The sequence below is a fragment of the Stegostoma tigrinum genome, chromosome 18, assembly GCF_030684315.1.
Source record: "Stegostoma tigrinum isolate sSteTig4 chromosome 18, sSteTig4.hap1, whole genome shotgun sequence".
Classification (NCBI taxonomy): domain Eukaryota; kingdom Metazoa; phylum Chordata; class Chondrichthyes; order Orectolobiformes; family Stegostomatidae; genus Stegostoma; species Stegostoma tigrinum.
This window is the reverse complement of record NC_081371.1, coordinates 59,705,798-59,994,155: the sequence shown is the minus strand read 5'-3', so window position 1 is coordinate 59,994,155 and position 288,358 is coordinate 59,705,798. Positions and strand designations below refer to the sequence as shown.

General features: G+C 43.6%; 4 protein-coding genes and 1 long non-coding RNA gene across 10 annotated transcripts in view; 2 read left to right on the top strand and 3 right to left on the bottom strand.

Annotated features, from left to right (window-relative positions):
* Positions 1-27,425, top strand: part of washc3 (WASH complex subunit 3) — a 51,737-nt gene extending 24,312 nt beyond the window's left edge. The window contains exons 4-7 of the mRNA XM_048549394.1: positions 1,896-2,015; positions 15,650-15,763; positions 21,386-21,450; positions 24,288-27,425. Coding sequence (XP_048405351.1) covers positions 1,896-2,015; positions 15,650-15,763; positions 21,386-21,450; positions 24,288-24,369 — 381 coding nt within the window. The 3' untranslated portion in view covers positions 24,370-27,425. The remainder of the gene's footprint in view (positions 1-1,895; positions 2,016-15,649; positions 15,764-21,385; positions 21,451-24,287) is intronic.
* A 16,048-nt stretch (positions 27,426-43,473) lies between these two features.
* On the bottom strand, positions 43,474-88,630 carry dram1 (DNA-damage regulated autophagy modulator 1). The gene is made up of 7 exons (XM_048548992.2): positions 88,305-88,630; positions 82,104-82,171; positions 77,034-77,176; positions 73,743-73,920; positions 57,702-57,760; positions 51,810-51,902; positions 43,474-46,214 (listed from the first exon to the last, which is right to left on the bottom strand). The coding sequence occupies exons 1-7, from the start codon at positions 88,433-88,435 to the stop codon at positions 46,158-46,160; spliced, it is 729 nt and encodes a 242-aa protein (XP_048404949.1). The 5' UTR covers positions 88,436-88,630; the 3' UTR covers positions 43,474-46,157.
* A 34,241-nt stretch (positions 88,631-122,871) lies between these two features.
* On the bottom strand, positions 122,872-124,800 carry LOC125461008 (uncharacterized). The gene is made up of 3 exons (XR_007249373.2): positions 124,735-124,800; positions 123,531-123,732; positions 122,872-123,387 (listed from the first exon to the last, which is right to left on the bottom strand). It is a non-coding gene; the product is annotated as an uncharacterized LOC125461008 (long non-coding RNA).
* Positions 124,801-125,025: 225 nt separating this feature from the next.
* gnptab (N-acetylglucosamine-1-phosphate transferase subunits alpha and beta) lies at positions 125,026-230,794 on the top strand. Of its 5 annotated transcripts, none has more exons than XM_059652579.1 (22): positions 125,026-125,182; positions 131,690-131,899; positions 133,676-133,761; positions 135,014-135,133; positions 142,196-142,234; positions 146,246-146,451; positions 147,715-147,779; positions 154,202-154,336; positions 168,933-169,094; positions 172,376-172,555; positions 173,310-173,480; positions 173,801-173,924; positions 183,952-184,143; positions 189,672-190,840; positions 191,655-191,854; positions 192,561-192,780; positions 194,428-194,541; positions 195,668-195,753; positions 196,429-196,527; positions 201,333-201,500; positions 217,300-217,390; positions 228,828-230,794. In XM_059652579.1, exons 2-22 carry the CDS (start codon positions 131,771-131,773, stop codon positions 228,903-228,905), a joined length of 3,834 nt encoding a protein of 1,277 aa, XP_059508562.1. In that variant the 5' UTR covers positions 125,026-125,182; positions 131,690-131,770; the 3' UTR covers positions 228,906-230,794. The 5 variants fall into 5 exon arrangements, with proteins under 5 accessions (XP_059508562.1, XP_059508561.1, XP_059508564.1 ...); XM_059652578.1 differs by having other exon boundaries at positions 125,026-125,190; XM_059652580.1 differs by lacking the exon at positions 125,026-125,182 and adding an exon at positions 128,441-128,515.
* Positions 230,795-240,017: 9,223 nt separating this feature from the next.
* Positions 240,018-285,042, bottom strand: chpt1 (choline phosphotransferase 1). 2 transcript variants are annotated; one of them, XM_059652577.1, is made up of 9 exons: positions 284,706-285,042; positions 261,075-261,222; positions 260,544-260,685; positions 258,205-258,289; positions 254,927-255,058; positions 254,675-254,833; positions 250,901-251,026; positions 246,995-247,102; positions 240,018-240,741 (listed from the first exon to the last, which is right to left on the bottom strand). In XM_059652577.1, exons 1-9 carry the CDS (start codon positions 284,937-284,939, stop codon positions 240,697-240,699), a joined length of 1,179 nt encoding a protein of 392 aa, XP_059508560.1. In that variant the 5' UTR covers positions 284,940-285,042; the 3' UTR covers positions 240,018-240,696. The 2 variants fall into 2 exon arrangements, with proteins under 2 accessions (XP_059508560.1, XP_059508559.1); XM_059652576.1 differs by having other exon boundaries at positions 240,018-240,737.
* Between the last annotated feature and the right edge of the window lie 3,316 nt (positions 285,043-288,358).

The following is a 288,358-nucleotide window of genomic DNA, read 5'->3' as shown; positions in this document are numbered from 1 at the left end:
ATAGGGAAACTAATACAAGGCTGTTAGTTCCATATTCAGTTTAAGGAAACTCATGAGTGGTTTGGAAGAGTTCTGAGACTTGATCCTATGCATTTGGGTGTATTTTGCTATCATACTGACGGAGTGCTGCACTGTTGTTCATGCCACCTTTGCATAAGATTAAAAACAGAGTTCTGCTGGCCGATTCTGTGGTTGCAAAGTATGCTAGGGTTGTATTTGAACAGGGCAAGAATACTCCACCAAGGCCTGGTTAATGTTTATTCCTAACCCTCAATATTATTTATTTAGTAATTTTAAGAATTTGCTGTGTACACATTGGCTGTCACTTTTCCCACACAGCACCACTGACTAGGCTTTGAAGAACTTCAAGGAATATTTTGATGTAGTGAAAATATATGCAAGTGCATAAATGCAAGTATTTCTCTATAGATGCAATACATATGAACATTAACAGAAATTGCTGGAGAATCTCAGCAGGTTTGGGAGCATCTATGGTTGGAAAACAGAGTTAACGTTTCAAGTCCAATGTCCCTTCTTCAGAACTGACAGAAGCTTGGGAAAGCTGGCATTTATGCTGACGACTGGGCTTAGGGATTGGGGGAATGGAAGGGGGGTAAGTAAGTGGATAGATGCCAAAGAGAGGGAAAGAAAGTTAGGTAGAAAAGAGTCTTGTTGATAGCCAGACAGGTAAGAAGAAAAGTTGACCATGGGAACCATGAGTAGGTGCAAATGAGTTGGCTGTGCTGTATGCAGCCCATATCATGACAGGGCCTGGGGTGTGGAGGTGTGTAAAGGATGTGGGGGAAGGTGTTTAGGCCCTAAAATTATTCAACTCCATATTGTCCTGAAGGCCTCAGTGTCCCCAAGCCATGGTCCTCATGAGATGCTGTTCTTCCAGCTTGTGCTGAGCCTTGCTGGATCATTGCAGCAGGCGTGAGACAGAAATGTTGGTCAGGAGATAAAGTGGTGTGTTGACCCAGCAGGCAACTAGAAGCTCAGGATTATTCTTATTGACAGACAGACAGGTGTTCTGCAAAGTATTCACTCAGTCTGTGTTTCATCCCTCCAGTGTTTTGTTTTATTGTATATGAACATTTCTGGTTCATGGATAGTTGGTAGTGTAAAACGATCTTCACTGGCTCAGTAGGCTGCCCCAGTGATAGGCCTTTCAGTTTCATAAAGAGAAATGTTACAGAACTTTAGATAACAAAGTGTGAAGCTGGATGAACACAGCAGGCCAAGCAGCATCTTAGGAGCACAAAAGCTGACGCATCTAGGCCCGACACGTCAACTTTTGTGCTCCTAAGATGCTGCTTGGCCTGCTGTGTTCATCCGGTTTCACACTTTGTTATCTTGGATTCTCCAGCATCTCTGTTGCAGAACATTTGCTGGATCTGTTGCCTGAGTCATATATGAAGTTAATTGAGTTTGACCAGTTGTACTTTTCTCCAGCCACCTTAATAAGTGGCTTGATGTTTTTGCTTATCAAGTCATTCAGCTCAGAATAGAATTTAAAATAAAAATAGGCACTACTGGAGAAACTCAGCAGGCCAGTCAGCACGTGTAGAGAGAGAAGCAGAGTTAACGATTTGAATCCAACGTGACTTTTCTTTGGAATTTACTTTGATTTTGTTGAGTAATGTGGTTGTTTATTTCAATGCCCAGTACAGAGACCAAAGTACCAAGTGCTTGTTATGTCCAGTGCCAATACTCATTGAGTACTGCATTGACAGAGCTGTCAATATTTGTGTAAGTTGTTGAAACTGAAACCTCGTTTAACCCCTCAGTTGGGTGCAGTAGGTGGCAAATGCCTCATAACTAGCAGATTTGTTCAGTCTGTGGATTGCACATTTTTGGAGTTTACATCTACAATTTTGTCTTTTTGTGGCTTGCAGCTTTCTTCAATACCTGGCCTGGAAGATGTCAAAGTAGAGACAATGAATCAGGATCAGAATTGTGCAAATGGCCCATCGTCCATGACAGCAACAAACCAGCATCAGCCACCACCTCCTGAGGTAAAAATGAAACTCTTTGTTGGATGAAGAACCTATGGGAGTTGAGAATTAATATTTTAATGCTGAGAGTTATGATGATCTGGAGTGTAATTCACGAAAAAATAGTGAAAGCTGATTCAATCATTTACTTTCAAAAAGGAATTGGGTAGTTGTTTAAAAAGAAACAGTCTGCTGGGTTATGGGGCAAGAATGGGTGAGTGGAGTGAATTAAATAATTCTTTCAAAGCAACACAACAGGTAAAATGGGCTGAACATTCCTCAACTATGCTATTTTTTTCAGTGGACACAAGGAATTCTAAAATTTTGCTGGAATCATGTCAGGCAGTTTGCAAACAACAGCTCAACTGTATTGTGGAGGGGATTGTCCAAAATAGGCAGGTCTCAAACAATATACAAGTAGGCAATTGGATAACGCAGTTGCAGGTAACCTTTGGGAACCTAGATTAACAACATCCATGTTGCAACATCACAGTCCTTGCCTATAATATCCAAATGCACTGAGAATTCAAGCTGATTAAAACAAAACCCTGTTGCCTTCTGTAATAACAAAATGTGAAGCTGGATGAACACAGCAGGCCAAGCAGCATCTCAGGAGCACAAAAGCTGATGTTTCGGGCCTAGACCCTTTGTTATCTTGGATTCTCCAGCATCTGCAGTTCCCATTATCCCTGTTGCCTTCTGTGTTGTGCCATGGATATCCAAGTTACTTCCTGTGGCTTATAACAAATGTTCACATGCTGCAAATAAACTGCTCAAAACTCAACCAATCTTTTTAATTTTCAGGATGATGAGGGGAACATGTACTGCTCAGCCTTAATTTGAGGGTGTTTTTGGTGGGTCTTCTGTTTGAACTGCTGCAGTTTGTGTGTCCGGGCTGTGACGTCTAGTGCATTAGATAAAGAGGTCCATGAAATTGGCACAGTAATAGTGAAGCACTAAAAACCTAAAGAACTGCAGGTGCTGTAAATAGGGAACAAAAATAGAAGTTGTTGGAAAAGCCCAGCCCTAGCAGCATCTGTGAAGAGAAATCCGAGTTAATGTTTCAGGCCCTGTGATGTTTCCTCAGAACTGATGGTAACTAGGAAAATGCCAGTTTATATGCAGAAGACAGGGTTGGTGGAGAGGGTAAGGAGTAAGCAGTAGATAGGCATAGAGCCCAAAAAGAGAGAGAAGAACAGTTGGACAGACAAAGGAGTTGATAATGATCTGGCTACGAATGTGAATGGCTGTTAATGGGCACTGCTAATGGCTAACAATAGGTAGTGTGTAATGGCAGGCTATGTAATAACAAAGGGTAGGGGGCCAGGACATGGGAGAGTTCACGCCCTAAAATTATTGAACTTGATATTTATTCCAGAGGGCTGCAAGGTCCCCGTGCGAAAAATGAGGTATTCTTTCACCTTGCACTGAGCTTCGCTAGAACACTGCAACAAGCCTGAGACAGAGACATTTACCAAGGAACAGGGTGATGTGTGAAATGACAGGCAATAAGTATCTCAGGGTCTTTACTGCGGGCAGAACATAGATGTTATGCAAACCAGTCATCCAGTCTGTGCTTCGTTTCCCCAAAGTAGAGGAGACTACATTGTGATCAGCAAATGCGGTAGGCTAGATTGTGGGAAGTACAGGTGAAATGCTGCTTTACCTAGAAGGTATATGTGTGGGCCCTTGGATACTGAGGAGAGAGGAGGTAACTGGGCAAGTGTTACACCTTCACCAGTTGCAGGGGAAAGTGCCGTGGGGCTGAGAGGGGATGTTGGGAGTGAAAGAGGAGTGGACCAGGGTGTCCCAGAGGTAATTGCCCCTGCTCTACGCGTACAAGGGAGGGAAGGTAGATGCGTGTCTAGTGGTGGCATCTTGCTGGAGGTGGCGGAAATGGCATCTGATGTTCTTTTGGATGTTGATGAAGATGGGATGGTTGGTAAGGACAAGGGAACCCTATTGCTATTAGAGGTGTGAGGTGATGGATTGAAGTCAGAAGTGCGGGAGATGGGTCAGACCCAGTTGAGGGCCCTGTTGACAATGGTTCTGAGGAATCCTCAGTTGAGGAAGAAGGTGGATATTTAGGACACCCCCTTGTTGAAGTTGGCCTCATCAGAACATATGTGACGGAGACAGAGCTACTGAGAGAATGGGATGGAACCTTTACAGGAAGCAGGTTGCAAGGATGTATAGTCCAGTTAGCTATGGGAATCAGTGGGTTCATAATGGATATTAGTGGCCAGTCTATTCCTAGAAATGGAAACAGAGATGTCGAAGAAGGAAGGGAGGAGTCAGAGATAGACCAGGTGAAAGTGAGGGCAAGGTGGAAATTGGAGGCGAAATTGATGAATTTTTCCAATTCCGGAGAAGAGGGGGAGGCAGCGCCAATGACATCAGCGATATATCTGAGAAGGAGTTGTGGTTGGGGGCCAGAATGGAACTAGAACAAGGAATGTTCCACATACCTCACAAAGAAACAGACGAAACTACGTGCCTGAAATATGTTAAGGTGGGGCTGCAGAAGTTGTTGAGGGTGAGGACGAGCTTGGCCAAGTGGAGGAGGCTGGTGGTGTGTAGGGACGGTTCAGACCTTTGTTCCAGTGCGAAGCAGAGAGCCCTGAGACCATCCTGGTGGGGAATGGATGTATAAAGGGATTGCACGTCCATGGTAAAGAGGAGGTGGCGAGAATGAGCAAACTGGAAATTCTGAAACTGATGTAAAGTGTCAGAGGAATCACAGATGTTTGTGGGCAGGGACTGGACCAGGGAGGAAAGGCTGAGTCAAGGTAGGAGAAGTTGAGATCTGTGGACCAGGAGCAGGCTAAAACAATGAGTCTGCCTGGACAGTTCTGTTTGTGGATTTTCAGAAGGAGGTAGAAGTGAGCAGTGTGGGCCTGGGGGTCTATCAGTTTGGAGGCAGTGGTGGGGAGATCACCAGATGAAATGAGGTCAGTTATTGTAGTTGATACAATGGCCTGCTGTGTCATGGTGAGGTCATGGTTCAGGGCAGGATAGAAGGAGGTATCTGAGACCTGGCACCCAGCCTCTGTAATGTAGAGGTCAGTATGCCAGGCTACAACAGCACCTTTCTGATCGGCAGGCTTAATAGCAAAATCAGGATTGGATCCAAGTACACAGAGTGTTGTCAGTTTGGAGCCAGATAGGTTGGATTTGGTGAGGGAGGGGGGGGTGCAGTGAAATTGAGGCAACTAATGACATGGCAACGCTCCTCAATTAACAGATTGAGTGCCGGTGAAAGGCCAGAGAAAGGGGTCCAGGTGGAGGGAAAGTGTTGGAACTGGGAACTGGGGTCTGTGGGACAGGGAGAGGACTCTTGCCTCAAGAAATGGGCGCGGAGGCAAAGAAAGTGGGAGAAGAGGCCAACATCACGCCATGCCTGAAATATGTTAAGGTGGGGCTGCAGAAGGACAAAGCTGAGACCTTTGCTGAGTACAGAACCTTCAGCATCAGAGAGCGGAAGGTTTGGAGGGATGGTGAATACCGACAGGAGGTGGGGTTAGGAGAGAGGATGCTCAGAGGAAAGGAGAAGGGAGGAAGCTACTATACTAGAGGACCATGGGTATCCCTGAGTTGTTGCATCTTGTAGGCCTTCGTGTCTGAAAGGAAAAGGAGAAGTTTCTTGTTAGCACAGCAAATGAGCTAGAAGATGAAGTTGAACTGCGAAGTGGTACAGCCCCTAGCCAGTGTGCTAAGATAGTGAAGCAATGACAAATCATATATCTCCTTGACTGGTGCTCCCACCACTTTGCTGCTGCTGTCCTTATTGATGATAGAGGTCACTGGAGAGGAAATTGGTGTTGAAGTGAACTAGGTAAGTTGCTGTGCTCATTCTGTGAATTGTCTCCACATAAGGTTACGATGTGTTGATAGAACAGGTTGCAGTTGTGTTCTGTGGCAGAGAAACTAAGCAAGCAAATGCTCTCACGTGAGCAGTGGTACTCTGAACCCATTCACGCCAGTGTTGAGTATTCCATTGTGACTCTTTAACAATTCATTATTGAAATAGGAATTATTGCTAATTTACTGCCAATTGCCCTTGAGACCGTGGTGAATATTGTCTTGAACTGCTGAACTCTATGGTGCAGGTGCTCCCACAATGCTGAAGGTAGGAATTTCCTGGTTTTACACCCAGCAACTTAAACCTTGCATTTGATGGAGAATCTTTGGAGAGGTTGGGAAGTGAGCAGTTTAAGGTAACTCAAACTCCACTCTGTTATACAACCATTGTGTTAATCCAGTGATGGACAACTTATGGTCAGCAGTGGATGACTTGGTCATAGAGCTGCCATTGAAGATTGGAGGAGTTGGCCTTGAATTTATCTTTCTTCATCATCATGGTCATTAGCCCAGGTCTTGTTCAGCCTGACCATCAATTCTAAATTGTCAGCTTGAGCTTGGAAAAAGCCCAGGTCCTGTTATGTCTTGGTGTGTATCCTGGATACTGGCTCAAATCCCCAGAACCGGCCCTGAAGCAATAGTGCAAATAAACTTTAAGATCTGATTTTAAGGGACAAACAGTTGAACCTGGCCTCTACGTTGGCAGTCTGCACTTGTGTTAAGGTAAGATGCATTTGCAGTAAAACGCCAGGAGTAAACTCTGAGAATTTGATTTAAAGACCAGTACCGTCCCACCCCATGCAGCCTAATCAAGTAGGCGTTATTGCAGTCATTATCAGCAATGCATAAATGTACATCTCTGCACTGTAGGACTGTTTTAAAAAGCCTTATTTTAAGGGCATAGAAGTAATTTAAATTCCTATTTTATTTTTAATACCATATTATGCAATTATTGGTGTGCTGACCTTTTGCAATGTAATGAAGTTTTTGTCCCATGGCACAATTAGAAGCGGATGACTATACATAGATATAAATAAAATTAGAAATTACATTAGACGTTCAAATTAAAAATGAACCAAGTCAAAGGATGACTTCATGTGGAAAATGTGCTGTAATAGGAGTTCTGAACTGGAGGATGTCTCATTGGGAGTGGTGGATTATGACAGGAATCTGTGGTATTCCCTAATGCTAGAGTTGGTAGACGCATCTCATGGAAGAACTTTGAACATTGCCGAAAAAGCATCGCATCGCTAATCACCTTTCATGTGATGCTTCACGTGGTTCAGTTACCCTTTGCTTATCATGTATGAAATGTTGGTCTTGCCATAACTAAATCATCATGGACACCTTACAAATGAAAAGGCAATTCTGTGGTCAGAAGGGCCTTTGTTGCATCTTGGAGGGTGGGCTATGCAGTGTTGTGCACTATATTTATCTTTTTTTAAAGAAAGGTAGTTCAGGCGTGACAGTTGGAACCATAGAGATTTTACGTATGGAAAAGGCTCTCTGGCTCATTGAGCCTGCACTGGTCAATCATCCATCTATTTCTAATTCCATTTCCCAGCATTGATACATAGTTTTGAATGCTATGGTATTCAAGTGCCCATCTAAATACTTTTCAAGTGTTTTGAGAGTCCCTGCGCCTCTTTCTGGCAGTGAGTTCCTCTTACGCACTAACCTGTAGGTGAACACTTTCTTCCCTCAACTCCCTTCTAAACCTTAAGACCCTTACCTTAAGACTGGCCTCTGGTATTGACTAAGGGGAAAGGTTTCTCCTTATCAGCATTCTTCATAACTTTGGACACCTCAGTCAGACTCCCCTCAGTCTTCTCTGCTCCAAAAAAAACAACTCCAGCTATTCAGTCTCTCTTCATTGCTGGATCATTCCAGCCAGGCAATATCCTGATGAATTTCTTTTGCACTCCCTCAAGTGTAGTTGCATTTTCCAATAATGTGGTGACCAGAACTGCATACGCTATTCCAGCTGTGGCCTAGCTAACAGTTACACACAACTCCATTATAATTTCCTTACTGTTGTGTTCAAACCCTTGATTAATGAAGGCAAGTATCCCATATGCCGCCTTAACCATAATGTCTACCTGTCCAAAAAAAATCGAAAGAACTGCGATGCTGTAAATCAGAAACTAAAACAGAAGTTGCTGGAAAAGTTCAGCAGGTCTGGCACCATCTGTGAAGAAAAATCAGAGTTAATGTTTCGGGCCCATTCTGAGGAAGGGTCACCAGATCTGAAGCGTTAACTCTGAATTTTCTTCTCAGGTGCTGCCAGACCGGCTGAGCTTTAACAGCAACTTTGATGTTTTAGTTGTCTACCTGTCCTGTTGCCTTCAAAGATTTATGGCCGTCTGCACCAAGGTCTCTCCGATCCTCTGTACTTCCTTGGATTCTGCTATTCAATGTGTATTCCCTTGTTAGTCCTCCCAAAATATATCACCTTCACTTTTCAGGATTAAATTCCATTTATTACCGTTCAGCCCATCTGACTGGCCCACCTATAGAATAGAACATAGAACAGTACAGGCCCTTCGGCCCACAATGTTGTGCCAAATGTTTACCCTAAACCTAAGGTCGATCTAACCTGTAGCACTACCTTATACTATCGTCCATATGCCGATCTAATAACTGCTTAACTGCCCCTAATGAGACCAACTCCACTACCCTCTCTCGGAATGCATACCACACCCCTACCACTCTCTGAGTAAAGAACCTACATTTGACGTTTCTCTGATATCTACCTCCTTTCATTTTAAAACTATGTCCCCTCGTAAAAGCTACCTCAACCCTAGGAAAAAGGCTCTGGCTGTGTACTCGTAATCTATACCTTTGATCATTTGGTACACTTCTATCAAGTCACCTCTCATCCTTCGTCGTTCGAAAGAGAAAAGCTCTAGGCCTCTCAACCTTTCCCTCCATTCCAGGCAACATCATGTTAAAACTCCTCTGCACCTTTTCTTACACTTCCACATCATTCCTGTAATGAGGTGACCAGAACTGGACACATTACTCCAGATGTGGCCGAACCAGGCTTTTGTATAGCTGGAATATAACTTCATGGCTCTTGAACTCAGTCCCTCTATTAATGAAAGCTAACAAACCATACACCTTCTTAACAACTCTATCCACCTGGGTGGCAGCTTTCAGGGAACTGTGAACATGAACCCCAAGTTCCCTCTGCCCCTCCACACTGCCAAGAATCTTTCTGTTAACCCTGTATTCTGCTTTCAAGTTTGTCCTTTCAAAATGAATCACCTCGCACCTTTCAGGATTAAACTCCATCTGCCACTTCTCAGCCCAGCTCTGCATCCTATCAATGACCCTCTGTTACCTAGAATAGCCCTCGGCACTGTCCACAACGTGACCCACCTTCGTATCGTCCGCAAACTTGCTAATCCATCCTTCCACTCCTTCGTCCAAATCATTTACAAAAATCACAAATAGAAGAGGACCCAGAACAGATCCTTGTGGCACACAACTCGTAACTGAGCACCATGTTGAATATTTTCCGTCCGCTACCACCCTTTGTCTTCTAAGGGTCAGCCAGTTCTGACTCCAATATGCCACGTTTTCCCCCTATTCCATGTCTCCTTACCTTCTGCATGAGCTACCATGGGGAACCTTATCAAATGCCTTACTTAAATCCATGTATACCAGATCCACTGCTTCACCTTCAACCTCGTGTTTGGTCACCTCTTCAAAGAGTTCAATAAGGTTTGTGAGGCATGATCTATCCCTCACAAATCCATGCTGACTATCACGAATCAAACTGTGCCTTTCCAAGTGATCATAAATCCTATTTCTCAGAGCCCTTTCCAATAATTTGCCCACCACTGATGTAAGACTAACTGGCCTGTTTTTTCTGGGGTTATTCCTGTTCCCTTTTTTGAACAAGGGAATTACGTTTGCCTCTTTCCAATCTTCCGGCACTATACTCAAAGACAGTGAGAACAAAAAGATCATCACCAAAGCCCCAGCGATCTTGTCCCTCACTTCCCATAGAATCCTTGGATAAGTCCCATCAGGCCCGGGGGACTTACCTATCTTCAACTTCCTCAGCATTTCCTGTACATCTTCCTGATTAACGTCGACCTCCTCGAACCTACCAGCCTGTTTCACACTGTCCTCCTCGACAACTAAGCCCCTCTCAGTTGTGAATACTGAAGAAAAGTGTTCAGTTAGGACCTCTCCTTTCTCTTTTGGCTCTGTGCACAAATTACCTTTATAATCCTTGATCAGCCCTACCCTTTCTCTGGTCATTCTCTTGTTCTGCACATATGTGTAAAAAGCCTTGGAGTTTTCCTTGATCCTATCTGCCAAGATTTTCTCATGTCCCCTTATAGCTCTCCTAAGCCTTTGCTTCAGCTCCTTCCTGGCTAACTTGTATCCCTCTAGAGCCTTTTCCATTCCTCTTTTCCTAAACATTACATAAGCTTCCTTCTTCCTCTTAATTCTGTCGAGAACCATGGCTCCCTCACTCGACTGCATCTTCTCTGCCTGCTAAGGACAAACATATTGAGCACATGCAGTATGCATTCCTTAAACAATCTCCACATTTCTGTGGTGCTGTTCGCAGACAGCATCTGTTCCCAATTTATGTTACCCAGTTCTTGCCTAACTGAACTGTAATTACCCTTCACCCAATTGTAAACTTTACCCTGACGTATATACCTATCCTTATCCATGACTATTGTGAAAGAAACAAAGTTATGATCACTACCGCCAAAATGTTCTCCTACCAACAGGTCTAACACTTGGCCCGGTTCATTGCCAAGCACCAAATGCAAAGTGGCTTCTCCTGCTGTTGCTCCATCTACATACTGTGTCAGGAATCCTTCCTGAACGCAATGGACAAAATCCGCTCCATCTAAACTATTACAACTAAAATGTTTCCAATCAATATTTGGAAAGTTGAAGTCACCCATGACTACAACCCTGTGACTTCTGCACCTTTCCAGTATCTACCTCCCAATCCTCTCCTCTACTTCTCTGCAACTATTAGGGGACTTTGTAAAACCCCCAACAAAGTGACTGCTCCTTTCTTGTTTCTGACCTCAACCGAAACTGACTCTGTAGACATATCATTCTCGAACTGCCTTTCAGTAGCTGCTATACCCACCCTGACTAGCAATGCCACTCCCACACCTCTTTTTCCGTCCTCTCTATTTCTTTTAAAGCAATTAAATCCTGGAACTTCCAACAAACATTCCCGTCCCTGAGCTATTCACATTTCTGGAATGGCCACAACATCGTAGTTCCAAGTACCGATCCGTGCTCTAAGTTCATCCGCTTTATTTCTGATACTTCTAACATTGAAGTATACGCACCTCAAACTATTACACTCCATCGACTGCATTTCTTTATAAACCATCTCACCCCTTGTTGTGTCTGGAAGGCCGAATACCTCATCCTCTGAATTACAAATCCTGTTCCCCACCCCCTGCCAATCTAGTTTAAACCATCCCCGTACAGCTCGAGCAAACCTTCCTCCCAGGATATTTGTGCCCTTCCAGTTCAGGTGCAACCCGTCCTTCCTGTACAGGTCCCACCTTTCCCAGAATGTGCTTCAATTATCGCCATAATGGAAGTCCTCCTCCTACACCAGCCCTGTAGCCACGTGTTTAGCTGCACTCTCTCCCTATTTCTTAACTCGTTACCATGTGGCACTGGTAGTAATCCAGAAATTATTACCCAGTTTGTCCTGGACTTCAGCTTCCAACCTAACTCTCTGTACTCGTTTTTCACATTTTCAGTCCGTTTTCTACCTCTGTCATTGGTACCGATGTGTACCATGACTGCTGGTTGCTCACCCTCCCCCTTAAGGATCTTGAAGACACGATCCAAGACATCACGGACCCTGGCACCCAGGAGGCAACATACCATCGGCTCATCTCGTTCGCGTCCACAGAAACACCTGTCTGTGCCTCTTACTATCGAGTCCCCCACTGCAATTGCTCTCCTATTCTCCCGCTTTTCCTTCTGTGCCACAGGGTCAGGCTCAGTGCCAGAGACCTGTCCGCCGTGGCCTTCCCTGGCAGGTTGTCCCCCCCCCCCTCCCCCAACAGTATCCAAAACGGTGTACTTATTATTTTGGGGAACGGCGACAGGGGTTCGCTGCACCGTCTGCCTATTCCCTTTCCCCTGCCTGACAGTCACCCAGCTACCTTTTTCCCGTACCTTGGGTGTGACCACCTCCCTGTAACTCCTCTGTATCACCCCTTCAGCCTCCCAAATGATCCGGAGTTCATCCAGCTCCAGTTCCCTAACGGTTTTTGAGGAGCTGGAGTTGGGTGCACTTCTCTCAGAGGGAACACCAGCAGTGACCCTTACCTCCCACATCCTGCAAGAGGTGCATGCAACTGCCCCTAGCTTCCATTCCCTCTACTCTACATTTCCAGAAGAAGAATTTTAAAAAAATCCTTACCTTACCGAACCTCCACACAGTCTTTTTTGGTTAGAGGACGAGGACGGGTGGGAGACACTACACGTGTCGTGTTTCGGGTTTAGCCAATGCCCAAATTTATCTGTTTCTTCCGGGCTCGCGTTCCCTCCACACACCCACCACTGAAACCAAGAGGGCCACTTGCTGCAAGAGGTAAGTTTTTATACAGGGAGAAACAAAAACTGCCTTACCTTCCCATCGGCACTCTGGCTCGTGCTGCTGCCACTGAAAACAAGAGGCACATACGTGTAAAAAGCTTTGGAGTTTTCCTTGATCCGATCCGCCAGGGTTTTCCCATGACCCCTTATAGCTCTCCTCATCCCTTCCTTCACCTCCTTCCTGGCTAATTTGTATTCCTCTCGAGCCTTTTCCGTCCATCTTTTCCTAAAACTTAACGTAAGCCGCCTCCTTCCTCCTAACCAGTCGTTCGACCTCTATATTGTATTGTAGTCTAAGAATTCTGGATGCAGCATGTTTTCAGACACACCCTCTCAAAGAGGTCTCCTTTCACTTTTATACAAAATAACCTGTATAACCCTCCAAAAAAAATAGTGCAAAAGATGCTGGTTCTGGGTTTATGTTGGTAACGATGTGCCGAGGAGTATAGAGTGCAAATGAGAAAATTCCTCTCTGTACTGAAAATATTGTTTGCCGTTCAAGGTGTTTTAATTGAGCAAAATCAGAGTGGCATTATTTAGGAGAATGTTGATGGCTATAATTTTGTTTATCTTTCTGCTATTTTTGCTTCCAATTTTAGTTTGTTTGCTTGGAAAGGAAGAGGGATGCTCCCCTGTGCTCACTAACCTACATTGGCTCCATATCCAGCAAGGCCTGAGATTTAAAATTTTCGTCTTTGCATTCAGTATATCTCCAACATCTAATTAGCTCCAACACCCAACTCTGCAAAATCTCTGTTTTCTTCCAATTCCGGCATCTTGCACATCCTCAGTTTCTATCTCTGCTCTCTTTGCAGTGTGCCTTCAGCTGCCTAGGCCCTTAGCTCTGGAATTCCTTTCCTAAACCCCCCTCCTACATAACTTAAGCACCTACTGCTTCAACCCAAATTTCTAGTTACCTGACATGTTACATTGCTCAATGTCAAATTTTGTTTGGTATCAGCCCTGTGAATGGTCTTGAGTTGGTTCATTGTGTTGTTTTCCAATCCTTTTCATTTTTCGACTTGCTTCCCAACCTAATGTTTTTAACTTGGAGTTGAGTAAAGAGCAGAGAATTTCATGTTTAATGTTAGTCCTGTGTGAACATCCCATGTTGTCACGTTGGCCTGTATTTGATGATGGAGTGCAAAACTGTAGCTGCTTAATGAGAGGGTCTCAAAACAGGAGCTATTATCCAGCTTCTATTGGGCTTAAGTTCCTCATTTTGAAATCACATAGTCAATTGCGAGGAAAAGATTAGTTAGGAAATATATCTTGTCTCTGTATTATCTTTTAAGATTGAATATCGCGGCATGTTAAAGCTGTTCTCATCAACAAAATGTAGGACTTTTAAAACCTTCTGTACTTGATGGGAGTGCACTCCCACCAAGTACACCGTCTATGCATCTAACCGGCACTTTCTCACTCACACCATTCTAATCATTCACCATTGCCAGTCTAGTCAATTAAAAGGGCTCCACTCGTGGCATGTTAAGTGAGCTGGCTATTTTATGTGTGCTTTATCATGGAATCCTTCTTTTAACAGATGACCCTGCTTCAATAACAGCAGGGTTTCGTCCCTCACCCACTTCCTGTTTTCCGACCAGCTGCTAGAGAGTTTGTTCTTCTGCTTTCCTTTCTTGCTGTGCGCTCTCATTCAATTGGATCAAAGGTCAGTGTTATCGTCCCACATCTTCTCATGGATATACAGGGGTAGCTTTTTCTTTTGGTTTGTCCTGAATATGCTAAGTGGCAAAAACGTAATAGATCTTTTCAATCTGCATGTTTTATCTCTCGCCTGCCACCTTGCCACTAACTCTATCCCTCTCCTTAGCAACTTGCTGCCTGAGGCTGAACCAGACGTTTGCAACTTTGCCATTCTTTTTGATCCTGGTTAAGCGTTCAAACTTGTATCCTCCTCATCGTCAAGATGATCTGTTTCCAGCTCTATGGCACCACCTACTCTATCTGCTCCTGATCCCCTCATCTATGTCTTTACCACCTCCAGTCTATTCCATTGTTCTATTGGCCAGCTCCCATTCTTTGCTTTCGATAAATGAGCATGTCGCCGCCTCTGCTACCAAATCATTTACTGTCTTGGCATTCTGTCTGTCCAGGAGATGAACTTCTAATGATTTTTGTGCTTTATTATCAACTTTGCCTCATTCAATTGCTGTAGCATTGCCTATCTCCAATTGTCTATTATCTGCTGCCAAAACCTTCATCTAAGCCTTTATTACCTCTCAACCTGGCTTCTGCAGTGCTCTCCTGGCTGGCCTCCTACAGATCACCCCGCATAAACTTGAACCCATCTAAAATTTTGCTGCCTCTGTCCTAATTTATTTCCTTGTTAAATGACATCTTGATTTTAAATTTCTCATCCCTCATCTTTTATGGTCCCTACGTGACCTCTCTGATCCTTGTCTCTGTAACCTCCTTCATCCACGCAGCCTCCTGAGATGCCTGCTTTGTCACAATCTGACACTTGAGCATTCCTGATTTTGACCACAGCACCATTTACGTCTATGCTGTCTGTTGCATTGACCGTGAATTCTGCAAGTTTCTCCCTAAACTTCACCTCTGCTCTAGTTCTCTCCTTTTAAGTTGGTCCTTACATCTGTTTTTTTGCAAGTCTTTGACCGTCTGTCCTAATAACCCCTCCTGTCCCTCATGGTTAGATTTTATTTGATGCTCCTGTGAAATGGTTTGGGCCATTTTGTTGTATTCAGACCACCGTACAAATATAAGTTTTTCTTGTTACTACATTGGCTTTTTCAGCTGCCATTGCCACAGTAAGTGAATCTCATTGACACCACTAAATCTCTTGTAAGTAGTGGGGACAGTACCCAGAATGGTTTTCTTGTCATTTGCAGAGAGTGATGCTACGCTTGTCTATGTACCGTCACTTCACAGTAACTGGCTATATATAAATGCTGTCTTGTATGCGAATGTGCCATTTTCACCTTGCCCCAACCATCAGTCAACTTTGAATGCATGGGTGCACTTCAGAGGATAGTATGTCCACATCTATCTTTGTTTTGTACGTTCTGTATGAGACAATTTGTTAAATAGGTTTTGTCCTGAGCAGATTTTTTATTTAAAATTTAAATAACTTTAGTTCCTTTGATTTCAGATTTTGACATTGTTGATTTTTGTCTCAGATTGGAGTTATTTTTATTTTTCAGGTCCAACAAAATATTGAATCTACAACCCAAAGCAAAGCAGATTCGCTGACAGAAAATGTTATTACTGTTGCCAAGGACCCTCGATATGCAAGATACCTGAAGATGGTCCAAGTGGTATGTTAATTTTCTTTCTCTTGGTGGTAGAAGTCTTGCCTTGATGACACGCTTTCACAAAAAAACGTAGAAAAGTAGAAGTAAGCCATCCAGCCTGTCAAGCTTGCTCTGCCTTCATTACAGTCAGTTAATTCTATAGCCTGTACCTTCTTTTCTCCTCCCCCCCCCCCCACCCCCGCCCCTGCCCCCCATAACCTTTAGTCTCTTTAGTGCCAGTGCCAAATCCAAATCCTTGAAATCATAGAGTGTTTTGGCCTCAATTGCCTTCTGTGGTAGAAAATTCCACAGGCTCACCTCTCTGATTGAAGCACTTTATCCTCATCTCAGTTATAAATTGCCTACACCATATCCTTAGACTGTGACGCCTGGTTTTGGTCCCCCCACCCATCAAGAACATCTTTCCTATATATACTCTGTCCAGACCTATTAAATCTTATTGGTTTCTACGAGATCTCCCTCCCTCTAATTCTTCTGAACTCCAATTATTCAACCTCTCCTCAGGTCAGTTCTGCCATCCCAGGAATCAGTCTGGAAAACCCTTGTTGTACTTCCTCTGTTGCAAGAACATCCTTCCTCAGATAAGGAGACCAAAATTGCACATGCTGTTTCAAGTGTGGTCTCACCTGGCCCTGTAGAATTGCAGGAAGACATCCCTATTCCTGTACTTGAATCCTTTCACTATGAAGGGCAACATACCAGTTACATCCTTCACCACCTGCTGCACCCACATGCTTACTTTCAGCGACAGGTGTACAAGGGCACCAAGATCTTGTTGCTATTCCATTTTCTCCAATTTATAACCATTCAATTAACAATAAATCTTCCTGTTTTTGCCACCAAAGTGGATAATCTCACAATTATCAACATTTTACTGCATCTACCATGCATTTTCCCACTCATTCCATTTGTCTGAAACATATTGAATCATCTCTGCATCCTCCTGACAGTTCCATCCTGCCCAGCTTTGTGTCATTCGCAAACTTGGAAGAATTACATTTTGTTCCTCGTCTAAATTACTAATATATGGTGTGAATAGCTGGGATCCAAGCACGGATTCCTGTGCCCCAGTCACTGCCTGCCACTTGGAAAATGGCCCACTTATTCCTCTTCTTCATTTCCTGTCTACCAAATAGTTTTCTGTAAATCTCTATATGCTACCCCTAATCCGATGTACTTTAACCTTAAGTCTAAAGCTGTTCTGTGGGGCTACGTTGAAACCCCTCAGAAAGTCTCAATAAACTACATCCATTGTGTTAAGAAAGCTTGCAGGATCCTTGGGTTTATAAATAGAGCTATAGAATATAAAAGCAAGGAAGTGATGGTAAACCTCAAAAAATCATTGGTCGGACCACTTTTGGGGTCTTGTGTTCACTTCTGGGCACCTTATTTAGCAGAGGATGTTAAAGCCCTGGAGAGTGTTCAAAGAAGATTCACTAGAATGATGCCAGGAATGAAGGATTTTAGATACAAGGAAATATTGGGCTTATTCTCCTTGGAGCAGAGAAGATTGAGATGACCTTGTGAGGTGTTCAAAATAACGAACAATTTTGATAGGGTAAAAAAGAATATTCTATTTCCACTAGTCAGGAACTAGGTCATCATTTCAAGATTGTCAGCAAAAGAGCTAGGAGTGAGATGAGGAGAAACATCTTTACTCAGGGACTTGTTAGGATTGGGATGTGCTGCCTGGGAGAGTGGTGGAGGTGGATATATATTTGAAAGTGATGAAGTTAGAGGGCTATGAGAATAGGGTGGGAGAGTGAGACTAGCTGGGAGCTCTTTGAGGAGCTGGTACAGAAATTATGGGGTAAATGGCGTCCTTCTGTACTGTAAAATTCTATGATTCACCTGCTCCCGCTCATCACATATATGAATTACATTCTCAAAGAATTCCAGTAGGTTTAGCAAGCATGATTTCCCTTTCGCAAATCCATGCTGACTGTGTCTGATCCTTCCACTGATTTCTAATGCTCAGCTATTAATTCTTTTATAATGGATTCTAGTGACATCAGGCTAACTGTTCTGTAATTCTCACTACCTCCCTTTTTAAATAGTGAGGTTACATTTGCTACCATCCAATCCATAGGAACTATTCCAGTGTCTAAAGAATCTTGGAAGATGACCATTATATCTAGGGTCATTTCCTTAAGTACTTGGGGATGTAGATTATCAGGCCCGGAGGATTTATCGACCTCCAATCCCATCAATTTCCCCAACACCATTGTCCTACGAATGCTGATATTCTTCAGTTCCTTCTTTTCACTTATCCCTGAATTCCCCAACATTTCTGGTATATTAGTTATGTCTGTCTTTGTGAACACAGAGCCAAAATATATATTTAGCTGGTCAGCCATTTCTTTATTCCCCATTGTAAATTCCCCTGTTTCTGACTATAAGGAACGTATAAGGTATTCACCAGTCTTTTTCTCTTTTCAAATACATACTCTCATACTCTATTTTCCCTTTCTTAATTAATCCCATTGTGCTCCTTTGCTGAATTTTAAACTAATCCCATTCCTGTTGTTTTTTTCTGGCCAATTTGTATGCTTCTTCCTCAGATCTAACCTCTAATTTCCCTTGTACGCCGCAGTTTAGCTGCTTTTACATTTCACTTTTGCACCAGAGAAGAATGAACAATTGTTGCGCTTTGAATGGTTGCCATTGCTTTTCCGCAGTCTTTGATTTGATTTGTTGTTGTCACATCTACTTAAGTGGAGTGAAAGTTTTGTTTTGCGAGCAGCACAGGCAGATCATAACAAACAAGGACATGTAGATTATAGGGTGCTTAAGGCGAGGCCTACAAAGATACGACTGCATAGGAGGTGCACAAAAGCAAGGCCAGCATTAGATTTGAAATTAGAGAGGCCCATTCAGCAGTCTAATATCAGCAGGTAAGAAACTGTTCTTGAACCTGTTGGTGCATGTGTTCGCGCTTCTGTATCACATTCCCCAGTCTATCATAGTCAACTTGCACCTCCTGCCACTGTAGTTTACTCTATTTAGGTTCGGACCCTAGTCTCAGAATCAATAACATCACTCTCCATCTTGATGAGGAATTCTATCATATTGTGCCTACTTATCCCAAAGGGGTTTGTGTATTTAGATTGCCAGTTACTCCTTTCTTATTCCACAATACCCAACCTGGGATGGGCTGTAATCTAGTTGGTTTTTCAACATATTAGTCCAGCAAACCATCCCCTATACGCTGCTGGAATTCCTCCTTCACGATATTGTTACTAATTTGTTTTGCCTAATCTATGTGCAGATTAAAGTCACCCATAATTACAAATGTTCCTTTGTTGCAGACATCTCTAATTTCATATTTAACGCTATTCTCAATATCACCCCTCCAGTCTGGGGTCTAGATATAATCTCCACTAATGTTTTTTAACTTCTGGTGTTTCTCAGCCCTACTCCTACAGATATCACATCATCAGAGCTAATATCCTTCCTCACTACTGCATTAATTTCCTTTTTTACCAGCAGGACAACTCCACTGCCTCTTCCATTCTAAATTGAATATCCCTGCTTATTTAGTTCCCGCTCCGGTCACCCTGCAGCCATTACTCCATCATCCTGACTGTATCACACCCGTTTTCATCTATTTGCATGAATAATTCATCCACTTTATTGTGAATGTGCTGTGCATTAAGGCATAAGCTTTAAAGCTTATCGTTTTAACATTACGTATCCTATTCCCATTATTTTTCACTGTGCTTATGTTTGATCCTGGCCCTTGATTTCTCTGCCAATGACTTTTCTTATTCCCTGATCTGTTTTTTGTTCGTTCCTTGATTCCCCTTTCTCTGACATCTTGCATCGGTTCCCAACCCCCTGCCATTTTGGTTTAAAGCCTCCCTACCATTCAAGCAAATACTCCCGCTATTGTGAGCAGGTTTCAACCCCTTATCTAAGAAAGGATGTGCTGCCCTCCAAGGGGGTCCAGAGGATCAACAATGATCCCAGAGATGACGGGCCTGTCAAATGAGAAGTGGTTGAGAACTCTGGGTCTGTAATCGATGGAATTTAAAAGGATGAAGGGGGTTCTGATTGAAACTTACAGAATACTGAGAGGCCTGGATAGAGTGGACATGGAGAAGATGCTTCCACTAAGAGGAGAGACTAAGACTTGATTAGATTAGATTAGGTTCCCTACAGTGTGGAAACAGGCCCTTCAGTCCAACAAACCCACACCGCCCCTTGAAGCATCCACCCAGACCCATCCCTCTATCACCCACACACCCCTGAACACTACGGGCAATTTAGCATGGCCAATCCACCTAGACTGCACATCTTTGGACAGTGGGAGGAAACCAGAGCACCTGGAGGAAACCCACGCAGACACGGGGAGAACATGCAAACTCCGCACAGTTACCCAAGGCTGGAATCAAACCCGGGTCCCGGAGGCTGCAGTGCTAACCACTGAGCCACCGTGCCACCCTTGGGGGAAGAGTCTCAAAATAGAGAGACAACCGTTTAAAGCTGGGATATGGAGGAATTTTTTTCAGTGAGAGGGCGGTTAATTGTGGAACTCATTGCCACAGAGGGCTGTGAAGACCAAGTCATTGAGGTTATTTAAGATAAAGATAGGTAGGTTCTTGATTAATGAGAGGATCGAGGGTTACGGGCAGATGGCAGGAGAATGGAGTTAAGAAACATATCAGCCATGATCAAATGGAAGAGCATTTACAAAGGGCCAAATGGCCTAGTGCTGCTCCTATGTCTTCTGGTCTTATAGCCATATTTGTTGCCATCCCCTAATTGCACTTGAGTGGCTTGCTAGGCCATTTAAGAATATGGTTGTGTCAACCATTTTGCTGTGAACCTGGAGTCACATGTATGCCAGATCTGGTAAGGATTGTGGATTTCCTCCCTGAAAGGTAGTTAGCCGGATGAGTTTTGATGACAATCAGTAGTTTCAATTGCAGATTTTACTTATTGAAATTCCACCAGCTATCATAAGGGATTTGATCCCATGGCCTCAGAGCATCAGCCCTGAGCCATTAGCACTGTCTGCCTTATGTGAAAGTGAAAGGGCCCGGTAGTAGTATTTGAGGCACAGTGGAAGTTCACTGCTGACTCCAGGCTAATATTTATCCCTCAACCAACACCCCTAAAACAAATAGTCATTGTAACATTACTATTTGTGGGAAATTTCTGTGTGTAAATTACCTACCACTTTTCCTATATTACAAAGGTGATTAAACTTTAAGAATTGATGCTATAGTATTTTGGAACATGCTGAGTGTTTGACTACAAATTCTTTGTGTTAAATCGCTGAAAGTACCCTCTGCTCAGACCTATCACTTGTTCTCTGTTTCTCCAAAACTCTGACCCTCCCTTCTCTGCATACATTACTACAACTGCTTAATCTAACCCTATCCCTCTTCCTTTATGCAACCCACATCCAGCATGAACCACTTTCAGGTATCTTTGCATGTGTGAATAGTGCTACAGAATTTCAAACTGTTAAGTTCTTTTTCTTTATAGCTCATTTGAAGGATTTCTTATTCCAATATTTCACCATTCCCCTAACTGCTATTCCACCTCTTCTGCTCAAATCATGCTCTTTTGAACTGTTCACAATGTAGATGAATTCTCTAAATCTTCTTTGTGTTGCAGGGTGTTCCTGTTATGGCCATAAGAAACAAAATGATTTCTGAAGGACTCAGGCCAGACCTGTTGGAGTAAGTTTCCACCAACCTCTGAAATTTCTTTTCCATTTGTTCAAATGTTCTTTTCTTTCTGACTCATAAATAGTTAATTCACTTGAAGCAGAAGAATGGGCTCTATCCAACACTGCCCTATGCCGTGTGTCTAGAGAATTTTGTGAGTCACAAAATTTTGTGAGTACAAAGCTTACAAGAATGTTTATAGAGAGTTGGAAGCTTTTCAAGCCTTCTAACAGATTTTGATGCGCTCCTTTGAGCCACTGGTGCCAAGAATAGCCCTATCCAATCTGTTGGCCCCACGAAATTCAAACAAACAAAACCAGGGAGTGAAAAGCAAACATGCAGGATAGTGGAAATCTGGAATTCTGTTCTTCAAAAAGCTATAGAGGCTATGATGCAATTGATGTTTGCAAAATTGAGAACAGCAAGCATTTTGTTCAGTAAGTGTGTCATGGGATAAATACATTAAATGATGTTAAGATCGCAAGCCATCTATGATTGTTGGCAAAGCCAGTATTTATTTGCCATCTCTAATTACTCTTACAAAATTCAAATTAGGTACAGAAGTAGACCACTTTGTAGCTCGAGCGTGCTCCAACATTCTGTAAGACCATGGCTGATCAGTTTGTGTTTCAAATTCCACACTCCCATAGTAAACATGTCCTGAACTGCCTCCGGTGTATTTACACCCTTGCTTAAATAAGGAGACCAAAACTACACACAGTACTCGAGATATAATCTCACAAATGCCATGTATAACCGAGATGTAACATCCTTACATTATGCTCAATTCCTCCCGCAATAACAGATAACATTCCATACACCTTTCTGATTACGTGTTGCACTTACATACCAGCTTTTTGTGACTCATATTAGATCACCTAAGTCCCTCTGTATCTCCAGATTTTGTAGCCATTTTCCATTTAAGTAATATTTGGCTTTTCTTGCTTTTTCATTTTTTCTGCCAACCTGCCATTTTCCCACATTAAGCTCCATCTGCCAGAAGTTTGCTCACTTACTCATCCCATTGATATCTGTCTGAAGTCGTTTTCACAATATACTTTCCTGCCTATCTTGGTTTCATCCGAGTTTATCTACCACACCTTTAGTCTGCTCATCCAAGTCATTGATATACATTATAGAAGGTTGAAGCCTTAATCCAGACCCTGCAGAACTCCATTGGTCACCTGTAACCAATTAGACATTTGTGCAAAGTCTCTGGTTTCTACCAGACAGCCAATCTTCTATCCATGCCAGTATGTTGCCCCGTATACGAGATTTTGTTTTCTGCAATAACATTGATGTAGCACCTTATTCAGTGCCTTCTGGAAATCCAAATATAGCAGTTTATCAACAGTGCATATTGTGCATTCAAGAATTTCTAATAAGTTGGTTCAGCAAGCTATCTCTTTGATAAAACTTTGCTAACTCTTCCTGATTATAGTGTCACAGAATTATACAGCATGGAAACAAACCCTTCAGTCCAACTTGTCCATGCAGACCAAGTTACCTAAACTAAACTACTCTCACATGCCAGTGTTTGACCTGTACCCCTCTAAACTTTTCCTATTCATTTATCTGTCCAAATGTATTTTAAATTTAATATGCAACTTTCATATCTTTAGTGACCAATTCTGGTACACTCCTCAGCATAGACGTCAAGTGACCTGGCTTGTAGTTTCCAGTTTCTGCCTGCTTCCTTTCTTGAATAGAGGGTTTATGTTTGCTACTTTTCAGTCTGCTGGAATGTCTCCTAAATCTAGTATGTTTTGAAAATTAACACGAATGCATCTACTGCCTAATTATCACCTCTTTTCAGACCCTAAGATGTAGTCTGTCTGGACCCAGATACTTGTCAATCCACCACTCCATCAATTTTCTCTGCTTTCCCTATGATTGTCGTTGCTCTATGTTTCTCTCTCCTTTCCACCTCCAGATTTATAGCTATTACTTGAATGATATTTGTATCCCACTGTGTGAAATCAAAAGCAAAATATTTTTTCATTTCCTTACTATCTACTGTTAGCACCCCATTCTCACTCTCTAGTGAACCTGCATTCACTTGACTCACTATTTTCCTTTTTAAACACCTGAAGAAACTCTTGCTATCTGTTTTTACATTCCTAGCTAGCTTCCTCTGTTAACATGGTGATGATGAGATGCTTCCTTAAAACATCTGATTGGCTCTCCTGCAGCAGTAGCAAGGTTTTTTCATAGCCATTAAGCCCTGGAATGGAATAAAAACAGTGAATACTGGAGAACCTGAGCAGATCCGACGGTGTCTAAGGAGAGAGAAATGGAGTTAACTTTTCAAATCCAGTAAGACTCATGTTCAGAAGTCCCCTTGAGTAGGTCTTAAACGTTGGGCCTTCTGGGTCAGAGTTAGTGTTGTTACCTGCTGAGCTGCAGTCGTTTCCTCTATGTGTCCTACACAATGCCAGCAAAATATATGTCTTATCTTAATAGGAAATAACAAGAACTGCAGTCGGTGGAGTCAGAGTCCGTACAGTGTGGAGCTGGAGGAACATAACAAGTCTAGGCCTGAAATGTCAACTCTCCTGCTCCTCTGATGCTGCCTGACCTGCTGTGTTCCTCCAGCTCTGCACTGTATTGGCTGTTATTTCAATATGTAGCCTCCTTAACTGAATGCCTTAGTATCCCAGCAGTCATGCATCACAGATAAATTAGAATATTTGTTCAAGTTAAATTGCAGTTGACAAAGCTTCTGTTTTTTTTAATTTGCTGCAGATTTGTTTATTCCATCATGAATCATTGCTGCAGTTTCACGGTGCTGATTCCTTTAGGATTATGCTGTTTGATAATTTCACGTATTATTGTTTTTCCCTGTGCAGGACTCCAGATGCCCCAGTTCCCGATGGGGTTAAAGAACATGATGGAGATAGTTCTGGCAGTGAATCTTCGTTCAGTGATTGAAAACAGACTTCAGATATTTCAATTCTCAAACTAAAAAAATACGAAGCACTGATTGTTATGTTGAGGGGCATTAATTTTTTTGATGGTTAAACAGTCCAAAGGGATTGTAGCAGTATGAACTGTGCTGCCTCCTTATGCTGTATATGAACACCCCATTCAGTCTTAAGCTACGCCTCTGCCATAGGCCTGTCGATAGCTTAAAATTGTAAGTTTTGTGACTGAATGCAGAACTGCACTTTTATTTGTACGTGAAGTTACAATCTCCTTTCCACTGTATTTTAGATGGAATGTCAACAATGTGGCGAACAAACTGGGACTGTCATCAAGGTGTTAAATGCAAATGAATATGAGATAATGTTATTTTCATATTTTATATACCAGGCACCGTACTGAATTTGTTCAGCTTTATCTTGGAAAAGTTATGAATGGATTGTTCATGTGCTATTCTGTTCCCACATGAAGGAAAACCTCCCCCTAATGAGTAAAATCTGCACTCTAAAGAGTAAACCTTTGCAGAACTGAAGAAATTGCACATGATTATCCGTAATATTATGTTTACTTGGATGAGTCACCAATAAGAATACTTCCCCTACGCTGCTTGGTTGTCACCACTCAGCTGCTGTCAGGACCTTGATGTTTGGCTGTTGCTGTGAAGTGAGAATTATTTGTCACCACACTAACATTTCTTCCTCGTAGTCATTGTCATTTTTAGGTAGTGAGTCTGAATTTGACTGTGTGTGTCAACTGTTCACCTTCTGGTATCAGTCCTGAACGGCTGCTCCAGCCGTGCTGCTGTAGCACTCCATTCTTTCAGTGTGTTCCGAGTTCGTGCCATTCATTAAACTGATGCAAGGTCTGATTCCAAACAATATCTGATGAACATTGCTCATGCAGGGACTCTGCTGGAGAGTGTGTAACCTTCATTGAAATTGAGGAGCTAATTTTAGAATGAAATCGTAACTCACTATTGCTTCAAAAGAAACTGTTTACTTTTATAGAACTGCTACTGTTGAATAATTGTTGAAACAGTTACATTTTCAACTCTTTCTTCTTTTTTGTTTTTGAACACAAACAGTTTTGAATAAGCTCAGTGTTCTATCATCCAATCCAAGATAAACAATCCTAAACAGTAGATTTTCCTAGGGAGTCTTCTTGTTTGGCCTACCCTGAAACAATAGGGTAGACCCTCTTGTGCTATTGCAGACTCCAAATCCAGACCATTTAGCCTTCAGATAAAAAGGTAGGACAAGGTCAGAAAATAATTCAGTGCCCACCTTAGGGACTGGCATTTTGTCCTGAGCACTAAAAATGGGAAGTGTAACATAAACTATCATATTGTAATCACACCACCTTGTTCATAATGGCACTGCAACTACAATCTACCCATCGTAAACACGGGTCAGCAAATTGTACTTGAAGGGAGTGAGAGTTGGAAAGTAGTGCAATGTCAGCACTCCTATCTCAAAAACCATTCTATCAATGTACAGCACTCAGCTAAGATGTGGGACCTTTTGTTACATCACCAATCGAACTATGGTTCTTGTCAAATATATTAGTAACAAAGAGAAAGAACTTATATTTATATAGTACTTCTCACAACCTCAGGATGTTCAAACCATTTTACAGCCAGTGGAGGGCTTATATATCTTAGACTCCTGTAAATTTATCTTTACAGTCCAATTACAAGTATTGGGTTATTTTATTGCACTGAATAAAGCACAGGTTGGACGTTTGTTTGATGTAATTGAACTGTCTCATAGGTGGAAAATTGGTCGAGTTGTGAGAGCACTAGCATGGAGTAGAGAGGCTGGATCTGAGGAGCTGACTGAAATGTTGCTAGAATTCCTTTTTATGTGTTGCTGTGGCACTTGTACCTGTCACATGATTTGAGCAAGCCAACCAACAAACTTCAAAGGTAATACAGCAACACTCCTAATACATAATATTTCTTTGTAAAGCGCACAAATTTCCTAAGTTGCAACAGCAACTACATTTTGAAAGTTCTTCATTGGCTGTAAAGTACATTGGAATGACCTGAGGTCATGTAAGGCACTATATAAATGCAAGTACACTTACTCACTTGAAGCAGTCTCATTGCATTTCCCTGCAACCTTTTACATTTCCTGCTCAATTGAATGCTATGCACTAATTTTCTCAAAAGAATCTAGTTGCACTGGATTTGACAAGCCCTTGATGACGTTACGAGAAGAACTGTGATGCTGGGACGGCTGAAATATTGAGCAAGCTTTCTAGCATTAGTTGGAGTATCTACCCTGTGCGTGTGAACAGATATCCTTGTAAACCCACTGCAATTTAACCAGGCAGGTCTGTAATTCAGCAAGGAGTTGAGATCAATTTTGGAAGCCCTGCAGGTAAACTAGATTTCCATTCAGCTTCATATGATTTCACATCACATCAATTTGAGTCAAATAATAAACCTAAAAATGATTTTTGTTTTGTCGCTGTTCAAGTCTATAACCTCCAAACCATTTCCCTCATCAATAATTCAGTATTTGTTTGCACTGCTGAAAATAAAGTAGTAAACTTGATGTGCGCTGTATCTCAATATGTCGAGTTCGGATACTAAATTGACTGAGCGTTATTATTCATGTGAATTGTGCAGGGCGTTGAAGTTGTGCCAAGAGTGTCAGTAGGTTAAATAGTGTCGCATTTTACAGTTTGATACCCGACTTTAACACATTCAGCCTGCTACATGGATCTTGTGTACTTGCTGTATTGCTGTGCTGTATATTCTTATTGTTACTCACCCATACCATAAACTTTATGTACAAAATTGATGAGGAAAGAAATTTGCACATGAAAATGCCATAGGTATACACTGCTCGAATGTTTGGTAGCTGTCATTTTGTCTTTGAATAGAATCTCCAAGGAGTTGAGATGCTCCTTGCGTTAGTTCTTGAACTTAGATATACAAAGTTTATTGTTTTCTTCATCAAGTCATATATCTCTCACAAAGGCCAACTAACCTCTAACTATTTTTCTTTCAAAAGACCAATATCCTGCATCCTTTGCTCAAAAATAAAAGATAAAATGTTTTTCAAATGCCTCTGTTTAAATGTTTTGCAACCACCCATTGACTTGACTGTTTTGTAATCACTTTGCTTAAGACCTCTCCTTCAGGTTTTATCAGTGCTTCTCTGAGGCTCACCTTTGCTGTGAGGCCTGGACAAAATCCCATTTCCCTTAACTTTGCTGCAGCAAGAAATTAATCTTTATGGATGAGACAAGAGGGTTAGATATTTGTCACCTGGTGCCTGAATTCAGCAGCCAGGAACTGCATGTAAAATTTGTTTCTTGTTCAGGACAAAAATAAGGGGTGTGGCGAGGGAGGTGGATTTGTTTTGTGGTGAAAAGCAAACAGTTAAACCCAGAAAATTAATAATCCTTGTTTAATTATGGAAACCACCACGTGGCTCTGCTTTTATAAAAAAAATGCTCTCTGCAGTGTTGATTCTTTTTGTAGGTTGAGGCTTGCCCTGTTCTTTTCAATATTTGCATCGGAGGAACATGGCAGATTAATTTATTTGTGAACCAACTGATCAAATATCCATTTATTCCAAAGTGCACAAACTTATCCACCTGAAATTTATAGGAAGTAAGAACAGGCCAGAGGTGACATTCTGAGCCAGGACTGACATTGAGAGGTGAGTACATTTGACTTGTACACCAACAGCAAAACTCTTCATGAAAAATAGAAAAATTGCAATATGAATGCTAGGAACATGGGAAGCACTGAAGGTCAGAGAGACCTTAGTTTGCATTTCCACAGAACTGTGCAGGGGAGAACGTGGTTAAGAAGACAAATGGGATAGTTGCCTTTATAGGCTGAGGTATTGCATACAAGAGCAAGGAGTTTGTGCTGGATCTGCACAAAGTGTCGGTTAGGGCACAGCTGGAACATGCAATTCTGATCACGTTATGAAAGGATGTGATTGCATTAAGAGGGTACAGATGCAATTTACCAGGATGCTCCTTGGGCTGCAGGATCTGGGAATGAGGAGAGGTTGGACAGGTTGGAATCGCTTCCCTTTGAGCAGCGAAGTTTGCACTGGAATCTTCGAGTGGATTGTAAAATTATGAGGGATATAGGGTGGATAGTAAGGCACCTTTTACCTCAGAACAGAGGACAATAACCAGAGGCCATAGCTTTAAGATAAGAGGGAGAAGGCTCAGAGGAGAGTTGAGAATTTTATTTCACTGATTGTGATGTGACTCTGGAACTCACTGGCTGAGAGGATGGCTGAGTCAGAAACTTGTGTAACATTTTAGTAGTGTTTAGGTGTTCACTTGTTCCCATAGCTACCTGTGCTATGGACCAAAAGCTGGAAAATGGAATTAGTGTAGTCAGATTTTTACTTACCAGCACAGGCATGATGGACCAAATGGCCTCCTCCTGTGCTGTTAATGTCTGTGCCAAAGCAGGATGAAATGAATAGGGTAATTTGTCTGGCATTACTGCCCAATATTGGTGACAGAACACTAATCACTGGAATTCCTCCCTGTTTCCTTCTTTAGGAATCTCTTTCCAATCTACCAGTTTGACCAAACCTTTCGGCGATCAGCCCTGTATAACTTACGGGACTCGGTGTCGAAATTGATATTGCACTTGTGAAGATTTGGGAAGTTTCACTATGCTAAAGAAGTGACTGTAAGTGCAAGTTGCAGATAGGAGCATCAGCATTGATGAGAGCATATGATGGAGAATGACAGACAGCACTGGAATATCAGATAAACATTCTGCTGCTTTTCCAGTTGCACAGCTAACTTTCCAATCTTATCTCAGTAGCTTTTCCTTCCCAAACTTTGAGACCATTTCACTGCACATCTCTTGAAGGGCACCTGCTGAAAGCTGCTGGGATCGAAAGCTCAACAAACCAATGAAGAAGTCAATGAACTTTTATTTCTGCAGTTTTAGCATGTCAGTTTCTGTTCTTTAAGGATTAGAAATCGGATGAACGGATCAGAAGCAATTGATGAGCAAGATATCCTGTGTCAGAGAGGTTGGTCCAGCTGCAGTGTAGTGCTCTCTCTAGTGGCCCTTGCCTGAACTGACTTTCAAAAATGAGCATGTTTGAGTGACTGTGAGGTTAAAAATCTCTCTGATGAAGGGTCTAGGCCCGAAACGTCAGCTTTTGTGCTCCTGAGACACTGCTGGGCCTGCTGTGTTCATCCAGCCTCACATTTCGTTATCTATGTTTGAGTGACTGGCAGGTAGAGACAGCAAGAGAATTGCTGAGTCAGTCATCTCCCTAAGATGAATCTGCATACATCAGAAAAGTGCAGACTTTGGGGTTTTGATCAAGATATGTAAAATAATCAGCCCTCCACTGATCCCTTCACCCGCCTCCAACACAAGTCCTCCTCCTGGACACCACCCCTAGGCCTCCTACCCTCGCTCGACCTCTTCATCTCCAACTGCCATTGAGACATCAATCACCTCAACCTCTCCACCCCTCTCACCCACTCCAACCTCTCCCCCGCAGAGCGTGCAACCTTCTGCTCCCTCCGGTCCAATCCCAACCTTGCCATCAAACCCGCAGATAAGGGAGGCGCAGTTGTAGTATGGCATACTGACTTCTTCATCGCTGAGGCCAAACGCCAATTCTCCGACACCACCTCCAACCTCTCCCTGGATCATAACCCCACTCCCGAGCACCAAACCATCATCTCCCAAACCATCCACAACCTCATCACCTCAGGGGACCTCAAACCCACAGCCTCCAACCTCATTGTTCCCCAACCCCGCACCGCCCACTCCTATCTCCTTCCCAAAATCCACAAACCCACCTGTACTGGTCGACCCATTGTCTCTGCCTGCTCCTGCCCCACCAAACTCATCTCCACCTATCTGGACTCCATTTTCTCCCACTTGGTCCAGGAACTCCCTACCTACGTCCGGGACACCACCCACGCCCTCCCACTTGTCCAGAACTTCCAATTCCCCGGCACCCAACACCTCATTTTCACCATAGACGTCCAGTCCCTATACACCTGTATTCCTCATGCAGATGGCCTAAAGACCCTCCGCTTGTTCCTGTCCCGCAGGCCGACCAGTCCCCCTCCACTGAAACCCTCATCTGCCTAGCTGAACTCGTCCTCACCCTCAACAACTTCTCTTTTGATTCCTCCCATTTGCTACAGACAAAGGGGGTGGCCATGGGTACCCGCATGGGCCCAAGCTATGCCTGCCTCTTTGTAGGTTACATGGATCAGTCCCTCTTCCGCACCTACACTGGCCCCAAACCCCACCTCTTCCTCCATTACATTGATGACTGTATCGGCGCCGCCTCATGCTCCCAAGAGGAGCTCAAACAGTTCATCCACTTCAACACCTTCCAACCCAACCTCAAGTTCACCTGGACCACCTCCAACACATCCCTCACCTTCCTGGACCCCTCAGTCTCCATCTCAGGCAACCACCTAGAAACCGGCATCCATTTCAAGCCCACCGACTCCCACAGCTGCCTAGAATACACCTCCTCCCACCCAGCTTGCTGCAAAAATTCCATCCCCTATTCCCAATTGCTTTGCCTCTGCCGCATCTGCTCCCAGGATGAGGCATTCCACTACCATACATCCCAGACGTCCTCATTTTTCAAGGACTGCAAATTTCACACCCCCCCCCCCCCCCCCCCCGGCCCTCAGTGGTCGAGAACGTCCTCGACCGTGTCTCCCGCATTTCCCGCAACTCACCCCTCACACCCCACCCCCACAATAACCACCAAAACAGAATCCCCCCAGTCCTCACATACCACCCCACCAACCTCCGGATCCAACGCATCATCTCCGACACTTCCAGCATCTACAATCCGACCCCACCACCAAAGACATTTTTCCGTCCCCGCCTTATCGGCTTTCCAGAGGGACCACTCTTTCTGTGACTCCCGTGTCCACTCCACACTCCCCTCTAACCCCACCACACACAGCACTTTCCCCTGCAACTACAGGAAGTGCTACACCTGCCCCTATACCTCCCCCTCACCCCCATCCCAGGCCCCAAGATGACATTCCACATCAAGCAGAGGTTCACCTGCACATCTGCCAATGTGGTATACTGCATCCACTGTACCCGGTGTGGCTACCTCTACATTGGGGAAACCAAGCGGAGGCTTGGGGAGCACTTTGCAGAACACCTACGCTCAGTTTGCAATAAACAACTGCACCAACCAGTCGCGAACCATTTCAACTCCCGCTCCCATTCCTCAGACGACATGTCTATCCTGGCCTTCCTGCAGTGCCACATCGATGCCACCCAAAGGTTGCAGGAACATATTCTGCTTGGGAACCCTGCAACCCAATGGTATCAATGTGGACTACACGAGCTTCAAAATCTCCCCTCCCCCTACTTCATCCCAAAACCAGACCAGCTCCTCACCACCTCACTAACCTGTTCTTCCTCTCATCCATCCCCTCCTCTCACCTCAAGCCACACCTCCATCTCCTTCCTGCTAACCTCATCCTGCCCCTTTGACCTGTCCATCCTCCCCAGACTGATCAATCCCCTCGCCACCTCCCCACTTATACTCACCTGTACAGGCTCCATCCCTGCTCCTTTAACTTATCTACCTCCTCTCCACTTATCTTCTCCCCTATCCATCTTTGATCCGCATCCCCCTCTCTCCCTATTTATTTCAGAACCCTCTCCCCCTCCCCCTTTTCTGATGAAGGGTTTAGGCCTGAAACATCAGCTTTTGTGCTCCTGAAATGCTTCTTGGCCTGCTGTGTTCATCCAGCTCCACACTTTGTCATCTCGGATTCTCCAGCATCTGCAGTTCCCCTTATCTCTCTCAGACTAAACTATGTTCACATGGAGAAACAATTTCAATGAGACTGCCTCTGGAAGGTTTGGTTCACCTTTGTGAGTTCAATAAGGGCAGGACCTGATTAGATGTTAGGCAAATCTTTTCCCAGCGATTAATAAATGAAGCATTTTTTTGTTCATTCCTGGGGATATGGGTGTTACTGGCTGGGCCAGCATTTATTGCCCATCCTAGCTGCCCTTGAGAAGCTCGTCCCATGCTGCCTTACATTTATATAGTGCCTTTCATGACCCCAAGAAGCTTCAAATCTCTTTTACAGCTGACAAAGTATTTTTTGAAGTATAGTCACTGTTTTAGGAAGCAACAGATAATCTCCACATCCATCCACAAACTGCATTGTGATAAAGGACAGCTATCATGTTCTACTGATGTTGACTGTGGGATAGTAAGTGGCCATGATGAGGCAGCATACTCCCTCTTTCCATTCTCTTAAGTAGTACCATGGGATCTTTGACATCCAGCTCGGAAGGCAGACGGGGTCTTAGTTGAATGCATCAACCAAAAAAAAATTTGACTGCAGCATCCCTTCAGGACTGCCTGGATTTTTGTGCTGTTTCTGGGATTTGAAACAGGATAATACTTTTCTTTATAACTCATTGTTATCATTGTGCAGGGGATTTAAACATTCATTTTGAGGCATTGAGAGAGCCGGAACCAGTGTTGGTTGATTAGAATGGGGTGTGGGATGGGCATTAACAGAAGGTTTTGGAGTAGATTTGTAGCTCAGGTTGTGGGTGTTATGATTGGTTGGCTTGCTGAGCTGGTTTGTTGCTTTAATATAAAATTAATATGAAACAAAGAACTATGGATGCTGGAGATCTGAAACAAACAAAAACAGAAATAGCTGGACAAACTTAGCAGATCTGGTAGCATCTTCCAATGGAAAACAGAATATACATTTCGAGTCCAGTGACCCTCCTTCAGAATAGAATACATCACTGGACTGGAATGTTCACTCCGTTTTTTCTTCATCGATGCTGCCAGATCTGTTGAGTTTCTCCAGCAGTTCCTGTTTTTGTTTGTTTCAGACTTGCAGCATTGACAGTTCTTTGCTTTGTAGTAATGTGACTTAGGATATGGACAGATGAGTTTTGGCTGTATTGAGGTTTTCAGAGAGTGAAAGATGAGAAGCAGGCCAGGAGAGAGTTGAAAGAATAGAATCCAAGTTGTGAATAGCATTGTTGTAGAGATAGTAGGAACTGCTGATGGCTGGAGAATCTGAGATAACACGGTGTGAGGCTGGATGGTCACAGCAGGCCAAGGGTCCCAACCCGAAACGCCAAGCTTTCCTGCTCCTCTGATGCTGCTTGGCCTGCTGTGTTCATCCAGCCTCACACAGTGTGAACATCGTTGATAATGGGAACTGCAGATGCTGGAGAATTCCAAGATAATAAAATGTGAGGCTGGATGAACACAGCAGGTCAAGCAGCATCTCAGGAGCACAAAAGCTGACGTTTCGGGCCTAGACCCTCTCTGATGAAGGGTCTAGGCCCGAAACGTCAGCTTTTGTGCTCCTGAGATGCTGCTTGGCCTGCTGTGTTCATCCAGCCTCACATTTTGTTATCATGTGAACATCGTTGATGGTTTGAGCAATATCTGAGCTGACGTAGGAGTGAAACCAGGGTTTGTTGTTTGTGGAAGTACTGACTGTGTTTGAAGTAAGTTGTCAGAAATTTAGCTTGGGGTTGAGCAAGATGCCAATAGATTTGGTCTTGCTGGTGGAAAAAATTGCAACTCACTTAAGGCTAGATGTCAGAATACAATCTGATGTTAGTTGTCAGGGATTTCTTCCAGACTCTGCATTAAACCAGAAATGATATGTGCCTCTTCCTCTCTTGTGCTCTTTTACTGTGGGTGAGACAGCCAAATTAGGTGCTAACTTCAAGAACACTTTGTGCTCCTGCCTTACAGGCTAAATTGCCTCTGGCTTACTTGCTTCAACTTTTTCCAGGGGATGGTATTTTTCCTAGATTGCAATACATAAGAATTCACTGGGCTGGAGGCCAGTTTATTGAGCTAATACTGAAACAACTATAAGTGCCTGTCTTCAATCATCGAGATGATTGTTGGTCACCAGTGTTGGCTCAGTGGTTGCTTTTCTTGTTTTGAGGCTGAATGTTGTGGGTACAGTCTCTCTCCAGTGGTTGGAGCACATGATTAGTGCAGTACTCAGAGTGCTGCCTTGTTAGGGATGTCAGCTTCCAGCTGAGGTATTAACCAAGACTTCATCTGTCCGTCAGGTCATAGAGTTATAGAGCAATACAGCATGGATTGTGTGCTGCACAATCTGGGAAACAGACCCTTCTGCCCAACTGGTCCATGCTGACCATGGAGCCCACTCAGCTAGTTCCAATTGCCCACATTTGGTCCATACCCCTCTAAACCCTTCCCATCCATGTGCCTATCCAAATGTTTTTAAATGTTGCTATTGTACCTGCCTCACCACTTTCTCTGGCAGCTCATTCCATAAACACACCACTCTCTGGGCGAAGAAGTTGTCCCTCAGGTCCTCCTTAAATATTTTCCTTCTCACCTTAAACCATGCTATCAAGTTTTCAATTCCCCATCACTGGGAAAAAGACGAAGTGCATTCATCTTATCTGTGCTCCTCGTGACTTTATACACCTCAATATGTCACCCCTCATTCTCCTACATTGCAAGGAATAAGGTCCTATCCTGGCCAACCTCTTCCTATAACTCAGTCCTACTAGTTCTGATTTACTTGTAAATCTTCTTTGCACACTTTCCAGTTTAAAATGTCTTTCTTACAACAGGGTGACCAAAACTGTACACAATACTCTAAGTGTGGCCCCATCAATAAGTTATATAACTGTAACATAACATCCCGACTCCTGTACTTAATGCCTTGAATGATTCAGGCCGGAATGCTATATGTCTTCTTCACCATCATGTCCACCTGTGACCGCCACTGTCAACAAAATATGTACTTCTGCTCCAGATTCCTCTGTTCCACAACACTCCTCAGGACCTTGCCATTATAAGCCCTATCTTGATTTGACTTTCCAAAGTCCAATGCTTCACACTCACCTGCATTGAATTACATGTGCCAATCCACAGCCCACTCCCCCATCTGATCAAGGTCCCTCTGTAATTTTTGAAAACCTTCCTTGCTATCAACGATACCTCCTAATTTTGTCTCATCCACAAACTTACTAATCATGCTTTGTACATTCACATCCAGATCATTTATGTAAATAACAAATAACAAAGATCCCAGTACCGACACCTGTGACACAACACTACCTGCAGGCCTCTAGTCTGAGAAACAATCCTCAACCATCACCCTCTGCTTCCTACCATCAAGCCAATTTTGAATCCAATTAGCTAGCTAACCCTGGATCCCATGCAACCTAACCTTTGTGACTAGCCTTACTAGTCAAAGGCCTTACTGAAATCCACATAGACAACATCCACAGCGTTACCTTCATCTATCCTTTCGGTTTCCACTCTGAAAAACTCTAAAAGGTTTGTCAGGCGTGACTTCCTGCACACGAATCCATGCTGACTATCCCTAATCAGACCTTGATTATCTAAATGTTGGTTCGTCCTGTCCCTCAGTATCCTCTCCAATAAATTGCCTACCACTGAAATCAGGCTAACTGGCCTGTAGTTCCCTGGATTATCTTCGCTACTGTTCTTGAACAATGGAACAACATTAGCTACCTGCTAGTCTTCCTGGTGGATGTAAAGGATCTCATGGCTCTATTTGAGAGAAGAATAAAATTTCTCTGAATGAGCTAATCATTTCTTGTTACTCAAGAAATATTAAAACAAATTCCTCCTCCTCTTTAGTTCTTTGCCTGAAGACAGACCCTGGTGATTATCCTCCAAACCAGAACAAAAAAAGAACCGCGTTACAACAAGCAGGACACAGACAGGACCAGAGTCTGCCTTAGCCAGGATACAGATTAAAAACCTTGCAGTTGCTGTCAAGCTGATCCACAAGCCAGCTTTCTAACCAACTGACTTAATTTACTCCTTTAAAACAAATTATTATAATTAATTTCAGTTTGTGAGAACTTGCATTATGCAAATTTGATGCTGTATCCCCACATTACAACACTGTCCATGCTTAAATACGTTTTGGCTATCAAGTATTCTGGGATGACTTGAGGTGTTGGGAATGTGTTGTGCCCATGTCTCCATTTCGTATGATATGGCTGGTGGAACACATGCAGCGTTTTCCATTAAAACATTGTGTTCCTGTCGGCTCAGCTGTGGAACTCAAAAACACTGCTTTTCGTATACTATTTCAGGGCTATTCAGTCTGAGAGAATTCACCAAATGAGGTCACTGTGGTTTAGTAAAATAAAAACAAAATAAATGAGTGATCGCAGAAATATTTCACAACTCATCGTTAAAATATCTTTATAATACAATCTTCCAGTCCAGGCAGAATCAATTCAGTCCATAAGGCAGGAACACAAAATGTTCTTTTGACACTGAGCAACAAGCACAGGTGAGAACTACCCTGGCACTGGAGGAGCAACTCCTCAACATTTCCTTCCATTTAACATAGAGGTTGGGGGTGTTGATATTTCTCTGGTTGCTCCCAAGAATAAATTTACACTAGCACAATGGGAATTTGGGGTAGATTTACCCCCCTACCCCTTGTATTTTTAGCATTGCTATCTATTAATGTGGGAGCAGTGAATTACAGATATTAAAATCTTTTTGCATCAAATCACTGCCATTTAGTCTTTAAACCAATTGAGGGTGCTACTGTCTACTCTGTTGAACTGAAGCTAACAGTTTGTGTTGTTACATCCATTCATAGCCCACATCATGACATTCTGCATGACTGCAAGAAAAGTAAGCTTTCCCTTTTCCTCCTCCTGAAGTTGCCTGAAGCCTTTTACACAGTTGCCCGTACAATCCTCCTCCAACCCCTCTGCACTGTCCTCCAGCTAGATGGGATTATTCTCACCGGATTCCGTTCTTATCCATTAAATCATAGCCAGAGCATTGCTTGCGATGGCTTCTCCTCCTGCTCACATCATTACTCCTGGTGTTTCCCAAAGATCTAAATGTAGTTTTTTCCTATTTTGCATCTGTCTTTACTAATGAAAAAAGTAGTTTTACAAGCAATGGTGAAAGTGATGGTAATTCAAACACCAGAAGAGTTGAGAATTGATAAGGAGGTGGTGTTGGATAGGCTGTCTGTATTTACAGTTGAAAAGAAACCAGAACTTGATAATCTAACAAGACTGAGAGAGGTGAGAGTGGAAATGGCCATTTTTTTTCAGCATGCCTTAGACCCTACGACGGTGCCAGAGGATTGGAGAACTACAAATATAACACCCTTGCTAAGGTGTGCAAAGATAAATCCAGCAACCTCAGGTCAGTCTTCTTAACTCCAGTGGCCTGAAAACTATAATTCAAAACAAATTAATAATCACATTCAAGAATTCTGCGGCAAGTAATACACTTCCTGTCTTCCTAATAATGCCGTCCACGATTTACAAGGCACAAGTCAGGAGTGTGATGGAATACTCCCCACTTGCCTGGATGAGTGCAGCCCCAACCACACTGAAGAAACTTATCACTATCCAGGACAAAGCAGCCCACTTGATTGGCATCACATCCACAAATGTTCAGTCTCCCCACCACTGGCACTTAGTAGCCCAGTGTAAACTGTCTACAAGATGCAATGCAGAAATTCATCAAAGTTCTTGAGACAGCACTTTCCAAACCCAAGACCACTTCCATCTAGAAGGACAACAGCAGCAGATACATTGGAACACCACCCCTTGCCATTTCCCCTCCAAGCCACTCACCATCCTGACTTGGAAATGTATCAGCATTCCTTCACTCACTGAGTGAAAATCCTGGAAATCTCTCCCTAAGGGCATTGTGAGTCACCCTGCAGCACATGGACTGCAGTGGTTCAGGAAGGCAGCTCACCACCACCTTCTCAAGGTGGGGAACAGGCAATAAATGCTGGCCTAGCCAGTGACACCTAGTACATCATGGCTACAGCAGCATATTAAATAGTGAGAGATTGCCAAACTCTGCAGTACAAAGTGGTCTGGATGTCTTCATACATTGAGAATGAATTTACAGGTGTAGCAAGTCGCCTCATGATTCCCCAGAGCCTGTCCACTGTCTACAAGGAACAAGGCAGGAGTGTGCGCATAGGCATAGAGGTGTATACCATCTACAACATGCACCACAGTAACTCATTAAGGTTCCACCAGCAGTACCTTCCAATCTGAAACCTGATGAACCGTCCTGATGAAGAATCCCAATCTAAACCATTGACTTGCTGCCTGTGTTCCTCCAGTTCCACACTGTAGTGAATCTGAAACTTCTATTACATAAAAAGACAAGGCCAGCAGTTGAATGGAAACGCCACCACCAGGAAGTTCCCCTAGAAGTGACACACCACCCTTTCATCAGAGCTGAAAGCTCAGAAAGGCTAGTATTTTTGCTGATGACAAGGGTGTGAAGGAGTGAATAAAATACATGGAGACAGGCTAGAAGAGAGAGATTAAAAGGAGATGCAAAGAAAGGCATTGATGATATAATGACCATAAAGTATAGGAGCAGAATTAGGCCATTCAGCCCACTGAGTCTGTTCTATTATTTGATCATGGTCTGTATGTTTCTCAATCCCATTCTCCTCCCTTCTCTCCACAACCCTTGATCCTATTACTGATAAAGAAACTATCTCTGTCTTAAGTGAACTCAATGACTTGGCCCCCACAGCCCTCTGTTGCAATGAGTTCCACAGACTTACCACCCTCCGGCTGAAGAAATTCCTCCTCATTTCAGCTGTAAAGGGTAATCCCTTCACCCTGAGGCTGTACCTTCAGATCCTGGTCTCTCCTACTATTGGAAACATCTACATGTTGACTCTATCCAGGCCTCACAGTATTCTGGAAGCTTCAATCAGATCCTGTCTTATCCCTTAAATTCCATCAAGTACAGATCCAGTGTCCTGAATCGCCCCTCATATGACAAGCCCTTCGACCCTGGGATCATTCCTGTAAACGTCCTCTGGGCCCCCACCAATGCTAATGCACACTACCTTAGCAACAGGACCCAAAACTGCTCACAATATTCCAAATGTGGTCATACCAGAGCCTCATGCAGTGTCAGCAGTACATCCTTGCTGTTGTATTTTAGCCCTCTTGAAGTGAATACTAACATTGCATTTGCCTTCCTAATTGTCAACTGAACCTGCATGTTAACCATAAGAGAATCCTGAACTTGGACTCCCAATTCCCTGAGTGCTTCAGATTTCCAAAGCATTTCCCTGTTTAGAAAATCTGTGACTCTATTCTTCCTACCAAAATGTATAAGCTCAAACTTTCCCACATTGTATTCCATCTGCCATTTATTTACTCACTCTCTTAGTCTGTACAAGTCCTTCTGCTGCTTCCTTGCTTCCTCAAATTTCCTTCACCTATCTTTATGCCATCAGCAAACTTAGCAACAATGCCCTCAGTTCCTTCATCCAGTTCGTCAATGTATAACGAGAATAGTTGAGATCCCAACACTTACCCCTGTAGAACTCCACTAGTGACCAGTTGCCATCCTGAGAAAGATCCTTTTATCCCTGCTCTGTGCCTTCTGCCAATCAGCCAACCCTCTATCCATGCTCATACCTTGCCCCTAAAATCATGCGTTCTTACCTTATTTAAGAACCTTCTCTGCAGCACCTTGTCAAAGGCCTTCTGGAAATCCAAATAGCTGACATACACTGGCTCTCCTTTGTCTAATTGCTTGTTACCTCCTCAAGAATTCTAACAGATTTGTCAGGCATAATCTCCCCTTGATGAAATTGTGCTGACTCCACCTTGTTTTACCATGCACTTCCAAATATTCCACAATCTCATCCATCATAATGGACTCTACAATCTTACCAATGAACGGGGTCAGGCTAACCAGCCTATAGTTTCTTGTCTTCTACCTCCCCCTCTTCTTAAACAGGGACGTCACAATAACCATTTTCCAGTCCACCATCAATGTCTCTACAATCTCTTCAACTTTCTCCTTTAGAGTAGTAGCTGTAGTTTATCTAGTCTGGGTGATGTATCCATCTTCGGCCCTTTAGCTTCCCCAGCACCTTCTCCTCAGTGATGGCCACTCTACTCACATCTGTCCCCTGACTGTTTTGAAGCTGTGGTACACTGCTGATGTCTTCCACAGTGAAGACTGATGTAGAGTAACAATTCGGTTCCTCTGTCATTTCTTTGTTCACCATTCCTGCTCCTCCAGCCTGGTGTATTGGGTTGGTTAACAAACAAGACGATGGTGCTCAGTTCTGAAATGAATAAACTTAATGTTGAGTCCTGACAGCTTTAAGGTAGCTAGATGGAAGACTGGCTGTTATCCTATTGAATGGCACAGCAGGCTTTGGGGGCTGAATGGCCTACCTCAGTTCCTATCTCTAACAGTCATAAGATGAGGGCATTGAGCTTCATAACAGCTATTCAAATTACTAACAACCCCTTTTTTTTGCTTTTTTTTTGCTCTCTTTTCACACCCTTTCAATGAATTCTGTTCGGTCCTCGCCTAATCCTCCATTCTAACCCTATGTCTCTCTCTCACACACACAAAACATTATTGGCGTAAATACCATCGATTCTGACCTGTAACCAGTTCTGAAATCACACGACGCCAGGTTACAGCCCAACAGGTTTATTTGAAAACAAAAGTTTTTAGAGCGTGAGATAACACAGTGTGGAGCTTTAGGAACACAGCAGGCCAGGCCATATCAGAGGAACAGGAAAGTTAACGTTTCGGGTTGGGACCCTTCTTCAGAAATGGGGAAGGGGAAAGGGAGCTCTGAAATAAATAGAGAGGGGAGGGTTGGGGCTGGGGAAGGCAGGTGGAATGATGATAGGTGAGTGCAGGTAGGCAGTGGTGGGGATTGGTCATTAGGTGGGAGGAGTGGATAGGTGGAACAGAAGATGGACAGGTTGTGTCAGGTCAAGGAGGAAGGGCTGAGAGGGAGACCAACCCTCCCTCTCATCCCCACCTCCTTGACCTGACACAACCTGTTCGTCTTCTTTCCCACCTATCAGCCCCAGCCATCTCAATGCCCAATCCCCACCACTGCCTACCTGCACTCACCTATCACGATCCCACCTACCATCCCCATCCCCAACCCTCCCCTGTCTGTATTTTGGAGCTCCCTTTCCCCATCCCCATTTCTGAAGAAGGGTCCTGACCCTAAACTTCCCTGCTCCTCTGATGCTGTGTTCCTCCAGCTCCACACTGTGTTATCTCAGACTCCAGCATCGGCAGCTCTTACTATCTCTGAGTTTTTGGAGTGTAGCCCCTTCATCAGGTGAAGTCTGCGTTACGCTTTGAAAGCTTGTGTTTTCAAATAAACTGGACAATAACCTGAATTGTGACCTTGTCCACCCCAGTCCAACACTGACCCCTATACATCATGGTTATCAGTTCTGACGAAGCATCATTGGTTTCGAAACTTTAACTCTGTTTTCCTCCCTGCAGATTCTGCCAGAACTGCTGAGTTTCTCCACATTTTTTTTATTCCAACACAATCCTGCCTGGTCTCTCACATTCTACTCATTGTAAATTTTAGGTCATTCAAAATTCTGCTGCCATCGTCTTAACTCATGAAGAAGCTTTTCACTGTATTTTGGTACATGTGACAATAAGTAAAGAAATAAATCAATCATAGGAACAAATTAGAAAAATAAAGAAATAAAATGTTTGGGAAGCACAGTCTTTCTAACCCCTCTGGGCCGGCATCTTGCCTCCAGACTGGGAATGCTGGCAGTCTACTCTGGATTCACCTCAAGGCTCTCAAGGCTGGTAGTCCATGCTGAGGCTGGAAGTCCATGATAACTTCTCTTGAGGTTCAAGGGCAGGAAGTAAGAAGGGGGAGAAAAAGCATGAAAAGACAAAGAAAAGATATGGATGGAGCAGATGAGCTCTAGCTGATGGGTCCCACTCTGCTGCCATTTTTAAAGAAGTGTTATTTGAAAATTGTCATCCTGTTTTCAAATCCCTCCATGGCACGCCACCCCTGCTCTCCTGCCCCCTCCATGTGCCTCACAACCCTCAAGATGGCCTCAACGATAAGCAATGACCTAGTATCATCGCTACACTGTTAATCCAGAAACCCAGTTGATGTTCTGGGGACCCAGGTTCGAATCTCGCCATGACAGATGGTGGAATTGGAATTCAAAATTAAGTCTGGAATAAGAATCTACTGATCACCGTGAAATAATTGCCAATTGTTGGAAAAACCCATCTGGTTCAGGGGAGGAAATCTGCCACCCTCACCTGATCTGGCCTACATGTGACTCCAAACACACAGCAATGTGATTGACGCTCAATGGCCCTCTGCACTGGCCTAGCAAGCCACTCAGGTATACCAGTCACTACAAAGACCTAAAGAAATGGAACTGGACAGATCACCTGGCATCGACCTAGACACCAGAAAAGACAATGGCAGAAACAGCCCTGTTGACTCTGCAAAGACATCCTCACTCCCTAACGGCATTGTGGATCAACCCACAGCAGGAGCACCGCAGCAGTTCAAGAAGGCAGCTCACCACCACCTTTTCAAGGGGCAATTAGGGACGGGCAATAAATGCTGGCCAGCCAGCAATGTGCGCATCCCACAAATGAATAAAATAAAATCTCTGCGCACTAAATCTGGTTCGAGTGCATCCCCAACACCCCCAATTTTAGTCACTCTCCCACAGGTACCAGTGCCTCACTTTTCTTCTTCAGACACAATTTAAAGGTAACAAGGTGTGGAGCTGGATGAACACAGCAGGCCAAGCAGCATCCGAGGAGCAGGAAGGCTGACATTTCGGCCATTTCTGAAGAAGGGTCTAGGCCGGAAACGTCAGCCTTCCTGCTCCTCTGATGCTGCTTGGCCTGCTGTGTTCATCCAGCTCTACACCTTGTTATCTCAGGTTCTCCAGCATCTGCAGTTCCTACTATCTCTTGATAAAGGTTTTGGTCATCTAACCTAATCACCCCCGATGTGGCTGAGTTCAGTGTCACAGTTTGTCTTAAACTGTTCGTGTGAAACTTTAAAGGCACAATGTAACTGTGAAGTGTTGTCAAAGAAACAAAGGAACAACTAGGTGCAGAAATGATTGACATTTTGAGAAACGTTTGGGGAGGAGGCCAGAAGTGAGTAGTGGTGTAGTTGAAGAATCAAAGCAACAAGCACGATTTGTTAAAATATTGTTTATTATTAAAATATACTATATCAAAAACTGTAATAAAACATTTTGTTCTGGGCAAAAAATAGATATCCATTTAATTTCTCTCAACCATTTTAAAAGTTTAATTATTTGATGAACAGTATCTTAAAACGTTCTTGATCAATTTAAAAACTGTACAATTTGTACACAAAATACATGAATCATTAGGAGGAAATTTTGTCCAAAACAGTCATTCATTCTCATCCCACCCCAAAGTTATTTTGATTTGAACTTATCAGAATGATCCAACATCAAAACTGACCCAATTAATTGCGATTTTTCTACAAGAAAATGAGTTTGAGAGTGACAGGCAGCTCTCTTTGCCATCTTTTGCAGTGTAAAGGTGCATTTGTCCAATGAGGCTGGTGTTCCAGCAAAGTGCTTCTCGCTGCATTGTGAATGAAGTAAGCCAATCTACTCCTGAAACCCTCACCTATGTTTTCATTCTCTTCAGACTCAACCATCTGAATGCTCCACGGCCACCCTCCCCCTTTCCATCATCATTAAACCTCAGCTCATCCTAATTTTTCTACCAGTATGCAAACTCATACCAAATTAATCACCCCATAACCCTCCCTGTTTATCCTGCTCCAGCAACATCTCAGAGGCAATAGCATCGTGGTGTGATCACTAGACTTAATCCAGAGAGCCAGGTAATGTTCTCTGGTCCTGAATTTGAATCTTGTCATGGCAGATGGTGAAATCTGAATTCAAATAAATCTGGCATTAAGAGTCCAATGATGACCAGGAAACCATTGCCAATTGTAGGGTAAAACCCATCTAGTTTGTTTATGTCCTACAGGGAAGAAAACTGCTGTCCTTTTCTGGCCTGGTCTACGTGTGACCCCAGACCCACAGCAATGTGGTTGACTCATAACAACCCTCTGGGAAATTCAGGATGGGCAATAAATGCTGACCCAGCCAGCAACACCCACATCCTGTGAAAGAATGAAGAGAATTTCTCATCCCTCCGTGGTATTCCCCTTTCCTATCTGTAAAATTTCCTCAGACTCTGAAATTTCTGTGCTCATTCAGTCCTGGCCTCCTGCGCATGCTTGATTTTAGTCAGGCATTCAGTGTCCAGGATTCAAGCTCTGGCATTCCTTCCTTAAGCCTCTCCATACGCCTCTCCTCCTCTAAAAACAGTCCTTAAAAATTACATAACAAGGTGTAGAGCTGGATGAACACAGCAGGCCAAGCTGCATCATAGGAGCAGGAAAGCTGATGTTTCGGGCCTAGACCACATCAGCCTTCCTGCTCCTCTGATGCTGCTTGTCCTGCTGTGTTCATCCAGCTCTACACTGTGTTATCCCAGACTCCAGCATCTGCAGTTCCTACTATCTCTAAAAAATTACATCTTTGACCAATATGTCATCCCAAGACCTCCACCTGACTTATTCTCAAATGTGTGAATTATAAAATCTTGGAGCAGGAGTAGGCCACTGGGCCTTTCAAGCCTGCTCCTCCATTCAATATGATCAAGGATGATCCTCCTAACTCAATGCTGTATTCCCACTTTCTTCCAGTACTCTTGATGACTTTAAAATCCAAAAATGTATACAAGCACTATTGAACCAATCTTTCCTCATGGGATAGTACTGCCATTCCTGGTGTCAGCCTGGTGAACCTCTGTTGCACTTCCTCAGTGGCAAGTATATTCTGCCTTAGGTAACCATGATGATGAGGTGCTGATGTTGGGCTGGCGTGGACAAAATCAGAAGTTACACAACACTAGGTTATAGTCCAACAGCTTTATTCAAAAACACAAGCTTTCAGAGCACTGCTTTGGACTATAACCTGGTGTTGTGTGACTTCTGACTCTCTTAGGTTGGTCTCATCAAAGTCCTTTATAACTCAGTAAGACTTATCTACTTCTAAACTGAAATCCTCTTGTAGTGTGTGTTGGATAACCATTCTGAAGTACCTTGGGAATATTTAACAGTGTTAAAGGCACAAGAAAAGTTGCTGTGAACGGACTCTCCAATGACATGCTTCAAGTACTCTGAGAACAGCAGCTGTGGTTTCACATTTGAGTTGTAAGTGTGAACCTTGGTCTTTGCAGCCTTTCTAAGCCAGCATTGTAACATGACAAGAACACAGCAAGTACGGAACTGCCAACTTACATGAGCTGCCCAAATGCTCAGTGAACTCAAGATTTAACCAGTTTATGTTTGTGGCGTTTAAACAATCCTAAGACCAGTTTGTTTGTATTCAGGTTGTTCTTGTGTAAATGGATTGATGCAGACTGATTGACCATGATTCAGAAGCTGGGTGGATTACTTTTGAAGGAATATATGCAAAGCAAGTTTAAAATAGCAAAACATCTTGAGGAAATTCACTGCTGGAGTTATACTTGCACTAGGGTTGGATGATACCAGAATACCCCTCAACTCTCAGATATCTTAAGATGCAAGCACTGGAATTCCATTCATAAACTTCTGCTTCAAACATACCTGTGTAAGTTTTGGTCACCTCCCCTAAGGTCTCCTGTTTCCACTCAGAAACATTCCAGCAAAGGACATCTCACTGTTTCACTACTCTAAAAGGCACAATATAAATGCAAGTTACTGTGATAAGCAGTATTACATGGAAGTGGCTTAAAATAGAATAAAGTACAAATAATACAAAGAAAACACAAGGATATTGATGGATGCTTTCACTTTTCCATATGTTTCCTGAACACACTGACTCGGGAGAGGAAAGTGGTCTTTTGGAACGTACTTTATGATTCATTGCATGAGTCTTGAAGTAACACTGTTCTGACGTTTATAGTGAATGTCTGTTGGAAAAAGAAGAAAAATTGACTCTCAGTGGTTCACAAAAGCATCTTTCATTTCCAACAGGTTCACAGCTAACAGCACGGGCTGCTGACCAACATCAGAGAAGCGACATTTCAGAACTTGGAAATGTTTAAGAAAGATTCACTACAGCGTGGAACTGGAGGAACATAGCCGGTCAGGCAGCATCACAGGAGCAGGAGGGTTGACACTTCGAGCCTAGACTCTTCATCAGGACTGGAAAGGGAGGAAGGAGCTGGGAAATAAATGGGGGGAGAGGGGTAAGACTGGGAGAAGGTAGGTGGGATGGCAATAGGTGGAAGGAGGTAGGGGGTAGTGGGAATTGGTCAGTGGGAAGGGTGGAGCAGATAGGTGGGGAAGAAGGTGGACAGGTAATGTCAGGTCAATGAGGTGGGGATGAGAGGGAGGGTTGGACATGGGAATGAGGCCGGGGGCATTACACCAGCACTATCCCTCACCTCTTCCTCCGCTGCATTGATGACTGTATTGGCGCTGCCTCATGCTCCCATGGGGATCTTGAACAGGTCATCAACTTTACTAACATATTTCACCTCAACCTCAAATTCACCTGGATCATCTCTGATACCTCTCTCCCCTTCCCAGACCTCTCTATCTCTATATCCGGTAACCGTCTCAGCACCGACATTAATTTCAAACCTACCGACTCTCACAGAAACCTGGACTACACCTCCTCTCACCCACCTTCCTGCAAGAATGCGATCCCTTACATCCAATTCCTCCACTACATCTGCTCCCTAGGTGGAACATTCCACTCCTGGACACCCCAGATGTTCTCTCTCAAGGACTGCAGCAACCCCCTCCATTGATCAAAAATGCCCTCATCCGCATTTCCCACACCTCTGCCCTCAAACCCTCTCCCCCCAACAAAAATAAAGACAGAATCCCCCCGGTACTCACATATCACCCCACCAACCTCCACTCCAGCGCCTCATCCTCTGCCACTTCTGCTACTTATAATCCGACCCCACCATCAAAGAGATATTCCCCTCCCCACCCCATCTGCCTTTCGTAGGGACTGCTCACTCCACGACTCCCTCACCTGCTCCATACTCCCCACAAACCCAATCACACCCGGCACTTTTCCCTGCAATCGAGGAGGTGCTAAACCTGCCCCCACACCTCCCCTCTGACGTCCATCTGAGGGCCCAGACAAACTTGCATTATCCAACAGAGGTTCACCTGTATAACTTCCAAGCTGTTCTGCTGTATCCGTTGCTCCCGGTGTGGCATCCACTATATCGGTGAGACCAAGCACAGACTCAGTGACCCATTAGCGGAGCACCTGTGCTCCATACACTATAATTAACAACACCTTCTGTTCACCAACTATTTTAACTCCCCTTCCCACTCCCTGGGTGATGTTTCATCCTGGGCCTCCTCCAGTGCCACAATGAAAACACCCGCAAACTGGAGGAACAGCACCTCATATTCTGCTTGGGAACCCTGCAGCCCAATGGTCTCACTGTGGATTTTACGAATTTCAAAATCTCCCCTCCCCCTAACGCATCCCAAGTCCAGCCCATCTCCTCCCCACGTCCTTGACCTGTCTGTCTTTCCTCCCACCCATCCACACCTCCCACCTCACTAACCAACCCTACCCCCACTTCCCGCCTACCAACCTCATCCCTGCCTCCCTGACCTGTCCGTTTTCCCTCTCACCTACCCGGCCCTCCCTCCTCACTGACCAACCCCATCCTAACTCCCTACGTACACTTTTCTGATGAAGGGTCTAGGTCCAAAACGTCAGCTTTTGTGCTCCTTGGCCAAGATGCTGCTTGGCCTGCTGTGTTCATCCAGTTCCACACTTTGTTATCTCGGACTCTCCAGCATGTGCAGTTCCCATTATCTCTCCCTACGTACACTCACCTTTACTGGCTTCATCCCCGCATCCTTGACCCATCCATCTTCTCTCTATCTATCTGCCCCTCTATTCACCTTCTATCATCACCTCTCCCTCTCTCCTTATTTATTTCAGAACCCCCTTCCCCTCCCCCATTTCTGAAGAAGGGTCCAGGCCCAAAACATCAGCCTTCCTGCTCCCCTGATGCTGCTTGGCCTGCTGTGTTCCTCCAGCTCCACACCTTGTTATCAAAGCAAGTTCAGTCTGTTTTCTTAGGTGAATGTGGAAGATCCCACAGCACTACTCCAAAAGCAGAGGGGTTTCTCCGATATTTATTCTTTGGCCTTTATCTCTAATGCTGATTGCCTGTTCATTGCCTCTTAGTTATTTAGGAGAATTTGTTCTGTCTCCTACACTCCCAACGTCTATATTTCAAAAGATAACTGATTGGCTGTAGACTACGTTATAGCAAATGTAATGAAAGGTATATTTTTGTGTATATACATGTTAAAATCGTGGGACTGTGTCAGCTGAATGCAGATCGGTGGGTGCAGGTTAATCTTTAAGCTGTGGTTTGGCACTCCTGCCATTCGGCCCCAGCAATCTCATTCGCTTTTATGTCTCTCACTTGCAGTGTCTTGCACATCTCCATTTTAAATCCACACCCACCCCCACCCCCTCCACGATCAGCTGCCTTGCCTAATCTTTGGAATTCCCTTTCCAAACATCTCCACCACTCTACCCCACCTCTCCTCTTTTAAGTCCCAACTTAAACCTCCCTCTTTAATCAAACTTTTGGTTGTCTTTCCACTTTCTTTCAACAGTATTCATTTGTTAGTCAGAAAGATATGGGAAATGTTTGACTATGAATCCAGCTCAAGACCCACCAAGACAGTTTAAAAACGTGGATTTAATTTTTCAGAACCCTAGGCTGTTACCACTACAAGTCATTATGCAGCTGTTGTGAAAACCCAACTGGATCGCTCCTTTAATGAAGAAAATTGCACCTGCTCTGGATCTCTATCAACATCACTAAAGCAGGTCATTAGAGATAACACAGTGCGGAGCTGGATGAACACGGCAGGCCAAGCAGCGTCAGAGGGGCAGGAAAGCTGACATTTTGTGTCTGGACCCTTCCTTACCAGGTCATTGTCTTGTTTATGGGAGCTTGCTGTGCATAAATTGGCTACTGTGTTTCCTTCATTGCAATAATGACCATATTTCAAATAGACATCATTGGCTCTGAAAGATAGGTTATGCAAGTACACGATAACAAAACGTGAGGCTGGATGAACACAGCAGGCCAAGCAGCATCTCAGGAGCACAAAAGCTGACGTTTCGGGCCTAGACCCTTCGTCAGAGGTCTCTGATGAAGGATCTAGGCCTGAAACGTCAGCTTTTGTGGCTCTGATGAAGGGTCTAGGCCCGAAACATCAGCTTTTGTGGCTCTGATGAAGGGTCTAGGCCCGAAACGTCAGCTTTTGTGCTCCTGAGATGCTGCTGGGCCTGCTGTGTTCATCCAGCTACACACTTTGTTATCTTGGATTCTCCAGCATCTGCGGTTCCCATTATCTCTTATGAAAGTACAGGTCTCTTTTCCTTTAAGAAAGTCAATTCCCCACACCAGCTTGTCTAGTGCCTGTGCCAGTGACAGAAATCACAGGTACCAGGTGCTGCCAGTGGCTCAGGTTCCTGGTGCCCACCTCAATCTGAGCACAGTGCCCAATCACAGAACCAATCACAGAGAGCCCCCATACCCCTTCCCTGGTTAACATTGACTGTCACACTGAGCGAACCATGGGCCTGTTATCCAACCACTCTCAGTAGTTTCAAGAAAAACCGTCAGTTCTGGGGATTAAGCCATGGATGGGCAATACACCAGGGAGTGCCACATCTAAAGGCAAACAAGCTGTGAAATCACCACTGTTACCTCCAGAGGGTAACAGCACAGTAAGAAGTGGGGAGAGTATCTTCCTTTCCATATCTCTCAATTTAAGAATTTTTATGTAGTTTCTGCATTAATTATTCCCTAGCTCTGTAATAGTTGGATGCACAGGAATGCGTATGTAGCACAGAATAAGGAAATAAACAGGTAGTTTTGGTGTAGGGAATGAAGTAATGAGAATTCAATATGATTGGGATCAGAGAGAGGAAGGCTGGGACTTTCCACTCATAAAGCGGATGTGTTTATGAGAGGGTTGAAGGGGGAGTATAGATATAAACTTGCGAGCCCAATCCTAGATGCCCAGCAACATTTATTCTTGTAATCCAATGGCATGGTTTGGGGAGGAACTGACTCAAGTACCACTCCTTACTTGTTCATAGGATGTGGGCATTGCCCATCCCTAATTGCCCTTGAGACGGTGGTGCTGAGATGTTTTCTTGAACTGCAGCTGACCCTGAGGCATAGATAGACCCTCGGATGTCTGATTCCAAGTCACTTTAGTGTGTGGTTTGGAGGGGAATGCATTCTCGTGTGCTGTCAAAGGAAAGTTGCATTGCATCTTCTAGATGGTGCAAGTTGTGAGAAGGATAGAAGGAATATACAAAGGGGTTATAAGATTGGTTAGGTAAATAGGCAATATCTGTCAGGTGGATTATGATGTAGGAAGATATGAGGTTGTGTACTTTGGGAGGAAGAATAGCAAAGTAGAATATCATTTAAGTGGAGACAGACTGCATGTGCTATGGTACAAAATGTCCTGTTACATGAATAATGAAAAGTTAGCATGCAGATTCAGCAAGTGATTGGGAAGGCAATGGGTTGTTGCCCTTTTTTGCAAGGGGAATCAATTGTAAAGATCTTGCTTCAACTGTGCAAGACATTGGTGAGACTCCACCTGGATTACTATGTACAGTTCTGGTCTAGTAACTTAAGGAAGGATAGTGTTGCATTTGCAGCAGATCAAAGAAGGTTCACTCAACTGATTCCTAAGATGAAGGGGTTGTCTAATGAGGGAAGGTTGGGTTTTTACTCGTTGGAGTTTAGAAGAATGAGCGACTACCTTAATGAAATATTTAAGACTTTGCAGAAGCTCGAATGGCAAGATGCTAAGATGTTTCCCCTCTAGAGGGAATCTAGAAGGGGATGTGGGGAGGTGGTATGGTCTGAACTATACGTTTATTCTTATTTAGTGTGGAGATAAGGAAAACTATCTTCTCTGAGAAGAATTAATCTTTGGAACCCCCTTCCCCAGAGAACATTGGAGGCAGGGCCATTGAATACATTCAATGTCAGGTTATCAAGGAGTTGAGGGTTATTGGAGAAATGCAGGTAAATACAGCAAATGCCACAGATAGAGCTTATTGAATGATCAAGCAGGCTCAATGGACCGAATGAATTGTTTTTACCTGTAGCTTTATGATCTATGCACTGTGCCACTGTAGTCAGGTAGCAATGAAAGTAAATATTGACAGTGATACTGGGGTGTCCATCAAGCAGGGTTGCTTTGCTCTGAATTGTGTTGAACTTCTTGAGTACTGTTGGAGTGACACTAAAAACAAGCCTTTTGCTGTTGTCCCAATGTACTTCACAGATATTAAAGTGCTTTTGAAACGTGGGTGCTGTTGTGTGGAACTGTAACCGTAACATGAAACAACTTTACACCAAAGCCGTACCCTTTACACGCTGTAATCCACCCAAACAGGGTCAGCTGCAGTTCAAGAAAACATCTCAGAACACATCAACTCTTACATATTTCAAACTATTTCTTACCTGAAACTCCTTAATATACGTTAAGAAGAAGAAATTAAAGCTGAATGCAACTAGCCACTCGCAAACTGCACTTGCCACATGATAACCATAGCCCTGCGTGAAAGAAGAGAGAGAGAGAGAGCAACATATTAAAGACATTTATTTAACATGTAATCTGTAACTAAAACCCTAATCGAACAGAACTGAGGGACAGCAGCCAGGAGGTCACATTTGATTTGTATTAGTCTTTAGTGTGAAGCTGTTTCTTTCCAGAACCAGAGATAATGGGAACTGCAGATGCTGCTTGGCCTGGTGTGTTCATCCAGCTCCACACTTTGTTATCTCTTTCTAGAACCAGCTCAGATCAGAAAATTACAGGCTGGCTGCAAATGAGGAACACAACTTTCACTCGCAGAGGTTAAATCAGTAGATGACGTCAGCACAAATTCTAACCAGGGGTGGAGGTAGTGATGGCATTGTGGTAATGTCACTGCATGGGCAATACAGAGTCCCAGGTTAGTGTTCTGGGAGTTGCATTCAAATCCTACAAATGCACATTGTGAAACTTGAATTCAATAAAAATTTAGTCTGAAAGTTAGCCCAATATAGGCTGTTAATTGTTGTAAAAACATGTCCAAATCATAAATGCCCTTTACAGAAGGGAAACAGCCATTCTTATCTGTTCTGGCCTCCATGCAAATCCAGACCCGCTACCCAGGCTCCTCTTTGAACAATTAGGGATGGGCAACAAAAGTTGGCTTCACCAGTGACTGCCACATCCCATGGCCAAGTTAGGAAAAAAGGATGCTGGCAATTCATTGGTTGGAGGTATTTCTCGCCCTAGAGGAGATGGCAAACCACTTCTGGATACTACCAGAGTGATGTGCTTTTATCATTACAACATGTGGAGGCCATTCAGTCCTCAAACTGCTTCCAGCAGTCACTCAGAAAATGGCTTCTCTGTACCTCAAGTGTATCTGCCTCTTACCCTCATATACCAACAACAAAAGTCTAGCTTTCAGTTAATAGTCACTGTCCAACATGGTCTTCATTCCAGTTTATCAGTCTGGTTAACTTTGATATTTTTCAGGTGAAATAGAATCATAATACTGTTCCAATAAAATGTTTTCATCAGCAAATACTAAGATTTAAACATTTCCTAAATGGCAAAAGTTAGCAGAATTCATGTAGCTTCCCCTTCCTCCCAAATTCCAGCATCTCTAACTTGTTCATTTCCCTCTCGCCCTTTCCCCCCGCAAATCCCAGAGCCCTCCAGCTTCTTCTGATACCACTGCACCCTTCCCCTTCCCCAGTGCTATGGTTTCCTGTTGAGGTTTTGTTGTGTGGTTCAGGGTGAATCATTTTCTGTAATTTCATTGGCCCTTGTGCAGAGACCAATTTAGAAATTTTTCAGTTAGCCAGTTTCTAATTTTGCAAAGTTTTTTTTATTTTGAATAGAATTTTTAGGTAAGTTGAAGCCCATGCTCGAGCAAACCAGGGCTGTTGTGGCCAGGGATTAGATTCCCTACAGTGAGAACACAGGCCCTTCGGCCCAACAAGTCCACACTGCCCTTTGGAGCATCCCACCCAGAACCTTCCCCCTATAACCCACACACCCCCGAACACTATGGGTAATTTAACATGGCCACCTAGCCTGCACACCTTTGGACTGTAGGAGGAAACCGGAGCACCGGAGGAAACCCACACAGTCACAGGGAGAATGTGCAAACTCCACACAGACAGTTACCCGAGGCTGGAATCGAACCCGGGTCCCTGGCGCTGTGAGGCTGCAGTGCTAACCACTGAGCCACCGTGCCGCCCCTGTGCAGGTTAGGTGGGTTAGCCATGGGAAATTCGGGGTGACAGGGGGTGGATATTCCAAGGAAGGGTCACCGGACCCAAAACGTTAACTCTGATATTTTCTTCACAGATGCTTACCAGACCTGCTGAGCTTTCGTGGCAACTACATGGGTAATACAGAGTGATAATGGGAACTGCAGATGCTGGAGAATCCAAGATAATAAAATGTGAGGCTGGATGAACACAGCAGGCCAAGCAGCATCTCAGGAGCACAAAAGCTGACGTTTCAGGCCTAGACCCTTCATCAGAGAGGGGGACGGGGTGAGGGTTCTGGAATAAATAGGGAGAGAGGGGGAGGCGGACCGAAGATGGAGAGAAAATAAGATAGGTGGAGAGGAGAGTATAGGTGGGGAGGTAGGGAGGGGATAGGTCAGTCCAGGGAAGACGGACAGGTCAAGGAGGTGGGATGAGGTTAGTAGGTAGGAGATGGAGGTGCGGCTTGGGGTGGGAGGAAGGGATGGATGAGAGGATGAACAGGTTAGGGAGGCAGAGACAGGCTGGACTGGTTTTGGGATGCAGTGGGTGGAGGGGAAGAGCTGGGCTGGTTGTGTGGTGCAGTGGGGGGAGGGGACAAACTGGGCTGGTTTTGGGATGCGGTGGGGGAAGGGGAGATTTTGAAGCTGGTGAAGTCCACATTGATACCCTTAGGCTGCAGGGTTCCCAAGCGGAATATGAGTTGCTGTTCCTCCAACCTTCGGGTGGCATCATTGTGGCACTGCAGAAGGACCATGATGGACATGTCATCTAGAGAATGGGAGGGGGAGTTAAAATGGTTCGCGACTGCGAGGTGCAGTTGTTTATTGCGAACCGAGCGGAGGTGTTCTGCAAAGCGGTCCCCAAGCCTCCGCTTGGTTTCCCCAATGTAGAGGTAGCCACACCGGGTACAATGGATACAGTATACCACATTGGCAGATGTGCAGGTGAACCTCTGCTTAATGTGGAATGTCATCTTGGGGCCTGGGATAAGGGTGAGGGAGGAGGTGTGAGGGCAAGTGTAGCATTTCCTGCGGTTGCAGGGGAAGGTGCCGGGTGTGGTGGGGTTGGAGGGCAGTGTGGAGCGAACAAGGCAGTCACGGAGAGAGTAGTCTCTCCGCAAAGCAGACAAGGGTGGGGATGGAAAAATGTCTTGGGTGGTGGGGTCGGATTGTAGACGGTGGAAGTGTCGGAGGATGATGCGTTGTATCCGGAGGTTGGTGGGGTGGTGTGTGTGAACGAGGGGGATCCTCTTTGGGCGGTTGTGGTGGGGGCGGGGTGTGAGGGACGTGTTGCGGGAAATGCGGGAGACGCGGCCAAGGGCGTTCTCGACCACTGTGGGGGAAAGTTGCGGTCCTTGAAGAACTTGGACATCTGGGATGTGCGGGAGTGGAATGCCTCATCGTGAGAGCAGATGTGGCGGAGGCGGAGAAATGGGAATAGGGGATGAAATTTTTGCAGGAGGGTGGGTGGGAGGAGGTGTATTCTAGGTAGCTGTGGGAGTCGGTGGGCTTGAAATGGACATCAGTTACAAGCTGGTTGCCTGAGCGGGAGACTGAGAGGTCCAGGAAGGTGAGGGATGTGCCGGAGATGGCCCAGGTGAACTGAAGGTTGGGGTGGAGGGTGTTGGTGAAGTGAATGAACTGTTCGAGCTCCTCTGGGGAGCAAGAGGCGGCACCGATACAGTCATCAACGTAACGGAGGAAGAGGTGAGGTTTGGGGCCTGTGTAGGTGCGGAAGAGGGACTGTTCCACGTAACCTACAAAGAGGCAGGCATAGCTGTGGCCCATACGGGTGCCTATGGCCACCCCCTTTGTCTGTAGGAAGTGGGAGGAATCGAAAGAGAAGTTGTTGAGGGTGAGGACGAGTCCGGCTAGGCGGATGGTGTCGGTGGAGTGGGACTGGTCGGGCCTGCGGGACAGGAAGAAGCGGAATATCTTGCAGTCTTAAACAGGCTCCTGTCCTCACACCTCTCTGACTCTCTGTGCTCTGGGGACAAGCGAAATAGGGTCAAAATAAAATAAAGCTTGGGATGGCCTGCACAGAGTCCCAGGTTAAAGTTCTGGGACTTGCATTCAAGGGGATGGGTCTGGCTGGGATCCTCTTGGTGGGCGTCAGTGTGGGCTTGATTGGCCAAACAGACTGCTTGTACAATCAGGGATTCTTTGTGTGTTCCAGGCTTGAGAAGTCTAATGCAAATGTTTGTGTGCTTAAATAAGGCCACAGCCTGTGTAAGCAGTTCACGTTTGTGGTTTGTAAAGGTGACCCTGCACAGAATTCTACATTAGCAGTAACCCAATGTAACTTTAGCACTGCAGTTTGCAAACCATGTTCATTCAGCAGGCCATCCCAAGCTTTATCTTATTTCGACCCTACTTCGCTTGTCCCCAGAGCACAGAGAGTCAGAGAGGTGTGAGGACAGGAGTCTGTTTAGACTGCAAGATATTTAAAACAAAAAGCACTGACATTTTCACTGTGCTCTCAAAACAGGAATCAGGCCAGCTGGCCCACACGCACCATTTAAAAACTGCAACTTTTTAAAGGGGCCTTGCAGCTGTTAGGCCTCAGTCAGTGCCCTCGGGAAGCCATTCCTGAGAGTTCATGACCCCAAAAATTTTGTCTTGCACGCCTGAAACACTTCTGTTGAGGAAAGGATACTGTGCGATAATAGGATTTTATATCAAGAAGGGGCTTGACACTGATTCAGATGCTTATGCTACACATGGCCCTGACCCAGACAGGACATGTCCAATGCGAACCTCAGCCTCCAGCTGGTAACACACAGGATCATGTGAGATGCCAATGTTACACATTTCCAATTTACTCATTGGCTTTAATCACAGGCTCGGGATGTGGTGTTGGGTAAAATCAACATTACCCCCAATGTTGTAAATTTCCCATCAGGCGAAATTGAGTCAATTGCACTGATCAGGCAGTTGTATTTTCAGCTCATCACCTGAAACTGGGGTCGGCGGGGGGTTCAACTGACAAGTCTTAAAAATGTGCCCAAATAAAAGCAAAATACGGCAGACGCTTGAAATCTGAAACAAACACACAGAACGCTGGAGGAACTCAGCAGGTCTAGCAGCATCTGTAGAGAGACAAACAGAGTTAACATTTTGAGCCTGATATACTTTCTCCAGAATAATTCCAAAGAGTCACGCTGGACTCTAAAAAAAATACTGTTTCTCTCTTATCAGATGTGTTTGGCTGCTTTTAATAACTTGCCCACCAAGTAATTATCCAGTATTAGAGCACGGTACAGAAAACATTGTCTTGACAGCTTGTGATCATCTGTTCATTTTAAATAATGTTCTCTCAAAGCTGGGCCATCCCATAGCCATGCAGAAAGCCTGAAGTTCCCATGCAACTCCCTTTAAGTTACAGTGCCATTGTGTGAGCAAACTTGAAGGTACCATGCACTTAAACAAATCACTCATATACTGAAAAAAAACTGACAGGGTGTGTTGGCTTTGGATCTGTCTGATTCTCAAAATCAATGGGGTAAAAATTGGACAGTATCTCTAACAGGCAGGTAATGTGCTCTGCTTAGTTACTATCCATGTATTAAATGTAAAATAGCGGAGGCACAGTGACTCAGTGGTTAGCGCTGCAGCCTCACAGCACCTGGGACTCAGGTTCAATTCCAGCCTCGGGCGACTGTCTGTGTGGAGTTTGCACATTCTCCCTGTGTCTGCGTGGGTTTCCTCCGGGTGCTCCGGTTTCCTCCCATAGTCCAAAGATGTGCAGGCTCGGTGGATTGGCCATGCTAAATTGCCCATAGTGTTCAGCGGGTATGGTTCTGGGTGGGATTTATCAAGGGGCAGTGTGGACTTGTTGGGCTGAAGAGCCTGTTTCCACACTGTAGGGAATCTAATCTAAAAAAAAGCTCTCATCCTGTGCCCTCCCCGATGATAGCAATATTCCTTCAGAACTGTGCAGCAACTCAGGCATTCCCACACAGGTCAGCCCCTTTTAGGTTACTATGTGGCTACCGCAGTCCAAAACTAATTAAAGGGTCCAAATGTAAAGGAAAGGAAATGAAAAGATGCATTGGTTGACAAACAGCCATGACCTTACCTTGTCTCCTGGTACCAGATATACAGCTGAATTGTTGCTGAGGAAGTAACAGACAATCACTGGAGAGGGAGGAAGTCAAGGAAAGGCACATGTTTTCTGTGAAAGGTTGAAAGCACTCAATCATGGTTTACATCTGACCTTGCAGACACACTTTAAGGTACACATTGATGAAATATAACCATTCCTCAATTTCAAAACAGAACCTACTCCTCAGGAAGAATACTGCGGATGTTGGAAATCCGAAACAGAATGGAAAGTGCTAGAAATACTCAGCAAATTTCGCAGCGTCTGTGGAGAAAGAAAAGGGGTTAACCTTTCTGGTCGGTGACCTTTCACCAGAGCTGACAACTGTTCAAAATGCCATAAGTTGTGAACAAGGGCCAGAAGGGACAACAACAAAGTGTGTAATTACGCAGGATACAGGAAAACTGAATAATAGTAAAGTTAGTCCTCCGAGGTCAAAGAGAATGGAGGTGGCATAAGATGTGCCTACAGCTCACAGGAAGGGGAAAAAAAAGCAAAATTTTCAAAGAAACGGAAACAAAATGGTGGTAGAGTTCATTGTTGGAAATTGCCGACTTTATTGTTGAGTTCAGAGAAGGCTGCATTGAAAGATAAGCTGTTGTATCTCAGCTTTGTTGCGTTTAATTGGAACAGTGTCGCAGGCCAAGGACAGGGATGTCAGTGTGACAGCACAACGGACAATTAAAATAACAGGTCAACAGAATTTGGGATTATGCTTGAGAACTGCAGCTATTCTCAAGCTACTGGAGCTATTCAGCGAAGTGGCCACCCAACTTGTGTTTGTCTCTCCAATGTACAGCAAACTACATTGTGGGCAGTAAATAATGTAAACTGGGTTGAAAGGAAGACACCTGGAGGGAGTGTTTGGCACATTGCACAGCAAGGAGAGAGAAGGTGAAAGGGCAGGAATTACACCTCCTGTACTTTCACAGAAAAGTACCCTGGGAAGGGGTTGGGTATTGGGTTAATTGAGGAGTGGACCAAGTTATCACAGTAGGAGTGGTCTCTTGGAATGCTGAACAGGGAGGGGGAGATGGATTTGTAGGGGCCTCAAACTGAAGCTGGTGAAAAATGATCTGTTGAAGACAGAGGCTGGTGGGTTGGAAGGTGAAGGTAAGGGGAAGCTGATCATGATTCTGTGAGCGAGAGCGAGGCATGGAAAAATATAGTAGACTTGGCGGAGGCCCAATCAACACTGGTGGGGGCAGGGAGAGGGGAAGGGGGTAAAAGAAAAGGCAAACGACAATGGAAGTTTGTATCAACAGAACAGATCGGACAGAGTTGGCTGTACTGGATTCCTTACAAGACTCTTGTTTCAAACAATTCAAGAGGGCAAGCAGTGGGTCAACAGTTCTTTCCTGAGACACTGTTTGTCGGTTCATTAGCATCAGGGATGGAACTAGAGAGATAAAGACAAGTTGGGATCTAGAAGCAGCTGAGTTCCAGCCTTCCCTGCAGGTTCCCATGAGCCTTGATTGAGGGTGAATCCTGAGCCCATCCCAACAAGGTCACTGAAGCAGAGAGCTCGGAATCCAGGGTTGGACGCTCCCTGCGGTGGGACCCTACCCTGGCCCAAAGTAGCAGAACCAGCAATGCCAACCCAAGCCTAGATGTTAGGTTGGAGCTCCTACCGTGTGCTGCCACAGGAGCTGGCTTACTAACTGAGTTTTAAGCCAAGGCCCTGATTGGTGGAAAATGTTCCTCATGAATCAGGGTAAGAAATTTCTCCGAGTTTCCTGGCTGACAACACTTGAAAAAGCTGACAAAGGTCATTCATTCATTGTTGTTTATGGGAACATGCTGCTCACTGAGTGGCTGCCATTTTTCTGTATCTTTCTTACATTGTAATAATAGCCACACTTCAAAATTCACCCAATAAAGCACCTCCATCAACATCCTGGGGATTACCATTGGCCAGGAACTGAACTGGACTAGCCATATAAATACAGCCACTACAAGAGAGGGTCAAAGGCTGGGAATCCTACAGTGAATGACTCACCTCCTGACTCCCCAAAGCCTGTCCACTATCTACAAGGCACAAGTGAAGAATATGATGGAATATTCCTACTTGCCCGGGAGACTGCAGCTCTGATAATGCATCAAGAGATTCGACTCTGTTGAGGACAAAGCAGCTCTTTTACTCGATACCATCCTAACCCGGAAATATATCACCGTTCCTTCATTGTCACTGGGTTAAAATTCTGGAATTTCCCCCGTGACATCATTGTGGGTCAACCCACAGCATGTGAACTGCAGCGGTTCAAGAAGGCAGCTCACCAGCACCTTCTCAGAGGCAACTAGGGATGGGCAAGAAATGCTGGCCCAGCCAGCAACACCCACATCCTGAGAGTATTTAGAAAGGGCTATTTGCATCATTGCTGAAATCGGTGTTGCATGGCATGAACGTGGAACTGTCTGAACCATTGGCGAACATCAAGAAGTGCCGCAACCAACATTCATCCGCCACTCAGCAGAGAGCTTCAGTTAAAAACAAAATCCTGCAGATGCTGGAAATCTCAAATAAACATGGAAATTGCTGGAGAAACTCAGGATGTCTAGCACAGCATATGGAGACAGAAAGAGCCAAAGTTAATGTTTTGAGTCTGATACGGCTTTCTTCACGACTGAATTGGGTTGAAGATGTTTTTTTTTAAACTGTTGACAGCACGAGTGTGGAAGACCAAGTGGAACAGACAGTGAGGGAACCCAGAGCCAAAGACGGAAGGGTTGTTAATGCTGGTATAGAAATGATAGAGACAGTAAAAGGGTGTAAATGAAGGTTTGAAAAAGGAGAGAATCATACTGCAGGTCATGCAATCATTCAGTGAAGTTATCGAATTCTATACTGAGACCTCAAGGTTCTTAGTGCCTAAAGTAGAAAATGCAGTATTGTTCCTCTAGCTTGCATTGCACTCTATTAGGACATTGAGTAGGCCCAGGATGGGGGGTTTGCACACAAGCAAGATGGTCATTCCCACAGGCGCAGCAGAGGAACCACACAGCAGTAACCCAGCCTGTGATTGGTCTCACCAACGTACAGTAGACCACATTGTGAGCAGTGAATACAGTGCACTAGAATGAAAGAAGTACAAGTAAAATGCTGCTTCACTTTCGGCAGATGTGTTTGGGGCTTTGGCCAGTGAGGAGAGAGGAGGTGAATGGGTGACTTAAACCTTTTGTGACTGCAATGGAAACGTGCTGTGAGTGGATGAGGAAGTGGTGAGAGAGATGGAGGACTGAAACAGGGTGTCCCAGAGGGAACAGTCCCTGCAGAATGCTGCAGCAGAGGGGAGGGGAAGATGTATTTTAAGGTGGTATGTAGCCGGAGGTGATGCAAATGTGATAGCTCCATTGGCTGTTACTCTCAATGCTAGGTACAAACCGGGAGTTAGCAAGAACTGCAGATGCTGGAGTCAGAGTTAATACAATGTGGAGCTGAAGGAACACAGCAGGTCTGGCAGCATCAGAGGAGCAGGAGAGTCAACATTTCATCAGGTCCTGCCTGACCTGCCATGTTCCTCCAGCTCCACAGCATATTGACTCAATACAAACCAGCTTGCATATTTATCAAATAACAACAGTGCTTGCGGTTCACTGAGCCTGTGTGTGTTCTGAAGTTGTTTCCTTGAATTTACCACAGAACCCTTAGTGGTTTCACCCCGATGCTTCTCGAACATCTTGTCACAGAGAAAGCTTCTGTCTGATACCTGTAAATCTTACTTGAACAACTTCTATTTATACAGGAAAATACCTCATGCCTTTTCAAAGAACTGTGACCAGACGTGACTGACACAAACAGAAGAAGACAGTAAAATCGACGATCAAGGCATGAAGTAGGTTTTAAGGAGCAAGTTGAAGGACAGAGGGAGAGGTAAAGAGGGCTAGGGAAGGCTAGGGATTCTGGTGCTAGGCTAGACCCCATGCAGATTTGGAACTTCATTCCTTCACTGTCACTGGGTCAAAATCCTGAACTCCCTAATGTGGGCCACACTTCAGCACACCAACTGCAGAGATTCAAAGAATCCCTACAGTGTGGAAGCTCCTATCCCCTGTAACCTTGCATTTTCCATGGCTAACTCACCTAATGTGCACACTACTGGCAATTTAGCATGGCCAATCCACCCTAACCTGCACATATTTGGACTGCAGGAGAAAACTGGAGCATCCAGAGGAAACCCACACAGAGGTGGGGAGAATTAGGGTGGCACGGTGGCTCGGTGGTTAGCAGTGCTGCCTCACACCGCCAGGGACGCGGGTTCAATCCCAGCCTCGGATAACTGTGTGGAGTTTGTACACTGTCCCTGTGTCTCCATGGGTTTCCTCTGGGTGCTCCAGTTTTTTCCCACAGTCCAAAGTTGAGAAGAGTAGGTGTACTGGCCATGCTAAATTTCCCATAGTCCCCAGGGATGTCTAGGTCAAGTGGATTAGACACAGGAACTACAGGGTTAGGGGAATGGGTCTGAGTGGGATGCTGTTTGGAGGGGCAGTATGGACCTGTTGGGCTGAATGGCCTGTGTCCACACTGTATGGATTCTATGAATATGCAAACGCCACATTGACAGTTGCCTGAAGGTGGAATTGGAACCCAGGTCCCTGGTGCTGTGAGGCAGCAGTGCTAATCTCTGAGCCAATGCACCGTCCTTAAAGGGACTTAACTACCACCTTCTCCAGGGGCAATTAGAGATAGGCAATAAATGCTGGGCCCAGCCAGCAACACCCACAGCCCAAGAGTGAATAAAAAAAAACTTGGCCATTGATTACGGGATAAAGAGGAACGATGATGTACGCAGTTAGGCACAAAATTGACGGCCTGAGTGTGAATGCAGAGAAAAGGAGGGCTGAAAACATAGAACAATTTTAAAAAGTTTAAACAGCTTTCTGCTGCATTTAGTTTCTCTAGAATGGAATGATTTCATCATTATTCTGTGGTTTACTGCTGTTCAGAATTCCCTCCAAACACAGGATTGTACTGATTAATCATTTTCATAATTAATTAGAAAATGGCCTACTTTGATAGGATTTAGCAAAATACTAAAGCTGTCAATTATCTGATTGTCCGGCTTCCATTGTTTTAAAGTACAGTTAATCTCAGCTCGAGATTTAAAGTTAGCAAAAGGATTGCAATGATTAGATACTGTCTGAATATCCATTGACTGGAACCTACTCAGGGAAAAAGTTCACTGTATTTCCAGTGACCATTTGTTAAATTGCCTCACATCTTTCTTTTAATTTAACTAAATCAAACTGAAGCTGTACTGTCATAAAAACAAGCCTACCATTAAAATAGAGATAATAAGAACTGCTGATGCTGGAGCCAGAGATAACAGTGTGGAGCTGGAGGAGCACAGCAGGCCAGGCAGCATAGGAGGAGCAGGAAAGTTGACATTTCGGGTCAGGACCCTTCTTCAGAAGTCAGATTTCTGAAGAAGGGTCCTGACCCGAAATGTCAACTTTCCTGCTCCTCCGATGCTGCCTGGCCTACTGTGCTCCTCCAGCTCCACACTGTGTTACCCATTAAAATAGGGTGGTTTTCAGAGAATGAACCTGGAATACTGAGTACAGTTTTGATCCCCCTCCCTAAGAGATGATAAATGCGTCATCAAGGAAACGCAGTGGAGGTCACTTGGCAGATACTGAAGATGGCAGGATCGTCCCATGAGGAGAGACTGATTCGACTAGGCTTCTATTCATTTGAGTTTAGAAGGATGGCAAGGGGGCTCCTGATTGAAATGTGTACCATGGCTGGACAGACTAGATGCAGGGAGGATGTTTCCCCTGGTTGGCAATCTAGAACCAGGGGACAGTCAGGGTAGACATTTAGGACTGAGAAAAAGGAATTCCTTCACTCAAACGGTAGTGAACCAGTGGAATTCATTACGACAGAAATGGACGGAGGCCAAGTCACTGAACATATTCAAGAAAGGGATAGATACTTTTTTTTATTTGAAAGGCATTGAAGCATCTTGAGAAAGCTGGAATATGTCATTGAGAGAGAGGGTCAGCCATGACCATATTAAATGGCAAAGCAGGCAAGAAGGGCCCAGTGGTCTAACCCTGCCGCTCATTTCAATGTTTAATACACTGTTTAATATTTGATTTTTAATGATTAAATGTGGGCTACTTTGACAGAATTGACAGTAAAGTGTCTGCTCATCACCATTACCCAAAAAATCCAGTGAGAAGGACACACCTGTCATACATCAGCTGCTAAACCCAAAAGCTTCAACCTTACTGATGACGGTTAATAAATTAAAAAAAAAGATAATTTAGTGTCGGTAAAAAAAACACTGTTGTATGCGTAGAAAGTTCCTATATTTCTGGATGTCAGGAAAAACGTCTTCCTGACTGAACTCCTGCACAGAACTGAAGGAAGCTCTGAGCCGAATTAGACTTGGCATGATTGGGGTCATTTGCATATCAGGACCAGAAGGCTGTGGATCAAGAGCTGTATCAAGGACGCATTGTGACAAACTCTCCAGCACTAAGCTGAAGGAGTGCCACCTCAGCAGCGATACCCACTTCTCCGTATGGACTGTCAATAAATATGAATGCAAAAATTCCATGGTACTATTTCAAAACAAGCTGTGAAGTTTTATCTGGGCAACTTTATTTCACAACCAAATGAGCTGACGATGCTGATTTGGTTATTAATGGAGCACGCAAACTAGCTGCATTACAACAGGTGCTGCACCTCGAAGGGTATCACTCAACTGGCTGTAAAACCTAAATAACAAAGTGTGACGCTGGGTGAACACAGCAGGCCAAGCAGCATCTCAGGAGCACAAAAGCTGACATTTCAGCCTCTCTGATGAAGGGTCTAGGCCTGAAACGTCAGCTTTTGTGCTCCTGAGATGCTGCTTGGCCTGCTGTGTTCATCCAGCTTCACACTTTGTTATCTTGGATTCTCCAGCATCTGCATTTCCCATTATCACTGGCTGTAAAACCTTTTGGGATGTCCCAAGGCTGTGGAGGTGCTGAAAAAACGCAGATCCTTCTTTCTTTGAGTGAGACATTAAACCAAACCCAATCTGTCTGTTCAAGTGGACATGAGGTTTGAAGAGCAGCCTTTCCTCCCAGTGCCCTGGTGAACATTGCTTCTAACACCAAGGCCACTAACAGAAAACGTAGTCGGCTGTTCACCTCCTTGCTACTAGTGAGATCCTTCTGCATGCAACACAGCTGATGTGTTGCCAACACTACACCGGTGAAAGTAGTTGTGAAAAATATTGGGATGCTGACAGATGCTCAAATGTGGGGTATTCATGTCAGGTTTCTGCTTTCTAACATCCTGCAGCAGACCGTAGGGGATTGAATTATGGTTTGGGAAATAATGGCCTAGTGGTTTTATCACTGGATTGTTAATCCAGAGACCGAGCTGATGCTCTGGGAACTGGGGTTCGAATCCTGCTATGGCAGGTGGTGGAATTTGAATTCAATAAATATACGGAAGTAAAAGTCTAATGATGACCATGAACCCATTGCCAATTGTCGAAAAAATCCCATCTGGTTCACTAATGTCCTTTAGGGAAGGAAACTATCATCCTCACGTGGTCTGGCCTATATGTTACTCCAGGCCCAAACAATGTGGTTGACTTTTAATTGCCCTCAGGGCAATTAGAGATGGGCCATAAATGCTGGCCTAGCCAATGACACCCTCACCCCATGAATGAATAAAACAAAATCAGAGCAGTACAGCGCAGGAACAGAGAATAATAGGAACTGCAGATGCTGGAGAATCCGAGATGACAAAGTGTGTGGAGCTGGATGAACACAGCAGGCCAAGCAGCATCTTAGGAACAGAAGGTTCCGTGTTCAAATCACGTCAGGCTCACAGCCTATTGGCACAGGAACAGGTTGACTATGGTTTGAGTGTTGTACTAAGCCTGCTTATTTAGTAAATTTTGGCTTTGAAATCTAATGGTAAAATTGTAAGCACAATTCCTCTGCCTCTACTTCCAGGCGTTCTACTCGAGGACTGTCCAGATATCCTCCTACTTTAGAGACCGTCGTTTCCCCTCCTCTGTTATTAAGGGTGCCCTCATCCACATCTCCTCCGTTTCCAGCACTTCTGCCCTCAAACCCTCTCCCCCCAACAACAATAAGGATGGAGTCCCCTTAGTCCTCACATACCACCCCACCAACCTCCAAATACATCACACCATCAATCAGGCATTTTCCTCCTTACCCCTGTCTGCTTTCCACAGGGACCACTCACTCTGTGAGCGCCTCGTCAGTTCCACACTCCCTACCAACCTCTCCACTGCACCTGGTACCTTTCCCTGCAACGCAGGAGGTGCTACACCTGCCCTCTACTCCTCCCCATCACCTCCCTCCGATGCCCCAAACAACCCGTCCAAATCCAGCAGAGATTCGCCTGCACTTCATCCAAACTGATCTATTGTATTCACCATTCCTGATGTGGTCTCCTTATATTGGGGAGACTCAACACAGACTCGGGGATTAGTTTGCAGAGTATCTGTACTCTGCACGAACCAACCCACCTGACCTTCCAGTTACCATCCACATTAACTCCTCCTCCCACTCCCCTGACTACATGTCCATCATCGGCGTCCTCCACTGTCAGAGTGAGGCCAAACATAAACTGGAGGAACAACACCTGATATTTCGCCTTGGGAGCTTGCAGCCCAATGGCCTCAATATTGACTTCACCAGCTTTAAAATCTTTCCACCCCCAGTCCATCCTTCCCCCTCACCTCCCTGACCTGTCCATCTTCTTGCTCATCTATCCACTCCACCCTTCCCACTGACCAAGCACCTATTTCCATCTCACCTACCCTGCCCCCAACCCCACCCCTCTCTCTCTATTTATTTCTGGGCTCCCCTCCCCCTCCCCCTCTCCAGTCCTGATGAAAGGTTTTGGCCTGAAACATTGACTTTCCTGCTCCTCAGATGCTGTCTGACCAGCTGTGCTTTCCCAGCTCCACATTTATTGAATCTAACCTCACCACTTTGTATTTCAGATCCTTTGAAATAAAGGCCAACATTCCATTATGTTCAACAGGGAGTGCAGGAGGGCATGCCAGGAGCAGCACCAGGCATACCTGAAGATGAAAGGTCAACCTGGTGAAGATTACTAAACAGGACTACTTGCACACCAAACAGCGAAATCAGCAAGTGATAGACAGAACTAAGTGATCCCATAACCAACAGATCAAATCTAAGCTCTGCAGTCCTGCCACATCCATGGCATGGTGGTGGACAATTAAACAACTCACTGGATGAGGAGGCCCCACAAATCCTCAATAATGGAAGTACCCAGCACATCAGCGCAGAAGATCAGGCTGAAGCATTCGCAACAAGCTTCAGCCAGAAGCGCCCAGCGGATGATCCATCTCAGCCTCCTCCAGTGGTCCCCAGCATCTCAGATATCAGTCTTCAGCCAATTTGATTCACTCCACATGATATCAACAATCGAATGGAGACACTCGAAACTATAAAGCCTACAGGCCCTGACAACATTCCAGCAATAGAGTCATGAAGTTAGACAGCACAGATACAGACATTGTGTGCATTAGATTAGATTCCCTACAGTGAGGAAACAGGCCCTTCAGCCCAACAAGTCCACACCCCCCTTTGCAGCATCCCACCCAGACGCATCCCCCGAGAACCCACACACCATGAACACTATGGGTAATTTAGCATGGCCAATCCACCTAGCCTGCACATCTTTGGACTGTGGGAGGAAACCAGAGCACCCGGAGGAAACCCACGCAGACACAGGGAGAATGTGTAAACTCCACACAGACAGTTACCCGAGGCTGGAATCGAACCCGGGTCCCTGGTGCTGTGAGGCTGCAGTGCTAACCACTGAGCCACCGTGCCGCCCAACTTGTCCATGCTGACCAGATGTCCTAAATGGATTTAGTCCCATTTGCCAGCATCTGGCACATATCCCTGTAAACTCTTCCTATTCATATACCCATCCAGATGCCCTTTAAATTGTAATCGAACCAACCTCCACTGCTTCCTCTTGTGGCTTGTGGCATATACACACACGAGCGTGTGTGAAAAATTGCCCCTTAGGTCCCTGTTAAATCTTTCCCCTCTCATCCTAAACCTACGCTGTCTAGATTTGGACTCCCCAGCCTGGGGAAAAAAAAGTCCTTAACTATTACCCTATTCATGCCCCTCATCATTTTATAAACTTCTATAGGGTTACCCTCAGCCTCTGAAGCTTGAAAGAAATGTGTTCCAGCCTATTCAGTCTCTCCCCAGAGATCAAATGCTCCAAGCCCAGCAACATTGTTGTAAATCTTTTCTGATCTCTTTCAAGTTTAACATCCTTCCTATAGCAGGGAGACCGGAATTAAACGCAGTATTCTAAACTCAGTCTAACCAACGTCCTGTACAGCTGTAACTCCTGTACTCAATGCACTGACCACTGAAAGTGAGCATGCCTTTGAACATAACACAGAACAATGTAAAAGAGCTGTTTGTAAGTACAAGAAATGTTTAATAAAAAAACAAAAGAACTGTCGATGCTGTAAATCAGGAACAAAAACAAAGTTGCTGGAAAAGCTCAGCAGGTCTGGCAGCATCTGTGGAGGAGAAAACAGAGTTAACGTTTCAGGTCCGGTCACCCTTCGTCAGAAAAAGAAATGTTTATATGTCTATAAAATTACATCCCTGCACAGGGTCACATTCTGAAGGTTTGTGCTCCAGAACCTGCCCCTCCCCTAGCCAAGCTCTTCCAGTACAGTTACAACACTGGTATCTGACTGAAAAATTGTCCAGGTCTGTCCTCTTCATAAAAAGCAGAACAAATCCAACCTGGTCAATGACCACTTCATTAATCAACTCTCGATCATCAGTAAAATGATGGAAGTTGGTATTAACAGCACTATCAAGCAGCACCTGCTCAGCAATAATCTGCTCAGTGACACCCAGTTTGGGTTCTGCCAGGGCAGCTCAGCTCCTGGCCACATTACAGCCTTGGTTCAAGCAGAGCTGAATTCCAGAGGTGAGGTGAGAGTGGCAGCCCTTGACATCAAGGCTACATTAGACCAAGTGTGGCATCAAGGAGGCCCAGGCCCTGGAATCAATGGGAATCAGGGGGTAAACTCTCCGTTGGTTGCAGTTATTCCTAGCACATAGAAACATGATTGTGTTGTTGAAGGTCAGTCATCTCAGCTCCAGGCCATCTCTGCAGGAGTTCCTCAGGGTAGTGTCCTAGACCCAACCATCTTCAGTTGCTTCATCAATGACCTTCCTCCATCATAAGGTCAGAAGTGGGGATGTTCGCCGATGATTGCACAATGTTCAGCACCATTCGTGACTCCTCAGATACTGAAACAGTCCGTGTTGAAATGCAACAAGATGTGGACAATATCCAGGCTTAGGCTCACAAGTGGTGAGTAACATTCATGCCACACAAATGCCAGGCAATGACCATCATCAATAAAAGACAATCTAACCATAGCCCTTTGATGTTCAATGGTGTTACCATTGCTGAGTACCCCACTATCAACACCCTGGGGGTTATCATGAACTAGAAACTCAATTAGACTGACTACATAAACACAGAGGCTGCAAGAGCAGGTCAGAAGCTGGGAATACTGCAGCAAGTAACTCAACTCCTGACTCCCCAAAGGCTGCCCACCATCTACAAGGCACAAGTCAGGAGTGTGATGGAATATTCTCCACTTGCCTGGATGGACACAGGATCAGTAAAACTCAAGAAGTTTTACACCATCCAGGACAAAGCAACCCATTTGATTGGCGCCACATCCATAAACATCCACTCCCTCCACCACTGATGCTGAGTATCAGGTGTGTACTATCTACAAGATGCACTGCAGAAATTCACCAAAGATCCTCAGACAGCACCTTCCAAACCCATGAATTCTTCCATCTAGAAGGACAAGGGCAGTAGATACATGGGAACAATCAACCCCTCATGTTCCCCTCCAAGCCACTCACCATCCTGGCCTAGAAATATATCGCCATTTCTTCACTGTTGCTGGGTCAAAATCCTGGAATTCCCTCCCTCAGGGCATTGTGGGTCAACCCACAGCAGGAGGACTGCAGCAGTTCAAGAGGCCAGCTCACAACCACCTTCTTGGGGGCAACTAGGGATGGGCAAGAAATGCTGGCCAGGCCTGTAAGGCCCACATCCCACAAATGAATTTTAAAAATTGCCTTTTTAACAATGTTTGCATCTGTTGACAATTTTTTGTGGTTTTGTTTCAGTCCTTGAAATCTGTCTCCTTATCCACAGTTCTTAGCTTCTAGAACATCCTCTGATATATCTTTACTTGGCCTAAAGTTGATGAGCTGTCACTTTACTGTTTTAAACATTAACAGTACAGCAACACACCCTTTTTCAGTTTGCAAAGTGACTCCTTTAGCAAGCTCTGGACTGTCTCATTTCACCCACAGGAAGTGATTGTGAATCATCAGCATTGACTGTGGAATTTCAAAGACTTTTTGCTAAATATTATAGGTCACGCAGCATGGGGTTTTTCCACTCAATTTGAAAGTAAGTTAGAGACAGTTCTCAACACTTATGAGCACAAAAAGAAACCTCCTGACTTTAAAATGTGAAGGAGTTGAATTGTAGTTTTCCATTAATCAGCCATCTGCCTGAGACTAATCATTCCTTGTCTGCTGTCCTGTAGATTCTAAACTACCCAGAAGGCTGTTCTTGGCCTCTGCATGAAGATAACCATCTTCTTCCTTCTGCTTTATTTGTCTTCATCAATAAGTCTCTCAGGGTGCTGCTGCCTGGAGTTCACACCCTCAGCTGATTGTCTGTGTGGAGTTTGTATGTTCTCCCTGTGTCTGTGTGAACTTCTTCCAGGTGCTCTTGTCCAAAGATGTGCAGATTAGGTGGATTGGCCATGGAAATGCAGGATTGGGATTTGGGGTTGGGTCAGGGTAGGATGCCCTCAGAGGGCCAGTGGTGATTTGATGAGTTGAATGGCGTGTGGAAGCAGGACCCTGGCACTGTGAGGCAGCCATGCTGATCACCGAGTCAACCTGCCACCAATTGAGTATGTGCTAGAACCAAAGCTACTCCAGGGTTGAGTGGTAATGTCAGTAGGCCTGTAATCTTGGACTCCGGGCTTCGTGTTCCTATGTTCTGGGGATATAGGTTCGAATCCTACCATGACAGATGGTAAAATTTTTATTCAATGAAAACCCGGAATTAAAGGGCAAAACCTAGCTTAATGATGGCCGTGTAATTACTTTGACGTAATTGAGCCACATGATTTATTAATGCCATTTAGGAAAGGAAACCTGCTGTCCTTACCCAGTCCAGTCTAAATGTGACTCCAAGCCACAGGGCAACATGGTTGAATCTCAGTCATAGAGTCATACAGCATGTAAACAGACCCTTCGGCCCAAACAGTCCACACTGAGCATAATCACAAAGTCCCATCTGCCTGCTCCTGGCCCATATCTCTCCAAACCTTTCATATTCATGTACTTGTCTAAATGTTTTTTAAATGTTGTGTTTGTATCTATATCCATCAGCTCCTCAGGAAGTTCATTCCACACACGAATCACCCTCTTTATAAACAATTGGCTCCTCATGTCTTCTTTTTCAATTGATTAATTGATTGATTGGTGTGTATTGAAATACAGTGAAAAGCTTTGTTTTACAAGCAGTACAAGCAGATCATAGTAAGCAAAGGATGTACAGGTCAAAAAGGTTTAGACAGAGGCATACAGGTTACATTGCACAAATCTCTCTCCTCTCACCTTAAAAATATGCGCCCGATCTTGAAATCCCCCATCCTAGGGAAAAGACAGCTGCCTTCCCTTTCTACTCAGTGACTGTAAGAGCCCAGGGAATGGGGAGGAATCTGAGGGTCATGTTGGGAAGCTTGGAAAAACACTACCTGTGATATGAGTTAACAAGGTATGGAGCTGGATGAACACAGCAGGCCACGCAACATCAGAGGAGCAGGAAGGCTGACGTTTCAGATCTGATAAGAGTATTTTTTTTAAAACAATTTTGTCACTGGTCAAGTGGGCAGTTGCCATGATTTTACTTCAAAAGGTGTTGATTGACGCAGCATTTTAAGGAAAGAATTTCTTTGGTCAATACTTCACTAGGTCTGAAAGATGAGAATTGGAACGAAAGCAACACAGTGGCTCAGTGGTTAGCACTGCTGCCTTAACAGTAACAGGGACTCGGCTTCGATTCCACCCTCTGGCAGCTGTGCGGAGTCTGCACATTCTCCCTGTGTCTGCGTGGGTTTCCTCCGGGTGCTCCGGTTTCTGTCCAAGTCCAAAGATGTGCAGGCTAGCTGGATTGCTAAATTGTCCATAGTGTCCAGGGGTGTGCAGTCTGGGTGTATTAGTCATGCGGAATCCACAAATAGAATCAGGGATGGGGGGGCAGGCATGAGTCTGCATGGGAGGCTTTTCAGAGGGTTGATACAGACTGAATGGCCTGTTTCCACAAGGTAGAGACTCCTTGAGGGGGAGAAAAAAGCATCTGTGCAACATGATTGGTAGATAACAAAGTGGAAATAACAAGGAAGTTGAAAACTCAGCAGCATCCAAAAGGAGGAAAAAGAAAGGAGATTGACAAGATCCAAACAGCCACACCAAACCTTACAGCCAGCAGATTTCAGAATAAAATCAATCAATCTATCCTATGGCCTGCTTCTCATTCTCAGTAAAATGAGGGATCCTTGCTACCTTTAGTGTAATACCTGCAATGAATATCACCAAACTTGCTGGGACTGTGGACCGATAATATCACTGAACTCACAATATGGAGGCGCAGGAGAAAGATTCAGACATTGGTTCAAATGCATCCATAGAATTTAAATTCAGTTAATAATCAGAAATATGAATCTAGTCTCAGTAGTGGTGACCTCAAAGTTCTCATTGCTTGTTACAAAAATAAAAATCAGTTTTATTAATGACCTTTAGGGAAAAAATTTGCCATCCTTATCCAGTCTCGCAACATGTGATTCCAGGCCCACAGAAATGTAGTTGACTCTTAACTGCTGTCAAGGGTAATTAGGGATGGACAATAACTGTTAGCCCTACCAGCAACATCCACATGAATAAAAGGGTAAAGTAAGGGTTAAACCAGTAAGTCTGTGAGTACTTCCCAGTAAGTATCCATAAGTTAATGCAACAAGGCTCAGCAATATCCACAATTTCCAGGTCATTCCGACATTTTGTGATAATGTAGAAGCAGTATTAGATGTGTTGGCAGATTTGGCATCTCTTGTGATTGTTAGATCACAGGTCAGATTTAATAAGAAGCAGACAGAATTATTTGGGATTCAGAGAATATTAAACAATGAGAACTGTTTCATTAGTGGGAAAATCAGTAAGGAAGACACAGGTTTGAGACAACTGACAAATGATCCAGAGGAGGAGTTTGCAACCTGCTACCGTGGAAGCAGATTCAACAGTGACTGGCAAAAGGGAATTGTCACACACACTTGAAACTTGCTAAGTAATAGGACACCAGGTTTATTACATTCACCTGATGAAGGAACAACACTCCAAAAGCTTCTGATTTCAAATAAACCTGTTGGACTATAACCTGGTCTTGTGTGACTTCTGACCTTGCTCACACCAGTCCAACACCTGCACCTCCACATCATGCTGAGTAAGAGGAAAAGAGCAGTAGAGTTGGTTGTAATTAATTGTTTAGATCTTTTCCAAAAGCACCATGTGTTGTACAGGTAGTTCTATTATAACGTGTTAGTTGCTTTCTTGTGTGACCTCACGCTGTAGAAAATTGCCATAGAAAATCGCATTCTAGGGAAATCAATACTATACCTGTACTGCAGAAAGTTTGCGTTATCCAAACAGTATCTACTATTCATCAATCACAATACAGCCAATTCGCATTAATGAAACACATGCTATAGCAGAACTGCCCGTAGGCATCCATGAAAACCTGACTCTAAATTCATTGTTACTCCTCTCACACAAAGTCTGAAAGGCTCCTACTGTATTTCACCGCCACTGAAAAGACCGGTTCAATATGATGACCTCCCCCTTCCACAGAAAGGATACTAGGGATGGCGGCAACAGTGGACACTATCGACAGCATTATTCTAAAGCCACAAACCAGATGAGTGTGATGGTAAGGCAACATCTTGAAGGAAATGCAGCTCTGCAGTATGAGATACAAAGTTCCCATGACGAATGACAGCAGTGCCCCAATGTCATGAACTATTCTCAAAGCAGTTTCCTAAATGCAAGACAAAAAAATTAAAGTGAGTCGACGAGAAATTGGAAGTTCTGGTATTGATGCAATCAGATTATTTGATCAGAATCAATAAGGTGATTTGGTAACCGGAAGGACACATCCAAGGCAATGAGTGAAAGAGCGAAAGGCGAGCTGAGGAGAATTGTAGTTTTTTAACATAGCGAATGGTTGTAATTTAGATAGTGCTGTCTGACAGGGCAGTGGAACCAGGTTTAACAGGTGCTTTCAAAAGGGAGTTGGAACAATACTTCCTAAAGAAACATGTGCAGGGTTACTGGGAAAGAAATGATTAGCTCTTTTTAAGAGCTAGCACAGGAACAATGGGTCAAATGGCCTCCTTCTATGCTACAAGATTCTATTGTTCAAACATTGGAATGACTACTCTCTTCTCTTGAAGAACAAATAATCGCCAATTTTTTTTGCAGCTACTTGCTTTGAGGATGCTGGTGATTCTGGAAACCTACCCATTTCCAAAGGTTGGTCAATTCAATCTAGGTGAATCTTTCCCAAACTGACTGACCATGGGAAAGGCAACAGAGGCAAACACATATATACCTCACTAAAATTGTATTGTAGATTTTTTTCTGAGTGGAAGCATGGGCTGTTACACTCTACTTAACATTCACTTTGAACATGTCTTTACTGTTTGAAATCCTAAAAATATACCACTTGACATTCAACGGTCAATGACCTAATCATTTTTACTTTCTTGTCTGACAAGTATATAATGACCCCTTGGCAGTTTTGGGGCAGAGATGAAATTCCTTCAAGTCTCTAAATTTGCACCTAGCATTTATTGCAAAATTGGGGCAAATATTTAGATGGTGTATTGACCTCTCCTTCCTGCAGTATTCTAATGATGTCTCCACCTTCTTTATGTATTATGTATTATTTAACTTTCGAGAGGCATCAAGAATCCTAGTGATTCCTCAATATTGTGTAATATTCTAGATGCTAGTCAAATGGAGAAGCATACAGATTGTAAAATATATGCCTCATTGAGATGTGGGAGGTAAGGCGATGGGTTGGTAATTGAGTCTAGAACATGTTGTGAACTTTATGTACAATATATTTTGTACAGGAATGAGTGTTATTAAGCACATCTGTTATCAATACATATGGAAACTTAACCATCACCCTTCAAATATCAACACACAATCCGGAAAGACAGAAATTTATTTAATGGGCTCAATCATTCAGTAGTTGTTGTCAATCTATCAGCTCCACGAACCTTGTCAGGAATACTAGGCACCTGGTGCATGTTCAGGAGGAACATTCTAATGGACTAGAGAACAGAACACAAATTGTAATGTACAAGTAAAAAGTGCTTTATATTGGTAAAGTACAATTGCAGAGTGAAGGGCTCTGGTGGCACAGAGATAGTGTCCCTTCCTCTGAAATGAAGGCCCAAGTTCCACAGTGTGCAATAACATCGCTGAACAGGTTGGTTAGAAAATATTTACAATCGCATAGTAGTTATATTATCGCACCGGTAATCCAGGACATAACTTCACATCCCACCAGAGTGACTAGGGAATTTAAATTCAGTTCACTAAACAAGTTTATGTTAAAGACTAGCCTCAGAAGTGGTGACGAAGAAATAATAGATTTTCACATCCATCCAATTCGGTTCACTCTTGCTCCTAAGGGAAGAAAATCTGATCTGTCCTAAGCTGTCCATTAGAAGATTTGGTTGACTCTTCAGTGCCCCTTGAAATTGCTGAGCAAACTATTCAGTTGTATTCAAGAAGGCATCTTCTCAAAGGCAATTAGGGATTGGCAATAAATGCTGGCCTTTCTGGTGATACCCATAGTCCACAAATGAATAAAAAGAAATCGTTGGCATCCTTGTGCTTATAATCAGATGTATCCTCATGAAGTTAACCATGAGGCAAAATAAATATTTAAATAACCACCAACTTTGTTCCTATTTGTACTGAAAAACAGTTTTCTAGAACATCTCTCACTTATTCATTCATGGGATATGGGCATTGCTGGCGAAGCCAGTATTTATTGCCAATTGCTAATTGCTGGGACAGTGGTTTGATACAACTAATGGCCTGCTTGGTTATTTCAAACAGCAGTTAAGAGTCAACCAATTGCTGTGGGTCTAGAGTTACATGTAGGTCAGACCAGGGAAGGACAGTAGATTTCCTTCCTTTAAAGACATTAGCGACACAATCGATGTTAGTAAGATTAGTCTATGTTCTTCTGGGCAAATTGTACCAGATGAGTTTCAAGTGTCATTCATCGCCTTCATACCCCAGAAGTTCAATGGTTGTAAGTTCAAGTCTCACTTCAGGGACTTGAAGTTAAAGGCAAGGAGATTGGATAGTGTAGTACTGAGGGACTGATGCACTGTTAGAGACACTTTTTATTTTAACAATATAGAATTTTCACAGTGTGGACACAGACCATTTGTCTCATCAAGTCCACACTGACCGTCCAAAGAACATCCTTCCCAGATTCACCCCCTACCCTATCCCTATAATCCTGCATTCCCCATGGCTAATCCACCCAGTTTAAACATCCCTGGACACTATGAGCAGTTTACCATGGCCAATCCACCTAACCTGCATATCTTTGCACTGTGGGAGGAAACCAGAGCACCCAGAAGCAACAAACACAGACTTGGGGAGAATGTGTAAACTCCATACAGTCATCTAAGGAATCGAACCCGATCCCTGATGCTGTGAAGCAGCTGTGTTAACCACTGAGCCATGGTGCTGCCCTGCTTCCTTTGAAATGACACATTAAGCCCTACCAACATTCTCAGATGGACTTAGATGATCTCGCAGCACTGCTTTGAAGAACATTAGCAAAGTTCTCCCTGGATGTTCTTTTCAATATTTAGCCCTCAATGACATCTCAGAATCACATTGTCTGCCAATTATTACAGCAAGATTGCTGTGCGCACAGTTCTCTCCTTCCTTTCTTCCTTCCTGTTGCCCTTGCTTCCTTTCTTGATGAAACAAGGGCTGGCTCTGGGAACAAGAACAAAGATTGACCTCCCACATTGATACCCAATGTCTTCCCCACATTAGTGCATTGCAGACACAACAATGAGCCTTCTGATGTTACAGCCTATAACATACCTGAAAATTTGCAACAATGCACATCCCAAGGCAGCCTAGTGCTCCACATATTAGTGCAGTTCTGTTTAGTCTGGGACTGATGACTGGAATCCTCTCAGTCAAGGTCTGTAACAGTATGAATCGAACATACATAACCATCAAACCTGGGGAAATGATGCAAGAAACACCAATCAGCTGATGAACAGATACTACAAGTGGTAAGTTAGATAATATCCAGATTTGCAGAGAGTGAGAGAGAGAGAGAAACAGGAACATACTTTCATATCTTGGGGTGCTGGACAGAAATGCTTTAATTAATAACTATGACCACAGGAAATTGAGATTTTGGTACAAAAACATGTACTTGTTCAGGATTTTAAGTACACTACTGATCAATCTGTGGTTCAGCACTTGGGGACTGAAGGCCAGTTTAAAGACCTGAGTTCACACAAATGAGCAGCAGGAGACCATTCAGGCCATCATTCAATAAGACCATGGCTGATATATTCGTGTTCCAAATTTCATATTTCCATCTACTGCCGATTATCCTCAATTCCTTGCCTGCCAAGAATCTATCTGCCCCCCGTCTTGAGAATATCCAATAATCTCCCTCCAGTGCCTCAGGACCCAGAGAGTTCCAAAGTCGCACAACCCTCTAAGAAAAATTATCCTCACCTTTTGTCCTAAGCAGTGTTAGAGGATGGGGAGTAATGCGACTGAATTAAAGTGGATAGTTGGGGTGGCTCTGAGGTGGATATAGACAGACAGAGAAAAAGAGGGGAGTATCTGTATCACTGATAAAAAGGCACACAATTCTTGTTTCAATTTTAAAATGGACAGGCTGACTCTGAGCTTGGTAGTTAATGATCTATCACCTAACTGGTGCAATCTCTGTGGCAGCACCCCTACTATAAGGCCATTAGACAGAGGTGCAAAAGTAGGCCATTCAGCCCATCGAGCCTGCCCCACCATTCAAGGAGATTGTTGCTGATCTGATCATCCTCAATTCCACTTTCCTGTCTTTTCCCCATATCCCACAATTCCCTTCCTGATTAAATATCCACCTCAGCTTCAAACATTAATGAATCAGCCTTGACAGCCCTCTGCGGTAAAGAATTCCACAGATTCACTTCCCTCTGAGGGAAAAAATTTCTCCTCATTTCTGATTTAATTGGGCTATACCTACAGCATGTGCCAGCAGCAGCCTGTGTGGTAAACATAGGCATGTGCCTCAATTGGCTGGTCATGTCTCCAACTAGACGAAGAGTAGCTCTCAGTTGAGTCAATTCAGCCTGCAATCAGTCTGGGGGTGGGGGATGGGGTGTCCTGGTGCAGTCAGTCAGCAGAGTGGATGTTCTGGTCTAGTCAAACAGGGACAGTATCGACAGTCCAGGGGTTTGAGCACAGTCAGCCATCTCTTGGGATCGTCAGGATCAGGGCTTCAGTTTCACTATAATCCAGAGAATGGGCTGCAGCGAGCCCTGGAGTGGAATGAATCTTCCAGGTAGGTATCAGAAAATATAGTTGCAGTCAGGAGGTGGGGGACTGGAGGCCATGAGGACAGTGAAGTGAAGAATTGCAATATGCAAGTGGGGGTATGGGGGGAGCCAGTAATACCTGGGAAGACATGGGATGTCATTACTGTGACAACCACCTCCACCAGGGGGTGTGGAGCACAGTGATGGACAGTGGCCAAATGTTGGGAGAACCCAGGGATGGGGCTAAGGATGAGAGTTGGAGGTTCAGTTCGAGGTGTGGGTGGGATTCAGTCCTAATGGGCTGTCCAGGGGAGTGCCAGGTAGAATGGCAGATTGAAGATTCGAGAAGGGACCTGATGACTAGACCACACCTGCTACTTACAGTGTCCAATGTGAACAGCATTGCCCTCCATAATCTGTCAGTTGGAAAATGCAACCTACAAATGGCAAAGAGCTGGGAGCATGCACAGAGTGGGTGGTGTCCATTTTGGGGTAGATGACACACTGGTAGTATTATCACTGGAGTATTAATCCAGACACCCTAGTAACGTTTGGCTTGATGGTCAAAAATATCGACTTCTGCAATGAGAGTCCTGCCAAGAGGCAACTGCATCAATCAGGCTTTACAGAGGACAAGCTGAAATCATTGGCAAGAACATGTGAAATGTATTCCATGTACCAGGGTGTGGGGTGCGAATGCTGGTCCTATGTGAGCTTGACTATGTTATTGGTTCTTACAATTTGAAGTGAGACATTTCTGTGAAGTTGAAGTTATCACAGGTGACCTTGAAAGGGCCACAACTCACACAGTTCCTAGCACTCCTGGAGAGCAGATCCCCATCCCCACCTGAACTGTAATTCTGATGTAAGGCTCCCTTCTGTGTAAACGTGATGTGGTGCTGGGGGTAGAAGGGATCAGTGCTTGTGTGGCACTTACACTCTGCTGCTACTTATTTGCCTCACGACTAGTGACGTATTCATCAGAATAAGGTCTAATGTCAAAGTGCCATGAGCAGGCAAGACATGATCTTCCTTATCAGAGTGTGTGGTGCTGATGTTTTCTCAGGACAGTGACTTCAAAGGAATTTGGGGATTGACATATACATATTAATCAATTAAAACCTTCTAATTGATTCAGGATTTAACTGCATTTTAGTTTTGTTTAGTACATCCTCATCAATGTTGTGACCCTTTGATGTTTTACTTATAAATTCTGTGTCTGATACGATGTCTCTCACTGACACCCGAAGAAAGAGTAAGATTCCAAAAGCTTACATATTCAACTAAACCTGTTGGACTACAACCTGGTATCGTGTGATTTTGGAACTTATCAGAATGTCATAACGGTTTTACGTATGGTGGATCACATTCAGCCTTCAATTGTAAGGGACGTGAATACTGACTGCTCTCATTGCTAAGGACATGTTCTGTTTCTTCTGTTCCCTACACAGGGTTATGGGAAATGTGCAGGACAGATCCAGTCACAGCGGGAGTTGTCATCATTATTGCTGTGATACGTTAAAGGCTGAGAATATCCCAGGACACTGTGACGGAATGATACCAGCTTCTGGGCTAGAAGCTGTGACCGGGCAGTGCTAGTGGTCACCAAAGGGGCAGCCAGGTTGAACTTCTATGTGACTGACTGATTCCAGGGAGCCACTGTGGGATCTCCCAGGCATCCTCCCACAAATGTAGCAAGACTAATACCAAAGCTATAGGTGCCAGATCACATTGTTTCCCTGTGATGAGGTGAGGACTACAGCGTGTGGAATAAGATGTAGAAAGATAGCCAGCATCCTCTGGGTGTAGGGCACTATAGACTGTACACACATCTCACTGAAAGGGCCAGCTCACAATACAGCTCAGCTCATCAATAGGAAAGAGTCCCATTCTATCAATGTGTAAGTCACCTGTGATCATCAGGGCCACTTATTAGAAATCTGCTCCAGGTACACAGGAGCTGCCATGATCTCCACATCCTGGAGAATGCATTCTATTAACTCTGTTTTCTCTCCATAGATGCTGCCAGACCTGCTGAGTTTCTCCAGCAATTTCTGGGTTTTTTTTAGATTTCCAGCATCCTCAGTTTCTACAAACATATCTTTCTGTGGCATTTGAGGGTCCAGATGCATTACAAGGCTGGTTACAGGGGGACAAGGGCTATCTTCTGCAACTATGGCTGATAGCCCTGTTACACAAACCCCTGACTGAAACCACTCATAGATACCATGTTGCCTATTCTTCCACCAGGGCCATGGTTCAGAAGATGATAGGCCTCCTGAAGATGAGATTCCATTGAGTGGGCCAGTCAAGTGGGGCCCAACAGGACAGTCCAGATTACTGCAGCAGAAAAAGAGGGAATGTGATGGAGGCTGAGGAACTGGGAAAGTTACAGCAGTGTTCTGAGGAGAATGAGAATATTGAGAAGGAGGAACAGCACCCTCTGCATGATCGAATGCAGTGATGGGGGGCACTACAAGCCAGGCAGGACCTGATTGGCACCCAGTTCCAGCAGTTGAGACCTGGATGCAGTTACTGATTGTAACACTGCTAGTGCTCAAAAAGCCCCCGTCTATTTCCCGAGGCAAGTGCGGCTTCTGAATGATTGCTATTTTCCTTTGTAAACACAAGCTAACCTTTTGAAACATTTTAAGACTTCCTGTGTGTGATGACACCAAACTCATCTCTGATAAGATGCTGGACTCCATTCAGGGAAGTGTAGCATTGACTGTGAGAGACGTTAGGAAGATGGGATGTAGCTAAGGCCCAGTGAGGTGTGTCATCTGCCACTTAAACAGCCATTCTGTGGGAATATACAACTGTACATACAAGGAAGTGTCAGCCATGCCACGTGTGTGCCACAGGAAGCATTGGTTTGTGGTTGCTGTGACACTTTGATGATGAAGGGAAACTCTGGCCTGCCAAAAATTGACCTGGTGCACAGCTGGGGGGTTAAAGATGGCATTGGTTGCAGGATTGCCAGCATGCCCCAACAGTGACAAATAATCGAGGCTACAGCACCTGGGAGAATCAGACTGTCAGGTGCTGGGGCACTGTAGGGGCAGGTTACACAGTAAATGAAGCGAGTTTGAAACAGTAGTATGGGAAAACTCAATAGGCATCGCGCAGAGCAAAGCTCCATGAAACGCAATGAAAACTTTACCAAAATTTGGTAAGATTCAGCATTGAGTCTTTTCTTCCCAGCAAATAGCATGGATACATTTAAGGGATAGTTACAGAAACACACAAGGGATAAAAGAAGGTCGCGGGAGGGAGGTGAGGAAGCAGAACGGTTGCGTGCAGGAAGGCAGCTTGTTTTTTGCTCTAGATTCTGTTTATTAAGAGTTACAGATGCTGTGGTTAGTGACTCCCATTTCTCTCTGCTACATTTACAAACTATGTGGTCTTACCTTTATCTCTATAGCTAAAGTCGCCTGTGGACTTGCCTGTTGCAGACACGCGGTTTAATTATCCCCGTCTTTCCCACATTGCAAGCTTATTCATTCACAGAAACCAGGGGGAATCCAACACAAAAAGCTATCCACAGTTAGCCAGAAAGTACAATCCGAAAGCAAATCATGTTGGGAAAACAAACTGACAGTCCTGTACTTACCCAAAAATGCAGAGATGTTTATCATTAACCCAAATATGCATCTTTCTGGAGGCTGGGTTCCAGTGTCACTACAAGAAAATATTAGAAAAGGATTATGAATCTACTGCATAGGGTCATAGAAACAGGCCCTTCAGCCCATTATGTCTATAATGATCAAAAAACACCAAATTATTCTAATCCCATTTACCCGCTTATCTCTTCAGTAGAAACAAGCAAGTGAGTCAGATGACCAGCCATAAGGATGTAATTGCATTTGAGGCAATTAGAGAACGTTCACTACTTCACCACGTACAATGAGCGATGATTTAATCCGTTGTCAGGCAGGATGGTTTTGACATGCTCTATCTTAGTGTAACCGTTACCCAATGAGCGCAGGGCCCTAGGGCCCTATTCACATGGTTGCCAATAAGCAGGAATCCCAATGTGAATATTGATCAGTAAAGGTAGGCTTTTGGTCGATGACAGATAACAGTTTGTATTCTGACTTCTCAACAAATACATTGAGGAAAGGGAGTTCGTTTGCTCCACTTCAACATTAAATTTGAGCACAAGATGGAGTTTATTAAACTGCGTAAAGAAATTCTTTGATGTAGCTGCTTAAGCATGTTGTCTATATATTAGATATATTCAAAGGGTTCTGGTCTTTTCATCAAGGATGCATTTCAAGTAGCTCTGTTTGTTTGATTTCTGTCTCCTTTGGTGTTTGTGAACACAAGTTAATCTTTTAGAGCAGCTCATGGTACCCAACAAAGATGTTTACAATAGATAGGCCTAGCAGCAATGCCACCTGTTTGGGTAAGGATAGTGTCATTGAAACTGAGCTCAACTACATGAGTTGCGAAGTTCATGAGTTTGATGAACAGATTGAGAGACCAGTGGTGCAAATCACTAGACATGGTGACACAGTGCTGATGTCAATGGCTTCTTTGAGTGGTATGTTGGCAAATAAGCTGCAGTATCCAAACATAGACATGCCATTGGTCTCAATATATAATTGTTGTACGGTCTTACTGAGTGCATGTGGAACACTCATTTAGAACAGTTTGCTACAGCCACTCAACACTGGATAAATTCATGTTGTAGAGCCTGTCAGAGAATTGGGCATAAATGGATGTCTCTTCAGTGTGTCTTGAGGAGCCCACACATGGATGAGAACAGTGAGCCATGGGATGAATCCTGTCACACATGTCAACAGGCAGATCACCAGATTGTCTGTAACTCACAATGCTACAGTGTCTCCAATTTAAATAATATGCTGCTTTTCTCTTCTTAAACAGCACAAGTTAACACGGTGTCACAATGTTCTCTATCTGTCAAATCCATAGATTCCAATTAATTTGGTGAAAATGAGAAGACATTTCTTCTGACAGATTGTTGTCAAGATCCGAAGAACACAATGTCTGCGAGAAAAACCGAAAGAACTGCGGATGCTGTAAATCAGGAACAAAAGCAGAAGTTTCTGGAAAAGCTCAGCAGGTCTGGCAGTGTCTGTGAAAGAATGTTGGCAGACACGCTGAGCTTTTCCAGCAACTACTGACAATGTCTCTGAGGGCAGTGGAATCGGATGGAATAGGAACCTACTGAAGGCAACTGAAGAGGGTTAATGTGGAGGATTATGAGATATGGGGCTATGTTGAACAGCTGAGTCAATGGGCTGAATGGATGTAACGCAGGATTGGATTTATTCAAGAACTGTCATGACTTGTTCAATGAAGGTACCTGCCTTTACTGACAATACCTTTTCATTTATTTCTACACCATCCACTGTCTCAACATATCATTGACTTCCTACTTTGCACTTCGTTGACATGACACAGCACCATTCAATGGGTTCCTTCCTCCAACTGACCTGCTGCCTTTTCTCCCCGGCCTCCTTCATGGGTCTAGTGTCATTGAATCGGGTCACAGTTATATTTGGGTTTCTGATATGGATTGAGAACAAACCACAGCCTCCAGCACATGGTCCCAGGAAATTCCACTCAATGCTGGACTATCAGATTCAATCCATTCTGTACCCCCTTCACCAAACGCAGCTCTAACTTTGAAAGCCCATCAGCTTTGGTTTCAATTACAGTAACTTATGTGGAAACCTGACACAGATTTTCTGTAAATTCATTGCAATGTGATGTTTAGATTTCCACATCTGAAGTGTCACTTCCTCAAAATAAAAAACTTAATCAGATTAAATCCTGCCTTGCTTATCTGTCCTAATACCCTCTGACTGATTCAATGTTTTATCTGATTATGTTCCTTAAGTCTCTTGTTATACTATGAAGGGTGTTATTGTTCCTTTTTAAGAACATCCCTTCAGTCCAAGAACATTTAAGAATCACGAATGGACCAGATCAAGTAAAAATATAAAAGATCAATTGGGGAACTAGGTTCAGTTTTATGATAATCAATGATCATCATTGCTGATCAATTTTCAACTCCAAATCTGTTTTTAATTGAATTTACATTCTACCAGCCACCGTGGTGAGATTTGAACCTGTGTCACCAGAGGATGAACCTGGCATCTGAATTCCTCACCCAATGATATTAGCAATAAGCCAGTGCCTCCCAAAACCGTCTCCCACTGTGGCCTCCACTGGTAGTTTTGTGACTAGTTCTGATCCCCCAGTTAGTGATAGGGGAAGAGGAATCCTACTGAAGCAGGGAGAAAGGGGGTTGTTGAAAAGTCACTGCCGACTCAGAACCCGACACCCTCAAAACGTCAGCTCCTGGCCCCACTTTGGGTTCTGACCCTGACTTTCTGAAGCTCTGACTTAAACCAAAATCTCCCTTTACTTTCATACAAATTGTGGCTGCTGTGACAAACAGAAACAGCCATGTCAAATGACCAGACAATCCTCATCTCAAACAATGGCGATGCAAGGAAAGGGAAAAGGTGGAACTATTGTGCTCTTGTTGGAATAGTAGCAGTGGAATGGTTTAGGTGGATGTTTTATGGTTCAGTGGGTAGGTCTGCTGCCTGAGGGCCGGAAACTCTGGGTTTGAGTCCCATTCCAGGAAGGAGTGTGTGTTCAATGAAATAGGGAAAACAGGAGCTGGAGTGGGCCATTCGGCCCTTTAAGCCTGCTCCACCATTCAATATGATCATGGCTGATCATCCAACTCAGTCCCCTGCTCCTGCTTTCCCCCCCATATCCCTTGATGCCTTTAGCCCTAAGAACTATATCAAACTCCTTCTTGAAAACACTCAATGTTTTTGATCTCATCTGCTTTCTATGACAGAGAATTCCACAGGCTCCCTGCTCTGTGGGTGAAGACATTATCCTCATCTCAGTACTAAATGGCCTACCCCATATCCTTAGGCAGTGATTCCTGGTTCTCGACTCCCTGGTCATTAGGAACATCCTTCCTGTGTTTACATGATGTGGGGAGGAGGAACAGGTTGGGTATCAATTTATAAATCTTTCCAGCAAATACAGCAGGCAGTAAGAGCAGGAGAGAGACCTGGTCATCAAACATGTACATTAAGGTACATATTATCAAAGCACCTTGCATTCCTGGGGATGGGAGGGAGAGATTGGCCAGTGTGAGTCAGGTTGGAACCAACATGGGATTCAACCTTCTGTGGGCAGATTTGGGACCTGTTCCCGGGTGGGGTCGGGGTGGGGGGGGTGATCACTGAGTGGTGAGTCAGTCCTGTCCTTGGTCGGGATCACTGAGTGATGGGCCAGGCCTGTCCTTGGTCGGGATCGCTGAGTGATGGGCCAGGCCTGTCCTTGATCGGGATCACTGAGTGATGGGCCAGGCCTGTCCTTGATAGGGATCACTGAGTGATGGGCCAGGCCTGTCCTTGGTAGGGATCACTGAGTGATGGGCCAGGCCTGTCCTTGGTAGGGATCACTGAGTGATGGGCCAGGCCTGTCCTTGGGCAAAGGACTGAGCAAAAGGGAGATTCACCCGAGGGGGCAGAGGTTTGATTCTTTAATTGATGCATAATAAAGCCATTAGATATAGGCGCAGAATTAGGCCATTCAGCCCACTGACAGTACTCCATCATTCAATCATGGCTCATATGTTTTTCAACCCGATTCTCCTACCTTCTCCATCTAACCCTTGACCCCCTTACCGATCAAGAACCTAACTATCTTAAAGGCACTCAGCGGCCTGGCCTCTATAGCCCTTAATGGTAATGAGTTCCACAGATTCACCATCTTCTGGCTGAAGATATTCTTCCAACCCTGGGTTCTAAAAGATCATAGAACATAGAACAATACAGCGCAGAACAGGCCCTTCAGCCCTCGATGTTGCACCGACCTGTGAACTAATCTAAGCCCCTCCCCCTACACTATCCCATCATTATCCATATGCTTATCCAAGGACTGTTTAAATGCCCCTAATGTGGCTGAGTTAACTACATTGGCAGGCAGTGCGTTCCACGCCCTTACCACTCTGAGTAAAGAACCTGCCTCTGACATCTGTCTTAAATCTATCACCCCTCAATTCGTAGCTATGCCCCCTTGTACAAGGTGATGTCATCATCCTCAGAAAAAGACTCTCACTGTCCACCCTATCTAATCCCCTGATCATCTTGTATGTCTCTATTAAATCCCCTCTTAGCCTCCTTCTCTCCAATGAGAACAGACCCAAGTCCCTCAGCCTTTCTTCATAGGGCCTGCGCTCCAGACTAGGCAACATCCTGGTAAATCTCCTCTGCACCTTTTCCAATGCTTCCACATCCTTCCTGTAATGGGGCGACCAGAACTGCATGCAATATTCCAAATGAGGCCACACTAGCGTTTTGTACAGTTGCAGCATGACATCATGGCTCCGGAACTCAATCCCTCTACCAATAAAACCCCACACACCATAAGCCTTCTTAACAGCACTATCAACCTGGGTGGCAACTTTCGAGGATCTATGTACATGGACACCAAGATCCCTCTGCACATCCACACTACCAAGAATCTTTCCATTGACCCAGTATTCTGCCTTCCTATTATTCCTCCCAAAGTGAATCACCTCATACTTATCTGCATTGAACTCCATTTGCCAATTTTCAGCCCAATTCTGCAGTTTATCCAAGTCTCCCTGCAACCTGCAACATTCTTCAACACCGTCCGCCTCTCCACCGACTTCAGTGTCATCTGCAAACTTACTAAACCATCCACCTATGCCTGTGCCCAAGTCATTTATAAAAATGACAAACAGCAGTGGTCCCAAAACAGATCCTTGAGGCACACCACTAGTGACCTGACTCCAGGCTGAATATTTTCCATCAACCACTGCTGGTTGCCTTCTTACATAAAGCCAGTTTCTAATCCAAACTGCTAAATCTCCCCCAATCCCATGCCTCTGTATTTTCTCCAGTAGCCTACCATGTGGAACCTTATCAAAGACTTTACTGAAGTCCATGTAGACCACGTCAACTGCCCTACCCTCATCCACATGCTTGGTCACCTTCTCAAAAAACTCACTGAGGTTGATGGGACACGACCTGCCCTGGATGAATCCTTTCATCCTTCGAATCATCCCTTCTCTGAGGCTGCAAGTATAAATCCCGTCAATCACCTCTTGTCTGAAATCCGTTTAATCTTTAATTTGAAAATGAAACCTAAGATTAGAGGATTATTTGTGGTAAAGGAAGGGAATATCCCTGAGCAATAAACCTGCTCTACAAAGCGCCTGCTGAGATGGAGTATATTTAACTGAAGTTTAAACAGCAGAAACCTTTCGAGTCGATTTCCGAGGAGATTGTTTTCAAAGAAGGCGCTAGTCCGCAGAGGGGAGAGAGTACGGAGGGCCGGATAATTTGGGAAAGTGAAACTTTGACAGCTGCTGGAAAGAACGGGTTGTGAGGAGGAGGCAGGGCAAGGAGCAAAGAGAGAGAGAGAGAGAATATAACCGGACCCAGGAAAATTCGGGGCTGAAGCCAAGTTAAATCAGACATGTGATGGGATCGACTTTAACAAAGAAACAAAATAAAACAAAAAAAATTGCTGGTGAAACTAAGCAGGTGTGCAGAGAGACAGCAAGAGTTTTAAAACGTTAGTCCTGTTCCTCTGTGCGTCTCTAAAGATGGTGCTGAGTTTCTGCTGCACTTTCTGTTTCACGATGAACACCCCAACCCCAACTCTCCCCCTCCCCACCTGTACCCCTCCTTTCAGGAAGCTGAAAGGGATTTGGGGAGAAGTGTTGCCCCGGCCCCGGGGCCCTCCCTGTGAGAGGGACAGAGGGGCGATGCTCACTGACCTGATGAAGGGTACCAGGGGAGGGACATGCCGGGTCAGTACCGCGATCAGGAACGAGATGACAAAAGCAGCGCAGGACCAGATGATGAGGGTTACAGGCAAGCACGAACTCCCGATCAGAAACCACCACATCTGCGCCGATCTCTACGCCAGCAGCTCCGCACAGTTCAATGCCAGCGCTAGTTTATAGGCTACTCCTTCCGGATCTCATGGTGGTCACTATTCAAGGAACAACAAAAAAAAACCTGCCCACAACCTCAATAGAGTCAGCTTGAAATGTCTGGAAAGAATGCGATTTAGCAACTTCCCGTTTCGCTTCTCACGTGATGAATGATTTGAATCCTTTGCTGAACTTCTGGTAAAAGCATGGGATCTGCGCCTGAGGGGGTGGGGATTAAGACAGAACTACATCTCCCTCCCCCCATAAACAAGAAAACTTACCCCCATTGACAGCACATCCCTTAGGGCTTCACAGGAGAAGGCTCTTGGTGAGCAGAGGGCAGGAGGCACTTTGTAAAGTGGGGAGGGATAAAACGGATGTCCAAACGAAGCAAGGGTGAGATGAGGAAAAACTTCTTCACCCACCGAGTCTAGGAGGGAATGCACTGCCTGGAAATGTGGTGGGGACACGTTCAATTGAGGCATTAAATGTTCTTTGGACAAATTATGTCCAGGGACATGGGGAAATACCCCAAGATGCAGGTGCAGAATTAACCCCTTCAGCCCATCAAGTCTGCTCTGCCATTCAACCATGGCTGATATGTTTCCCATCAACTCCATTTCATAGAATTGTATCCCTACGGTGCAGAAACAGGCCATTCAGCCCAATAAGTCTGTACTAACTTTCTGAAGAGCACCCTGCCCAGACTCACCTCCCTACCCTATCCCTGCCATTCTCATGGCTAACCCACCTAAATTACATGTCCCAGACACCTTGGGTGATTTAGAATGTCCAATCCCCCCGAACCTGCCCAATCTTTAATCTGTGGGAGGAAACCCATGCAGACACTGTGCAAACTCCACAGACTGGAATCAAACCTGGGTCCCTGGTACTGTGAGGCAGCAATGCTAACCGCTGAGCCACCGTGCTTCCCCATTATCCTCCTTTCTCCCTGTAACCCTTAACCCCCTCACCAATCAAGAACATGTGTCTTAGTTTTAAATACACTCAGTGACTTGGCCTCCACAGCGCTCTGTGGCAATCAATTGCACAGATTAACCATTTTGTGGCTGAAGAAATTCCTCCTCATCTCAACTGTAAATGGCCATCCCTTCACTCAGGCTGTGCCCTTGGTCCTAGTCTCTCCTACGAATGGATTAAGAGATTGAGGAGGTGAGTAGGAGAGTAGGAAAGACAGGAGATTGGAGCTAGTGCACATGGTAGGCTGAATGGCCTTCTTTTACAGTGTGGTAATTCTGTGATTAAAAAGCAGCTAAACTGATTATCATTTTGCAGTTTGTGGGAGCTTTCAGTGCATGGGTTTGTTGCCCAGTTTCCCATATTGCAGCAGTGATGACATTTCAAAAGTATTCCATTGGCTGTAAAATCCTTATAAAGTTCTAGGGTCACTACAAGAATATGAAACTTTCCATCTTATTATCAGGTAGTCGGACAAGAAAATGAATATACCTAATGACTTTTGTCCTTAACAGTGTCAGGCTTCTTGAGTGTTGTGGGGCTGCACCCATCCAGACAAGTGGGGAGTATCCCATCACATTCCTGACTTGTGCCTTGTAGATGGTGGACAGGCTTTGGGGAGTCAGGAAGTGAGTTACTTGCCGCAGTATCCCCAGACTCTGAGCTCCCCTTGAAGTTGTTATGTTTATATGATGAGTCCAGTTGAGCTTTTGGTCAGTGGTAACCTCCAGGGTGTTAATAGTGTGGGATTCAGTGATCGTAACACCATTGAATGTCAAGTGCCAGTGATTAGATTGGAGATGGTCATTGCCCAGCATTTGAGTGGCATAAATATTTCTTGGCACTTTTCAGCAGAAGCCTGGATATTGTCTAGGTCTTGTATCAGAGATAATAGGAACTGCAGATGCTTGAGAATCCGAGATAACGAAGTGTGGAGCTGGATGAACACAGCAGGCCAAGCAGCATCTCAGGAGCACAAAAGCTGACGTTTCAGGCCTAGAGCCTTCATCAGAAATAGGAGAGGGGGAGAGGGTTCTGAAATAAATAGGGAGAGAGGGGGAGGTGGATTGAAGGTAGATAAAGGAGAAGATAGGTGGAGAGGAGACAGACAAGTTAAAGAAGTGGGGATGGAGCCAGTAGAGGTGAGTCTAGGTGGGGAGGTAGGGAGGGGATATGTTCGTCCAGGGAGGACGGACAGGTCAAGGGGGCAGGATGAGGTTATTAGGTAGGAAATGAGGGTGTGGCTCACTTATTCCCTCCTCTGACCTCAAGCCGCACCCCCATTTCCTACCTACTAACCTCATACTTACTAACTGTCATCATTCTGGTCTAATCTGTTAGCAGGAAACCATCCCCTCTCCCACCCTGTGGGACTTAGAAGAGATACCCCTTGATCTGTCCTGTCTACGTGTGCTCGATGTGTTGACCCTCAGCAACCGTGAGCTGGCTGGCAGCGAAGGATGTGAAGTAGGTGGTGCATTTAGTGACGGGGTGGGAGCAGGGACAAACAGTGAGATTTTCGGGAATTATCTCATGTCAGCAGTCGAGCAATTGTCAGCAATTTTCAGATTGTTTATTGACTTTGTTAAGAAGGAGCAGTTTAGATATGATATGTTGATTAATTAGGCAAAGAAAGGAAATGTATGACCTGTGACAGATGGCACCCTTTACTGATCCCAAAGCTGTTCGGTCAAATACAGAAGTAGAAACAGCGGACCCCTACAGAATCGGACTGATGGAGTACAGGCCTCAGGTGGTTTGCAGTGTTTGGTTGTAATTTTTGGGAGTAACAGTCTTTGTCCTTCTCTTAGCTTGAAGTCCCACCTCCTTCCCGATAACCTTTAACTCTCCCACACCTCACTTATCAAGAATCCATTGACCTCTGCCTTAAAACTATTCAAAGACCCTGCTTCTGCAGCCTTTTGAGGGGGAGAGTTCCAAAGACTGTGTGAGTAAAATATTTTCCTCATCTCTGTCTCAAATGGCTGACACCTTTATTTCAAAACCATGACCCCTAGTGTTAAATCTCTCCAGATCCTGGACAGTGTGAGTGAGAAATAAAGGTAAATCAGTTGAGATATTGAATGAGGTCCTTCTCTCAACATTGAGACCAAAATGGCAGATTTTGTATCCATGTCCTGTACAGGCAGATGAGATTCTTGCTAATAAGCAGTGAGAGACCTATTAATGAGAACGTTTGCTAGTTATCAGACTCATTCCAATGCTACCTTGGCTCATTTATGTGCAAGCTACCAATCTCTGCTGATTAGCATTGTGACACCTATAATTTCTGACATGAGAATCTGGGATGTACCTTGTGACTCCAAGGCATTCGCTTACTCCTTTGGGCCTGTATCTTGGACACCCAGCACCAACATCTCAGGGCACACTCCATGGGCAGTGACCACATGCATCCATGTACCTGGACAATGGCATTTGACACATGCCATTGGGACGGCCTATTGGTATTATGGCTAAACTATTCATCCAGAAACTCAGCTAATGTTCTGGGGACCTGGGTTCGAATCCCACCAAGACAGATGGTGGACTTCTAAATAGTAAAAAAAAATCTGGAATTAAGAATCTACTAATGCCCATGAAGCAATTGATGATAAAATCCAGAGATAATAGGAACTGCAGATGCTGGAGAATGCGAGATAACAGAGTGTAGAGCTGGATGGACACAGCAGGCCAAGCAGCATCTTAGGAGCAGAAAAGCTGACATTTCGGGCCTGGACTCTTCATCAGAAGGCGTCTGATGATCAAATCCATCTGGTTCACCAATGTCATTTAGGGAAAGAAACTACTGTCCTTATCTGGTCTGGCCTACATGTGACTCCAGACCCACAACCTCTTAACTACCCACTGGTCAGTTAGCAATAGGCAGTAAATGCTGGCCTGGCCAACGATGCCCCCATCCTGTGAGTGAATTTAAAAAGTATTTAGTTGGCTGTTGACTGAAATTGCCTCGCAAACCACTCAGTTGTATCAATTGCTACTTGGAACATTAACTGCTGGCCAGCCAGCAATGTCCATGTCCCTTAAGAGAATTTAAAAAACAGCCTGTCTTCACCCTCTTGGCTCATCTCCAATCAACTACAGTATGCCTCTGCACCAGCTGGCTGCACTTTAGAGTTGACTGGCATCTCTCATTACAATGCTGCTGCAAGGACAGCCTGTGTGCAGGGATAGGACTGCAGCTGACGCACGCACAATGGTCCTCCTTGCCTTGCCTTTTTCCACTTTGATCAGCCCCTGCCTGAATTTAAAGGTTCACAGCATTGCGGGCGCAGTACAACACACACCCCCGATAGCCAGGCAGTTTGTAAGCTGTTATCAGAAGTCGTCAGTCAAAGGGATGGACACTTTATGGCATGGCACCGTCCTATCACAACGTCACACCTGCAACATTCGCTGCAGCCTACACATCAAACATCCTGCATGTGCAGCAACTGAATGGGCAGAAGTGCTCAGTCATGGTTAAGGACCTCTGGGGCACAGTCACTCAAGGGGGCTGTCTGATATCAGTCAATGGGATTTTCACTCAGTTGTTCGGGACAGTCAGGGTCAATATCCTCTCCTTATTGGGAGTAAGGAGCTGGATGCTGAGCACCTCACCACCCATCCTAGCTCTTTCCGCCCTGCTGTGGGCCATTATTGCCTGGAATGAGACAACAGGGGTGGGAGGGGATGTGATTGAGATAAAATGGCTGTCACAGCTGCTGGTGCAGGCAGGGCAAGGGCGGTGACTCAAAGGGCAAGGGATGCAGAACCTTTCACTAAGGCAGAGGGAGATAGATTCTTGATGACCAAGGGGTTGAGAGATTATTGGGGGATATGCAGGAATGTAGAGTTGATGTTACATTCAGATCGGCTGTAATCCTACTATTGAATGGCAGAACAGGGTGAAAGGGCCGATTGGCCTACACTTGCTGCTTGTTTGAATGTTTGGAATCGAGTGAGCAGCATTTCCAAAAGCAGGAAAGGTTAGTTGTGTGAGATGGTTGAGGAGGGTGTGAAAGAGTGAGGGAAGGTGCTGCACTCAATAATAATGGTGGTAGACCATGGGTCTTGGTGGAATGTGATGCAATTGCAAAGGTAGAATGAGTGTAGCAGAAACACGATGGCAATGCAGAAAAGGTAGATTACCTTCATCTGGATGGTTGAGACCACTGACCCAGGAAGCAGATTCAGACCTAGACTGCCAGAGTCTGGTGAGGTGCCCTCCTGTGCTGGTCCTGCCTCTGCAACATCCCATCCAACTGGACATCCGGTGGGGAGTGAAATTTCCCCCAAGCTGCCATTTCCAAGGCAAAGGTCATGAACTAGGCAGGGCAGCTCCTGAATGCCACTGCAGATGGCACCAGCTCCAGTTCCAGGGATGCCAGGATATCCGGGCAGGGGAGATACGTCAGCCAATGGCAACCAGGAGAATTGGGCTAGAATTGAACAAAAAGGGCACCAAAGGAGTGTGAGACCTAAATTAATGAGATAGGTTTGGGATGAAAAAACTTGTTCGGCCTTACAGAATGAAACCCTTCATGAAACTCAACAAAAATGACACTTGGCCCAAATTTCTGTTTAAGATTTTAGGCTTCATTTATGGATACTCTCACAGAAGGAAACGTTTACAGCAAGCATTTTGAGCCAAATATGAATCTGTTTTTAGAACTGTTAAGAAAATTAGGGTGAGATTTAATTGAGATTTTCAAAACGATTTTGGAAAAAGTAAATAAACAGAAAATGCTTTCTCTGGCAGGAGACTCAGTAACCAAAGGAAAGTTTTAAGATAATTAGCTCAAGTAACCAGGGGTGATGAGGAGAATTTCTATTTGTCTTCAGTAACTTGTGCTGAGATACTGGACAGTGTTTCTATAGTAACGTACAAAAGGCAATTCGATAAATAGTTCAAGGGGAAAGATTTTCAGGATTCCAAGACTGCAGTAACTGACTAATTGGTAAGTATTTTTCCGAGGGCTGACAAATGCCGGCTGGTGTGTAGTTGTTCTGCAACTTTAACATGCCATTGGATAAAAATGCGAAACTTGGGGTTTGAGCTGCGTGAGTTGGAAAGCTTCTTCAAAGAGCCAGCACAGGCATGATGGGTTGATGGCCTCATTAGTAACAAGAAACTGCTTCTTTCTGTTAGTTTATCCCCGGCAGAATGATATGATTGTGTGTGAGAGTGGCGCAAAATGTAAACTCACCTGAGCTTCGCTAGGAGAGAAATATGTAAGAGAGCTGGAGATAGAGCGAGATCAGAGATAATGGGAGAGCGAGATTAGCAGCCTTGTTCACAAATCATTTGCCATCTCATGGTTCAGATTTCATAAACCTACAATAGAAAGATTTCTGCAGCACTTTTAAATACAAATGTAGGCATCAGAATTAAGAGGAGACCATTCAGGCCTTTGAACCTGCTTCTCCTTTCACGAAGATCATGATTGATCACATTATGGGCTCAACACAACTTCCTGCTAACCCAGATAACTATGGAAGCCCTTTTCAGTCAAGAATCCATCTACTTCTGCATTAAAGATATTTATGACTCAGCCCCTCCAATGCTATCTGTTAAAGAGAGTGCCGGAGATTAATGACTCCGTCAGAGAGATCAAATTTCTCCTTATCTCGGTCTTATTTTTAAAATGAGTCCCCTAGTTCCAGAATGTCCACCAAGGGCAAACAACATTTCAGCATTCACCTTCTATAGTCCTCTCAAGATTTTAAATGTCTCTCAGCCCTTACTCTTCTAAATCTAATGGGTACAGGACCAGACATATCCAACCTTTCCTCGTAAGATTATCTCCCATGTCTGGAATGAGTCAAATGAAATGTCTCAGAATTGCTTCTAACAGGTTTATATCCTTCCATATCCTAAGGAGTCACACTGCCTCAGCTGTGTTCTCCTCAACGCCCTGAAGTGCAGCAAAACATCCTTGTTTTTAGATTCCATTCCCCAGCAAGATACAATATTACATTTGCCATCTTGGTCACTTGCTGCACCTTCGTACTAACGTTTTGTGATTCATATACCAGGACACCCAGATCCTTCTGCACTACTGAGTTCCGGAAACTCTCTGTGTGAATAATTTACCGACTTTCTTTTTTTCCTGATAAAACCGACAAGTTCACATTTCCCTACATTATACTTCATCTGCCAAATTTTGTCCGTTCACTTATCCCATCTATATCCCTTTGTGTCCTCCTTTCACCCTCCTCGTAACTTTCTTTCTGAACTATGTTTCCCTCATCAACAAATTCGGAAACTACACATTCAGTCTGTTTATCCACGTCACTAATATAAAGTGGAAATGGTTGAGGCTCCAGCACTGTTCCCTGCAATGCACTGCTAGTAACTTCACACTGACACAAAAATTACTGATTTATCCTGACACCCTGTATCTTATTACAACATTGATATTCCCTACACCATGAGCTCTTTTTCAGTGCAGTAGCCATTCAGATAGCATCTTGTTAGATGCTCTTTGGAAACCTAAGGATAGTACATCCACTGGTTTCCCTTTATCTACATTACTTATCCCTTGCTCAAAAATTTTCTATTAATGGAGTCAAATGTGATTTCTCTTTCACAAAACCATGTTGACTTTGCCTGTTTGCCTCAAGATTTTCTAAAGGCCCACTATTCCCTATGACCTGTCATTTCCTAATTTATGTCTCCCCTCTTTTTTAAATGAAAGAATCATATTTGAGTGAAGCAAGGGTGAAGTGAGAAAAGAAACTTTTTCACCCAGCGAGTGGCTAGGGTCTGGAATGCATTGCTTGGAAATGTGGTGGGTGGAGGCAGCATCAATTGAGGCATTCAGGAGGGTTATTGGGTGGTTATTTTCTTAGAAATGGCGAGCAAGGATTTGTGGAAAAGGCAGGAGATTGGCACTAGATAATAGAGCCAGACTAAATTGAAGAGCTGATGTAGGCATGATGGGCTGAATGGCCTCCTTCTGCAACAAAATAATTCTGTGATTGTGTGATACTTGTTATTTTCCAGTACAATGAGACCTTCCCAGAATTTAGAAAGTTTTAGAAAATTAAAACCAATGGATCTAATTTCTCAGCAGCCACTGCTTCTAAGACCTGAGGATGAAGTTCATCAGAATCTAGGGGCTTGTCAAATTTTAGTTCAAATGGTTTTTCAGGATTATTTACATGGAGTTCTAATTATTTCATGTACTTCCTTTCCTTTCATTTCTTGATTAACAATAACATAGAAAACGAGAGCAGGAATAGGCCTTTCGGCACTTTGAGCCCGCTCTACCCATTCAATAAGTCATGGTTAAGCATCCAACTCAGTCCTCTGTTGCTGCTTTCTCTCTATCCTTTGATCCCTTTAGCCTCAAAAACTATGTCTAACTCCTGCTTGAAAACATTCAACATTTTGGCCTCAGCTGCTTTCTATGACAGACAATTCCATAGGCTCCCCACTCTCTGGGTGCAGACACTATCCTCATCTCAGCCCTAAGGGCAATGGAGCATCCATGAGCAGTCTGTATGTTTTTTTTATCAGATCCTCTGACTTCCAGGCAGTTCATTCTAGATCCTGTCCTTTTAAATTTGTCCCGGTTCAAATGATTAGCAAATCGGCTTGACAGGATTTGATTTACCTTCAGAAATAAGAGGAACAATTGAATAGTTAGTGAAATAACTCCACAGAGGTCAGCATCTCATCATCAAGTCACCCTTTACTTACACATGGAGAGCCCTTGCCATTGATCCAGCTCTCTCAGAGTGAGCAGGATCTCTGACACTCCTGTTTATAGCTGTCAGCCAGGGCTCCCTGATTGGACCAGGTTAACAGCCCAATCAGGGAACTCATATCCTGTAAGGTCTACCTGGCTGATCTCATTACAGTCACTGCACTTAGCATTTAGCCAAAACTTAATCTGTGTAAAACACCATTAAACCAACGGCTTGAATTTCAATGTTTACTTTTCAAGTCTAAACTTTGTTAGAGTGAAATGTATTCTACTTGACACCTCTCTATTCCATCTGTGCTCCTAGGATGTTGCTTGGTCTGCTGTGTTCATCCAGCTCCACACTTTGTTATCTCTGGTCTTCGTACAAGTTGACTCAGTATATCCTGTGAATGTTCAATTTTAGTCTTTGCCTCCAGACCTCTGTAGAGATTTCACAGTGTGGAGCTAGAGGAACGCAGCAGGCCAGGCAGCATCAGAGGAGCAGGAAAGCTGATGTTTCGGGAAGGGACCCGTCTTCTTACCATCTGTATAGTGCCTGTACTGTTTCAGTACTCTATATTTTTAGAAAAATATTTGAAATCAGTTTTGGGTGATTGAAATTGTTAGTGATAATATTCCAATGGTATCCTTTCTGTTTCCAACTCATTGTTATTCTAAATCACAACAACTCACTGTTTGTCTTCAGTCTTTTCAAGTTGAAGATACAGTCAGCAAGTAAACTCAAAGTAATCTGAAACACAAATACTTGCAGGCTAATGAGCAAGAAATTACTGGAGATGAAGAGCATGTTTTGATGGAGCAAGTGGTTGTTACAATTTGGGATAGTCTACCTGAAAGGGCAGTGGAAGCAGATTCAGTAATAACTTTCAAAAGGGAATTGCCCAAATGCTTCAAAAGCAAATCTTTCCAAGGATGAATAGAAAGGGTAGGGGGGAATGGGACCAACTGGAAGCTCTTCTCAAGAGCCCATACAGACTGGATGGTCAGAACTGCTTCTTCCTGAACTGTTGGTAGTCAATGATTCTAAGGAAACCAAATAACGGGTCACAGGCTGAAACTTCTGTAAAAACCTCTGCACTGTCGAATTACATTAAACCTTTTGTTTACTTCTAAGCTTGAGGCCAGTTTGCTGACTCCATAATCTGTGACAATCTTCCCACGTATTGAAACATTTTGCTGAGTTCTATGCTAAACTCCAAGTGTCTGCAGAAATGTCACCATTGGTTTCTGGGTAGCAAAAATCAATTACAGCAAATGTTCAAGAAATAATTCAGCATTAAGTACCACATCCCCTTTATTCCTTCTCTGATATTTCCCAATCCTCGTGCATTGCAGCCAAGCTTGTGATATGCAAATGGTCTGACAGATCACTCAGACAGTACTAGTGACCATTTGCACATCCCAAGTTGCTTAACAGCAAAGAAATGACACACACTGAAACTGTTAGTTCACTTTTTAAACTGACCTAAATTGACCCAGTTTAACGTGCTCATCAAAACTACAATTATCTGCATTTTAAATTATCTGCAGGAATATTCCAGAATTAGGACATCAAATGTAACGAGGGCTTTGTTATCCATTTACAAGGAAAAGATAAAACCGTTGGTCATTTATAACAGACTTAGTCATAGAGTCATACAGTACAGACTGAGACCCTTTGGTCCAACTCGTCCATGCTGACCAGACGTCCCAATCTGACTTAGTCCCATTTACCAGCATTTGACCCATATCCCTCTATAAGCTTTCTATTCATTGATGTACCCATCCAAATGCCTTTTAAATGTTGTAATTGTACCAGCCTCCATCACTTCTCTGGCAGCTTGTTACATCCACACACCACCCTCTGCATGAAGTTACCCCTCAATCCCTTTTGGATCTTTCCCCTCTCACCTTCAATTTATACTTTCCAGTTTTGGACCACCCCACCCTAGGAGAAAGACCTTGGCTACTCATCCTATCCATGCTCCTCATGATTTATAAACACCTATGAGGTCACTCCTCAGCATTCGGCACTCCAGGGAGAAAAGCCCTAGCCTATTCAGCCTTTTTGTTGACTCTTAACTGCCCTCTGGGTAATTAGGGATGGACAATAAGTGCTGCCCCACCAACAATGCCCTCATCCTGTGAATGAATAAAGAAAAAAAATTAACAATGGAGAAACAGAAGTTAATCTATTACAGAAATATAATTTTCATTAAAATATGTAAAAGTTTCATTCAAACTAATCCAGTTTAGTTATAATAATCAGTTAATGAGACCCACCCTGAGTGCATACGTTTCTCTGCATTTTAGTTTCTGTTGATTTGATTACATTTATTGTCATCATATGCACCTAAGTACAATGAAAAGTTTTGTTTTGAAAGCAGTGCACACAGATCATAACAAACAAGGACGTATAAATTGTAGAGTGCTTGGACAGAGCGAGGCATACCAGGTTATGACTGCACAAAGCAAGATCAATGCTAGATTTGAAGTTAGAGAGGTCCATTCAGCAGACAAATAACTGCAGGGACCAAGGTGTTCTTGAACCTGTTGGTGTGTGAGAAGAAGCTATATGGGTGTTGAGCAATCTGCAAAGTCATCAATGAGTGAGTGTAATAAAAGGAAATACTTTAAAGGTGGGACATCCTAACAGAATCATAGAATCCCTACCATGTGGAAGCAGGCCATTCAACCCATCGAGTCCACATTGACCCTTCGAAGAGCACCCAGTCAAACCCATCCAGAAAGATGACCCCGGCCCAGATGCTTCCATATCAATTTGAGCGAATAACCAACATCCTCTAAATTCAACTATAAGAAACCTCACAGCTTACAGAATTTTTAACTTTACAAGATTTTCAGTTAAACTTTAAAGTTTTAGCTTCATCTGAAAAACAATGGCTGTGCCACTAAAAGAGACTAAGATAATTACAAGCTGTAACAACATTTTACCTTCATTACCATTTAATCTCCATGTCTGCGAAGTTAGTGAGTGAAACATTGTGTTATCTTTGGGAAAAATGGATGAGAAGAAGTCGCTATGTGTTTTATTTTAAAGCTGACAGCTGGACTTCTTTAAAAATCAAAAGAACTGCGGATGCAGTAAATCAGGAACAAAAACAAAGTTGCTGGAAAAGCTCAACAGAATAGTTCTGGGGAAAGGTCACCGGACCCACTGAGCTTTTCCAGCAACTTTGTTTTTGTGTGCTGGTATTATTTATTTGGTGTACTAACTCTAGATAAGCCACGATGTGGAGCTAAAGACTTTACGTGATGAAGGAACAGTGCTTCGAAAGCTTGTGAATTCAAATAAACCTGTTGGACTATAAACTAATGCTGTGTGACTTCTGACTAACTCTAAGTGAAGTAGCCATAATCCCAATCTCATCATAGAGAGAGATAACTGGTGGTGAATTTAACCTGAAGGTCACTATGCCTTAGACAAGGTTGAGAAGGTAGGATCTTCATAATAACCTCAGTTGGCACAGGAATTGAACCTGTGTCGTTAGCCTCACTTTGCATTCAAAGTAGTGAACCAACCGTCCACTAACGCTGAAAGTAGAAAAACACGCACTCATACAAATATACTTATAGCGCATTATAAAAGGGAACATATAAATTCCTTCTGTGACATTATCATCAGATTTGGAAATAGTAACCATAAAATTTTATGCAAAACCTTTGGTGGAAAATGGGTAGAATTGTAAAAATTCATTTAAATCCAAACAGAAGCAAAACATTACCGCATTGAAAGGGCTGTCTAGCCCTAATGTGTGTTATGTTGTGTGGTAATTACTCCCATCAGCAATATTTAATGTCACTCTTCTAATGATATCCTACTTTTAATATCCTTCTGGATTTGATCCCATTCTCCTGCTCATTCTCAATACCTTTTAATATCCCATTGAGGCAGATTCCATTCTCCTACTCACACCCCACATCCTTTGATACTTCATTCAGACTAATCCAATCTGCTGCTCACCTCCCTAATCTTTAAAATTCTTTTCAAGTTAATTTTCCAATTCTCTTTTGCAATGATATGCATATGAACTCTGCAACAATTTATGTCAGATAATTCCATGTTCTCAATCTCGTCTACTTTATTTGTATGATCATCTTGATTTATAAATCACTGACTGCAATTCTTTCTGCTGGCATTTATAGTTTGCAAAGCCATAATTACTTGAACAATAAATGTCAGATCTGCTTGTAAGGTCATGTAACATTACATTCTCCTTCAATGACTCAATTTGAAACATGGAGCACGCCTTTCTTGTGGGAAGGACACTGTTCGACTAATGTGTCTATTCCACTATTTTGCAGTCCTTCTGATTTGAACAAGTCAATTGGATTTCTGGATAACAAAGTGTGAAGCTGGATGAACACAGCAGGCCAAACAGCATCTCATTCCTGATTCTTTAAGCTAGCTGTTCAATATTTTTCAATTTGCAATTTGTTGAATGGACTGGCAAGATCAGCACCTGTTACCCTTGAACTTACTCTTGAACTTAGTGGCTGTCAGGGTTATTTAAAGTATATTTAAGAATTAATAATATTGCTGTGGATTTGAGGTCACAGATTGCTAGACAAGGTCAGAGTTCATTCCCTGAAAGGCAGTAGTGAGTCGGATGAGGTTTTAATGATAACAGGTGATTATAGCTTCTCGGTCACCATCACTGAAACCAGCTTTCAACTCTAGATTTCAGAGTTGAGTTAAATTTAAGTTCTAGTACACACTGTGGTGGGATTTGAACCCATGTTCGCAGAGCATTAACCTTGGCTAAGATAACAAAGTGTAGAGCTGGATGAATACAGCAGGCCAAGCAGCATCTTAGGAGCACAAAAGCTGACGTTTCAGGCCTAGTCCCTAAGACGCTGCTTGGCCTGCTGTGTTCATCCAGCTCCACACTTTGTTATCTCAGATTCTCCAGCATCTGCAGTTCCCATTATCTCATTAACCTTGGCTGCTGGTCCAATGAGTTTACTGATATGCCACCCTCTTCCCCACTTATTGGACTGCCGCTTTTCATCCTTCATGTTCAATGACATTGATCATTGTCAATCCCCCAGCATCAGTGTCCTGGCAATTACCTTTATCCACAAACTGAACTGAACTAGTCATATAAATAAATTCCGCTTGGGAAACCTGCTGCCTTCTGGATCAAGCTGAATAACTTTAGGGCTTGAGATCTCCCATGTCTTTACTCCTGCCCCCACACTTCAAGCCTTGTTGCCACATACAACAAAAAACAGAAAACCTCAGCAGGTCTTGCTGCATCTGTAGAGCGAAATCAGAGTCAGTGTCACAGGTTGAGTGACCGTTCTTCAGAACTGACGATAGCTCGGAAAATGTTGGCTTATATTAATAAGCTATTCACCCTCCTAGCTGGATCGTTATCCACTTTTTTATATGTCCAACTGCTCTTCTCTGTCTTTGGGTTCTATCCCAACCTATCGTCTACCCCTTACCCCCTCCTCCCACCCTATCTTCTGCATATAAATTGACATTTTCCGAGCTACTACCATCAGCTCTGAGGAAAGGTCATTTGACCTGAAAAGCTAACTCTGATTTCCCTCCACAGATGCTGCCAGACCTGCTAAGCTTTCCTGGCAATTTCTCTTTTTGTTTCTGATTTACAGCAACCGCAGTTCTTTTGTTTATTTTTAAGTCATTTAAATACAGTGATTACAAGAGCAGGTCAGATGCCAGGAATTTTACTGGGGATAACTAACCTCCTGACTCCACAGAGCCATCTACAAGGCACAAGTCAGAAGTGTAACTGACTACCGTGAATGGTCATAACACTCAAAACAGCTCAATATTATCCAGGGCAAAGCAGCCTGCTTGATCGGGACTCCATCCTCCATTACCAATGCACAGTAGAAGCAGTTTTCACCATCTACAAAATACCCTGCAGCAACTTACCAAGGTGCCTCCAACAGCACCTACCCAACATGAAACCATCCTCCCTTGAAGGACAAGAACAGTGGATAAATGGAATCACTATTACCTGTTAATAAAATGTGAGGCTGGATGAACACAGCAGGCCAAGCAGCATCTCAGGAGCACAAAAGCTTGGCCTGCTGTGTTCATCCAGCCTCACATTTTATTATCTTGGAATTCTCCAGCATCTGCAGTTCCCATTATCTCTCACTATTACCTGTGTAAGTTTGCCTCCGATAATGTTTCCTTGTATTCATTCATTGGTTATTAATAGGGGAGTCATTATGCTTCCTCGCAACAGGTTCACCAAGATTCTGGTGGTGCCTTGCATGAGTCCCCACCTCTCAGGCAGAAGCACTATGTCTCACTTACCTTGGTATATTACAAAAGCATTTAAATAACTTGCTTAGCAAAGAGGAACAGACCACTTGAGGATTTTGTGGCTCAATATTTGTAATGCCCCAATGCCTGGGTGAGAGGTCCTTGTTCAAATACCTCCTGAGGCTGCAGCAGCCATAGAAGTTATCATAACACATTAATTAAGGCACACTTTTTTAGGAGCACAGTGAAATTGTTGAGTTTGGAAGGAGATGTTTGAAATATGCGCCTTTGTAAACAGGAGTTTATAAATGTAGAAAAAGACTCCAATTCAATCCTTCACGGTTTAGAACAGAATAACCCTGAGCTGGAACTATATCACTTTTTTTTAATCGTAACTGGATCAAAATCTAGCAATTCCTGCCTGATCAGGATTGTGAGCAGACCCACCACAAAGGAACTACAGCAGTTTAAGAGGGCTCCCCACTGCAACCTTCTCAAGGGCAAGTTATTGGTTGGCAATAAATGCTGGCTGAGGTAGCCACACCCAAGAGTAAGTAACTTGAAAAAAAATTCATTTGTACATTGTGCTTACTAATGAAGAACACGATACGTTGACAATATTTAAAGGTAAAGGTTTTCAGCTGGCACAGTTAATGTGCTCAAGAATCTGCAAAACATGTTCCCTTTCCCTTGCCTCGGCTCATTAAGCATACAGGCTGCGGAGCACATACCAGTGGATCATGGCGTGTTGCCAGGTACCTGAAATAAAAATCATACACTGTTGCCAAAAGAAGAAAATAAGCCTTGCAGCTGCTTAAGAGAATTAAGCAAATATGCCAGTGCATAGAATGTAGATTGTTCAACCGAAACATCTTTCCAGGTGCTTTACGCAGTGCATGTAGCCTCTGGTGTCACAAACCATGGAATAATTCAGCAAAAAGAAGGCCATTCATCCCTCTGTCCTTGTGCTGACTCATATTGAGATCTGCCAATTTGGCCACCTCCCCAGTCTTTTCCTATTTGTCCTCTAATTCATGCTCCAACAGGTATTTATCACATTTTCTTTTGGAAGTTATTTCTGGAGCTACTCTCATTTGCTCCTTCACTCAATGCTTTCCAGATTGCAACAATGCACTGCATTGCACTGCACTGAACCTGCTCATCTCCACAGCTGAACCTCATGGTTTGTTTTGCAAAGTGCGAATTGTGTTGAGTTTGATGGGGTAATTCTCACTGCAAGGCCGAACAAGTCTTCTCACTATTTCTCACCAAACTCGCCGTATGAATTGGCGTTTGAGCTCTCGTGGTGAGAATCATATCCAATTTTCGCCCCTTCTTATCACATGCCACTCCCAGAGCAACTCATTACTCAATGGCCGATTGTAGTATTGACCGGTATCCCTGGCACCTGCACCATCTTTAAAAGGCTACAGTACAACTGGACAAGCAGTGTCAGTCCAGAGATGCAATATTCTGGGATACAACAGAGAGGGGGAGATCCTCGCCCCAGTTTGGGAGCAGGTTCCTCTGGAAGACGTTGTGCACAGGCAGGACTTTCTCTTCCCCCAGGAGCAGCATTGGAGGCTACAACACCCAGACCTTGCCAACCTGCTCCTAGGTTTTCACTCGGGAGAGTGGCCGGCTCTTTAGGCTGAAGGTCAATCAGAGCGTCCTTCTCCAATTCACCAGGGTAAGTGCCACTATCTTCTCTGTCTTCACACTCACTCTCTCTCTGCTCCTGTACCCACCTTCCAGCAAGGCTCATTCTCTGTCATTCTCACTGTCCTGCAATATCCTCTCTCTTTCAATCTCACCCACCCCAAACCCTGGCACCACTAACCCTGCATGCCCTCTGCTGCTTAGTTACTCACTTGGCACACCTCCGGCCTACACCTACAGTAATGACTGTGCTGCCCATATATCTTCTATAATACATGCCTACCTCTCATTTCAATAGGAAAGCACCCACTACTGGGCAGAGAGAGTCAAGATACTTGGTATGCTGCTCTTCATTCAGTTCCTCAACCCTTATAAGTAGAAGATCCTGACTCTGATGACCCTGAGCAGGCCTTCGACTGGTATTGGAGGCTGCCCTTGACTTGTGCTGGGTCCCCCTAAAAGTGAAGGTGTTTCCCCTTAAGTGGCCCAAGGCCTGATGACAAGTGGGGCAATCTTCCTGACTTTAGTGTCTGTGCTAAACGACAAGGCAGGAGAGCAGTAACATGAGCCTGGCATCTCTGGCTGAGGGGGCAAGGCAGAAAAAGGCAGGTAACACAAGGCAGGGATGCTGTGAGTATCCAGGTCAACTCAGAGTGAGTGAGTGCAACAACAGAGAGGATTCTGGAGATATAGCCTGGTGCAGTCCCTGAGCTGGGTGTACATCCTTGAGCACACAGTGTCCTTGCTGCAGCATTACAATGAGAGGGGCAGCATCTTTAAGTGGATTGCGGATGTGCCATGAGATGCTGGTACATGTTGGATGTGAATGTCCATAGATGTGAGCAGCGTGTGGCCAGTGCCCATGTAGCATGCCCTGACATGTTGGTGCCTAGTGTCCAACAGAGAGGCTTTTTGGAGCAAACAGCAGGATAAACCCATCAAGAATCCACTCTGGTTCCCATGTCAAGCTTTCCCAATGGCTAGTTTATTTGTCAAGTCTGGTAAGATCACCCCACGGTGAGTTAGGTTGTTAGTGAGGTGTTTAACATGCAATAATGATCGTCAACAGGGAACTCACTGCTGCCTGATGAGAATTTTGCCAGTTGGGAAAAGAGAGATGATCTCAACGTTGAGCAGGGCCTCAGCAAACATTGTGCCTGATTCTCCGCTCAGCTCATTATAGGCCACATCACTCAGAGCCTGGTAAGGTTTTGCCACCAATTACCTTTAATCAGCTCTCTTCCACCACTGAAAACGTTTCATGATCATGATTTAAAACGTCTTCCCTTCACCTGACCTGCTCGAAGAACAAATCAGCCGTGATCTTATTGAATAGCGGGCCAGACTCAAAGGGCCAAGTGGCCTGTTCTTGTTCCTTGTTTCGACACTCGAATGAGAATTGCTCCAAGGTTTTCAATTTGCTCCAGGGAGGTAAGGGCCACTGGCAATGCTGGAATTTGTGCCGCATCTCTCATTGTCTTTGGCAAACTGCTGGTTGGTCAATATCATGAGCCTCTGCAGTCTGTGGTAGTTAGGGGCATAGCCAATGCTCTTAGAGAGGGAGTTCCAGGATTTTGACACAATGATCATTGAAATTATTCCATCTTTAATCACAAGGTTACCCAACACCAAAATCATATTTCCTATCTTTCCTGTAGACTTTGTAACCTCAGATATTTTTTTATCGGTCCTGACGTTCTATACAGCCACGTTTCTGTAATGGTTACGATGTTGAAAACTCTGAGGTCATTTTTTGGCTATAGCTCATTTAATTTCTTTCATATCTTCCATGTGTTTGTGTAAAGAATATTTATTTGCATCTGCATACGCCTAACCTGTCCTTCTGCTTTACCGTTTTATATAGAAACATAGAAAATAGGAACAGGAGTTGGCCATTCAACACTTTGAGCCTGCTCTGTAATTCAATATGATCATGGCTGATCATCCAACTCAGTTCCCTGTTCTTAATTTTGCCCCTTACCCTTTGATCTGTTTAGCTTGAACAGCTGTATTAATTCCTTCTTAAAAACAGTCAACACTTTGGCCTCAACAGTTTCTCTAGCAGAGAATTCCACAGGCTCATCACACTCTGCGTGAAGATATTTCTCTTCATCTCAGTCCTTAATGGCCTAGCCTGCATCCTTAGATTTTGACCCTCAGACTCTCCTGCTGTTGGGAACATCCTTCCTGTTTTTACCCTACATTTTACTCATGCATTTCTTATTTTGGTTTAGTTACTCTATTATTTTTAGTTTACCCTTTATCTTTGATGCTGAATGCATAATTTCATTTCTTGGAGACCTGACCAAGGATTGTTGAGCAGGTAAATTTTTGACAGAAACAAAGTTGCTGGAGAAGCTCAGCAGGTCTGGCAGCATCTGTGAAGGAAAAAACAGAGATAACATTTTGGGTCTGGTGACCCTTCCTCTGAACCGGACCCGAACCATTAACTCTGTTTTTCCTTTCACAGATACTGCCAGACCTGCAGAGCTTCTCCAGCAACTTTGTTTCTGTTCCTGATTTACAGCATCCGCAGTTCGGTTTTTAATTAGGTAAATTTCTTACACAATTGCAGCTACTACTATTACGGGGAATCACATCTACAGTCCCTCAAATGTCACATTGCAGGCTAGACTGACAATGGTTGCTGTCACATGTGCTACATCTTGGGTTACTTGCTCAATAGTATGTTCCTTCTTAAAGTGGTATCACAATAAACCCCATGGAACCTATTTGAAGAGGAGGAGGGGAATTCTCCTCAAAGCCCTGGCTAATATATCTTCCCAAAGCAATATCACTAAAAAACAGAATATCCGATCACTAAGATATTGCTGTTTAATGCTGTGTGCTAATTCACAATTCCTCCATGTCAACATGGCTCTGGGGTGATTTGGATTGTCCTGAGATTACAAAAGGTGGCATTAAAATGCAAGTATTTTCTAATATTAACCTACTGTCTGGAATGTTCCCCTCTCCCTCTCCTTTCTTCCCCATTTATGAAACCATTCTAAAAATTGGCTTTGTACTGCATATGTCTGGCCATAAGATCACAGACCAGAGATAAGAGGAGCAGAACTAGAACAGTGCCCCTCATCCTGCTCACTCCTGTTGATCCAGTTTCTCCTGCATGAAGGACATTGCAAAACTCTTTAATGGTGTGAAAGGCACGTTAGAATGTTACTATTGGAAGAACCTTGAGATGTCCTCACCTGTACAATAAATAACATTCCCACACTGATAACAAATGTTGTTTTAAACAGGGCACAATGACTGAAAGTACGTAATGGCACAGTAATAAATCTGTCCTCATTGGCATCCCAAACTGCCTTTAATACTGAACAGGAACAGGAGCTGTTTGTGTAGAGGTACAGTCGCTAAACTAGGCTCTGGGAACACAGGTTTGAATCCCACTGTGGCCGAAGCTGAAATTTAAATTCAACAAGAAATATATAGAATTAAAAGCCTCGTTGCAACCATGTACAGTAATTAGAATCAATAGAATCCCTACTGCAGGTCTGGCAGTATCTGTGAAAGAAAAAACAGAGTTAACGTTTCGGGTCCTTGTGGCAACCATGTACAGTAATTAGAATCATAGAGTCCCTACATGGTGGAAACAGACCATTCGGCCCAACAGGTCCACACTGCCCCTCCGAAGAGCATCCCACCCAGACCCGTTCCCCTTACCCTGCAGTTCCCATGTCTAACCCACCTAACCTAAACAGCCGTTAGCACTATGGGCAATTTCCCATGGCCAATCCGCCTACCCTGTTCATCTCTGGACTGTGGGAGGAAACCGGAGCACCCGGAGGAAACCATGCAGACACGGGGAGAATGTGCAAACTCCACACAGTCACCCGAGGCTGGAATCAAACCTGGGTCCCTGGTGCCGTGAGGCTGCAGTGCTAACCACTGAGCCACCGTGCCGCTGATTGCTTTAACTCTGACCCCCTTTAGGGAGGGAAATCTGCTATTCTTACCTGGTCTGGCTTCAATTTGACTCTAGACCCACAGCAATGGACACTCTACTGCCCTCTGAAATGACCTAGTGAGCCAGTCAGTTAAACGGTAATGAGGAAAGGCAACAAATGGGCATCATGGCAGCAGCAGAGTCGAGTTTGGGCAGTGCGATACCCAGCTGCATCTGCGTTGGTCTAGGAAGGATTCTTATTGGTAAGGGCGTTGGTGAAGGTGAGAGGCACCAAAGTGTGGTAACTTTTGTTCCAATGGCAGAGGCATAGTGAAGGGAACACATGCCTCATGGCAGAGCACTTAACAAGAAGGACTGTAAAGTTGAATACTTTTCCTTTTTTGAAAGAAAACTTTTCTGCCTTTATATTTTATGTTTTTGTTTACTTTTCTGTGTTTTAAGGTGGTGCCAGTGACACTACACAACACTTTTCACCATATTTTTGTAACAAAATACACTTCACAATAAATAAATAAATAAATAAAATCAAATGCTGGCCCTATCAGTAATGCCCACATCCCATGAAATTAAAAAAAGGACTGTGTAAAAGTGAACAAAATATTTTGGATTTAGGAACAAGGGGTACCATAGGCTTGCATACAGTACAGTACAAGCACTGCTGTAATGAGCAACAAATTTACGTTTCAATAAAGTTCACAAGATACTAATAAAAGGAGGTCTTTTAGCCCCACATCCATGTTGTTATTTTGTAACTGATCTGGATCTTTTGTTTTGGTTCCATGCCCCTGAAAACTCTTTTTGAACAAACATCCAACAGAACCATCATAGAATGTGTGGAAACAGGCCCTTTCGGCCCAGCAAGTCCACACCAACCCACAAGGTATCCCACCCAGACCCATCCCTCAATAACCCACCTAATCTACACATCCCTGAACACTACGGGCAATTCAGCATGGCTAATCCACCTAGCCTGCACATCTTTGGACTGTGGGAGGAAACCGGAGCACCCGGAGGAAACCTACGCAGACACAGGGAGAATGTGCAAACTCCACAGACAGTCACTTGAGGGTGGAACTGAACCTAGGTCCCTGGCGCTGTGAGGTTGCAGTGCTAGGCACTGAGCCACCGTGCCGCCCAGCCAGTTTTGACGTTCTCAGCTTATTCTCAACTCAAAAGGTTTTGAGGGGAGAGAGGTTCAGATTTCCACTGCCATTGGTGTGAAGAAGTATTTGCAGGCATCTCCCTTGAATGGTTTGTCTCGAATTCTAAATTTCAATCCCCTTGTTCTTGTCCCCGCCATCAAAGAAAATAATTTACCTCTCTCTCTCGTGTCAAATCCATTAATTTTCTTCAGCAAGACAATTAGAATGCTGGGTAATCTTCTATATTCAAGACAATACAAGTCTACTTTATGTGAACAGTCCTCAAAATTTCAGCCCCAAGTCTTATTCCATTGAATCTGTACTGCACTTCCCCACTGCCCTTCCTGAGATGCAATGCTCAGAACTCGCCATGGGGTCTAACCAGGGCTCTGTCCAGCTAGACCAGCATCTTCAGAGCCGAGGCACCGATCACTGTCAATTAGCTGCATTGGCTGGTTCACACTGGAGACATTCAAAACAAGCTCTCCACTCTGAGATCTGTCACAGTGAAAGGTTACCAGGAGGAGAAAGAAATGCTTCAAGGATGTTCTCAAAACCTTGCTGAAAAAAAATGCAATGTCTCCTCTGACTCATGGAAATCTCCTGCCCCAGGCCTGGCAAAGAAGCATCCTGGAAGGTGTCACAATCTTGAATATCTTTGGTAGTCCTAAGTGGAGGCGGAGTGCAAACAGCAGAAAGTGTTTGTGAAAATTTGAGCATCCCTCACACTGAATCCTCAAACATCACCTGCTCCACCAGCAGCAGGCAATGTGGACCCAGCATTGGACTGTTTAATCACCTCAGAACCCTCAACCTTGTGTGGAAAAGAGTTGTACCCAATCTGAAAGGACGGTCTGTGAAAAAGCACAGGTGTAATTATACAGCACAGTGGCTCAGTCATTATTTCTGCTGCCTCACTGTGTCAGGGACCTGGGTTCAATCCCAGCCTCAAGTCAACTGTCAGTGTGGAGTTCGCACATTCTGCCTGTATCTGTGCGGGTTTCCCCCTGGGTGCTCCAGTTTCCCCCCATAGTCGAAAATATGCAGGTTGGGTGGATTGGCTATGCTAAATTGTTCATAGTGTCTTGGGTGGGAAATGCAGGGATTGGGTGGGTCTGGGTGGGATGTCCTTTGGAGGGGTGGCATGGGCCAAATGGCCTACTTCCACACTGTAGGGATTTTATGAAAATAAATTCACTTGTACCCTTTGTAATCTAGACATTTAGCAAAATCTTCACTTTTAAATCCAAGAAACTCATGTCCTTGTGCTTAGCTACATTTAGTTGATATATAGGCCAACATTCCATTAGCCTCACAGCGCCAGGGACCTGGGCTCGATTCCAGGCTCAGTTTGTATGGAGTTTGCACATTCTTCCCCTGTATGCGTGTGTTTCCTCTAGGTGCTCCAGCTTCCTCCCACAGTCCGAAGACATGTAGGTTAGGTGGATTGGCAGGCTAAATTATTGAGTGTGCAGGCAAGTTGATGATAGGGTAAGGGGTCAGGTGTGCGTGGGATGCTGTTTGGTGGGTTGCTGTGGTCTCGACAGGATGAATGGCCTGCTTCCACACCGTGGGGATTCTATGATTAGCCTTCAAGTTATTTAAGTTTATCTGGTTTAATTCTACTTGCTTATAATTTTTTGACAGTCAACATGAAGTCCAATGACAACATTATAACACAGTGTCATAGAGTTTTTACAGCAAGGTAAGCAGCTCTTCAGCCTATCTTGTCTGCACCTGTCATCAAATATCCATTTAATCTAAGAGATAGTAGGAACTGCAGATGCTGGAGAATCTGAGATAACAAGGTGTAGAGCTGAATGAACAGAGCAGGCCAAGCAACATCAGAGGAGCAGGAAGGCTGATGTTTCGGGCCTAGACCCTTCATCAGAAATGGGGGAAGTGAAGGGCGTTCTGAAATAAATAGGGAGAGAGGGGAGGTGGTTGGAAGATGGATTGAGGAGAAGATTGGTGGAGAGGAGACAGACAGGTCAAAGAGGCGGGGATGGAGCCAGTAAAGGTGAGTGTAGGTGGGGAGGTAGGGAGGGGATAGGTAGTCCAGGGAGGACGGACAGGTCAAGGAAGTCGGATGAGGTTAGTAGGTAGGAGGTGGGGGTGGGACCATTTAATCTAATCTTAGTTTCCAGCACTTGATCCATAGCCTTGTATGCCTTGAGGCCTGTTCTACACAGCTTCAGGCAGTGAATTTCCAGATACCCACCACCCTTGGGGTGAAAAATGTTTTCCTCAAACCCCCTCTAAACCCCCTGCCCCTCGCCTTGAAACCGTGTCCCCTGGTTATTGACACATCTTCAGTTAGAAGGGAAAGTTTCTCCCTATCCATCCTGTCTATGCCCCTCTGAACTTTGTACACCCCGCTCAGCCTTCCTACAGGATGTGAAATTCCTGATATCTGCTGCCACGTTTTTCTGGCAATGTCTCCCACTCACTTATGAGAAGTAAAGATGGTGACTATTTCTGGAATTCTCCTCTCACCCTCCCCTGATAACTTCGTTGACACTCCCATCACCCATCCTGTTTAGAATATTCAGCTGTATGTGAATAGAAGATCTATATTACTGTCAGATGAGACATCAAAAGAAAAGGTGACCGTCCTCACTGATTACATCCAGCTGAGAGATGTAAACAGACCGGCACACACCGTACCTGGAGACACACCCAGCATTACTTAAAAGCCATTATGCTGCAGGGCTGTTGTGACTTGTCAAACTTTGAGCTTTGAACTACGTAGTTGTCCTGCTCACAAAATTTGCTATTGGACAATTGAATAATATCCCGAAGAGAGTCAATAGTGCACAGACAGAATTTGTGACAGGAGAATTTTCCCCATTCATAAAACAAGTAATCTTGGAGGACTGTTGAGATGTAAGCATTGTTATCCTAATTTGGGAAGGAATTTATGTGGAGAGGCAGTGAATGTAGACTATGTTAGTTTTAGCAGTTGCTAAGTAAGTCCTTGTTGGGGACAATATGCACGTCTAAGAAGTGCTAATTGGTTAGCAGCAGTCTGTATTTAGAAATATGAGTCATGGAAAAATTGGAATTTACTGAGAAAATAAGTAAACCTACATATACACAAGCCAAAGAGCTGTTGTTGGATTCTGAGTACAACTGCTTTCTGAAAACAAATGGCAATCAGGAATGGGATCTCAAGCTCATCCTGGTTAGATCTCTCAACCCATCACATGACTCATTGCTGGGTTCATGCTGAAGTCGATTTGAGCACAGCAAGTGCTGGAATACAGATGGATTTATTAACATCTACTATACCAGGCAAAACAGCACATCTGGGAAAGCAGCCAGGAGATGATCACATCACAAGGCAATAAGTAGCTAATGACAAAGTAAAGCAAATAGGATGTTAGGCTGAAGAAGGTTGCTAGAGTCCCAGAGGATCATCAGACTGGTCTCTCATTAGAGAGAGAATGGAATAGAATAGAACCAAAATTTATTGTTACTTGTACTTTTACAAAAAATACAGTGCGAAGTGCTTATGTCACCATAATACTGCACCTATATCAACAACAGAAGTCACAAATAAAAAAATTTAAAATTAAGACAAAATCCATCTTAGTTCAATTCATGGTTCCTAGGTTCAGGAAAAGACAGTACCTACATTTTCCAGTTCTGAAGAAAAGTCACTGCCGAAACAGACCACCATGCTGGGCCTTTGGAATATAAGGCTGAGAGATGTTGTAGAAGCTGCCGAAAGGAATTCTGGGCCACTGGATGCCAGGCCAAACCTGAGGATCACCACACCTCAGGCAAGGGGAGAGGTTGAGAAAGAAAGACTTTCATGAAAACCTCAGCCGCTGTGGGAATTGAACCCACACCTTTGGCATTACTCTGCATTGTAAACCTGCTATCCAATCAACTCAACTAAGTCAAAGAGCTAACAAAAACAGTTTGTTTTGCATTTAACTTGGTCAAGATCTGCTTGGAGCAAATAGCTCAAATCTGAGCTGGAAAAAATATTGAGACATTGCAGAGGTAATTGAGGGCAAGGGGGCAAAATGCATGATAATAGTGTGATTCTTCACATTGGAATGAAAACTGAGGGATGTCTGAGATAGATTTTTGGGTGCCTGGTAGCCTCTTTGTGAGGTCCACCAATTTAGTATCAGTCACAGCTTACATTTGTATAGCACCTTTAGTATGGTGAAACATCCCAAGGCACTTCTAAGAGCAAAATCAACCAAACATTTGTCACCTAGTCACATTAGCAGATGTTGGGACAAATGGTCATGGAGGTAGATTTTAAGATATGCTTTATAAAAGAAGTGATATGAAGGATTAAGAAGGTAATTCCCCAGTCTACGGCCCAAACAGCTAAAAGCACAACCAATGATGTTGGTGTGATGTAAATTGAAGATTCACAAAACTCCAAAATTGGAGAGGTGCAAAGATTGTGGAAGATGTAACAGAGGGCTATAGGAGAGAGGCCATGGAGGGATTTGAAAATAAGGCTGAGAATTCTGAATTTGAGAATTTTTCAGATTTGGGAACCGATGCAGGTCAGACAGGCCAGGGGAGGACAGGGTTAGCGTTGGTGGGTGAACACAACTTGCATCATTTGCTCAGTGCCAGTGAGCAGTTGGGTCCATCAGAACAACCCACTGCCTGGCCCAAATAAAGGTCAATTATAGAGTGAGGGCCCAATCTGCCTTGGGATTCCAAAGCAGCTATGGTTAGGACTGTGCTTGAGTGACAGGAGCGTGACTGTTACATTTTAACCCTCGCGACACCGGAAACGCCAAAGGAACACATTGTTGCTCCAGCAAGTGGAATGTGCCCCTTGATAACACTACCATCTAATGTTGGTCAGAGTCTGCACAGTAAAGGGTCCACCTGCATCAGCTCACATATGGAAGCTAGTGCACCAATGACATCCCTTTGTTTGATGATATTTCAGTGAAACATGGATAACATACAAATACGAATGTGGATAGCTCTATCGACAATAGTGCTGTGCCTGGGGTGATGGGTTATTGACTCTCATTTGCGGGTCACCTATCTTTTCCCCAGGTGAAAGATTGCATACTAGTCCTTTTAATTACAAAAAAACATGGGTTTGCATTCCCTGAAACTTTAAAGGTTACATGTTAATTGATTTAGGTTTAAGATCCTAGAAATAAATTGGTATAGAGATAAATATTTTCCACTGAGAAGTTAATGACGAATCTTGGACTCAGAGGCAAAACTTCTCAGTAATGAGATTTCTTGGTATTTCTCCACCAGTATTCGGCTAGGCAACACTCCAGTTCTATTTAAGTGCTTCATGATTGTTGAAATCTGAGTTCAAACATTGGTTTAATTGCCTTATTTCAACAGCTCCCGGAAGCTTCATCTGTCTGCCTGTTTCCAAGTTGTTCCAGCTCCAAATGTGAACCTGTCCGTGCCAGTGAGAAAGTCCACAGATTAAAATCAAATGGTAGTTCTCTGCTACATGTCCCCATGGTAACATGGATTTGGGTGGCAGAGTGGTTCAGCTGTTAACACTGCTGCCTCAGTGCACGAGGAACAGGGTTCGATTTCACCCTTGAATGATTGTCTGTATGGAGTTTGCACATTCTCCCCGTGTCTGCATGGGTTACCTCCAGGTGCTGTAGTTCCCTCCCACAGTCCAAAGGTGTACAGGTTGGACGGATTAATCATGGGAAATCCAGGGTTACAGGGAATAAGATTGGGGGAGGATGAGTCTGGGTGGGATGTTCTTTGGAGGATTGGTGTGGACTTGATAGGCCAAATAGCCTGCTTCTACATTGAAGGGGTTTTATGATTCTAGATTCTTGGGTTATCTAGATAGAAATTTAACTCTACTTTTCACTTCCAAAACATATCTTTTGATCTGAAAAGTATATGGATACTCATGACTTTCACTTCTTTACCCATTGCTCTTCAGCTCAGCTTCAATCTGGGGAAATTACACCCTTTGGCTTTTTTATGAAGCTAAAACAAATTCAATATTGTGAATTGTTTTTGTTCCTTTAATACTTACCCTTTTATGCTAATATGGACATTCTTCAAATGGTAATTTTCTTAGTTGTGTTTTCTAGCTAGCCAAACCAAATTTTACTTTTCCTTGTTTAGCTTATGTTTACAAATGGAATTCTCAAAATTAGACCTTTCCACTTCAAGGACGTGAATGATTGATTCAAATTCTATCTTCAGACATTTCCATAAGATTTTATTACAGAGGTGCACAGTATAACCATACACTACCTGATCCAACAGCCACAACTTCAATCTGTTCCGAGTAATATGAACTCAACTTAATTCCCAATTAATACCAGTCATCTGCAGAAAATTAAACATAATTAACATTTATCATCACAGTAGAGGCTAATAACCTGAGAAATCTTAAACTTCCAGTTGATAGCTAAAAGAATTTATCAAGAAGATTTCACATGTTAAAACTTTTTTTTATTTAAAGAAAGTCAATTACAGATATATCGTTCTTTCCTTTAATTTCATGTGTGCGATCTTGCTGCATGGATTTTCACCTTTTGCCAACTTAACAATGTCTGAGCTTGATATTAATTCTTCTAGATTCACTAGTGCTGCATCAATGATAGTTCCCTGTAACTTATCCGTGGCAACCTGGCACATTCAGGGTACCCCAGATAGATATTCAGCTTATTACCATTACCTTCCAATACATGCTCTTTTATCTGAAAGGATACTTTAAGATATTCCCTTGTTTACTAGTTGTTCTTCAGACTTTGTTTTAATGTGGAAAAATTACATGGATAGTTTATGCTTGCAATTGGGCAACTTTAAGTTATACACATTTAGGATCCCTTATGAAATTAAGAAAGAATCTAATGCCAGGTTCGGGGCTAAAGGATGTCACCATATAAAGGACATTTAATCTCACCTTTACATTTGCACCCATATTTAGATCAGAGCTATCTAGATGTAAACTTGAGTGGTTCTGGCTGTTAATGGATTATATGGAAACACAGAGGTAGTGAAAATGGGAACAGGAGTAGGCTACTAGACTTTTTGCGGTTGCTCTGCCATTTAATACAATCATGGCTGATCATCAACAGTAATAAAATGTGAGGCTGGATGAACACAGCAGGCCAAGCAGCATCTCAGGAGCACAAAAGCTGACGTTTCGGGCCTAGACCCTTCATCAGAGAGGGGGATGGGGAGAGGGAACTGGAATAAATAGGGAGAGAGGGGGATGCGGACCGAAGACGCCTCCCCCTCTCTCCCTATTTATTCCAGTCCGCCTCCCCCTCTCTCCCTATTTATTCCAGTTCCCTCTCCCCATCATCTTCAGTCCGCCTCCCCCTCTCTCCCTATTTATTCCAGTTCCCTCTCCCCATCCCCCTCTCTGATGAAGGGTCTAGGCCCGAAACGTCAGCTTTTGTGCTCCTGAGATGCTGCTTGGCCTGCTGTGTTCATCCAGCCTCACATTTTATTATCTTGGAATTCTCCAGCATCTGCAGTTCCCACTATCTCTGATCATCAACAGTACCCTGTTTTCAATTCCTCTTCATGCTCTTTGACTCCTTTAGCCCCAAGAACGACATCTAACTTCTTCTTGAAAACATTCAATGTTTTAGCCTCAACCACCTTCTGTGACAAAATTCACAGGCTCACCACTCTCTGGGTAAAGACATTTCTTCTTGTCTCAGTCCTAAATGGCCTAGCGTGTCTCCTTAAAATGTGATCCCCAGGTTCTGCATCTCCTTATCATCAGTTTTCCAAGCATAGATTGGGACTGTCATAGTGTTAAGGGTTCGAATTGACAGAAATTTATTAAGATGTGTACAAGAAAATTTGCTGATTCAATATGTGGACAGACCTACTAGACAGGGAGCAAAACCTGACCTACTGTTGGGAAATTTTAAGGTAGGGCAGGTGACTGAGGTGTCAGCAGGGGATCATTTTGGGGCAGTGACCATAGTTCTATTAAAGTAGTGATGGCAAAGGATAGAACAGATCCAAAACCTAAAGTTCTAAATTGGAAGAAGGCCAATTTTGATGGTATTAGGCAAGAATGTTCAAAAGTCGACTCTGGGCAGATGGGAAGTCTTCAAAAATGAGATAATGAGAGTCTGGAGACAGTATGTTCCTGTTAGGATGAAGGGCAAGGCTGATAGGTGTAGGGAATGCTGGATGACCAGAGAAATTAAAATTTTGGTCAAGAATATGAAGGAAGCATACGTCTGATATATACAGAAGAATTTGAGTTAATCCCTGGAAGCGTATAAAGGCAGTAGGAGTATACTTAAGAGGGAAATCAGAGGCAAAAAGGTGACATGAGATAGCTTGGCAAATAGGGTTAAGGAGATTCCAAAGGGACTCTACAACTACATTAAAGACAAAAGGTTAACTGAGGAGAGAATAGGGCCCCTTAAAGATCAGCAAGGCTGCCTTCACATGGAATCGTAAGAGATGGCGGAGATACTAATAAGTATTTTGCATCAGCGTTTACTGTGGAGAAGGATATGGAAGATAGAGACCATGGGGAAATAAACAGCAACATCTTGATACATGTCTGTATCTCAGAGAAGGTGGTGCTGGATGTCTTAAAATGCATAAAGGTGGATAAATCCCTGGGACCTGATCAGGCGTACCCTAGAACCCTGTGGGAAACTAGGGAAGCGATTGCTGGGACTCTTGCTGAGATATTTGTGTCATCAAAAGCCATAGGAGAGGTGCCAAGAGACTGGAGGTTGGCTAACATGGTGTCTGTCACTATTTAAGAAAGGTGGTAAGGAAATGCCAGGGGAACTACAGGCTGGTGAGCCTGACATCAGAGGTGGGCAAGTTGTTGGAGGGAATTCTGAGGGACGGAACTTACACGTATTTGGAAAGGCAAGGGCTGATTAGGGATCGTCAACATGGCTTTGTGTGTGGGAAATCATGTTTCACTAACTTGATTGAGCTTTTTGAAGAAGTAACAAAGAGGACTGATGAGGACAGAGTGGTGGATGTGATCTATATGGATTTTAGTGAGGCATTCGACAAGGCTTCTCACGGAAGAATGGTTAGTAAAGTTAGATCACATGGAATACAGAGAAAATTAGCTATTTGGATACAGACCTGGCTCGAAGATAGAACACAGAGGCGGGTGGTGGAGGGTTACTTTTCAGACTGGAGGCCTGTGACCTGTGGTATGCCACAAGGACTGCTGCTGGGTCCACTATTCCTCATCATCTATTTAAATCATTTGATTTGATTTGATTGATTTATTGTCACATGTATCTAAGTAGAGTGAAAAGCTTTGTTTATGAGCAGTATAAGCAGATCATAGTAAGCAAGGAGATACAGACCAGAGCTGAAAAGAAAACTAGAGAGGCAGAGATAGTCGGAACTGCAGATGCTGGAGTCTGAGATAACGAGGTGTAGAGTTGGATGAACACAGCAGGCCAGGCAGCATCAGAGGAGCAGTAAAGCTGATGTTTCAGGTCTGGACCCTTGACAGAAGCATATAAAAGTTGTATCACACAAGGCCTGCATTAGGCAAGATCAATATTAGCAAGTTCTGCATTATTTGAAGTTAAAGAATCCATTCATCAGTCTAGTAACAGCAGGGAAGAAGCTGTTCTTGAACTTGCTGGTGCGTGTATTTAAGCTTCTGCATTTTCTGCCTGACAGAAAAGGTTGTTGGAGAGCGTTACTGGGGTGCAATAGGTCGTTGATGATGTTGGCAGCCTTTCCACAGTAACAGGCCGTGTAATGGCGTCCATGGATGGAAGGTTGGCTTCTGTGAGATTCTGGCCTGTGCACTCAACTTCCTGTAGTTTCTTATGGTCCTGAGGACAGCAGATGCCGTACTGCCATTATGAACCCGGACAGTATACTTTCAAACATGCATCTATAAAAGTTATGAGGAACTTTGTGTACATGCCACATTTCCTAAGCTACTTGAGGAACAAGAGGCATGTTGTGCCTTCTTGACCATCACACCTACATGGGAAGTCCAGGTCAGGTTGTCAGTTATTGTCACTCCTAGGAAATTTACATTTTCCACACTGTCAACCTCAGCACCATTAATATAGACAGGGTTACCTTCTCATTGTTTCTTTCCGAAGTCAATGATCAGTTCTTTAGTTTCATTGATGTTGAGAGAGAGGTTGTTCTCACTGCATCATGTCATCAAGCCCTCTATCTCCCTTCTTTATTTTGATTTGTCATTGTTTGATATCCGTCCTACCGTGGAGGTGTTGTTGGCGAACTTGTAGATGGTGTTTGTTCAGAATTTGGCTACACAGTCGTGGATGTACAGGGAATACAGTAGGGGCTGAGGATGCATCCTTGAAGGGCTCCAGTGTTGAGGGTTATTATGGAAGAGGTGCAGTTGTCTATCTTCACTGATCGCGGTCTGTGGATCAGAAAGCTGAGGATCCAGTTGCAGAGGGTGGAGCTGAGACCAAGGTCTTGGATAACAAGATGTAGAGCTGAATGAACACAGCAGGACAAGCAGCATCAGAGGAGCAGGAAAGCTGACATTTCGGGTCTGGACCCTTCTTCAGAAATGGGAGAGGGGAAGGGGTTTCTGAAATAAAGAGAGAGAGTGGGGAAGGCAGATGGAAGATAGATAAAGGAGCAGATAGGTGGCGAGGAGACGGACAGGTCGAGGATGGAGCCAGTAAAGGTGAGTATAGGTGGGGAGTTAGGTTGGGGGTTGGTCAATCCAGGGAAGATGGACAGGTCAAGGAGGCGGGGATGAGGCTGGTAAGTAGGAGGTGGGGGTGGGGGTTGAGATGGGAGGAGCGTATAGATGGGAGAAAGGACGAACAGGTTAGACAGGTGGGGACGAGCTGGGCTGGTTTTGGGATGCAGTGGGGGGAAGAGGAGATTTTGAAGCTCGCGAAGTCCACATTGATACCATTGGGCTGTACAGTTCCCAAGAGGAATATGAGTTGTTGTTCCTGTAACGTTCCGGTGGCATTGTTTTGGCACTGGAGGAGGCCCAGGATGGATATGTCATCCAAGGAGTGGGAGGGGGAGTTGAAGTGGTTCACGACTGGAAGGTGTAGTCGTTTGTTGTGAACTGATCGTAGGTGTTCCACAAAGTGGTCTCCAAGCCACCCCTCGGTTTCCCCAATGTGGAGGAGGCCACATCGAGAACAGCAGACACAGTATACCACATTAGCAGATGTGCAAGTTTTCTTGGGGCTTGGGACAGTGGTGAGGGGGTAAGTTTAGGGGCATGTGTGACACTTCCTGCGGTTGCAGGAAAAAGTGCTGGGGGTGGGGAGTGTGGAGCGGACAAGGAAGTCATGGAGACAGTGGTCCCTCCAGAAGGCAGATAAAGGTGGGGAGGGAAAAATGTCTTTGGTAGTGGGGTCAGATTGCAGGTGGCAGAAATGTCGGAGATCTTGGGAGTTATGAGATAGGTCTGGAAGGGATAATCGTGTTGAAGGTGGAGCTGCAGTCAATGAGCAGGAGTCTCACTGAGGTGTCCTTGTTATCCAGAAGTTCCAGATATGCGTGCAAAGCTAGGAAAATGGCATCACTGTGGACCTGTTATGTTGGTAGGCAAATTGTAGAGAATCAAAGCAGGCTGGGAGACTTGAGTTGATGTAGGCCGTGACCAACCTCTCAAAGCACTTCATGATTTGGATGTGAACATCGGGGGTATGGTTAGTAAATTTGCAGATGACACCAAAATTGGAGGTGTAGCACACAGCAAAGAACGTTATTTCAAAGTACAATGGGATCTTGATCAGATGGGCCAATGGGCCGAGGGCTGGCAGATGGAGTTTAATTTCGATAAATGTGAGGTGGTGCATTTTGGAAAGGCAAATCAGGTCAGGACTTATACAGTCAATGATGAAGTCCTGGGGAATGTTGCTGAACAAAGAGACCTTGGAGTGCAGATTCATAGTTTCACAAAAGCGGAGTCTCAAGTAGACAGGATAGTGAAGAAGATAACAAAGTGTGTAGCTGGATGAACGCAGCAGGCCAAGCAGCATCTCAGGAGCACAAAAGCTGACGTTTCGGGCCTAGACCCTTCATCAAAGCTCAGCCTGCTGTGTTCATCCAGCTACACACTTTGTTATCTTGGATTCTCCAGTGTCTGCAGCTCCCATTATCTCTGATCACAAGGATAGTGAAGCAGGCATTCGGTATACTTATTTTCATTGGTCAGTGCATTGAGTATAGTTGGTAAGTCATGTAGTGGTTGTATGGGACGCTGGTTAGGCCACTTTTGGAATACCGAGTGCAATTCTGGTCTCCCTGCTATTGGAATGATGTTATGAAACTTGAAAGGGTTCAGAAAAGATTTACAAGGATGTTGCCAGGGTTGGAGGTTTGGAGTGCGAGGGCGAGGTTGAATAGGCTGGGGCTATTTTCCCTGGAGCATTGGAGGCTGAGGGGTGACCTCATTTAAGTTTACAAAATTATGAGGGGCATGGATAGTGAAAATGGACAAGGTCTTTTCCCTGGTTGGGGGAGTCCTAAACTAGAGGGCATATGTTTAGGATGAGAGGGAAAAGATTTAAAAGGGACCTTCGGGACAACATTTTCCACACAGAGGGTGGTGCATGTATGGAATGAGCTGCCAAAGGAAGTGGAGAGACCGGTTTGACCAACTCTCTCTAATTTCAATAAACTCTGACATAGAAGGACATCAATTTGACTGGGACAAGTTACAGTACTAGGTCAAGTGAGACAAAGACAAGCACGAGAATTCCTGGAGGCCCGGTTTGAGCCACCGATGCAATAAAAAAAATTAATGTTGAAATAGACCCTATCTACATACCGCCATTGTACAAAAGCAAAAACAAGACTGCCCACCATGATAGACTGGACCGTATAAATTCAGAGCAGGATAGAACAACAGCGCTTCACCGGAGGTGACACAGTACTGGCAATGTCACATAGAAAGGAGACAAAAGGTTTGCATGAAAACCAGTCAGCTTGGCAAACCAACAAACAACTGAAAAATCAACTGAGTGATTTAAAGTTGATATTGTGTTAAAACGTAAAAGTTAGTGATATGATGAAATTTCCAATGATATTTTATTTCTCATAAAGACTTCAATTCTAAAAAGCTCCTAATATCGTAATAGAACTTTTCCACACCTTAATCAAACACAATAAGTCATGATGCACTTTGTCCTATTTTGGCATTTGGTTAGATTATGCATTGATATTTAAAAATTTAATCCTCGGGATGTGGGTGCCAGGGGCAAGGCATGCATTTGCTGCCCATCCATTCTTGCCTTTACCTGAGAGAATTTGCCAAGCCATTTCAGAAGCTATTGATCTGTGGAGAGAAAAGACAGTTAATGCTTCTGGTCCAGTAACCCTTAAAAGGATCTGCTTTTTCTCTACAGATGCTGCCAGACCCTGAGGTTTTTGAGCAATTTGTTTTTTTTGTATTGAACCATAAAAATCACATTGTCTTACCAGACCATAGGGCTCTCATTCGACAGAGAGTTGGTGGTTTAACCAGAAGGGAGGGGTTAAGAAGGAGAATCCTTCAAGGTAACCTTAAGGGTGTCACTGCCGCCTCACACTGCCAAGGAACTGGGTTCAAATCCAGCCTTCGGCGACGTTCTGTGTGGAGTTTGCACATTCTCTCACTGCTCATGTGGCCTGTCACCTGGTGCTCCGGTTTCAAAGAACAAAGAAAATTACAGCACAGGAACAGGCCCTTTGGCCCTCCATGACTGCGCTGATCAAGATCCCCTGTCTTAACCTGTCATCTATTTTCTAAGGGTCTGTATCACTTTGCTCCCTGCCCATCTATGTACCTGTCCAGATAATTCTTAACAGTCACTACCGTGTCTGTGTCTACCACCTCCACTGGCAACACGTTGCAGGCACTCACCACCCTCTGTGTAAAGAACATTCCACACGTATCTCCCTTAAACTTTCCTCCTCTCACTTTGAACTCGTGACCCCTCGTAATTCAGTTCCCCACTCTGGGAAAAAGCTTCTTGCTATCCACCTTGCCTATACCCTTCCTGATTTTATAGACCTCAATCAAGTCCCCTCTCAATCTCTGTCTTTCTAATGAAAACAATCATAATCTACTCAGCCTTTCTTCACAGCTAGCGGCCTCCAAACCAGGCAACATCCTGGTGAACTTCCTCTGCACCCTCTCCAAAGCATTCACACCCTTTTGATAACGTGGCGACCAGAACGGCACGCAGTACTCTAAATGTGGCCGAACCGAAGTCCTATACAACATTCCAAAGATGTGCAGGTTAGGCAGCTTAGCTACATTGCAGTGTCTAGGGATGCGTAGGCTAGGTGGATTAGCTAAAAAAAATCTGGGGTTAACAGTATAGGATAGGGGGTTGGATATGGGTGGGAGGCTCTTCAGAGAGTTGGTGAAGACTCAATGGGCTGAATGGCCTCTTTCCACACTATAGGGATTCTATTTTGTTCTATCACCTCCATGGATACGGCAATTAAACCCATGCTGTCGGTGATATTCTGCCATGCAAACTAGCCATCCAAACTAAGACCCATAAAATCGTAGTGTAGAAGAGGCCCAACTTTCTCCTGCCAAAAATATATTTACAACTTATACACGTCCCACTTTCCTGCCCTAGCCAAATAGCCTTCAGTGTGAGACCAGCTGCACAAAACTCAGCTCATTCACCTTGGTGTTGCCTGGGTAGACACAGGTAACACACCCCCAGAAGAAATCGCCTTTGAGGAGCTGGTGGGGGAAGGAGAGGAAAGGAAACTGCGCATGCGTATTGCTAGCCGTGCTGCCGCTTAATACGCATGCGCTTTCGGGTTGAGGTTCGCGGGGGAGGGTGACGGCTGTGCGACATCACGGGAGTTTCGGTGTGCCGGCAACAACACATGCGCCTTCACGGGTGTGCCGGCAAAATGGTGCATGCGCCTTGTGGTTCCACGGCTGTGATGGGGGGAGGGGAGAGCGGTCACGTGTCTGGCAGCACTATCGTGTCGGTTTGGAATCCTGACGCCGTTTGAATGCGGCGCGCGGCCCCTCGTCTGTTTCCCCCCCTCCCCCGTCCCCGACACTCACAACGGCCGCCGGGGGGAACGTCTGACTGAGGCAGGGCTTCCGCACGCTGTGGGTACGCAGGTAGACACAATTTCGGTGTAAAAAGAAATAAACTCCGCCTCGGCCTAGGGGAGGACCATGGGACTGGGGGTGAATTGGGACGGGGAGGGAGATGCCTGCGGTTGTCCTGGTGAATGGGACGGAGGTTTGGAGGGGGAAGAAGGAGATAGATCTGACTGGCTGGTGGAAGGCAATGAGGTTGGAGAATGGCAGGGCTGTCGAGAAGGGAAGGGGAGATGTCAGGTCTGCCAAGTGAGAGAGGCGTACAGGTGATTAATTTTATTGTTGTCACATGTACAGTAATAATGAGCAGTGTTGTTTGTGCGCTATAAGACCATAAGACATAGGAGTGGAAGTAAGGCCATTCGGCCCATCGAGTCCACTCCGCCATTTAACCATGGCTGATGGGCATTTCAACTCCACTTCCCTGCACTCTCCCCGTAGCCCTTAATTCCTTGCGATGCAGGCACATTGTACCATACGAAGTGCATCAGGGTGGCAAAACTAAGTACAACATACAGTGTTACAGCTGCAGAGAGTGAGATCAGTATTAACATTAGAGAAGTCTGTTCAAAAGTCTGATGACAGTAGGGAAGAAGCCGTTCTTGAATTTGTTGGTACACGTCTTCAAAATTTTATGTCTTCTGCCTGATAAAAGAAAGTGGAAGCGGGTATAACTGGGGTGGGAAGAGTCTTGGATTATGCTGGTTGCTGTCCTGAGCAAGTGGAAAGTATAGATAAATTCAATAGATGGAAGACTGGTTTGTGTGATGGACTAGGCTGTCTTCACTCTCTGTAAATTCTTGTGGTCTTGGGAAGAACAGTTGCCAAACCATGCTAAAATGCATCCACATAGGGTGCTTTGTATGATGCATCTATAAAATTTGATAAGAATCCTGAAGAAGTAGAGACTTTATTGTACTCTCTTGATTGTTCTGGCAACATGAGTGGACCAGGACAGATTATTGGTGAACATCAGTCCTCGGAACTTGATGCTGTTGACCTTCTCCACCTCAGCAACATGCCTTCCACTCTGATTCCTGAAGATAATGACCAGCTCCTTTGTTTTGCATGTGTTTGATGGAGAGATTGTTGGCTTTACACCATGCTACTAAGCACATGATCTCTGTCCTGGGTTCTGTCTCATCGTTATTAGAGATCCAACCTACAGCAGTAGTGTTGCCAGCAAACTTGTAAATGGAATTGGGGTGGAATTTGGTCACACAATCATGAGTATATAAGGAATATAGTGGGGGTTGAGTACATAGCCTTGTGGGGCATCGTGAATCATAGAATTCCTACAGTGTGGAAACTGGGCCTTTGGCCAAACAAGTCCAGACCGAACCTCAGAGCATCCCACCCTGACCCAACCCCCATAACCCACATAATCTACACCTCCCTGAACACTACAGGCAATTTAGCATGGCCAGTCCACCTAACCTGCACATCTTTGGACTGTGGGAGGAAACTGGAGGAAACCCAAGCAGTCATGCGGAGAGTGTGCAAACTCCACACAGACAGTTGCTCGAGGGTGGAATCATACCCGGGTTCGCTGTATCACCGTGCTGTCCTACCGGTATTAATGATTGCTTGAGGAGGTTCACCTATTCTTATTGATTGTAGTTCATGGGTCAGGAAGTCAAAGATCCAGATAGAAGGGTGGGGGAGCAAAGATTAGAGATGAGTTTGTTTGGAATTATGATTTTGAAGGCATAACTGTAGTCAATAAATAGAAGCCTAACATAGGTACCCTCGTCACCCAGACATTCCTGGGATATGTAGGGAGAGGGCATTGGCATCTACTGTAGATCTGTTGTAGTGGTAGGCAAATTGCAAAGGATCAAGGCAATTTGATAGGCTGGAGTTCATGTGAGCCATGACTAACCTTTCAAAGTGCTTCACAATTATGGAGGTCAGAGTCACGAGGTGGGGATGGGGTAGTGATTTAGGCAATCCACATGATTTTCTTTGGCGTTGAAATTTTGTTTTTATTTATTCATTCACTGGATGAGCGTGTCACTGGCTAGGCACCATTTACTGCCCATCCCAATTGCCCAGAGGGCAGTTAAGAGTCACCTACGTTTCTGTGGATCTGGAGTCACATGTAGACCTGACCGTGTAAGGATGGCAGTTTCCTTTCCTAAAGGACGTTAGTGAACCAGATGAGATTTTCCAACAATTAACAATGGATTCATGGTCAACATGGTTGACAAGTGACATTCGTGCCACACAAATGCCAGGTGATGGCCATCACCAATAAGAGACAATCTAACCACCATCCCTTGACATTCAATGGTGCTCCCATCACTGAATTCCCCCACTGTCAACATCCTGGGGGGTTACCATTGACTAGAAACTCAACTGGACTCACCACATTAGCACAGTGGCTGCAAGAGCAGGCCAGAAGCTAGGGACACTGTGGCGAGTAACTCATTGCCTGACTCCTCAAAGCCCGTCCACCATCTACAAGGCACAATTAAGGAGTGTGATGGAATACTCCCCACTTGCCTGGATGAGTGCAGCCCTACCAACATTCTAGCTAGACGTCATCAAGGACAAAGCAATGTGCTTGCTTGGTACTACATCGACAAGCATTTGCTTCCTCTATCACTGATGCTCAGTAGCAGCGGTGCACTGTCAACAGAAACACTGCAGAAATTCTCCACAGATTTTCAGACAACACCTTCCAAACCCACCACCACTTCAATTTAGAAGGACATGGGCAGCAGATACATGGGAACACCACTCCCAGCAAGTTCCCCTCCAAGTCTTTTACTATCCTGACTTAGAAATTTATTGCCGTTCCTTCACTGTCGCTGGTCAAAATCCTGGAATCCCCTCCCTAATAGCATTGTCAATCAACCCACAGAAGGAAGAAGGCCACGGTTCAAGAAGGCAATTCGCCACCACCTTCTCAAGGGCAGCTAGGGATGGACAAGGAATGCTGGCCAGCCACAGATGCCCACGTACCATGAATGAATAGAGGAAAAAAAAATTAGGCTCTTAATTTCAGATATATATTGAATTCAAATTCCACCGTTTGCCGTGGTGGAATGCGAACCTAGGTCCCAGAACATTATCTCGGTCTCTGGATTAACAGTCCAACGATAAAATCGCTAGACTATTGCCTCCCAGTATGGTGGTCTCCTTGATGCAGGTGGTGATTTCAGATCATCGTAAAGCAAGGCTAAAGACGCTTGCAAATTCTTCTGCCACCTTGTCCATGCAGACCCAGATTCACAGCCGGCCTCTCTCCGAACCTGTTGCTTTCTGTGGGTTCACTCAAGAAGGCTGATCTAATTCTGAGTCGGTGACCATGCGTTTAGGTGCATCCAAAGATGTTGGGGTAAGTGACATTGCTTCACTGACCTTCTGTTCAAAGCGAGCCGCTGGCAGAGGTTGGTGAGAATGGCAAGGGTAATAAGCAGGAGATTTGAGCTGTGGTGGATTGAAATGGCAGGGCTTGAGATGGGGTAGGATTGGCACCGCTAGGGAGGAGCACGGCAGCTTAGAGGAAAATGAGAAGGTTGAGTAAATTTAGGAATTTATGAATGGTAGGAGTGAGGGAAGTGAAAAAAAAATGATTTGCAGATTGTTCTTAATAATAATGTTTTTGCAGTCTAAGACTGCATTTGCATTGTTCCTGCTGTCTGAGTCGAGTTTTTTTGAAGGTTGAACCTTTGTGACAAAATTGGGGAAATTTTTAATCCTGCTATTGTGGAGGGAGATAATTGCTTTCTCCGTTTGCATAACCGTTCTCTACAGTTTTTAGATAAAAACTGAAAAACTTAAAAAAAAAACTGCTGGTACAGAAGAGGTCTGAGGGCAGCTGTTTTTTGTCCTGATTCTATTCCAAGTGTTTTGTGACAGATGGAGAATTGACACCCAAAATATTGACTTTCCTGTTCACTTTGTGATACTGTACACCCTGCTTTGCATTTCAAGAATGTCCAGTGTCTGCTTTGCTTAAACATCCTATGTTAACTGCACGTGAGTTTGTAATATGTTCAGCAGCTTGGGGGAGCTCACACTTCAGGAACCTCGTATAACTGGTTCAACACTTAATCCAATCTATGGTCTTAAAAGAGGCCAGGCTAACACCTAATTTTGCTTAAGTTCCAAATCTTTGAAAAGATTTGCTGACTGATAATTCAGCTAAAGGCCAGAGATTGAATTGATAAATTGGAAAGTGTGCGGAAATTAGCAGCTATGTTGATCTGTATGAAAGGGATAAAATAACTATCGGTTTATATAACATAACATTGATCATTGATTCCTTACGGTGTGGAAACAGGCCCTTTGGCCCACATTAACCCACAGAGCATCCCACCCAGACCCATCCCCCTAAGCGCCCACCTAATCTACACATTCCTGAATACCATGGGCAATTTAGCATGGCCAATCCGCCTAGCCTGCACATCTTTGGACTGTGGGAGGAAACTGGAGCATCCAGAGGAAACCCACGCAGACATGGGAAGAATGTGCAAACTCCACACAATCGCACGAGGGTGGAATCGAACCTGGGTCCCTGGCCTTGTGAGGCAGCAGTGCTAGCCACTGTGCTGTCCCCTTTTGTTTTCTGAACACAACACAAAAGGCAAAAGATGGCTGAATAGAGCAAACTCATTCTATTAGATGGGGCTACAGGGTTTTTTGAGACTCTTGCACTAGTCTGTGGGGTAGGATTTGAAATTTGATTTGTTTCCAGTGACATCAGAATTTTTCAACTTGCTTGAATGTTCCTGCCAAGCATTGTAAAAGAAAGCAGAGTAGCAATGTTTCAAGTGTAGTTGAATGATGAACATTAATCATAAGAGCTGTGTGCATTGTGCTTTGATGTGGCAAATAATCTTATCTTCAGAGCTTCTTTTGAATACATTGAGTCAAATTAATAAATTGTAACTGTTCATGACTTTATCTCTGATATTATTTGTAATAATGTTTCAAAAGTTAGCAAATCTCCACCATTGTCCGTTGTAATTTGAATAATGTTGCTATTTTTTAAGTAGAGGAGTATATATGCCACATATTTTAATAATAATTTCTGCTCAGTTGGAATTTAATTTTTTAATAATGATAGAAAGATTCAATTAGTGAAACATAGATTGAGGTCAGTTAGTATCCAGTTGCAATGTCAATAAAGTTCCTTGATGAGAACATGGTTTCAGATAGAAAGCATACAGCATGAAGTGTTTTTATTCATCAGTTAGATGGCTAGACCGACTTTTATTGCCCATCTTTAATTGCCTTCTTGAAACTCTGTACCTAGGTAGTGTAGGTACACAAGTGCTGTTTGGCCTGGCTGGGTGGGGGTGTTAGTGGTGGTGGTGGTGAGTTCTATGATTTGAATTGTAGTGACCGTAGTGAAGGAATGGGAATATAGTCCAAGTCAGCGTGATGACCGGCCAGTAGCGGGACTTTGAGATGGTGGCATATCCTTGTGTCTGCTGTTCTTCTAGGCAGGAGAGCTTAGGGGTTTGGAGAGTGCTTTCAACTGATTTTGTTGCAGTGCATCTTGTAGGTGGTACATGCTGCTGCCACTGCCCACTGAAGGGAATTGATGTTGCAGATGATAGATGAGGTACTTTGTTTTGAATGTAATTGAGCTTCTTGAATATTGTTGGAGCTACACTCATTCAGACAAGTGGAGAATATTCGGTCATATTCTGGCTTGTGCCTTGTAGATTTTGAACCAGTTGTCGTAGGACTCCTTGTCTCTGATCTGCTTTCATAGGCACAGCATTTACATGGCTGATCTGGTTCAGTTTCTGGTCAGTGGTAATCCCTGAGGATGTTGAAAGTGTCTTTGCATGAAAAAATGATTAAGGCATTTTTTGTTTTTTTAAAAAAGAAAAGTTATTTCATTGTATTAGATTGCATTTTATGCTTTTTTATACAACTTGAAAGAAAATTTTTTTGAACGCACTTGGTTAATCTACATCACTTTTGAGGTTAGCAACACTAATGTTAGCAGAACTGGCTTAAAGCAGCTGTTTGCATCAACACCACTGCTGGTTCTCACGGAGTGGCGTTAGCAAAATTGTAGCCCACGTTAGTACTTATAAAATGCAATTTAATAGATTGAGAATAGGTAAAAAATTAAAAGCCTGATGGTATATTTAAGAATACAGATATGAATACAAATACAAACTATGCAACAGCAAAAAGGCTTGGTCTTTTTAATTGTGCTTTTCAATTTAAAACACAAGTTGCGCTTATGCCAAAAGTAAATTTGTTGTATTTTGCATTATAATTTTGAAATGGTGGCAGTGATTTCACCATTCGTGTTTTCTGCCAGTCAAAAATGTGATTTTAATTTATTTTCTTATGCAGTGCTTGTGTTGGGTATGATTTTGTGTCACTTATTAAACAAATGGGGGATGCATTTTGCAATAGGAGCATGAATGATGGTCAGTCTTAAGCATACGCCACAAGGTTGGGAGGCTTTTTTATGTTGAACTGTAGAGTTTTTAAGTGTAGATATAGTGTTAGAACTTTTGTGTTTTTTTTATTTCTACAGTGATTTGTCCCTGCTAAGGATGAGTTTGTGACTTTGAGGAGCAGTTGGTGCACGTTTGCTCGGGAGTATGACTGGTTGGCCATGGTCCTCAACTCATTGCTGAAGTTGGTTCAGAGGCAGACTTACACCTGCCTGTCCCATCAATATGGCCTTTTCCTCTGCTTTGCAGGGTTAGTGCTCATGATTGTGTCTGGCTTTCAGTTTGGCGAGGTAAGTACCTTGCACGATAATGCATAATTACAAGACCAATAAATTACTATGGGCATATCTAGCTAAATAACGCCCCCCCCCTACGATCCTCAACTACATATAACCAAATATTTACTCCACAGCTGTTTTCTTTAGAATCGGTTAGAACAAGCTTAAAGGATCACACATGTGCCACTTAGCTTCCACTTTTCTACCCATGCTTTGTTCTCATAGATCAAACCAGATTTGTATTATTGTAAACAAAGTACATAATAGGAGTGTCACTTGATAATTCTGACATAAATAGCCATTATGGCTGTTTGTAGCATTCTGTTTTTGTTGGCAGTTTTTTGCACTGCACCCGAACAGACTATTCCTATAGCTTCAGTAAATAATTTTACAAGTGTAATGAAATTTATGATAACAGTATAGCACAAAAATGTGGGTTTGAACATTTTTTGGTCTTTTATTATCTCTCTAGGCCTTATGCCTAATAATAACCTCTTAGCTTCCCAAACTAATCAGAATACTAAATAAATTAATTCATCAATTTTTTTCAATTCTTTTGAACTCCTACTTAGTTGAAACTGGAGTTCTCCTGATCATTAAGTGGACTGTAAATTAGAAATACAACCTTTTTGTGCCTGTTTTATAACTGAATTTCAAAAGAATCTTGGTCAGTTGTGAAATAAAAACAGCAGAGTGCTGAAAACTCTCAAGATAACTTCCAGCAGTTGTGGAGAAGGATACTGAGTTAATATTCCAAGTTTATAACCTCTCTTCAGACCTGGGCACCACACCTTGGGGGACTTAAATTATTCGTGGAAGAATGGCAGGATAGATTAACCAGAATAAACCTAGATTCCAAGGTTAAATTATAGGTGAGACTTAACATACTTAGTCGTGTACCTTCAAATTCAGAAGATTAAGGATGCTTTGATCATATTTCAGAAGATGGATTTGGAGAACCTGTTGATGTTTTTTGAGGAATCTAGAATAATAGGACATGGACACGAACCTCGAGCCAGACCTTTCAGGAGTGAAATTAAATGATACCTTTTTCTGCGAAAGGGCATTGGATCAATTATTATTTTTAAAACTGAGATTGGTTGATTTTTGTTATGTAAAGAAAGTAAATGATTTGAGACAAAGACAGATCTGTGGAGTTATGTGACATAGGTGCCATTATCTACATGAATGGCAGAGCAGACTTAGGGCTAATTGATCTTCTCCTGTTCCTATGTACAGGTACAAAATGCTAAAATAATTGTTCTTTGTGAGTATCTTAATTTGCTGCTCACATGTTATGTGTAGTGATATTATCAGGTTGGATTGGTTTGCTATTTTCTGTGTTTTTTTTCAATAGAAATTTGGCTTTTGGGACGCTGGAATAGCCTATAGCCTGTAAGAATGTTGTTAGCCACTGGTTTAACTCCTGCTTTCTTATTGACCTGGTATGGAAGCTGAGCTTTCTCACAAGCTTCTTCAGACTCTTTCACAGTTGAGAATTCATCTAGGCCTTAATATGACACCCTGGCTATTACTGGGTCTGGAATATGATCCAATTTAATTGACAATTACAACAAATGCTGTAAGTTTGAGTAACTTTGGATAAACATTTTATAGCTCAAAATATTTATTCATTTTCCCATGTATCTTATAAAATCCATTATAAGGTGATCCATTAGGACTGTTTTCTTTTAAGATTGCATTGAACTGTAGAGGAAAATGTCTTGTCTGTCAATGGATAATAGAAAACATATGAAGTTTAGTTTTCAATTTGACTATTCTTTCTAGGTTGTCTTGGAATGGAGCAGAGACCAATATCATGTCATGTTTGATTCTTATCGTGACAATGTGGCTGGAAAATCATTCCAAAATAGGTAAACGACAATGAGTCTCAGACACTTGATGGCTTGTTTTGAATCTTGCAGATTGCAAATGCAAGAATTGAATACATTAAAATCTGTTCAGTTTTTTTGTCTGTCTTGTTGATAGGTTTCTTCAGTGGCTATTAAAGGGGCAATCGATTCTTCTTTTGCTACTGAAAATAATGTACTTTCAGATATGTTTAAGCAAAAATGCTGGTTTTTAATCTGGAATGCTTCAAGAAATGTTGAAAATACCCTTAGATTGAAATTGGAACTTGAAAAGAAAGATGTATAATTATATAGCAGCGCTCATGATCTTTAATGTCTCAAAGTCCTTTATGTCCAAATAAGTACTTTTGAAAAGTAATTATTGTTGTGATGTAAGAAAAAGGTGACAGCCATTTAACACACTCCCACAAACTACAGTGTGATACTGATGAGATAATCTAATGATTGATGAATAAATATTGACCAGGAACCCTTGCCATTCAAAATAATGTCATAGGATCTTTTACATTCACTGAAAGAAGACCTGTTCTTAATTAAATGTGGAGGATTGCACCTGCAAAATCACAAAGTCTCTCAGTTTTGCACCAAAGTGTCTGCCTCAAGTCTGTACTTCAGAGTTTGGAGTATGACTTGAGTCTACAATCTTTTGACTCAGAAGGAAAATTATTACCAATGAGCGTCAGCCAGCACATGTTCAAATGAAGGCTGGGTTAACATTGCATGTACAGCATACAGTAGTAGGCTTGGAGACCATATGCGTGCCACATAAAGAAAATAAAGTTCACTGTGGTGCATACTTTATAGAGTTTGAGGGAGTGGTTAAGCCATTTGGTAAGAAAGGGTTTCTTGTTCAGAATTTCATAAGGATCAGTTACTATCTCCAACTTAGATGCACCAATCATTTAAAGAATGCTTCAAGCAAAGTATTCAAATGCATTAAAGTTGAATTGACTGAGTTTGTATGCATAGCCACTTTACAGATGTTTTGGGGAGTGTAAAGCTTCCTCAACTGAAATTTCATTAAATGATTGTGACATTGTAAATCTTTTCAAACACTTGTGACAGCAGAAAAGCAGGGATGTGTCAGTCAGTTGTTCAAATGCCTCGTAAAAATAATTATAGTACTATATCAGTAATCTATGTAATGTACTTTACGTTAATGTTTTGTTCTCCAGCATATCTGAAAGTAACAGTTCTGTAAGTATATGGCACTGGTGTGGAATAAGAGTAATTATTTTATACTTTTGTGCATTAGGTTGTGTCTGCCAATGCCAATTGATGTGGTCTATACATGGGTGAATGGTACAGACCCTGGTTTGCTGAAGGAACTGCACGAAGTGCGGGAACAGATGAAGAAAGACCAGCAAACACTGAAGTGTGTTTTTCCTTCAATCATTTAATGTTCTTTTTGGCAGCAGCTTACAAATTCTACTTTTCCGTGCTCCTACTGTTCAGGTTTCTGTCCATGCAGGAAATAACATAACACTGACTAGTGTAACTTACTGGACCAGAAATACAGGTGGTGTACATTCAGACTTTCAATTTAATGAAAACAAGTAAATGACCTACTGGTTAAAGTTGCCTCAAATCTGGATGGATTGTTGTGAAATAACTGGGTCACTAAAAACCTTCAAAGAAAGAAACTTAATACCCTTACCTTTTCTGTGATTCCACACCAACCTTGTTGACTCTAAGATATCCCAAGTGATCTAGCCAGCAATATTTCTCATAGGCATCTTCATCTGAGAATTAATTAAAGGGTAGCATGTATTTATAAAAGTTAATACTGTATATTCAGTACCTATGTTAAAGTGCAAATATAGTGAATGCATCAGTGAAATTATATTATACACCTTTTGTTGCCAGTCTGGAAGTGAATTATGTTCTAGTATATCCCATCACTATTTCACATTTTCTAATAATTACCATATGATACTTTGTTCAGTAAATGGTAAATGTGGTAGTTGGAAGTTGGTAAGGATGAGATTTCTAAATTTCTGGAAGTGCAGGGTCAGATTAGAACAAGTCAGTATGGATTTAGTAAGGAGAGGTCCTGCCTGACAAACCTGTTAGAATTCTTTGAAGAGGTAACAGGTATGTTAGGCCTGGGAAACCCAGTAGATGTTATCTATCTAGACTTCCAAAAGGCCTTTGATACAGTGCCTCGCGGGAGGCTGCTGAGCAAGGTGAGGGCCCATGCTGTTCGAGGTGAGCTACTGGCTTGGATTGAGGATTGGCTGTCTGACAGAAGGCAGAGAGTTGGGATAAAAGGCTCTTTTTCAGAATGTCAACCGGTGACTAGTGGTGTCCCGCAGGGTTCAGCATTGGGGCCGCAGCTGTTCACCTTCTATATTAATGATCTGGATAAAGGGACTGGGGACATTCTGGCGAAGTTTGCCAATGATACAAAGATAGGTGGACAGGCAGGTAGTACTGAGGAGGTGGGGAAGCTGCAGAAAGATTTAGACAGTCCAGGAGAGTGGTCCAGGAAATGGCTGATGAAATTCAATGAGTAAATGTGAGGTTTTGCACTTTGGAAAAAAGAATACAGGCATGGACCATTTTCTAAACGGTGAGAAAATTCGCACATCAGAAGTGCAAAGGGATCTGGGAGTGTTGGTCCAGGATTCTCTAAAGGTTAACTTGCAGGTAGAGTCCATAATTAAGAAAGTGAATGTAATGTTGTCGTTTATCTCAAGAGGGTTGGAATATAAAAGCAGCAATGTGCTTCTGAGGCTTTATAAAGCTCTAGTTAGGCCCCATTTAGAATACTGTGTCCAACTTTGGGCCCCACACCTCAGGAAGGACATACTAGCCCTGGAGCGTGTCCAGCGGAGATTCACACGGATGATCCTTGGAATGGCAGGTTTAGCGTATGATGAATGGCTAAGGATCCTGGAGTTGTACTCATTAGAGTTTAGAAGGTTGAGGGGAGATCTAATAGAAACTTACAAGATAATGTATGGTTTAGAAGGGGTGGACGCTAGGAAGTTGTTTCCGTTAGGCGGGGAGACTAGGACCCGTGGGCACAGCCTTAAAATTAGGGGGGGTAAATTTAAAACTGAAATGAGACGACATTTCTTCAGCCAGAGAGTGGTGGGCTTGTGGAATTCATTGCCACGGAGCGCAGTGGAGGCTGGGACGTTGGATGCCTTCAAGGCAGAGATCGACAAATTCTTGATCTCAGAAGGGATCAAAGGCTGCGGGGAGAGTGCAGGGAAGTGGTGTTGAAATGCCCATCAGCCATGATTTAAATGGTGGAGTGGACTTGATGGGCCGAATGGCCTTACTTCCACTCCTGGGTCTTATGGTCTTATCTCAGTCAGCTACAGGACTTCCTCAAGATAGTGTACTATCCACAACCATCTTCAGTTGCTTCATCAATGACCTTTCCTCCTACATAAGATGCAGTAATATTCACTTGTAATTTTGCAAAGCTCAGAGCTATTTGCAATTCATCAGATAATGAAGCAGTCTGTGTCCAATGCAGCAAGACCTGGCCAGTCAGCTTAATGTCTGTTTTAGGGAAATTGTTCGAAGCTATTATTAAAGATGTTATAACAAGACAGTTAAATAAGTTCAAGGCAATCAGGCAGAGCCACATGGTATTGACAAGGGAAAATCATTTAACTGATTTATTAGAGTTCTTTGAAGAAGTAACTCGTGCTATAGATGATAGGTAATTGGTGGATATTTTGTACTTTGATTTACAGAAGGCATTTGATGAGGTGCCAAATCAAAGGTTATTGCAGAAAATTAAAGCTCATGGAGTGGTAGATAACGCATTGGGATGGCTAACAGGAAGCAGAGAACAGGAGTAATTGAGTCTTTTTCAGTTTGACAGGATGTCACAAGTGGTGTGCTGCAGGGGTCATTGCTGGGTACTCAGCTGCTTTACTGTTTATGTAAGTGATTTGGATGAAGGGACCAAAGGTATGATAACTAAATTTACTGATACCATGCTGTTGATGGGTAGGAAAATGAATTGTGCAGAAGACATTAGGATCCTACAAAGGGAAATGGGTTCACTGAGTGGGCAAAGATCTGGTAAATGGAGTATAATGTGGGAGAATGAAATTTTTCATTTAGTCAGAAACAAGATAAAAGAAGCATTATTGAAATGAAGTTGCAGAGGTGTGAGATTCAGAGGTATCTGGGTGTCCTAGTGCATTAATTACAGAAGGTTAGTGTGCACGTACAGCAAATGATCAGGAAAACCAATAGAACGTTATGCTAAATGAGAGGAATTGGATGAAAGAGTAGGGAGGTTATGCTTCAGTTATACAAGGCATTTGGCAGGTTAGACAGCATTCGGAGCACTGTGTACAATACTGGTTGCTGTACTTGTAAAAGGATGTTAAAACATTGGAAGCAGCTCATATAAGGTTCCCTGGACTAATTCCTGCAATGAGCAGATTGCGTTATGGGGAAAAGCTAGCCCTGTATCCTCTAGAGTCTGGAAGAATCAGAGGTGACTTAATCAACACACAAGATCCTGAAGGGAGTTGGACTGGTGGATATTGAAAGGCTGCTTTTCCTTGTGGAAGAATTGAGAGGTAGGAGTCATAGTTTTAAAAATAAGGAGTACCTGTTTAGACACTGAAGAGGAATTTGTTTTTACTTTGCAGGTTGAGAGAATTTGGAATTTCCCTCCCTAAAGTTTAGTGGATGTAGAATTTTGAAATATAAAGGTGGTGATGCATTCATATTTATGAAGAAGATGAATAATTATTGGAGATATTTAAGGATGTAACATTGAAGACGAAATGAAACCAGACATGATCCTGTTGAGTGGAACAGGCTTGAAGGGCCTGTTTTGTTCCTTGTTCATACTGAGGCTTAAATTTATAGGACAAGTACAAGTAACAGTCATGCCACACAAGTGCCAGGCAGTGACCATTTCTAGCAAGAGATAATCCAGCCATTCCCCTTGACTTTCATAGGACAGTAAGATATAAGAGCAGAACTAGGCCATTCAGCTCATTGAATCTACTCTTATCATTTGATCACAGCTATATTTCTCAACTGTTTACTCTGAGGCTTTACTCACAGGTCCTAGTTTCTCCTACTATTGGAAAAGTCTTGCCCATGTCCAATCTGCCCAGGCCTGTCAGTATTCTGTGAATTTTCAATCCGATCGCCCGTCACCCTTCTAAACTCCATTGAGTGCAGACCCAGTGTCTTCATCCTCTTCTCATGTGACAAGCCCTTCGTCCCTAGTTGTCAATCTTGTAAATTGTGCCTGGACCTCCTCCAGCACCAGCACGGCCTTCCTTAAATACCAAAACTGCTCAAAGTATTCTGACTAGAGCCTATTACAGTCTCAGCAATGTATCTCTGCTCTTCTTTTCCAGTCCCCTTGAAATGAATGCTGATATTGCCTTCCTAACTATCAATTGAAACTGCATGTTAACCTTAAGAGAATCCTGAATTGGGATGCCTAAGGTTCTTTGTACTTCAGATTTCTAAAGCTTTCCTCTTTTTAGAAAATAGTTTGACCATCTATTCTGCCTACCAAAGTGCATATTCTATTCATTTGTGGGATGTGGGCCTCACTGGCTAGCCACCTAGTCTTGCATGCCCCTAGTGCCCTTGAGAAGATGGTTGTGAGCTGCCTTCTTGCTCCACTGCAGACTTTCTGCTGTAGGTTGACCCACGATGCCCTTAGGGAGAGAATTCCAGAATTTTGACCCAGCAACAATGAAGGAATGGCAATATATTTCTAAGTCAGGATGGTGAGTGGCTTGGTGGTGAACTTGCGGGCGGGAGTATTCCTATATCTCTGCTGCCCTTGTCTTTCTAGTTGGAAGTGGTTGTGGGTTTGGAAAGTGCTGTTTGAGGATCTATGATGAATTTCTGCAGTGCGTCTTATCGATAGTACACACTGCTGCTACTGAGCGTTGGTGGTGAAGGGAGTGGATGCTTTAGGAAGTGGTGCCAATCATGCAGGTTGCTTTGTCCTGAATGGTGTCAAGCTTCTTGTGTTGTTGGGGCTGCATTCATCCGGTCTAGGGCAGAGTATTCTGTCACACTCTAGAATTGTGCCCTGTAGATAGTGGATAGGCTTTGGGGAGTCAGGAGGAGTTGCTTGCTGCAGTATTCCCAGCTCCTGGCCTGCTCTTTTAGCCACTGTGTTAATGTAGTGAGTCCAGTTGAGTTTCTGGTCAATGGTAACCCCCAGGATGTTGAAAGTGGGGGATTCAGTGATGGTAACACCATTGAATGTCAAAGGGTGATGGTTAGTCTGTCTCTTATTGGTGATGGTCATAGCCTCGCATTTGTGTAGCCCGAATGTCACTTGACATTTGTCAGCCCAAGCCTGGATATTGTCCAGGTCTTGTTACATTCGAATATGGACTGCTTCGGTGTCTGAGGAGTCACAAATGGTGCTGACCATTGCGCAGTCATCGATGAACATCCCCACTTCTGACCTTATAATGGAGGGAAAGTCATCGTTGTTGCAGCTAAAGATCATCAGGCCTTGGACACCACCCTGAGGAGCTCCTGCAGAGATGTCCTGTAGTTGAGCTGATTGACCTCCAACAACTATGGGCATCTTCCTATAACTCCAAGCACTGGAGAGTTTGCTCCCAATACCCATTGATCCCAGTTTTGCTAGGGCTCCTTGATGCCACACTTGATCGAATGCAATCTTGATATCAAGGACTGTCACTCTCTCCTCACCTGTGGAATTCAGCATTTTTGTCCATGTTTGAACCAAGGCTGTAACGAGTTGGCGCGTCTACTACTGTTGCAGGCAGGGCATTCCACGCCCTTACCACTGTCTGAGTAAAGAACCTACCTCTGACATCTGTCCGATATCTGTCACCCTCAATTTAAAGCTAAGTTCCCTCGTGCCAGCCATCACCAGCCGAGGGGAAAAAAGCTCTCACTGACCGCCCTATATAATTCTCTGATCATCTTGTACGTCTCTATTAAGTCGCCTCTTAACCTTCTTCTCTCTAACGAAAACAGCCTCAAGTCCCTCAGCCTTTCCTCGTAAGACCTTCCCTCCATACCAGGCCACATCCTGGTAAATCTCCTCTGCACCCTTTCCAATGCTTCCACATCCTTCCTGTAATGTGGTGACTAGAACTGTATGCAATACTCCAAGTGTGGCCGCGCCACAATTTTGTACAGCTGCAACATGACCTCGTGGCTCCGAAACTCAATCCCACTATCAATAAAATCCAACATACCGCATGCCTTCTTTACTTATCAACCTGGGTGGCAACTTTCAGGGATCTCTGCACATGGACACCGAGATATCTCTGCTCATCCACACTACCAAGAATCTTACCATTAGCCCAGTACCCTGTATTCCTGTTACTCCTTCCAAAGTGAATCACCTCGCACTTTTCCGCTTTAAACTCCACTTGCCACCTCTCAGCCCAGCTCTGCAGCTTATCTACGTCCCTCTGTAACCTGCAACATCCTTCCGCACTATCCACAACTCCACCAACTTGTGTCATCCGCAAATTTACTAACCCATCCTTCCATGCCCTCATCCAGGTCATTTATAAAAATGGCAAACAGCAGTGGCCCCAAAACAGATCCTTGCAGTACACCACCAGTAACTGAGCTCCAGGATGAACAATTCCTATCAGCCACCACCCTCTGTCTTCTTCCAGCTAATCAATTTCTGATCCAAACTGCTAAATCACACTCAATTCCATGCCTCTGTATTTTCTGCAATAGCCTACTGTGGGGAACTTTATCAAATACTTGACTGAAATCCATATATACCACATCAACTGCTTTACCCTAGGATAAGGGAATAAGAGTATAGGGTAATACTGTACTCTTAGCTGGGTTAGAGCAGCTTTAACAGCACATGAGAAGCTGGAAACCATCAGTACAAAGCAGCAACTTGATTGGCATCCTACCCAAACCTCCAATATTGAATGCATCCATCGTTGACACAGTGGCAACAGTGTGTACTATCTGCAACATGCACTGCAACAACTGACCAAGCCTCCTCTGAAAATACCTCTCAAATGATCAGTGTTTTTACTCTTAGAAGGATGGAAACAGCACTACCAGCAAGTTCCCTGCAAAGCCCACTTGTCATATTGACTGAAATATGTCACCATTCCTTCATTGCTGCTGGGTAAAATTCCTGGAACTTCCTCCCTAAGAACATTGTACCTTCAGCATATGGATTTCAGTGGCTCAAGAAGGCAGCTCACCACCACTACCTTAAGGGCATTTAGGGATGGGTAGTAAATGCTGATCTAGCTATGGCATCCACATCCTGTGAATTTTTTAAAGTAGTGCATAAATTATAGATCTAAGTATAATTTATGAATTTTTGAAACAGAAGCTTAAGGCCTCGTCTGTGCATGTACTTGTCTGGTCTCATTTACTGTAATTGTTTTGAAGAAATAGATTTTCCTTTTTTTTCTGTTAACAAATTCCCATCCTCTTTTTTTTTTAGAGAGAGTCTTGGAAATGCCACAGAAGCCACTAAGCAAAGGTAAATTACTTGATCTTAAACTTCTCAATGCCTTTTTGAAGTGTTTCTTCCAAGTAGCATCTTATTCTTTAATAACTGATTTATGTTGGTATTTTAGCACAATGTAAATTCAGCATACTGTGGATAAATTGGGCAACAATCACATTGAATGATTGTCATTTACTAGTTTTGATGGATCCTGGACATTGATGGAGAGTAATTCTTGATCTGGTATTTAAAAAAATACGACCCTTGAAAACCACCTCATTCACAGAATCATAGACTAGCATATTATTGAAGATGGAATTTCAGCTTCTTATGTTGGCACAGCTCAACACAAGTTGTCAAGACTACCACCTCACTGGTGTGTGCTACACTGCCACCAATCTGCCCTTTAATATGACAACACGCCATCAAGAAGGAACGGATCCTTCAGCTTAGCTCAAACCTAATGCCTTCAAATTGCAGAGCAGACAAATTATCGTGCAGAAGCTAGAGAATTCAAGATGTCGTAGAAAGGGATTAGATTTTAGAGAGAGTGCTGTACATGTTCTGAAAATAAATGTGCCAACAGAAGAGAACCTAGTATATGCCCAACTTTGGAAGATGAAATTGCAAAATACATCAGTGATTGTCAGCGGATTCATTTTCTTTCTGATGTAGCTGTGTGAACCTTCATCCTGGAATGAGCAAAAAAAGTCAAATCATAGGGATTCTATGATGTGGAAAGAGGTCGTTCGGCCAATAGGGTCTGAACCAACCCTCTGAAGAGCTTCCACATCCCACTCAAACCTAGCCACCAACCCTATCCTTGTTACCCTTCATGTGCAATAGCTAATCCACCGAGTCTGCACAATCCCTGGACACTAAGGGCAATTTTGAATTGCCTGTCCAACTAACCTGCACGTCTTTGGACTGTGGGAGGAAACCGGAGCACCAGAAGGAAACCCACACAGATGCTGGGAGAATGTTCACATTCCAAAAGGTCATTCAAGGCTGGAATTGAACCCGAGTCCTTGGTGCTATGAGGCAGCAATGCTAACCACTTTGCTGCCCCAGCAAAAATAATTGCGCTTTCAAAGTCAGCCATGGATAGTGTGTGTGATTGATGGTGTACTGCTTACTTGAGGCATAACAACTTTGGACTGTGACATCAGACTTAAGATTTCACTGCACATCTCAACAGAATTTGGTAGTTTTGGAGCATTTCAATGGCTTATAATCAAAATTTGACGCACAAATTTTATATGGCTTTGTTTTGAATTTGACAAATTGGTTTAATTTTCTGTACATAAGTTACTGCTGTGTTTTATGAATAAAATTTTAATGATGAAATGCTTCAGTGAGTAATCAGTCTCTGATTTGGCAATTCTGAAATCATTAGATGTAAACAGTTATGTAGTGAGAGGATGGACTTTATTCCGTCAAATATTACTGCTGTGTACCATCAGCTGCTACCACCAAATTGGTGGCAGTGTTACTATATATTTGTGTTGCTACATCGCTTTTTTGGCTCAAAATTTATTCTTAGAAACCGGACTTTTATATGAATGTGTGTGGCAGGCTTTTGAAGATTATGACCATGACTTTTATTCTGTGGCACATTTGAAATGACAATGGTTCAGAACCCTGAAGTAGTTATAAGTAGTATTTACCTATAAATCCAAAACATATTTTTAAAAGAACTGCTGCAAAAAAATTACAAATTTAAATTCAGAAATTGACAATGCCCTGTATGAAATTGTTAGGGAAACTTCAAACAGAGAAATACAACTAGAAGAGATAACAAGGTGTATCTCACCTGTCTCGGCGGAAAACCACCTCCAAACACATGTCTGTTTTAGCCATCTGGCAAACGCAAGGGCGGGTTAAAAAGCCAGTTTCAACACTTCTGATGTGGATTAGAAGGATTAAAGGCTCCTGGTTGTTTCAGCCTGGATTTGAGTGTGGTATGACAGTCATAGTCAAGGAACTATCCCCTAGTTACTGCTGTGCTGCCGGTAAAGAATGTCTGTAGGTTTGAGTGCTGCAATCTAGTTGAAAAGTGAACAGGACAACAGAGGACATTCTCATCGTGAATCCTGGAATTCAAGCATGTTCGAAAGGCACCTAAACTACAGGATTACAACCTGCAAAAGTAAGGATCATGAAATTGACTGTCCCCATGCCAGATTCAGCTGTACCAGTAACCTCTACCACATTGGCCACCATGTTCATCTGTCTGCTCATCACAAACAATTCAGAGACTTTTCTAAATGTCATATATTTTTTGGTTTCGCCCCTTTATTTCTATTCTGTATATGTATGTTGTATTACTATTTCTCGAGTGCAATAATTAATAAACTCTTTCTTTACGTTAATCAAGAAAGCCTGGTGAATTTGGCTTCTTTTAAAACAGAAATTCATTTCGATTTAAAAGACAGGTATCCATAAGGGAACAGACCCTTTTTAAAATAACCTTATTGCAACCCAAACCCTAGGATGGGAGAATAAAGAAGGGAGCCAGTTCATCCCTTCTCACCCAGGAGTTTAACAGTTTGAGATATCCTGTCTGGGCGGAACGATGGCTCAGTGGTTAGCACTGCAGCCTCACAGCACCAGGGACCCGAGTTTGATTATAGCCTTGGGTAACTGTCTGTGCGGAGTTTGCACGATCCCCCCGTGTCTGCATGGGTTTCCTCCCACAATCCAAAGATGTGCAGGCTAGTTGGATCGGCCGTGCTAAATTGCCCGTAGCGTTTAGAGGTGTGTGGGTTATAGGGGGATGGTTCTGGGTGGGATGCTCGAAAGGGCGGTGTGGACTTGTTGGGCCGAAGGGCCTGTTTCCATACTGTGTAGGGAATCTAATCTAATCTAAAAAACCATATGAATTGGGAATCTTGCTCAGAAGATGGTTGTAATAGACATGTCCAAACATTTCCCTCATAATCTCCCAGGTTATAAAGTGGGAGTCTTTTGGATTGCAGAAAATTTTTTTTTATTCCTGTGTATCTTTATTTGCAGTAGTAGATATGTTGACCATATTTTGAAAAAATTACACTTTTAAAAAGCGCATTTCTTGCTGTTTTCATAAAGGATGTTCATGAGTTATTTTTCATTTAAAATATATTTAAATTGTCATTGTATGAATGTTTTAATATTCCATTGAGTACGATGTCTTCAGTGATGAGCTGCTAAAGCATATTGAGTTAGGAATGTGACTTATGCTCTTCATCTTAGACACTGACAGATCCTCAAAGAAGATTGGTTTTGGAGATGGGTGTTTTACTTCTACCTTAGCTGAAAGCTAGGTGAAGCTGTATTTTCTGTTTTAGATGGAAGACAAGTGAAGAATTGATTGAATAATTAATTGTTTATACCCTTGACATGGGAGATATGGTGTTTTTGGAACATTAGAGATAGATGTTAAACCTCTCCGGGGTTGAAGGAGGGGGACTTCTGGCTTTGGCATACTGAGTATGTTTTGAAATTTAAGTGAGATCATTTTTGTTTGGAAGCAGAGTGAGATTGGGAGTGGTGAGTGTTTCATTCTTCAATGAGTACTGTTGTGTATATAAGACTAAGTAGTAAGTTCTGTTTTGGTGCTTACTGAGTGAAACTGCTTGTTAGCCACATTGAGTTGCCCCACAACAGAGTGGTGGCTGTGATGAGTTCCAAGTTGTCTGCTGAGTCGTGTAGCCTTACGAGAAGCATTGTTTAGGGGAGTATTACGAGAAGCATTGTTTGGGGAGTAAGCATCTTCCTATGTTTGGATAAGTAGGCTTATCTGGGCAGGGTGTTGAAGTGCTGTTCTTATGTTATAGATCAGGGTGCTTTGAACTGCATTGTCTTAATGACCTAACTGAAGTAGGAATGTTTCTTGGAAAAAGGGATAAATAAAACTTGCCTGCTTCAAAACTAATTTAACAAATCTAAATGTTTTTGCAAAAACTGAAGAGACTAAACAATGAGTGTGGTATAGTATGTCTGACTTACTGATTGTTAACATAGAAAAATATAATACCATATTAACAAAGGTTTTATTGATTTCAGTGAGAAGCAGCCAGAATGCTTGTTATCGCAATGTGTTAAGGGACCAATGATTGTTTTGGATCCAAGTTTACCAGCAAATATTACAGTCAAGGAACTGCCTTCGCTGTACCCTTTCCTTCAGGCTGTAAAACAAATATTGCAAATACCAAAGCTGAAAAATCCATTATCCAATATTACTGTAATCATGTTTGATAATCTAAAAGAAGGTAAGTGTAAATGACATAGCTGAATATAAGACTAAGTAGTAAGTTCTGTTTTAAATTGATGAAAACTGAAATTCTGACATTCATTGAAGAATTTGAAGTCAAATATGTATTATATGGATTATGTATGTGTGGTTAAGAAGAAATTTAGGATCATACAGGAGGAATCATTTTGCGCTGGATTTTGAAACTGTGACACATGCTTAGTGATTTGAAGCAGAATATATGGACTTCTATGGGAGATGGTAAACTGAGCCTTCATTTGCTTATTGTAAAACAAAAGCCCATAGAAATATTCGAAGATGAGAGATTACCCTGGAGTCCCAGCCAGCATTCTTTCCTTAAGCAACAGCATGAAACCAGCTGAACAAGCAATTAAATTTGTGGGATCTTGCATTGTATGATTGACTATAAAGCGGCAATGATCAAATTTGCGTTCTGGAATCGTGATGTTAAGCTACAACTGTACAAAATGCTAGTGTGGCCTCATTTGGAATATTGCGTGCAGTTCTGGTCACCCCATAATAGGAAGGAATTGGAAGCATTGGAAAAGGTGCAGAGGAGATTTACCTGGATGTTATCTGGTCTGGAGCGTAGGCCCTATGAAGAAAGGTTGAGGGACTTGGGTCTGTTCTCATTGGAGAGGAGGAGGCTAAGAGGGGATTTAATAGAAACATACAAGATGATCAGAGGATTAGATAAGGTGGACAGTGAGAGTCTTCCTGAGGATGATGACTTCAGCTTGTATGAGGGGGCATAGCTACAAATTGAGGGGTGATAGATTTAAGACAGATGTCAGAGGCAGGTTCTTTACTCAGAGTGGTGAGGGCATGGAACACCCTGCCTGCCAATGTAGTTAACTCAGCCACATTAGGGGCATTTAAACAGCCCTTGGATAAGCAGATGGATAATGATGGGATAGTGTAGGGGGAGGGGGCTTAGATTAGTTCACAGGTCGGCGCAACATCGAGGGCCGAAGGGCCTGTTCTGCGCTGTATTGTTCTATGTTCTGTGTTCTAAATTTCTAGTGCAATTTGAGAACTGTATTCAGTTCCTGCAAATCAGTAGTTTTTTTGGTCTGTGAAACTTGATGAACCTCCTGTTAAAGTTGCAAGCGCTGCAGCCAGCTGTACTGTACTTTAAAATAGCTCTACTGTATATATGCATATCGGAGGCTCATTTTGTTCAGAAATAACATAGATGAAGGGGTCACAGATTTACAATGTATCTGTAAATCTAATGTACTATTGAAATATTTTGTTTCAGTGGATGATGCGCTTTCAGCAATACAGAAGCAAAATGATAAACTTCTGGGATGGAGAGGCTATCTGGTAGGTTTTTGTATTTATTTTAAGTTTGTTATCATCGACTAACAAGCACATATTCATATACCTAAATTCTAGAAATGAGTTAATACTGAAGTAAAAATTAAGTTATCAGTTGACTAATCATTTGTAGGAGTTGTTGAACCCTTAATATCCATGCCTAAATAAAAACTTGTCAGTCTCCCTTTTGCACCTTTTAATTAACCTAATGTCCACAGTCTTTTTGGCAAGGAAATGCCAGTTTTATACAACTCTTTGTGAAAAATATTTCCTGCTTTCACTCGTATATGGCCTAGCTCTGATATTAATATAGTATCTGATTACTTCCTCTGGTGAGTGCATTTACATTATCAAATTACTTTTTCCTTTTGGAGACTTTAACTGTTTAGCCCCTTAACTTTAAGTTCAAGAGCACACAATCCGTGTTTGTGCAATCTGTCCTCATAATTTTACCTGTAGCCCTATTATCATTTTTCATTCTATTCATTCATTGGATGAGAGCATCACTGGTTAGGTCAGCATTAATTACCTATCCTTAATTGCCCAGAGGGCAGGTAAATGTCAGCCACATTGCTGTAGGTTTGGAGTCATGTGGAGTTACATTTTCCTTCCCTAAAGGGAATTAGTGAACCAGTTGGGTTTTCTCCTGACAATTGACAATGGATTTATGTTCATCATTGGACTTACAATTTCAGACATTTATTGATTTCAGATTCCACCATCTGCCATGGTGGGCTTTGAACATAGATCCCCAGGACATTACCTGGGTCTCTGGACTAAACAGTCTGATAATACTATTCCTCCATCCAAGTGAGTAACATACAATGAAATCTGCAAAATTGCTTAGTTATTGAGAAGCTCACACAGTGAAATATGCAGGGGCTCTCTGAATGGACATTTGTAATTTGTGAACAATGAATGCCATTCAATTCTTGATCTCTGATTACAGCTTGAAACACTGGACCACGACCCATTGAAAGCTGGTACAACTGGAACATCAATTGAGTCAAAACAATTAATTCTTCCTCTTATTGGTCACTGCCTTTTGTCACCCAAATATTCTCAGGTCGATGCATGCCAGTAGGTGAAAGGTGGCAGTGGGTTTTATGGCAAAATGGCATCTTGATTAGGAAGCTCTTTACTTAATATTCATAGCAGCCAAGAAGCCACCTTGCTTCTGGTGCATGTACAACAGCTAACTAAGAAGGCTCACTATCTCTTTCTCAGTAGCTGTGTGTGGGCATATCTGGCCTTGTTATAGTGTCACCTGCATTGGACATGCAATACTTTGTGAATGCTTTTATAAAAGCTGCCAAAACACAGTCAGAATTATAGAATTCCTACAGTTTGGAATCAGGCTATTCGGCCCATTGAACTCACACCAACTCTTCTGAAGAGCACCCCACTACTCTGTAACCCTGTATTTCCCATTGCACACAATGGGTAATTTAGCAAGGCTCATCCACCTAACTTACAAATCTTTTGAATTTTGGGAAGAAACCAGAGCACCCGGAGGAAACACTCTCAGGCACAGGGAGAACATACAAACTCCACGCAGACAGTCACCCGAGGGTGGACTCGAAACTGGGTCCCTGGTGCTATGAGGCAGCAATGCTAATCACTGAGTTACTATGCCACCCCATGAGTTACAGTGCCGCCCCTTGTCCTGCCGTACTGACCCTTGTTGATTTAATTTGTTGTAGCCACATTTCCCCAAGTACAGCAAAAGTATAGAGTCTATGTGTATTTTATTTTCTCTCAGTTTGTTCATATCGGAAAACATTTTTTTCTTAGGCTGTTGCAGTTGATAACGTTTTCCAGTGTATTCTGTTGGTGTTCTCTTTGCATCGTTGAGTAAGTTTTGCTGTATTTAATAACAGGTATCATTATTCTGTGGTGTCCAACTTATTTTGAGTTTAACGAGTTTTGAGAAGATTTGTTGCTCAAGTTGATGTTCTGGATGTAAGTTTGCTCGCTGAGCTGGAAGATTCGTTTTCAGACGTTTCATCACCATTCTAGGTAACATCATCAGTGAGCCTCTAGTGAAGTGCTGGGGTTATGTCCCACTTTCTATTTATGAGTTTAGGTTTCCTTGGGTTGGTGATATCATCTCCAGTGTTGATACCATTTCCTGTTCTTTTTTTCAGGGTAGTAGATGGGCTCCAAATCAGTATGTTTGTTGAAGGAGTTCCGGTTGGAATTCTCGTGCGTGTCTCTGTTTGGCTTGTCCTAGGATGGATATGTTGTCCCAATCAAAGTGGTGTCTTCATCTGTCTGTGAGGATACTAGTGATAGTGGGACATGTCTTTTTGTGGCTAGTTGATGTTCATGTATCCTGGTGGCTAGCTTTCTGCCAGTTTGTCCAATGTAGTGTTTGTTACAGTTCTTGCAAGGTATTTTGTAAATGACGTTCATTTTGCTTGCTGTCTGTATAGGGTGTTTTAAGTTCATTAGCTGCTGTTTTAGTGTGTTGGTGGGTTTGTGGGCTATACAGCATATTCAAAAAGAACAGGTACCCAATGAACACAGTCCGCCGATTTCTCAGCAACAAACCCAAACAAACAGAAAAAATGTGCCCAGAAACCATAACCACACTCCGCTACATCAAAGGCATCTTGGAAATGACTGCCAGACTACTCAGACCTCTTGGCATCGTGGTAGCCCACAAACCCACCAACACACTCTCAGAGGGTGGTAGATGGGCTCCAAATCAACAGAGCATAGAACATAGAAAAGTACAGCACAGTACAGGCCCTTCAGCCCACGATGTTGTGCCGTGGAATATTCCTAATCCAAAAATAAAATAACCTAACCTACATTCCCCTCAATTCACTGCTGTCCACGTGCATGTCCAGCAGTCGCTTAAATGTCACTAATGTTGCCGCTTCCACGACTACCACTGGTAAACTATTCCATGCGCTCACAACTCTCTGGGTGAAGAACCTCCCTCTGACGTCCCATCTATACCTTCCTCCTAACATCTTAAAACTATGACCCCTCGTGGCAGTCAATCCTGCCCTGGGGAAAAGTCTCTGGCTATCGACTCTATCCATGCCTCTCATTACCTTGTACACCTCGATCAGGTCACCTCTCTTCCTCCTTCTCTCCCGAGAGAAAAGTCTGAGCTCAGTCAACCTTTCCTCGTAAGACAAGCCCTTCAGTCCAGGCAGCATCCTGGTAAACCTCCTTTGCACTCTCTCCAAAGCCTCCACATCTTTCCTATATTAGGCTGACCAGAACTGGACACAATATTCCATGTGTGGTCTCACCAGGGCTTTGTAGAGCTGCAGCATAACCTCGTGGCTCTTAAACTCGATCCCCCCGTTAATGAAAGCCAAAACACCATATGCTCTCTTAACAACCTTATCTACCTGGGTGGCAACTTTGAGGGAGTTATGCACTTGAACACCAAGATCCCGCTATTCCTCCTCACTGCCAGGAATCCTGCCTTTAATCCTATATTCAGTATTTCAGTTCGACCTTCCAAAATGCATCACTTTGCATTTATCCAGGTTGAACTCCATCTGCCATTTCTCAGCCCAGCTCTGCATACTGTCAATGTCTCGCTGAAGCCTGCAATAGCCCTTGATACTATCAACAGCACCTCCAACCTTTGTGTCATCAGCAAACATACTAACTCACCCCTCAACCTCCTCTTCCAAGTCGGTTATAAAAACTACAAAGAGCAGAGGCCCAAGAACAGAGCCCTGCGGGACACCACTCAGCACTGACCTCCAAGCAGAATACTTACCGTCTACAACCACTCTCTGCCTCCTGTCAGCCAACCAATTCTGAATCCAGACAGCCAAATCACCCTGTATCCCACACCTCCTGACTTTATGAATGAGTCTGCCGTGGGGAACCTTATCAAATGCCTTGCTGAAGTCCATGTACACCGCATCCACTGCTCGACCCTCGTCAACCTGTCTCGTGACTTCCTCAAAGAACTCAATAAGATTTGTGAGGCATGACCTGCCCCTCTCAAAGCCATGCTGACTCCCTTTAATCACACTATGCTTTTCCAAATAGTCATAAATCCTATCCCTCAGAATTCTTCCCAAAACCTTGCTGACCACAGACGTAAGACTGACTGGTCTGTAATTTCCAGGGATTTCCCTATTCCCTTTCTTGAAAAGAGGAACAACATTTGCCTCCCTCCAATCTTCCGGTACGACTCCCGTGGAGAGTGAGGAAGCAAAGATCTTTGCCAGCGGCTTAGCAACCTCCTTTTTCGCTTCCTGGAGCAACCCAGGATAAATCTGGTTTGGCCCTGGGGACTTATCAATCTTAATGTTTGCCAAAATTTTCAGCACATCAACTTCCTCAATCTTGATCTGTTCAAGCCTGTTTTCCTGCTCCTCAAAGTTCTCATTCACAACAAGGTCGCTTTCCTTTAGTGAAAACCGAAGCAGAAAACTCATTTAGGCCTTCCCCTATCTGCTCAGACTCCGCACACAAGTTCCCTACACTATCTCTGATCGGCCCTACCTTCTCCCCGATCATTCTCTTATTCCTCACTTATGAGTAAATTGTCTTCGGGTTCTCCCTAACCCTTCCTGCCAAGCCTTTTTCGGGCCCCCTCCTGGCCGCCCTCAGTCCGCTTTTGAGCTCCTTCCGAGCAAGCTTGTAATCCTCTAAAGCCGTGCTTCCTCTACCTTACGTACGCTGCCTTTTTCTTTTTGACAAGTAGCACCTCTGTACCCATCATCCAAGGCTCCTTCATCTTACCCCTTCTTACCTGTCTCAGAGGAACAAATTTATGCATCACTCGCAACAACTGCTCCTTAAACAGTCTCCACATGTCTGCTGTGCCCTTTGTGGAACAATTGCTTCCAATCTGTACTTCCCAACTCCTGTCTGATAGCGTCATAGTTTCCTTTACCCCAGTTAAATATCTTCCCCTGGTAACTGCTCCTTTCCTTTTCCATGGCTATGGTAAATGTGAGGCTGCTGTGGTCACTGTCGCCAAAGTGTTCTCCCACCACGAGATCTGACACCTGTCCTGGCTCATTGCCGAGCACCAAATCCGAAATGCCGTACCCCCTCATCGGCCTGTCCACATACTGAGTAAGGAAACCCTCCTGAACACACCTGACTAAAACGGCTCCATCCAAACCATCTGCACTAAGGAGGTTCCAATCTATATTGGGAAAGTTGAAGTCACCCATAACAACAACGCTGCTACGTTTGCACTTTTCAACAATCTGCCGGCCAATGAGTTCTTCGATCTCCCTACTGCTACTTGGCGGTCTGTAGAAAACCCCCAGTGAGGTGACTGCTCCCTTGCTGTTCCGAACTTCCTCCCATACTGATTCAGTCGACAAACCTTCCTCGGCAACCTCAGCCCATACCACCTCAGTAGACGAGTCCTCAAAGTTTCTTTCAGCTGCCGTTATACTGTCCTTGACCAACAAAGCCACACCTCCCCCTCTTTTACCACCTTCCCTGACCTTAATGAAAGATCTAAACCCTGGAACCTGCAACATCCGTTCCTGACCCTGCTCTATCCATGTCTCCAAAATGGCCACAACATCGAAGTCCCAGGTACCTATCCAAGCTGCAAGCTCACCTGCCTTATTCCGGATACTCCTGACTGGCAAAAAAAGAAAGTATAATTTTTAGATGATTGTTCACAGCAGTTAAAAGAACTAAGTTACCTCAGTGAAAGGGTTTATTTATGAAACTCTAGAGCATGGGTATTCAAAGACTGAGGAGGTCCAAGCTCTCACTTCTGTGCGTTCAAAGGGAAAGGCTTCACAGCTGATAGGATTGGAACTGAGAAGAAGCAGTTTCGTCAAACCTATGTATTTTGTAAGGAAAAAAATAAGTTTTGATAAACTGTGAAGTGTGGTTTTAGGGAGTAGATGGGATTTTATTTTGTTGTGTGTTTCAAATTCTTTCACAGTTATATGTGTAGATGATTTGGTTTGTTTCATTTTATTTCTACTTCCTTTTTTTTTAAAGAGTAAGGTTCTGTATAAAAGCTAAATCTCTGGCTATGTTTATCTTTCAGTGAAAGACAGCCCTGTTAAATAAAAATAAATGATCTAACAAGCCGGCATTCATTCTTGGACTTGACTTCTGTAGTTACAAACTAGAATCATAATATCATGTCATACTCCATGTACTTTTTATTTTGCCCACTCACTAACCTGTGTATATCCCTTTGCACACTATCTCCACCACCACCCCCCCCCAGCTTCACCCCAACAGCTTACTTTGGTGTCATTGTCAAAATTAGGTGCGTTACATTCAGTGCTCTCATTCAAATCATTGATCTTCATCTCAGGTGTTATAAAGTTCTACAATTATGTCACTTGCTTTTTCACCTGGTTTGAGGTCTCTAGGCCAACATATTTCTCAGTGTTTCATAACTATTATGTTCCAATAACTGCAAAAAACTAATTGGAAGTAACTTGTTTGTCTAGACCACAGACAAAGAATCACCTGGGTCAGTCCTAATGCAAAATCTTGCTTTTCTAAGTGGCTTTCCAGCAACATGCAAAGAAGAGGAACAACTTCGAGCCAAACTCCCACCAGTTGTTACTGACAAAATGAAACAGGTGAGACCTTATTAAATTGTGGTTGAAGGCGCTGTATGTATACATAGTGAATAAATAAATATTCATGTGACTTTAGGAAATGTTTCTGTCAGAATACCAATCTACAATGTGTGCACTGTTTTCAATTGGGTATAACATTAGATGAGGTGGAATTTAGCTTACTGTCATAGAAGCACAAAATTTACATTTATTTTTCTCTACTCCAAAGGTCAATTATCTGGATGTGAGTTTGCTCGCTGAGCTGGAAGGTTAGTTTTCAGACGTTTCGTCACCATTCTAGGTAACATCATCAGTGAGCCTCCGACGAAGCGCTGGTGTTATGTCCCGCTTTCTGTTTATCTGGTTAGGTTTCCTTGGGTTGGTGATGTCATTTCCTGTTCTTTTTCTCAGGGGACGGTAGATTGGCTCCAAGTCAATGTGTTTGTTGATGGAGTTCCGGTTGGAATGCCATGCTTCTAGGAATTCTCGTGCGTGTCTCTGTTTGGCTTGTCCTAGGATGGATGTGTTGTCCCAATCAAAGTGCTATCCTTCCTTATCTGTATGTAAGGATATGAGTGATAGTGGGTCATGTCGTTTTGTGGCTAGTTGATGCTCATGTATCCTGGTGGCTAGCTTTCTGCCAGTTTGTCCAATGTAGTGTTTGTCACAGTTCTTGCAAGGTATTTTGTAGATGACGTTGGTTTTGCTTGTTGTCTGTATAGGGTCTTTTAAGTTCATTAGCTGCTGTTTTAGTGTGTTGGTGGGTTTGTGGGCTACCCTGATGCCAAGAGGTCCGAGTAGTCTGGCAGTCATTTCGGAAATGTCTTTGATGTAGGGGAGAGTGGTTATGGTTTCTGGGCCCATTTTGTCTGTTTGTTTGGGTTTGTTACTGAGGAATCGGCGGACTGTGTTCATAGGGTACCCATTCTTTTGAATACGCTGTATAGGTGATTTTCCTCTGCTCTGTGTAGTTCCTTTGTGCTGCAGTGTGTGGTGGCTCGTTGGAATAATGTTCTAATGCAGCTTCGTTTGTGGGTGTTGGGATGGTTGCTCCTGTAGTTCAGTATTTGGTCCGTATGTGTTGTTTTCCTGTAGACACTGGTTTGAAGTTCCCCATTGGCTGTTCGCTCTACTGTGACATCTAGGAATGGCAGTTTGCTGTTGTTTTCCTCCTCTTTTGTGAATGTTATGCCAGTAAAGGGTATTATTGATGGTCTTGAATGTTTCCTCTAATTTGTTTTGTTTAGTGATGACAAAAGTGTCATCCACATAGCGGACCCAAAGTTTGGGTTGGATGATTGGCAGAGCTGTTTGTTAGAGTCTCTGCATTACTGCCTCTGCTAAGAACCCTGATATCGCAGATCCCATGGGTGTACCGTTGGTTTGTCTGTAGGTTTTGTTATTGAATGTGAAGTGGGTGATGAGGCATAGGTTCACTAGCTTGATGATGTTGTCCTTGCTGATGAGGTTGGTGGTGTCTGGTGTATGTGTCTTCTGTTCTTCTAATAGTGTCATCAGTGTTTCTTTGGCCAGGTTGATGTTGATGATGTTACCTAGAATGGTGACGAAACGTCTGAAAACTAACCTTTCCAGCTCAGCGAGCAAAGTCACATCCAGAACCTCAACCTGAGCTACAAATCTTCTCAAAACTCGCTGGTCAATTATCTGTTTGGTCCTTGAATGATTTAATGTTTTATTTCCCTTGAATCATTCAGAAACCTTCCTAATATGAATCACTCTTTGCCTGAAAAAGACTAGCAAACATCAATCCTTTACCAACTTTTACTTTCTTGTCCGATTATCTGACGATGATGGGTTGATATCAAATAGTGTCCCACAATTTGTGGTACTCTTTCGCTTGTGAAAGGATGACATGTTAAATATAACTTTTTGCAATCTGAGTTTCCCAAGCTGCTTTACAGCCAATAAAGTACTCATGGAACGTATTGTCCACGTAGTAGCATAGAAAACCAGGCCTCAATTAATGAACATGGTGTAGAGCTGGAAGAACGCAGTAAGCCGAGCAGGAAAGCTGATGTTTCGGGTCAAGATCCTTCAGAAATTTATGAACAGTAGTTTGACCAGGAAATCTGTGTTGTCAATCCTGTTTGGGTGATCTTCTTTGAAGATACAGATGAGAACTTGCCCCTTCAAAGATGGTACCAAGGGATCTTTTGTACCCACCTGAACGGATAGCCAAGGCTTTGGTTTAAAGTCTCATCTGAAAGCTGGCACCTCGGCACTGTGCACTCACTCAGTACTGCACTCAAGTATCTGTTTGGGTTTAATACTGAAGTAATAGGAGTGAGACGTCATCTGTTCCTCACTTGTTACCTTTTCTATCAGACTGATGTCAGTTTCTTCAATCTTTAATGCCTTATCGTTGGGGATTAGTCTATGACTGTCCTATCCTGTACTACTTGGCTCGGATATTTTCTTGAGCATTGGTGCTCAGAGCTGAATGCAGTGCTTACCCACTCTGGCATTACACAGCTTTTATATAATGAATTTTGATTATTAAACACATTATTTTATGATTGCTACTTTGCACTGAGATAATTTGGCAAGTGTTAAGTTGTCTGTCATTCTCAGATGTTTTATCCACATCAGTTTGATCTCATGTATTAAAAATGACCCTTTCATCCTTCTGCTTGTAACCCTTGGTGGATTTTACCTACTTGCACGTTTTGTCTTGGTCTTTCTGTAATTTCTGACTGTTCCCATCTTTTAATTATTTTAAGGTATTTTTGAATTTGTCTTCTTTTGTAGATTAGCAAGAGCAGGATCACGTATTTACCATCACCACCACCTGATAGTGTTTCCCTGAATTTCAGCAAAAGCCTTGTCTTTGTCCAATTTTACCAATAATACCCATTACCGCTGGCTTGTATGATATTCCATTCGATATATCTGAAAACCTAGGTACACTGCAAATCTAGGTCCGTGTAGTGCCTATTTAAGATGTTGCTTTGTTTAAAAGAAGGTGAATTGCGTAGGACACTCCCCATCACCAACTCAACCTCCAAAATAATTGGCTGTCCTTTTATAAGATCATCTTCAACTTAGTTCCCAATTGCTTTTATATTTTTACAATTATCACTATAAATCAGCACGGGTGAATGACCCATTTGTTTTATTGGCTTTTGCTTTTTTCTGATCCAGACCTTTCTCCCTTGTTTTTATTGACTTTTCCTGACGATTGTAAGTACTTTGTACTGTTGGCAGGATAGTTTTTTAGACTCTGCTGCACTGATGGACAGAAAATCATGGGCAGTATGTGTCCAAATTTTTCATATACACTGGCAGTGAACAGGGTTTCCTCTGTCAGCAATGCAGACTCAAAATTAACCATTTTAAGTCCATTTTCACCTACCATCCTGAATTGTGTGGTGCTCATCGTGGATAGGGATTCGTTAACGCTAGGAATCCATCACAAATACAGCCATTAAAATTCTATTGTGCAACCTTCCATGATTAATGTCATGCTACAGGTTTCATATTTATGTACTAAAAACAGAATATCATTAAGTGATTCTCTCCCAAAGATGTGATTAAATTCAATGTCAATTCTGTTTCTGTCTGCATAGATGCTCCAGACTTGTTTCATATTTCCATTATTTTTAGTTCAGAGTTCCAGCATCCATAGTGTTTTGGTTTAATTTAGTACTTGGATTTTTTTTGCTAGTTTATTAGCCAAATTTTTTGTTTATTTTATTCTCCTGTGGATATTTTTGACAGACTTATTTGGACTCCAATTAATTTCAGCCACTAGATGGGGTTCTTTACATTTCCCAGCCATATCAAAGACCAGTTGTACATGGTTTTAATATTTGTACATTGCATTGTGTCTTTTGTTTTGCTTTTGAAAAGTATCACAAATAAATAGGCATGCAAACAACTGGAGATCATTTTAGAAGAGTGGCAGAATCTGGCAGCTATATAAGCCAGGTTTTAATTTGTATGTTAAGTTGCAGGATAATAGTTCACTGATCCTAATAAATTACATAAAACTGCAGATGATATGCAGATTTAGGATATGCATTCTAAGTGTAACTGAGACTCATAACGTGATTGCGTTTTAATAGAATTTGGTGCCTGTGCAGTCAATTCTAAAATTCTACATTTTCTTCCAGCAAGAATGATTACTATTTCCTGGTTCAATTTGGCACTATTTTTCCCCCACCAAGAGTTGCTGCATTGCACTTTCTTGGTACAGTTCATTTATGCTTCTCGTCATAATATGGTTGTAAGTCATTGCTCAAGTTTTCCTGCATCACAAGAGAAAGCAATGTTTTTCATGGTTTCTTATCAGACATTTAAATTCACTCGTGAGATAGTGCTGCATTATCAGGCTACCGAATTTCATTCCTTAATGTGTTAAACTAAGGATCTACCTCAGTTCAAGTAATGGTTATGTGACAACATATAAAAAGTATTGTTCAACTGGTATACTGGCTGCTCTTATGCTTGGGAAAACTTGCTGAGCGTGGGATTGGTGTAATGATACTCTCAAAGTTATTGATTGAGAAGTGCTTTGGAACTTTTTGAGGATGTCATAAGATGCTGAATAATTGTATTGGGTGGTGCAGTCATTGCAAGAAAACAATAGTAAACCCGCAGCAGGCCAGCACCATTTTGAGGGAGAGAAACAAAGTCAGTGTTTCAGATCTGCGGACTTTCCAATGTTAACACTCTCTCGTCATGAATCTTGTCTGACTTTGTGAATCTGAATCCTTTATTTCAGATTTCCAGCATCCAAAATATTTTGCCTTTGTGAGAATGTCATGGCTGATGACTAAGATTGTGGGATAAACAATGTCATGGAAATATATCGGAGTGGTTAACATAGTGCCAGGCACCCAGGTTTGACTCGAACCTCTGGCAACTGTGGAGATTGTATGTTCTCCCTATGTCTGGGTGAGTTTCCTCCCACAGCCTAAAGATATGCAGGTCAGGATGATTGATCATGCTAAATAATAGTGTCCAGGGATGTGCAGGCTAGGTGGATTGGCCATGGAAAGTCTGGGGTTGGGTGGATAGGGATAGAACGTTCAAGTGCAGACTTGACAGGCTGAATGGCCTCTATCTGCATTATACGATATATGACTTAGCAAACATCTGATATTACAAACTATAAAAGCTAATGTCATCATAGTTCTACCAGACCACAGGGCTGGTGTTTCATTAGTGACATGACTGATAGTGGTTTAACCTGAGGATCACTACACCTCAGGCAAGGGGAGAAGCTGAGAAGGAGAGTCCTGCATTGTACCCTTAGCTGGTGTGAGAACTGAATCCACACTGTTGATATTACTGTGCATCACAAACTGGCTATTCAGTCAACTGAGACAGTTGACCCCAGTACAAACTATACTTTGTGCTGAAATGGTAAACAGGTTTTTGTTTGCAGTTTCCAGATCTCTTGCAGTTCTTTTAGCAATCTATTTACCTTCTTTCTACTCTTACTAGTTCTTGATTGTTCATTTGTAGCATAGAGGGAGGGGACAAACTAGAAATGTAAGAAGGAAGTTAAAGGGAAAGTGAAAATAAGAGAAGTTAAGAAAGACAACAGGATCAACCGAGCAGAAAACTCAAGAAGGGTTCATACAGAATGGTCAGGTGAAATAGGGATTGATAGGAAGGGTGAGGGGAGTAACAAATTAAAAATATTATATATGAATGCACGAAGCGTAAGAAATAAGGTGGATGAACTTGAGGCTCAGTTGGAAATTGGCAAGTACGATGTTGTGGGGATAACTGAGACGTGGCTTCAAGTGGACAGGGCCTGGGAAATGAATATTCAAGGCTATTTGTGTCGAAAGGACAGACTGATGGGCAGAGGGAGTGGGGTGGCCCTGTTGGTGAGGAATGATATTCAGTCCCTTGCGAGGGGGGACATCAAATCAGGAGATGTAGAGTCAGTATGGATAGAGCTGAGAAGCTCTAAGGCTAGAAAGACCCTAATGGGAGTTACCTACAGGCGCGCAAACAGCAGTCTGGACGTAGGGTGTAATTTGAATCAGGAGTTGAAATTGGCATGTCGCAAAGGTATCACAGTTGTAATGGGGGATTTCAATATGCAGGTAGACTGGGAGGATCAGGATGGTACTGGACCCCAAGAAAGGGAGTTTGTGGAGTGCCTCTGCGATGGATTCTTGGAACAGCTGGTACTGGAGCCCACCAGGTGGAAAGCAATTCTGGATCTGGTGTTGTGCAATGAACCGGATTTGATCAGGGACCTCAAAGTAAAGGAGCCATTAGGAGGTAGTGACCAGAATATGATAAGCTTTAATCTGCAGTTTGAGAGGGAGAAGGGAGGATCGGAAGTGTCAGTATTGCAGTTGAACAAAGGGAAATATGGAGCTATGAGGGAGGAGCTGGCCAAAGTTCAATGGTTCAATACCCCAGCAGGGATGGCAGTGGAACAACAATGGCAGGTATTTCTGGATATAATGCAGAAGGTGCAGGATCAGCTCATTCCAAAGAGGAAGAGAAGTCCTAAGGGGAGGCAGGGGTGGCTGTGGCTGATGAGGGAAGTTAAGGACTGTATAAAGATAAAAGAGAAGTATAACAAAGCAAAGATGAGCGGGAAGCGACGGACTGGGAAGCTTTTAAAGAGCAACAGAAGATAACTAAAAAGGCAATACGTAGAGAAAAAATGAGGTACGAAGGAAAACTGGCCAAAAGTATAAAGGAGGATAGTGAAAGCTTTTTTAGGTATGTGAAAAGAAAAAAAATGGTCAAGACTAAAATTGGGCCCTTAAAGTCAGAAACGGGTGAATTTATTACGGGGAACAAGGAAATGGCAGAAGAGTTGACTAGGTACTTTGCTTGTGTCTTCACGAGGGAAGACACCAGCAATCTCCCAGATGTAATAGTGGCTGAAGGACCTAGGGTAATGGATGAACTGAAGGGAATTTATATTAGACAGGAAATGGTGTTGGATAGATTGTTAGGTCTGAAGGCTGATAAGTCTCCAGGACCTGATGGTCTGCATCCCAGGGTACTTAAGGAGGTGGCTCTAGAAATCGTGGACGCATTGATAATCATTTTCCATTGTTTTATAGATTCAGGATCAGTTCCTGCGGATTGGAGGGTGGCTAATGTTGTCTCACTTTTCAAGAAAGGAGGGAGAGAGAAAACAGGAAATTATAGACCGGTTTGCCTGACGCCAGTAGTGGGAGAGATGCTGGAGTCACTTATAAAAGATGAAATTACGAATCATTTGAGTAGCAGTAACAGGATAGGTCAGAGTCAGCATGGATTTACGAAGGGGAAATCGTGCTTGACTAATCTTCTGGAATTTTTTGAGGATGTAACTATGAAGATGGACAAGGGAGAACCAGTGGATGTAGTGTACCTGGACTTTCAGAAAGCTTTGATAAAGTCCCACATAGGAGATTAGTGAGCAAAATTAGGGCACATGGTACTGGGGGCAAAATACTGACTTGGATTGAAAATTGGCTGGCTGATAGGAAGCAAAGAGTAGTGATAAACGGGTCCCTTTTGGAATGGCAGGCAGTGACCAGTGGGTTTCCACAAGGTTCGGTGCTGGGACTACAGCTATTTACAATATACATTAATGATATATATGCAGGCATTAAAAGTAATATTATCAAATTTGCTGATGATGCAAAGCTGGGTGGCAGTGTGAAATGTGAGGAAGATGTTATGAGAATACAGGGTGACTTGGACAGGCTGGATGAGTGGACAGATGCATGGCAGATGCAGTTTAATGTGGATAAATGTGTGGTTATCTACTTTGGTGGCAAGAACAGGAAGGCAGATTACTATCTAAATGGAGTCAAGTTAGTTAAAAGGGAAGTACAACGAGATCTGGGTGTACTTGTACATCAGTCAATGAAAGCAAGCATGCAGGTACGGCAGGCAGTGAAGAAAGCTAATGGCATGCTGCCCTTCATAACAAGAGGAATTGAGTATAGGAGCAAAGAGGTCCTTCTGCAGCTGTACAGGGCCCTGGTGAGACAGTACCTGGAGTATTGTGTGCAGTTTTGGTCTCCAAATTTGAGGAAGGACATTCTTGCTATTGAGGGAGTGCAGCATAGGTTCACGAGGTCAATTCCTGGAATGGCGGGACTATCATATGTTGAAAGATTGGAACGACTGGGCTTGTACGCTCTTGAGTTTAGGAGGATGGGAGGGGATCTGGTTGAGACGTATAAGATAATTAAAGGATTGGGGACACTGGAGGCAGGAAGCATGTTTCTGTTGATGGGGGAGTCCAGAACCAGAGGACACAGTTTAAAAATAAGGGGTAGGCCATTTAGAACAGAGTTGAGGAAAAACTTCTCCACTCAGAGTGGTGGATATATGGATTGCTCTGCCCCAGAGGGCAGTGGAGGCCAAGTCACTGGATACTTTCAAGAAAGAGATGGATAGAGCTCTTCAAGATAGTGGAATCAGGGGTTATGGGGATAAGGCAGGAACAGGATACTGATTGTGGATGATCAGCCATGGTCATAATGAATGGTGGTACTGGCTCGAAGGGCTGAATGGCCTACTCCTGCACCTATTGTCATGACATTTACAAAAAGCAGAGAATGCTGGAGAAACTCAGGAGGTGTAATAACGTTTGTCTGTACAGCACCTGTGATCCTGTGGTGTGGAACCCAAATTAAAATCTGAGCTTCATTTAATGCAGCTGCTAAATACAGCTCGTAATTCTAACAAAGCAAGTAAAGAATTATAAGGGATACATGTTATTGCCTCTTGCTTACTATTTTGTCAGCATCTGGCTAGACAAGCATTTATTGTCCATCTCTCGTTTCACTTGAGAATGAATGATTTATTGTCATATATATCTAGCGAGATGCGGTGAAAAATGTTCTGTCACTAGAATCCAGCATGATTTTGAGGTACAAAAGAATAAAAAAAAGTACTGAAATAGAGTTCATCTTCAAGAGTTCAGGAGGAAGAGGGAAGCTGTAATCGGGTTGAGAAAGTAAGGGTGGGACAGGGTTCTAGAGGGTTACAAGGTAGCCAGGAAGGAACTGAGGAATGGACTTAGGAAAGCTAGAAGGGGGTGTGAAAAAGCCTTGGCAGGTAGAATTAAGGCATCCTATACTTAAGTGAGGAACAAGAGGATGGCCAGTGTGAAGGTAGGGCCGTTCAGGGATAGTGGAAGGAACTTGTGCGTGGAGTTGCAGGAGGCAGGGGAGGTCCTTATTGAAAACTTTGCTTCAGAATTCACCAGTGAGAGGGACCTTGACATTTGTGAGGACAGCATGAAATAGGCAGATATGCTTGAACAGGTTGCTGTCAGGAAGGAGGATGTGCCAGAAATTTTGAAAAATGAGGATGGATAAGTCACCTGGGCCAATTGGGATATATCCAAGGAACTGTGACGTGTAAGGACTTAAGAGACGAGCAGAAATTAGACCACTCAGCCCTCGAGTCTGCTCTGACATTCAGTCATGGCTGATAAGTTTCTGAACCTCATTCTCCCATTTTCTCGTTGTAACCCTTGATCCCCTTGATAATCAAGAACCTGTCTATCTCTGTATTAATTGTGCTCAGTGACTTGGCCTCCACAGCCTTCCTTGGCAGTGAATTCCATAAGGCCATAGACCATAAGACCATAAGACATAGGAGTGGAAGTAAGGCCATTCGGCCCATCAAGTCATCTCATTTCAGTTTTAAATTTACCCCCCCTAATTTTAAGGCTGTGCCCACGGGTCCTAGTCTCCCCGCCTAACGGAAACAACTTCCTAGCGGCCACCCCTTCTAAACCATACATTATCTTGTAAGTTTCTATTAGATCTCCCCCCAACCTTCTAAACTCTAATGAGTACAATCCCAGGATCCTGAGCCGTTCATCATACGTTAAACCTACCATTCCAGGGATCATCTGTGTGAATCTCCGCTGGACACGCTCCAGGGCTAGTATGTCCTTCCTGAGGTGTGGGGCCCAAAATTGGACACAGTATTCTAAATGGGGCCTAACTAAAGCTTTGTGAAGCCTCAGAAGCACATTGCTGCTTTTATATTCCAACCCTCTTGAGATAAATGACAACATTACATTCACTTTCTTAATTATGGACTCTACCTGCAAGTTAACCTTTAGAGAATCCTGGACCAACACTCCCAGATCCCTTTGCACTTCTGATTTGCGAATTTTCTCATCGTTTAGAAAATGGTCCATGCCTGTATTCTTTATTTCAAAGTGCAAAACCTCACATTTACTCATTGAATTTCATCAGCCATTTCCTGGACCACTCTCCTGGACTGTCTAAATCTTTCTGCAGCTTCCCCACCTCTTCAGTACTACCTGCCTGTCCACCTATCTTCGTATCATCAGCAAACTTCGCCAGAATGCCCCCAGAATTCCTTAGATTCACCACTCTCTGGATGAAGAAGTTCCAACTTTATCTCCATTCTAGAAGGCCTTCCTTTTACTCTCAGGCTGTGTCCTCGGGCGCTAGCTCTCCTGCCAATGGAAACACCTTCCCAACATCCACTCTTTCCAAGCTATTCAATATTCTGTAAGTTTAAATTAGATCTCCCTTATCCTTCTAACTCTATTAAGTATAAGCCCAGAGCCCTCAAATTTTCCTCCTAATTTCCCGTTTCATTCCTGGGACCATTCTTGTGAACCTCCTCTGAACCTGTTCCAGGATCAGTTTGTCTTTGCTGAGATATGGGACCAAAAACTGTGCACAATACTCCAAATGTGGCCTGACCCTGAGCCACAAGCTGCTCCAAAAAGCCATCTCGTAAACATTCCACAAATTCCTTTGCTTGCCATCCTGTACCAACCTGATTTTCCCAGGCCACGTGCACATTGAAATCCCCCATGATCATCGTAACTTTGCCTTCCTCACACCAGGAGATAGAAAAGGTGTGTATCTTGCACCCCAGCTCCTGACTACAGTTTGGAGGCCTGTACATAATTCCAACTATTTTTGTTTTACCTCTGCGGCTCCTCAACTCCACCCACACAGATTCTACATCATATGACCCTACTTAACTTCTTACTATTGATTTAATCTCATTTCTTACTAATAAGGCAACCCCACCCCCTCAGCCCACCTCCCTATCTTTTTGATACAATATACATCCTTGGATATTTGGTTCCCAATGCTGATCCCCTTTCAGCCATTTTTCTGTGATGCCCATGACATCATCTCTGCAAATTTCTGACTGCACCACAAGTTCACGTACCTTCTTTCTTATACTGCGTACATTCAGATATAACACCTACAGTCCTGTATTAACCATCCCTCTTCTCATTGTCACTTATTTATCCAGTGTGCTTGAAGTTTGATTCCTAACCCTTTACAAACTCATTGTCCTATTTGTATCTGTGCTGGAGACTTTAATAACCTCTCCTGAGGTTGTTACTATTTCTAAGCCAGAGTGGTGAGTGGCTTGAAATGGAACTTGCAGATGGTGACATTCCCATGCTGCTGCAGAAATAGTCGTCATTATAACGCCACAAGAAGAGGCCGTTTGGTGTATGGAGTCCATGTTGGCTCTATGTGGTCATCAGTTCTATTTCATTGCTCTATTCCATTAGCTTTTGAGTTTATTTTTCCTCAAGTGCTTATCGTTTTCCTTTTGTAGTCATTATGTCTATTTCTATCACCACTGTTGTTAATTTTTTTTCTGGCAAAAAGGATGACTTAAGATCATTGAAACTAATTTGATTGCAATAGCATTGGTACAAACTGTGACGTGGTTCTGTGCATACTGCTGGCATCTGTGTAGCAGAATGACTTCTTGGATATTCAAAACTGTTTGGCAATGTGTCAATCGGTTGCTGCCGGGTGGGTCAGTTTTCAATTGTCCTAACTTTAATCTCTTTCCTTGAAAAGCCTCCACACTCATGGTCAGTCTTTAGCCCTTAGTTAAAGAAATATTTTTAGAATATCTTTCTAATTTGTACTGAAAATAGTATGGCGATGACTTATTCAGTTCAAGGGCTTACCAGCAAACTTGAGCTTGAGCCAGGTAATATTCAGGCTTGTTTATAGGCTTTATATTTCTTTCAATGTTTAGTCATGGTGATTATTTTTTTCATTTATTGTTTTCGCATGTTTTCTGCCAGATAGCTCTTTCCTCAAAAAAAAGACATCATGTGAAAAGCATTCTAACAATACTCATTGTAAACCAAAAACAAGTTGCTCTGAGTGTAGTTTTTCAGTAAGGGGCATTTATATCCTATTATGTCCTAAATTACATACTTGCCCTTTTCAAAACAGATATATTTGTAACTATCAAACTAGCTGTTACTGTGTGTGTGCATTCTTGACTTAGTCTGCATTTCAGACATGTTTGCTCTGTTCCTTCCTTCCCTCCCTAAGAGAAAAAGTCTGTACTTTGATTTTTGCCTCATCCCTCCATGTTGGTTGGCTTAATAATCAATCAAAGTTTTCACCTTGAATGGTTTGGAAACTTGCAGCACCAGCATACCTATTCAGTTAACCTCCCCTGTGAAACATATAACCCCTTGCTTTAATGAGAACCATCCAGAGAAAATTTCAGTGCCACAACTAATGTCATATGATGAGAGCAATGGTCTTAACAGCCAGGCTCATCTTGATTTACGCTATGGAAGTTTTTAACCAGCATTCTAAAGAGCTTGTGTAACTCTGGTGTTTTGACTATTTGTGAGTGGACTCTAACATGATATCACTATCATGAGTTAAAACCAAATGCTTTTTGTAGATCAAAGGGATAAACATAGTCATCTCAAAAAATATTCAACTGTAACACTTCGCTGCTGTAATAATTCTGCACTGATATTCTGATTGTTTGTTTATTATTTGGGCATAACAGCAATGCTAAGGTTTGAAGGAAATGCACCTTTGTCTTTAATACTTTGAAATGTTGTTATTTTCACTTCAGTTATAAGCAGACATATACCTTTATTCTTAAAGGTTCCTGGTTTATAGTTAGCTAAAGACAATTATTTGATACCATTGAAATAAGCCACTGTGACCTGAGCCCAGATGCTAAAAATGCCCATGCAATTAAAATTTAATTGAAGTTGTGGTTCCATGTTGCATCTGGTTCCGTACCTGGCAGTTTATCAAAGGCCTGAAGATAATTAGTTGTTTAGTTATTTAGTTAGTAGTTTCAACATTCCAAAATGGATGTTGTGACATTCTCTTCAAATAGCCAATAAATACATCTGATCTCAATTTGGGTGTATATTGATAAAATTAATGTTCTGAACATCTCATTTTTGATTTTCTGTGATAGTTATCTTCTTCTAATCTGCTAAAAATGTAGGCTTCTTCCTAGGATCATGTTCAAATAATGTCCACCTGAACTGCGATTGTTCTTTTTTCCCTCTTTGCTAAGCAGCTACCTTACCTAATGTGGTTATTGGTCACATGACCTTTTAAAAAAATTCTTGTGTGGCATATCTGACTCGTCCAGCATTTATTGTCCATCCCTAATTGTCCAGAGAATAGTTAATTTCAATCACATTGAGTCTGGAATCATATGTAGATTAGATGAGATAAGATGGCAGAATTCCTTTCCTAAAAGACATTAGTGAACCTCACCGATTTTTATGGTAATCGGTAGTGATTGCATGATTGTCATTAGCCTGAATTTGTATTCAGATTTTAAAAATTGAATTCATATTCATCATCTGCTGTTGTGGGATTTGAAGCCATGTCCACAAGACATTAGCTCCCTGGCCATGAGTACTGGCAGGCTTTTTGAATTGTGGGGTCAGGTGGGTGGGGAATAGTCACCTGTTTACCTTTGATCTACGTGTATACATTGCTATCAAGGACACTGGTTGGTGAGACTTGGTAGCACCATCACATTTTGCTCCCTGCTAGGTTTTGGTCTTAACAATAGTAACCCTATATACCACCTTTTTAAAATTTAGTCTATTCAGAGATGTTATTACACCCCTCTGGAACTTAAACTCTGGTCTCCTGGCTCAGAGGCAGGGCACTATCACTGTATACAAGAATCCTTTCTCTACACACCACCATTGAAATCATTCACAGAGTCATAGAGATGTACAGCATGGAAACAGACCCTCTGGGTCCACGTCATCTACCACGACTAGATATCCTAAACTGATGTAGTCCCATTTGCCAGCATTTGGTCCATTTCCCTCTAAACCCTTCCTATTCATGTACCTACCTTGTAAATGTTATAATTGTAACTGCCTCCACCTCTTTCTCTGGCAGCTCGTTCCATATCCACACCTCCCTCTTTTTCAAAAGGTTGTCCGTCAGGTCCCCTCCCATCTTAAACCAATGCCCTCTAGGTGGTGGATTGAACCTGGAACTTTACCGCCTAATATTTAATTGTGATTCATTCCTAAATTTTTTTGGGTTGTTTAACCAAACACAATGAGGAATAAAATTAATGGATTTGCAGATGCAAATGAAAGATTTTATGACTCAAACAGATTTTGTGTTGTGCAAAATTAGATGATATTGATGGATCTGGTGTTACATGTGTCTTCTGATGCTAAGAGATTTAGATCCATTATGACTAGCAAATACAGTAGTATGTATTTACATTTGTGAAATTTTTGATTTTGCTGTTTGTTGACTATTCTATCACAAATGCTTTCATGGTTAATTTACCTTGGTAGTTTACCAATTTGATTCTTCTTCTTTAGCTACAATTGTATTCTGAAACTGGTGTTGTGTTACTGCTGCTTAATGATCCCAGGGATTTTGTGGAGCTAACTAAACAACCCAAGAACAACATGACTATAGAAGGAAAAGAGATCACAATCAGCCCTGTATATTTATTGTGGGACCTCAGCACCATCAGTCAGGTAAGTGCTCCAGTATTTGTGTAACAGCAAATGTACAATGCATGCACTTGCATTTATTTATATTAAGATTTTTGGAATATTTTGATAGTCTAGTCCATTCAGTTATTACCATGTTAGTATAACTGCGTTTTTGAGGAGTGACTCCATTGTGTATTGTGACTCAGCAAGAAAATTTCATGTTTTATATTTTGCCTAATATAACATGACCTCCAAACACCTTATTATGCTGGGATAGAAACACCCAACTGTGGGTGCTGGAAATCAAATATCAAATCATAAATTATAGCAACATGGCAAGCTAGGCAGCAACTATGGAGAGATGCTACTATTGATACCTTTCTCTTCATGCATACCTGTTTTATTCTATACTATACAACAACTTGCATTAAAAACCAAAAGGACTGCGGGTGCTGAAAATCAGAAATTGCTGGAAAAGCTCAGCTGGTCTGGCAGCATCAATGGAGAGAAATCAGAGTTAACATTTTGGGTCCAATGACCCTTCCTCAGTTCTGAGCATGGGTCACTGGACCTGAAGCGTTGACTCCAGGATTTCTGTGCACTTGCTGCCAAAACTGCTGAACTTTACCAGCAATTTCTGTTTTTGTTTCAGCCTTGTATTATATGCCACCTGTGACGTGATAACATACCATATTAAATCGTTAAATAAGTTCCATGGACTAAATGATCTTTTCCTGTTTGTATGCGTCTGGACTTCAGTAGACACCTGATTAGTCCCTCTCAGCTTGATGCCATTCAAAATTCTGCTGCCTGTCACCAACTTGCACTAAATTCTGTTCAGCAATCACACCCCTATGCTACACGAGCTAATAAGTTTCCTGATCAGTAATGCATCAATTTTAAAATTCTTGTTCTTGCTTTCAGATCCTTCCGTGGGCTTTACTTCCCTATTTCAAAAACCTTCATGTACATAAACTGTCGAGATATCAGCACTACTTCAATTTTGGCACCTTTTGAGCTTCTGTATTTTAACACTGCACTGAATTCAATAGAGTTTAGAATGATTAGGAGTGAGGGGTGAAACTTCTAGAATATTGAGAGGCCTGAATAAAGTGTACGTGGAGAAGTTATTTCTGCTAGGAGAGATGAGGCTCCAATGACACAAGCTCAGTGAAGGGACAGCCCATTAGACCTCAGATGTGGATGAATTTCTTCAGCAAGAGGATTGTGAATCTGTGGAACTCACTGCTGCAGAATGCTATGGAGGCAGGTCATGGAGTATAATTAAGACTTAGGTTCTTGAATAGTAAGGGATTAAGGGTTACAGGGTGAAAGCAGGAGAATGGAGTTGAGAATCATATCAGCTATGATTGAATGGCAAGCAGTCTCAACATGCCAAGTGCCTAATTCTGTACGTATCTTAACGGCATATTGACAGCCATGCCTTCAGTTGCCATGGCCTTAAGATTAGACTAGATTCCCTACAGTGTGGAAACAGGCCTTCGGCCCAACAAGTCCACACCACTGCTTGAAGCATCCCACACACCCCTGAACACTACGGGCAATTTAGCATGGCTGATTCACCTAGCCTGCACATCTTTGGACTGTGGGAGGAAACCGGAGCACCCGGAGGAAACCCACGCAGACATGGGGAGAATGTGCAAACTCCATACAGACAGAACCTGGGTCCCTGGTGCTGTGAGGCTGCAGTGCTAACCACTGAGCCACTGTACTGCCCCTTAAACTATGGAATTCCCTCCTTAAGCTTCTCTGTGCTTCTGTTTGTCTTCCTTTGAGATTACGTAAAATCGATCCCTTCAATCAGCTTTGATCATCTATATTGATACTATCTTTTGACCTATATTAAGTTTTGTTTGATAACACTTCTGTTCAACACCTATATTAAATACGCTCTTCAGAAATAAAATTTGTTACTAAAATTAGTTTTCTCATTTGTATAAGTGCTCAGTTTGCTAAATTTTAATTGATTCACTGGATGATGCTCATTTTTCATATTTTTAAAGGATTAAAATTCTGTGCGCTGTTTACAACTGTTTAAAATGTTGTAAATTACTTTTTGTGGTACTTGTCATGAGTATGTTTAAATTAGAGACCAGCACAGACCCGCAAATCATTTGAGTACCCTCTTACAAGTAACTTACGGCTGTTATATTTTTGGGTTTATATCATGCTTCATGTTGCATGTATAAAGCAAGAAAGCAGATGGGCATATTCCTTGGTTATTGTTAAGGCTCTACACAGGTTTACGTTTCCAGTAAAATCTTACCCATGAGGGACAATGCTGGATTCTGTTGAATAGTCTCTCTTGACCATGAGACGAGCGGAGGATTGTCCCACACTCCATCATCGTGATGTGTAGCTAGCAGTAGAATTTTCATGATTCATCTACCAGTCGGGGACAGTGTTGTATTTCTAAAGTGGCTAATTAAAGGCTGTTGTTTGCCCATATCAGCGAGGGCCTCTGCCACATAGAGAAAGCTTAGAGGTGTCCCTGCAGATTCTGGATGGAGTTGGATTCTTCCCGTTGCCGAACCAAGGAGTTGCCACCGTTGCAGCAATGACCAGTGGCAGTAGCACTGTTGGTGATCAAAAGGCATTTAATTGCTGTGACCTTCTTGATGTTGGATTTTACCTAAACCAACACACTGTTGCTGTTCCTTGTCATATTGCACCCCCTCTCCATGGAGTTGCCTGCTTCGCATGGTTACACCCACGTTCTCAATTAGGTACTTGTCCTGACAAGGGCCTCTAAATTGATGGCCACTAGCAGTGTGCAGCCCTGGCCCCACTCTTGCCCAAATGGGTTTCCCTCCTGTTTTTGGATCCAGCATTTCAACTTCTTCATTAAGCGTAGTATTATGCATGCACAGTATATGAAAGTATTGATGTGCATTTGTTTTGTAGCTTAACACGGTATTGTTGTTTTATCTTTATTTGATATAGTTTTTGGAGCCTGAGGTAGGTTTTTTAAACGGAGCATATCACTTCATGTGAGCGTGTAAAACTTACTTATCAAGTAACTTTCATGCTAACTAATCTGTAAAAGAACTCGTTCTTCAAGGAATACATAAATTTTTAACGTTGATTCATTAAATGTTTCTTAGCGCAAGATTAAAAGAATGAATTTGCAATGTTGCAAGTGGACATGAAAAAGACCTGATACTATTAAATTTTAAGCTATTAAAAAAGTTTTTTGTATATCAACAGTTTGCTTCTACTAAAGTACTTATTGTAGTTTACAAACACTTGATAGCTGTAACACAGTAAGTCCATTCATCACCAGCTTCACTCTTCTCCACAAGTCCAAGCAGGATGATGATATTTCAGCCAGTCGATTTGAGGATAACGAAGAATTACGATATTCTTTGCGCTCTGTGGAAAGATATGCACCTTGGATTCGACACGTATTTATTGTGACAAATGGTCAAATTCCCTCCTGGTTAAACTTGGACAATCCTCGTGTTACAATAGTAACGCACCAGGCAAGTTCTTTTATATTTATTTTTCATAGCAATTTTAGATTATCATTGCCGAGTAAGGTAAAACTGTAATCCTGTGGCTATGAAGAAGTATCAAGCAGCAGGGTGAAAGGTGGCATCAAAGTCAGTAACAGAATACAGGTAAATCATCCTAGTTCTTGTTTTCCTGCTACAGCCAGCTAGAATATACACCACTGACTGGAAACACTGAAATGCGAAAGGCTAGAATGACCATTAGAGTCTATCTGTCTAATCCCAGTTTCCAGAGGAGTCATATCCAATGAAATTGCTCATCCTTCTACATCAGATTCTTAACCAACGCTCTGTTGACTCATCTTGTCAAATCCGCTGCTTTAGTAAATTTGTTCATATTATCATTACAATTTGTGTAAAGTTGAATCGCAGTCAGCTTTCCTTCCTCCTCACCCTCATTGTTGTAATTAATATACACTTGTTGCACTCGGTGATTTATATACCACTTCTGTAAAATTCTGCTGTGAAAATACTGCAGCTTAGCTTATTTTCTGTTTATTATGCTTGCCTACATTTCATATTTGTCCATTTAATTACTTCAGCCTGTTCCCCATTCTATCCAAGTACCATTTCTATTTGATTAGTCTTTTGACTGGCAACCAATTATTTCGCTTGCAGTCTGCTGTCGACCATTTTTAAAATAGTACAGATTAAATTAGGTGGGATTGTTTGTCCAATTAACCATGTCTTTAAATGTATTTAATGTTTGCCCATTTTCTCCCAGGAAATTTTCAGAAATGTTAGCCATTTGCCAACATTCAGTTCCCCAGCTATTGAAACGCACCTGCACAGGATACCAGGTCTTTCTCAAAAGTTCATTTATCTAAATGACGATGTAATGTTTGGAAAGGAAGTGTGGCCTGATGATTTCTACTCTCATTCTAATGGACAAAAGGTCAGCACTTCTTTTAAACTAGAAAGCAAGCAGATGTACTGTTGGCAACAAAACTACACAGCTATACAGTTTAACCTTTGTGACAATTTCATTATTTTGGATACACAAACTGTTTAGTTAATTCAGGATTAGCTGCTTAATAATTTGTAATTATAGGTATGTTTGGAAACAGATTTTTGTTGTGCAATTTACTTGACAATTTATTAGACAACATTGAGGCAAATTATATAAACCAATGCTTTTAACTTGTTTTGTTCAAATTTCAGAGGCATGTATACTAATTTTAATTTTGTAAATTTTGATTTAATTTTTAATTTTAGGTTTATCTCACGTGGCCAGTTCCAAATTGTGCTGATGGATGTCCAGGGTCCTGGATTAAAGATGGCTACTGTGATAAAGCTTGCAATAATTCAGCTTGTGAGTGGGATGGAGGTGATTGTCTTGGTACGTTCAAATACCAGTCCTTTTCTTTTGTGCCCTGTGTAGCCCTATGTAGCTTATTGAAAATGGTGAACAGAGTTTAGAAAGCGTCATTTATTTTCAAGAACTGGATGCCATGATAGTGTTATACTATTCAACTTGAATGTTCAAGCGCAGACACAATTTATGTGTGTAAATTAACCAAATGAGGTTGAATCTTTATCTGTCTTTGCTCAATAAGTCTTCAAATGTAAGCCTGAACACTCAATGGATGGGAAGTGAATGGAGTTTGGACATTGTTTCTTCGTGAGAAGAGATTTCATAAATTAAAATTGACATGATAGAAAGTATTGCTATTGGCAGAACGATCGAGGACTAGGTGATACAGATTTAAGGTGAATGGCAAAACAACTAAAGGCTGTTTAGATGTGTGTTGAAATGGCTTCATTACCATAACATTCTGAAGTGGGATTTGAACCTAGACTTTCTGGCTTAGAGGTAGTGACGTTATCACTGTATCACAAGATCATTTATTTTCTATGTGTGTTCCATTAATTATCCAGTGAGTGTCCTTCATGTCTGTATTTAATCTTAATTTGTATAATTTAATAAAAGAGAATTGTGTACCATTGTCATTGGTACAGATGCATTATGATGGCAGTTTATCACTTGTATGAATAACACTAGATGGAGACATTCTCTAAATTTGTTGCTTATCAGCTAACAGTTGGGAGAGTTAGGGTTCAGTTGCAAATTAGAATCCAAGGAAATAAAAAGTAGTACTCGATTCATAGCAGAGTCCCAGAGGACTGGAGAGTAGCCAATGTTCCTTCGTTTAAGAGGGGAAATAGGGATAATCTGGGAAGTTACAGGCTAAGAACCCTTACATCAGTGGTAAGGGAAATTATTGAAGAAGATTCTTACATTTGGAAAACTTTAGACTTATGAGCAATAGGCAGCATGGTTTTGTGCCGTGTATCTCAAACTTGATTGAAGTTTTTGAAGAAGCATCAAAGATGATTGGTGAGGGCAGGGTGGTAGATATTCTCTATAAGGACTTCGGCAAAGCATTTGACAAGGTGCCTCATGGTAGGCCAATACCAAGCACAAAGGAAAATGGATGTAGTCGTTGACAGTCAACCACAGGATATCACTGCAGGAGTTCTCGGAACCTGGGCCTCCTGACTCGGGGGTAGGGGCCAGATATTTGTGCCTCTGGGTAGTGTCCTCGTTTCAAATATTTTCACAAGCTTTATCAATGACCATACCCCCTTGACAAGATCAGAAGTGCAGATGTGCAATGATCAGCAATTAATAAAAATTCAAAGAACTGTGGATGCTGTAAATCAGAAACAAAAGCAAAGTTCTGAACTGAGTAAGGGTTACTGGACCCAAAACATAAACTCTTTTTTTTCTTCACAGATGCTGCCAGACCTGCTGAGTTTTTCCCGCAACTTTGTTTTTGATAAGTGAACAAGTATCATTCATAAGTATCATTCACAACTCCTCAGATGCTGAAGCAGTCCATGCTGACTGTATTGCCAAACTAAACTAGTCCCATCTGCCTGCACTTGGCTCATATCTCTCCAAACTTCTGTTAATGAGCCTACCCAAAAGTCTTTTAAGTGTAACAGTACCTGCATCTACACTTTCTCTGGCAGTTCATTTCACACGCAAACCACTATCTGTGCAAAAAAAATGTTGCCCATTGTGTCCTTTTTAAACCTTTTTTTCTTCTCTCTTAAAAATATGTTCCCCTAGTTTTGAACTCCCTCAGCCTCTAGAAAAGACCCTTGTAGTTCACCTTATCTATGCCCCTCATGATTGTGAGAAGGTTTTTTAAATTGTGTTTTGAATACCTGGAACACACTGTCAGGGAGATTTTAGAAGCAGACGTATTAGCAAAGTTTAAGGCATTTTGACAGACACATGAACAATTAGGGAATAGAGAGAAAAGGATCATGTGCAGGCAAATGGGATTAGTTTAGAATGTCAACACGATGGGCTGAAGGCCTGCTCCTGCATTGGTCTGTGTTCCTTCTAAACTCGAGTATTGACTCAAAGTCCTCAACTACTTGTGTGATGAGCCCTTCATCCCCAGGAACATTCTTGTAACCCATTTCTAGATACCCTCCAACGCCAGCATATCCTTCCTTAGACATTAAGTCTAAAGATGCTCGCAATATTCCAAATACTGTCTGATTAGAGCTTTGTACAGCCTTGGCAGTACATCCCTGCTCTGGTATTGTAGCCCTCTTGTAATGAATACTAACAGAAATGTGAGGTAATGCATTTTTGATAGAAGAAATTTAGAGAGGCAGTACTGGCACAAGGGTACAACTTAGAGGAGAATACAGGGGCAGGGAGATCTCGGGGGAATGTGCATGATTCTCTAAAGGTGATCAGGAAAGTTGAAACAGTTGTTAAGATTTATAGGATCCTTGAGTTTATAAATAGAGACACAGTATAAATGCAAGGAAGTGATGATACACCTCTACAAATCATTGGTCAGACCACGTTTGGAGCGTTGTGTTCATTTGAGTCTTGCTCCTTCAGGTGTCAGTGAGAGAGGTGGCGTCAGACACAGAATTTACAAACAAAAGATCAAAGGGCCATAGAACTGATGCCAATGTATTAAACAAACGTAAAGAGACTGTTAAATCTTTAATCAGATAGAAAAGATTAATATGCAAATCCTAGAATTACTTTCAAGTCATTGCCCTGAGATAACTGAAGGTTTTAATAGTATATGAGGGCTGAGATCTCATGTTAAACAATGCATTTTAGGTGTGGGCCTTGTTTAGAATCTGGCAGTGTTTTAACTAGGAATCAGACTGGTTTTATTTCCAAAGTAGGAATTTATAAAATGCCACTTGGGCTGTTACGAATGCTATAACCTGGTGTCATGTGATTTTTGACCTTATCCACCCCAGTCCAACACAGGCACCTCCATGTCAAGTTCATTTTTGGGCATCTTATTTAAGGAAGGATGTTAAAGCCTTTGAGAGAGTTCCAGGGAGATTTATTAGGATGATACTAGGAATGGTTAGAACAATTGGGCTTATTCACCTTGGCTCAGAGAAGATTAAGATGCCACCTTATTGAGATATTCAAAATTATGACCAATTTTGACAAGGTAAATAAGGATATTCTGTTTGCACAACATAGTGTGTCACTAACTAGGGGGTCACAGTTCCAAGACTGTCAGCACGAGAACTAGAATTGAGATGAGGAGAAACGCTTTACACAGAGTTTGGAATGAATATTAGGGTTTGGACAGTGGTGGAGGCAGATTCCATAGGAGATTTCAGAAGAGAGCTGGATACATATTTAAAAGTGATGAAGTTAGAGTGCTTTGGAGATAGGACTGGAGAGTGGCACTAGCTAAGCAGCGCTTTTGGGAGCTGGTACTGACACCGTGGGTTGAATGGCCATCCTCAGGACTGTTAAATTTCATGATTCTAGCATTATATTTGCCCTCCTAACTTTCAACTGAACCTGGAAGTAAGTGCGAATAATTTTTTACGTACAGCTTGGTAGATGTCCGGAATGCACTACTGGGGGAGGTGGCGGAAATAGACACATTAGCAAAGCTTAGAGCATTTAGACAGACACAAGAACAGGTAGGAAATACAGAGGTATGAATGATTTAATAGAAATTTCATTGCATAAATACTCCATAGATCCCCTACAGTGTGGAAACAGGCCCTTTGGCCCAACAAGTCCATACCAAACCTCAGAACATCCCACCCAGACCCATCCCCCTATAACCCACCTAAGCTACACATACCTGAACACTACAGGCAATTTAGCACAGCCTGTCCACCGAACCTGCACATGTTTGGACTGTGGGAGGAAACTGGAGCACCCAAAGGAAGCCCACACAGACGCAGGGAGAATGTGCAAACTCCACACTGATACTGACCTGAGGGTGGAATCGAACCCTTGTGCCTGGTGCTGTGAGCCAGCAGTGCTAACCGCTGAGCAACCGTGCTGCCCTATTAGTTTAGAATTGCTTAATGCTCGACATGATGGGCTGCAGGTCCTATTCATGTACTGTTCTATGTTCCTTTAAACTCCAGAGTACAGACCCAAAATCCTCAACCTTAACCTTAAGAGAATCCTGAACTAGAACTCCTATGTCCTGTTTTGCTTCAGATTTCCAAAGCCTTTCCTACTTAGAAAATTGTTTATGCCTTTTTTTTCCTACCGAAGTGCATAACCTCATATTTTCCCACATGGTTTTCCATCTGGCCCTTCTTTGCCCACTGCCCTAGCCTGTCCAAGTCCTCCTCCAGCCTCTCCACTTCCTCAACTCTACCTGTCCTTTCACCTATCTTTGTGTGGAACAAAAACAGTGGACAAGATCAGCAAGTCTGGCAGCTTCTGTGAAGGGAAATAAATCAGGGCCAGCGTTTCAGGTCTGGTGACCCTTCCTCAGAACTGTTCTGAGGAAGGATCACCGGGCCTGAAATGTTAGCTCGGATTTTTTTTTTCCTTCACAGATGTTGCCAGACCTGCTGAGCTTTTTCCAGCAACTTCTGTTTTTGTTCCTGATTTATAGCATGTGCAGTCCTTTTGGATTTTACCTATCTTTGTGTTATCTACAAACTTAGCAACAATTCCTGAAGTTCCTTTGTCCAGATTGTTAACGTATAATGTGAATAGTTGTGGTCCCAGTACCGACCCCTGCAAATCTTGCCAACTCACATTCTGAGAAAGGCCCCTTTATCCCCACTTTCTGCCTTCAGCCAATCCTCAATCCATGTCACTACTTTGTCCCTAATACCATGAGCTCATCTTATCTTATACCTCCTGTGTGGCACCTTGTCAAAGGCCTTCTGGAAATCCAAAAAGATCGCATTCCCTGGCTCTCCTTTGTCTGACTGATGTCCTCAAAGAATTCTAACAGATTTATTAGGTGTGACCTCCTCTTGAAGAACTGGGTTGACTCAACTCTATTTTACCATATATTTCCAAGTACTGTGAAATTTCATCAATAATGCTGTACTCTTTAAAATTTTGCCAATAACCGAAGTCAGGCTAACCAGAATATAGTTTCCTGCCTCCTGCACTCTTCCCCCCCCCCCCCCCCCCCCCCAAAATCTTAGAAAAGGTGTTCTATTAGCCATTTTCCAGGCTCCTGGGATCCTCCCTGACTACTGTGATTCCTCAGAGATCACCACCAATGTGTTTCCACTATCTCCTCTGCTATCTCCTTGAGAACTCCAGTGTGTAGTTAAACTGGTCTAAGTGATTTATCCACCTTCAGACCTTTCAGCTTCCCCAGCACTTCCTTAATAATGACCACTGCACACTCCTGTGCCTTCTGACTCTCTTGAAGTTCTGGTGTGCTGCTGATTTCTTCCATTTTGAAGACTGACGTAAAATACAATTTCAGTTCCACTTCCATTTGTTCCCTTTTACTACTTCAACTTCATTTTCCAGCGACCCAATGTCCACTCGTGCCTCCTCCTTATCATTTTTATATCTTAAAAAAAACCCTCGTAATCTTCTTTCGTATCACTAGCTAGCTTACCCTCATATTTCGTCTTCAACACATTGTATGCTTTTTCTTTTGCTTTTATACTCTTTCTGACTTCCCTTGTCAACCAAAATTGCCTCCTCCTCCCCTTAGTATGTTTCTTCTTCCTTGGAATGAATTTCTGCTATTAGTTCTAAACTGCCCTCAGAAGCTCCTGTCATTGCTGCTTCACTGTCTTCTCTGTTAGGCTCCCCTTCCCCTTTCTATTCGATACATGAATAGACCAGGAATAGATATGGACTACATAGAAGCAAAGGTTTTCAGTTTAGAGATAAGTCATATGTCAGCACAGGTTTGATGGACCAAAGAGCCTGTTCCTATGGTATACTGTTCTTTGTCCAATCAGCTGTGGCCAGCTTCTGCTCTGTCTTCATCCTCTGTGTTGGTCGCTGTTACTGATGCTGTCATGAACAGATTTATGTGTGGCAGGCAGATGAGTGAGGATGAAGCTGAAGTATATTTTTCCCCCCTTGCTGGTTCCCTCATCAACTGCCACAGACCCAGTCTAGCAGCAGTACCCTTTAAGACTTGACCAGCTTGATCACTTCTGCCAAGCCTGAATTTGTAGTGGACATTGACGTTCCCCCACTCAGTACAATGTGTTCTCTTGACACCCTTTGTATTTCTTCCAAGTGTTGCTCAACGTGGAGGAGCACTGAATCATTTGTGTAGGCGAAGGCATTATCTGGTAATGTGCAGGAGGTTTCCTTGCTTGTGTTTCATTTGGTGTCATGAGTCTTCATGGAGTTTGGAGTCAATGTAGAGGACTTCTAGGGCTGCTCTCACCTTACTGTATAGCACAGCGCCATCATCCCTGCTGGCTCTGTCCTGCTGCTTTGAAAGTCACGTTACTTCCTGTGGAACTAAATGGAGCTGGAAAATGATTTTCATGCTGTTGACAATGGGGGAAGAGAAGCAAATGGAACAGATTGTGAGCAAAAGAGCAAAAGGCCTGCGAATGGTGTAAACGAGTAATTGAAATGTGAAAAGCTGTTAATGATAGGTTCGAATCATGAAAAGTCATCATTTTTCCTGAAAACAGAGCCAACAAGACGTGGGTTGGAGTGGGTGGGGTGGTAAATTCACTTTATGTTTGCGGTGAATTCTACAGGATCATGACTCTGAGTGAAGGAATTTCTCCTCATCTCAATCCTAAAAGGTTTGCCCCTTACACTTAAACTATGGCCCCCGGTTCTGGATTTCCCTGTAGAACTTTGGCTTCTATGACATCTCCCCCCATTGTTTTAAACTTCAGTGAACAAAATCCTAACTGACTCGATCTTTCCTCATACGTCAGTCCTGCTATCCCAGGAATCAATTTGGTAAACTTTGTCTCACACTCTCCATAGCAAAAACATCCTTCTTCAGATAAGGAGATCAAAGTTTCACATAATATTACAGGTGTGGCCTCACCAAAGCCCTTTTATAATTCTAGCAAGACATCTTGTTCCTGCGCTCTAATCCCCTGGCCATGATGATAAAGTACAGTTAGCCTCCTTTACAGCCTGCTACACCTGCATGCTTATTTCATTGACTGGTGCATGAGGCTTTTGTTGAATGTTCCCTTTTCTCAATTTACACCTATCTAAATAATCTGCCGCCTTATTTTTGCTGCCAAAGTGGATAACCTCCTATTTATCCATGTTGTTGTAGTGCATCTGCCTGCTTTTGCCCACTCTTGCAGCTTGTCCAAATTACGCTGCCCCCTCCTCGCAGCTCACCCTTGCACACAGCTTTGCATCATCTGCAAATTTTAAGATATTACATTTAGTTCTCTCATTAAGTCTCACATATTGTGAATAGCTAGAGTCCTACTATGAATGAGCAGGTAAGAGGGCAGGTGTTATGCTTTCAGTGACTGCATGGGAGATATTACGAGTGATGACGTGGACCAGGATATCACAGAGGAACATACCTATGGAACGCTAACAGTTGAGTCGAGAGGATGGAAGGATGTATTTTGTGCTGGTACTCTGCTGGAAAGCACAAAAGATGGTCTTTTGAATGAGAGACTGGTGGGGTAGAAGGTGAGAACAGGAGAAACAGTGTCATTTGTTTGGAAGGGACATGATGTGGTGAGGGCAGAGATGTGAAGAATGGGTTGGACACAGCTGAAGAGCCTATCAGTCATGGTGGATGAGTGGGCATAGTAATACTCAGTTGAGGATACAGGAGCACATGTGGGAGGTGACGACATCGGGATAGATGCAACAGTGCAAAGTAACTGGGAAAATGGAATGGAGTCCTTGCAGGACACAAGATTTGCAGATGTGTAGCCACGGTAACTGGGATTGTAATGGATATTGGTGGACAGCCTATCCCCAGAAATGGAAGCATGGGAATTAAGGGCAGGGAAAGAAGAGTCAAAATAGACCAGATGAAGGTGAGAGCAGGTTGGAAATGGGAAGCAAAGCTAATTAATTTTTCTAATTCCAGACCAGTGTCAGCACTAATGATGTCATTGGGAGGGTTCCTGATTAGGACTGAAGGAATGTTGCTCAAATTGCGAAGAGATAGGCACAACTGGGCCCAATGCAGGTCCTCATAGCCACCCCTTTGACTGAGAGAAAATTGAACAAGTTAAAGGGGTTGTTCAGACTTAAAATGAGCTCAGTCAGGTGCTGGAGGATAGGAATCATTCAGCCCTCTTTTCAAGGAAGTAGTAGACAACTGCCAGAACATCCTGATGGGGATAGCTGTGTGTAAGGATTATACACCCATGGTGAAGAGGTGTTGTCTGCGGCCAGGAAACTGGAAATTATAATAGAACATAATGTTAGAGGAATCATAAATGTAAGTGGGAAGAGAGTGAACAAGGAGAGGAAAGAATAGAGTCACTACAGGAAAAAAATACGTTAGTTGGTCAGGTGCAGGTTGAAGTTCAGTTTGTCAATCTTTAGGGAGAAGTGGGCTGTGCAGGTTTGGTGCAGGACTGTAGTGGGAAGGTGTGGAGGGGCGATCTCCAGAGGGGATTGTCACTGACAGTAGCTTGTGTTCAGTGGTGCGGTCATGGTTGAGGGACATTTGGAGGAAGTGTTGAGAGTTGGTAACCAGCTTCTTCCAGGTAGAGGTCAGCATGTCAGAGGACAGCAGCACTACCCTTAATCAGCATGTTTGATAGCAAAGTCAGGGTTAGACATGGCACAACTGACTGCAGTAAGTTGGGAGAGAAACTGGTTAGAATGGTGTTGGGAGCAGAGAAATTAAATTATCCAGTCAAATTGACAGTTTTCTCAATGAATTCTGAGATTGGGTGACAGTTTTGCAAAATGCTTTCATTCAGTCCGCAAGCAGAACCCCAAAGGTCTGCTGGCCTTTTGCTTTAGTACTTCATGCAGCTCTTTTCACTGATATCTCTGCCCTTGGTTTGCCACACTATTACAGAGAGGTTCACTGTAAGCTTGAGAAACAGCAGATGTCATTTCTCCTGCAGCCCTCTGGACTTAACGAGAGGTTCAGCAATTTCAGGCCATGAACTCTATCCCCTAACTTTACCTATTTCAGTTTTTCTCTAATTTTCAGACTGCATTGCACTTGCTCTAGTTGCACCGTTTGTTGCTTTTCTTGTCACATCATCAATTTCTTTGGCCTTGTAAATCTAAGTCTTATGTCATTTAATTGCTTCTATTTTTGACCCTATCCCAGACCACCACCTAGTTTTGTTCCACCTATCACTTGGCCAAATTCTTATTGCATTGCTAGCTTTTCTTGCTGATAATGACCCATTAACTTGAATATTAACTCTGCCTCTCTTTCCGTTGCTACTGTCTCATCTACTAAGTGGTTCCAGCATTTTCAATTTCTATTTTAAGTCTGTGTTTACTTTCTAGCCGTATTATTTGATTTTCCATGTGACAGATCTTCAGTTATCATCTGTCATGCTCAAACTGGAACCCATATTGTCATTTCAGCCATGGATTTCAAAAGTAACCTAGACTATAATGCATCTTTGTATCTTTAGATAATAGATTATATTTAAAATGGCCTCTTTAATGAAAAGGGAACCAAAATGATATTTAATAAAATCATCTGATTATTGTAAGCAAAAGACCTGATAGAAATGAATGGGTTTTATGTAGTCTTTGAAACTTCTTTGGATGCTTTACTACATTAAAGGTATTAATTCAGTGTATTTTATTTAATATAATCCTTCCATGACTTCTGAACCGTCTTATCTCTATAATCTGCGCACACCTCTCAGCTCTCCAGATGTGTCTCCTCTTAATTGTTAAAATCCTTCTCATTTGACAGCCATGACATCAGCCCTATGGGCCTTAAACACACTCTCTCCTCTTGCTCTTTTTAAGATAGTCCATGAGTTCTACCAGTTTGACTTTTTGGTATTTGTCTGCATGTTTCCTTACGTAACTTGGTGTCAAGTTTTGTTTGATAGCACTCCTATAAGGCATTTTGGGATATTTTTACTAATTTGCGGATGATTAAATACACTAGTTGAACTACTTCTCAGTTTGAATAGTTTACTAAATATGCTTGATTTATTTGCAGGTAACACTGCAGGTTCTCGTGGCGGAGGTGCTGGAGGAGTGTTGAATGTACAGGCCTGGCAGTTTGCTGGAGGATTCCCTGGAGTAACATATTGCAACCAAGGTTGTGCCAACTCCTGGCTGGCTGACAAGTTTTGTGATCAAGCTTGTAATGTCTTATCATGTGGGTTTGATGCTGGTGATTGTGGGGAAGGTAAGTGTGAACGGCAATTATATGATATCTGTGTATTGCCTTTTGTATAAACTTGGTTTATATTGCCAGAATGAATGTTGCTTTTAATCCAAATTCTGTATTTGCAAGATATCACTTGGGGAGGAAACAATGAGCCATTTTTATAATTTTGTTGTCTGTATGAAAACAGACAAGATAATCAGGAATAAGCTAAGTGCATTTGCCTTTCTGGCAGCTTTGATAATAGCTTACATATTGTAATGGCTGTTCTTCTGGAATTATCAGGAACATCAACATCAGATTCAATTTTTATTTAATTTTCCTGGGATGTGGACATGGCTTGCAAAGCCAGCATTTGTGGCTAATCCTAATTTCATTTAAAATTGGAGGCCTGATAAACTGTGGGCATGCAGCTAAATATGATTTCCCTTTGATAAAACAGTGTTAAATTCTCTGCCTTTAGACTTCCAAAGTGCACAGCTATAATTTCTTAAATGAACAAGTCTGACACCTTCTCCACGACGGATGTGAAGCTAACTGGCCTGTTTCCTCACTCCCATCTTAAATAGAGGTGCTGTCTATGACGCTTTCCAATGTGATGTAGTTTTCCAGAATTGAAATTTTGGAAAATTAACACCGCATCTACTATCTTATTAGAAACCTCTTTTGAGACCCTAGGATGCAGTCCATCTAAGCTCAAAGACTTGTCAGCGTGCAACTTTATCAGTTTGCTTGCTGCTATTTCCCTTGATAGGAATTTCTCTAAGTTCCTCTCTCTTTCACCTCCTGATTTACAGCACTTATTAGAAGTATAGTATGTGGTGAGGAACCAAGAGCCAACAGAGAATGGGATCTTAAAGGAACATGTTAATAAAGAATTGCAGAAATTAATAGGACTAAATGTCAACAAATTCCCTGACCCAACATCCTAAGATTTTTTAAAAAGTGGTAGCTATGGAATAGTGGATGCAATAGTTAAAGGTAGTTATTGAGACTAGTAAATGTTGGAAAGTGACATTCCACGAGGATTGTTGCTGGGTCTGCCATACAATTTGGTCTCAGGAATTAGAATTTTCAGAATATATACTTTGCACTGAATTGGAAAGTTAATTACAAAGCAGCTCTACAACAAAATAGAGGAAGCCACTTAGAATGCATGCTCATTCAGCAGGTTTATATGTCGTAAATAAATGTCAATGTAAATAGATATGATGTGATGCATTTTGGTGAGAAGAACAAGGAGGCTGCATTTGCTTGGATAGTTTTGAAGTAAGGTAGAGAAACAGGCTATTAAGATCTGAGTAATACGCATTGCTTTTTAAAAACTATGCAGACAAAGCTCTGGGGTTTGTTTCTGGAGGGATACAGATGAAATGTAGAGAAGTTAACTTACTTGGGTCGATCCTTGATCAGACCAGACTTTGAAGTGCTATGAACAGTTTTGATCTGCACATGTAGCAAAATGTTCGAGTCCTGATGAATTTTTAGAAGATTCTAGAAATCAAAGGTCATAGATGTCAAGAAAGATTGACCATGCTGGCTGTTCACGTTTTTAGAAGAATGAAAACTGATGAATTCCCTAATAGAGGTTTTGGCATTGAAAGATTTTGCTCGAGTCAACATAGTGGAGGTGTTTCCGTGTGCAGGGGAGACCAGAGCTAGGTTTTGCAACTGAAAGATAGACACTAATAAATAAACCCTGGAGGGAATTCAGGAGAAACTTCTTCACTCAGTCCATGTGGTAGTTCCAGATTTTCTCTCATCTGCATTTGTTAGAAGAAGCGAGATGAACATGTGAGGAAAAAATACACAGAAAGATATGTCATTTGAAGACCTGTTGTATCTGTTGAAGAAGGGTAAGGGTGGCATAGCACTGACCTGTTAGGTTGAATGATCATTTCCTGCCTTTTAAGTGTATTGACAACCTTTTGTGTAAATTTTGCTTTAATCCAATTTCTAATTACAAACAAATGCAAAATTTTCAAAAATATCTCTTAATGGCTGAAATATTTCTCCTTCCTTGCTAATGTTTGCTATAACTGTATGGATTCGGCCTTAGAGATAATGGTAACTGCAGATGCTGGAGAATCCAAGATAACAAAGTGTGAAGCTGGATGAACACAGCAGACCAAGCAGCATCTCAGGAGCACAAAAGCTGATGTTTCGGGCCTAGGCCCTTCATTTGTGCTTCTGAGATGCTGCTTGGCCTGCTGTGTTCATCCAGCTTCACACTTTGTTATCTTGGATTTGGCCTTAGCCCTGTTTGCTCATAAATTTTGAGTATCTGTTGCCACTATTAAATAAATGTTAATTGAAGATGTTGCACTTAGTAAATAATTAATATGTTACAATAGCAAGTATAGTAGAACCAAGATTCTGATGTTTATATGACTGACAGAAGTGCATTCATTCCTCCATGAACTGTACCAAAAGTGTAAATGTTTTATTTTATTACCAGAATGGTCAATTTGTTTCTCTATTATTGTTATCTGGACCAAAAGAGGCTTTCACCAGATTCCTTCAATAAAATCAAAAATAACTTGTTATTAATTAACAAATGTATTCTTTGGGAAAGTGACAAAACTAGTTATCAACAATGCTGCTGTGCAGAAGCAAACTATATCTCCTTAATGATAATGGGAACTGCAGATGCTGGAGAATCCAAGATAATGAAATGTGAGGCCGGATGAGCACAGCAGGCCCAGCAGCATCTCGGGAGCACAAAAGCTGACGTTTCGGGCCTAGGCCCTTCATCAGAGAAGGGGATGGGGTGAGGGTTCTGGAATAAATAGGGAGAGAGGGGGAGGCGGACCGAAGATGGAGAGAAAAGAAGATAGGTGGAGAGGAGAGTATAGGTGGGGAGGTAGGGAGGGGATAGGTCAGTCCAGGGAAGACGGACAGGTCAAGGAGGTGGGATGAGGTTAGTAGGTAGGAGATGGAGGTGCAGCTTGGGGTGGGAGGAAGGGATGGGTGAGAGGAAGAACAGGTTAGGGAGGCAGAGATAGGTTGGACTGGTTTTGGAATGCAGTGGGTGGAGGGGAAGAGCTGGGCTGGTTGTGTGGTGCAGTGAGGGGAGGGGACGAACTGGGCTGGTTTTGGGATGCGGTGGGGGAAGGGGAGATTTTGAAGCTGGTGAAGTCCACATTGATACCATTGGGCTGCAGGGTTTCCAAGCGGAATATGAGTTGCTGTTCCTCCAACCTTCGGGTGGCATCATTGTGGCACTGCAGGAGGCCCATGATGGACATGTCATCTAAAGAATGGGAGGGGGGGTGGAAATGGTTTGCGACTGGGAGGTGCAGTTGTTTATTGCGAACCGAGCGGAGGTGTTCTGCAAAGCGGTCCCCAAGCCTCCGCTTGGTTTCCCCAATGTAGAGGAAGCCACACCGGGTACAGCGGATGCAGTATACCACATTGGCAGATGTGCAGGTGAACCTCTGCTTAATGTGGAAAGTCATCTTGGGGCCTGGGATAGGGGTGAGGGAGGAGGTGTGGGGGCAAGTGTAGCATTTCCTGCGGTTGCAGGGGAAGGTGCTGGGTGTGGTGTGGTGGGGTTGGAGGGCAGTGTGGAGCCAACAAGGGAGTGCCGGGTGTGGTGGGGTTGGATTCTTGGATTCTCCAGCATCTGCAGTTCCCATTATCTCTAAGGCCGAATCCATACAGTTATAGCAAACATTGGCAACCTTGTTCGCTCCACACTGCCCTCCAACCCCACCACACCCAGCACCTTCCCCTGCAACCGCAGGAAATGCTACACTTGCCCCCGCACCACCTCCCTCACCCCTATCCCAGGCCCCAAGATGACTTTCCATATTAAGCAGAGGTTCACCTGCACATCTGCCAATGTGGTAAACTGCATCCGCTGTACCCAATGTGGCATCCTCTACATTGGGGAAACCAAGCGGAGGCTTGGGGACCGCTTTGCAGAACACCTCCGCTCGGTTCGCAATAAACAACTGCACTTCCCAGTCGCAAACCATTTCCACCCCCCCTCCCATTCTTTAGATGACATGTCCATCATGGGCCTCCTGCAGTGCCACAATGAGGCCACCCGAAGGTTGGAGGAACAGCAACTCATATTCTGCTTGGGAACCCTGCAGCCCAATGGTATCAATGTGGACTTCACCAGCTTCAAAATCTCCTCTTCCCCCACCGCATCCCAAAACCAGCCCAGTTCGTCCCCTCCCTCCACTGCATCCCAAAACCAGTCCAACCTGTCTCTGCCTCCCTAACCTGTTCTTCCTCTCACCCATCCCTTGCTCCCACCCCAAGCTGCACCTCCATCTCCTACCTACTAACCTCATCCCACCTCCTTGACCTGTCCGTCTTCCCTGGACTGACCTATCCCCTCCCTACCTCCCCACCTATACTCTCCTCTCCACCTATTTTCTTTTCTCTCCATCTTCGGTCCACCTCCCCCTCTCTCCCTATTTATTCCAGAACCCTCACCACATCCCCCTCTCTGATGAAGGGTCTAGGCCCGAAACGTCAGCTTTTGTGCTCCTGAGATGCTGCTGGGCCTGCTGTGTTCATCCAGCCTCACATTTCATTATCTATATCTCCTTAATCTCAAGCACCCACTTTCATTCATAGATGTGATAAGACAGCTCTGCAGAGATGTCATGGATTTGGGGGAAATAAAGGCCTAAGTCTTAAATTTAGCCATGATCACTCTGATTTTACTTGTTGTGCAACCTGTTTCTTGCACTATATGTTTATGATTGCTGTGTGAATGTGCGGACATGGATCTTGGGCAAAACAGTTTTTGTGCTCAGTCTGTTTCCTACATTACAAATGATATCTGAGATAATGAGAACTGCAAATGCTGGAGAATCCGAGATAACAAAGTGTGAAGCTGGATGAACACAGCAGGCCAAGCAGCATCTCAGGAGCACAATGTCAGCTTTTGTGCTACTAAGATGCTGCTTGGCGAACTGTGTTCATCCAGCTCCACACTTTGTTATATTGCAAATTATATTCTCATTTCCTATATGCCATGAAATAATACTTGAGTTCTGGACTCTGGTCATTTATGAAGGAACTAAAATAGAAATTATGCCTGTCAACTTTTAATGTTAATGTTTGAAAACAATTGTAAGTACTTATTGTATATCAAACATTAAATCTGTTCCTAGCGGTTTTGTTTTTTTTCTAACACTAAGTTTTCTGTGAAGGTAGTTTCCATTTGTCTCAAAACATTCTGTTTGGATTTGAATCTGTTTGGATTTGAATCTGTTTGGATTTGAATCTGTTTGGATTTGAATCTGTTTGGATTTGAATCTGTTTGGATTTGAATCTGTTTGGATTTGAATCTGTTTGGATTTGAATCTGTTTGGATTTGAATCTGTTTGGATTTGAATCTGTTTGGATTTGAATCTGTTTGGATTTGAATCTGTTGGTGGATTTGAATCTGTTTGGATTTGAATCTATGGAATTGCTCCTGAATAGCAAGTAGAGATTTCTTTAATTGATTCTCAACCACAACTTTTATACGGATATTTTAATATCTTTGTTGTTGTATTTGTTTACTGAACCTACTTCATCCACAGAGCACTTTGACCGGATGTATGATGTAAATCTCCAGCTTAATCAGACTCATTACGTGCTTCCGAAAGGTGAGGCTTTGCCTTATTTCCGTTTTGGGGCCTTGGCTAACAAAATTACAGAGGCATCATTCACAGATAATGCTATAGTTCGTCATGCTTCCGTGGCCAACAAATGGAAGACTATTCACTTGATCATGCATAGAGGAATGAATGCAACTACAATCCAATTCAATTTGACTTTGCTGGATAAAAGTGACAAGGAGTTTAAAATGCACCTCAGTATAGAAGCTGACACCAGAGAAGATCAGAAATCAAACCAAACTGTCAATTCAAAGAAGCAAGAAAGGGCTCAAAATTACACTGAAGCACCATCAGAAATGGAAATTCAATTCAAAGATATTGCTGAAGAGCTACAATTCCCCAAAATTCAAAAAAGGACTTTAGATGAGTTGAGTATCAACCTTCTAATGGATCTTCAGCTTATTGACACACCCCAACTGCCTGCTGATATTCAGAAAGCACTGAGAGAGTTGGACGTAAAGCTAGAAGCTGGTGATATCACACTTAAAGGGTACAATCGAACGAAGGTGTTGATTTTGGAACCGTTCAGAAAACTTGTACATTCTTCACAGCAAAATGGTACTAAATACACTGTCGCTAGGCATATAGAAAATATTGCTTTAGAAAAGAATGTAGGCTTATTGGAAAAGGAAGTTGCAGGTGAAGGACATATTGAAGAGAATGATGCTAAGAATCCCCTAACAAAAAAACAAATTGAGAATGGGGAGGTTCGAAGAAATGGACAAGCCAGTGATCAAGTGTCTGTAAATTCCTTGCTTTCAATGAAACTAAATAATCTGTTAAAAAGCTCTTCTAAAGATGCATCAGAGCTCCAAAAAGCTGTGGTCAAACCAATGACATCTCAGAAAATACTTAATATTCTTATACCAAATGATAGCAGCAAGTTTAAACAAGATCAGAATGTGAGGGGAAAAGAAGGGAACTTCAAACATCAAGAGCAAAGATTCCTAAAAGAAGCTAATGCTGAGGCTGCAGAAATTGAAATAAAAAACATCCCAGGACACGCCAATAGAAAGCTGCAGTATCACGCTGGAAGTAATGCTGGCTTTTTACCTTGGGAAAAGCAAGGATATTTCCAAGATCTCATAGAAGTAAGTAATACGTAAATGCATATCCTCCCATTCGTACAGCATGCAGTTGCTAAATGGGTGGGGCTTGTATTGGAGTAATCTAAACTTTTATAATTTTTTATGGTTGAACACTTGTTCAATTGGTATCAATGGTTCATCACTGTATAAAACAACGTTAGCACTGAATATACTTAAAGATGAGGAATTGTTTAGAGGGAATTCATTTTGATATTTTGCATTACACAACATCTCTTTTGTTACTGAGAACATAATGTTTTCAACCTGCTAGGCCTATACCATGCCATTTCACCACACCTTTGATAATTTTTCTAAAGATTTCCTTTTGCTTCAAGAATCATTTAATTTTGATTAAACTTCTGTGCATGACCCTGGGATGTTTTTTCTAAGAAGGAGGTCCTGCATAAATGATATTGTACGGAGGAATTTTGCACGGTTGTACAGAAGAAGCCCCACTGTTGAAGCAGCATGTAGAGTGTATTTTGTATATACTCTGACATTCCTGTGTAGAAGTATAGGAATGCTTATTTCTCCAGTCCCTCTTTCAACTCTTTTCCCCATTTATGTGCCTGGGTGTAATTCAGGTTTAATCACAATGTTGCTTGCAAATATTTTCACTGATTTTTCTTCATATTGGACTGAACTCTAAGGTTATGCTGTTGATAGCTGACTTTAATACTTCATAATACAATCTTTTGTTTAATATTTCCTTCACCTAAAGCATATTTTATATACGGAAATCAGTTTCACTTGAAAATGTTGATCCTGCTAAAGTTTAGCCTACACACCTTACATGAGTCATTTTGTTTCACTTCAGGAGGATGCAAAACTCGAGAAAGCATTTGCATACCACACTGACAGTAATCATGTGGGAAGAAAACTTAAAGACACATTTGCAGACTCACTGCGCTATGTAAATAAACTTCTCAATACTAAGTTTGGATTTGCTTCGAGAAAAGTTCCTGCCCATATGCCTCATATGATTGACCGAATTATCATGGATGATCTTCAAGCAATGTAAGATACTGATAATTGTATCTTTGTAGCTTTCAAATTCACTTTTAATATAGAACTTATAGATAACTGTATTTTTAATAGAGCTCTGATTTTTTTTTTACTTACAACATGTCTTAACTTAGAGACATGATAAAAATATATTCAAAATGGAGCAAATGATAATCGTGAAAACATGCTGGCATTTTGCCATGCATTGGGAAAATTTGTGGTTTTAGAATGCTAATCAGTGCAACACTTAGTAACAAACATCTGAACAGATGAATGAAAGCCAACAAAAAAATTTGTTTTTTTTAAAATTGACATTACGTGGTTTATGCGACTGTGAAAATATATTGTTGTGTTTGACATATTAAAAATATTAGCTTACGAAAGCTTACAGTCAGCAGATCTATAGCACTTTTCATAACCATCAGATTTTTCAAAGTGGTTTACAACCAATTGAAGTAGCTTTGAAGTGCTGTCGCTGTTATAATGTAGAAGCCGCGACTGAGTTCAACAGACTGAGCAAGTCAATTCCAAGTCTGTGCTAAAGGTGAGACTTAATTTGGGCCTTAACATTTTGTTCATCAAAAGAAAGGTTATGATCTGGAAATTTATCTTGTTTTCTCTCTCTGCTGGTGGTGTCAGACTTGTTGAGTATTTCTGGCAATTTGTTTTATTTCTAGTATTAATGTTCAGTTCTTACAATGGCTTTATTACTTGATAGGTTTCCAGAGGCATTTGACAAGACCTCTAATCATAAAGTGCGTCACTCTGAAGACATGCAGTTTGCATTTTCATATTTTTATTATGTAATGAGCGCACTACAGCCATTAAACCTTTCTGATGTTTTTGATGAAGTTGACACTGATCGATCGGGAATCCTCTCTGATCGAGAAATCCGGACGCTAGCAACGAGGATTCATGAACTCCCACTGAGCTTGCAGGTAAACCTTTTGTACCAAATCACGAGATTGAAAACGGTTAGCAAGCTTTGCATGCTTGTACATCATTGAAAATATAGAATAAAAGCATTGGGGAGACAGTGACCCAGTGGTATTATCGCTAGACTGTTAATCCAGAGACCCAGGTAATGTTCTGAGAAACCTGGGTTCAAGTCCTGCCGTGGCAGATGGAATTTGCGTTCAATGAAAAATCTGGAATTAACAGTATAATGATGGCCATGAAACAATTGTTGATTGTCAGAAAAACCCATCTGGTTCACAAACCTCCTTTAGGGAGGAAAGCTGTCATCCTTACCTGGTCTAGCCTACATGTGACTCCAGACCCAATACAATTTGGTTGACCCTTAACTGCCCTCTGGGCAATTAAAGATGGGAAATAAATGCTGGCCTAGCCAGCGTCACCCACAATCCACGAATGAATAAAACAAAATGGTTTTGTATTGTACTTAGGGAATAATTTTAGTTTTGGGTTTGGATTAGAAGAGTGAGCTATATTTTCTTGCCCTTTTGTAATTTTGACTTTAGGAACAGTTTTGAATAAGTTAGAAAATACACATATTGGGACAGCTAATGTAAGTATTGGATTGTTGAATACATTTTTCTTAAATGTTGAATATAACAGGCATCCAAACTGAAATGAGACTTTAGTTGATCCCTTGTGTTTTTGCTCATGTGAAATCAATAGGGAAAATCAAAATTTTTTCAATGTAGTTGGTGGGTATCTGGAACTCGACGTCTGTAAGGGTGATAGAGACAGAGGCCTTCACAACAATTTAGACGTGCACTTGATATGCCAAGGCAAATGAGGCTAAAGGAAAATGGAATTAGAATAGTCAGGTGATTGGCCCTACTGTCCATGCCAGTCAAAAACAAAGGGCTATAGTGTAGATCTGTATACCTCTAAAATCATTGTATTTCAAAGGATCAACACTTCATTGCAACCAAATCAGTATTTTTGCAATCAATAGGAAACATAATGTTGTAAACTAAATTGAAAGCATCATCTTTAAGAAGAGTTGTATTGGGAAGCTAAAAATGACTGTTGTCATCAAAGACATTGAGAGAGAATGAGGACTAACGATCTGGCCAAAGGCCCGAAGTTGAAACTCTGAAATCTAGAGGTTGTATTTTAATTAGTGGGGGGATAAAATTTAAAACATTAGTTAGTAATTTGATGCACTGATCAACCAGAAAACTAATATTGTTATAAAATTGTTTGAAGCCAGTATGAAGTGGTTCTGCTGAAGTGACAGGTCTCATTTTTAAGTGGGAAATTCCGTTGGGCATCTGTGCTCAATTGGAAGTGATAACAACATACTATTGATACTACTAACACAAAAACAGAAATTGTTGGGGAGTTTCAGCAGATCTGGCAGCATCTGTGGAGAGAAAATCTGAAATTTAGCACAGATGTTGACATTTCTGTTTTGAAATATTGAAATGTTTACTTATTCTAAAACATTGCAGACTGTATAAAATGTAAATATTATGAAAGTTGTGTTAATGGTTTTTAATTTTGCTCATAATGATTGGTGAATTTTTTTTTGTATACCTCAAGATCACTGAATCAGGATTGAGGATACTTGTCTCTTATGATTTTCCATGGTTTAATTGTTTTTACATATACAGGACCTGACTGGTCTGGAACAGATGCTCATTAATTGCTCTAAGATGCTTCCCACAAATGCTACTCAAATTGACAAAGTCCCTCCCACCCTGGAGGCATATTATGACCCAAACCTGGTAAGAACTTGGAAACCAACCATAACCGTTTTTTACTTTATGTAATATAGTAACAAATATTACACTTAGTATGGCTAGGCTTATTTATTATTAGAGGGGTACTTTATGGTTTGCTATTGCATCATGGTCTGTGCCTAGGAATTGCACACATTAGAATATGAATAAGTGGGTCATCCTGTTTTTTTTTTCACCTCTTTTTCACATGGAGTATCTGATTTCTCCTTGATGCATTTATTATGGCATATTAAGATTGGCCACTCAAGTTGGTGAACTGCATTTCTATCACTGTAGTGCAGCAGGTTAGGTGTCAGAATCCATATCCTTGATGGAGAAGTTTTTTTGACTATAAAGCAATTTTAAAAGTGTTTCGTAATGCTCCAGTTAAAACTAAACTAGCTGAAAATACATCAGTCAGCAAATCATTTGAAACTTGCAATGAGTATCAGATAACATGATGGCATTTTGACCAATATTTTGTAAAAATGTAATATTTCTGTTGCTACGCCAACCATTTTCTATTGGAGCAGAATATTTTAGAAAAATCCAATTGTGACTGACTGTTTGACTTCATTTCAGATGTAAATGTAACACTAACTGCAGAAATAGTGGAAATAAATTTCAAGCTGTATGATGTGTTAACATCTTGAACATTGGGTAATTTTTTGATGTTGCGTGGGTCTGTGGTGAATAACATTCGGTGCAGGAAGACCAATGGACATTACTTTACTGGCAGTGATTTTTGTAATAACTCTTAAATGTTAACTGTTAACATCAATATTCAAATGACTGTCTGAGATATTAAAATGGGAACATCTGTCTTAGAAAATGTGGGTCCTTAGGATACTTTTTATAACTTTTTGCAACTTAAATGTATATTGGATATTGTAAAAGCATAAAGAAGCTAAAATGGATGCCAAGCCGAAGGGGAGATCGTGAGCTACAAACAGGGCTTTAGAGGAAAGGGAGGTGAAGGGGTTTAGGGAGAGAATTAGGGCGCATTTGAATTTAATTTATCAATGAGGGAATCTCATTTGTTTTTGTATTTAGTTTTAAAATGGTAAATTGGGTTTGCAAATACTGTTTTTAAGGAACATTTGACTTACTTTGTAAATCTTGTTTGCTGTAGCCACCAGTGACCAAAGGACTTGTAATGAACTGCAGACCCATTACTGACCGTATTCGCAAGGCTTACAAGGATAAAAATAAGTACAAGTATGTGGAGTAATGGAATGCTACTTTATTTTCCAGAAGCACCATTAACAAATGACCAGACACACTCTTTCAGGCAGTTCTTGGCCAGGGACAGGGGCAGCGGCAGCAATGTTTGCTCCAAGGCACCTCACCCCCAACAACAGAAAAAAACAGTCCAGCGGTGTACCTCTTCACCTATCTCGAGTACACTCTGAACTTTTTTACAATCGTTTGTCATTATCAGTCAGGCTCATAATTTCACTGCAAGAATGTCAATTTCTACAGAGGTTTTGTTTGTGGTATTTGCTCCTACTGGATGCTGCACCAATGCAGCAATATTAATTCTGTCTAGAATTGTTGTATCTTACAGAGAGGAGATTTTATTCCATCAGCTTAGGTTGGATTTGGATGCATGAGCCAGAATTCCCCTCCTGTTGATTTTTGTCAACTCTTGTCTTGTCTGACCTTTTGAGCTTTGTCATCAGGTAGAAATACTAAATGTTAATGAGAACTTTGTGATACAGACTGTTCTCATGCCTTTTTTTATAGTGTAGCTTTTAGTAATAGATATGTTTTGTCGTAAGGCCATATACCCGTACTGATATTCTCATTCTAGAAATGAAAATGCAAAGAGTCATCTTTGTTTAATATTTGGTTACAAGCACAAGGATTTATTTTCAATATTTCAATAATCAGGTTTGAAATCATGGGAGAAGAAGAAATTGCCTTTAAAATGATTCGTACTAATGTTTCTCATGTTGTTGGTCAATTGGATGACATCAGAAGAAACCCAAGGTATGTTTGTAGAAGTAATTTTACAGTAAAAAAGCATCTTCAGTGACTGGATTGTTATATCTGATATTGTTCTTTGTACCTTCTTTACTTCGGAATGTCTCAAAGCATGTTGCATGACGAATTAGTCTGAGAGCATCATGCATCTTTCTTGTGTACATGCTAAATACTGTGACTTTTGCATCTCTTGAGCCACATCTGAATAAAATATGAATTGCCTAAAAAGTTTTTGAATGATGCTATCTTCTTGGAGATGGTGTTAAGATCCCAGGCTATTTAGAACCACTGGAGCAAAGATAATTCTTTACTGATTCTTAGAAGTGTAGCCACCTTGGGTTGTTCTCTAGGTATGAAGTGGTTGACATGTTTGATGTTTTACTGCTTGATGATGATTGGGGATGTGCTTTGTTCTTGTCCTCTCATTATTGTCTTCTCACAGTTGGCGCATATACCAACCTTGCTTACTTCTGCTCTCCAGATTGGTGGCTCGTGTTATGGAGTGTGTGCATGATTCTTCAGCCAGCAAAGCGCTATTGTTTTACAAAATCAAGCTCATTTAACTAGACATGGTGGGTTGGGATGCCAAAGTCTATGCCCACTTCACCTTCAGTGTAAGATGAGTAACTAAGAGGAAAAGAAGTGGGGAGAGTATGCAGCTTGCTGTACTCTTGTGATGTCCTTGCTGGTCTGAACACAGCAGGTGGAGCTGCGGTATACGCCTTTGAAAATGTTAAACTGCAATTCCATGGCCATATTAGTAGCATCGAAAATCTTTGCCAGCAAGCCATGGAGGAGAATACCAGCGGTGATGCATACATTGAACATTGTTCATCTGCTTTCCTTAAATTGAATCCTGGGCGTCAGCGGAGAGACAGCATCACCAATGAAGAAGCCCTGTTCTGAACTAGCTGGAAACACCTATGGGATATTCTGATGGAGTAACACCTGAGGCTAGCAGGATACTCCTTTTGTTTCCTGGATGGAGTGGCACTGTAATGCTTGACATCAGATGGGAAAAGAAGGGGCTGACCAAAGGAGTCCTGGTAAAGTACAATTAAGGAGGATCTTCAAGAGTTGCACAACACTTGGGCTGGAGCAAAGAAGATTGTAATAGTTGGCAGCCAATGATGGAGTCTTACTCCCCATTGGCCTGTATGGGACCAGAAGAACTAATTCTTACTTTCAGAGCAGATAACACATTTTGAACAATTGATGTGGAAGTTCCTGCATTCTCATACATTGTGATAGCAAATGTATAAATGTTGCGTTAAATTTGGCTGTGAACACAATCAAAATCAATCATTAGGAACCACTAAAACTGCAGTGAAATGTTGCAATGTGTTTTTTGAACAGCCCACACAATGTATGTGATGATTCATTTGCTGATGCAGTTATCAGCTAATTATAAAGTCTGAATCACCAGTTCAGTATTTTTCATGATTAGTCACTCAGTTCTTCCATTCACTTAAACCTATGTACAATTTTCAGGAGTTTAATAGAAATTGTGTGCAATTTTAGACTTGGATGTGGTGTAATATGGATTTTTAGCAAGGCATTTGATAAGGATCTCCATAGTAGACTCCTTCAGAAAGTGGGGAGGCATAGGATTCGGGGAAATCTGGCTGACTGGATACAAAACTGGCTATCTAATAGAGGTGGTAGTAGATGGAAAGTATTCAGCCTGGAACTCGGTGATCAGTGGTGTTCCACAGGGATCTGTTCTGGGACCTCTGCTGTTGCGATCTTTATAAATGACTTGAATGCGAAAGTGGAAGGGTGGCTTAGTAAGTTTGCCAATGACCGAAGGTTAGTGCAGTTGTGGATAACGTGTAGGGCTGTTGTAGGTTGCAACGGGACATTGACAGGATGCAGAGCTAGGCAAAGAAGTGGCAGATGGAATTCAATCTGGAAAAGTGTGAAGTGATTCACTTTGGACGGAAATATTTGAAAGCTAAGTACAGGGTTAATGGCAGGAATTTTGGCAGTGTGGAGGAACAGGGGGATCTTGGCGTCCATGCCCATAGATCCCTCAAAGTTGCCACCCAAGTTGATAGGGTTGTAAAGAAGGCATGTTGTATGTTGGCCTTCATTGGCAGGGGAATGGAGTTTAAGAACCACGAGGTTGTGCTGCAGCTCTAGAAAATCCTGGTTAGATCATACTTGGAATATTATGTTCAGTTCTAGTTGCCTCATTATAGGAAGGTTGTGGAAACTTTAGAGAGGATGCAGAGGAGATTTACCAGAGTGCTGCCTGAACTGGAGGGCGAGTCTTGTGTGGAAAGGTTGAGGGAGCTATGGCTTTTTTCATTGGAACGAAGAAGGATGAGAGGTGTACAAGATGATGAGGGGCATAGAGTGGATAGTCAGAGACTTCTTTTCAAGGTGGAAATGACTATTACGAGGGGGACATAATTTTAAGGTGATTGGAGGAAGGCATAGATAGGCAGATGTCACAGGTAGGTTTGTCCACCAGAGTGTGGTGGGCATGTGGAATGCGCTGCCAGCAGTGGTAAAGGAGTCAGATACTTTAGAGACTTTTAACCGATTCTTGGATAGGCACATACGTGATAGTATAATGTAGGGTAGTTTGATCTTAGTAGGATAATAGGTTGGCAGAACATCATGGGCTGAAAGGCCTTGCTGCTCCATTCTATGTTCTATGAATGCAGAGAAAGTTTTTCTGAAAAGAAATCTTTTACAACATATGAGCCTGAGTGAATGTTCTTGGCATACAGCTAGTGGCTTGTGTTTTTATAAGGGTATTGCTGGGATGAAAGGGATAGTGTGAATTTGAAATGTAGTATTTCTAACCTTTTTTTATTTAGTGAAATATAATTCATGTTTTCTTCTTTGTGTCGTAAGCATTTTATGCTTTGTGTAAAAGTATACTCGTAGCCCCATGTGAATGTTACTGACCTTGCTTTCAAAGGGAATCATTTAGGATCTAATGACTAAGGTTTCATTTTGGGTCTGATTTCCCAGTATTATCAACAGCTGGGATCATAACATTGGTTGTATCTAGTGCTGTATAATTCTATGAATTGTTTTTTTAATAATGTCCTAATACTAAAATTGAGACCGCAAGATGTAGTAGTAGTGGTAGACCATTCAGCCCATTGAATCTGCCCCACCATTCACTGACATCATGGGCTGATCTGGTTCTCAATTCCACTTCTGTGCCTTTTCCCCATAACCCTTGACTCCCTAACTGACTAAAAATGTGTTTGTCTTAACCTTGAATATACTTAATGACCAAATCGTGACAGCCTTTTCCATTAAAGAATTCAACAGATTCACAGCCCTCTGAGAGATGAAATTCTTTATCATCTCTGTCTTAAATGTCTGATCTGAGATTATGCCTTCTGATCCTAGAAATTCCCACAAAGGGAAACCAAGCTTTCTGCACATGCCCTTTCAAACTCTGTGTGATTCTATATGCTTTCATCAAGTTATTTGTTACTTATTTTAAATACCATTGAGTACAGGCCCGACCTACTCAACCTCTTCTCATGAGAAGATTTCTCCATATCTGGTGTCAACCAATTGACTATTCCATGAAAGTGATGTAAATCAAGTTTACTCCTGATTAATTTTCTTGTTGGATCTTTGGAAAATTGCCATTGTTAGTGGCACAGCACAGCTGCTCGATGAAGGAAACTTGGGCTGGTTTTATCGCCCTTGGCCAGTGGGCGTGTAGGTTTTGTGACTTGTCAATTGTATTTGACTTTCCCACTGCCTAGTTGCCTGTTTGAAATATGTTTTCTCCTATTTACCTTGCAGTGAACAACAACATTCCATTTGCCTTCATAATCGCTTGCTGTATCTATGTACTAATTTTATATGATTGATGTACCAGAAATCCAGATCCCTCTGTGTACCACTGAGTCCGGCAATCCCTCTCCATTTAAATAGGATACAGCTTCACTACTCTGCCTGCCAAGATAAACTGGTTCATAATTATCCATGTTGTATTCTATCTGCCAAGCTTTTACATGCTCACTTAATTTTTCGATATCCCTTTGCAAACTCCCTACTTCCTCTTTTACGAACCATTTTGGCATTACCATAAGTTTAGCTACGACATATTTCCTATCATCTCACTCATACCTATAGATTTTAGGTAGATGAGGACCCAGAATTGAATGTAGTTAGGGGCAATCTATTTACCATTTTAATGTCAGTCACGAAGCATAGGCATTCACTGATCTTTAAGAAAACAACACTGAAACTTGGTAGCAAGAGACTTAACTTTCTTGATTGTTTTGTGCTTGGTTCAACATAGCATAGCTAGATTTTTAAACCTGATCAAAGTAACTGCCGCTGAACAATTGATATGACCGTTAAAAAAAAGTATTTGTTCTTACCTGTCTCCAGTGTAACCTAAGTACCAGATTTTACAAATTTTTTAAAAATTGTCCATAACGTTTTGAATTTTTACCTCAACCCTCAATGTCTACGTAATCTTTATCTCACTGTCTCATACTTTTTAAAAAATGATTTACTATTAGTGTTTTTTTCCCTCTTCGCTGGACATTGAGAGAATTCTTCAATGTGATTGGCTCCTTGAATGACTTGATGACATTAGTGCAACTCAGCTGGAAATTTCACTTTAGCAACTCTGTTCAGTTATGTGGCTTAAGAGCTAAGGTTCTCTATTAGTTCTTTCAGCACAGTTTTCTTAACGGCCAGCCTATACCTCTGCTTTGTGCTGACTGCATCCATTTAATTTTTGATAGACTGATAATATATTTGAAATAATGAATTCAGTAGCACCATTGTTCTAAAAATGCTTCTTTATATTCCTGAAGGAAATTTGTTTGTTTAAATGATAACATTGACCATAATCATAAGGATGGAGCTACAGTGAAAGCCGTGCTTCGAGATTTCTATGAATCATTGTTCCCCGTGCCATCCCAGTTTGAACTTCCAAGGGAGTACCGTAACAGATTTCTCCATATGCATGAGCTTCGGGAATGGTAAGTGAAGCTTTAAGCCCTTCTTCAAAGGATGTGCTATGTCTAGGAGGTGACTTCTTACCCAAGTTACTTCCCTGTTGTACAAGAAATTAATATCCTGTTTAGATTTTCACATGCTTTTATAAAAGCATCAGTTTTATTTCTTGCATGAAGCCCTTGTTTAGCCTTTCCTCTAAGCTGGATGATAATGGCTAGTAGTATTCTAACCCACCACAAACAGCTTCTGTGTTTAACTAAACATGAGCATAGTCTAGAAACTGTTGTCTGATAGACACCTTTAAAGTGATGAGTCTTGACAGCTTAACTATCTGTAGTAACATAAAACCTGAGTTTATGTATATATTTGTAAGGGGGATGAATGTTGCCTGATAGGTTTTCTTGCTTAAACCACCTTTAGGTTAACACTGATTAATGTGAAGTTGTAGGGAATGTGATTTAAAAAAAACACAATTGAACTGCTTCATCTCTCTGTAGTTCTTAATTTAAAACTTCACTCTTACAAATGTTGAAGATTTGAATTTTGATACCACCCAGTTTATTTTCAAAGCTGAGGGCTAAATTTGGAAATTACCTTGAATCAATGTGGGAGCTCAGGGACAGGGCTGATGTCCCTGACTCCTTCACGTGCAGGAAGTGTGTCCAGCTGCAGCTCTTGTTAGACCGCATGATGGCTCTGGAGCTGCAGATGGACTCACTTTGGAGCATATGTGATGCTGAGGGGGTCGTGGATAGCACGTTTAGCAATTTGGTCACACAGCAGATTGGGATTGCTGAGGGAGATAGCGAATGGGTGACCAAAAGGCAGAGGAAGAGCAGGAAGGCAGTGCAGGTGTCCCCTGCGGTCATCTCCCTCCAAAACAGGTATTCCGTTTTGGATACTGTTGGGGCAGATGGCTCACCAGAGGAACGCAGCAGTAGCCAGGTTCATGGTACAGTGGCTGGCTCTGCTGCACAGAAGGGCAGGAAAAAGAGTGGAATGGCGATAGTCATTGGGGATTCAATTGTAAGGGGAGTAGATAGGCAGTTCTGCGGTCAAAAACGGGACTCCCAAATGGTATGTTGCCTCCCAAATGCACGGGTCAGGGATGTTTCCGATCGGCTGCAGAACATTCTGAAGGGGGAGGGTGAACAGCCAGTTGTCGTGGTGCATATAGGGACCAACGATATAGGCAGAAAACAGGATGAGGTCCTACAAGCAGAATTTAGGGAGTTAGGAGCCAAGTTAAAAAGTAGGACCTCAGAGATAGTAATCTCAGGATTGCTACCAGTGCCACGTGCCAGTCAGTGCAGAAATGAAAGGATAGCTAGGATGAATGTGTGGCTTGAGAGATGGTGCAGGAGGGTGGGGTTCCGATTTTTGGGACATTGGAACCGGTTCTGTGGAAGGTGGGACTATTACAAATTGGACGGTCAACACCTGAACCGGACTGGAACCAATGTCCTTGGGGGTGCTTTTGCTAATGCTGTAGGGGAGGCTTTAAGCTAATGTGGCAGGGGGATGAGAACCAAACATTGGACATAAAAGAGGTAGAAACGAAAGCCTGTAGGGAACTAGATAATGGAGTCAGTGTGACTAAAGGGAATAGGAGTCGGGGAGCAGATGATGAACACAAAGGGACAGGTGGTCTGAGGTGCATTTGTTTTAATGTGAGAAGTGTAGTAGACAAGGCAGATGAGCTTAGGGCTTGGATCGGTACCTGGAAGTATGATGTTACTGCTACTACTGAGACTTGGTTGAGGGAAGGGCATGATCGGCAACTAGTTGTCCCAGGATATCGATGCTACAGGCGGGATAGAGAGGGGAGGTAAAAGGGGTGGAGGAGTTGCAGTGATGGTCAATGACGATATCACAGCTGTACTGAAGGAGGGCCCCATGGAGGACTCAAGCAGTGAGGCAATACGGGTAGAACTCAGAAATAGGAAGGATGCAGTAACAATGTTGGGGCTGTACTACAGCCCTCCCAATAGCGAGCGTGAGATAGAGGTACAAATATACAAACAGATAATGGAAAGGTGTAGGAGAAACAGGGTGGTGGTGATTGGAGATTTTAATTTTCCCAACATTGACTGGGATTCACTCAGTGTTAGGGGTCAAGACGGAGCAGAATTTGTAAGGTGTGTCCAGGAGGGTTTTCTAGAGCAGTATGTATGTAGTCCAACTCTGGAAGGAGCCATACAGGACCTGGTGCTGGGGAATGAACCCGGCCAGGTGGTTGATATTACAGTATGGGACTACTTTTGGAAATAGCAACCACAGTTCCATAAGTTTTACAATACTCATGGAAAAGGATAGGAGTGGTCCTAAAGGAAGAGTACTAAACTGGGAGAAGGCCAGCCATACCAAGATTCGGTAGGATCTGGGGAATGTAGATTGGGAGAAACTGTTTGAAGGTAAATCCACATTTGATATATGGGAGGCTTTTAAGGAGAGGTTGATTAGCATGCAGGAGAGACATGTTGCTGTGAAAATGAGGGATAGAAATGGCAAGATTAGGGAACCATGGATGACAGGTGAAATTATCAGACTAGCCAAGAGAAAAAAGGAAGCAAAGGTGAGGTCTAGGCGACTGAAGACAGACGAGGCTTTGCAAGAATATCGGGAATGTAGAGCGAATCTGAAACGAGGGATTAAGTGGGCTAAGAGAGGAGATGAGATATTGCTGGCAAACATGGTTAAGGAAAATCCCAAAGCCTTTTATTCATCTATAAAGAGCAAGAGGGAAACTAGAGAAAGGTTTGGCCCACTTAAGGACAAAGAAGGAAAGATATGCGCTGATTCAGGGAAAAAGGGTGTCATTCTTAAAGAGTACTTTGCATCGGTATTCACCAAGGAGAGGGACATGACGGATGTTGAGGTTAGGTATAGGTGTTTGCTTACTCTAGGTCAAGTTGACATAAGGAAGGAGGAAGTATTAGGTATCCTAAAAGACATTAACGTGGACAAGTCCCCAGGTCCGGATGGGATCTATCCCAGGTTACTGAGGGAAGCGAGAGAGGAAATAGCCGGGGCCTTAACAGATATCTTTGCAGCGTCCTTAGACACGGGTGAGGTCCCGGAGGACTGGAGACTTGCTAATGTTGTCCCCTTGTTTAAGAAGGACAGCAAGGATAATCCAGGTAATTATCGACCGGTGAGCCTGACGTCAGTGGTAGGGAATTGACTAGAAAAGATACTGAGGGATAGGATCTATTCCCATTTGGAAGAAAATGGGCTTATCAGTGATAGGCAACATGGTTTTGTGCAGGGAAGGTCATGTCTTACCAACTTATTAGAATTCTTTGAGGACGTGACAAAGTTGATTGATGAGGGAAAGGTTGTAGATGTCATATACATGGACTTCAGTAAGGCGTTTGATAAAGTTCCCCATGGCAGGCTGATGGAGAAAGTGAAGTCACATGGGGTCCAGGGTGTGCTAGCTAGATGGATAAAAAAACTGGCTAGGCAACAGGATACAGGGTAGTAGTAGAAGGGAGTTTCTCAAATTGGAGACCTGCGACCAGTGGTGTTCCGCAGGGATCTGTGCTGGGACCACTGTTGTTTGTGATATATGTAAATGATCTGGAGGAAGGTGTAGGTGGTCTGATCGGCAAGTTTGCTGATGACACTAAGATTGGTGGAGTAGCAGATAGTGATGGGGACTGTCAGAGATTACAGCAGAATATAGATAGACTGGAGAGTTGGGCAGATAAATGGCAGATGGAGTTCAATCCAGGCAAATGGGAGGTGATGCATTTTGGAAGATCAAATTCAAGGGCGAACTATACTGTAAATGGCAAAGTCCTAGGGAAAATTGATAAACAGAGAGATCTGGGTGTTCAGGTCCATTGTTCCCTGAAGGTGACAACGCAGGTCAATAGGGTGGTCAAGAAGGCATATGGCATGCTTTCCTTCATTGGGCAGGGTATTGAGTACAAGAGTTGGCAGGTCATGTTGCAGTTGTATAGGACTTTGGTTCGGCCACGTTTGGAGTACTGTGTGCAGTTCTGGTCGCCACGTTACCAAAAGGATGTGGATGCTTTGGAGAGGGTGCAGAGGAGGTTCACCAGGATGTTGCCTGGTATGGAGGGTGCTAGCTATGAAGAAAGGTTGCGTAGATTAGGATTATTTTCATTAGAAAGATGGAGATTGAGGGGGACCTGATTGAGGTCTACAAAATCATGAGGGGTATAGACAGGGTGGATAGCAAGAAGCTTTTTCCCAAAGTGGGGGACTCAATTACTAGGGGTCATGAGTTCAAAGTGAGAAGAGGAATGTTTAAGGGAGATATGCGTGGAAAGCTCTTTACACAGAGGGTGGTGGGTGCCTGGAACGCGTTGCCAGCAGAGGTGGTAGACATAGACACGTTAGCGTCTTTTAAGATATATTTGGACAGGTACATGGATGGGCAGGGAGCAAATGGACACAGACCGCTAGAAAATAGATGACAGGTTTAGACAGAGGATCTTGATCGGCGCAGGCTTGGAGGGCCGAAGGGCCTGTTCCTGTGCTGTAGCTTTCTTTGTTTCTTAACAGATTTGGGACGTTTTTGGAAAGATAAAATGGTGTGTTACCCCAAATGATTTACTGAACAGTAAAATAAATGTACCCATTTTTCAATCAATCAGTACTTTGACCAAAGCCTTTAGGTCTATATGACTGATTAGTTCATTTTATTGTTCTTATTATAATCCTAGACAGACTGCCAAATTGATGTTATGATCCTGCTAATGGATAGTAACTTTGATATTTAAAGTGAGAAATCCAGTGTTCTTTGTGGTTGATAAAGCCGTAAGGTACCAAACAACAATAATCTTCATTAGAGATAATGGGAACTGCAGATGCTGGAGATTCCAAGATAATAAAATGTGAGGCTGGATGAACACAGCAGGCCAAGCAGCATCTCAGGAGCACAAAAGCTGACGTTTCGGGCCTAGACCCTTCATCAGAGAGGGGGATGGGGGGAGGGAACTGGAATAAATAGGGAGAGAGGGGGAGGCGGACCGAAGATGGAGAGTAAAGAAGATAGGTGGAGAGGGTGTAGGTGGGGAGGTAGGGAGGGGATAGGTCAGTCCAGGGAAGACGGACAGGTCAAGGAGGTGGGATGAGGTTAGTAGGTAGCTGGGGGTGCGGCTTGGGGTGGGAGGAAGGGATGGGTGAGAGGAAGAACCGGTTAGGGAGGCAGAGACAGGTTGGACTGGTTTTGGGATGCAGTGGGTGGGGGGGAAGAGCTTCATTATATAATCTTCATTATACAACATTAGAACAGTAATGCAATCTGTAATGCATTTGAGTACACAGAATTAACAGGGTAATTGTGAGTAGTAAGCTGATCGGACACCCCAAAGTGCGCATCAAATAGCAAATGTATCAAAACAGATCTAATTGATTTCTCAGTACATTCGTTAATGACTAGTAGGCTGCACTTCTCATCACAATTCACAAGAGATTGCAGTTCTTCACTTCTACTGATTGGACCTTGAAAATCCCTCTCATGAGCTACTTTGACATGGACACTGCCTCAACAACTACTCCCATTCTGTTTGATCGCCCTTTTCCTGGGTCAGTGGTCCCCTGGATTCTTGAGCTGTGCTAGAGTACTTATTTAGAAGCATAACTACAGCTTTTCACCGATAGCTAGCTCACCCAACCAGTCCACAAATGCTTCTGGTGAACTTTACAATCCAGTCTGTTGAATAAGAATCACTAAGAAGCAGAAAACATTGGTGGTTACCTGTAGGCCCCCAGACATTAGTGGAGTTATAAGGGAAGTTATTAAGCAAGCAATCTGAGGAGTATACCATAGGGCTGCAACAATAATCATAGGTGACTTTAATTTACACGTACGTTAGACAAATCAAGTTATCGATTATGAACAAGGATTTCCTGGAGTTTGTAGGTGGTGGTGTTTTTAAGACCAAACCATAAAGGATCTACTCAGACAACAGGCTATACTACACTGGATACTGTGGAATGAGAAAGGATTAAGCCTTGTTGTGCATGTCCCATGGAGAAAAGTGACCATAACATAGGAAAATTCTCCATTTGGATGGAGAGGGAAGTAGTGTAATACATATTTAGGTCCTGAATCTATATAAAAGGAACTATGGGGCACCAATTGGCAAGGGTGGATTGACGAATCTTTCTAAAGGATTTGATGATAGATTGGCAGTGGTTCATGTTCAAACAACATGGACATGAATTAAACAAATGTTGATTCCTGTTTAGTGCAACAGGCATTTGATAAAGTCCCAAATGCAGATTAATACAAAAACTAAAATCACAATGGGATGCTGGCTGGCTGGATACAAAACTGGCTTGGTCATAGACAGCGGGTGGCAGTGGAAGGATGTTTTTCAGAATGGAGACTGGTAATTAGTGTTCCACAGGGATCGGTCTTAGGTCCTCTGTTTGGGGGGGTGTGTGTGTGTGTGTGTGTGTGTGTGTGTTACACAGTCCACAGATCCCTGATCCCCACAGATTAGCAACACAGGTGGCTAAAGTGATCAAGAAAGCATATTGCATGCTTGTCTTCGTCGGCTAGGGCATGGAGTATGACAGTTGGCAAAACATGTTGGAGCTATAAAAAAATCCTTGTTAGACTGCATTTGAAGTATTGTGTGCAGTTTTGGTTATCGCATTACCAGAAAGACGTAGAAACTTTGGAGAGGGTGTAGAGAAGATTCACCAGGATGTTGCCAGGTCTTGAGGTCATTGGTTTTGAGGTAAGGTTAAAAAGACTAGGATTGTTTTCACTGGAAAGACAGTGGCTGAGAAGAGACCTGACAAAGGTCTACAAAATTGAGAGGCATAGATAGGGTGCATGGTCAGAAGCTTTTTCCCAGGGTTGAAGTTTCAATTACAAGGGTGCACACGTTCATGGTGAGAGGGCAAAAGTTTAAGGGAGATGTGTGAGGGAGGTTTTTCACGCAGAGCATGGTAGGAGCTTGGAATGCACTGCCAGAGGAGATGGCAGAAGCGGGCACATTAGCGATATTCAAGAGGCATCTACGTGGCTACATGAATAGTGAGGGAATAGAGGGATACGGACCGAATAAGAGCAGAAGGTTTGTTTTTTAGTTTAGTTAGGACAGGATTGAAACAGGCTTGGGGGGGCCAAAGGGACTGTTTCTGTGCCATACTCCTCTTTTGTTCTTAAAAGGAGGAAGGTGGCTTAGTAAAGGCTTGCAAAATAAGATAGGGATAGTAATAGATCCAAAGAGGAGATGCATAAAATTGCCAGAAAAAGCAACAAGCCTGATGTTTGAGAACATTTTATTATTCACGAGATCAGAAAGTTTGATTAAGACGGGGGAAAATAAAGTGTAAGTGAAACTGCAGATAACGTAGAAACTAACTGTAAACTCTCCTATAGATATATAATGAGAAAAAAGATTAGCAAAGGCAAATGTAGGTCCCTTTAAAGTCAAAAGCTAGGGAAATTGCAACAGAGAAGAAAGAAATAGCAGAAGAATTGAATGTGGTCTTTGATTCTGACTTCAGAAAACAGCGCAAATAAATTCCCAGAAATGTAAGGCAATCAAGGGTCCAGTGAAAGGGGAGACTCGAAGGAAATCAGCATTAGTAAGAAAATGGCACTGGGCGATATTAATGGAGTTAAAATCTGGAGTTAATATCACTAGGGACTAATAATCTACATTGCATATTCCTGAAGAAAGTGGCCCTGGAAATATCGGGTGTATTAGTAGTTATCTTCCTAAGTTCTGTAGACTACTAGCAGTTGCCACACATTGGAATGTGGCAAATGTAACCTCACTCCTTAAGAAGCAAGGGAGAGAATAAACATCATTACAGACAAGGTAGCCTACCATCAGTAGTAGGAGAAATGCTCAACACTATTATAGAAGACATGATAATAGAACATTTGAAAAGCATTAATGGTATTGGACAAAGCCAGCAAGAGTTTATTAAAAGCAAATCATGTTTTAAAAATCAAGTGGAGTTTTTCATGAGGAAGTAACTAATAGAAAAGGTATGAGAGAAGTCGATATGGTGTATTGAATTTTCAGAATGCATTTGATGGGGTTGTGTGTAAGAGGCTAATAGGCAAAGATAAAGCACAGGTTAAGGGCATGGATCAAAAATTGGTTGACAACAGGATGCAAAGGGGCAATAAATGGGTGTTCATCCAAGTGGTAGGCAGTGATGAATGGGGTTACCGCAAGAATCAGTGCTTCGGCCCAGCTATTCATGATATACATAAATGATCAGGATGATAGAACCAAATGCAACATTTCCAAGTTTGCTAATGACGCAAAATTTGGCAGGACTGAGTGTTGAGGAGGATGCAAGGAAGCTTCAAGATAAATTAGACATGTTGAGTGGTGGGCAAACACACGGCAGATGCAGTACAAACATGGCTAAATGTAAAGTTATGCACTTCACTGTGAAAAACAAGAAGGAAGAGTACTATTTAAGTGGTGTGATATTGGTAAGTGTGGGTGTACAAAGGGATCTGGACATACTTTATAACAGTTGAATAAAAGTTGACAGGCAGGTGCAGCAAGCAATTGGTAAATGGCACGTTAGCTTTCATTGCAGGGGATTTGAGCTCAGAAATAAGCATGACTTACTGTTATATTTGGCCTTGGTGAGCCCACACCTGGAATATTGCCTGCAGTTTTGTTCTCCCTAAGAATAAGGTAGGTAGGTGCTCAAGGTTCACCAGGGAAAGCAAGGCTCTTGTATGAGAGTTTTGTTCTATGCCTGTATTCACTCAAGTTTAGAAGGATGAGAGTGGAGCAAATTGTAACATATGGCATTCTAACATGGTTGGACAGAGTAAATCCATGGAAGATGTTTTCCTTGGCTGGGAAATCTGGAACCAGGGGTTAGTCTCGGAATGGTACTGACTGTTTAACTCAAAGACGAAAGATTTCTCCTCCACAGTGAACCTGTGGAATTCTGTACCATATAATACTATGGAGACCAAACCATTGAATGCTTTCAAGAAAGTGAGACAACAACTTATAGATTTTAAAGGCATCAAGGAGTATGGGGAGAAAGCAGGAATATGGCAGTGAGGATCAGCCATGATCATATTGAATGGCACAGCAGGCTCAAATACTGAGTGGTATACCTTGCTTTCAGCTTATATGCTTCTGTCAGCTGCAATAAATTATTAAAACTCTCAGACTATTTGAGCTCCTCACGGCTTCCCCGAATTGACCCAGTGATCTTCCAACTTTTTCAGCTCGTAGAATGATTTTGGAGTTCTGTCCTTCTGAACTTTTGGCAAAACAGAACCATCCAGCTACTGAAGGAGGGCCCAAACCTGAAATGTCAGCTTTCCTGCTCCTCTGATGCCTCTTGGCCTGCTGTGTTCATCCATCTCGACACCTTTTTATCTCATCCAGTTACTCTTGCCTCCTCATTGTGTCACCAATGCAGAATCTGTGTAGATCAGCAACCTTCCCAGCAGCACAGCTAACTGCAGTACTCCTAACATTGAATTTACATCTCATTCTGTCTCTACCTCCTGCCCAGTACCTGTAATCTTTAAATTCCTCTTCAGTGACCCCCAAGTTATCCTGAGTAGCTATTGAAAACCTTAGATTAAGCATCTCCCATATTGTTGGGCAGAATTGTTTAGTGCCACCTAGTAACTTTCACAGCTGCGTTTTCCATGAATGATACCAGTTGTAGATTGCTGATTTGCTCTGCTCAAATAGATGCAAGCAGATGGTTTTCTTCTCCCCATCCTAAGCAAGTGTGTTTGACACATGACATCTTTTCTATTTCTTTGAAAGAAGAGTACTCTTTGTTCTATTTCCTATGTTGTTTTGCCATTTTTAAGAATGCTTGTTTCTAAAAATATTTATTTCATTTTTTAAATCTTTAATGGATTTTGTTTCTGTCATTGCTCCTGATACGCTATTCTATGATGTAGCATTTCCCCTGTGTTGTTTCACAAAAAAATTCATAACCCTTGAAATGAAAATTGTTCACTGTCTATTTAAGTAGGTTAGATTTACTAGTTTGCTTACACTTATCATTTATCAGTCTTTAATTACAGTCAGCTAAGCATCTGTTTATATACAGGTCTTGATGTAGTGTGGAGGTTCATGAAACTGTATTTCTAATTCTAAACGATCATAAGCTTTGATATTGGTGTCAAAGCATATTAGTTGGTTCTGCTTTAATGCAATTGTTATATTTCCACACATCATTGTATCATAGAAAATCGTGCTAAAGAAATAATGGGCCCTGTGAGAAAAGTGGGGTTGGGGCACACCACCAAAAAATATCACTCAAAAATCTAACGCAATAGATAGTGCAGTTTGAATAAAAGTTTAATTCATATCTAATAATGAAATAAAAATAAATTTAACACTTTATCTTGGGGGGAAAAAATGTCAAGATGACTTGATTGGGGTGGAAGTTTTGAGTTGTTCTATTATTAATGCAGGCACTTTCTTTATTAATTCATGGAATGAGGGCATCACTGGCTAGGCAACATTTATTGCCCATCCTTAATTGCCCAGAGGGCAGTTTAAGAGTCAACCACATTGCTGTGGGTCTGGAATGACATGTAGGCCAGACCAGGAAAGGATGGCAGTTTCCTTCCCTAAAGGACATTAGTGAGCCAGGTGGGTTTTTCTGACATTTGATAATGGATTCACAGTCATCATTAAATTTTTAATTCCAGATATTTAATGAATTCACATTCTATCATCTCTCGTGGCAGTGTTCAAACCCAGGGCCCCGAATGCTATTTGGGTCTCTGGATTCAAGTCCAGTGATAATACCACTAGGCCATTGACTCCCCAGTTACCATTGCTGAGGGTCATCGTCATCATCACCTTCAGGTGCAGTTGTGGTTGCAAGGTTAGGTGAAAAATAATTTGCAAACAAAACGAAAATCACAGAGTACTGTACCTCTCACAGAAAGCGCAAAGCCTGTAAAACAACTGCGTTATTTCCTGTGGAGACTTGGCACTAACATTGAGCATGTCCAGGACAAAACAATCGTGACATCGATGTGTACTCCTCTGCGCACTGACAGAATCATGTTATAGCTAACACCAGTTCACGTTTTAGGTATGGCATTCCCCTATTTGCCAGTCATAGCCAATGTGCCTTGCCATCACACGGGTTTATAGCAGAACCGACTGTACTGTTTTTATAAAGTAGTTTCCTGATTGTGTTGTCACTTCAACTAAATATAACCATAGTCCCACATAGGATTTAATGTATTTGGTGTGTTGAGTCCTTGCTGGTTTGCTGTAGAGCAATCTGGTCAGCCTCGTTCCCTTGTTCTATTACTATATTCCTGCAAATTGATTACCCTGCAGTACCTGCCCTGTTTCCTTCTGAAATCACTGATAGTTTACACTTTTTCCAGGCTTGTTATGTAGCGGGTTCATATCATTACCATGGAAATCTCTGCAAAAGGTTACTTGGTAAGATAGATTCTGATCTGTCTCATTCCTAAGTAAGTGATCCCAGCCTTAATTGGAGAAGGGGTTCCCACTAAAGATGGTGATTAGAAGAAAATGTAGGACCTGCTTTCAATATATTAAGGCTAGGTTATCCCATCTGAACAGTTTCCGTTCCTTCCTGTCTTGGTCAGAATCCCATGTGACCATAGAATCAGCACTTAATCCTTCAAAATAAGCCAACTATCAATTTCTTTTAGTCGCTCATGGATTGAGTGTGCCACTGGTTGGGCCAACATTTATTGCCCATCAGTATTTGGCCCAGCAAAATTGGTGGTGAGCCACTACAGTTCTTCGTGCGTCACCACATTCCTAGTGCTGCTAAGAAGGGAGTTCCAGGGCTGGAATCCAGTGATACTGAAGGAGTGACAATATAGTTCCAAATCAGATTGGTATGCAGCTTGGAGAGAAACTTTCAGTTGGTGGTGTTCCCATGCATCTGATTTCCTTATCAATGTAGGTTGTTGAAGTTGCTGACCTGGGAGGTACAGTGAATCTTGTAGATGGGTGCTCACTGTGCATTGGTGGTGAAGTGGATGAATGTTGAAAATGATCCCTTCAGTTTTTAATGAACATATTTTTACTGAGAATTTCGTGTGGGGGACTTGGACAAGTCCAAGTAGACATTTGTAGAAAGGGACAATGACAAAATGGTTTTTCAAGTACAAACACAAGCCATTCGAGCTGAATTGTTGGTGAACGTTTATTTGAGAACAGGGTTGTTGTTTAGTGAAAATCGAAATTGCTGTCTGACAAAGAGGGATTAATTACTTAATAGAGGGATTGAGTTCAACAGCCGCAAAGTTATGTTCCAGCTATACAAAAGCCTGGCTCGGCCACATCTGGAGTATTGTGTCCAGTCTGGTTGTCTCATTACAGGAAAGATGTGGAAGCGTTGGAAAAGGTGTAGAGGAGATCTACCAGGATGTTACTGAAAGAGACGGAAGATCTTACAAGGAAAGGTTGAGAGATCTAGGACTTTTCTCTTTAGAACGACAAAGGATGAGAGGTGGCTTGATAAAGGTGTACAAAATGATCAGAGGTGTAGATAGAGTAGATAGCCGGAGACTTTTTCCAGGGGTGGACATAGGTATTACAAGGGGGCATAGTTTTACAGAGAGTGGAGGCAGGTATAGGGGAGGCATCAGTCTGGTAGGGCCGTGGAATGCATTGCCAGAGAGGGTAGTGGAGTCGGCCTCATTAGGGGCATTTAAGCAGCTATTAGGTAGGCATATGGATGATAGGATAAAGTAAAGGTGGAGGTTAGATAGACCTTAGGATTAGGGTAAAAGTTCGGCATAACATCGTGGGCCAATGAGCCTGTACAGTGCTATACCTTTCTATGTTCTAAAGGTGGATGTCTGATCCTGGGAATGTAGAATTTATAAATTAAATGGTTTATAATTCAAATCACTTTGCTAATTGTCTGATAATAAGCTAAATTTTGCTAGCTTAACGTTTAACAAAGTGTTGAGCTGGATGAACACAGGCCAAGCAGCATCTTAGGAGCACAAAAGCTGACGTTTCAGGCTGAGACCCTTCATCAGAAAACGGGGATGGACAGAGGATTCTGAAATAAATAGAGAGAGAGGGGGAGGCAGACCAAAGATGGATGGAAGTGAAGATGGGTGGAGAAGAGAGTATAGGTGGGGAGGTAGGGAGGGGATAGGTCAGTTCAGAGAGGACGGACAGGTCAAAGGAGCAGGATGAGGTTAGTAGGTAGCCTTCCCGGACTGACCTATTCCTCCCCCACCTCCCCACCTATACCCTCCTCTCCACCTACCTTCTCTATCCATCTTCGGTCCGCCTCCCCTTCTCTCCCTATTTATTTCAGAGTCCTGTCCCCATCCCCTTTTTCTGATGAAGGGTCTTGGCCTGAAACGTCCGCTTTTGTGCTCCTAAGATGCTGCTTGGCCTGCTGTGTTCATCCAGCTCCACACTCTATCTCGGATTCTCCAGCATCTGCAGTTCCCATTGTCTCTAGCTTAATGTTTAAACTTGTTTATATTTGAACACAGATTTTCTTTTATGTTTGTAGTTTATGTACGCTTGAAACAATTACGCTAAATTTCTCTAGCAGACTTATTGACTTACAAATAGCTTAGTATCTCCATCGTTTGTAATTGATTGCCTTGCATTTAAGAACAGCTAATATTCCCAGCCACATACTTGAACTATTTTGAGCTATTCCATGTCATAAGCTTTGACCAGCTGAGATTCTGACATTGTAGCAGCCCACTTCCTGTACAAATATTTCCCTAATCATAGAATCCCTACTGTATAGAAACAGGCCCTTTGGCCCGACAAGTCCACACCAATCCTTGGAGCATCCCACCCAGACCCAGACCCTTATAACCCACCTAATCTACACATCCCAGAACACTATGGGCAGTTTAGCATGGCCAGCCCACCTAGCCGGCACATCATTTGGACTATGGGAGGAAACCCGAGCACCCGCAGGGAACCCACACAGAAAATGGAGAATGTGCAAACTGCACACAACCAGTCGCCTGAGGTTGGAATCAAACCCTGGTGCTGTGAGGCAACAATGCTGACCACTGAGCCACTGTGCCACCCCTCATGGTCATCCAGAAGTCCTGAGCTATGTTTCTTACTTAGCATAAGCCTTGCCAAGGAAAGATCTCAGGCCTTGCTGATGTGACTTAGAACATTTTAAAAAGATAATTCTTGAATTGGGCGTAATGGTCGAGACACTGGCATTTCACCAGAACAACCTTAGTTCAAATATAGCCCAGAAAACGACACAAAAATCTTTCTAAGATAACAAAGTGTGGAGCTGGATGAACACAGTAGGCTCCCAGGCTCTGATGAAGGGTCTAGTCCCGAAACGTCAGCTTTTGTGCTCCTGAGATGCTGCTTGGCCTGCTGTGTTCATCCAGCTCCACACTTTGTTATCTTGGAATCTCCAGCATCTGCAGTTCCCATTATCATTAATACAAAAATCTTGCTTGCTGCTTGTAAGACCAAAGGAAATGGGAACTGGAGTAAGCTGCTCCGTATTTTTCATCTGCTCCGTAATTCGGTTGTATCGCGGTTGATCTGACATTCCTCACATCCACTTTCCTGCTTTTTCCCTATAACCCCTGATTCACTGACTAATCAACAATCTGTCTATCTCAGCCTTAAATATGCACAAAGATCCTCCCTGACAGATCTCTGTGACAAGGAGTTCCAAAGAGACTCAATCCTCTGAGATGAGGAGGAATTCTTTTTCTCGGTCTTAAATTGGCACCCCTTTGTTCTAAGACCATGCTCTGTGGCCCTAGCCTCTTCCGTGAGGAGAAATATCCTCCCAAACATACCCAGTCAAGCCCCTTGGGAATCGTATATTATCTTGATCGACAAGAAAGCAAAACAGAATTAATGTTTTGAATCCTGTATGATGATTCTTTAGAATGTCATTGTTTTGGTTGTAGCAGTATGAGCTTATTTTTAAAAAAATTCATTCATGGGATGAGGGTGTCACTAGTTAGGCCAGCATTTAATTCCCAGAGAACAGTTAAGAGTCGACCGCATTGCTGTGGTTCTGGAGTCACCTGTAGGCCAGACCAGGTAAGGATAGCAGTTTCCTTCCCTAAAGGACATCACTGAACCAGATGAGTTTTTGTGACAATCAACCGTGATCATTAGACTATCAGTTTCATACACTTTTCTAAATTTACTGAATTCGAACCTAGATTCTCAGAGCATTACTTTGCGTTAACAGTCCAACAATAATACCACTAGGCCATCACCTCTCCCATTTGTTACGCAAGAGAAGCGAAAAGCTTATGAACTTAAAGCAAGGATTTCATGTTGCAATTTGGAGACCAAAATGTTTCTAATGCTAAATTTTAAGCTCAAATAAACCTAGTCCAGTCCAGGAGGCTTGGGGCTTGCAAAGATTGAAAAGGAACTTGATAAAAATTGTCAAAGTTACTCAACCTCAGCTAATTTGAGGACATGTTTCGCATATCTGATGGTCAGATATCCAGACTTCTATGTTCTTTGTTTGCAAACTAATATTCCCCTCCATGCTTTCCCTTGGGTGTGTACAGTCAGTGGTCAGGGGAATCAGTCTGTTTTACGTATTTCTGCAACTTGCAGTAGGCAGCTGGGAAATAAATGACCGCTCAAAGTCTTCATTTTTAAAATTATTTATCTGTTCCTTTTCTCTGTCCACCCAATAAGAACACACTGTTCATTTCTTCCTTATTGTAATGCTGTTATAACGTATACCCAATTTCATTGGTGGTCTAACCTGTGTTCCCAGCTGACACAGCGTACACTTCTATGTCTGCTAACACTATTATGTTTGCAGCTAATGTTTCTAACTGAATTGTAACTTTTTTTTAAATTACAGGAGGGCTTACAGAGATCAGTTGAAGTTCTGGACGCACTGTGTACTGGTGACACTAATTATCTTCACAGTTTCTTCTTTTTTTGCTGAACAGGTTTGTTAATCTTGAATTTTTAGTCTTTCATCAAAACTAACATTCATGAAATACCTTCACTGCTGCTAGCAGGATAATTTCCACTGGAGCAGAACAACCGACATTCTCCAGTCAGTCCTCAGTAAGGGGCTCACCTTTGTCCCCCTACAACCACACATCAACGAATACCAGTCACGATTGGACATAGAACATTTTTTCTGCCACCTTCGCCTCCACGCCTACTTCTTCAACCGGGAGCCTAACCGTCCCTCCACTGACCCCTTCGCCCACTTCCAACACAAGTCCTCCTCCTGGACGCCACCCCCAGGCCTCCTACCTTCCCTCAACCTCTTCATCTCTAACTGCCGTCGAGACATTAACCGCCTCAACCTCTCCACCCCTCTCACCCACTCCAACCTCTCCCCCGCAGAATGGGGAGCCCTCCGCTCCAACCCCAACCTCACCATCAAACCTGCAGACAAGGGTGGCGCAGTGGTAGTATGGCGCACTGACCTCTACATCGCCGAGGCCAAACGCCAACTCTCCGACACCACCTCCTACCGCCCCCTCGATCATGACCCCACACCCGAGCACCAAACCATCATCTCCAACACCATCCATGACCTCATCACCTCAGGGGACCTCCCACCCACAGCTTCCAACCTCATTGTTCCCCAACCCCGCACGGCCCGTTTCTATCTCCTTCCTAAAATCCACAAACCTGCCTGCCCTGGTCGACCCATCGTCTCAGGCTGCTCCTGCCCCACCGAACTCATCTCCACCTACCTGGACTCCATTTTCTCCCCTTTGGTCCAGGAACTCCCTACCTACGTCCGTGACACCACCCACGCCCTCCACCTCCTCCAGGACTTCCAATTCCCTGGCCCCCAACACCTCATTTTCACCATGGACGTTCACTCCCTATACACCTGTATTCCGCATGCAGATGGCCTCAAGGCCCTCTGCTTCTTCCTGTCCTGCAGGCCCGACCAGTTCCCCTCCACCGACACCCTCATCCGCCTAGCTGAACTCGTCCTTACCCTCAACAACTTCTCTTTCGATTCCTCCCACTTCCTACAGACTAAGGGGGTGGCCATGGGCCCCAGCTATGCCTGCCTCTTTGTAGGTTACGTGGAACAGTCCCTCTTCCGCACCTACACAGGCACCAAACCCCACCTCTTCCTCCGTTACATTGATGACTGTATCGGCGCCGCCTCTTGCTTCTCAGAGGAGCTGGAACAGTTTATCCACTTCTTCACCAACACCTTCCACCCCAACCTTCAGTTCACCTGGGCCATCTCCAGCACATCCCTCACCTTCCTGGACCTCTCAGTCTCCGTCTCAGGCAACCAGCTTGTAACTGATGTCCATTTCAAGCCCACCGACTCTCACAGCTACCTAGAATACACCTCCTCCCACCCACCCTCCTGCAAAAATTCCATCCCCTATTCCCAATTCCTCCGCCTCCGCCGCATCTGCTCCCACGATGAGGCATTCCACACCTGCACATCCCAGATGTCCACAAGTTCTTCAAGGACCGCAACTTTCCCCCCACAGTGGTCGAGAACGCCCTTGACCACATCTCCCACATTTCCCGCAACACATCCCTCACACCCCGCCCCCGCCACAACCGCCCAAAGAGGATCCCCCTTGTTCTCTCACACCACTCCACCAACCTCCGGATACAACGCATCATCCTCCGACACTTCCGCCATCTACTATCCGACCCCATCACCCAAGACATTTTTCCATCCCCACCCCTGTCTGCTTTGTGGAGAGACCACTCTCTCCGTGACTCCCTTGTTTGCTCCACACTGCCCTCCAACCCCACCACACCCGGCACCTTCCCCTGCAACCGCAGGAAATGCTACACTTGCCCCCACACCTCCTCCCTCACCCCTATCCCAGGCCCCAAGATGACTTTCCACATTAAGCAGAGGTTCACCTGCACATCTGCCAATGTGGTATATACTGCATCCACTGCACCCGATGTCGCTCCCTCTACATTGGGGAAACCAAGCGGAGGTTTGGGGACCGCTTTGCGGAACACCTCCGCTCGGTTCGCAATAAACAACTGCACCTCCAGGCGCAAACCATTTCCACCCCACCTCCCATTCTTTAGATGACATGTCCATCATGGGCCTCCTGCAGTGCCACAATGATGCCACCCGAAGGTTGGAGGAACAGCAACTCATATTCCGCTTGGGAACCCTGCAGCCGAATGGTATCAATGTGGACTTCACCAGTTTCAAAATCTCCCCTTCCCCCACCGCATCCCAAAACCAGCCCAGTTCGTCCCCTCCCCCCACTGCACCACACAACCAGCCCAGCTCTTCCCCTCCACCCACTGCATTCCAAAACCAGTCCAACCTATCTCTGCCTCCCTAACCTGTTCTTCCTCTCACCCATCCCTTGCTCCCACCCCAAGCCGCACCTCCATCTCCTACCTACTAACCTCATCCCACCTCCTTGACCTGTCCGTCTTCCCTGGACTGACCTATCCCCTCCCTACCTCCCCACCTATACTCTCCTCTCCACCTATCTTATTTTCTCTCCATCTTCGGTCCGCCTCCCCCCCTCTCCCTATTTATTCCAGAACCCTCACCCCATCCCCCTCTCTGATGAAGGGTCTAGGCCCGAAACGTCAGCTTTTGTGCTCCTGAGATGCTGCTGGGCCTGCTGTGTTCATCCAGCCTCACATTTCATTATCTAACATTCTCAAGCAGTTTGGTGGGTAGCAATCACTGAAGAAAATACAAGGCAGTAGTAAGTGGGATTACTCAAAAAGCGATATGGCACAGACATTTGCCAGTTGGCTGTAATCTGTGGTTCTGTATTTCATATTATTTCTCATTTATCCTCCATGTATTTTAGAAGTAGAATACATGCTCAGGGATTAAACAGAAAGTTCCTGGGATGGTGCTCATTAAGGTATCTGAAGTTTTGTCATTTTTATATAGCTGTTTGCTCAACAGACGTATTTTCTGTTCTGTCTCCAGGAACTGTTTCTGTAAATGCTTTCAATCTAGCCTTAAAGCAGGAATGACTTCATTTGATGTGCCTCTACTTAAATGTAATCAGCCTGTTTTACTGGGGACTACAGGATAAATCTTATAGAAGAGAAATTCTGAAGTTTTTTAAATCACTTATCGGATCTTTCTTTTGCTGGCTCAGCCAGCATTTATTGTACCTCCTCAACTTCCCTTGAGACGGTACTGTGAACGGTTTTCTTCAAATGCTGCAGCTCATTTGCGGTTGGTAAAATCACAAAGCCGTTAGGGAGGGAATTCCAAGATGTTGACTGAGTGACACTGAATGATGATGTATTTCCAAGTCAAGGTGGTGAGTAGCTTGGAGGGGAACTTGTAAAGATTGGTGGCGTTACCATGCTTCTACTGCCCTTGTCCCCCTGGGTGATTACTTGTCATGGGTTTTGAAGGTGCTGTTGTAAGGAGCTTTGAATTTCTACAGTGCAAATTGTAGATGGCACACACTTCTGCTTCTGAGAATTGATGGTGGAGAGAGAGAATGTTTGTTGTGGTGCCAATAAAGTGGACTGCTTTGTTCTACGTGTTGATATTCTTGAGTGTTGTTGGAGCTCTACCAATCCAGGCAAGTTGGGAGTATTCCATTACACTCTTGAATATTGCCAAGTGGGTGGCGTCCAGACATTGTGGAGTAAGGAAGAGGGTTACTCACTGCAGAATTCCTATCACCTAACTGCTCTTGCAATCACAGTATTTGGCTAGTCAACTTCAATTTCTGGTCAATGATAACTCGCAATGTGTTGATATTGGGAGCACCAGTGATTGTAACATCATTGAATGTCAAGGGGTGAGTCGTTAGATTCTCTCTTGTTGGAGATGGTCATTGCTTGGTGTTTGTGTGGCATGTATATTACTTCTTACTTTTCAGCCCAACCCTGGATATTATCTGGGACTTCCTGCATTTGACCATGGACTGCTTCAGTATCTGAGCAGGTGCTCAAGATACTTAAAATTGTGTAGTCGTCAGCGAACATTTCAATTTATGATGGAGTGAAGGCCTTGAAGCAGCTAAGATAGCTGGACCTGGGACACTACCTTGAGATATTCCTGCAGAGATGTTCTGGAGCTGAGGTGACTGACCTCTGACACTCCAACCAGTGGAGAAATTTGCCCTGTGATTTCTATTGACTGTAGTTTCGTTAGGACTCCTTGATGCCACACTCTCTCAAATGTGGCCTTGATGTCAAATGAAACCACTCTAACCTTGGCTGTGGAATCCAGCTATTCAGCGTCTGGAGCCAACACTGTAATTTGGTGAGAAGCTGAGGGGCCCCAGTGGAATCCAAACTGGTCATCAGTAAGTTAGTTAATGCGGAACAGGTGCTATTTGATAACGTTATTGATGACACCTTTCATCATGTTTTATTTTGTTCATTCATAGGATATGGGCATTGCTGGCTAGGCGGTATGTATTGCCCATCCTGATTTCCCAGAGTGCAGTTGAGAGTCAACAACTTTGCAGTAAAGCACACTTTACTGATGATTGTGAGTAGAATGATGGGGCAGTAATTGGCTGCTTCGATTTATCCTGCATTTTCTCACTCACCGGTGAGACATGAGCATCGCTGGCTGGGCCAGCATTTGTAATCTGTACCTGGTTGCCTTGAGAAAGTGGTGGTGAGCTGCCACCTTGAACCATTGCAGTCCACGTGCTTTAGGTTGACTCACAGTGCCATTAGGGAAGGAGTTTGGAATTTGATCCAGTGACAGTGAAGGAACGGCGATATATTTTTAAGGCAGTATGGTGAGTGGCTTAGAGGGGAACTTGCCAGTGGCTCTGTTCTCAGGTAACTGCTGCCCTTGTCCTTCTAGATGGAAGTGGTTGTGGGTTTGGAGGGCATCGTTGAAGGATCTTTGATGAATTTCTGCAGTGCATCTTGTAGATGGTACAAACCGTTGCAACTGAGTGTAACTGATGGAGAGAGTAGACGCTCATGGATGTGGTGCCAGTCAGACAGGCTGCTTTGCCGTGGATGGTGTCAAGCTGCTGGAGTGTTGTTGGGGCTGCACTCATCCAGGCAAGTGGGGAGTATTTCATCACACTCCTGACTTGTGCCTTGTAGATGATGAACAGATTTTGGGCAATCAGGAAATGCTGCAGTATTCCTAGCCTCTGGCCTGCTGTAGTCGCCACTGTATTAATGTGGCAAGTCCAGTTGAATTTCTGTCAATGGTAATCCCAAGGATGTTGTTATGGAGGATTCAGTGATGGTTGCACCACTTCTGGAGCGAAAAATCAGTGTTGTTGCTGGAACGTTGTCAGGGTCCATAGCTGTTTCAGTATCTATTACCTTCAGCCATTTCTTAAAATTATGTGGAGTGAATCAAATTGGTTGAAGACTGGCATCATGATACTGGGGACCTGTGAAGGAGACTGAGATGGATGGTATTGATATATCTAGCAGAAGATTGAAGCCTAAAGAATTCATAACAATGAGAGAAATTCAGCTGGCACAATAGCCTCTATCTTTGAATTGGCTGAGAAAATGCTTCGATGCGCTCGTTTTTTGAAGAGGTAGTAGAGGTGATTTGATAGAAGTTTTCAAGAACATGAGGTGTCAGGATAGAGTGGATAAAGAGAAGCTGTCTCTGTCCATAAACAGATTGGGAACCAGAGAGCAGGTATGTAAAAGTATTTAACAAAAGAAGTGCAGAACAGAATCTCTGTAGTGTGAAAGCAGGCCGTTCAGCCCATTGCATCTATGCTGACCTTCCAAAGAACATCCCACTCCCCTACCCTATCCCCATAACCTGCATTTACCATGGCAAATCCAATTAATCTACACATCTCTGGACACTACAGGGCAAATTAGCATGGCCAGTCTACCTCGCATGACCGCCTTTGGACTGTAGGAGGAAACAGACACAGAGAAAGGGAGAGCATGCAAACTCCACACAGTCACCTGAGGCTGGCATCGAACCAGGGTCCCTGGTGCTGTGAGGCATCAGTGCTAACCACTGAGTTACTGTACTGTAAATGTGAGCTGAGGAGAAACTTTTTCATACAGTGAGCAATTAGAGTCTGCAATGCGCTGCCTGGAAGTGTGGCGCAGGCAGTTTTAATTTAGAAATTATAGAGGGCTCACTTAAGTAGGCTTATTGCGCACGGCCACAGGAAAGGGCAGGAGATTGGCAGTAAACCGTAAGGTTCAGAGAGACAGTCTCAGTCAAAATTAAGACAAATCTAATTTAGCCAATTACTGCCCCATCTGTCTACTCCGTCATTATCTCTATGAAACAGGAGGCTGATTGACAGCATGACCAAGCATTTCTTCCTCAGCAATAATCTGCTCATTGGTTCTCAGTTTGGGTTCTGCTAGGCCACTTAACTCCTGCCACGTTCATGTGTGGTATCCGTCAGTCTCGAGAGACCATGGGTCTGTGCCTGAAGAGTTTTGATTCAGCTACGGGTGGTAGTGCAGTTGTGGCTTTACAGGCCCACACGGGAGTGACAGTCTTGGGTGCAGTGACTGCATTTGAAGACACTCTCCTCCAGTGTTGCCGTGTTGCTTTTTTTCCGTTCAGTGCGCTTTTCCTCAGCGGCAAGCCTCAGTTTCTTCTCTCCTCACTCCAGCCCTCTGCGCAGTTCCTGTCTCCAATGTGAACTGTCTTTCGTGACGTCTTCCCATCTCTCACCGCCCAGGTCCGTTGACTTCATGTCCCTTTTGCAGACGTCCTTGAAACAAAGATGAGGTTGTCCTCGTGCTCTCTTGCAGATGGCAAATTCCCTGTACAGCACATCTTTCGGGATCCTCCCGTCTGGCATACAGTGTATGTGACCCAACCAGCGGAGGCGGCATTGTTGGAGTAGGGTGAAGAGGCTGGGTACCTGGGTGCGGGTGAGGACTTTGGTGTTGGCGACTCAGTCGGTCCACTTGATGTCCAGAATGCGTCTCAGGCGGTGAAGGTGGAAAGCGTTGAGACGCCGCTCTTGTCTGGAGTAGAGGCTCCAGATCTTGCTGCCGTAAAGCAGTGTGCTGAGGACGCACGCCCTGTAGACTGCAGTCTTGGTGTTTGTCATCAGCTTTTCATTCTCCCAGACACTCTCGGTCAGCCTGGCCAATGTGGAGGCTGCTCGTCTGATCCGCCTGTTGATCTCAGAATCCAGGGAGAGGCTGTTTGTGATGGTGGGGCCAAGGTGTGTGAATTCGTGGACTACCTCCAGCTCGTAGTTGTTGATGGTGATGACAGGGGGGTACTCAACGCCTTGACCCAGCACGTTGGCCGTCTTCAGGCTAATGGTCATGCTGAATTCCCGAATTCTTGAATTCCTAATTCAAACGTGGTCAGAAGAGCTGAACGTGGCATATGAGTTCCTAAGCTTCTGTCCCTGACATTAAGATATCATTTGACAAAGAGTGGCATTGAGGACCCCTAGCAAAACTGGAATTGGTATGAATTGGTCTGGCCAAGTCAATAGTGTGATGGAATACTGTTCACATGCCTGGGTAAGTAAAGCTCCAATAACACTCAAGAAGCTTAACACCATCAGGACAAAGAAGCCTGCTTGATTAACGACCCATCCATCACCTTCAACATCCACTGCATCCATCAGCAACACATAGTAGCCACGGTATGTACCATCTACAAGATGCACTGCAGCACTCACCAAGGCTCCTTGCCTAGCATTTCCCAAATCAGCAACCTCTACCTCATAGAATGTTAAGGGCAGCAGATGCCAGGGATTACCACTACCTGAAAATTCCTCTAAACTACATGTCATTCTGACTACTTACTATTTTACTGTCCCTTCCCTGTTACTAGGTCAAAATCCTTAAACTCCCTCCTTAACGGTACTATGGGTATATGCAGCTGACCACCTGGCCAACATTTATGTCATTTGAACACATTTTTAAAAGGATGTTAAATTAAGTTCATTGTGGGTAGTCCAGTTATTATCAGTTTTACATTTTCTACTTTGGACAAAACAGTCGTAGTGGAAAAGTATCACTCCCTTTTTATTTTCAGTCCTCAGATCCAGGCCCATGTGTCTACACTGGGTAGGCCTTACCTTAGCAAAATATTGTAAAAATTGGAAATAAAAAGAAATGCCAGAAATGGAAATAAGAAATAAGGTGGATGAGCTTGGGGCTCAGTTGGAAATTGGCAAGTACGATGTTGTGGGGATAACTGAGACGTGGCTTCAGTGGACAGGGTCTGGGAAATGAATATTCAAGGCTGTACATGCTATCGAAAGGACAGACTGATGGGCAGAGCGGGTGCGGTGGCCCTGTTGGTGAGGAATGATATTCAGTCCCTTGCGAGGGGGGACATCAAATCAGGAGATGTAGAGTCAGTATGGATAGAGCTGAGAAATTCTAAGGCTAGAAAGACCCTAATGGGAGTTACCTACAGGCGCGCAAACAGCAGTCTGGACGTAGGGTGTAATTTGAATCAGGAGTTGAAATTGGCCTGTCGCAAAGGTATCACAGTTGTAATGGGGGATTTCAATATGCAGGTAGACTGGGAGGATCAGGATGGTACTGGACCCCAAGAAAGGGAGTTTGTGGAGTGCCTCTGCGATGGATTCTTAGAACAGTTTGTACTGGAGCCTACCAGGGAGGAGGCAATTCTGGATCTGGTGTTGTGCAACAAACCGGATTTGATCAGGGACCTCAAAGTAAAGGAGCCATTAGGAGGTAGTGACCAGAATATGATAAGCTTTAATCTGCAGTTTGAGAGGGAGAAGGGAGAACCGGAAGTGTCAGTATTGCAGTTGAACAAAGGGAACTATGGAGCTATGAGGGAGGAGCTGGCCAAAGTTCAATGGTTCAATACCCCAGCAGGGATGGCAGTGGAACAACAATGGCAGGTATTTCTGGCTATAATGCAGAAGGTGCAGGATCAGCTCATTCCAAAGAGGAAGAGAAGTCCTAAGGGGAGGCAGGGGTGGCTGTGGCTGATGAGGGAAGTTAAGGACTGTATAAAGATAAAAGAGAAGTATAACAAAGCAAAGATGAGTGGGAAGCGGAGGACTGGGAAGCTTTTAAAGAGCAACAGAAGATAACTACAAAGGCAATACGTAGAGAAAAAATGAGGTACGAAGGAAAACTGGCCAAAAACTTCTTCACCCAGAGAGTGGTGGATATATGGAATGCTCTGCCCCAGAAGGCAGTGGAGGCCAAGTCTCTGGATACTTCCAAGAAAGAGATGGATAGAGCTCTTAAAGATAGTGGAATCAAGGGTTATGGGGATAAGGCAGGAACAGGATACTGATTGTGGATGATCAGCCATGATCATAATGAATGGTGGTGCTGGCTTGAAGGGCCGAATGGCCGCCTACTGCACCTATTGTCTATTGTCTAAATACTCAGCAGATGCAAGGTCATCAAACTGAAATATTAATCGTGTTTCTGCCCAGATGCTAAGTATTTCCAGTGTTTTTGTTTTTATGCCTTTGTAATTGTGTGATATTTTTATCTTTCCCACCCTGTGAAGTTATTTTAGTGTATATTCAGCAAAAGCTTTTGAAATCATTTGAAGGCCAGCCGCCCATCCTGGGTAACGTGTTGAGTAAATTCAAATCCCTGTGAGCTCTCTTTCCCTCAGCCCTCCACATTGTTCCTAGTTCATAAGTTTAAGCCTCTGAAATGCTTCTCCCTCCGTGCTGCCCTGTGTGGTTCCCTCCTACTTGTCCCATCCCAACCATCTTGTGTCTCTACCCTTCTATGTCCAGTTACCTTTTAGCCTGTCACCTTGCTTGTACTGGAAATGGTCTGTGCCTGAATTACTGCCGGAGATAATTAGTTATTGGGATAATTCTGTGTTGGAATTCCCTATTTAAGAATCAGTTAACAATTGGTTTGCTGATTTTATTGCAGAGAAATGTACAACAATGTTATTTGTTTTGTTTTGCTACTTAGAAAATATTGCTGTTTCAGAATTAAGCAATTTCTTTTACTTGTGCTGTACCTCTTGGTTTCTTATTTGAAAGAAAAATTGAAACACATATTGTAGTTCGCTGCTAGTACACAGGTATTTTCATGCTGGTCATGTTTGCTTCTCATTCCTTGACTTGCTTACAGTTTGACTGCTGGAGTTTTTAAAACCATGTTTTTAATAACGTGTTAACCTGTAACATCCTTGTAGCAAATCACATAGTCCCAATCAGAGGCCTTGTGTTAGACTTGGAGGGTTGAAAAATGGCAACACAAACATTATTAGTATCCTTGGCTTGTAGTTCAGTAATGAAAATGTGGGTTTAATTTTTATTTCATCTGAGAGACAAAGCATTGGGCACTCCTGGCGTTTTAGGTTAACATGCTCCAATTTATATTCTACTTTAAGCTTAAAAGTTTTTCTCTACTTGGAAATCCAGACTTGATTTCTACATGCAATTCTTTGTAAGCTCGTGACTTTGGACATGTAGTTGATCTTAGCCACTGTAATGTTTGGTGAATTGCATGTCCAGACTTTAAACTTCTGTTGTAGTATGCTTCACCAGCCAGACTTTTATCAATGTTCTGTAGATGTCTTGCAGCCTAGAACCTGATGACACTATTTATCAGGATCATTGTGGGTACCAGATGCTGGAGGGAGGGTGCCAGGCTCTTAGGGCATTAGAATCAGTTTTATGACAAGGCACCTGTTCAAAAAGAGAAAGTTACACATCAACAGGACAAGCTCCAATGGCCTTGTGGAGAAAGTTACCAGTGGTTGGAGAAATTGGCAGAGGAATGGGACTGACCATAAAGAAGTTGAAAAGAAGAATAAGTTGTGTAAAGGATGAGTATTGGATAACAGGAAGGAAGTAAAGCCATATTAGAGAGGAGTGGGCTAAGAAGGGCCATGAGGAATGCAAAAGCAAATTATAGTGCACATACATAAACACAATGTGATCAATAAAGTTACTAGGCTTCAAGCACAAATAGCAGCATGTGGATACCTACAGTGGGGAATGACAGAAATGTGGCTTAAAAGATGGTAAGAACTGCAAAGATCTAAAGTATTGAGAAAAAAATTCATTAAGGATGGGGTGAGGTGAGGTGGCAACACTAATGAGGAAAGGCTTTGTAGGGTCAGGAAGAGAGGATATCTTTTGGGGGTGCAAAAACATTAAGCATTCAATAGCCTTTAAAAGTGAGAGATACAACAAAGTCACTGCCCAGAAGGAGTTGGATGCAGACACACTGATTCCAAAACGAAATTGAATGGGCACTTGAAAAAAAAAACTTGTAGTGCATATGAGGTGGTGGGATGATTGAATTGTTCTGTAGGGAGCTGGCATGAACTTGAAGGGTCAAATGACCTCTTGTACTGTATTCCTATCATATCGTTAAAAAGATACTTTATGTATTACTAGTTGTGCTGTGAAAACTGATTGTAAATCAGAATCATGCCACATCCAGAAGAACTAGCTTTATGACATGGGATGGTTTGCTGTAGCTTGTCATCAATTGCTTTTGTTTCAGCTGATTGCACTAAAACGAAAACTTTTTCCAAGAAGACGGATGTACGTGAATGTTGCTGCAGATCGAAGCAGTGTGTAGAAAATGAGAACACCGATCTCCCTCAGTTCTTAATCTGGAATTCAGACAGCTGGCCAGCAACAATGAAAAACATTTTGGCAGTGATTAATCACCGAATGAAAACAAATCCACCAACTGAATTAAGGAAATCCACAAGAATCTATCAGCGTACCAAAGGGGAATTGAATTCTTCGCTAATCACCATGTTATGTACCTGAAATGTACAGCTCCAGAAAATGAGGATCATTGCAGAAACAGGGATGATGAGATCTCAGTGGCTGGTTGTCGGCTGCCTGGGTTTAGCAGTGTTTAGACCCTTGACATTTTAACCTGAACCAAAGTTATTGGAAGCAGGCAGATAAATCGAAAGAGTATGTCACTGGGAAACAATGACAAAACTTGAGCTCACAAAAGAAACTGATGGACCTTCTTTCTAAATCAGTTACTCAAGTGCCATTCCATGCCAAATGAACTGACATCCTTCATGGACATCATGTTGTGGATGGTGGGCTGGGCTACTGCACTATTAAAGAACACAAATACCTTTTTGCCATGTGCTAAATTGTGAAAGAAAGATATTGTGGCATTTCTCTGCAGTGACCACAAAGGTTACAAAGAGCAAAGATGGAAAACAGGTATTAATGATGCTGCCATAGTATTTGCAATGCACTCTCCAGCCAGTGTGGAGAACAATATATTGTATCACAAGACATTGTGTGTTGTAGGTCCTTTATGCACTGTACCCCATGAATGCAGCAGGCGTGCTGACCTGCTATAACATGGCATTCTGCAGTTGTCCTTCCAATTTCTACATAAAATGTCGGTAAATGTATTTTAACAGTCACAAAGTAGTTGAGTATAAAAGAATGAATCTAACCTTCATCAGTTAAATGTTCTTCACACCTCACAGAAATTCCCAAGTGCCTGTCTTGGTGTTACATGTTTGTTTGTTTTGGAGAAGGTGATTTCAACTTTTATGAATTGGCTAAAATAAATTTATTCATTTTTGTTTAGTTAACCTATTTTTGAAGGGCGAATGTTTTATACATTTAAGTAGCAGAGACCAATCCCATTGAAATGTAAGAAAATGTACCTTTTTTAAACTTTTGGTCTTTTATTTAAAATTAGGTTTTGGCAACAAGAAATTTAAAAAATAAATCAGTATCAGAAGCACATAACAGTCTTTTGACTCTAAGTCAACAGACTTCACTTAACCAGGATAACTTGTTCTCATTTTTAACCATCTTGTTTGGCGGGATGTCATTTTTTTTACATAAGTTCTTGAAATTGACACAAATCAATAAATAGCTGTTTTAAAGCAGTAAAGGATTCCCGGAATATCTCTTTAGCATGGCTCTTTAGTCATGTGTTATTTTAAGTAACAATCCCTTCATTGGTTTGAAAATGTAGAGAAGGTCTGCCACATGTGGCTACTCTTCAGATGAACGCATTTGACATCCTTTGAGCCAATCATAATCCATTCACCCTTGTCATAAATCTGGTCAGAGTAGACTAGCTACAATCACATAGCTTTGTCCAAAATTTAACGCAGCTGTTTGTAAATCTAATCATTTCCCTTTTTGTTTTTGTGAAGGGCATGCTGTGTGAGTTCTTTTAAGAAGAACTGTTGCACATTTTGAAGGCAGAAATGTCACTCTAAATAGGGAATTTATGAAGAAAGTTTACTGAACTTTGCAGACTTAAGTTTAGATTCAAAGTATCGCTGAACAAATGTGATGTATGGGTATTCAAATGATGAAAGCTTCATTTGTGTAAAAATGTGTGCTGCACTGTTGCAAAATTAGAAGGAATCTGTCTTGTGCCTGCACAAAAAAATGAAATGCACTCTTTGGACAAATGTGGAATATTACAGATTCTGGAAATCTGAAATAAATACAAAATATTGGAAATGTTACTTTGTGTTTAATTGGCACCAAAGCTCGGTTTTATTGTCACACTTTCTTTGCTGCTGTATCTGCCTCTGACTTTAATGTTTATTCATTCTCAGGTCTGGGCATTTTTGACAGAGCCAGCATTTACTGCTCATCCCCCATTTCATTTCACAATGCAGTAGTGATATAACTTAAGCTATCAAAGTGTATGTGGTGGTGACACTCTCAATGTCAGGCACAGAGTTCCATGATTTATACTCAGCAATGATGGTGGAAATGATAGATTTCTAGTTCAGGACAGGATGCGACATGGAGGGAAAGTAGTTTTTAATTCCATCATGGAATGTGAGAGTCACTGACTGGGCCAGCAGTTATTGCCTGTCTTTAGTTGCCCTTGAGAAGTTGGTGGTGGTCTGCCTTTGCAGAAAACACTTGCAAGTGCTAAGGTTCCTCTGCAGCGTGGAATATGATCAAGGTTGTGCGTTTGGAAGATACTGTCATAGCAGCCTCAGTGAGTTACTGCAGTGTATCTTGTAGATGGTACATATGACTGCAACTGAGCATCAGTGGTGAAGGGAGCAGTTGTTTAATGATGTTTAAATATTCCACCAAGTACACACTGTTAGTTTGGGCAACTTGGGTCCTTAAAGTTTACATGTCTTAATTCTTCCATGTACTTTAGCAACCAACATCAAAACATTAAACACCGGATTAGCTGTCTTGTTTACCATTCTGAGAATCACAATTAAATAATTTTAAATACCGTTAATCATAAATCGAATTTAATATACGAAGTAAACCTTGTTACACTTGCACAGTTTAATGATCGTGTCTTAACCTTACAACTGACATGAGAGGAGTGCACTATTCCACAGCTTACTACATCAATTTAATTGTTACACCTGAATCCTGACATGGCTAAACATGGGTCTCCTGTATTTTAGATATTTAAAAATCCTTTGACAATGCTTCTTTAATACACAAAGTGTATTTATTTTAGAACAAAATTTATTAAGATCCAAAACCGGCTAACACATTTAGTTTGTAAAATGAAAATAAAATTGTTTCCTCTTCTAAATAATCCAAAGTATTGTGCCCAGACTGGGGGAAAGGGATAAAAGAACAATTCTGTCTACAGGGGCTCACTTTGAAAGATAGAAAACCCTCTGCACAATCAGTCTTGAAGGTTAAAAGGATTAGGTTTGGGTTGTTTGGCTGGCTATCAGTCTGACATCTGGCCATATCTGTATAGTTGTCACCAGAGGCAGTGTCTCTGCGTCGTGGCAGACACAGCTTGCTCAGGAAACTGTCAAAAAATCATCCAGTTGCCTTCCAGGAAGACAGTCAGGTTTCACTGAATACATGCTGAGTCAGTTTTAGCAAGCTTACCCAACTAAAAACCGAGCTCCATGTCTGCAAATTGCTGAACAGAAATACATAGAACAGTACAGTACAGGCGCTTCAGCCCACTATGTTGTGCTGAACTTTTACCCTAAACCCAAGGCCTATCTAACCTCCACTGCTACTTTATCCTATCATCCATATGCCGACCTATTAGCTGCTTAAATGCCCCTAATGAAGCTGACTCCACTATCCTGTCTGGCATTGCATTCCTTGCCCCTACCACTCTGAGTAAAGAACCTACATCTGATGTCTCGTTGATATCTACCTTAAAACTATGTCCCCTCGTAAAAGACACCTCCACTCTAGGAAATTCTCTGGCTGTCCACTCTCTATACCTCTAATCATGTTGTACACCTCTATCAAGTCACCTCTCATCCTTCGTTGTTCTAAAGGGAAAAGCCCTAGCTCTCTCAACCTTCCCTCCATTCCAGGCAACATCCTGGTAAATCTCCTCTGTGCCTTTTCTAACACTTCCACATCTTTTCTGTAATGAGGTGACCGGAACTGGACACAATACTCCAGATGTGGCCAAACCAGACTTTTGTATAGCTGGAGCGTAACTTCACGGCTCTTGAACTCAATCCCTCACTCGATGGCATCTTCTCTGCCTGCTAGGGACAAACATATTGAGCACATGCAGTATGCATTCCTTAAACAATCTCTACGTTTCTGTGGTGCTCTTCGCTGACAGCGTCTGTTCCCAATTTATGTTACCCAGTTGTTGCCTAACTGAACTGTAATTACCCTTCCCCCAATTGTAAACTTTACCCTGACGTATATACCTATCCTTATCCATGACTGTTGTGAAAGCAACTGAGTTACGATCGCTACCGCCAAAATGTTCTCCTACCAACAGGTCTAACACTTGGCCCAGTTCATTGCCAAGCACCAAATGCAAAGTGTCCTCTCCTAGTGTTGGTCAATCTACATACTGTGTCAGGAATCCTTCCTGAACACAATGGACAAAATCCGCTCCATCTAAACTATTACAACTAAAATGTTTCCAATCAATATTTGGAAAGTTGAAGTCACCCATGACTACAACCCTGTGACTTCTGCACCTTTCCAGTATCTACCTCCCAATCTGCTTCTCTGCAACTATTAGGGGGTCAGTAAAAAGAAAAACCAACAAAGTGACTGCTCCTTTCTTGTTCCTGACCTCAACCCAAACTGACTCTGTAGGTATATATTTCGCGAACTGCCTTTCAGTAGCTGCTATGTTCACCCTGACTAGCAATGCCACTCCCCCACCTCTTTTTCCACCCTCCCTATTTCTTTTAAAGCATCTAAATCTTGGAACTTCCAACAACCATTCCTGTCCCTGAGTTACCCAAGATTTTGTAACGGCCACAACATCGTAGTTCCAAGTACCAACCCATGCTCTTAAGTTCATCCACTTTATTTGTGATACTTCTAGCATTGAAGTATGCACACCTCAAGCCATCTTGGTGTCTGCAATTACACTCCATTAACTGCATTTCCATATAAACCACCTCACCCCCTGTTGTGTCTGGAAGGCCGAATACCTCATCCTCTGAATTACAAATCCTGTTCCCCACCCCCTGCCAATCTAGTTTAAAGCATCCCGCAGAGCTGAAGCAAACCTCCCTCCCAGGATATTTGTGCCCCTCTGGCTCAGGTGCAACCCGTCCTTACTCTCCAGGTCCCACCTTCCCCAGAACGTGCTCCAATTATCCACAAAATGGAAGCCCTCCCTCCTACACCAGCCCTGTAGCCATGTGTTTAGCTGCACACTCTCCCTATTTCTTACCTCGTTATCACGTGACACTGGTAGTAATCCAGAGATAACTACCCAGTTTGGCCTGGACTTCAGCTTCCAACCTAACTCTCTGTACTCGTTTTTCACATTTTCAGTCCGTTTTCTACCTCTGTCATTGGTACCGATGTGTACCATGACTGCTGGTTGCTCACCCTCCCCCCTAAGGATCTTGAAGACACGATCCACGACATCACGGACCCTGGCACCCGGGAGGCAACATACCATCCGCTCATCTCGTTCGCGTCCGCAGAAACACCTGTCTGTGCCTCTTACTATCGAGTCCCAAACTACAATTGCTCTCCTATTCTCCCCCTTTTCTTTCTTTGCCACAGGGTCAGGCTCAGTGCCAGAGACCTATCCGCAGTGGCCTTCTCTGTCAAGTCGTCCCCCCCAACAGTATCCAAAACGGTGTACTTATTATTTTGGGGAACGGCCACAGAGGTTCCCTGCACCATTCCCTTTCCCCTGCCTGACAGTCACCCAGCTACCTTTTTCCCGTACCTTGGGTGTGGCCACCTCCCTGTAACTCCTCTGTATCACCCCTTCAGCCTCCCAAATGATCCGGAGTTCATCCAGCTCCAGTTCCCTAACACGGTATTTGAGGAGCTGGAGTTGGGTGCACTTCTCTCAGAGGGAACACCAGCAGTGACCCTTACCTCCCACATCCTGCAAGAGGAGCATGCAACTGCCCCTAGCTTCCATTCCCTCTACTCTACATTTCCAGAAGAAGAATTTTAAAAAAAAATTACCTTACCGAACCTCCACACAGTCGTTTTTGGTTAGAGGACGAGGACGGGTGGGAGACACTACACGTGTCGTGTTTCGGGTTTAGCCAATGCCCAAATTTATCTGTTTCTTCCGGGCTCGCGTTCCCTCCACACACCCACCACTGAAACCAAGAGGGCCAATTGCTGCAAGAGGCAAGTTTTTATACAGGGAGAAACAAAAACTGCCTTACCTTCCCATCGGCACTCTGGCTCGTGCTGCTGCTGCTGAAAATGAGCAAAGACAGGTGTTTCTGCTGAAGTGATATTAAGAACCAAGACCAAATGTTATCTGGAACCATGTGGTATCCAAAAAGAAGCCTTTACATTGAAACTTTTTTTAAATGTCTTTTTAGTGACTTTTTAAATCTCAGGTATCTCCACAATCTTTCAACACAATTTGCAAAATATTACTAAATATGAAGCTGTCATAACACTTAGTAACTATTTTTAAGTTATCAAGTGTTGTGACTTGATTCGGGATAGATGCTCCATGGCAAGAGGACCAGACCAGCGGTTCAGTCTCAGGATGTGAGATAGACTACTTTGTACTGAGATGAAGAGTGATTTCCTTGCTCGGAGGGTGGAGACCTGGGAAATTCTCTACTATGGAAGGCTGTAGAGCTATATTACTTAAAACATTTAAGAAAGAAATAGATTTCTCGAAGCAAAATGTGTGAAAGGTTATGGGAAAGCACTAGTAAGACATTAAGACGGAGGATTAGACATTATTGTGTTGAATAGCAGGAGCAGATTTGATGGGCTGAATGGCCTGTTTTCTGTTTCTAGAATTTACAGCATAAAAATAGCCCATTTGATCCAAACTGGTCCATGCAGCTCCTTCATCTCTCATCATCTCATCCTGTCAGCATATGTTGTATCAGTATCTTCAACTCTGTGGTTGCTCAGTACTGTTTGTAGTGGTGTACAGTTGCACTAGAAGCTGTTCTAAACCTGTAAACATCATTGGAATGTGTATGAGCCATAAACATTGATATTGTAAGTACTGGCCTTTGCTTTACAATTCTGCAAGATTTCACAAAGGGCCTTATGATGGGTGAGTGTTCACAGGAGAAGCTTAGTGTACATTGTTGGTCATCTGACAATCTACAGTTGTTTGATCTTTGCCTTTTTTTAAATCTTTGAATCCCTTCTTTCATCAGTTTGTTTGTTTTTCACTATTTACTCCCATGAACAAGAATTGGCTTTGTGTGCAGTTTGAATGAGGCCAGACCAAAAACAAATGATTTTCATTATTTTACATTACAACAGGCAGTTTTTAATCCAAGACTATTCACATTGTGAATGATACCATTTTAATCATAACATTTTGAAAATGTACAGTTTAACAAGTTGTCTTGATGTTATAATTAAATTTCAAACTTTCTCTGTGCAAGGAAAGTTAAATTTATTCACATCAGTTTACAATCCTTTTCAATCAGTTGGATGTAGGCATTAAAAAAATACCAGAGGAGAAGTTGGATGCAGGTATATCTGTGTTTCAGTTCAAGTTCTTTCCCCACTGAATTCTGGCTTTGCAGTTTTCAAGATTGCACAATAGGATAAAATTCAAATTCAACTCTCGGCACCCGTCAGCCAGATAAGGCTCCTAAAGTCAGAATATGTGGTTAGAAGGTACATCTGGCTTGGCTCTCAGAGGGATTCAACAGCCACATTTCTGAAATATTCAAATGATTGTGAAGTGCTTTGGAACATATTAAGATTAGATTCCCTCCAGTGTGGAAACAGGCCCTTCGGCCCAACAAGTCCACACTGCCCCTTGAAGCATCCCACCCAGACCCATCCCCCTATAACCCACACACCCCTGAATACTACGGGCAATTTAGCGTGGCCAATCCACCTAGCCTGCACATCTTTGGGCTGTGGGAGGAAACCCATGCAGATAGGGGAGAATGTGCAAACTCCACACAGACGGGGGGGGGGGGAGGATCAAACCTGGGTCCCTGGTGCTGTGAGGCTACAGTGCTAGCCACTGTGCCTCCCTCTCTGAACTACAAGGCCTCTCACTATTTCATTAAGATACTTCTTGAAACCGACTTCTTTGATCAGGTTTTTAGTATTGCCTCTCGTGTCAGTTTGTCAGACTATAACAGTTTGGTGTGTGTTACGACATAGGCAATGGCATAATGGTAAATATTGCCTATCACCCACAGGCTGATCCACCACTCTTACCACAAAGATCCATTTGCAAACCAAGCTTTCCTGTCAGATGTCAAGTGTCAACATTGGTTTATAAAATCGCAACAATTGACTCCTCTACAGAGGCAAGATTTTTTATTCAACTGACCTTCACAATCATCCCAAAATCCATCAGATAAAGCATAAAGTGGAAAGAAACTCAGGAGTTTGTACCAAGACATGAAAATGATATGAAACCAGGGGAAGGAGCTGAGAGAGAGACGTCTATCTTCTGTCAACTTGTTAAGTGCTTTAGAACACAGAAAAGAAAAGATTACTCTACTGGCCTATAAACGGCTGCTACTAGTTAACGCAGCTGGGTGCATGAAAAGTGCTCTAGAATTGCGAGTTATGACTTCCTGTCTGTTTTGGCCAATTATTAATGTAAGAAATTGGAGTTGGCTGTACAACTTAGTTAAGGATGTAGCACGGGGGAAGCCCTCGTGTACATTGAGTCTATGCTGGCTCTCTGTAGAATAAAGTCCCATTACACCTCTCTATCCCAGAGTCCTTTTGTGTTCGTACAATTTGTTTCAAAATCATTAACCTACTTTGGTTCCACAGCCCTTGTGGGCATTGAGTTACATAGAGCATTAAACAGTACAGCACAGTACAGGCCCTTCGGCCCACAATGTTGTGCCAACCTGTTATCCTACTAAGATCAACCTACCCTGCATTTCCTACATTTTACTATCCTCCATGTGCCTATCCAAGAGTCACTTGAAAGTCTCAAATGTATCTGACTCCACTTCCCCTGCCGGCAGCGCATTCCACACGCCCACCACTCTCTGTGTGAAGAACCCACCTCTGACATCTCCCCTATACCTTCCTCCAGTCACCTTAAAATTATGTCCCCTCATAATAGTCATATCTGCCCTGGGGAAAAGTCTCTGACTATCCACTCTATCTGTGCCTGTTATCACCTTGTAAACCTCTATCAAGCCACCTGTCATCCTTCTTTACTCCAGTGAAAAAAGCTCTAGCTCCCTCAACCTTTCCTCATAACACCTGCCCTCCAGTCCAGGCAGCATCCTGATAATTTCCTCTGCCAATTCTCTTAAGCTTCCATGTATTTCCTATAATGAGGCGACCAGAACTTTACACAATATTCCATGTGTGGTCTAACTGGGGTTTTATAGAGCTGCAGCATAACCTCATGGCTGTTAAACTCCGTTCCCCTGCCACTGAACGCCAACACGCCACATGCCTTTACAACCCAGGTCCCAACTTTGAGGGATCTATGGATGTGGACCCCTAGATCCCTCTGTTCCTCCACACTGCTGAGAATCCTGCCATTAACCCTGTATTCTGCATTCAAATTCGACCTTGCAAAATGAATCACTTCACACTTTTCCAGGTTGAATTCCATCTGCTACTTCTTTGCCCAGCTCTGCATCCTGTCCGTGTTGTTGCAACATACAACAACCCTACATGCTATCCACAACTCCACCAACCTTTGTGTCATCGGCAAACTTACTAACCCACCCTTCCACTTCCTCATCCAAGTCGTTTATAAAGATCACAAAGATCAGAGGTCTCAGAAAGGTCCCTGTGGCACACCACTGGTCATCGAGCTCAGGCTTAATACTTTCCGTCTACCACCACCTTCTGTCTTCTCTTGGACAGCCAGTTTCGTATCCAGATGGCCAAATGTCCCTGAATCCCATGCCTCCTTATCTTCTGAATGAGCCTACCATGTGGAACCTTATCAAATGCCTTGCTAAAATCCATATACACCACATCCATTGCTGTACCTTATGTTTTGTCACATCCTCAACCTTACAGGTCATTACTACTCATTGCATGATGAGCGTTGTCTTGTTTTTCCCACCATTGATTCTCATAAGTTGCAAAATCCAGCAACCTCAACGCTGAACATGATAACAAACTATCTCACTGTTTTTGTGAGAATTTTGAAGATTCACAACCTTCTACCGGATAAGATTTCACCTAAAAATTCCCTTCTCCTGAGCCTATGAACCCCTTGTAGGGTAATGAGGGCATGTTGTTAGCTGTATGTATAGTTGTATGTAGCCGCCTTAAAAAAAAGGTTGCCAGAGGCTAACTGTGTCCCTTAAGCCACACGTTGAAGCTGGTAGAATCAAAGGATTAACACGCACCTTCTTTGAAAAGAGCATGAGTGGAAGTCAGTTCAGCTTACCCGACTTGAATTGATGGCAATGGTGAGTTCTCTAGCTGTGAGGGAAAGTGCAGAGTATGAAGCTAGTCCATCCCCAATGGCTTTGATTTGCTGCGTGTCCATCTTACAGTCACAGGGATATATCGCATGGAAACAGACCCTTTGGTCCAACTCGTCCATGCTGACCAGATATTCTAAATTAATCTAGTCCCATTTGCCAGCATTTCGCCCATATCCCTCTGAGCCCTTCCTATTCATATACCCGTCCAGATGCCTTTTAATGCTGTAATTGTACCTAACTCTGCCATGTCCTCTGGCAGTTCATTCTGTATACACATAACCCTCTGTGTGAAAAAAGTTGCCCATTAGGTCCCTTTTAAATCTTTCCCCTTAAACCCATGCTCGAGTGTGGCACTCCCCAACTCTGGGAAAAGACTACTCACACCATCCATGCCCCTCATGTCTTGGAGAGTTGGGAGGATGCTGATGAAATATGGAGAAGTTGGCAGGTAACCAAAGGATAGGTTTAAGGAGAGTGACAGAAGAATCATAAGATGAAATCCTGGAACTCCGTAACAGCTCGAGCACGTGGCTCACCACGCCCATCTAGACAGGGGAATAAATGCTGACCAATTCCTACAAACAAATAGACCATTCTTAAACACAGCAAATTCCTAAGATCCGGAATGCACTGCCTGGTAAGATCTTGGAAGCAGATCAATTTGTAACTTTTGAGAAAGATTTGGATAAATACTTCAAGAGGCAAAATATTGTCAGGGCTGTAGGGAAAAATGCAGAGGTACTGGAACCAACTGAATAGCTCTTTCAAATAGCTCTGTTGGAACAGTTATGATGGACCTTTGATTTTGTGGGCATTATATTTCCTTGTTAGAGGTCCATGAACAAAAGTTTGCAACAGTGGAACATGGGGAATGAATAGCAACACACAGGAGGGGGAATTACAGATTTTATTGAATATTATTGGCTCTGTGAAAACTTGGCAAGATAGTATTGATTGACAGTTTCATGTTCTTTGATTATATCAAGTTTGCATAAATGATAGAACAGTTTGTAATTAAAACAAAACTGCAGATACTGAAGATCTGAAACAAAAACAATTTGCTGTAGAAACTCAGCAGGTCTGGCAGCATCTGCGAACAGAAAGCAGAATTGATGCTGAGAGTCGAGTGGCAACCCTGCTTGCTCTCCACAGATGCTGCCAGACCTGCTGGGCTTCTCCTAGCAATTTCTGTTCATTTCAAAATTAATATAACTTATCCAGAAAGAAGCAACAGAATCCTTTTCACTGGATTGCAGCAAGAAATTTAAAAAAGATTACAGCACAGGATTATGACAGAGGTAGTGAATGACATTTATCTTGTAGCTTGCCAAATTGAAAACAAAAAGTGTACATCAATTGAAGCACAGTATGAATGTGGTTTCATTGTTTAAAGGTAGTATCTTAAAAAAATTGCCAGCAACATTTAATACAAAAAAATCAATTTACCCAACAGTCATTGTCATTTTATATAAAGAATGGATTTGTTTTTGAAATAAAATATATGTAAACCTATAGGCGGTCCATGTCTAACAATCTTCCCCTTCACGTGACGGCGAATGTTTGCAAGGCTCTTCAACCCGTGTTGTTCTGAGGGGAGACAGGAACTGGGCTGTCTACCTATGCAACATAATGCAGTTAATATATTAAAGTCACAACAAATTGCTCAATGCATATTAGCTGCAGTTTTTTAACAAAGCCCAAAGGTACCCCTTTATGTTGTCAGTATTTAATTTTTGAAGCCTTTGGATTAGTTGCGTTAACCACGCCACTTAAGCTTTGTGCAGAAATTAGGCTACCAAGGGGCAATATATGCTTTGCCGTAAAGTTGCCACAAACCAACCAATAAGCTCATAAGCAATGCTATATTTGATAAAATATTGCATAGTTACTGTGAAACATTTAAAAAAAGCCAGTGACTTAAAGCATTTCACATATTAGAACTTCTCAATCATGTCAAGACTTAGGCCAAAGTTTCACAAAGTTGGCAGTTTGTAAAGACATGATAAACCTATCTAGCAAAATGAGAAAGTAATTCACCTGTCCAAAAACCAGCAAGTACACTTGTTAGCAGCATAAGTATCTTAAATATAAGACAAGATGAAAGTAACATGCACAGTCTATAGCAGTCTGGGAATCTAAACTTCAGTTATAAATTAGAGATAGTAGGAAGAAGGGTCTAGGCCCGAAACGTCAGCTTTCCTGCAGCTAGGATGCTGCTTGGCTTGCTGTGTTCATCCAGCTCTACACCTTGTTATCTCAGTTATAAATTAGAGATAATGGGAACTGCAGATGCTGGAGATTCCAAGATAATAAAATGTGAGGCTGGATGAACACAGCAGGCCAAGCAGCATCTCAGGAGCACAAAAGCTGACGTTTCGGGCCTAGACCCTTCATCAGAGAGGGGGATGGGGGGAGGGAACTGGAATAAATAGGGAGAGAGGGGGAGGCGGACCGAAGATGGAGAGTAAAGAAGATAGGTGGAGAAGGTGTGGGTGGGGAGGTAGGGAGGGGATAGGTCAGTCCAGGGAAGACGGACAGGTCAAGGAGGTGGGATGAGGTTAGTAGGTAGCTGGGGGTGCGGCTTGGGGTGGGAGGAAGGGATGGGTGAGAGGAAGAACCGGTTAGGGAGGCAGAGACAGGTTGGACTGGTTTTGGGATGCAGTGGGTGGGGGGGAAGAGCTGGGCTGGTTGTGTAGTGCAGTGGGGGGAGGGGATGAACTGGGCTGGTTTAGGGATGCAGTGGGGGAAGGAGAGATTTTGAAACTGGTGAAGTCCACATTGATACTATATGGCTGCAGGGTTCCCAGGCGGAATATGAGTTGCTGTTCCTGCAACCTTCGGGTGGCATCATTGTGGCAGTGCAGGAGGCCCATGATGGACATGTCATCAAGAGAATGGGAGGGGGAGTGGAAATGGTTTGCGACTGGGAGGTGCAGTTGTTTGTTGCGAACTGAGCGGAGGTGTTCTGCAAAGCGGTCCCCAAGCCTCCGCTTGGTTTCCCCAATGTAGAGAAAGCCGCACCGGGTACAGTGGATGCAGTATACCACATTGGCAGATGTGCAGGTGAACCTCTGCTTAATGTGGAATTTCATCTTGGGGCCTGGGATGGGGGTGAGGGAGGAGGTGTGGGGACAAGTGTAGCATTTTCTGCGGTTGCAGGGGAAGGTGCCGGGTGTGGTGGGGTTGGAGGGCAGTGTGGAGCGAACAAGGGAGTCACGGAGAGAGTGGTCTCTGCGGAAAGCAGACAGGGGTGGGGATGGAAAAATGTCTTGGGTGGTGGGGTCGGATTGTAAATGGCGGAAGTGTCGGAGGATAATGCGTTGTATCCGGAGGTTGGTAGGGTGGTGTGTGAGAACGAGGGGGATCCTCTTGGGGCGGTTGTGGCGGGGGCGGGGTGTGAGGGATGTGTCACGGGAAATGCGGGAGACGCGGTCAAGGGCGTTCTCAATCACCGTGGGGGGGAAGTTGCGGTCCTTAAAGAACTTGGACATCTGGGATGTGCGGGAGTGGAATGTCTTATCGTGGGAGCATTGCAGAACACCTCCGCTCAGTTCGCAACAAACAACTGCACCTCCCAGTCGCAAACCATTTCCACTCCCCCTCCCATTCTCTTGATGACATGTCCATCATGGGCCTCCTGCACTGCCACAATGATGCCACCCGAAGGTTGCAGGAACAGCAACTCATATTCCGCCTGGGAACCCTGCAGCCATATGGTATCAATGTGGACTTCACCAGTTTCAAAATCTCCCCTTCCCCCACTGCATCCCTAAACCAGCCCAGTTCATCCCCTCCCCCCACTGCACTACACAACCAGCCCAGCTCTTCCCCCCCACCCACTGCATCCCAAAACCAGTCCAACCTGTCTCTGCCTCCCTAACCGGTTCTTCCTCTCACCCATCCCTTCCTCCCACCCCAAGCCGCACCCCCAGCTACCTACTAACCTCATCCCACCTCCTTGACCTGTCCGTCTTCCCTGGACTGACCTATCCCCTCCCTACCTCCCCACCCACACCTTCTCCACCTATCTTCTTTACTCTCCATCTTCGGTCCGCCTCCCCCTCTCTCCCTATTTATTCCAGTTCCCTCCCCCCATCCCCCTCTCTGATGAAGGGTCTAGGCCCGAAACGTCAGCTTTTGTGCTCCTGAGATGCTGCTTGGCCTGCTGTGTTCATCCAGCCTCACATTTTATTATCTCAGTTATAAATTACCTTGTTTTATACCAGATAGCCTGAAAATCTAACCCAAAGTAATATCTTAAACTAATCCTTTAATATTAAAAATGCCACCCTTAATTGTCTCCTTCTCCAAACCTATCCCAGGTTTCTGCCAGGTGTAGCAACAGACTTGACAGTGAACCTGTATGTCAAGGCCTCTCAGCCAGGTTAAATATCATGTCAACACTCCAAATGTAACACTTTGTTGAGTGATAGCAGGACTCAGAGAGTTGAGTAGTTATAGTTCCTTGAGTGTAGAAGATGAAGGCAAGATCTGACCAAGATATTCATGATCAGTAAAGGATAACTGAAGGAGTTCCTCCTTGTGATGAGGGAGTAACCTTAAGCTTGTAGCCAGACTAGTCACAGAGTGATGTCAAACTATTTCTTCAACAAGGTATCTAGAGAATCCAGGATCTTTATCCTGAAAAGGCTGTGGGTCAACTGAAATTTTTGAAACTAAAATTGGGACACTTTCATTAGACAGAAGTATCATGAGATACAAAATCAGGGCAGGTAAGTGCAACAAAGATACAGGACAGCCGCGATCTCAGTGAATGGTGGAATGGAAATGAAGAACTGGATGGCCTTGTCCTGTTATTCTAGACACAAGATGCTATATAACTGCAGGATGTTGTTATCAAAACCAAGCCCTTCAACATCTGCTTCATTCTATTTCTGGACAATGCAAAGTTAATGAGACAAAACAGTTCACGGAGATTTGATTTTTAGTTTAATTGGAAAATGTAGAAAGACAATACAAGAGACAAAGTGTTTGCTAAGAGCTAAATTAAGTAATTTTCCCACCCTGAAAGAAGAAAAAAAATGCAGTATATATTGATAACCTGAGGAAGTCCACTATTAACATAGATAACAAGGTGTGGAGCTGGATGAACACAGCAGGCCAAGCAGCATCACAGCAACAGGAAAGCTGATGTTTTGGGCCTAGACCCTTCTTCAGAAATGAAGAATTGAAATGAATTTCTGAAGAAGGGTCTAGGCCCGAAACGTCAGCTTTCCCGCTGCTATGATGCTGCTTGGCCTGCTGCGCTAATCCAGGTCTACACCTTGTTATTTCAGACTCTCTAACATCTGCAGTTCCTACTATCTTTCCACTTTTAACATCCAGTTTTACAGCTGGAAAGTTTTAGTGAGTAACACAATCTAGTAACAATATAGGCTAGTAACGTGAATGTTCCTTTTATTTGCATTGAGTAATCATTGTTCCATTATTCAGTCTTTCACTATTAGACAGCACTACATACCAGAAATCTACAGTAGAGCTAAAACTAAATTAGGAAAATTTGGCAGCTTGCTCAATTAGTGAACAGATGGTTTACATTGTTTGTTTTATTTTAAAAATGCACATTTAAGTCGCCTGGCATTGCTGCTGAGGCCAGCATTTATTACCTATCGCCGATTGCCCTCAGGAAGGTGGTGGTGAGCTACCCTCCTGAACAGTTGTACACCATGTGGTGTAGACACACTTATAGTATTGTTAGGAAGTGTGTTCAGCGTTTAATCCTAGTGATCATAACAAACAGCGATTACATCAGGTAAACCTTCTGTCTGTTTCAGTACATCAAATGCCACCAACTCTTAGAACCACAGTGGAATGTAACATTGAAATTCTTGAAAACTTTGGCTATGAAATTTATCTCCAAACCCTTAACCTCCACAAATCCCCACCTGTCTCACTGCCCCATGTTAATTTGAACGCCTAACAATGGAACCATCGGGTATGTTTTATTCGTTCACAGGTCATGGGCAGTACCAGCTCAGCCAGCATTTATTACACATCCCTAATTGCCCTGGAGAAAGTGGTAGTGGACTGTTTGGAGTTTGGACGACATTGTGCTGTTTGCATTCTCCGTTTAAACATACTTCACCGAACAAGAGTCCAGGTTATGACAGTATTACAAAATGTGTTTTTTTAAATAAAGTTAATATCTCTACGTTGAGAAACTGCTTCTATACCCACATGCAAACTTTACTCACTTTATCATGTTTTGACCGTTTGTCTAAAGCTGCCTTGCAGAACAAACAACAAAGTTAAAACAGATAGGGAGAGTCACAGCAGTAGCTTACAAAGCTTCAAACAGAGATTTGCCCATCAGGAGGAGGAAATTCGTTATACACAGACACCACTTACATTTAATGTTCACCTGCATTAATATTATGTTCCCCTTTCCAACCATGAGTTCTAGGGAAGGAGACTGTCTGCAGATAAAATGTTGGTCCCTCATTGTTCACTTCAATTATTCCCAGTTGCATAAATATGATAACTGCACAGCAACTTAGGAACAAATCAGATTGTGACTGATTTCCTGTCCTCTCAGACTGGTTTTCCCAGGACCAGACAGGTACTGGGTTTTAATTATTTCTGAGACTGAGTGCTTCATGGTAGTGGAAGGTGTCTCTCTCTGAAACTGTCCCAGCACCTGGCTGGCTATATCCATGAATGGAGGTACAAGACATCTAGATCCTGACTATAGCGTCCTACCATGAACAGCAATAATGGAAAAGGCATGAATACTAAGTGTGCGGATGATACAAAATTGGGAGATATTCCTGATGGCAAGGAAGGTTATCAAAAATTACAGAGGGATCTTGATCAGGTGGGGAAGTGGGCTGAGGATTGGCAAATGTAATTCAATACAGATAAGTGTAAGGTGTTGCACTTTGGAAAGTCAAACCAAGGTAGGGTTTATACAATAAATGGTGGGATCCTGAGGAGTGTTGTGGAACAGAAGGATATAACAGTACAAGTACTTGGTTCATTGAAAGCAGGATCACTAGCAGACAGGGCGGTGAAGAAGACATTTAGCATGCTGGCCTGGAGTTGGGACGTTATGTTACAGTTATATAAGTCGTTGGTGAGGCTGCACTTGGAGTATTGTATACAGTTTTGGTCACCCTCTTATAGGAGAGACATAGTTAAACTGGAAAGCCTGCAAAGAAGATTTACGAGGATGTTGCCAGGACTGGTAGGCCTGAGTTATATTGAGAGGTGAGCCAGGATATGAATTTATTCCTTAGAATGTGGGAGAATGAGGGGCATAGATAGGATGAAGCAAATAGTCTTTTTCCTTGGGATGGGGAATTGAAAACTAGAGGGCACAGGTTTGAGGTGAGAGGGGAAAAATTTAAGAAGGACCTGAGGGGAAACTTCTTCACGCAGAGAGTGGTGAATATATGGAATAGGCTGCCAGGGGAAGTGGTTGAGACAAGTACAATATTAACATTTAAAAAACATTTGGTTAGGTACAAGGATGGAAGGGTTTAGAGGGATATGAAATAAATGCAGGCAATTGGAATGAGCTGAGTGGGCTCGCATGGTCAGCAAGGACCAGTTTGGGCCGAAGGGCCTGTTTCCAGTTTCCATGCTGCATTACTCGATTCCCCTACTTTAAAAAAAACATAAGTGCAGGTTTGGTCAATTTGATGTTCATTAGGATTCCACACTTCACATGAAATCACATTGAAATATTTTAAGTGATAATTATAGGGTCCTCCAGATTAATAAGGACTGCTAGGTTTAATAGTTGATTAGGATTTGTGCCAGTAGTCAATGGCCTGTTTTTAATTGTGTCGTCCCTCTCCATCTCTTCCTCCTCCCTTTGGGCAAACTGTCAGTCATGATGGTTGTGAACCTGCTCAGAAGCTTGGTATGGAATTCGGAAGACTTTGATGTGGAGGTGTGACGCAATCTGAATGCAGACAGCAGTACAGTAAACCAGCAAATCGCACAGAGAGAAGACCTGGAAAAAAAACACATCAAAACACGACTCTCATTTTCATCTCATGTGATAACCAACAACAACTTGCATTTAAGCAGCACAGTCAAACATGGGAAAATGTCTGATGATTAATCAAACAGATTGAACACCCAGCCACAGAATGAAGAATTTGAACAGGTGTCTAGAAGCTGTTCTGTTTCAGAGGTCTAGTGGCAGAAAACACAACCTCTTCTGGTTGTAAGGTTAACATGACGGCATTCAATTAAACAGAATCTCAGAAGCAGAGAGATCTCCAAAAGCAGGAGGTTACAGCAATACAGTACAATGAAGGGAACTGAAAACAAGTAGGAAGACTTAGAACTGAAAACCAAAAATGCTGGATGAACTCAGTTCTGACTAAGTTGTATCAGACTTAAAACATTAACATGTTTTCTCTCAGCAGGTCCGGCAGCATCTGTGGATTCTTGTTCTGGCACACTTTGTTTCCTTATTTCCAATATCCACAGTATTTTGTTTTTGTAGGAAAATTTGAAAACCTGAGGCATTGCTGAACTGAAAGCCAGTGTTGATTAAATTAAAACTAAAGAACTGTGGATGTTGGAGATCTGAAACATACAAGAACAGAAAGTACTGGAGAAACTTAACAGGTCTGGCAGTGTCTGTTGAGAAAGAAACAGAGTTAATGTTTCAGGTCCAGTATGACTTCTTCAGAACCAAAGAACAGTGACTACTCAAAACATTAACTCTGTTTCTCTCTCCACAGATGCGGCCAATGTTGAATAGTGAGATAGGGTGATTGATGAACTTGGGGTCTGATTGAAAAACTTGAGACCCAAGGTAACCAAAGTGTGTTCCTAAGATGCTGCTTGGCCTGCTGTATTTATCCAGCTCCACACTTTGTTATCTCGGTTTCTCCAGCATCAGCAGTTCCCATTATCTCTAACCAAAGTGTTGATGAGGATTTCAGCAGCAAAGGGGCTGAAGCATCAAGGAGGACCTTGGTGATCAAGCGGCACAACTTCAATCCTGTTAGACCTTTTTAATCAAGCTGTTTATACAAATTATGACGTACTAGAGTGGTGGGATTTGAACCCAGACCTTCTGGCCCAGAGACAGGGTTACTACTTCAGTGCCGCAAAAACTCAGCATCTCCTTTATACCGAGATAACATTTTCAATACTGATACCATGGAGTGTAGATTAGAAATGCTGACACAAATCTTAATTTCAGGGGGTTGATTGGGAGAAGCACAGATACCCAGTAATGTCCTTTTGTTGGATGCATCACAGGGACAAATCACTGATTTCAAAGAGAAAATGAATCAAATAATTTGGTTGCTGGGGAGTGCTCATCTCTATAAAGTTGTGTAGACCAAAACTGCATTGCATTAGTGAGGAGGATGAAGGCAGCTAATCTGATGAATCAGGGCAGGACTGATATGCTTATTGGAAAGGTCTTGGGGAGTGCTGTCAAGCAAAGAGACCTTGGGGTGCAGGTTCATAGTTCATTGAAAGTGGAATCGCTGGTAGAGAGGATAGTGAAGAAGGCATTTGGTAAGGGAACCTTTATTGGGCAGTGCATTGCATATAGGAGTTGGGATGTTGTGGTTGTACAGGACATTGGTCAGGCCACTTTTGGAATACTGCATGCAATTCTGGTCTCCCTGCAATAGAAAAGATGTTGTGAAACTTGAAAGGGTTCAGAAAAGATTTACACGGTTGTTGCCAGGGTTGGAGGGTTTGAGCGTGAGGGAGAGGTTGAGTAGATTGGATCTATTTTCCCTGGAGCATCAGAGGCTGAGGGGGGGGAACCTTATAGAGGTTTATAAAATCATGAGGGGCATGGATAGGGAGAATAGACAACGTCTTTTCCCAGGGTGGGGGAGTCCAAAACTAGAGGGGTGTAGGTTTAAGGTGAGAGGGGCAAGATATAAATGGGACCTAAGGGACAACTTTTTCATGCAGAGGGCGGTGTGTGTATGGAATGAGCTGCCAGAGGAAGTGGTGGAGGCTGCTACAGTTACAGCATTTAAAAGGCATGGGGATGGGTGCATGGATTAGAAGGGTTTAGAGGGATATGGGCCAAATGCTGGCAAATGGGAGCAGGTTATTTTAGGATATTTGATTGGGTTGAACAAATTGGAACAAAAGGCCTGTTCGCATGCAGTACAGCTCTCCGACTATACCTGAGTTGGGCAGATAGAAACACACCAGTTCCTCTGTTGCCGGGAGGAGCTGGAGTCAGGGAAAGCAGAGTAAGGCACAAAGCAACTCAGGGGGTGATAACAGAAACACTTCTTTATAGAGACTGTGTGCAAATCTGGAACTCATTCTCTCAAAGCAAAACCTGCTGCGACTGGGGGCTTATGTGAGGGGGTGGGGGTGTGGGGGACTATCGATCAGTCTGACAGGATGAATGGCTTACTCCTTTGATTTCTTAAAATTTCAAGACTGACATGCATAGATTTTTGTTGGGCAGGATTATTAAGGATATTTGAGCCAGGCAGGTCAATGGATTTAACAACCAGGAACAAACACAGAAGTTGCTGGAAAAGCTCAGCAGATCTTGTAGAATCTGTGAAGAGAAGAATCAGAGTTAATGTTTCACGTCCGGTGACCCTTCGTCAGAATAGGTCTGAGGAAGCGGTCACCGGACCCAAAACGTTAACTTTGATTTCTCTTCACAGATGCTACCAGACCTGCTGAGCTTTTCCAGCAACTTCTGTTTTTGTTCCTGATTTACAGCGTCCGCAGTTCTTTCAACTGAACAAACAGACCTCACTGTAAGATAACAAAGTGTGGAGCTGGATGAACACAGCAGGCCAAGCAGCATCTCAGGAGCACAAAAGTTGATGTTTCAGGCCTAGACCCCTCTCTGATGAAGGGTCTAGGCTGAAATGTCAGCTTTTGTGCTCCTGAGATGCTGCTTGGCCTGCTGTGTCCATCCAGCTCCATACTTTGTTATCTTGGATTCTCCAGCATCTGCAGTTCCCATTATCACTGATACAAACAGACCTCACCGAATGGTAAAACAAGCTGGCAAGGCTGAATGCAAGATAACAAAGTGTGGAGCTGGATGAACACAGCAGGCCAAGCAGCATCTCAGGAGCACAAAAGCTGACGTTTTGGGCCTAGACCCTTCATCAGAAAAATTATGTCTGGCAAGGCTGAATGGCCTTCTCCTGTCTGTAAAATGGTGCAAAACTGTTTGGTCAGGACTTAGTGAGCTGGTATTAAAGTGTGTTACAGAACACAAAACAGTGAAAAGGATACAGCCAGAGATATAGGGACAAGTTACAGAAAGGTGGAAAAACTGTGCTATCTCTAGATGACCCAGAATGCTAGTACTCTGTTTAAAACCTGCATGTGCTGATACTGAATGCAAAAGGCGGACAATTATCTGCACTTCAACAGTCACTAATTTCAAAGACAAATTATCTCCAAAATGATCATGTACAACAGAACACATCTGAGGTTCTGAAGAAGACTCACTGGACTCGAGATGAAGGATTTCACCGAGCAGGCAGGTAACTGAAGCTGAGGCCACGAAAAAAATCAGCCAAAAACTTGCTGAATGGAGGAGCAGGGTACAGGTGCTGAACACCTACTCCTGCTCCCACTTCTTCATGAAACTGTATTTCTGTCCACAGAACCTGCCAGGCCTGCAGAATTTCTCCAGAAACTTTTGGACCTTCAGCATCTTTAGTTCTGTTTTATTTTAACATTTGAAGTGACAACACATGGATAAGCTTGTAACCCTTAAAATGTTTTGAATAAATAAATCCAAGCCTCTTCAAAGAGATCAATGCAATGTACTTACCATTGCTGCCCACAGTACAAAGTACTCGTTAATGAAACTATTGAAGTATTGGTTCAGGAAAAGCAGCCCAGGCCCAATGAATGCTGTGTCTTGTAGTTTCATCTTACTTTTTGTCATGTGTGCCACCTATAAAAATCAGCAGGGAGAAGTCGTGCTTTAATAATTATAGTTGAAACAGCGGCGTCCAATACTCACATACAGTATACTGAACACTGTCACGTCAACATTCAGTATTTACTTCAATTACACTGAAAACTCTTACAGACAGGAAGAGGCCATTCAGCTCTTTGAGCCTGTACCGATTCTCCGAGAGATTGAGAAGGTGACGGTGAGTTGCCTGTAAGATATTAATAGCAATAAAAACAATATACGAGGAAATCTAAAGGGACTTAAAGCAGGTAATACTCTGGACCTCAGTAGCGTTGAAGGATGTAGTACAGCAAGCATTTAAGGCAAATGGCATGTGGACCTTTATTACAAAGGGCTTTAAATAAAAAAGTAAAGGTGTCCTACTGCTATGCTATAGAGCTCTGGTGAGACCATATTCTCAGTTTTGGTCGCCTTACTCATAGAAAGATACACTTGCCATAGAGCTAGTTCAAGAGAGATTCAGCAAACACTCCTGGTATGCAGAGATTGACCCACAAGGATGGATTAAATTCTTTGGAGTTTAGAAGAACGAGACGTGATATTAATCCAGTTTACGCAACTGTCACATGCTCGACAAGATCATGTAGGATAGTGCTTCACCCTGGCTGGCGTTGTAGATCCAGCGGGCACAGTCTCAGGGCAAGGGACTGAGATGAGGAAGAATTTGTCCAACTCAGAAGGTGGTGAATCCTCAGGAGGATGACCCTCCGACACTTCCGCCATTTACAATCCGACCCCACCACCCAAGACATTTTTCCATCCTCACCCCTGTCTGCTTTCCGGAGAGACCACTCTCTCCATGAGTCCCTTGTTCGCTCCACACTGCCCTCCAACCCCACCACACCCGGCACCTTCCCCTGCAACCGCAGGAAATGCTACACTTGCCCCCACACCTCCTCCCTCACCCCTATCCCAGGCCCCAAGATGACTTTCCACATTAAGCAGAGGTTCACCTGCACATCTGCCAATGTGCTATACTGCATCCACTGCATCCGGTGTGGATTCCTCTACATTGGGGAAACCAAGCGGAGGCTTGGGGACCGCTTTGCAGAACACCTCCGCTCGGTTCGCAATAAACAACTGTACCTTCCAGTTGCGAACCATTTCCACTCCCCCTCCCATTCTTTAGATGACATGTCCATCATGGGCCTCCTGCAGTGCCACAATGATGCCACCCGAAGGTTGCAGGAACAGCAACTCATATTCCGCTTGGGAACCCTGCAGCCCAATGGTATCAATGTGGACTTCACCAGCTTCAAAATCTCCCCTTCCCCCACTGCACCACACAACCAGCCTAGCTCTTCCCCTCCACCCACTGCATCCCAAAACCAGTCCAACCTGTCTCTGCCTCCCTAACCTGTTCTTCCTCTCACCTATCCCTTCCTCCCACCCCAAGCCGCACCTCCATCTCCTACCTACTAACCTCATCCCACCTCCCTGACCTGTCCATCTTCCCTGGACTGACCTATCCCCTCCCTACCTCCCCACCTATACTCTCCTCTCCACCTATCTTCTTTTCTCTCCATCTTCGGTCCGCCTCCCCCTCTCTCCCTATTTATTCCAGAACCCTCACCCCATCCCTCTCTCTGATGAAGGGTCTAGGCCCGAAACATCAGCTTTTGTGCTCCTGAGATGCTGCTGGGCCTGCTGTGTTCATCCAGCTTCACATTTTATTATCTTGATAGATTTCCATGTTGTGCAAGAACATGGTACTGAAGTAGAGCAGCCATGACCTCATTCCTGAGGGGCTGAATGGCCTCCTCCTGCCTCAATTTTTTTATATTCTTAAAGAAATCAAGCATTTTACCATCATATCCCTCAACCTCAATTTCTCAATTATTTCTGCAGGCTCCCTGACTCTAAGATGAGGGAACATGGTCTAAAAAAAATCAAACCAATTAGGAAGTTCTTATTTGGGTAAAGGTGTTAGAAATGTGGAATGACAGTTGATGCTGGATGAATTGTGAATTTAAAATCCGAGATCGATAAGCTTTTTTTAGCTAGGGCTATTGGCCAAATAGAGTGTGACAGAAATTTAGGATAGAGGGAACACAGGCCAACCCGGCTGTCAACTCCTTTCAGCCTTTTGAGCCTGTTCCACCACAACCCTGGGCTTCTTTGTCAATCAAAAATGGTATCTAACTCATATGGCACAGATTAATTGTCATCTCTGGGGGCGGCTAACAGGTTTCCTCCTGTACTAAAGTTCTCAACAAATAATGATCCAGCCCCTTTTCCAAATGCATCAAACGATTGTGAAAACCAATGTCCCTTCTCTGGGGACTTTGTTCCATTACAGTTTAAAAACTTCGACCAACCTGACAAGACACTGCGGTATGCAGCAGCTGGCAGAGCTGTAAATTAGGAGCAGTGTTCCGTACAAACAAGCAATGAAGAAAACAAACCTGTTGCACTGGAGCAGATGCACGATTTGAACAATCCTTTGGGAGACAGCAGCCATTAACTGTGAGTGAACAGCTGTTCCCAGTGTTACAGGGAAGAATAGTGTCAGTGTAGCATTACAGAGCACAGGAGGAGGCCATTCAGCACATTGTTCTAACTCTCTGAACAATCTATCCAATCAGCCCCACTCCCCCTTATTCCTTCTCCAGAGCACATTACTTCCCTTTTGAGTATTTATTCTATACCACTCTCAAAAGTTACTACTAAATCTGTCTCTACTACTCTCGCAGACAGCTCATTCTAAATCATAACAAATACTGTTTCTGTTCTAAAGAAAAATTCTCATCTCCCCCTCTGGCCTGTTTACCAAGCACATTAAGCCTGAAAACACATGAAAACACATCAGGACAGAGCTAATTGTGTATGGCACACTTGCGAAAGTCAGCAGTTCAGAAATTAATGATCAACACAACCTTTGAGTGAAAATGTTTCACCAAGTCATGAATGTTTCTTTTTCAAAAAATTCATTCCAGGGATGTGGATGTCACTGGCTGACCAGCATTTACTGGCCGTCCCTAGTTTCCCCTTGAGAAGGTGATGGTGAGCTGCCTTCTTGAATCGCTGCAGTCCATGTGCTGTGGGTTGACCCACAATGTCATTAGGGATGGAATTCCAGGATTTTGACCCAGCCACAGTGAAGGAATGGCGATAGTCAGGATGGTGAGTGGCCTGGAGGGGAACTTGCAAGGGGTGGTGTTCTCATGTATCTACTGATTTTGTCCTTCTGATTGCAAGTGGTTGTGGGTTTGGAAGGTGCTGCCTGAGGATCTTTGGTGAATTCCTGCAGTGCAAGTTGGAGACAGTACACCCTGCTGCTACTGACCGTCGGTGGTGGGGGCAGTGGGATGTTTGTGGATGTGGTTCCAATCAAGCGGCTGCTTTGTTCTGGATGGTGTCAAGCTTCTTGAGTGTTGTTCGGGCTGCACTCATCCAGGCAAGTTAGAAGTATTCATCTCACTTCTGACTTGTGCCTTGTAGGTGGTGGACAGGCTAAGGGGAGTCAGGAGGTGAGTTACTTGCTGCAGTATTCCTAGCCTCTGGCCTGCTGTTGGTATTTTTCAGGTTGGCTCAGTTTTGGCTGTGGAAGTTGGCTTTTTGGTATTAAAAATAAACGATCAAAGGAGGCAATATTTTCAACTTAGCTGGTTTGCAATAACGTACCACTAACTTATTTGTAATTTTTGAAGCCACACATCCAAATGCTAAAACATAGAGACAAGGGTGGTCCTCAAATAGTCGTGTGGTGGATTTTTTGTAGATCACTGTAGCCATTATGATGATCAGCCCAATGTGCAAAGCAGGTGACAGAACACTGGTACCCTGGAAACAATAAGAATGTAACAGTGAACATGTGCAGTTCTAGACTAGCAATGCCTTTTGGAACATGTGTTTTTATTTATGTAGTCTGCGTACCGCTATAGTGGAACCATTCTTTCCTGTTCCACCAGAAAAGATGACCCGGAAGTAATTGGTGCAGGAATAGATTGCTCCTCCTATTATTCCAAACACAGGCAGGATTTTCATTCTCAGTCCTAGTACAGGAATCTATATCGGAAGCAATAATAAACAGGAGCTGCAGATGACATCAACAGCAACATTGTCAAATGTCTTGTAACAGAACCAATATCTGCCTACAGTATCAATGACTGAAGTATAGTGACTATCTTTACATTCTGAACCTCCCTCAATCAATATCATTACAATAGACATTTAGAAAGAGACGTGTTACCTTTCTTTAGCCATCCCACACAAAGGTTTAAAGGGATGTCCAGAAGCAGCAGAACATAATAAAGAAAAGTAAGCAACACAAAATCTGTGTCAGTACCACATTGAAAAGCACATGTAAATGAAATGTCATTGTAAAGAGCTCACCGCTTCCCACCATAGGTAATTAATAACACGTAAATAGGTTCACCTGATAGAAAGAAACCAATACAAGCGTTGCTTAGACAATAACAATAACTGATGGGAAAGCGATCTTTACTATGGCCAAATTCACTCCCCGTCACACATCCAGGAGTTTACACAGCTGTGGAATAATCTTTAAAAGTAATATACAATGACTTTCTCTATTCTGAGACACTCCATATTTCTTTGAGACAGAAAACGAATTATTCTTACAGATCACTGGTAAGTGAGTAATTTAGGTATACAACATAGTACAGTATAAAACGTGAAAGGCTAATTAACTCTTCAACAGAGGAAGGGGAACAAAACATTAGGTTGGAATGAGGGAACAATTTTATATTTAAATGGAGCCTTTTGACATCTGAAAGCCTCCTAAGCACTTCAGGTACAATGAGTTACTTTGAAGATTGGCTGATTACATCTTTAACTCATGTAGTGCCATGAGAACCATAAAAAATGAACAAACTTTGGCAGAGTTAAATGAAGAGAAACCAAGGAATTCAATAAGAAGCTTGGTCAAGGAGATGGATTTTAAAGGGACATGGCCACAACGTTATGGTACAGCAAGATCCCACAAACAGCAATGAGCCAAACGATTGACTAATGGTGTGAGCGAAGGGAAGAACATTAATTTCCTGAACTGACATACCTGAAGATGAATGATATCCTTTGTGATAACCTGGACAATGGGTAAATACCTGACTCCCCAAGAGATCACCCCTAGTGACTCCCTGTCTGATCAACGTACTGGGGTAGCTTAACAACAAGGCAGTGATTGCTTAAGTCTAGATACACAACCTCAGCAAATCTCATCAACACACATATTTCAAACATATTTTTGATGTAGGACATTACTAACCCACAGACCAAGCAAGCCATAATAATAGAGCTGGATGAACGCAGCAGGCCAAGCAGCATCAGAGGAGCAGGAAAGCTGACGTTTCAGGCCGAGACCTTTCTTCAGAAAAAAAACGTCAGCTTTCCTGCTCCTCAGATGCTGCTTGGCCTGCTGCGTTCATCCAGCTCTACACCTTGCTAGCTCAGATTCTCCAGCATCGGCAGTTCCTACTATCTCTGAAGCCATAATAATAGTTCATTTATCCCCACATCATCAATTCCAACAATTATTTCCGGCCAACTACTAACACAAAGCAACTCCAGCTGCACTGACAGTAAATCTGCGCCTGTTAAATGGGAAGAGGTGTTTGAGACTGCTCTCTCAGTTTGCCGGCTCAGTGCTGGCAAAATCAGACTGATTCCACCATGGCGACCCTTAACGTTTCTGTAGTAGGTCAGAGTTGGGAGAATTTGGACTCACAAGGGCAGGAAGCTAATCTACATAAAGCAGAGGTAACACGGCGTACAGCTGGATGAACACAACAGGGCAAGCTGCATCAGAGGAGCAGGAAGGCTGATGGTTTGGGTCCGGACCCTTCTTTACATAAAGTAGACCATCCACTGTACCCAGTGTGGCTTCCTCTACATTGGAGAAACCAAGCGGAGGCTTGGGGACCGCTTTGCAGAACACCTCCGCTTGGTTCGCAATAAACAACTGCACCTCCCAGTCGCAAACCATTTCCACTCCCCCTCCTATTCTTTAGATGACATGTCCATCATGAGCCTCCTGCAGTGCCACAATGATGCCACCCGAAGGTTGCAGGAACAGCAACTCATATTCCGCTTGGGAACCCTGCAGCCCAATGGTATCAACGTGGACTTCACCAGCTTCAAAGTCTCCCCTTCCCCCACCGCATCCTAAAACCAGCCCAGTTTGTCCCCTCCCCCCGCTGCACCACACAACCTGCCCAGCCTGTCTCTGCCACTCTAACCTGTTCTTCCTCTCACCCATCCCTTCCTCCCACCCCAAGCCGCACCTCCATTTCCTACCTACTAACCTCATCCCACCTCCTTGACCTGTCCGTCTTCCCTGGACTGACCTATCCCCTCCCTACCTCCCCACCTATACTCTCCTCTCCACCTATCTTCTTTTCTCTCCATCTTCGGTCCGCCTCCCCCTCTCTCCCTATTTATTCCAGAACCCTCACCCCATCCCTCTCTCTGATGAAGGGTCTAGGCCCGAAACGTCAGCTTTTGTGCTCCTGAGATGCTGCTGGGCCTGCTGTGTTCATCCAGCCTCACATTTTATTATCTTGGATTCTCCAGCATCTGCAGTTTCCATTATCACTGCTCTGTCACTATCTGCTCCAGGACCCATAGCTGAAGCTGTACATACCACAGTTAAGCACCAGGGGACAGACCAGCAGTGGGAAGAATGACTATTTGGAATGGGGTCGGGGGGAAGTGAGGGATGAAAATGGTTTTGAATGCGCGTGAATTGTACTCCAGCAGTGTGGTACAGTTCAGTCGCAAATACTATCCTCCGGTGACAAACAGAGGTCCACGATGGTGTTATAATCCCAATTATTGTGCAGAGTCAAACAGAAACAAGACGTGGAGGTGGACTGGAAGATGTGAGGAACTGAACCCAAGAAAACTCCTACCCCCACCACCATCACTGCCCTCTCTTCAAAGTGGCGTGGGCCAAGGGGCAGGAGAGAGAGAGGACTGGGCTTGGACTAATTCAGCACAAACCTGCCTTTGTGGAAATGTGCTGTGCAGACACTGTCTCTGCATCAAGGCAATGACTGCACTTCAGAATAAGTTCACTAGACCAGGGATGCAAAATACCAACACCAATAAATGCATGTTCTTTCTTTATAAGTTTCTCCCTGTTACTAATCAACAAATGTAGACAGCCATCATTAAACTAAACTACAGCTCACCTGGTATTCCCAAAGAGTAGCTCCTCCAATGGCAGATAAGAAAAAGATGAGCATTATGCAGATTTGAACTTCAGTTACATCAATTCTAATCGGATATAGAGAGATCAGTGGTTAAAACTACTACAAGTTAATGTACAATTGATCAGACACTGAACCAAATAATTAGCAGCTGATTCTAGAACACAGAACTGTGAGATTGTTAGATTTTTATTAAGCAACAGCAGGAAGGGACATGGTGAAAAGGCAGGAGTGTGGAGTTAGGTCAGACGTCAGCCACGAACACTCTCAATGGCAGGTCTCCCAGCTTCCTGTCACCAAACGATGCCTCAGTTCCTGATGCACACAAAGTGAGAAATCGCAGACAAGCAGCCCACAACTCTCTCTAGCTGATATGTTCCTGTTGACTGTAACTTCGTGATTTGGCTGACTGGAGTTGGCACAGAGCTGGATGTGAGGCTTCCAATCAATTAGAATCGGCTCTCTCTAACATTAGATGTGGAAACCGCCACTTTATTAACACGCATGCTCTGGGTTGATACAGTCTACCCTGTAACTGGGCACATACTCAGGTGGGACTTCACATTTTGAAAGTTGATTAGCAATTCCATTCACACATGTGCACTAAATTCTAAATTTGTTTTAATTTTAAGCAGGTTTTAACACCACATTTAAAATGGATTAACCCATCAAATCTGTACTGGCACTTTGGCCACAGCAAGACATAAGACATAGGAACAGTAGCCATTCAGCCCATCGGAACTGTTCCATCATTCAATGAGATCATGGCTGATCTGCTCATCCTCAACTCCACTTTCCTGCCTTTTCCCCACAAACCTTGATTCCATCACTGATTTAAAATCTGTCTTTCTCAGCCTTGGATATAGCTAATGACCCAGCCTCAACAGCCCTCTACAGTAAAGAACTCCACAGATTAAAAGAGGGTAGTCACAGGATTATCCAAATTGTCCTACTCCCAGTTCTTTACCCACAAACCGGAAACACTCTTCCTTTCAAAATTAAGCCAATTTCATATTTCCACTTTCAGACTGTACAATATTGAAAACAGAGTTACGAAAGCATGCAATCACACAACATCAAAGAAGAGGTTCCAAAAGTACGGTCAGTTTTCCTTGGTGGTGTTGTGAGCTGAAATTTTGGTGTTGAGAGCCCTAAAGCAGCAATGACTACCATGGAGCTCTGTCTGAGCAGTGTCTCATCCTAACTGAGAGACCCCCCACCCACCAACTTACACAGGACCACCCCTCACTCTCAGAGACCTCCCTCCTCCGATCCCTTCACAGTTCTTACTTGGTAGTCCTGACAATTTTTGAGCTTCAAAACAGGGGTCACATTGGATAAAGTCTGGGAGGCACCGGCACAGGGGTAATGTTTCTGAACCAGGAGATAAGCACTGTCAGTATTCATGTGCAAAATGTGCATGTGCAGTACCCTGCCAGTGACGTTATTCCAAACAGTATTCACACTGAATAGACACTGTGACAGGTATACTATCAAGGTGTTTCACAAAGTGTGCATTTCCCACACGCACACTGTGAACCTTTCAGGGAGTTAGAGGGCACAGCCGAACTAGTAACACAGATGGCTTGGACAAGAGATACACGTTCATATCCCATTCCAGCACTGCAGCATAGCGTAATAGGTGTTAGGAGCAAATAAGGCCATTTGACCCTTCAAGCTGTGGGTGTAGTGTGGGGAAGTGAGATCAATGAAGGTCTCAGTGTATTTTTGGTGGTACAAATTCAATGGGCCAAAGGGTCTCTTTCGTACTGTCTGATTCTATGATTCTAAGCCTCCTTTGCTACTTGATAAAATCGTAGCTGTTCTGGTTGTGGTTCCAACATCACATTTCTGTCTATGCTCCACCCCATAACCCTTGATATCCTTGACTATCTATAATCTATCTAATTCTTACTTGGGTACATTCAATATCACAGCTTCCACTGTGTTAGCTCACAACACACTAAGTGAGAAAGTGACTCAGGTGGCAGGTCGCCAAAACTTTCCCTATGGCTTTTAGGGAGGGGTAACAAATGCTGATCTCGGCAACAGCACCCAAATCCCAAGACTGAATGTGAAAAGTTGAGTTTCAATCAGGAGACTGGGACCAACATAGAACTTTAATTTTGTTCTCCATTAAATGGATCTGTTGATAAGCCGCTCAGCTGTCACTGTGCTTTGTTGTCCACAGACCTACCTTCTTAGACACAGCCTTACCTAAATTCCAGAGACAACAGAAAACTAAGTGCCAGATCTGACATGAAGAATATGGGTTGGGGTGGGGTAGTAGTTGGGAGATGGGGCAAAACATAAGGACTTACTTGCCAAATCGTAGAGACCCAGAAACGTAGGTTTGCCAGTGGGCGCAATAGAACATGAAGATGCCAATGAAACAGCAGAAAAACATCAGGTCAGGGTCTGTTCCCAGGTGAACAGCCAGGCAAGTGCCCAAGCCAACCACAACTGTGCAAATAAACAAAAAGAGCAATAGCGATAAACACAAGATAGAGATAAATATCCCTCTAATGTTAGTCCTCCGTGGTCTACTACCTTAGCAAATCCTACCATAATTTTCAATATTCCCTGATCATTAGGAATTCTCAGCTCTTGCTTCTAGACAATAATTTATTGCGCTTTTGTCAGCGCTGCTTTATCTTCTGTGAAATGTGGAGAACAGAACTCTGTCCAGTTCTCCATGTGTGGTCCAACCAAAGTTTTACACAAGGATGTTATAATCAATTCTCCCTGTCAAAATGAAGCCGTGTTGTCAGCTTGCTATTTTAATGGATCTATTAACCTGCTTCGTCACTCCTGTTGATTTGTATTACCTTAGGTTCCTCTATCTCTCCTACCTGTGGAAAAGGAATCACAGCCATGGTCAAAAAGCTCCCCCAGGGGAGAGCTACTGTTGGTCCTTCGAGCCTGTTTCCCATCAATTGCATCCAAAGATTGGTAAATAAATAATCCTACAGCACACAGAATGTAGACATAGGCTGGTGCCTGTCAAAAGAAAGGAGACCGGGTCATAGATTAAATGGTCCAGCACAAACTTTTTAAATACAGTCAGTAACACTGATCAGCTCAAATGATCTATTGACTACAGAAAAATACTATAAGACATAGCAGCAGAATTAGGCCATTCAGCCCATCGAGTCTGCTCCATCATTTGATCATGGCTGATATATTTCTCAAACCCATTCATGTGCCTTCTCCCCATAGCCCTTGATCCCCTTACTAATCAAGAACCTATCTACCTCTGTCTTAAATACACTCAATGACTAGGCCTCCACAGCCCTCTGTGGCAACGAGTTCCAGAGTCACCATCCTCTGGCTGAAGAAATTCCTGCTCATTTCAGTTCTAAAGTGTTGTCCCTTCACTCTGAGGCTGTGCCTTCAGGTCTTAGTCTCTTCTCCTAGTGGAAACATCTTCTCCATGTCTACTCAATCTTCTTTGTTGTTTGGGTTTCAATCAGATCCCCCCTCATCCTTTGAAATTCCATTGAGTACAGACCATGAGTCTTCAACTGCTGCTCACATGGTAAGCCCTTCATCCCCAGGATCATTCTTATAAACCTCTGGATCCACACCAACACCAGCACAATATTCCAAATGCTGTCTGACCACAGCCTTAACAACCTCACGAGTACATTTCTGCTCTGGTATTCCAGCCTTCCTGAAATGAATGCTAACCTTGCATTTGCCTTCCTAACTGCTAAGTGAACCTATATATTAATCTTAAAATAATCCTAAACCGGACTTCCAAGACACTTTGTGTTTCAAATTTCCAAAGCTTTTCCCCATTTAGAAAATAGTCTATGCCTCTATTCTTCCCACCAAAAGTTCATTACCTTACAGTTTCCCATACTGTATTCCATCTGCCACTTGTTTGCCCATTCTTCTAATCTGTCCAAATACTTCTACAGGCTCCCTGCTTCTTCAACGGTACCTGCCCCTCCAACAATCTTTGTGTCACCTGCAAACTTAGCAACAAAGCCCTCAGTTCCTTTAGAACATAGAACATAGAACAGTACAGCACAGAACAGGCCCTTCAGCCCACAATGTTGTGCCGACCATTGATCCTCATGTATGCACCCTCAAATTTCTGTGACCATATGCATGTCCAGCAGTCTCTTAAATGACCCCAATGACCTTGCCTCCACAACTGCTGCTGGCAACGCATTCCATGCTCTCACAACTCTCTGCGTAAAGAACCTGCCTCTGACATCCCCTCTATACTTTCCACCAACCAGCTTAAAACTATGACCCCTCGTGCTAGCCATTTCTGCCCTGGGAAATAGTCTCTGGCTATCAACTTTATCTAAGCCTCTCATTATCTTGTATACCTCAATTAGGTCCCCTCTCCTCCTCCTTTTCTCCAATGAAAAGAGACCGAGCTCAGTCAACCTCTCTTCATAAGATAAGCCCTCCAGTCCAGGCAGCATCCTGGTAAACCTCCTCTGAACCCTCTCCAAAGCATCCACATCTTTCCTATCATCTTTGTCTAGATCATTAATGTATAAGGTGAATAGTTGTGGTCTCAACACTTACCCCTGCACAACTCCACTAGTCACTGGCTGCCATCCTGAGAAAAGACCCTTTTATCCCTGCTCTCTGCCTTCTGCCAGGCAGCCAACCCTCTATCCATGCCAATACCATGGGCTCTTATCCTATATAGCAGCCTTCTATTGGCACCTTGTCAAAGGCTTTCTGGAAATCCAAATAGGTCACATCCACCGGCTCTCCTTTGTCTAACTTGCTCATTATCTCCTCAAAAAATTCTAACAGATGACCTCCCTTGACAAAGCCATGCTGACTCAGTCCTATTTTATCCTGCATTTCCAAGTTCTCTCCAATCTCATCCTTAATAATGGAATCCAAAATCTTACCATGACTGAGGTTACATGAACTGGTGTATAAGTTCCTGTCTTCTGCCTCCTTCCCTTCTTAAACCGGGGCGTTACATTAGCCATTTTCCAGTCCTTTGGGACCCTCCCTGACTCTAATGATTCCTAAAAGATCACCACCAATCCTCCACAATCTCCTCAGCTATCTCCTTCCGAACTCTGGGGTGTAGCCCATCTGGGCTGGATGATTTATCCACCTTCAGACCTTTCAGCTTTCCCAGCAACTTCTCCCCAGTGACGGCCACAACAGTGACCTCTGCCGTAGAGTCACACAGCACAGAAACAGGCTCTTCAGTCCAATTAGTCCACACCAACTGTTGTCTCACTAACTTTCACCACATTGTCTGCTTGAAGGACCTCCTGTACCTGGCTGTCTTTTCATTGTCTGCTGCGAATCAGTAGGTAGCGGTCATATTTCTGAGGCAGAAGGTTCATGTCCCACTCTGGAGGCATGAGCAGAAAACCCAGGCTGGCATTCCTACAGAGGGTGCAGCTCTGTCTGAGATGCATCGCTCCTGAGGCCTCCATATGCCCCATTGGGTGGGCATAAAAGATCCCATAGTCACTACTTGAAGAACAGAGGAGTGTTGCCCCAATATCTCTGACTAATATTTAGTCTTCAATAACTAACATTTAAGATGCTAAAGAAATTGACATCACAGAGCAGTGTGGAAAGCCACAGAATTGAACCCCTTCAGGGTGGAAACAGGCCATTTGACCCAATAGTCAACACCAACCGTCCGGAAAGCATCACACCCAGGACCCCCCCCCCGCCGCCGTCCCTGTAACCCTGCATTTCCCATGGTTAATGCACCCAATCTACACATCCCTGGACACTGTGGGAAATTTAGCATGGCCAATCCACCTGATTTACACATCTCTGGATAACACAGTGTGGAGCTGGAGGAACACAGCAGGGTCAGGCAAGATCAGAGCAGCAGGAACGTTGACAATTCGGGTTGGGACCCTTGGAGTCTTCGACACCAGCATCTGCAGTTCCTACTATCCCTTACAAATCTTTGGAATGTGAGAGGAAACCAGAACGCCTGGCAGAAACCCATGACCTCTGGAATGAGAAGTCCTAGTTCTAGGTTGAGGGAAGGAAGATTCTAAACAGGGATTAGCAGAAATTACTTGTCACTAAAGGTTGTGAATCTGCGGTATTCACCATCCCGTGGTGTGGTGGATGCCAGGAGAACACAGATTTTTAATTAGTAATGGATTGTTGAAGAATTATGGAAAATGGTCAGAAAAGCCATGACCATATTGAATGGCAGAACAGGCTTGAGGGGCTGAATAGCCTACTAATGCTCCTGGTTCTCATGGTCTTACAACATCAGTAAAGTGTATTGTTCAGTTATTTCTTTGCTTCTGGTGGAATCTCGCTGAGTAAGAAGTAGACACTGTATTTCTTGCATTACAACAATGTCCAGCTTTTAAGGGTACTTTGCTGGTTGCAGAGTGCAACGTGATGACAGTTGAATGGACCTCACAGCATGTTATTACCAGGCAGAGGTTTGGATGTGTTCAGGTTACTGAGGGTAGGAGAAAGTAGAGATTTGGAAGCACTGAGCCACAGAGGTCAACAGAGATATTGATGTGGCTTTCAACTAAGTCATGTAAAGCTCAAATCAACAGAATGATAGCCTGTTCTGCCAAACTACCGAGAGAGCTTGCTGAATATTTAAGATAACGAGGTGTAGAGCTGGATGAACACAGCAGGCCAAGCAGCATCAGAGGAGCAGGAAGGCTGATGTTTCGGACCTAGACCCTTCTTCAGAAATGGGGGAGGGGAAGGGGTTTCTGAAATAAATAGGGAGAGAGGAGGAGGCAGATAGAAGATGGATAGAGGAGAAGATAGGTGGAGAGGAGACAGATAATTTAAAGAGGCAGGGATGGAGCCAGTAAAGGTGAGTAGAGGGGAGGAGGTAGGAGGAGATCAGTCAGTCCAGGGAGGACGGACAGGTGAAGGGGCGGGATGAGGTTAGTAGGTAGGAGATGGGAGTGGGGCTTGAGGTGGGAGGAGGGGATAGGTGGGAGGGAGGACAAGTTAGGGAGGCGGGGACAAGCTGGGCTAGTTTTGGGATGAAGTAGGGGGAGGGGAGATTTTGAAGATTGTGAAGTCCACATTGATACCATTGGGCTGCAGGGTTCCCAAGCGGAATATGAGGTGCTGTTCCGGCATCTTTCGGGTGGCATCATTGTGGCACTGCAGGAGGCCCAGGATGGACATGTCGTCTAAGGAATGGGAGGGGGAGTTGAAGTGGTTCACGAATGGAAGGTGTTGTCATTTGTTGTGAACTGAGTGTAGGTGTTCCATGAAACGTTCTTCAAGCCTCCGTTTGGTTTCCCTAATGTAGAGGAGGCCACAACAGGAACAGCGGATACAATATACCTCATTAGCAGATTTGCAGGTGAACATCTGCTTGATGTGGAAGGTTTTCTTGGGGCCTGGGATGGGGGTGAGGGGGGAGTTGTAGGGCAGGTGTAGCACTTCCTGTGGTAGCAGGGTAAAGTGCTGGGTGTGGTGGGGCTGGAGGGGAGCGTGGAGCAGACAAGGGAGTCACAAAGAGAGCAGTCCCTCTGGAAGGCAGATAAGGGTGGGGAAGGAAAAATGGCTTGGGTGGTGGGTTGGATTGTAGGTGGTGGAGGATGATGCGTTGGATCTGGAAGTTGGTGGGGTGGTACGTGAGGACGAGGGGGATTCTGATTTTTGTTGTTATAGAGGGGAGGGGGTGTGAGGGCTGAGTTGTGAGAATTGCGAGAGTTGCCGTCGCGGGCATTTTTGACCACTGCAGGATGGGGGTGTGTTGCGGTCCTTGAAAAACAAGGATATCTGAGATGTGCAGGAGTGGAACACGTCATATCGGGAGCAGATGCAGCAGGGGCAAAGGAATTCGGAATAGGGGATGGCATTCTTGTAGGAAGGTCGCTGGAAGGAGGTGTATTCTAGGTAGCTGTGGGAGTTGGTGGGCTTGAAATAGATATTGGTTTCCAGGTGGTTGCCGGAGACAGAAACAGAGAGGTTGGGGAAGGAGAGAGAGGTATCAGACACGGTCCAGGTGAACTTCAGGTTGGGATGGAAGGTGTTCGTAAAGTGAATGAACTGTTTGAGCTCCTTGTGGGAGCACGAGGTGGTACCGATATAGTCATTGTTATAACAGAGGAAGAGGTGGGGGATGGGGCCAGTGTAGCTACGGATGTACAATGTACAGTGCATACCCCTTCCTGAAACCAGCATGTATTATTTTTGATTCCTGTTGGGCAACTCATTATCATCCTTTCATGAAGCTCAAATCAAGGAATAGCACGTTCTCTTCATCAGTGTACAATCTCTTGGTTTCAACACTGTTCAAAATGTCCCCACATAACCACCACTCTCAGTTTCTCAGATGATATAAGCTATTTCTGCTGGATGGGGAATGTGGGAGTGAGGAGATATTGCCTCATATTGCAGAAGTGAAACGAGAAAACACATTCACACACGGAGAGTGGAAAAGTTTTGAAATCTCTTCTGAAAATGGTGATTGATGCTGGATCAAATGGAGTGGGTTCAAAGGAGGTTCACAAGAACGATCCCAGGAATGAAAAGCTTAACATATGAGGGACGTTTGAGGACTCTGGGACTATACTCATTGGAGTCTAGAAAGATGAGGGGGGATCTAATTGAAACTTTCAGAATACTGAACGGCCTGGACAAAATGGACGTTGGGAAGATGTTTCCATTGGTAGGAGAGACTAGGGCCCAGGGGGACAGCCTTAGAGTAAAGGGAAGACCTTTCAGAACGGACATAAGGAGAAACTTCTTCAGCCAGAGAGAGGTGAATCTATGGAATTCACTGCCACAGAAGGCTGTGGGGGCCGGGTCATTGAGTACACTTGAGACTGAGATATGATGGGTTCTTGATTATCAACGGGATCAAGGGTTATGGGGAGAAAGCAAGAGAATGGGGTTGAGGAACTTATGAGCCATGATTGAATGGCGAAGCAGATCCGACGGGCCGAATGGCCTAATTTCTGCTCTTATGCCTTATGGTTTTAATCTCAAAACATGGAAACAGATAGATTTTTTTGTTGACTAAAGGTGTCAAGGGATGTGGAGCAAGGCGGGATAGTGGCTGGAGGGCTGAATGATCTCATGTTCCAAGCAACTGCTAGCAATAGTTCTATTGCTGCTACTCCCACCTCCTCTCTTTGAAGAAATGACAAAGACGACTGAGGAGAGCAGCGTGGCGGATGTGATCAATGTGGACTTCAGTAAGGCGTTTGACATAGGTTCCTCATGGTAGACTGGTGAGCAAGGTTAAATCACATGGAATACAGGGAGAACTAGCTATTTGGATACAGAGCTGGCTCAAAGGTGGAAGACAGAAGGTGGTGGTGCAGGGTTGTTTTCCAGACTGGAAGCCTGACCAGTGGAGTGTCACAAGGATCAGTGCTGGCTCCACTGCTTATTATCATTTATATAAATGATTTGAATGTGAATGCAGGAGGTATGGTTAGTAAGTTTGCTGATGACACCAGAATTGGAGGTGTAGTGGACAGTGAGGGAGGTTACGTCAGCTTTTTTCCCTCTATTCATTAACAGGAAGAGGGCATCGCTGACCAGGCAGCATTTATTGCCCATCCCTAATTATCCAGACAGCAGTTCAGCGGCAACCACATTGCTGTGGGTCTTGAGTCACATGTAGGTCAGACCAATAATGACGGCAGTTTCTTTCCCTAAAGAACAATAAATGAACCAGATGGGTTTTTCCAACAATTAACAATAGGTTCACAGATATCATTAGATTATTAGTTCTAGGTATTTTATTGAATTCAAATTCCACTTTCTGCTGTGGTGGGATTCGAACCCAGATCCCCAGAATGTTATGTGGGTCTCTGGATTAATAGTCCAGCAATAATACCACCAGGCCATTGCCTCCCCAATATGAGTGCAACGGGATCTTGCAAAATGTGAGGTGCTGCATTCTGGAAAGGCAATTCAGGGCATTATATACTTAATGGTAAGGTCCTGGGGAGTATGGCTGAACAAAGAGACCTTGGAGTGTGGGTTCACAGTTCTTTGAAAGTAGAGTGGCAAGTAGACAGGATAGTGAAGAAGGTGTTTGGTATGTTTGCCTTAATTGGTGAGAGCATTGAGCATAGGAGTTGGGAGGTCACGTTATGGCTGCACAGGAGACTGGTTAGCCCTCTACTGGAATACTGCATATTGCTGCTATAGGAAGGATGTTGCAAAAAAGGGCTCAGAAAAGATTTACAAGGACGTTGCCAGGGTTGGAGAGTTTGAGCTACTGGGAGAGGCTGAACAGACTGGGGCTATTCTTCTGGGAGCATTGGAGGCTGAGGGATGACCTAAAAGAGGTTTATAAAATCATGAGCGACATGGATAGAGTGAGGTGGGGGAGTCCAAAACTAGAGGGTTTAGGTTTAAGGTGAGAGGGGAAAGATTTAAAAGGGACCTAAGGGGCAACCTTTTCATGTAGTGGATGCTGCGTGTATGGAACAAGCCGCCAGAGGAAGCGGTGAAGGCCAGTACTATTACAACATTGAAAAGGCATCTGGATGGGTACATGAACAGGAAGGGTTTAGAGGGATATGGGCCAAATGCTGGAAAATGGGACCGGATTTATTTAGGATATCTGGTCGGTATGGAGAAGTTGAACCAAAGGGCCTGTTTGCATGCTGTACATCTCCATGGCTCTATGTGGGAAGTTTGGAGTGTACGGTAATTAATGTTTATAACTGAACAATTTCTTCTCCGACTTCCATATTCTTGAGTTTGCAAGCATAGAATACAATAAAGCAAAAAATGTGCAGCAGATATAAATACTTCGCTTTGAGGGCATACTCACAAACTGTCATTTGAAGTTTACAGACAGAAACACTGAGATTGACAGATTGTGAGATTCTAGATGGACTCGTAGGGCTGCAGAGTTTGCTACTCCTTTCTGAAGAACAGGAAAAGTTAAGGTGAGATTCAGGACATGTGTTCAAACATCTGAGGGGCACTGCTACGAGTGAAAGTTGCAAGGAACTGTTTACGGTGGCAGAAGGTCAGTAACCAGAGGGAGTCAGATTTTGGACAAATGACAGAAGAACCAGAGAGGGAGGTGGGATTGTGTTTTTATGCAATGAGCTACATGATCAGGAGGCATTGTTTGACAGTGGTGGCACCAGGTTTAATATTGACTTTCAAAAGGCAGCTCAATGGACACTTTTTGGTGAGAAAATTTGAAAGACTATGGAGACAACTAGGGGTTTGGAGGCAATTGTTTAATTCTTTCAGACTTAGTAAGGGCATAAAGTATCACTTCCTTTATTACTCTGACATCTGAATTCAATTACGTCTGTGTGCCCTTGTACAATTATCTCCACAGTCTCTAAGGCTGCCATGCCTTCAGTAGTTACTTAGTCATGACCTCAAGAGATTGACTGGTTAAATCATTAACCCTTTGAGTACCATAACAAATTGACAGTCTGTTTCATGGCATGAGAGATCTGAGAACAGGGTCTGAGGAACAGTCACCGGACCCGAAATGTTAATTCTGATTTTTTTCTTTGCAGAAGCTGCCAGACTTGCTGAGCTTTTCCAGAGGCTTCTGTTTTCATTCCCGATTCACAACATCCGCAGCCCTTTCGGTTTTTACATCTTTAAACTGAGTTGCTTTGTAAATGTGCAGGTTGCAGTGAAACATACATGCAAAGAGGAATATTACAATCACAATCCCAATCCCTTGAGCTTGCACCTCCAAACAAGATGTGTATTGAGAGATAATGGGAACTGCAGATGCTGGAGAATCCAAGATAATAAAATGTGAGGCTGGATGAACACAGCAGGCCAAACAGCATCTCAGGAGCACAAGCAATGGTCTGTTTCAGGTTTGGCGGTTGTTCAATGGTGAGAAGTGGAGGCGTGGGGAAGACCTTGGCAAGGTGCTCATCGTCATTGATAATGTGGTGTAAGCATATAAACAGAATGTCCTGGATGTAAAATCTATTTGTAAATGAAATTCGCAAAGAAATGTTGGCTGTTTGCTTTGTGTGCTTTTCTTTTCAAAGCTAAAGGATTATGTGTAAGCAAATACTCAACAGTCAGCAAATTGAGGTCAGTGTAATCAGTTTAGATCAGCAATAAGATAATTGCCACGTTAAACTGAAATCCTGTCTGCCCTGTCAGGTGGGCATTGAGTTTTACCAGGTAATGCTGACCAATTAGCAGCTGCTATTTCTGATCAATGAAACTAAGCGTGAACAAACACTTCACACATTCATACAATTTCCCATTGCTGTCAATATTTATCCCTCAAATAACAATACCAAAAGCAAAATTATTTGGTCACTAATATATTGTTTCTTTGTGATCTTACAAAATGATGAACTGCTATTGCTCCCTTACAATAGCAACTACACACCATGATGTGTATTGATATAGCACCCTTCACAATCAAAAGGGCTGTAAATGGTATGAAGTACTTTTGGTGTGTAGTTGCTATTGTAAGGGAGCAATAGCAGTTCATCATTTTGTAAGATCACAAAGGAACAATATATTAGTGACCAAATAATTTTGCTTTTGGTATTGTTATTTGAGGGATAAATATTGACAGCAATGGGAAATTGTATGAATGTGTGAAGTGTTTGTTCACGCTTAGTTTCATTGATCAGAAATAGCAGCTGCCAATTGGTCAGCATTACCTGGTAAAACTCAATGCCCACCTGACAGGGCAGACAGGATTTCAGTTTAACGTGGCAAATATCTTATTGCTGATCTAAACTGATTACATTGACCTCAATTTGCTGACTGTTGAGAATTTGCTTACACATAATCCTTTAGCTTTGAAAAGAAAAGCACACAAAGCAAACAGCCAACATTTCTTTGCGAATTTCATTTACAAATAGATTTTACATCCAGGACATTCTGTTTATATGCTTACACCACATTATCAATGATGATGAGCACCTTGCCAAGGTCTTCCCCACGCCTCCACTTCTCACCATTGAACAACCGCCAAACCTGAAACAGACCATTGCTCACAGCAAACTACCCAGCCTTCAGGACAGCATTGACCACAACACTATACAACTCTGGCATGGTAACCTCTGCTAGACATGTCAGATCATCGACATGGACACTACCATCAGACATGGGAACACCACCCACCACGTATACAGCAGATACGCGAGGGGCTCGGCCAATGTTGTCTATCTCATATGCTGCAGGCAAGGATGCCCCGAGGCATGGTAATAATGGTGAGACCAGGAAACACAATGACAACGGATGAATCGACACCACACGACTATCGCCAGACATATAGAACAGAGAACATTACAGCACAGTACAGGCCCTTCGGCCCTCGATGTTGTGCCGACCTGTCATACCGATCTCAAGCCCATCTAACCTACACTATTCCATGTAAGTCCATATGCTTATCCAATGACGACTTAAATGTACCTAAAGTTGGCGAATCTACTACCATTGCAGGCAAAGCGTTCCATTCCCTTACTACTCTCTGAGTAAAGGAACTACCTCTGACATCTGTCCTATATCTTTCACCCCTCAAATTAAAGCTTTGCCCCCTCGTGCTGCCGACACCATCCTAGGAAAAAGGCTCTCCCTATCCACCCTATCTAACCCTCTGATTATTTTATATGTTTCAATTAAGTCACCTCTCAACCTTCTTCTCTCGAATGAAAAAAGCCTCAAGTCCCTCAGCCTTTCCTCGTAAGACCTTCCCTCCATACCAGGAAACATCCTAGTAAATCCCCTCTGGACCCTTTCCAAAGCTTCCACATCCTTCTTATAATGCGATGACCAGAACTGTACACAATACTCCAAGTGCGGCTGCACCAGAGTTTTGTACAGCTTCACCATAACCTCTTGGTTCCGGAACTCGATCCCTCTATTAATAAAAGCTAAAACACTGTATGCCTTCTTAACAGCCCTATCAACCTGGGTGGCAACTTTCAAGGATCTGTGTACATGGACACCGAGATCTCTCTGCTCATCAACAATACTAAGAATCTTACCATTAGCCCTGTACTTTGCCTTCTGGTTACTCCGACCAAAGTGCATCACCTCACACTTGTCCTCATTAAACTCCATTTGCCACCTCTCAGCCCAGCTCTGCAACTTATCTATGTCTCTCTGCAACCTACAGCATCCTTCGTCACTACCCACAACTCCACCGACCTTAGTGTCGTCTGCAAATTTACTAACCCATCCTTCTACGCCCTCATCCAGGACATTTATAAAAATGACAAACAGCAGTGGACCCAACACCGACCCTTGCGGTACACCACTAGTAACTGGTCTCCAGGATGAACATTTCCCATCAACTACCACCCTCGGTCTTCTTTCAGCAAGTCAATTTCCAATCCAAACTGCTATATCTCCCACAATTCCATTCCTCCACATTTTGTACAATAGCCTATTGTGGGGAACCTTATCGAACGCCTTGCTGAAATCCATATACACCACATCAACCGGTTTACTCTCATCTACCTGTTTGGTCACCTTCTCAAAGAACTCAATAAGGTTTGTGAGGCACGACCTACCCTTCACAAAACCGTGCTGACTATCCCTAATCAATTTATTATTTTCTAGATGATTATGAATCCTATCCCTTATAACCTTTTCCAACACTTTACCAACAACTGAAGTAAGGCTCACTGGTCTATAATTACCAGGGTTGTCTCTACTCCCCTTCTTGAACAGCGGAACCACATTTGCTATCCTCCAGTCATCTGGCACTATTCCTGTAGACAATGACGAGTTAAAGATCAATGCCAAAGGCTCAGCAATCTCCTCCCTGGCTTTCCAGAGGACCCGAGGATAAATCCCATCCGGCCCAGGGGACTTATCTATGTTCACCCTCTGTAGGATTTCTAATACCTCTTCCTTGTGAACCTCAATCCCACCTAGTCTAGTAGCCTGTATCTCAGTATTCTCCTCGACAACATTGTCATTTTCTAGTGAATACTGTTGAAAAATATTCATTTAGTGCTTCCCCTATCTCCTCTGACTCCACACACAACTTACCACTACTATCCTTGATTGGCCCTAATCTTACTTTCGTCCTTCTTTTATTCCTTAAATACCTATAGAAAGCCTTAGGGTTTACCCTGATCCTACCCGCCAGCAACTTCTCATGTCTCCTCCTGGCTCTTCTGAGCTCTCTCTTTAGGTCTTTCCTGGCTACTTCGTAGCTCTCAAGCGCCCTAAGTGAGCCTTCACATCTCATCCTAACATAAGCCTTCTTCTTCCTCCTGACCAGAGATTCCAACTCCTTCGTAAACCACGGCTCCTGCGCTCTACAGCTTCCTCCCTGCCTGACAGGTACATGCCTATCTAGGACACACAGGAGCTTCTCCTTGAATAAGCTCCACATTTCTAATGTGCCCATCCCCTGCAGTTTCCTTCCCCATCCTATGCTCCCTAAATCTTGCCTAATCTCATCGTAATTGCCTTTCCCCCAGCTATAACTCTGGCCCAGTGGTATACACCTATCCCTTTCCATCACTAAAGTAAACATAACAGAATTGTGATCACTATCACCAAAGTGCCCATGTACCTCCAAATCTAACACCTGGCCAGGCTCATTACCCAGTACCAAATCTAATGTGGATTTGCCCCTTGTTGGCCCATCTACATACTGTGTCAGGAAGCCCTCCTGCACACACTGGACAAAAACTGACCCATCTATAGTACTCGAACTATAGTGTTCCCAGTTCCCAGTAGTGTGTCTACTTCAATGTCCGGAGCGTCTGGAATAAGGTGGGTGAACTTGCGGCATGGGTTAGTACCTGGGCCGTCGATGTTGTGGCCATTTCGGAGACATGGACAGAGCAGGGACAGGAATGGTTGTTGCAGGTTCCGGGATTTAGGTGTTTCAGTAAGAACAGAGAAGATGGTAAAAGGGGGGGAGGTGTGGCATTGTTGGTCAAGGGCAGTATTACAGTTGCAGAAAGGATGTTTGGGGACTCGTCAACTGAGGTAGTATGGGCTGAGGTTAGAAACAGGAAAGGAGAGGTCACCCTGTTGGGAGTTTTCTATAGGCCTCCGAATAGTCCCAGAGATGTAGAGGAAAGGATAGCAAAGATGTTTCTCGATAGGAGTGAGACAGACAGGGTAGTTGTCATGAGGGACTTCAACTTTCCAAATATTGACTGGGAACACTATAGTTCAAGTACTATAGATGGGTCAGTGTTTGTCCAGTGTGTGCAGGAGGGCTTCCTGACACAGTATGTAGATAGGCCAACAAGGGGCGAAGCCACATTAGATTTGGTACTGGGTAATGAGCCCGGCCAGGTGTTAGATTTGGAAGTAGGTGAGCACTTTGGTGATAGCAATCACAATTCCGTTATGTATACTTTAGTGATGGAAAGGGATAGGTGTATACCACTGGGCAAGAGTTATAGCTGGGGGAAAGGCAATTACGACGAGATTAGGCAAGATTTAGGGAGCATAGGATGGGGAAGGAAACTGAAGGGGATGGGCACATTAGAAATGTGGAGCTTATTCAAGGAAAAGCTCCTGTGTGTCCTGGATAAGTATGTACCTGTCAGGCAGGGAGGAAGCTGTAGAGCGCGGGAGCCATGGTTTACAAAGGAAGTGGAATCCCTGGTCAAGAGGAAGAAGAAGGCTTATGTTAGGATGAGATGTGAAGGCTCAGTTAGGGCACTTGAGGTTTACAAGGTAGCCAGGAAAGACCTAAAGAGAGAGCTCAGAAGAGCCAGGAGGAGACATGAGAAGTTGCTGGCGGGTAGGATCAGGGTAAACCCTAAGGCTTTCTATAGGTATTTAAGGAATAAAAGAAAGACGAGAGTAAGATTAGGGCCAATCAAGGATAGTAATGGGAAGCTGTGTGTGGAGTCAGAGGAGATAGGGGAAGCACTAAATGAATATTTTTCAACAGTATTCACTCTAGAAAACGACAATGTTATCGAGGAGAATACTGAGATACAGGCTACTAGACTAGGTGGGATTGAGGTTCACAAGGAAGAGGTATTAGAAATCCTTCAGAGGGTGAAGTTAGACAAGTCCCCTGGGCCGGATGGGATTTATCCTTGGATCCTATGGGAAGCCAGGGAGGAGATTGCCAAGCCTTTGGCATTGATCGTTAACTCGTCATTGTCTACAGGAATAGTGCCAGATGACTGGAGGATAGAAAATGTGGTTCCCCTGTTCAAGAAGGAGAGTAGAGACAACCCCGGTAATTACAGACCAGTGAGCTTACCTCAGTTGTTGGTAAAGTGTTGGAAAAGGTTATAAGGGATAGGATTCATAATCATCTAGAAAATAATAAATTGATTAGGGATAGTCAGCACGGTTTTGTGAAGGGTAGGTCGTGCCTCACAAACCTTATTGAGTTCTTTGAGAAGGTGACCAAACAGGTAGATGAGAGTAAACCGGTTGATGTGGTGTATATGGATTTCAGCAAGGCGTTCGATAAGGTTCCCAACAGTAGGTTATTGTACAAAATGCGGAGGAATGGGATTGTGGGAGATATAGCAGTTTGGATTGGAAATTGGCTTGCTGAAAGAAGACAGAGGGTGGTAGTTGATGGGAAATGTTCATCCTGGAGACCAGTTACTAGTAGTGTACCGCAAGGGTCAGTGTTGGGTCCACTGCTGTTTGTCATTTTTATAAATGACCTGGATGAGGGCGTAGAAGGATGGGTTAGTAAATTTACAGACGACACTAAGGTCGGTGGAGTTTTGGGTAGTGACGAAGGATGCTGTAGGTTACAGAGCGACATAGATAAGCTGCAGAGCTGGGCTGAGAGGTGGCAAACGGAGTTTAATGAGGACAAGTGTGAGGTGATGCACTTTGGTCGGAGTAACCAGAAGGCAAAGTACAGGGCTAATGGTAAGATTCTTAGTATTGTAGATGAGCAGAGAGATCTCGGTGTCCATGTACACAGATCCTTGAAAGTTGCCACCCAGGTTGACAGGGCTGTTAAGAAGGCATACAGTGTTTTAGCTTTTATTAATAGAGGGATTGAGTTCTGGAACCAAGAGGTTATGCTGCAGCTGTACAAAACTCTGGTGCGGCCGCACTTGGAGTATTGCGTACAGTTCTGGTCATCGCATTATAAGAAGGATGTGGAAGCTTTGGAAAGGGTGCAGAGGAGATTTACTAGGATGTTGCCTGGTATGGAGGGAAGGTGTTATGAGGAAAGGCTGAGGGACTTGAGGCTGTTTTTCTTAGAGAGAAGAAGGTTGACTTAATTGAAACATATAAAATAATCAGAGGGTTAGATAGGGTGGATAATGACAGCCTTTTTCCTAGGATGGTGACGGCGAGCACGAGGGGGCATAGCTTTAAATTGAGGGGTGAAAGATATAGGACAGATGTCAGAGGTAGTTTCTTTACTCAGAGAGTAGTAAGGGAATGGAACGCTTTGCCTGCAATGGTAGTAGATTCGCCAACTTTAGGTACATTTAAGTCGTCATTGGACGAGCATATGGACGTACATGGAATAGTGTAGGTTAGATGGGCTTGAGATCGGTATGACAGGTCGGCACAACATCGAGGGCCGAAGGGCCTGTACTGTGCTGTAATGTTCTATGTTCTCTCCACAAATGCTGCCAGATCTGCTGAGCTTTTCCTGTTTTTGTTCCTTTTCCTAATTTATCTTCGTCATAATATTCTGACCTGACATTGTATTCATTGTACATATATGGTGCCTTTAACATAATAAAGCAATTCAAGACACTTCACACGGGGTAACTGATCAAAGTTTAACAGCAGGTCACATAATGAGATATATAAATAGCTGATCAGAAGGATGGTCAAAAAGACAGATTTTAAGGATCAAAAGGAGGTAGAAAGGTTCAGGGAGGCAACACTGATTAGATTAGATTCCCTACAGTGTGGAAACAGGCCCTTCGGACCAACAAGTCGACACTGCCCCTTGGAGCATCCAACCCTGACCCATCCCCCTATAACCTACACACCCCTGAACACTATGGGCAATTTAGCATGGCCAATCCACCCAACCTGCACATCTTTGGACTGTGGGAGGAAACCAGAGCACCCGGAGGAAACCCACACAGACACGGGGAGAATGTGCAAACTCCACACAGTTACCCGAGGCTGGAATCGAACCTGGGTCCCTGGCGCTGTGAGGCTGCAGTGCTAACCACTGAGCCACTGTGCCACTCCTGAGAGGAGGAAAGCTTGAGAGTTTCAAAAGGCCATAACTGGAGGCACAGAGAGGTTTCAGACAGCAAAAGCGGAATACAGATAATAAGGATAGCGCAGTGTAGGGCTGGAGGAACACAGCAGGCCAGGCAGCATCAGAGGAGCAGCAAAGCTGACATTTCAGGATGGGACCCTTCCTCCTTTTTGTGAAGAAGGGTCACGACCTGAAACATCAGCTTTCCTGCTTCTCTGATGCTGCCTGACTCCAGCATTGGCAGTTCTGACAATCTCTATACAGATAATAAGCGGTGACCATGCAGCAACATGCAGGGAGGCAACGGCCTAGTGATATTTTCACCGGGCTGTTAATCCAGAGACCCAGGTAATCCCGCCATGAAAGACTGTGGAATTTGAATTCAACAAAATATCTGGAATTAAGAACCTAATGATAACTATGAATCCACCGTCGATTGTTGGTTCACTAATGTTGTTCAGGGAAGGAAACTGCCATCCTTACCTGGTCTGGCCTACATGTGACTGCAGACCCACAGCAATGCGGTTGACTCTGAACTGTCCTCTGGGCAATTAGGGACAGGCAATACATGCTGCCTTGCCAGCGATGTCCTCATCCCATTAATGAATAAAAAATATAGACAAAAAGAATAAGAATGTTAAAACGATGAGAATTTAAGGTGTGGCCACAGCCAAATGAACGATGGAGCTGAATTCCAGGAGTGAGGTGAGAGTGATTGTCCCTAACATCAAGGCTGCATTCGAACAACTATGGCATCAAGAAGCCCAGGCAAAACTGAGAATCAGGAATAAAACTCTTTGTTGATTGGGTCATACCTGGCAACAAGGAAGATGGTTGTGGTTGTTGGAGGTCAGTCATCTCAGCTCCAGAACATCTCTGCAGTAGGTCCTCTGGGTAAGGCCCTAAGCACAACCACCTTCAGCTGCTTCATCAAATGACCTTCCCTCCATCATAAGGTCAGAAGTGGGGAAGTTCGCCAAAGATTGCAACATATTTAGCACCATTCACACATCCTCCGGTACTGAAGCAGTCCATATTCAAATGTAACAAGATCTGGACAATATCCAAGTTTGGGCTGACAAGTGGTAAGTAAAATTGACACCGAATACATGCCAGGCAATGTCTATCTTGAATGAGAAAGAATTTAACCATCATCCCTTGACATTCAATGGTGTTACCAATGATCAGAAACTGAACTGGGCTAGTCACATGCGTACTGTGACTAAGTGAGCAGGTCAGAGACTAGGAATCTTATGGCCTAGATTCCATTCACCATCTACCTACCCAAAGCCTGTCCACCATCTACAAGGCAAAAGCCAGGAGTGTGACGGAATACTCCCCACCTGCCTGGTGAGTGCAGCTTCACCAATATCCAAGAAGCTTAACACCATCCAGGATAAAGCAGCCCACTTGATTGGCAGTCAATCCACAAACATACACTCTCGTCACCACCGAAGCTCAGTGGCAGCAGTGTGTACTATCTGCAAGGTGCACGGCATAAATTCACCAAGGCTCCTCAAACATCACCCTCCAAATGCACGAACACTTCCAGGTAGAAGGACAAAGGCAACAGATACATGGGAGCACTACCATTTGCAAATTCCCCCACAAGCCACTCACCATCCTGACATGGAAATAGATCATCGTTCTTTAGTGTCACTGGGTCAAATTTCTGAAACTCCCTCCCTACGGGCATTGTGGATGATCCTCCACCAAGTGGTTTGCAGGAATTCAAGTAAACAGCTCAGCACCACCTTCTCAAGGGCAAGAAAGCTGACTGATGTCCACATCCCATGAGTGACTAAAGAAGTCAGGTGTGAGTCTGAATTCTTAGCATTCAGGTCCATTCACAGCTTTTTCAATAAGCTGCAGCCCCTGCCATTTTGGACCAGGATCTACAGAACATGCTATCTGACTAAGATCTCGAACAAGAACCATCTCACACTTCCTCCCCTCGCCTTCCTCCTTGCTGAGGTCCTGCTGATACCTTTCACTGATGGGAAAGGAACTAGACCAGGTTAGAAATAGAGCAGCATTTCTTCACTGTCAAAATCCTGGATCTCCATCCCACAGCAATGTGGGTGACCCTACCAAGTGGATTAGAGTAGTTCAAGATGGGAGCTCATCACCACCTTCTCAAAGGCAACTAGGGACCGGCAATAGTGTTAGTCCAGCCAACAACAGTCACCACACTTCATTCATGAACTTTTTTTAAAAAGATGACCGAAAGCTTGTCAAAGAGGCAGATTTTAAGGAGAGTTTGAAAGGAGGAGTATTGGAGAGACTTAATGAGAGATTCCCAGGCTATGGGTGTAGAAATTAAAATCAGGTTGGCACAAGAAAGCTAAATATGAGTTATCTAGGATACAGAACTGGGTAGACCTTGACAAGAGGTAAGTTTGCTCAGACATGACAGAAAAAAGGTGTAACAGGAAACCACAGCAGCAGGTAGGCGTAGGCTTTACTGAAGAGCTAGCATGTAACAAAGGAAGGAGTTCTACATTGGGGCGTGCATCTGGAGTTCATCGGTGTCTTGTCTGAATTAAAATTCGACAATCCTGTGCATATGTACCTGATAGCTGATGTCATAAAAAGATCAAAGAGCAGAAGGAAAGTACTTGCCTATGAGCAGAGGGCACAGAATCAGAATTAAGGGGCACCAATTTAAGACTGAGATGAGGCAGAATTTCTTCTCTCAGAGGGTTATGAGCTTTTGAACTCCTTGCCACAGAGAGCTGAGGAGCAGAGTCCTTGAGTATATTTAATACTGAGCCAGATAGATTTTTGTCAAGTCAGGGAATTAAGGGTTACAGGGAAAGAGCAGGCAAGTATACATGAGAAGAGTCAGACCAGTAATCCTATTGAATTGAGGAACAGATTTGAGGGGCCAAACAGCCTACTCCTGTTCCTATTTCTTATGGTCTCATAGAAAAGTTGTATTTGATTGTAGTTAGATTGACAGAGTGTATATGAACAAAGTTAGCTTGGTTTCAAATCACGTGAAGATGTGATTCCCAGTCCTGTGACCTGCTGATTACAGCAAAAACACTCCCTTACAATCTGCCATGCTGATGTTTTTAAACCTTTTCCAGTTAGCACAGCATAGATAACATTTAAGTCTTATCTATGACTGGCCAATTATTACCATAAAGCTTGTATTCAAATCTGGGTTTTTGAACCGTCTATCCCTTCATAGGGTGGGATTAGAGATTTGGAAAAGTCAATCCCTGCTCCAATGAAAGACAGCAGAATGACAAATATACCTCACTGCTGTATATTTCTGTAGAAACGTCTAATCATTCTGTTAGTCCTTTATCTTTCCCCAAAGCAACACAGTGTCACATTTTTCCATTCAAAATCTTGCTTCAATCAAACTTGCCACTGCATGAGGCACACAGGCCACATCTCAAGACCAAACTGCTGCATACTCTCTCCTCTGGCGTGCGCACACACACACACACACACACACACCGCGCGCGCGCGCGCACACACACACACACACACACACACACACACACACACACACACACACACACACACACACACACACACACCAGCTCCACTTCCCGAGCCTGCCACCAAGCTCTGCGTGAACACACTGACTGTGTGTGTTTCCTCGTTTCTGAGTGTTCAGCCATGGACTTCCATTGATCTGACATTATGGGTAAAACACTGCAGGGGATTTGCTGTTGCCAGGATAGCTGACCAGAAGACTCTCTTGCTCTAGGGTCTGCTTTCAGGGTATGCCAGGAGGATTGATCAAGTACGCGGTTGGCCACTTTCTATGGACAACAGACCCTGGTGTGGTAATTGAACCTGCCCAGGAGCAGGTGTTCTATCCCTGCGCCTGAGAACCTGTAGAAAATTACCCAAACTTATTGCATATGTTCTTTCATTGGACATGGTGTTGGGACAGGTTTGCCAGTTAATGACATTCTGAAAATATTGACTGCACTTAATAAATTACTCTCTGTATAAATATCAACTAGTTCACAAACAGCGACCTGTAAATTAAACTTGCACATGAAAAGCACAACCCACAACTCCCTGTCTTGTGTTTCTGACTGAGCCTCCACCAAAGGAAAAACACTGTCAATCTAGAAACAGCAACTTGCATTTTTAAGGAGCATTTATCACCGAAAAACATCCCAATGCACTTCTTCAGCACAATCAAATCCTCAATTTCAAACCAGGTCCAACAACTACATTGAGTCTGACCCACTCCCATTGCTCCCGAAAGAGGGGCAGCTGAGTGATGGAGTCAGACAGGACTCAGAGGGACCAAGATAAATACCACAGGAAATGGAATGAATGCTAAACAAAAAAGTACCCCTGTAAATGAAGAGGCTCGGGTTTCAGCAACAACTGAAAACAGACAATGGACGAGTGAGATTAAAATAAATTCAGAGTCCGGCCGACTGAGCAGCTTGGACACTGGATACTAAACATCATTACATACATCGATCAGACCCAGGGGACGGGATCACAGTGAGGTCAGACCGGGATCACAGTGAGATCAGACCGGGATCACAGTGAGGTCAGACCGGGATCACACCCAGGGGCCGGGATCACACCCAGGGGCCGGGATCACAGTGAGATCGGGACGGGATCGCAGTGAGATCGGGACGGGATCGCAGTGAGATCGGGACGGGATCGCAGTGAGATCGGGACGGGATCGCAGTGAGATCGGGACGGGATCGCAGTGAGATCGGGACGGGATCGCAGTGAGATCGGGACGGGATCGCAGTGAGATCAGGCCGGGATCGCAGTGAGGTCAGACCGGGATCACACCCAGGGGCCAGGATCACAGTGAGGTCAGGCCGGGTCACAGTGAGGTCAGGCCGGGTCACAGTGAGGTCAGACCGGGATCACACCCAGGGGCTGGGATCACACCCAGGGGCCGGGATCACAGTGAGATCGGGACGGGACCGCAGTGAGATCGGGACGGGATCGCAGTGAGATCGGGACGGGATCGCAGTGAGGTCAGACCGGGATCACAGTGAGGTCAGACCGGGATCACACCCAGGGGCCGGGACCACAGTGAGATCGGGACGGGATCGCAGTGAGATCGGGACGGGATCGCAGTGAGATCGGGACGGGATCGCAGTGAGATCGGGACGGGATCGCAGTGAGATCGGGACGGGATCGCAGTGAGATCGGGACGGGATCACAGTGAGGTCAGACCGGGATCACAGTGAGGTCAGACCGGGATCACACCCAGGGGCCGGGATCACACCCAGGGGCCGGGACCGCAGTGAGATCGGGACGGGATCGCAGTGAGATCGGGACGGGATCGCAGTGAGGTCAGACCGGGATCACAGTGAGGTCAGACCGGGATCACACCCAGGGGCCGGGATCACACCCAGGGGCCGGGATCACAGTGAGGTCAGGCCGGGATCACAGTGATGTCAGGCCGGGATCACACCCAGGGGCCGGGATCACAGTGAGGTCAGACCGGGATCACACCCAGGGGCCGGGATCACAGTGAGGTCAGGCCGGGATCACAGTGAGGTCAGACCGGGATCACACCCAGGGGCCGGGATCACACCCAGGGGCCGGGATCACAGTGAGGTCAGGCCGGGATCACAGTGAGATCAGGCCGGGATCACACCCAGGGGCCGGGATCACACCCAGGGGCCGGGATCACAGTGAGGTCAGACCGGGATCACACCCAGGGGCCGGGATCACAGTGAGATCAGACTGGGATCAGACCCAGGGGACGGGATCACAGTGAGGTCAGGCCGGGATCGCAGTGAGGTCAGGCCGGGATCGCAGTGAGGTCAGGCCGGGATCGCACCCAGGGGCCGGGATCACAGTGTGGTCAGACTGGGATCAGACCCAGGGGACGGGATCACAGTGAGGTCAGACCGGGATCACACCCAGGGGCCGGGATCACAGTGAGATCGGGCCGGGACCACAGTGAGATCGGGACGGGATCGCAGTGAGATCGGGACGGGATCGCAGTGAGATCGGGACGGGATCGCAGTGAGATCGGGACGGGATCACAGTGAGGTCAGACCGGGATCACAGTGAGGTCAGACCGGGATCACAGTGAGGTCAGACTGGGATCACACCCAGGGGCCGGGACCACAGTGAGATCGGGACGGGATCGCAGTGAGGTCAGACTGGGATCACAGTGAGGTCAGACTGGGATCAGACCCAGGGGACGGGATCACAGTGAGGTCAGACCGGGATCACACCCAGGGGCTGGGATCACCCCCAGGGGCCGGGATCACAGTGAGATCGGGACGGGACCGCAGTGAGATCGGGACGGGACCGCAGTGAGATCGGGACGGGACCGCAGTGAGATCGGGACGGGACCGCAGTGAGATCGGGACGGGATCGCAGTGAGATCGGGACAGGATCGCAGTGAGATCAGGCCGGGATCACAGTGAGATCGGGACAGGATCGCAGTGAGATCAGGCCGGGATCACAGTGAGGTCAGACCGGGATCACACCCAGGGGCCGGGATCACACCCAGGGGCCGGGATCACAGTGAGGTCAGGCCGGGATCACAGTGAGGTCAGGCCGGGATCACACCCAGGGGCCGGGATCACAGTGAGATCAGACCGGGATCACACCGAGGTCAGACCGGGATCACACCGAGGTCAGACCGGGATCACACCCAGGGGCCGGGGTCACAGTGAGGTCAGACCGGGATCACACCCAGGGGCTGGGATCACCCCCAGGGGCCGGGATCACAGTGAGATCGGGCCGGGATCACAGTGAGATCGGGCCGGGACCGCAGTGAGATCGGGACGGGACCGCAGTGAGATCGGGACGGGACCGCAGTGAGATCGGGACGGGATCGCAGTGAGATCAGGCCGGGATCACAGTGAGGTCAGACCGGGATCACACCCAGGGGCCGGGATCACAGTGAGGTCAGGCCGGGATCACAGTGAGGTCAGGCCGGGATCACACCCAGGGGCCGGGATCACAGTGAGATCAGACCGGGATCACACCCAGGGGCCGGGGTCACAGTGAGATCAGACCGGGATCACACCCAGGCGCCGGGTTCACAGTGAGATCGGGACGGGATCACAGTGAGATCAGACCCAGGGGAACGGGATCGAGCCGGGATCAGACCCAGGGGCCGGGATCGGGCTGGGATCAGACCCAGGGGCCGGGATCAGACCCAGGGGCCGGGATCGAGCCAGGATCATACCCACGGTCCGGGATCGAGCCGGGATGAGACCCAGGGACCGGGATCGAGCCAGGATCATACCCACGGTCCGGGATCGAGCCGGGATGAGACCCAGGGGCCGGGATGAGACCCAGGGACCGGGATCGAGCCGTGGTCAGACCCAGGGGCCGGGATCAGGCACAGGGGCCGGGATGAGACTGTCTCATGCTCGCTCTCTCTCCGCCCCCCCCCCCCCCAAGCCTGTCCCGCTCTCACCTGCTCGGTTCCCCGGGGGCAGTAGGTCACCAGCAGGAGGCAGCTCAGGAGGTTGCAGGCCAGTCCGAGGAGGGTGATGGTGTTCGGGGCGACCCAGGTGGGCACTCTTTCCAGCAGCCAGGCCCAGTAACTCTGCAGGGCCGGCTCCAGCAGGGAGCGGCCGGCCGCCCGGTACCGGTGATCGGCCAACCGCTTCAACTGCAGCTCGCTCAGCGGCTGAAGCAGCCGCGCCATCGCCGGCCCCGAACCCGGCTCCACTGCTCCCCGCTCCGACAGGCAGGACCCAGAACGGTGACTAGGCCCGGGGGAGCGGGGAAGAGGGAGAGGGCGGGGCAGAGGGGGCGGGGCAGAGGGAAGGGGCGGGGCAGGGGTGTGGGCGGGGCAGGGGAGTGGGCGAGGCAGAAGGAGAGGGCGGGGCAGAGGGTGCGCAAGGCAGAGGGAAAGGGCGGGGCAGAGGGAGAGGGCGGGGCAGAGGGAGAGGGCGGGCAGAGGGGGGGGCTGAGGACGGGACAGTGGGGTGGGGCGGGACAGAGGGAAAGGGCGGGGCGGGGGGCGGGGCAGGGTGAGGGCCGTGCGAGGGAGAGGGCGGGGAAGAGACAGAGGAGGGGGGGGGGAATGGGTGGGGCGGGGCCCACGCCGGTGGGCGGAGCCTGTGGTGATGAAGCACGTGCACAGGGCGTGGCTTGGGCTTGGGCGGGGTCCGGGGTTGTGCGAGGCCCGCTTGCGGGGGCGGGGACGAGGCCAGCATTGAGTGGGAGGGACCCGGATGGAGGGGCGGGGCCTGAAGGACAGAGTGGAGTTGCCGGTGGCCGGGGGGTATGGGGTGTGAGGCTGGAGAAGCTCAGCAGGTCACCCAGGATCAGAGGGGCAGGAAAGCCAACGTTTTGGACCGAAACCTATCCAGTACACCCATCTCAATGACCAGTCCCCATCACTGGCTACTTGCATTCACCTATCACCATGCCATCTACCTACCCCAGCGTCACTCTCTATTTGTTTCACAGCTCCCTTCCCCTTCCCCCATTTCTGTAGAAAGGTCCCAACAGCTTTCCTGCACCTCTGATGCTGTGGCCTGCTGTGCTCCTCCAGCTCCACACTGTGTTATCTCTGGCTCCAGCATTGGCAGTTCTTACTATCCCTGATGGGGGTTATTGTGATAGACAATTAGAATTGTGGCCTAACTGCTGGGTGACACCCCCTCAACAGCATCTCCTCCATCCTTACACCATCCGTGGACCCCTGACATCTAGCACATGCTAACCAAACCACCCTTCCCAACATAATAAAATGTGAGGCTGGATGAACACAGCAGGCCAAGCAGCATCTCAGGAGCACAAAAGCTGACGTTTCGGGCCTAGACCCTAACCTGAAGAAGTTACCCTCCTCCCTCCGGACCAACCTCAGGGAATCTCTCTCCCATTGCAACTCTCTTGTAATCTCTTCGGCCTTGAAACTGCTCGACCATGTCCTGAAGCAAACCAGGTACCACAGCCACACCACCTTTCTCAGCACCTGCCTACGGAACCAGATCATCCCCAAGGGACTACAGTCCACATTTCAGCCTTCCCAATTTGGCCCCAACCGTGACCACCTCTACACCCAGAACATTCAGACCCTTCAGAAGCGTTTCTCCCTGCGAGTCCTGAAACAGACACTCGCAGCCATGCGCCGGCACCTCCACACACTGCAATCCAGCCTGCCCCAGCTCAGAGCCTCCCTCTCCCAGACCTGCAAAGGACCCCTGCTGTTTTTTATCCTCCGCAGGATCCACAGACTGAACACCCAGTTCCACTCAGCTTTACTGGACACCAAAAATCGTAAGTACAACCAACTCACTGGCCCCTGCCACCCACAAGAGGATTCCTGCGCCTCCCAAATCCCGACAAAAAAGCAGTTCCCATTATCTCTGATACCCTTCCCAACACATTGACAACATAAGCCATTATCCTATTGAATGGCGGAACAGGCTGGAACAGTCTACTCTGGTTCCTATTTCTACAGCCTTAACTCCCCTGAATGGGACACCATGCCCCTGCTGCTGGCCTGAACCCCGAGACTCACCTTGGCTGGTACTGGCCTTGATGTGACATATCCAACACACCAGCTCCAAACCCCCTCTACCCCCACCCCAAGGCTCTACTGGCCCCAATACACTTCCCCTTGACCTTCCCTAAGCACTCCATCTCTTACTCGCCACTTTATCCATCTTGTACTAAGCATCTTGCCTACCTGGCACCCTACTCCCTTAACCACCTGGCCCTCTACTCCCTTAACCACCTGGCCCCCACCTTACACACTTACCCTTTCACAGCAGCAGCATCTGACATTGAAATCACAGAACATGGCAGATTGGCTGCTACACAAGGAAGTATAGTTTGACTTGCCATGACTATGCTGCTATATCAAAGAGCTGTTTTGCATTCATCGCAAATTTCTGAATGAGCTGGAATCAGAATTCCTGGGTGGCAATATGGAATTCAGTGCTGATAGAAAAATCATAGGAATGGGGGTGGGTGGGTTAGGGGCAACATGACCGTGGATAACTGATTGTGTCTGGTGAACAAAGGCAACATTTCAAAGCCCGCTACGGGAGCAGCAAGGAGATGGGGAGGGAGGGCTTAGGTGGTCTGCTAGAAAAGTGTTGTGAGGGAAATTTATGCATTTCTCTGAATGTATTACCTCTAGCAATTGCCCACCTTCCACTGCCATTAGTTCAGACAGGAAATAGGCATACCTAATTTTGATAAGACTTTGTCCATTCCCATCATGCAGAGAAATTTTAATTTCTGGACTCAGGAAAGCTGAAAATGAATCAACAGGGCATCTTTCTCCCGGAGTGGGGGACTCAATTACTAGGGGTCATGAATTCAAAGTGAGAGGAGAAAAGTTTAAGGGAGATATGCGTGGAAAGTTCTTTACACAGAGGGTGGTGGGTGCCTGGAACGCGTTGCCAGCGGAGGTGGTAGACGCAGACACGTTAGCGTCTTTTAAGATATATTTGGGCAGGGAGCAAATGGACACAGACCGTTAGAAAATAGATGACAGGTTAAGACAGAGGATCTCGATTGGTGCAGGCTTGGAGGGCCAAAGGGCCTGTTCCTGTGCTGTAATTTTCTTTGTTCTTCTCACGGAATTGACAGAGGCTGTAAATTTAATTTGGGACTCTATGTGTGTGTGAGGGGGATCACTAGCACTCCCCTTGGAGCACTGCAAGGACTCCAGACTCCTCTCCACCTCCATGCCTTGTAAGTCTATCTAGTGTTGACACTGCATACCAAGACCTGTCCTGTCCCTTACCCATCATCTGGTTCTAACATCAAACCCCATTAGTTTCAGGTGGGATAGACTATCCTGGATTAATCTAATTGTGATCTGGCAGTTTAACTAGTATGGGCTTCACAATGCAGTCCCCTGAAGGGGTTTCTCCTTCTCTTGTGTGTGAGCTTCCTCCTAGCATGCCAACTACTACAAACTAACTCTTTAGTTACAGGACCCAGTTAAACAGTTTACAATAATTTTCCACAGATCAAGGCGTAATTCTTTTTGTCACTGCCTGCACTTGAAGTTCTGAAATTCCCTGCCTAACAATCTCTCAACCCAATCTCCTCACTAACACTACTCTTTAACAACTAGGTATTTCCAAATGAGTCTTT

Bases quoted from the DNA above. Each gene is read 5' to 3' on its own strand.
- gnptab (XM_059652579.1), top strand. From the start codon at position 131,771: ATGGTCCTCAACTCATTGCTGAAGTTGGTTCAGAGGCAGACTTACACC. The intron at 142,235-146,245 runs GTAAATTACTTG...TATTGATTTCAG, and splicing joins ACAGAAGCCACTAAGCAAAG to TGAGAAGCAGCCAGAATGCT. The intron at 194,542-195,667 runs GTAAGAACTTGG...TGTTTGCTGTAG, and splicing joins CATATTATGACCCAAACCTG to CCACCAGTGACCAAAGGACT.
- dram1 (XM_048548992.2), bottom strand. From the start codon at position 88,435: ATGTGGTGGTTTCTGATCGGGAGTTCGTGCTTGCCTGTAACCCTCATC. The intron at 77,177-82,103 runs GTAAGTACAGGA...TCATTTCCCCAG, and splicing joins AAACATCTCTGCATTTTTGG to GTTTGATGGTTATGTATGTT. The intron at 51,903-57,701 runs GTAAGGTCATGG...TCTTTCACGCAG, and splicing joins ATCTGGTACCAGGAGACAAG to GGCTATGGTTATCATGTGGC.
- chpt1 (XM_059652576.1), bottom strand. From the start codon at position 284,939: ATGGCGCGGCTGCTTCAGCCGCTGAGCGAGCTGCAGTTGAAGCGGTTG. The intron at 254,834-254,926 runs GTACGCAGACTA...TATTGTTTCCAG, and splicing joins AGAATGGTTCCACTATAGCG to GGTACCAGTGTTCTGTCACC. The intron at 240,738-246,994 runs GTTCACAACCAT...TTGCATAGGTAG, and splicing joins CATACCAAGCTTCTGAGCAG to ACAGCCCAGTTCCTGTCTCC.